The following is a 288,358-nucleotide window of genomic DNA, read 5'->3' on the forward strand; positions in this document are numbered from 1 at the left end:
ACTGAAAACTGCCTCTCTCTCGCCACCCGGGTGCCACTTCCTCGGACAGCAACACTTCTGTGTGTGAGTTCACTTCTGCGTGCTGCTGTTTACCACTGCTTTATTGCTTTACCTCGTATGGGCACCACTGTGGCTTTCGAATAGATTGTGCCAACTTCATTTCTCTTCAAAATGCTCTTCACGATGATTTCCTGACCCTTTCTATTTCCATATGAGCTTTAGAACCAGCTTGTTAACTTCCATACAATAACCTGTTCAGATTTTGATTGGCATTTCATTCAACCCCCTAAATTAATTTGGGGGGGGAGAATTACAACTTTACATTTTGCCTCTTTACAAATATTCTCTCTTCCAAATCCATGAATATGCTAAACCCTTCCTTTTATTGAGATCGTCTTTAAGTTCATCTAATAATACTGGTGTTTTTAAATACAATAATGCTTAAAAACTTCCAGTGGATTTGTTCCTGGTCTTTTGAGTTTCTATTGCAAATGGTATTACTTTGAGTTTCATTATGCCCCCAGCAGTGTTGAAGAGAAACAGAGAAGCCAGCATCAGACTCTCTTGTCTCGGTCCCTGTCCAAGGCAGGACGCCCAGAACGTTTCGCTGTTAAATATGGGCTCAGCTGTGGGTTGCTGGCACTAATTGTTTCCCTCTACTAATTTCCCTTCTTCTCCTTCATCTGTTCTCCACCTTCCATAAGGATTTCTTAACTTCTCTTGGGTATTTTCCTTATCTCTTGGATTCTCTTTGTCTTTGTGTGTTCATTCATGTTCAAAATTTCTTTAGCTGAGTTAGGCTGCAGAAAGGAACACAGATAAATAGGTGTTCGACCTGCCATGCCAAATGAGAAGTCCCCCAGGAGTGGACATGAAAAGATCCATTTTTAAATTATGGTGTACTTAATTGTATGAAAATCCTGCCGCTTCCTAAATGGGTAGATTTGTATGCGTTTGTTTTTTTAAAAAATCTTCATAGATTTGAAAAAGTGTGGGAAAGAGAACTATGTCATAAGTGTAGAATTGTAGCTTCCTTAAATGTTAAAATAATAAAGACATTTTATTTCATGATAATGGGAATTGCACCTTGAGGTGCCAGAAGCTGCCTTTATCTCAAATGCTTTTCTTTAAAGTTAATATCCTGCTTCTCTGCCGAATTCCACTCCCCATCTCCTGCAGGAATCCCTTTAGACGACCCTGAATAATGGCCATCCAACCTTTGCTTAATGAAATACCTCCCACGCTGGGGACTTTATCCCTTCTCCTGTGGGCAGAAGCCAATATTCCTCTCACTTCCACACTGAAAGTGGTATCATTTAGATTTGCATTGTATTGAAAATACCAGAAAGCCAACTGAACAGTGGCTTTAGTAAAGCGAGGGTTTTACTCTTTTTTTTCCCCGTACTCATCTGAAGACATGCTTACTGTTTTTAGAAAGAAGGGAAAGGAGGGAGAGAAACATTGATGTAAGAGAGAAACACCTATCTATTGCCTCTTGCACATGCCCCCACAGGAGACTGAACTCACAACCGAGGTACCCCGACTAGGAATCAAACCTGCAACCTTTCAGTTTACAGGATGATGCCCAGCCAACTGAGTGACACTGGCCAGAGTGACTCTTTTCATATAATAAAGTGTCCCAAGGGAGGCTGTCTGGGATGGGTTGGCAGCTCCAGGGTGCCGTCGGTGACCTGATGTCTGCCCCTTCATTCTTAGGCCGTATGTGCAATGCCTTCAACCCCATGATTGCACGAGGTCTCCTCATACACACTGTCAGGCAGCCCTCCTTCGAGTCAGCCCCACCAGCTGACTCTTTATAAAGGGCATGCCCCAAGGCCTCAGCAGACCACCGGCTCTTACATCTTCTTGGTCAGACTGTGTCACCTGGTCACACCGACCACAAAGTTTGAAGTCGACATTTTATCGGACCACCCTGAACAAAACTGAGATTCGGTTATTACAAAAAGACAAAGACGATGTTGGGTCAGTGACCAATAGCGTCTGCCACGAGAGTTTAGCATCTTTTCCTTATTCACTCCTTCCCACCTAGACAGACAAGCAGTCAGAGGCTTCGGCAATAGCTCAAAGCTCAAGAAGCTGACCCTGAACTATCAGCAATAATGGGCATGGGGGTAAAGTCAAGTACAGAGGAATCACTGAGAACATACAGAGGAAGCAGAGCTTCCCTGGAAAAGGAAGCTCAACGAAGGCCCCTCTGGGGCACCTGCAGCTGGCCCGGTGGAGCTGGGAGGCTGGGAACAGGGAGATCAAGTTGAAGACCAAACAGAAGCAGCTGTTGGCCATGTTAGCGGGCCCTGGGGGGCGGCTCGTGCACACTCAGGGGAACAATTCCATTCGATACACCTGCAGGTAAGAATCATGCTTCCTTCACTCCGTAAATGCTTGAAATTACGGTTTGCTTATTTAAGTTTTACACTCACTAGGGCTACCTACGGCCATCGGCCCGAACTTGTACGACCAGCAGCAGCACTACATGCAGGGACACAGTGTCACTGACCACCCATTACTCCAGGGATTTCTTTTTTTTTGTGTGTGGCCCACAAAGACTGGTACCCTGTGCCAGGCTCTGGGCTGGGCACATGGCTTGTTATATCATTTATCTTCATGATGACCTTCACATTGTTGCAGTTCTAAAGAGAAGAAACCTGGGGCTCCCGAGGGAGCAGTCCTTTCTCCAGGGCCTCACAGACCACCAGTGGCAGGGCCAAGGTTCAAGTCCATGCCTGCTGGCCTGATGCGGAAACCATGTGCTTGTAATAAAAGTCCCTACGTGTTGCCTTGGAGCCAGAAACACACACACACACACACACACACATACACACACACACACACACACACACGGCCCAGAGGTATCGGGGATCTGCCCCAGGTTGACAGTCACGAAAGGCACAGCGGAGCCCTGCACAGCCTCCAAGCCCTCCTCCCCGCTCCTTTGACACAAACGGCGTCTGCATGACTGATGTCTGGCGCTCTGCGGCAGATAAGCTCCCCTTGTTGTCACAGATGGGCACGGTTTTCTAATGCTGATGGGCAAGACGTGCCATCAACTGCATTAAGGTTTTTACTTTTAGATGAAAAAACGAACAGCTTTGTAAATACTCCCACCCCAAATGTGAGAAGCTGGGGGAACTCAGCAGGACCCGCCTCCAGACACGCTTCAGTGTTACGAGTTTGCTGAAAACCAAACACGAGGGAAAATGTCTTTAAATCTATCCTCATAGCCTTTCTCCTGCTTCTCAGAGGAACCAGTCAGGAGGCCATTGACCCGCTTGTCACCGCGGTTGTCATCTGTCCTGCAGGGAAGCCTTCTCTGACCTGCCTTTCGCAACGAGATGCCTGCCCCGGCACGTCTGGAGCTGGCCTTGGCATGGCGAGGCAACCGGGACAGGACCCGCCCTCCAGCAGCAAGCAGCTGGCACACTGGACAAAGTGCATGAAATTACCGTTCAGAAGTCAGGCAGAAGGCAGCATGAGACAGTGATGCCCAAGAGATGAGTCTCACAATGCGCTTTCTGGCCTCAGCTCTTTCCAGACTGCAGCTCGGGCGAAGGGAGGCAGAACAGAGAGTTCAGCGGTCAGTCCCGCTGAGCTGACGAGACAGAAGTGCAAAGTCTGGGCCCTGATTACTGTCCCACCAAGACCGACGTCAAACATTACGTCTGTGCAATGCCCCCAGTCCCTCCCCCTCGTCAGAGCCATCAGGTTCCCTCCCGAGCTGCTGCACACCGTGGGGCACAGGCATCAATCACCTGCACCATAACAGCCCAATGCTCTGCTTGTACATCTCCGTCATTCAGTGTGTGTGAGCGGCACACAATCAGAACACAGTCAACCTTTGGGAAAGGAACAAATGAAAGAATTACGCAGCCTCCTAGATAGTCAGGAAGAGTACTCAGGCTCCAGAAATGTGAATATTAAGATGTACATGACAGAATAAGATTAATGTTATTATAGCCTTTTTCAATAGATAATTTAAAAGTAGACAGAAAATTAAAACACGATAAAACAAAAGGTCTGAGCAGCCAATCTGAACAGACCCAGGAAGATTGATTCCAGAGAACGGCTCACTTGAAAGCAATGCCAGCCTTCCTCAAATTTCAGAAGCAGCTGGAAGTTCCACTGTGTCTCATTACTATAGGTGCTACGGCCCCAAGCACTAGCCAACCACTTTATATGGATCCTGGCACAAGAGCAAAGATGAAAACCAAACTTTTCCCATTGGAGAGGAATCTGCTTTTAAAAGGAATCTGCTTGGGTAACAGTTACATAAAGTTTATTACTTTAAATGCCCATTATTACTTCAAAACGTACGGAACATGCCTTGCTCACACAGCGACTCCCCACAGCCTCCGTAGCTCTGGGTCTGTCACTGCCTCTGTCAAAAGACCTTCTGGAATGTGTCTGCTACATCTGGGGACAGGACCGGCATGTCCGAAGTAAGAAGGAGGTGACCCCTTTGCCGTCACACCGCGCTGCGGGACCTTCACTGCTGTAAATGTGCCCATCATTGTGGCCCCAGGAGGACTTACCCACAAGGGACGAGCTTTTAAAAAGACAGTAAGATGATAAATGGTTGTTTCTATTTAAATGGACCTCCCCCCCACCCCCTAGCACAGGTCTCACTCCAGTGGCATCACTTGATCTGCCATCCAGGCTACGGCTCACATGGGACCCCACAACCCACAGAGGGACCCTGCCGGACGGCTGGGAGTCACTTCCAACTCCCGTCCCTTGCTCCTAGCCATGACCATGATGATGAGGACAACCATACCTGACGGGTTTCAGTGTTGCATGTCCCTGGTCCTCCTGGGGGGTCGGGGGGTCTCTCTTGGCCAGCTGTGATGGCAGAGATTCAAGGTAGTGTCAGGCTGACAGAGGCACGGCCCCGACTGGATCCTCCTTCCAAGGCATCCGCAGCTCTGCAAGAATAAGTCAAACCACCTTAGGGACAGGCTTAGACCAGCCAGACCTTCTGTTGTACAAAGAAAGGAAAGAATTTCAAGGACTTCACATTATTTTGGTGGTAGGTAGTAGCCAGCAAAACATAGCCTTGACAAAGCTTCAGGAATTTTATGCTTAAAATTTTTAGAAGTTTATCCTCCTTCTTGTCTGTATCATGACTATAACCATTCAAGCTGAAAAGGATTGTGCAGGAAAGGGCAACAATTCTGAACAGTGCGTCCTTTTGAAAATGAGCTACTTGAGAACTTATAAAGTCACTGGTATTGTCATTGTCCCTTTCATAGCAACTGCCTGATTCTGTTCTCTTAGCTCCTTAGAATATGGAGCAAGCAAGGCCAAGGTTTCAGGTTCGCTTCCCAAGTACAGCAGTGACCGACCATCAGAGGAAGGAGAAAAGTCTTCGCTGGCAGCAACACACCCCACTCCTGAAAAAGAAGCCCAGTGCTTGCCTCTGGGTCGGGGACGAGCTCCGTCATCTCTCTCCGGGTGACAACAGCACAAAAGTGACTGAGCTCTGGGTGGTCGCCAGAGGTGAGGACTGTGAAGAGCTCAGGCACCACAGGCAGGGACAAGCCACAGGTGGGGCCGGGAGGGGCTGCCGGTGGCCTGGCCAAGGTCACTTCCCTGGGCCACCTGTGTGTTTGTGTCGTCCCCTCGAGGTGTGCCCCCCTGCGGTCCCTCCGTGTTGACTGGACAGGAAGGGGCAGTAGGAAGGGCTGGAGGGCGGAGAGGAATGTTTTCTCTCCTGGTGGCTTGAGGCCATTTCCCTTTTTTTCGGGCCCTTTTGGGTAAACAGACCCAGAGAAGCATTCCGGCTCAAACGTGTTTTCCTTCTTTCTCCTCATACCCTCACTACCCTTCTGCCCACCTGCCAAGCCCGAGGAGGTGACTGTGAAGCCAGGGTAGGATCTCTAGCATTTCAGGCTCATTAAACCAGCCTCAGGGAGGACACCTAAGGGCTCAGTGAGGGGAGAAGGAGAGGAAAGGGGGATGGAAGGATGGGTGGTTGATAAATGCATGAAAGGAAGTGACTTTTCTAGAAGGAAAATGCATGTGTTCTGCTGACAGCCAGTTGAACTGGCTCCATCTGGAAAAGGTGAATGTGATGAGGTGGGAAATGGGGTGTTACCTTTGGAGACTGCTACACCCCTGGACATTATCAAGGAAGAGCAAGGCCAGAGCTTCCAGGTGCCATAAAAGCTGCAGGTTGAGGAGGGGGAGGGGCAGCCAGGAACGGGCAGGGCGCAGAGTCCTCTGCAGGAAATGTACTGACTGGCGTTTAATTAAACATCTAACACAATGACAGTGCAGTCCACTGCACTGGGCCAGACTCACGAAGCCAGATCCGAGCCTCAGCAGCTTGGGGTACAAGCCGGCAGCCCCCTGGATAAATTAAGGAGCGGGTCCACTAGATAAATTAAGGGGGCCTGTGAACCCCTCCAGTCACATAAGCTCTCAAATGCAGGGGACCCAGGGGATGGCTAAAGGCTCTCGCCTCATTATTCTTCTGCCTCTGACCCCAGGAAATGTGGTCGGCACTGAGGTCCCAGACGGCAGCTCTGCCATCAGACTGACTGGAAAGGCCTCGTAAAGCACAAGGCCAGTTAACACTATACAAGACTTGTGGCTTCACCAGGGAAGCCTTCACTCTGGGCTCCGGGCCTGTCCCTGGGACGGTGCCAGGCCGTGCCATGGCATGTGGTGGCAAGTCTCTTTTATGTCAAGTCTGGACCAAGACAAGCGTGGATGTGGGTGGGGGGCTCCTGTGGGGAATCCCGTCCCCCATTCAGCATCCGGCCACAGGCCCCTCGAGACAGACTTAACACAAGCTTTCGGCTTTCTCATTGCCACCCAGTCTCTTCACACAAATACCAAAAATGTTCAAGGGAAAAAGAAAGTCTGAGGATCTCTTTACTACTTCCAAAAAAAAACACCCCAAAACCAAACAAACAAAAAGCATGGCAGGAATGTCTCAGAAAGCCAAAGCATCAGCAATCTTAGCAATAGAGAGTAATGAACTCCACCTTCAGGGCCCATGCTGGTGTTTGTTCACATAGCAGGGCGCACCATGGGCCTCGGACTCGTGACCCAGTAAGTTACGGGTTAGCCACATTGACTGGACAGGAAGGGGCAATAGGAAGCGCTGATGATTCTGTAGAATTCCCCTCCCCAGATGGATGTCTCCGGGAAGTGTCATAACAAATGATCGCAAATGGGACATTTACAACGGAAATTTAGTCTCTCACGGTGATGGAGGACAGAAGTCCTGAGTCGAGGTGTTAGCAGAGCCGTGCTCCTGGGGGAGGACCCTTCTGGCCTCTTCCAGTTTTTGGAGGCTCCCAGTTCCTTGGCCTGTGGCTGCACCTCCGCCTGCGCCTTCACGTGGCCTCCTCCTCCTCCTGTCTCTTCTAAGGACACCTGCCTTAGGACACTGAACGTATGGCCCACCTGGACACTCCAGGACAGTCTCATGTCAAGACCTTTAACTTAATTATATCTGCAATGACCCTTTTTCCAAATAAGGGCATATCCTGTGGAAGCCACAATTCAACCCACTATACTAAGTATACTACAGACTTCCAGGTCTTTATGAAACTTCAAGGGCTTAAAAAACAGACAGCTAATACGCACTACCTTTCTTTGAGAAGGGAGGAAACTCTTTTTGCTTTATAGACCGTTCGGGAGAGAGCTGACACATGCTCCAAGTGAATGGTGCGGATCTGGTACCACCAGCGTGCCCCCCGACACTTGCACAGGCGCAGGCAACTAAAAAGCACGTTTTCCTAGTCGTATGATTTACACTGGTTATCCGCACACCAATGAAAAGTCTGGCGTTCACATCAGATGCTTAGGCATGGTGACTACACTTTCAAAAGCAAAAACCTACAAATGCTTTTATGTACATTTCCGGACAGAACAGAATGTTTAGGGGGAAAACTATCCATCTTTAAAAAGAAAAGTCTCATACTAGTGGTGGGATCTTGGGCAAGTTTTTTAAAATTCTTCTGTGATTCAGTCTTCCCACCTGCAAAATGGTATAACCTACCTCACAGGTTTGTTAAGAGAATTGAATAGGTTAGCCTGGCACATCACGAGGGCTTTATGTTTTATCACAAATGTTTAAAACCAGAATGAGAAATCGAAGTAAACATCGAAGTGATATGTTTACAGACACATTCAAAGTGTGCACATCAAGTAAAGGTCTTGGTGGCAACAGAGATACTGACAACATTTTTTAGGGAGTGAATGACTTGTGGAATAACTGGGGAGGGTTACAAATCAGTGGGAAGGAACCAAGGGAAAATGGGCAGCAGAGGTGGCCACGGAACCTGCAAGGAATGCCGCTGAGCCATTCTGTCCCGCTGATTCCAATTTAAAAAGCATAAGGTGAAAGGCATACACAACAGACACTTAAAATTAAGCTTTGGACTTGTCATTGTCCTTGTGTTCTCAGACACACCAATGAAGTGAACTCTCTTTTATTGGCTAAGTATGTGAATGAAGAGGACTGGGGTATCTCAGTTTAACTTAGCCATCAATGGCTCCTAAATCTGGGAAATTTTCTGTTCTAGCTTGAAAATCTTCCCAAGAACTCAGACTGGCCCAGCTTCGGACAGATGTGCACCCCTCAACTAGTCAGCAGGTGTGAGGGACCCAATGAAACACCAGTGGGCACCCGTCAGAGACACAGCATGGGCCCGCAGAACCCGGCACTGCACTTGAGAACTGATGGTGACTGCTTCGTGAAGATGAAGACACTCACATACAGGCCAGTTCTAACATGGCTAAGAGGGAGGAGGGCCGCAGGGAGAGGACATGGGGCCAGAGAGAAGTGCACAAAACAGGAAAACCAAGGGATGCACAGACACTCAACCAAGCATCAGCATCTATAGCAGTGAGTCACGAGAAAACAAGGCAATATTTGCTGTGAATTTATTTTTCTGGTAAAGGATGTAAAAGTATGAAGCTGGTCTCAGTTCTGATGGGGCTGCACCTGCTGTGCATTGACAGGGATGACCACCTGGTAGCCTAAGAGGTCCCCGCAGGAATGACCAAATGATGACAGGCGTCATTTATACGGGGGCAAGGAAAATCGCTGGTACATTTTCAAATTTTCCCACATTAAGGATGAAAATGGTTTTCCAGCTCTCGGGAAAACAAGATTCAATGACGCACGCAACACCCTCTTCCCGAGACAGGTTGAGGATTTACGTGCAAAAGTACATGGGGGCGTTTCAGAAGTAGGTTGACCTTTCAGAAGGCAGACGTTGAGGCGGGTTCTGCGGTCAGGCCCGTGGACATTTTGGGCACACTGCCACCTCCTTCCCTTCGCGATGCCTGTACCGAGCTAAATTCCTAAGAAGTGCCGTAAATAGACCTGTTTAACTTTGACAAGGTGCTGCTCAAATAGGTTTGACCAGGAAACCCATTATATTGGGACAACTATTTGGTAAATTGCAGGCAGGCTGCAGTCAGTTCCCTAAATCCTTAGGGTTTTGTCCAAGATTTATCCATGGCTCATGTGGCATGACAAGGATTTCTTGTTTTCTTAACCTGATATGCCAATGCCCACTTTAATTATTATGGCGATTCCTGTTTTAAACCATGGGATTCAGTGACTGTGCTGAGTCTTCACTTGGAAATGTGGAATTCATCATCAGGATGAAAAAGTAAACGCCTTTAACAGAAATGTTTGACTTAAATCTTCTTTATTTTTTTTCTGTTACTCAATATAAAAACAAGCATTTCCAAACGCTTTAGGACTTTCGACCAGCTGAGCAACAGGAAAGGCTCCCGAGCTGTCTCAGGTGACTCTAGGGGCCCAGACACAGCAGCAAGGCGAGCCCCCAGCTGCAGGCGCTGACCTGTTCTGTAAACTCACACGGACTCGAAACAGCGTCTGAAGAGCAAAATAAGGATAAAGCACGAGGCACCTTTTACGGTGTTGTAACAAAATATTCATCAATTCTTCTGGGTGAAAATTTGGGAAAGGATGAAAGGCAAAACTGATATAAAAGGAGTTTAAAAAGTATTCTCAAAGTCGTTGTCTCTGGCTTGTGGAAAAAACTGACCCAGAATCCTCTGAGGCAACGAGAAAGTTCACGGGCTCTCTGCCAACGTCCCCGCCTGCCGCAGCGGCCTCCCAGCGGTCCACCTGTCTGACGTCGAGGACTGCTGCATGAGGCCTTATCTGAGATGAATACGGCTTTGTTTTTTATACTGTAATGCTTTTGCTGGTATAGCACAAAGTACTATCAGAAGTGAATTATGATTCTATTTCATCATAAACAGAAGTGAAGAAAGTCCATACTGCCAAGTTGATTTTTGAATCTTCTAAATTGTATCTGTTGCAGGGTAAAAGGGGAGAACATGGGAGACATCTATAATAGTGTCAACAATAAATACATAAATAGATAAATAAAAAGAAAAGAAACTGCATTTGTTCACTACCTTGCCGATCTGAAAAATCTAGTCATTTGTAGAGGGCTTCCTCATCATTAATGTGAGTTAGAAATACTATAACTCACTTCAAAAGCAATTATTTTTTTAAAATGGGACTCCGACCAGTGAGGCTGAGTCTCAGTCACCATCCTCGGCATGTCCAGGGCACAACGCCAGTGCTACAGTGACAGTAAAGGTCACTTGATGAAGAAGCCACAGAAAAATTACTTTCAAAATATTTTGTCCGTAAGAATTAGTTTACAAATAGAAATTAAATTTAACGAGAGGACTTTAGGACTTTGGGCTAGAATCTCATAACCAGTAAGAGAAGCAATTTTAACACGGATCCTGACGGCACCGTCAGAGAGTCTAACTGTGACCTAAACTCGGTCATGGGGCGCTGTCCCCATCGGGAAGGCCGCACCTTGCCTGCCCCCCCCCCCCCCGGGGCCGGCTGCCTTTGCCCTTCTCCACACACCTCCCAAGGCCCCTCTTCTGTGACTTGTTCCCTGCGTCCACGCAGCCCAGCTGGCTCACTTCTACCATCTCTGTAACTTTCAAATAAACTTTGGTTTCAAAAAAAAAATAAAGAACTATGTAAAAACAATGCCTACTAAAAGCTATGGAGTTAACAGAAACTGAATGTACAATTTTAACAAATTTCCAGCTCTCGGGAAAACAAGCTTCAATGACGCACTCAGCACCCTCATCCCGCGACAGATTTACGTGCAAAAGCACGCGGAGACATTTCTGAAGTATGTTGACCTTTCAGAAGGCAGATGTTGAGGTAGGTTCTCAAAGTCCTTTTAAAACAAATCCTTTTTTTTTCGTTTTGCCTCTGGACAAGATACCAAGCCTTTTTTACTTTTGTATTCCCAGAAATTCCATGGGAATCAAGAAATAAAAAAAGTAAAGGTCAAGCCTGCATTTAGCTGGCTGGCTACGAAAACCCTAGAAACAGCACTAAGACACACGCTGCGTCCTGGAGAAAGACGGACAACTGTGAGCACTTCTGCTTCTCTCCAGAAGCCTCTACAAATGTGAGTCACACATCCTGAGGGTCTTTCGACCCAGAGTCAGTGTGTAGTGGTCCGAACCACCGGCAAAACCAGTTCTGAGACTTGGTAAGTGTTTTCGGTGCCACCTGGGGATTTCCTTCTCGTCCAGCTGTCCAGCTGACTTTGAACGTGATCAGAAATGTCCCCAGCAGCCTTGTCCTCTGCGCACGCAGGGGGCCTCGCAGTTGGGGACGATCATGGCAGGTGCTCAGAAACGTCAGGAAGAAGAGCCGCCAGCTCAGGGAAAAATGAAAACGGAGAGAGCTTCCCACAGACCTCATCACTACCCGACGCACGCAGAACCGAAAGAAAGGAAGCTCCTTTATTCCAGACAACCCGTAAGTCCCCGATTCCACATGAAATTTTCTTTACAGGAGCAGAACACACCGCACAGCAGTTCCCATCTTCCTGCTGTGTCCTCGCGAGCTTTCAGGGGAAAAGGACTCGGAGAAGCAGGATCCAGACGATGAAGGGCGGCTTCAGCGACATCAGATGAGATGGCTTTTGGGTTTGCCACACAGTCTGAGTTTCCTGGTCGTGAGCTGCTGGGCCAGGGCGTTGAGGAACACGAGGACAGTGGTCATGACCATGACAATCACGTAGTGGCTGATACTGTGAAGGAGAGACAAAGGTTATGGGCAGACAGAACACACCGGAGGGCAAGCCTGAGATCCCTCTAAACAACGTTTCTCCATGTGCATGCAAAGGCACAGAATTCCAAAGAACGCCAGTGACCTTGAAAGAGGTACCAAAATGTTAAAAACACATTTGTTAAAGAAATAGTGATGAATGTAAGTAAAACTGTAGTATGTTATGAAAATGTCTGACTGGTATTAGCAGTGACCGTGTCTTTGTTACCAATGGAACTGAACTTCAAAATCCAGCTTTTAGAAAAACAAAGAAAAGGTTCCCTAACTCCTGGGCCCTTGAGTCGTGTCCAGACTCAGCGTGCCCACAGCTGAAGCGCTCTGACATCTCAGACCCATCCCACACGCTGACGTCAGTGAGAAGAACTCTGACGGCACCGCTGGCATCGCCGAAGAAGAATGTTGCTCAAACTCAAATTCAGCAAAGTCACAAGTTTTAGGCACGGAATCTAAACTAAGGGGGGAAAAAAGAACCCACATCTCTTTATTAATCTCAGAGTCAGAGAGACTGTCCCCCTGACTTTTGGAAACAGACTGAATAATGAACACTCTTAAAATGACCCCGCCACGTTTCTTGTCTATCGGCGATAGTAAATGTTCAGACTGTCTTTTTACACGGAAATTGTACTGTCTACACACAACATGGTTTGATGATAAATGGAGAAGCATGGGAAGAAACTGAGGTATAGATCTGACACACATGTAATACAGCAGAGGCTTCCCACACCGATTCCGGTGCAGATTGGCATGTTATTTATTTACAGTGGCTACCACAGTTACGCTGAACTGTCTACCTCCGTGACAGATTCACCTGTTTCATAGCCTTCAATGAAGGAGGGAGAATGGCTCAGCAGGCCTGAAACCAGGCTGACTGGATGGAGGGAGGCCAATTTCCCCCCCTGTCCTGGCCTCCACCCACAGCAAACAGTCCTGGTGCCAGTGACAGAAGCCCCTCCCCAGGAGTGGCTCCCAGGATAAACCCCAGGGGACACATCTTCCCACAGCTGACAGGGAGATCGTTGGGTGCGAGTTAAACAGGCTAGTTACCTAGAGCCACTGGGATATTAGGGGAAAAGAAAGAGGAGGCTGTCAGGTCCCCCTCCCCCTTGTCAACAACTCCAATCCCAAGGTCGGTGGCTGGCCTAGGCCAGACCAAGCCCAGCTCTGCATGCAGTGGGGTGGTGCCCACAGGCACCTCCGCACCGTTCTGCATCCTGGGCCAGGAAAGGAGGGCTTCTTACTCTGAGCAGGTTTGATTTTTATTTTTGGTACTGTTACAGTCTTTAAGCCAGAGCATCCGACGGGAAAGTGCTAGTTTGGTAAGCTCGCCTTTGGGAAGGCGCCGGTTAGGATTTTCCTATCTGGGATGTTTCTCTAGGTTCATCTTATAAAATAAATCAAAGGAGAAAAGACAAGTTGGCTAATGAAAACCAGAAGCCACAACTAGTTATGTTACAAGTCGGGTCTGGTCTAGAACGGGCCTCCTGACCTAAGAACAAAACAATAAAATCTGATCCTTAATTGCTAAACAAGTATTAACATTAAGAAAGATTTCTGAAACTTTTGTTTTCGCTGTAAAAGTAACACAACAGGATCCTGGACTTGTGGCCTCTGCCCTGGCCTGCCAGGTCCAGGGACAGGGTGATGATCTGTCTTTCCCTCCCCGTGACGCTGCAAAGGGCCAATGCGAGGCCTGGCAGGCCTTCAATTAATATTTGTTAAACGAACTATTAAAGCCAGTGAAGTATAATGAAAGGGAATCAGAGAAACTTCTGTTTTCTGTTATCCTGGAAGATTAAGTCAGGACTAAAATCAGACTCCTCTAAAACAGAAATCATAAACATATAATCAAAATTAAATGCTTAAAAACATCCCAAAATGTTTAAAGAAACGAGGAGAGTCTCTACCAATGTGAAGTAAAACCAGCCTCCAAGACACTAAGGCATGAAGATGACTGTCGTGCGGGCATCCGAAGTGACGGTCAGAACCATGGAGGGAGCAGAAGGCCCTGGCCACAGGGACAGGGGGGGTCACCACAGAAAGCCCGCTGCTCAGGGGCTCACTTCACACTCGGGCACGGGTGTGACTTCTCGTCAACCCATCAGCCCTGTCCGCACACCTGTGAACTAGTGCGCTCGGTCTCCTGGTCAAAGCACTTACCGTCCTGTCTTCTCGAAGTTTTGTGGTCCTCCTCCTCTCCACGGAGGTGACCCCACTTCTCTCATTGAGCAAATGCTGAGAGCAGAGAGAGGACCTCTCACCCCACACCGACTGACGCACCCAGGTCCACGTCCAGACGTGCCCCGCACGGACCCTGCGTCCCACAAACGCCCCTCCTTTTCGGGTCCCGCTCCAACTTTCCCACTCGGGGCTTTCCCTCTGCAACTGCCCCTCCTCCTCTAGAGTTATGGGTGACTTGTTTTTCCCTACGCGCTTGATAATATTTTCTGTAATATGATTGTGGCACATTTCTCTGTATGTGCTGTTTACGAATTACGGTAGGCTGAGCCAGAGAACTCTTAGGCTGCGTTGATAAACATTCGACTCTGTTCCATTTCTGTTTTTCACAGGATATTTCAAAATCTACACCGGTTCCCGAGACCTAAATCCTTAACCAATAAGCGAAACTCATGGTCGCAACTTCATATTCTAGGAAGGGTTGCTCCCCATCCCAGCGGCTGACGCTCGGAGTCAGAGGTGTGATGAGTGAGGAAGTGCAAACGGCCCGATCCAGAGCCTTGAGGGTCAAGTCCAGGAAAGCTACCTGACCTGGGGGAAGACCAGGCCAGAGGGCTTGGTGAAGCAAAGCCATGAGCGCTGTACAAGACTACACTATAGAGAGTAAACTAAACGTGGCAGATCCACACCCCGGGGCGCTGTTCAGCAAGGAAAAGGAAGAAGGTACTGATAGATGCGGCATTAAAAACAAATGCCAACACTCATTTCGCTAAATGAAGAAGCAGCCAGACGCGGAAGATTACAGTGTAAAAGAACAGAAAAAAACTTACCGGGGAGAGGAGAGGGGGTGTATTAAAAGAACTAATTAATTTAAGATGCAGGCCAAAATATTAAATATCATGATCTCTTAACAAGTTAAGTTTTGTAGAACAGGGAAGAGACACGTTCTCAAACTCAGGGGAAGTCTGTTTATAAAAGACACAGCTCACTCGTCTCTGTACACTGGCCTGCAGTGATGGTTCTTGGCTCATTTACGCCAATGCCATTGGCAGGGACAGTCGTGAGGCTCATCATCTTCGCACAACTGAGCCATAAGGCATTCAGCTCGTCCCAATTTCCATCAGTCAAGTCTGGTGTCGTCTCAGCACAGCAGAGTTAAAGGAGCACCACATTTCAACTTGAAATGCGCTCAGCGGTTCCCACTCTCCCCCCGCGACTATTCCACATCCTTTAAAACAGCAGTTCTCGAGGTGCCCATGTATGGTGGCAGAGAGACAGGGTTGGGCTGTGGAGGGGCATACGGAGGGGCACCAGGCTGGCCTCTGCGACCTGCACAACGTGATAAAAGTCTGACTGTGTTGCCCCAGTCGGGGGACTGGGCAGGAGAAGCAGGTCGTACTTGTCAGATGTACTGGGGAAGAAAAGGTTGAGAAGCATTGATTTTAATAAAGCTTAGTATTCACTGTGAGAGTACAGATATTTTATGGTACTTAGTAATTACGTTTAGGAGGATATTAACATATTACTGGGCACAGTCATAAGTTTTCATCGTGTCTAAAGAGAAGAGATATTTCAGCTTTCATCTGCATTTTAATAAGGCGTAACAACAGTGCATGTGGAAGCCGGTAAAGTCCAAATCAGCACTGCTACCCATCAGACTGCAGTTCACCTCCTAACAGATACATTTAGAACATAAATTTAAATGTTTTTATAGTCAGGAAAATTACCTCAAAGGCTTTTTCCTCTAGCTTAAAAAATGCACTTCCCTCAGTATGCCATATAAACGGCAGTACTCCGTAAAGTTTATGACCTGCTATGGATGAAGACAGTACAAAGATCAAAAGAAAACACTCCCTGGAACTCCCTCAGCCCAAAGCAGCTTCGCGGCCATTACAAGAAGACCTGGGGCCACGGGCTTCTCCAGGGAGCACTGAACCTGCACCCCTATTTGGGCTGAGCACACTGCAGACGCCTCTTACGAGTCTCAAGTTCATTCTGGTCAAGTCTGCTCTGCAGATGCGTTTGAAGTCTATTGGACCACACCCATAAACAGATACGCGGCCTCCTGCCTGGCACTGCGGTCTTCATTCGTAAAGAAACTACTGTGTATTAACCCGAAACTAGCAGCTGGGGAGTCTCTCAGAACTACCTTGAGCACCCGCTGACCTCGACCACCACCATACTGACTCTGGATCTTCTTACTTTCTCACTCCACACGGTCTCCCTACATTTCGTGATCCACTTCCCTCTTCTGGACCCCCCAGACCTGCAGTGTTTAATCTGCCCCACCCCAGTCTTCCCTTACCCTGCAAGGCTTGTGTAGGGGCCTTGACTAATGTCCCCACGGCGAGAACTTGTCACACGGCCTGTCATGACTCTAGTTCCTCCTCCAGCCGAAGCCCCCTGAGAACTGCGAGCTGTGTTCTTCATTCCCAGCAACCCCCCCACATACAGCTGGTAATCGGTACATGTCTGCTGGATTGAATTTAGATCATGGATATTTAAAAATGGTTTGTGTTTTACACGTGTTGCTCCTGGTAATAACAGTAAAATGTGCAGTTTGAAGGAAAGAAACTGCCAGGTAAGGAGAAGCCTCAAGCTAATCAGAGAAAGTCCAATTCTCCATTTGTATAATAAAAAATAGTGATGCTGTACAGAAATTAGTGATGCCCACTTACATATGAAGATTATATCCTCTTTATTTCCTGGCACTTATTTTGAGCCAAGTCAACACAGAATTCTGCCATCAAAAGCCTCACATCCATGTCCCCAGAGCTTTAACATAATAGCCAAACTGGCAGAAGCAACCCAACGGTCCATCAGTGGGTACACACGGTGGCATATTTTTCAGCTTCTAAAAGGAAATTCTGGTACATGATATAACATGGATGAATCTCGAGGACATTTTCTTAAGGGAAAGAGTGCAGTCACAAAGGGTCAAATGCTGTATAATTTCATTTGTATAAGGCAACCTCAAGCGGTCCGATTCACAGACACGGAAAGAACAGTGGGAGGGGGAGCGGGTGCCGCCGTTCCAGGGGCCGAGGCGCAGGGGGCAGGGGAGGCAGCGATGGCTGCCGAGCAGCGTGAATGCTCTAAATGCCGCCGGGCTGTGCAGTTTAAAAAGGTTACGTTTTAAAGTTTATAGTACGCCTACTTTACCACAATTAAAAATAAAAATGCCTCACATGCAAAAATGCTGTATTTTACTAGGGCACTTTCCAAACAAAATTCTGACCTGTGTTTAAAGTGAATGTAAATTAAGCAAATTATGGAAAGAGTAAGGAGAGGTATGGCAAGTGCAAGAAACACTATGAAGAATAAAAATAGAACCACAGAATAATGCCAATAATAGCTTCCATTTATTGAAGCTTATTAAATGCCAAGCAGTGTGCTAAGTGCTTTACATGGATTAATTCATTCGAAGTGACTATGAGAAGCAGGGGAGAGATTAGGGAGACGAAATCACTGGCTGATGGCCTCGTAGCTCAAGAACAGAAATAGTTCGACCCCAGGTGCTGGGGTCTAAAGCCCACGCCCTGACCCACGATCTGCTCGGACAGAGGGACTGGAGGCCTGGCGAGGAGACGTCAAAACCTAGGAGTAATGGAACCAAAGTCCACGATCTACGGAGTACCTTTCAGGTGCCTCGCACGTATGGGATGGAAGAGATTCCAGTCAGAGGGGGAGGCAGACACGGACGTAAACGACAAGGCAGCAGCAGCTGAGAGCTTCCTACGAGGCAGGAAGAGACGACAGGGCATCTGACACCGAGTGTCTCACTCAGACCCACACATTCCTGGCAACACAAGCCCTGAACAAATATTGACTAAATGAAATGAAATGAGTCTACAAAAATATACTCTGTCTTCCAACGCATCTGAAAACAGCAGCAGAAGGATCGACTGAGTTTTATTCTTCTTACAGAGCAGAAATGTGCCAGACTACGGCAATCACTGACACTCAAACCACAGTGACGAGGGACCTGGCTTTGTGTTCAGACCACCCGTGTCCTGTGTCCACAGCCACGGCACAGGAGTCCACGTTAGAGGGCTCCCACGTCACAGGCTGGAGGCGGCGGGTCATTAGCACGTGCAATTTGGACTGCCACACAAAATTCCCACTGTAACCTGGGTGGTTTTGTTTCTCTAAAGCAAGATGGAGAGACAACAAGAACAAAGACTCTGGAGTCCTGTCCCCTGAGCACTTGGACTCCTGGATTCGGGCCACATCCCTTCCCGCTGTCCTGCAGGCCTCTCCATACTTAACATCCATGAACACATCACCCCAAGAAAACATTTGCTAACAGGTCAATGCCAAGAACTGGAGGGATGGGTCTCACTTCCAGAGCCTTAAAATAATTGCCACTTGCTATGCTTACCTCAAAAATCAAACTGGCGTCTTCTTTACTAAGATATTGTAATGGGGTGCAGCCAAGGGGGGGCCCAAAAGGGATTTGGAATGGGGTCCAGAACTCAAGTCCAGGAAATATTAGAAAAAAAAATATATATAGGATGTTCTCACCCCTTCCCCCTCAGGTGTGAGTTGGGGGAAGGAACAAGTGGAGCAGGGCCACTGAGAGCTGGTTTGTACAGCAAAGGCAGCTAACCTCTGGCGTGGTCATTTAACACATCTATAACCTTTAACTGGCTGCATAGATACGTTAAATAGCGGTGGCCATGCTCTGAGCCAGGAGGATGGAAGTGACTTCCATCCAAGATGTAACTGGGGGCAGGTCCCCAGGTGACAGCGCCTGTGTGAGGACTTGGAAATGATTGGCTCCTCGACATGAGGCCACACCTGCCCAGACCCATGATAGCAGCCCAGGAAAGCTGGAAGGATACCGGAGTGCTGACCAGTATAACTGATTGTAGGAGGAGTCGGAAATGGGGCTGCAGAGAAGGACTGGTGCGGGAATTTAAAACCCAGATGCGGCCGACATTGGGAGGGCCACATGCAGCTTTGCAGAGAGGACCACACGGCTTTGCCGGAGTGGAGACCCCCGCAGCCATGTAAGGGAGAGTACCACATGGATTCCGGGTGCTCCCTTTGGCCACGTGGCCTGGGAAGCAGGAGAGACTTTGCCTGGAAGATGGGTACAAAGAACTCTTGCCAGTAGGCCATGAAAAGGTACCACATGGCTTTGGATTAATTAGAGATCCTGCCTGGACAGTGACACAGCTGATGGTGCCAGCGGCCTGGATCCCAGACGTTGGCTTGTTTCCCTGAGTTACGGTACCCCAAATTAGGGCAGGGGGATAAGGAAGCACTTATCTGTGTGTCTGTGGGTATCCTAAAGGACTTTCATATTTTAAATGAAGACTTTAGGTCACTACTTTAAGTCTGTACAGCATTAAATAAACATTTTCTTTCCTTTTCACAAATCTCTGGCATTGAGAGATGTCTTTCTTATTGGCGACAGACATAACGAACCTGTGTGTGTGTTGTTCTGTAACAGTTTTTGCCGTCCCTGGGTAGGCCAAATAATTGCCCCCCTTGGCTTTGTTCTGTGACAGCACCTATTTACTTTTCCCCTGCATGCTTAAGAATTTCTGTATGAATATATACTGTACCTTGTTCCAATATCAAGCCAGCTGCCATAATCCTTGACCAAGAAGAAAAAATGCTGTGAAAAGAAAATAAATATGGTTCCATGAAAAACAAAGACTGTTTAGATTCAGTTGAAAAACAATGCTGTTTTAGGGTCATGTTTCAGATTTCTGACCCCTCAGAACCACTACAGTACTGGAATCACTAAGAATGTGTCTCTTAATGAAATTTTGCCTTGGGCTAAGGTGTGCAATAGTCTCGAAGCCAGAAACAGCATTACCATTCAGTCAAATCAACATAAAAGTGAAATTTGTGAATAACCAGAAATAAAGAGAACCAACTTTAAAACAAGGCATTATACGATACAAAGGCCTCAGTGAAAAGAAGCCAGAGCATCCATCCATCCATCAATGTCTACTGACCGCCTGCCACGTGCTGATCACTGTGGTAGGTCCTGGTTTGGGGACATTATAATGGAATGGGTGATCTGTCAAGGCACCAGGCACACACGCACATGTGTGCGATGAGTGTGCCCCCCAGAACACGCCGGCCATTGTGGGGGCCCAGAGGAAGGGGCACACACCCTGCCTGGATTGTAAGGGAAGGCTGCCCCAATAAAAAGTCCACAAATCCACATGAAAAGTGCGAGTCAGAGGAAAGAGGGAGCCGGGAGGAGTCTGTTTCTGACAGAGGGAGTGACCTTTACAGACATCGACGGCCCAGGGAGAGGTTGGCAGGCCCCAGGTGTGGCTGGGGTCGAGAAACAGGAGGGACGGGTGAGGGATGATGCCAGGCACAGATCACTTTCTAAGTTAGATGAAACCATCTGACTCTTTATACAAACTTTGAAATCAGAATTTAAATTCTCTTCTATTAACATCCTGCCTATTCGCCACTTTGGGACCGAAACTGAAAGCTGGTTTGTCCTAATGTTATGTGTGGTCAATTTCAGAAATATACAGGCATGCCTGTTTTATTACACTTTGCTTTATCTATTTCTTCACAGATACCATGGGTGCTCTTTTCTTATGTAAAATGAAGACAGGAGGGCCTCCACCGGCAAAAGGGTTATGACCCACTTTACCGTAACGCTCGCCTCACGGTGGTGGTCTGGAACTGAACAGACCTGCAGTTTCTCTGAGGTCTGCCTGCACTGAATGCCCAGCTCCATACAACACAAAAACGCTCTCATCTAAAACGACCAGGAGCCTGATGTGAGAAGTTGCCGTCATTGCTGTCTCTAATCAGTTCTCGCACAGGCTGCTGCACAGCGAAGAATTAACTGCACCCCAGGAGGGGTCTGTCTTTTGCCCTCATCTACTAGGAGGTGATTTCTGGCCATGCCTGATAAGAAATGTTTTGCCTAGGGGGCGCTGGTCACTGAACAGTCTAATGATGTGACTTTTGTGGGGGGTCTGGACCACATGATATCAGTTCTACATCTATAAGGACCGGAGATTAAAGGTCAGCCATGGGGACAATATGCTATTGGGCGCCAGTAACGTCTGGACCCCAAGGGCCTGGTGACTGGGCTGGCAGTACTGTCTTGTCACACGCAGACCCTAGAAGGGCGACGCTGCCCTGGCTCTCCAGGGAGAGGACGACCAGGGCTCCACCCTGGGGACCCTCCTGGACTCTGCCCTCTGCACCTCCTACTGTGGCAGATCTTACTTAGTCTGCTTCCCTTCCCTGGAAGACACCATACCTGTGAATGTCACAGGCTCCAGTGAGTTCTGTGAGTCTGTCTAGTGATTATCAAGCCCAAGGGTAGTTCTGGGAGGCCCCTGAACTTGCAGGTAGAAAGTTAACATCTTCCCATTTGAAAAGCTCTATTTCCTCTTTCCTTCTGCTCCTCCTTCCCTACCTTTTTTCCTTTCTTTTTCAATCCTAGAAAAGGGTTTTAAAAGAATTTCAAGTTGGAAAATAATGTATTGCCTAAATCTAAAGTTAGCTTTTCTGTTAACTTCCTATGGAAGTTCATTCCCGACCCATGCACCACAGAGGACTAGGTGTAAAATGACAGATTTGAATAAATCAAGGAAGAAGACTTTTGACACCTTAACAAGAGCACTCTTACTGCCTAAGTCATATAAAAAGAAACTCATTCATTATGTGTGTAAATGATTCCAGCGCGTAACTCAATACCTAAAGATTTCACATACAGAAATACCCTCTTATTTATCTTGATTGAATTAACTTAGCATCTAGCTTCTCAATCTTATTTACACTGAATATCTAAGAATGTCTTACCAAAGCCATAATGTCTGATATGACGAGAACCATGAGAAAAAGGCTGTAAAAAAAACAACAAAAATTACACATGTAATAGAACAGGCATATTTTTAAATCACATTAAAATCAAAATGAGCCCTGACCGGGTAGCTCAGTTGGTTAGAGCATCGTCCCAATACACCAAGGTTGTGGGTTCAATCCCCAGCCAGGGCACAGACAAGAAGCAACCAGTGAGTGCGTAAATAAGTGGGATAGCAAACTGATCTCTCGCTCTCTCTCTGTCTGTCTCTCTGTCTGTCTCTCTCTCCTAGAGGCTAAGTCTAAGATCAAGGCTTTGGCATGTACACACACAAACACACATGTGTACATGCACAGACACATTTTGACGAGCCTTCTACTTTTCATTTCATATGTCCCCAGCTCTTTTCGTTTAAACATTAATTAAAATCTCTTCTAAAAATGCATCCATTAATAAGTGCGCAAGTACCATTAGTTACCAGATTTTTATTGTATCTAGGTATCTTTTATGTGATACTGGTAACGTATAAATGCTTTCAATGTTAAATTTATGTAAATATTCTGAATACATAAAATTAAACTAAAAGCCAGATTTTTACTACTTTTAAACTGGGAAAAAATCTGTTCTTTATTACGGCACATGCATAATAACATGCTGAACCAAGTTCAAGACTAAACTCATCAAGAAGAACATGCAAATCTGTGATAATATTAGTTACTTTCAGCATCAAATATGCCAGTTTGATTAAATTATAACTGAACTTTTAAGAAATGTCCTATTTATCTCAAGTATCTTTCAGAGAGGCTGGTAAGTCCAGTGCTGATGAGGCAGTTTTTTCAGTAGAGGCAATTCTACCAAAAAAAATTGTGGAGTTGACAGCGTCTCTTCCAGAGGCCCCAGTGCTATAGACTGACTGCTCCAGAAACTTCCCCCAACTCAGAAACGCTTCCCATTCTGTTTGTCAAATGCGTAGAAATCACGACTGAATTTAGAATAGCTGATTTTAAAACATGCAAAACGAAATAGTCTTAACACGTTCATCTAACGCATGTTTAAGAAATAAGTCTCCCCCACCAGTGAGGACCAAAGCCCTCGTTTGCTGGGCGGACGCCGATGTGTCTGTACATACGAGCTGTTCATTGTGATGACCGAACACCTGCGTTTTACTGTCCTGTGAGGGGCTCTTCACTAGCTCGGATGGTCGTCCAATGACATGTCGGGGCCGGGAAAGCACATTTGCCCCTAGAGGCCCTGGTTTCCTGACTTCCTCTAGTGAAACAACTCCGATTAGAGGGCAAACTATTTTTTAAAATTTTTGTAACAATCTGTTACAGTGTCTCAATGACAATCACATGAAGTACCCTCACATGCTTACGCTCATTTCCAGAAAGTGGCAATCCCGATGGTTCTCACACACTCCTCGTACCTTTTCGATGATAACTGGGTGGTTAACTGAACGGCTTCCAATGCGCACATCACAAGAACAAAGGGGATTAAAATCTGTTCAAAGAACAACAAATGATGCCACACTGAAGCACTTGTGAAGCCTTTTAAAATGTCATTTCTGTTTATAAAAATGTGTCAAATGAATCTTCTCTCTGTCAGTGAAGAGTAAATGCTGAAACACAGCCATGACGCCAGTGACGTGCAGAACAGGCAGCTGCTTCTAGAACCCGCATCAGAGCGCAGGCAGCGTAAGCAATAACACGCATGAACACCCATTCCAAATAACACCTACTCCAAATTTCTGTTCCTCTAACTCACATTAATGGCCATGTTCAAATGACCCCGAGAGGGTGTGAGAGGCACAGACTGCCCAAGTCAAACAAATTATCGAGCCTTGTAATCCGACTCCCAGACCCCTGAGCCCATCTGGTTATTCGATACTGCAACTCCATAAACATGGTTTAGCTGCTTTACCATGGCTTTGGGTTGATTTACTTTAATACTAATTTACTTGTTTATAAAATTCATACTCATTGTAAAAATAATTTGTTTAAAAACCATGAAAAGTAAACTAAAATTTATAGTGGTTGAAAACCCATAATCCAGAGCTAACACTGAAAATATTTTACACTACTGCTTTCCAGTGACCAGTTAAAAGAATATGTATGTATATGCTTGAAATTTTTCAAAAGAGGAGAGAAGATATAGAAAAGAAATGTTCAAGACTGCATAAGGCGCTGGCCAGTGTGGCTCAGTGGGTTGGAGCATCATCGTGAAAACTGAAAGCGGCCAGTTCGGTTCCTGTTCAGGGCACGTGCCTGGGTTGTGGGCCAGGTCCCCAGTTTGAGTGTGTGAGAGGCAAAGGATCGATGTTTCTCTCCCTCTCCTTCTCCCTTCCTTCCCCTCACTCTAAAAATAACTAAGTAAGAATTTTTAAAAAGACTGCACAAGATTCATTTTCAAGTGAAGGATATACGACCAGAGTCAAGTTCAGGGGGACCTCCCTTCCAGCCACATCAGGCAAAAGAAGTCATCAAGTATATTGTCAGTAAAGCTCACTGAAGCAGGAGAGAGGTTAAAGATCAAGCATTCTAATCAAAACTCTTGTTTTTCTTCTTTTTCTTCTTGTTTTAATTAAAGACCCACAGTCTTTAACAGACTGAGAAAAAAACTACCACCACAAAAAATGTACATTGAGATTAAGGAAGCAATACCCATCCTAAAATGATCCATTAGCGAATGGAACATGAGATAATGAACATCTTTTTAACATGTCTTAAAATTACATTTGTGTTAGTGTAATAACAAAAAAAATGGTATTAACCCTATGAAGAAATACATACTTTTAACATTACTTCTGTGATCTGCATGAAATGCAACCAGCTTTTGGCAGATATTAGTTACTTTGTTCAGACAAATATATACCATTCGCCCTCTGTATCCATCATTTCAACCAACCATGGGTTGAAAATACTTTGGGGAAAAAAGTTCTGTTATTGCTGATGTGAGTTATGCAGTTAGGCCTACAATGGTTACATCTGTGCTGAAAATTTAGACTCTTTTCTTGTCATTATTGCCTAAATAAAACATTAGAACAACAAACTGCATAGCATTTCCATTGTATTAGGTATTATAAATAATCTAAAGATAATTAAATTAATCAAGAGGCTGTGTGTGGCTATACACAGATATCACACCATAGTCCACTTTCCATAAGAGCTGCGGATTTCTGTACCATCGGGAGGAGGTGGGGGTGCCCTGGAACCAATCCCCCTCAGATTCCAAGGGAGGACTGAACTGACTACATCAAATGTGCCAGGCACTATGGTGGAGGGACTAAGACAAGAGTAATGACCCCAGAGATGAAGGAAAAGCACATGAATTAAATTCCACAGGAGAGTATGAACCGCTGATATGCCGATCATTAGTCACTATATTGGTATCCTTAGCACCCAGCTGGTGCCTGGCATGTTACGGAATGTAAGCAGTTGACATATTTATTGAATGAATGAATCAATTCTAGGTACTTAGACTATGACAAAAGATGACAACATGTGGATAGTCTTGTGGCTGGGAACTCGGGTTGGGGGAACTTTCTGCAGTTTTATTGGCACTGCACTTCCCTGCAGGCTCGCATCCGACAGCACTTCCTAGGCTGACACAGAACCCCTGCTCCTCTGAAGCCAGTGAGCTTAAGAGCAAAGCAAAAAGATCAGTTTATATCGTAGAACAGAGGCCAGAGGGTCCCACCTCCCATCCCGCAGTGTCTGGGAAGCTGTCTTCTTTCCATGCCATGTGACTTTGTCACAAAGACTATATACAACCTCAATGTCACATAATGTTACAGAATCTTAATGTCACAGTGAGTTCATCACATTAACCAGTATCTTAGGAAAATAAGGAAACTGACCTTCCACAACATCAGAGCTCCCATAATAAAAGGATTGAACACGGTCAGAAAGCAGTAGACGGAGGCAAGATCAAAGCTAAGGAAGGAACATAAAGAAAATATTTTAGAATTCACACTGCAACGTTAAGACCATGTCTACTAAAAAGGATGTTTAAATGAATTTCCTGAAATCTATACTTACTAAAACACAAAGCACACACTGTATCAAGGAACATTATGAAGCAACTAGAACGAATGAGGTGAGCCCTGGCTGGTGTATGGCTGGAGTTGGCTGGAGCGTTGTCCCATAAACTAAAAGGTTGCAGGTTGGATTCCCAGTCAGGACACATGCCTGTGTTCTATATGGCCAGTATCAGAGGCAACTGACCGATGTTTCTCTTCCTCTTCCCCCATCCCCTATCCCTATCTAAGCATGCTCTTGGGTGAGAATAAAAAAATAATTTAAAAAACAAATAAAATAAATGAGGTAGGTGTGTATGTGCCAATACATATTAATCTCCAAAATATAGTCTTCAGAATAAAAAGCAAGTACAAAAATCCCAATTGTTTTACTTTTTGGAGAGATATATATACATACATACATACATACATACATACATACATACACTGTTTTTATTTAAAATTACCTGTTAATAGAAGCTATATTTCCAGTTCCAAAAAACGCTGTCACTAAGAAGAAAACCTAAAAAGAGTTAAGGAAATCCCAAAACAAGACAGAATTTAAATAAACTTATTTTTCACTTAGAAAAGACATGCCTATTCTACTACGAGGGTAATTTGCTTTCTAACTTGTACATTTGATCATAAATTGCTGTAAATCAATGCTCTAGTCATCTTCTCAGAAATGCATCTGGTGACGAGTCTGAGGAAGCAACGTACTAAGAACAACGAGGCCTGAGAGGTCGTCTGCACTTGTCACCAGTAACTTCGGGAAGACCACTGTTCCCCTCCTCTCTGACATAATTACGTATCTGGAGTTGGCCGCTAGTGATTTCTGCAAAAGGAGAAAGTGGACCCAGTGTGCGTGGTAGACACTCTCAGTTCACATGTTTGTTGTCTGCCCCCCACAGAAGTATGGTCTCCTGTTTCACAGTAATTCAACAGAGACTGGGACTTGGGAAAACGGTGACTATCTTTCTGATAGTTCCTCAATTGACATTTGTATTAGTACAGAAATAAAAAGTAGCTGTTAATCCTATTGGTGGCTAAGAACTCACTGCTGGTAAAGTACTTACATAGTGCCTGGACCATGAAAAGGCTTGATAGATGGTAACTATTTAATTGTTACAGGCACATACACAAAAGTGGTGTAAAACACTAAAGAGGAAGTATGAATCAAGACAACTTTCACTGAAGAAGTGGAATATGAGGTGGTGACTTGAGCCTTAAATGTATCCGTGGTTTCGTCCATTCAACCAGTCAATGATCCAACCAGCGTCCACTGTCTGGTGTTCATCAGAGGTGGAGCCTGGCACTCAGAGCATGCAGAGTCTCCAAGAGCTCAGATGGTGGCTAAGACCATGGTGATATATAGAGGTACATGCGAGGCACTGTCAGATACACAGTGGGGAAATACATGACATAGTCAGGAAAGTATAAATAGAACAGATGAGAGCTCAGGGTTTGCTGAAGAATATTCAGTGAGAGATGACGGAACAGGACGTACAGACCGGTGGCTCATCCATTAAAGACCTTGACCTTTACTGTGGAGACAAGAAGCGCTGGGAAACACTGTAGGTGAGTGCTATAGAAACAACACCAGTGACGGTGTTATTTGCATTGGAGAGACAGATAATTAAGAGGCAGGAAGTCCAGTTAGGAAGCCACTGCAGTAGTCCATGGCAGGGACAGTGGTAATGGAGAATGAGGAGAGCCAGTGGCACTTCCGAATTGGACAAGGAGCCATTAAAAATGACAATGAGTTGAATGGCTTGGGCGGTAGAGAGCATAGCAGTGCAGGTAGCAGTGAGGCCTGCCAGAGAGCAGCGCTGGAAAGGGGGCAGTTATTAGTCAGTTTGGGACGCTGATCTGGTGACGCCTAGCAGAATGTTGGAAGTATGGCTCTTGAGGTGAGGACGGGGTCAAGGCTGGGAAAGTAGCAGACCTCAGAGCTGTGTTCACAGGAGTGGCGGTCAAAGCCGTGGGAGAGGATGACATTATCCAGGCACAGCAGAAGGAGAAGGTTGATGATGGAGCTTGGGGAAAGACATCGTTCAAGATCAGACAAAGGAAGAGTAGTATAAGTGAAGAATAGAGATGATCTGAAAAGCTACAAAGAGAACCTGGATCACATCCTGGAAGCCAAGGGAAAGGAGACAGAAATCAATGGAGGACAGTGCTATGAGAGGTTAAGACTGAACGGCCTGGACCCTGTGCCCTCAGGGAGCCCCACCGCCCACCGAGAGGCCTGACAACTAGTCACTGTGCTGCTGTGTGCCACCCGCCATGTGCCCGGCACTGTGCGGGCCTGGGGACATAGTATGTGAACAGGGAGGAAACATTAGCAGCAATGACGGACTTTTCTTTCAAGGAGCTTGGAAAGAAGCAGAAAAGACAAGATGAAGTGACAATTGAGGGGGATGCAGGGTTCAAGGAAAGGAGTGCTTTATTCATACGAGCTGAGTGGGAGGAGCCCGCAAAAAAAGGGACAAGGTGAAACTGAGAGCGAAAGTCAGAGGCAGAGCAGAACACGAGCTCACTCTCTCCGGCCCTGGAAGGTCCGCTCCCACACCGGGCTAAGTCCAAAGGGGACACCTCCCTGTGAGTTCTTAAAGCGGGTCAGCCAGCCAGCCGTCCCAAAGTGAGACTTTACTCTGCCCTACGGTCTTTCAAACTGCTAATTCTCATAACTTTCACACAGAACCCCTCAGATGTGACTCACACCCTGAGCCACAGCTGCTGCGACAGGAGTGTAGTGTACGTTAACACACACAAAAGGATGCAAACCAAACCCACCGAGCGGTCTCTTTTGGGTGCTGGGAGTTGAGACTTTGACTTTAGCTGAAATGTTTTAATTTTTTAAAAAAAAGTATGACATGTGTGACGAAATATTAACTTAATATTCTGGATGGTAGATATGCACACACATATATATTTATGTCATTCTTTATGCTTTTCTGTAGTTTCAAAGTTTTTTAAAAGTGTGAACTATGAGAAAATTACGGTTGAGAGGGGGGTTCAATGTCCTCCAAGGAAATACCGCTATCAGGTGATGGGCAGAAACACCTTCCCTGTGTTCTTACTCCATTAAGTGGGCGGTCACAGCAACTTAAAAGCCCACACGAAGGATACGAGGAAAAAGGCCCTTCGGATGTCATCCAGACAGAGCTGTCGGCACTGGGTCAGGTCCGGGCTGCAGCAGAACTGGAGGCTGCTGACCTGCAGGCGACAGGAAGCATGAGGGGGCGTACAGGCAGCTCACGTCCGTCCGCCCCCAAAGGCAAACGCATGTCTATGCTACAACCAGAAAATCAGCAATGAGTCTTCCCCTGTAGCTTCATCACACCTTGATAAAGTCTGCCAAAAAAAATAAAGTATGTTGCTAATGAGATACTGAACAGAATTGCAGTACGGCTGTCAGTGCAGTAAGAGTGAGAATTGAGCTTTTTCTCAGCCTATGTGAACGCTTCCCTTTTAAATCCCTCCATAATTCTTCACTTTTCTATGGCCTAACAGCTCAGAGGGTCCCAATCTTCTCAAACCCAGGCATGGCACGATACTAAAAAGCATGATGAAATTGAATATTTATCTGTTTCTTTGTTCTTCTGTTAGTTCTATTTGTAGAGGAATCACTTCCTTTTTATAAAAAAGCAAAATATTTCTGTCTTTGGTAAAATAGAAAGTCACTCAATTCCAAGACAGGTACACTCTTGCTTTATGACCCCCAACCCCACAACCAATGTCAGGGGCAAGTTTAAAGGGAGACTGCCCTCAATGATATGGGAAACTTTGAAAAACCTCTGTTTAACCTTTATTTGCCCAGGCCCCAGGCGCCCTAGACAGAATGATGGGGCCGTCTGGGAGGGCGGGTGGCTGGATAGTCAGGACTGGAAATAGCACCCCTGCTGATAGAACAATTATCACATTCTGCTTCTGTATCCCACGTTTGTCACTAGACAGGAAGACCCCTAATCTATATATTCCCCAAGAATCCTTTGTTCGGGGCTCAGAATTTGGAGACTGACTCCTCTGGGCCCGTGCACATTAAACAATAAACCTCGTACTCCAGAATCCCTCGGGGTCTGGTCGCTTCATTTTCCTATAACACCCTCACCTCCACTCCCCCTGTAATTAAATTGTTCAGTAGTTTCTTAGGGCACTTTAATACTTTTTTCTAGAAAAAGAAAGACCTGTTTTCAGTTAAAATATAGAACTTAAAAAATGACCCGATGAACCTTACTTTTAAATTTAATATTAAGGTTTTTAATATTTATTTAATGTTAAAGTTTTTAATATTTAATATTGAGGATAGTCTGACCATTTACTTAAATCTGATCAAAATATATTGTTTTAATATTCCAGGACTAAACATTAAAAACCAATAATTATTCAATATATTTCAATAAAGTTTCTTTTTATTGAAATACATTAGTCTAAATATCAATTACTCTCTTTAAACTCAACTGGAACCAGTTAAGGGTAGATCAATTATAAAAGAGTTTTTCTGCAATATTCATTTTATCTGATCTCAATAAAACTGTAAACATTCTATCACCAATTTCTCATAATATCTCAGTACTAAAATAAAGGCAAGAGACATCCATTTAACTCTCAGGACAACAAAGGCGTCCTTCAACTCTGACTGGCTCTCAGTCGGTTCAAAGCACACTGTGGGGAGTGAGCAGGCTAGGACTTGCTCTGAGGCCGCAATCACTATGGTGACAGAATAAGCATCTTGGATTTGAATGACTAGAACGAGAAGAACAACACAGGAAACATGAATGTCACCTTATAATCAAATTCATTCACTGATTTGTGACAACATAAATATTCTCAGATGTAAAGATAGAGGAAAGTAAAATAAAGAACACTCCTTCTCCTCCATCCTTCATCTGTATTAACCTTTTTTGCAGCAGTGATTCTCAAATAATCTCTAAGAAAAGCCCATCCTCTATAATGCCTGTGAAACAATAAATTGTGCTTTTCTGTTAAAGTCAAAAAATGCCTAACAAGCTAACTATTTAGCTTAATTATTAACTTAATTACTAATGACTTAATAGCATAAAATTTTAAGTAGAAGTTTTGATGAAATAACAATGCAACTTCCTTATGGAATGGAGAATATTTTAATGCTCTCAAATAAATGCAACAGTGATTTTGACAAGCTACCTTCGGCTTACAGGCAACGCCAGATTGCTGTAGGCTTTCCTGTTCCATGTGTATCCAGACAAACATCAAACAGGACAGCACTAATGGGAAGAGGGCTTCATGCCTACGGGGGGGGGGGGGGTGAAAGCGGGAAGGCAGGAATGAAAGGGAAAAACGTATACAAATTAAAAGGCAAATTTATACCGAGAGGGCTTTTTCAAAATTCAAACAATCCTGATAATACTTCTAAGGCACAATATCACACAACTTAAATTTTCTGTTTTCCAGAAGAAGAAAGTAGGAAAGAAAAGTAACATTTAAACATCAACTCCAACACCATTTTTTTGAGATGTATAAAGTCTTGAGACCATGATGTGTTTAAGATAGTGGAGATACTTAAAAATAACTCATAAAGTAGATGACAGCACACAAAGAGAAAGAAGTACTGGGGCAAAGGTAAGAGGGCAGCTCCCGAGTTAAAATCATCGCTACAACACACACCAAAGGAGCAGGACAAGGGTCTCAAACTTCTTAAAGAATGGCTGCCATACAGGAACATAAAACTCTCAAAAACAACAGAAAAAGAGCCAACAGATACATAAAACTATGTTCAACCTTACTGATAACTGATACGGAAATTAAAACCACAGGGAGATACTATATTCACTTATCATACTTAGCCAAAATTTTGTAAAAATGTTGACAACAGTGTACTGAAAGAAGAAACCTCACCTTTTCTGTATAGGCAGAAAACACCTTCTGGAAGGCTATCAAACACTATGCATCAAGAATCTCAAAAACATTCACACACCACAACCCAACACTGTCACTTTAAGGACTCCCCGAGAACGTAATTAGACTTCACTGCAGTCCCCACATGAGTGCTGCGGTCCTGGTGACTGAAGGGAGAGACAGAAGCCACCTCCTCCCCACAGGTGGGTGTGGAGCACGCACCTCTGTCTAGGCTGGAGTGTGATGTGGGCAAAGGAGAGGGTGATAACTCGGTGACAGGGGCCTTTCTTGTCCTTTCAATCTCAGTCGGGACAAGGGTCCCACCACTGTAATTCCCCAAACACTCTGGATGGTGCACATCGCCTGTTCAATTCCGTGTCCTCGGGGGGGCACTCCCTGCTGCTGTGTCCGATCTCTGTGTCAGCCTGGCCAGCCTGCAGGCCCAGCTCACAAGCCTTTGGTGAGTGAGAGGGTTACGTACCCAGCTGGAAGTGACCAAACAGCTAAACAAACCAACTCTAACCTAAAAACCCCTATTGCTCTTTCACCTTTCTCAGCTGTTGAACTCTATTCCTTCCACATGGTACTGTTTTCCTAACTCGAGAAAGAAAAGAAACAAAATGCTTTCAACTCCACCGCAGGTCACAGAGCGAAGACCGGGTGGAAGGAAAGGTTCAAGGTTTGAGAAAGCAACACCATCACCTGCGTGCAAGATTCAGCATGCCCAGGGACGGAGAGACAACACACTCAGGAGAAAACACTCCTAGTGTGACCAGTGCAGAGTTACACAAAGCGACAGCACTTCTGACCTGTTTAAAACAGCACTTGATGTTCGCATTTTAAAGTGAGAACACCAAATACCGGGAAGACTATGGTGAAGCAGGGCCCTCACGGGCTCTCGGGGCTGGTGGAGACCGGCACTGCTCTTAAGACAAAAGTTAAAAACGAGCCAACAGCACGCGCTCTACGGCCTACCTGCACCACACCTGAGACGAGAACAAAGCAATCCAATGCACGGAAAAAGCTTATGCATGAAACATAATTCAAAACATCATTTATGATAATAAAAAGTGGAAATAACTAAAATGATCAAAAATAGAGGGATGGGTAAGTAAATCAAGGAGTAACCACATCACAGAATATTAAATATATATTAAAACAGGAAGCCTATGAGCCACAAAGGAAAATATTTCTAAAATCATGTTAAGAGGAAAAAAAGTTGCACAATTGCCTGTGAACTATGATCAGTACCATGTTCAAAAGACAAATACGGAGTGAGCCTGGAAGGACACATACCAGACCAACAGGAGGGGCAGGGGCAATAAATGCCTTCCCCCTTTCCCCTACCTCCGAAATGTAAGTATGCTATTTTCACAATGATTTTTAAAAAGTAATAGAATGACAAAGATTTAGAATACCTGTACCCTGGCCACTCCTTAAAACTGAGTTCAAGTCGCCTCTGAGTCCCTGAAGGCACCAGTCTCGCTCCCCTGCTGTGACCTTTTCCCTTGTCATTCTCTACATCACATGACCACAGCCGAACTCACAGCAACCTCACTGGTGCATTTGTAACCTCCTGACACTGTAAAATAAAGGGCTTGCTCTACAGCAGCTTAGGACCCTCTGAGCCACATGGGGGGCACACCTCGTTCTGCCTACATGCCTGCCTTCTGCTCAGGACCGGCCGTGCGAAAGAAAAAACAACAGATGTTGATGAGTTGAATCCAGAAGGCGGAGACTCTGAGTAAAAGAGGACTCTGCATTTTTAAACAGTGGCCGTTATATGTGTGTTTATTCTTCCCTAATATACAAAAACCTAAATTCCATAGTTCTAGAAATAGTGCTGTAGATTTCTTTCCTCTCTAAAACTATAAACTATGATTACTTCCTTTTGTAAAATGCAGATGAATAAATCTGATGAAGACAAACTTCCTACGGGGCTTTATTTCCTCAGACACTTAGTGTCCTGTATAAAGTCTGCATATCTGAATTAATAAACTGGAACACCAGTAAAATGGCATTGTGGTCTCATAGTGTACATAATAAAACAACGCTAAATCGGCATCTCCGAGCTTGGCCTCTGTGCAGACGGAACAGGGCTGAAAAGGCATTGAGTGTCGTATTATAGTGTGTGGAGAGATGATGTAAACAAAATCAGAGGGAAATCTGAACCAACTTGGAACTATTTTCAAGTCTTACAATAGCTTCTATTTGCATAAAAATAATGAAAAAATAAATCTTCTTTGTTCATACAATCAAGGATGCATTGTTAGTAAGAATTTAGGTCTACTTTACTGTATTGCTGCAAAGTAATAAATCTGCATTTCTTTTCAATATGCTGAGATTCTGACCACGCAGTAGTTTCCACAGAGAACCCGCCCGGCTGCCGGAGACAGTGCCGTGAAAGGAAAGAACTACGTCTGCAAAACTGATTTGACGACGTAAAAATGTATTAAGTGAAATTATTGGACTGTGCTGCTTTGGGCTACCTCTGTTGAATGTTTTTGCAAAAGTAAATATACTTTCTAACGTTGAAAATATATTTACTAATAATTCAGTAAGGTCACACCCAGTATTCCGATTTTAGGTGTGAATTTTCACTTTGTATATTTTCTTAAAATAAATCAAATGTACTTAGTATAATCTGCTTTGGTATCTGTGATGACAATTAAGTTGATGATTTAAAACATTATAATGCTTATCGCTCCTGTTAGTTACGTGACTAACTCACTCTACATTATGAAATACTTTTTCGATCAAAACTCAACTTTAACCACCCATTTTCCCCCTCCTCTCTTAACTTTTAATCCAGCAAACCAGACCTCTGTTTACACTTATCTGTATTGTTTGATCAACCACACATTCCTTCAAACCCATCTAGTGCTTTCAAACTTGAGCAGTGACCGTGTAGAACACGCGCAAATTTCTGAACCATCTCAAACACCAGCTTCCTAAGGCGACCTCTGGGTGTGGTCTCTAAGGAAACTCACGTGTCATCCCAAAACGCTGGGTTAGAAGAGAAACGGTTTTACATTCAAATTTCTCGTCTAGACTAAAAACTCTGCACGTTCTAATTCATATATACATTTATACACTGACAGATTCTGTCTATTTATTCTATAATTTCACCAGTAAGTGGACAATGGTAAAAAGTTTTAAGGTCTCGTTATCTTTGTCACTCTTGAGTAAGAAGAATAAGCGGACAGGTTTCACGTTTTACTCAGAAGTTCGAAATTCGAAGTCTGACAGCAAGCCTGCCTGAAGACCTTATTAGGTAACTGGTGAACTGGCCACGCGGCTCATACGACATCTTTACTGCTGGGTGCCCCGGAGCGGTGTACGCAAAGAGAGGTGAACAGACCAGAGGCGTGGGGTGCTATGGTCAGAAAAGGAGGCTCAGCACCCACTGCATCATCTCCTACCTGGGGAAGCCAGGAGCTTCTGGGACGTTAGGGTCGAAAATGCAGATTTTGAGAACATCTCTCTAACTCGGAAAGTGAACCCTAGTCTTGGACCCAAAATAGCTTTACAAAGTCATCTGATGTGGGAATGATCCGCTGGCAGCTCCATGGTCAACCGCTAGGTTCAGTCTAATTTAAACCAAATCCCACCTTTGGGCCGAACTAGGAGCAGTGGTTACTCAGGTTGTCTGCTCTATTTGGCGTTTGTCACAATGTGTGCATCTCTCCTCCTCATAAGGATTCAAGTAAGGATGAAACGAAACTCAAGAAGAGGGAAGAATTTTCTTCTTCTAAGTAGACAGGAGGACACATGCACTGTTTTCCCTGAGTTTGGAGAACGTTTTGGGGCCCGCCCCAAATCAGGCTGCTAGTTTTTGTTTTTCTTCTGTAAGAAACTTTCAATCTTAAAAATGCATCCTCTGACTTTTGGGAAAATAGTCTAAAAGTCTCCTGAATCAAAAGGAATATTTGGACTATGATATATGTAAGAGTGAAAATATTAAATTCAAAGAAGAATGAATAAATCAAAGCACATAAAAGAAATGCAACAAAACCTAAAATTCTTCTTGAAAGGGTCGGGTCAGTTCCCCAACCCGCCAGACTAAGACCCAGTCAGGCCAGTTTTCCACCCGCTGGACGGCCCATGACTCGGTTGTCCCGACTTGCTCTGCAGCCCCGGGCTCCATCGAAACTCTCTCCCACCTCCCACAACAGACACCTGGCGCCAGCCACCGTGGCCTCATGGTCAGACTGACTCTCCTGTACCTGGGAACAGCCCGGCCCTTTACCTAAGGCACTGTCCCAGGTCACATCCTGGAACCCTGAGGCACCCGCTTGGAAGTACAAGAGACTAACCCCTCCCCTTAACCCTCCTAAAGCCTGCACTTTTTCTTTTAAAAACCCCACTCTTGCCTCCCTTCATGGATCAAATAAAGGCACTTGGATCAGATCATTCAGTTCCTCCTGCCTCTATTTCTAGTGCATTTCTAACATTTCTAAGTCATTGTTTTAGACTTAGAATACCTCCATAATCAATCAGAATTTTCCAATACTGAAGTAAAATGACAATTTAGCAACTTCACAAAATAAACAGAAAGACAAAGACAATAGGTAATACTGAAAAAAGAACAAGAAAAAAACCTGAAGATTATGATTCAAGTCATACAGTTCTTATCGAACAGAAAATACGTGATTTAGTCCTCAAGATTTATACAACATTTTCATTTCCAGAGGTTAAATACTCATGGAGAAATGTCAATACATCACTTAAAACTTGCTACTGCAAACAAAATGTTAAAAAACAGTGTGTACCCTGTGCTTAGAAGCAGGTAGGTCGACATCCAGGAGACAAGTATGCTGAACAACCGCTCCAAGAGGCCCCTGGAGCTCAGCAGGGGCAGGACAAAGGAGGAGGCTGCGAGGGAAGAGACAGACAGACGGGGGAGGTCAGTCCCAGGCACCCGGCATTTGCGAGTTTAGAAGCCCTGAACTATCTACAATACCACATGCCCCTGACTGTTGAACAGAAGGCTATATTTGCCCTCATTATTTCTGTAAGAAACTTCCAACGTCCTATTTTTAATTAAAATTACATTTCATTGTTTTAACCAGATTTGGGCTCAGATTTGCTCAATTTATATTCAGCCTCACTCACTGTAATATTAACACCTAAATGAGCAACTTATGTTTTAATGTAAATAATAAAAAGTGTTATTCAAGTTTCAGCAAGTCTTCTCTTACTTAGATGTTTAGTTCAAAACCCACTCACTTCTCAGAAATTGATTTCTTCCCTAGCCCCTGCCTCCTCCAAGTTTTCCCACAGCAAAACCTCCGCTGAGAGCCACAGTGTGCTCCTTAGCACGTCAGGAGACTGAGGGCTGTGATAGGAAGAACCGTAGCAAATGAGGCAATCGTTCCCTGCAGGGTAAGAAAGCAGGCACTGGAGTGAGAGAAGAACAGGTGAGAGGAGAGGGGAATGGAAATGCACACGGCTGCTAATCCACTAGTTAGGATGGCCACGTGCCTCGTGTTCAGTTCTCCTGCAAAGGGAGACAGGTGACCGGGATGGAATCCTGCAGGGACCACTTATTAAATACTTAACTTTGGGGCAAGTTTATTAACAGGTGAGCAGTATTTCCATCTGTGGAATCGAGAGAACATAAAAAGGTGGAGAGGTTTGAATGCAACCTCACCTACGCAATGCTCTCTGAGCACAATGCCTCGGGCACAGCGGGTTAGCTGCTGTTACTGTTAGTAGTCAACATCTACTAAATTAAATGTGAAGACAATCTCATTCCAAGTCAAGTCACTGCAAAATTTAAGACCATAGCAAGTTATATGTATAATACCCTTGCACAAATAGCTTCTATTTTTTTCAGATATGTGGTTCTAATGATACATATTTTAACACAAAGAAATAACATAACAATTCTTACTTAAAAACCCAGTTCAAACGAGACCTCTCCTGTAAAGCTGTATGTTCTATCCTTATTTTATACTTTTATCTAAAGGACTGATGAGGCACTAGCAGAGAAATAAGAGTCTCCATTCTGAATGACGAAAGTCAGGACCAGCTTCATAGCACAGAACCGATTTGTGGGTCAGAGCATGTCGGTGAAAATGCTCATCGGAACTTGCTATGACAAAACAGTGCCTGCAGGAGACCTCCAGAAACACAGCTGGCCCACCTACGAGTCAACAATTTCAGGCCTTGTACCATGTGTTAGGCGGCCTCTTGCACTAGATCTCCTCATTCCGAGGAGGAGATACCGTGTTTAAAATACTGTATGTCCAGCCTATAGGAGGAGACTCACTTCAGATTTGAAGACATACATAGGCTCAAAGTAAAGGATGGAAAGAAATGGTCCTTGCGAATGAAAACCAAGGAAAGCAAAAGGCAGCAGGAGTTTTATCAGATAAAATGGATTCTAAGCCACGAACGGTAAAAAGGCACAAAAAAGGGCATTATACAATGATAAAGGGGTCAACCAGTAAGATACAACAATCATACATACACATGCACCAAAATATATTAAGTAAATGCTAACAGACCTGAAGGGAAAAACAAACAATACAAGAGTAGGAGGAGGAGACTTGAATACACCACTTTCAGCAACGGACAGATTATCCAGAGAGAAACCCCCCCAGGAAACATTCGACTTAACCACATGTCCATAGATCAAATGGCCCCGACAGCCATTGGAGAACCCTCCGCCTGACAGCCGCAGAACACACTCTGCTCAGATGTGCCTGGGGCAGTCTCCAGGACAGAGCGTACGACAGGCCACAAAACAAGTCCTAGCAAATTTAAGGCGACTGCTAAAACCGCACCAAGTGCCTTCACTGACGACAATGGTACAAACCGGAAATCACAACATGAGGAAAGAGGGAAAATCTACAAATATGTAGACATTAAATAACACACTCCAGAAGAGTCCCTGGGTCATTGAGAAAATCAGGAGAAATGTTTTAAATTCTCGAAATGAAAGTAGAAACCCAACATGCCCAAACCTACGGGACGCTGTGGAAGCAGCTCTGAACGGAAGTTCACCATGGTAAACGCATGCACTAAGATAACGGAAAGGTCTTAAACAAACAACCTGATTCTGTGTATGTCTCGTATTACAGCAATATGCAGGGTCCCTAGGAGACAACTGAACAATTACATGCCACCACACTGGATAACCTAGGATAAAAGGGTACACTCCTGGAAACACACAACCTACCAAGACTGAATCAGTAAGAAATTCAAAAATCTGAACACACTAATAACAGGGAGACTGAATCGGTAATCACAAACCTCCCAACACAGAACAGCCCAGGACCAGACGGCTCCATTGGTGAACTCTACCAAACATGTGAAAAATAATTAACGCCACCCTGGCTGGTATGGCGAAGTGGATTGAGCAACATCCTGCAAACCAAAAAGTCGCAGGCTCGATTTCTGGTCAGGGCACATGGCCTGGTTTGCAGGCCAGATCCCCAGCTGTGGGCGTGTGAGAGGCAACAGATCAATGTTTCTCTCCCACAATGATGTTTCCCTTCCTCTGTTTCTCCCTCCTTCCCCCTCTCTCTAAAAATTAAATAAAGAATCTTTAAAAGAAATAAAAAATAATTAATGTCAATCCTTTCAAACTCTTCCAAAAAAAAAACTGAATAGCAGAGAACAATTCCAAAATGATTCTCAGAGGCTTGCATCACCCTGACCCCAAAGCCAGAGGCCACTATGAGAAAGAAACTGTCGAACAACATCCCCTTCAACAAAACAATGAAGACAGATGCACTCTCTCCACAAAATAACAGCAGGCCAAATTTAACAGCACATGCAAAGACTCATACACCACAGTACGGTGGATATAAAGGCTTACAAGGTATACATCTTCTTAATGCCAGAAGATGAAAAAGAGCTTAAAAAATTGGGGGGCCTATTTACAAGCCAGCCTCAAGGGGCTTTCTTTGACCAAGTCTGGGACAATTAGAACACCAAAGTATCAACAGTGATGAACTATAAATCTTTGAAAAAATAGGAGCTCATGAGTCCACCATCATAAATAGATGAATGAGTGAATGAATGAATGAGTGAAGGACTCTTAAAGCAGAATGCCAGGTCTTTCCATAAACGCGGTGGGAATGTTACATCTAGAACATCATTTCATAGCCATCATGACAGAGATGGGATCAGGAAACCTTCACAAATGAATGCCAAGTCGAGGGAGACATTTTAATGAGAAAGGTATTTGATGGTCTTAAGAACGTCTCTGTAGAGATGGCTTAGTATTTGCATGGGAGGAGGGAAAACAAATGTAATTTTCTATTCTGGAAACACTTAGATTTTCATCAGATGTTAATAAATGTTCAGACTTATCAGGTCATTAATATTTTAACAAGTAATTCTTATAAATACATGAATATTCATAAAAGTTCTAATTTCCTTGGTCAAGTGCCAGGAAGACATAGAAATTATAGCTGGTTATTATTATTTTCCTGAAACAAAACTATGTCTTTCAATAATAATAATAATAGTAATAATAATAATAATAAAAGATGCAAATGGGTCACGTTACACCAGGACTTGACGTCCAGCTACCCCACTCGGTCTGACGGCCCGCTCACCTAGTATCACCCAGCTGGCGATCTGGTTGGCGAGAGGAAGTCCTTGCTTCTGCAGCAGACTGGTGTGGGTGCTGTATACAACGTACATGGCGAGCGCTGCGCCCAGCATCTGGAGACAAACGCAAACCACGCAAATAAGAGAGGAGGTGGCGAGAGACTGACCTACATAAGAACGCTTCACAAAGTGCTCGAACGGCTGCAATCTGGTAAATCTGCTACTAAAATGGGACCAGCTCACCTTCTTGTGGCCAAGGCTGGGAGTTAAGACTCTCACACTAGGCAAAAGTCATCCTTTACAAGTACAAAATGGGGCATTTTACACTTTCAAGGGTGTTTCCACATATGTTATCATATGGTTTCTACCTGGAAATATTCATCATTAACCTCAACATTTTCCTAAGTCACAGAAACGCAGGAGGTGGGGTGTACACCGTTCAGTGGATTGGTCTATGTCTTCCACCTCTGGCCCTCACCACCGTCATATCCATTTACTCATTCAACACAGACCTGCGGCCTGAGTGTTCACATGGTGCTGGGAACACGGGGAGGACAATATTCTTCAGGGACTGTATGCAAACTAGTTGGCAAACTACCGCTTAAGGGCCTGGGGCCTGTTTTTCGCAATACCATCTAATTGGATCATGGGCACTCCTGTTCATCTTCATGTTGTCTACAGCTCCCTCTGCATTGTAAGGGTAGAGATGCAAATTTACAACAGACTCTACATGGCCCTAAAGCCTAAAATATTCAGTCTGACTCTGGAGAGAAATGTTTGCTGACCCCTGGACTAGTGGACTAATTGCCATTTTAAGAAATGAGCTAAGTTATGGCTGTGGACAAAGTAAAGTTCTTAGAGATCACATTAGCAACCTCGCCACCAAATCCTGGAGCTATATTTAATTTACTCTCACATTTTTTGTGAATTCAGAAAGAAAAAATGCTATCAATAAAGCTACGACACAATCCTAAATGCTCTCGATTGTAAGACACATTTTTGTTTCAGATATGATAAAATGTACAAAGAGACGACCTTGGAATCGATGGAAAGTATAACACACGCCACAGAAAGGGGCAGAAGTTAAGGAAGTCGATGTAAAGGGAATGCCGCAGCAGACCCGCCTCACACCAAGGGCGTGTCTAACAACCCCCAGGAGCACGTTCACGTGACATTCCCGGCTGCCGCGGAGCGGGCTCCCGACGCGCTCACCGCCCCGTGCGTGGTCACAGACAGGCTCTGGCACAGCGGCCACGGGTCTCCCTGCGCAGCCTGCCACCTGCCCTCTCACATGAAAGACACAGTCCGATGGCTTCACAGGACGCTTGACAAAATATTTCTTCTCCTTTTTTTGTCCCAAGTGGTTTATTAAACTGAAAACTCTCTTCTTAGCTAGCGGGCACCGGGCAGCTTACCCACGACGGCATCTCAAGAACAGCGTAACCCAACACAACCACAACAGACGTTTGGGCGCGTCACCAGTGTAAGGCAGGGCTGACAACCTGCAACTCACCTGTGACAGATGTAACAACAGCTTTTCGTTTGCAAAGCCGTCTTTTCCTTTTACGAGAGATGTTCCAACAAACAGGGACAGCAGCAGCAGCAGCAGGCCGGCACCCATTCTGTTTGCAAACACAATTCACAATTTCAGATTTTCCTCCGAGGTTTACTCAACACACAGCAGATGAACACATTCTACTCTGATGGAGAAGCTCTCGGTCGCTTGGTTGGATCAACACGAGGGAGTAAAGTGGATACACAGGTTATCACAGGAATAAAAATCTTAGGATAAAGATACTGTGGGGATCGTGTTATTTGTAACTTCTTACACCTTTTAGATAGTTTTACTGTGTTTCTAGAATTTGACTTTTAAAACTTTTGTGCATACCAACTACCATAGTTGTTATCCTGAATTGGACAAATTTATAGAAAACAATGTAAAAGATAGCTAAACAGTATTTAAAACATACGTATTTTAACTATGAGCCCTTATACATAAAGGATCTGCATTTTTAATTCATGGTATTCCCAGCAGGACAGACTGCTGCTTTCTATCATTAACCCTGTCACTGTCCTCGGCTGTTCCCAGCTAAGGTCACGAAGGCAGTACGAAGGGGAGGCATTGGGACAGTAATAAAACGACAGATCATGCATTTTCAGGAACACCAGGTACAGCACGGTTCCCGAAGTTGAAGGAAATAAATATCCAGGAAATGGGGCACTTATGTTGAGCTCTTTTCTCACCTTCTAAAAACCTGAGTGACACAGGACAACCAAAATTATGTTGAGGACAGGAGCTGGAGCCTAGCAGTGTAGCATAACTGAGAGAAAATGAGCAAAAAGGCCATGCTCAGGAAAGTACGTCTTTGTTTGTGGTTCTGCTTTTATTTTCTAACACTCTCTTTGAGAATCATAAGGGGAAAAAAGGAGTAATTCAGTCAACATGAATTACATTAAAACTTGGGGGAAACAGCCATGTATAATAAAGATTATTTATTTGCTTTTGCTTTTCCTTTCCTTAAAAAAATAATTTGATACTTTAATGCATTGGCAAATATGTTTTTACTGTAGACAACTGGAGTAATAGGGATATTACAGCTATGTTGCATACATTTTTGCTTTTTCCTTTCATTTTAACCTATAATATTTGCATACCTATCCTAGCATCATACTTTTCTAAAGAAGTGAGTTGATGTGAGAAATCAGGTGGAGAGTAGAAATCTCTCCAGGAACCAGGAGTGGACACACAGAGGTTGCAAATACAGCTATGAGGAAACCAACACAACCTCAATCAGAGGAATGTAAATGCAAAAGGACAGAGGGAAACACCACGATCTTCAAAAATCCGAAGTCGGGTTCTCGTGCTTTCACTCCCTGGTCTCATCTGCGCTAGAATGTGCAGCTGGTAAATTTCAACAGAGACCATTTGCACAGTATCTTCTCCTTCTAGCACATGGTAAATTCTGCTCACCTCTGTCAGGATGTTTTGAGCAAGACAGGTAGGCGGAGGCTGGTGAGAGGAGGGAACGGGCTTCAGAGACAACAGAAGAGCTCCCAGAGCAACGGGAAGCAAGAAGTAAGTGAAAATATTTTAACTCATCTTCTCACTATGGTTTATGATGGCTGCAAAATATTTTTAGTTTGTAACACTAATAAGTCTTAGATGGTATGGTCTTAGAATGCAATACAATTATTTTGGACTTGGCTAATCAACTGACTTCCTAGAATAATTCCTGATCTATTCCATATTGGTATTCTCACAGAACTGAGATTACTGTGTTATTTCATACACACTTTAAAATGAACACGGTACTTAAAAATGTCATGTAATTAATCTTCCTTCAGTTAAAAAAAAGACATTACCTAATCTATTCAAGATTATGTTAAAATGCTAAAAACATTGCTTGCACAGAGTTCTAAAGAAAGTAACAAAGATGACTATATATTTAGAGAATGAGAGGAAATGTTACTTGTAATAATGATCTTTCAGCTTGCCAAAACACATGCACACACGCAGCCGGCAGCTTACTTGATAATAATTTAAAAAGGAAAATTTAAAGAAAAGGTAACCAATTACTTTACAGATTTTTTGGATCTGTTGAGAAGAAATAAATACAACGGCCTCCTGGGAGCACTCAGGGAAGGCGCACAGGGTCTGCTAACAGGTACGTGTTAGATGAGGGGCAGCTGTGAAGGAACCCGACCTTCCTCCCTTGGAGATCCTTACCCTCGGGTCTCTAGGACTTAAGGTGTGGGCCTGCCAAGGCAAAGACAGGGGCTGCACCTGAGGCTTTTCAACCTTTTTGTTATGGCAACACAACATCTTTCTACATGAAAGCTTTCCTGGATTCCCCAGTATACCAAGGATAGGGACGGTTCTGCACTTTGGGGGGTGAGCTGGGGTGAGGCTGGAGGTGGTAGTTTAAGTCATCACTGGAACAGTGTCCTTCCAGTGAAAGCCCAGAAGCAGCTCCAGAAACTTTAGTGCCTCTCAGAGCCTGGGGCAGAATTATGACTGATGGTTGGATATTAATTAATAGTTTAACTTCCAGTTTGTTCATGGTCCAGATTAGGTTCCTATTTCATAGTGTTGATTGAGAAGAACAATTGTATTGAGAAGAAGTTAAAATACTGTTCGTACACGAGAAAGACTTCCGGCTTCCACCCTACAACAGGCATCAGCGGGAACACTGCCAGGAGCAGACAGAAGAAAACCCAACTCAGCGAGATGCTCTGAAAATGAAAAAAAAGGTATCGTCAGACAAGTATGGTAGAGAAAACTGTCTTCAGTGTTTCACGGACTACGCGACTGTGAACCAAAAGGGAAAACGCAAAGGCTCGGATCGGCTTACTTTAAAAAGTAACAGAGTTACAATCTGTGAGGGATCAGTGAAGTCCCAGGGAGATTATTAGGTATGAGTATTATTTAACTCTCACACACCAGGGAGATGGGTTACATTATTCACAGTCTCGGATGAGGAAAGTGAGCTCAGAGATGTTCCCGTATAGGAAGTACCAGCCTCCGACCAGTAAACGAAACAGCCCGCATTCTAACCTGCGCCTGAGACTTCACAGCGCGTGCTTTTTTAATTCACGCTGTGCCGTATACTGATTATATCTATAAACAATTTGGCCTACAATCATAAACAAATGGCTGAGCTCAGGAGAAAAATTAGCAAAAATGCTTTTGCAATTAAACAAAAAATATCAATAGTCCCATTGAGGAATTTTACAAGTTTTCAGGGTGAAAGAAAATGTTTCTCTCTTCTTGCTACCTCCATCGAAAAGTATCAAAATGGAAATGCAAGTGTATTCCTTGTAAAAGCACAATGTAATTCACTATCTAGTTGAAAGAAAAAAATCAGGAGTAATTATATTTAAAATTTATCATGACTACACTCTTCTCCAGAAAAAACACAGGTGGCTCCGGACCAGGAGTGAGGTGGTGCGTCCGCTCAGAGCTCCGGGCGCAGCCCTTTGGCCACTGCGCTGCTCTGGGCCTTCCCCTGCCACTCCGGGCTCCACACTCCACACTCCACGCTCCACCACTCAGATACTCAAGGCCAAAGTGGTCTGGCAGGAGCTTCAGAGAGGACGCAGCAGCTCTGCTTCCTGAATGTTTCAGTCACCAAACGACAGGTTCATTCTGAGATGAAAGTCCACATGAACCACTGAAACCTCAGAGCGGCCTCAGCCCTCCTGTCCACGGGACCAGACATTCCACCCTTTTCCTTGAAAATGAGTACTTCCCTGATCTAAAGACAAACCAAAACAAAGTTGCAACTAAAGTGTCCAAGGCCAGAACGCGTACTCATACCTTTGCTCGAGTCCACAGCGGGGTGACAAACGGCCAGCCCGCAAATACAAGAAGTCCAACGGTCAGCATGTATCGGTAGAAGAAACTGAGGACCTAGCATCGAATTCCAAAGGAGAAATAAAAGGTGAGGTCATTTCGGAGGAGACACGCATCTGTGGAAGACGTACGAATACGCCGTGATGTGGGAAATTACTTACTAATACTTCGATTCCCAGGGTACAGGCTAACAGGTATCCAACGAAGTGACTTGGGGGCAAGGTCAACAGTGACGTGACAAAGTCTTGAATAACTTGGTATCTGTTTAGCAAGATTATTTATAAAAAGATTATTGATACTCTACATTGAATTTAAAAAGTAGGCCACGTACAGTAAAAAATAAAAACTTTGTGAGAAACTATAAAATCTCAAATTTTCAATCCATAGGTTATTTTAAAATGAAGGGACTCTCTAATAGATTTGGTTTAATGGCTTTACTGACTTAAATCTTTTTATGAAACATACAAGTATTTTAAGAAAAAATGTAATTTCTGATAATAATCACAAAAATTGTTTTATAAATTAATGACAATAAATGAGTCTTGTTTTAGCTTAGTTTAACTATACCTATGTTTATGTAATTACAGATAAAATATCAGAAATAAAATATAATGAGACAAAATGAATAAAAACAGAAACAATTTTTAGTTCACTGAGGTTAATCTTTTACTGAAATCTCAACTGTCTTAATGAAATAAAGGTAGGTTTTCCTTATCTGGGTAGACTAAATCCTCCCTCTTTTTTTGAAAAAGAGGAGAAACATCAATCAGTTGCCTCCTGCACACCCCCAACCAGGGACCCAGACGCAATCCAGGCATGTGCGGTGACCAGGAATCGAACCAGCAACCTTTTGGCTCACAGACCAGTGCTCAATCTACTGAACTACACCAGCCAAGGCTGGGGAATATAAATCTTAATTGCACTTTTTTACTGAGCTAAATAACCTTTTCCAAACCTAATTTAAGATGTCACTAATTATACAGTAATTATAATTAAATATAAATTCATAACAATTTAAAATGTATTACATACTTGAGTACATTTTATATTTCAGTACTGGAAAAAATTTTTAGCATTTGTAGTGCATTATTAAGTAGGTAATTATAAAATGTCAGTATCACTGGATTTATGACCTTTTTCCTGTTTTGAAACAATGGCTATATAATATCAAAACTGTTAACGTGCCAAGTAGGAGACAAAGCTAACACCAGGCAAAAGAAGAACGTTTCTTTTGTTCACAGTAGTGAACAAGCACTGGGAACCAAGAGATGATTTTGTAAAATCAGCTAGAAGATTGTTTTTAGTATCATTTACTCCATTTAAAAGTTTTTAGAATAAAAGGTTTTATTCTTGCAAGAACCACTCAGGGTTCTGAAGTAGAACAGAATTTCCTGAGGATAAAACCTTTCATTCTGACAATTTTAAAACACAGTAAATGATACTAAAAAAAAAAAAAATGATTTAAATATGTATGTCCAGCAGCCCCATTCTGTTCAGGTGGAGAACGGCATGTTCTTTTGCCAGGGCCACCTTGCCTTATCTTGTAAAATGTTGATACTTTGAATTCCTTAACTTTTGTTTTGGGTATTTCTGGTATTTTAATATGTTGAACACTAACTCTCTGTGAAGGATGGAGCTAACAGAAGTGAGAGCGAGAACACACACTGCCTGTGTCAGGACACACGTGCAGACCACCCCGAAACACCCTTGGCTCTGGGCTCTCATGCCCGGTCGGTGTGCGGGGCTGGCTCGCTCCCAGGATGGCCAGGTGCCCAAGACCAAGTGTAAATCCCAGATTACTGTGCAAATGCAGAAATCAGCAAGAAATCAGCAAGATCTACAGCTGGACTCTGGCTGCTGGCAAAAGTGAACCAGCTGACTGCAGGGGTATGAACCCCCTGAAGCACAGCCCGTGAGGAGGCACTTACAGGTGGGGACCACGGCACATGTGAATAACATGCACTGATCATGTGTGCACACATAGATCTGATTTAATACAAACTTTCCTTTATCTAGGTTTACATGATAGCTAGGAAAGGAGGGGTAAAACACATGGGGAAAAGAGCAAATTTCTTTGTGAAACAGGAACGGACACTAGAAACTGACATAAGTTCAAAATTTGAGATACTCCTGGCACAAAACAACGGACGTTAATTAATTTATTTTTACTCCAGATTTTTCTGGTGAAAGAGACAGAGAGAAGGAAACAAGGTAAGTGCTTCCTTAAGGAAATAAAGACGAAGTCGAAAAAGAAAGGTAAAATAAAAAGGATACTTATACGCAATGTTTATGCTGCTACAAATGAAGTGAAAGGGTTTGGAAGTTTGAGGGTGTTATAAGTATTACTGATGGCTCAGCTGCAGAAAGCTAGCGCATTTTAAACACAGATTTACCTGACAGTAAAGTGAAAAACAAGACAGCAAGACGTGCTACTCACTCTCTCACAACCGCATACCATATCGGCACCGGCAGCAGGCAATACACATAGTAAGTCCACGGGCAGGCTTGAACCAGCAGGAAAAACACCATTAAAATGCCAACAGCCGCAAAACCACATGGCAGGAGACAGCCTGGTTTCTGGAAATCAAACAAAACATTGAAACACTTCCAAACTCATGCTAATTGATAGGTTTTTAAGAGATTTTATAAAGCGAAGAAAATGTATTTCTTTCAATGGTTCTACAACTAGAGGATTAATCTAACAAATGCATTAAAAAAAAATCTGCCACTGGAGAAGCACAGCACAGAAGAGGAAGCTGGAGCGCATGGGTTTGCTGTAAGGCAAGTCTCGATCTGAAAGCAACTGTGTTCCTAATGTTTGTTTGCAAGTAAGTTGCTCAGAACTCAGAACACATTTCTCCTGAGCAATAACTTAGTAAATGTTGGCTGAGTTCCGTGACTAACTCACAAAAGCCCATTTAACCCACGATAAGCTGTGGAAACTAATCATTTGCAACGATGCTCCTGTGTATTCAAACCCCAACCTGACATGCTGCCCACACTTCTCTCCCCTGGCCCATCCAGAGTGGTTCATTCGGTCACTTCTCTCTCCTCAACACCTGCCGGACCAGGGGTTCCTCAGTGTAGGTCACCAGTGATGGCCCATGGGTGCTACCAGCGGCTCACTGTGTAACTGTGAGTGTGAGCAAAGTACAAAAGTCTTCTGAGAATTCATTTCACCCCACCTATAAAATGGGAACTACTCCACATGTATTTGTCAAGGCAGGTAGAGCTTAAATAAGATTATGTAAAGCGCTTAACCAAATACCTGGAATATTACTACTGCTTACTAAATAATGGGTGCTATTGTTCCCTTACTTTTCATTCTTTCCTCCTCTATTTCTTCAAGGCCGTGCCCACTGTCATTAGAGAAACCTATCGGTAAATAGCAGCAGAAGTGGAGATGGGGGAGATGGCACTGGGGGTCCCACAGCAAAGGGGGTGGGAAAAGAAGGGGCAACTCGCAGACAGGGTTGCAAAGCTGGCGCTGGCTGAGGTAGGTGCTCCTTAAGAAAGAGCCAGGACCTGGTTCACACCATTTCGAAACAGTGAAATAACGAGAGAAGTTTAAAGGAGTACCTAAAAAACCACTTACGGGACTTTTCCAGAATCAGTACAATGTGATATAATTATCTTAGCCTTTGCTACATAATATATAATAACAGACATTACAAACGACAGCCTCATCTAGGAAACTAGATCACCGGAAATTGGTTCAGCTGGAGGAAAAAGTGAAAGGATTTTAAATAACAAGAGTAGGGACGTTTTCCACCTCGTCATGAACTGACAAAGTGTGCTGTGTACATTGTGGTTACTCCTTCAACCAACAAACACTCCTTCAGTCCCACACTGTCAGCCTTCACGGGGTTAAACCCCACAGGCAGGGCCTGAATCGTGGGACTTGGCATAAAATCCTTAATATTTTAGGATTTTACTTGGTGATAAGAAAACAAGGGAAAGGCATGTAGCAAATAAGGATGGTTGGTTCTAAAGCGAAAGACACTGGAAACGGCAAAGACAAAGGACAGAGTACATAGCAATTAAGCGCAGAGTTCAGTCAAGGGGAGCGGTGGCAACTTCTGTTCAAAGAGAAAAGAATATTCATGGCAGACCTGCCTGTAATAGTGACAAATGTGGAACCACCTGCGTAACCCGGGGGACACTGTCATGCAGAAGTGACACACACTTTGGAGTCAGACCTACACTTAATTCCACTCTACTTGCCATTCTATTTGCTGGGCAACGTGACTAAACCATTTAGCTCATCTGAAGCCGGTTCACCAGCTGGCCCTGGAGGGTTCTCTCCGTGGCAAAGCTCCCCTCCACTCCCTGGCAGCCCGCTCAACTGCAGCCAGAGCAGAGCTCCTGCAGGAAGCCAGGCTACCCCACTCCCCACGGCCCGTGCTGCCCTCTCTGCACATCCTCTTCCTTTTCTCCACCAGGCTGTCCTGCTTGCCCACCCTCGGACAGAGATCTCTGCAAAGCCTCCAGACACCCGCCCGCAAGCATCCCTCTAGCGTGCATGGCTGCCACTGCCGTGGCCCCTAACTGCGCTCTCTGCGGCCCTCAGAAATTCGGCAGCCTGTGGCACTGCAGTCTTCCCTCGGGACTGCCCAGGGGCTGTCCCGGCTCTAGATCAAGTTGCTGAAGAGGAGCCAGGGAGTTTTTTGTAAATAGAAGCACGGGGTTCAAAGTACTTTAATGACCTCAACTGTCACAGTCAGTGCTATGCGCCCACTTGGTAGACCACGGTCTCCAGTTACTCAGTCCAGTCCAGGTGTTGCTGTGAAAGAATCTTGTAGACGTGATTAAAGTCTACAGTCGGCTGACTTTAAGCAGGGGAGATTATCCTAGACAATCCGGGGGAGCCTGACGGGGATCTGGGGAAGCCCCGTTGCAGGGGTTAAGAGCAGCAATGGAGGCTTCGCTGAAGAAGACACTGCACCTGTCCAGGCAGCTCTGGCCTCCAAGTGCCAGTCTGCCCTTTCCCGTGGACGGCCTTCTGGGCTCCTGCGTGCCCAGCTGGCCCTGCCGCCCACAGCCACCCAAGCCCCTTTCTCACCCTGCATCTATCTCTTCTGTACGGGCCCGCTGGCTGCTTCTCTGGTTCAAACTCAGCTGACGCACCAACTCTTCACTAAATAAAGTTCCATAGTCCAGCATTTGAAGCCTTTGGTGACTTCAGCCTCATCTGCATTGTCAGTATTAGCCCTTGAACAAAGTGAACTATTCTACCCAAAATGAACTATTTATTTTAAAGGCAGCATGGGATGGGAAGAGCATAGATGTAAAAAACATTAGCTCTGCCGTGAAACACTGGTGTGTATCCCTGAAGAAAACACATGTCCCTCTGAACCTGAACTCCCCCACAGTAATAAAATCCACATGTTGAGAACAGTGACCACTGAATTTCGGGCAGTGTTAAGCTCACCACGTGTCAAGCACCCAGGACAGCCCTGGAACAATGGGTCTCCATAAGTATTACTGATGTCCAGCTTAGCTTCTGTGTGTACCTTTAATTTACTCTTAAAAAAAAAATCCTCACCTGAGGACATGCTTATTGATTTGGTCTGGGGGGGCTGTTGTAAGGGAGAGAAATATTGATGAGAGAAATATCAATCAGTTGCCTCCCGCACGCTCCCTGACCAGGACCAAACCTGCAACCTAGGCATGTGCCCTGACTGGGAACTGCACCTGCCGGGGCCCCTTAATTTGCTTTAATTCTCATCCTTTCCCCACGGTCTGACTGTTAAATCCCACCTGGGACTTACACTCTCCTGTTACACTGGCTACAGTGAGCTCTCCCTGTTTAAACTATGACAGTGTTTGTGTCTCAAACACTGAACATGTACTATAGCTGTTAAAGGTTACAGTTGCCTTTCGTGATGCAGGGTAGCCACCTGCACCCGACAGGGTGGTTATGTGTGTGCACAGATCACCTGCTCTATCTAATGCTGAGCTCGTGAGGGCAGAGCTGAACTGTATGCTTCTTTGCACGGCCTGTGCAGCGTATCTGGCATTGCTCTGTACACGCAGTGAAACACTCGCTGCATCGTCAGATGAATGAACTATCAGCCGTGAACCCTGCTGACACGCCAGTCTAAGGACGTGTCGTCTCTCGGACCTGAACATCAAGGTTAACACGAAAAGAAAGTGCGTGCACGAGAGCGCTCCAGATCCAGACCTCGATTCCCCCCACCCAGCTGGGTGTCCTCTGGGAAGTCACTCACACAGCTGCAGTCTCCTCTTCTGTAAAGAGGAGTTATGATGCCGACTCCTAGCACCACGACAACTTTAAAGCGGCAAAACAAACTTCGCGGACCCAGCAGAACGCCTAGACATATTCATTACTAAAACCTGGCTGTTTCTGTACCCTTTCCTACCATATAAGAATTGATTCCTGCTCTAGCCAATGCCATATACATTCAGATACTAGATGCACCGAGGAAGTTATTTAAGGTGCACTGAAGCACGGTAAGAAACTGATGAACACTACTGCTCTTCCGTCCATCACAGAAGAACGTAATATAAAGTTGGGAAAAGTTACCACTGGAAACCCTGTAGCATTATTATTACTAATGCTCCATCTGGATATGTTACTTTGTAGAAGAGACACGGTAACAATCACCAGAGAATGAAAAGGAGAAGGAAGCAGCATATTCTTCCTGGTAAACAACTATTAGCAATACAGTTTAAAAAAGTAAAGTGTTTTCATGCAGTAAAATCATATACGCAGTGTTATATTTTCTCAGTTAATAGGAGGTATTATTAAAGAGGCCTTTTTGGTATTGAAATTATAGTGAACTGGAGATTAATTCTTAAAATGAAGATAAATAGAAAGTTCTAGCTGAAAATTCAAAAAGCTGAAAGGGAGGTAAAAATAGTTCCAGGAAAACATATAATTAAGAAGGGGGCTTTTTGAATAAGTGATTTCACTGCTTTCCAGTTCCTAAACTTTTAATATAACATCAAGTTAAATATATTGCTTTGAAGTAGCTTGCTGACCACCAGTATTAGAAAGATGGAATAATTATGACATACTAAGTAATTATAAAGGAGAAAATGAACAGTTAATGCCATAGGAGAATTTAAACAGCTATCTTTATAGCTGTGTTAAGTTAGAGAGCCCTTATTATCAATACACCCCTTTCCCAACTAAAGAAATAGACAACCGAGGGAAAAAAGCCGCAGTACGACAAAAGCAAACAACAGGTAAGAGTTAGCCGAGTACAACTTGCCCACTGTGCGAACTCATTACAGCCGAGCTGATCCGATTTCTGCCCTCAGCCCTGGTGATTTCACACCACCACCTGCATCGTCAGGTGCAGGTACTTTCCACACGTACCTTGACGGGTTTACACATGACACCTCTGGTGAGGCCGGAATGAGACTTGACGGTCAGCAGAGAAGCGTACGATGCCCATCCCACAAAACCAAGCAGCACGTTGATGCCCAAAAATAATCTGTCGTAAGTGTGATAATAAGACAATCCTTTCAATGCGAGATCAATCAGCTCCTTGCAAAGCAAGACCTAAGGAGAAAGAAAAATATAACTTGCCACGTGGAATGAATAAGAAACCTAAGAGTCAAAGGAAGAAAAGTTATTAAACTTGAGTAACTGTAAAGAATGGGTCAAAAATAGATTTTAATTGTTTGAGGATCTTTCTGCAAAGTATAAGAAAAATTTCTGGATAAAATGAATTTTTAAATCATGCTAAGAAATGGCATCTTGAATACAAACTATGAGATGCGTAGTGATTCAAAATGATTCTTTTTGTGGAAATTATCTTCAGACCATGTTAAAAAAAGAATAACGGCTCTCTAATATACGTCCCAAATAATGGAGATGCCCACGTGTATATAATTTTTGACTTTCTCATATTAGATTACCTGAATCAGTTATAAAACATCATTAAAATAGCTTAATATTTCAGAGGAGAAAAGCTGACCATTTTAAAACCATGACAAAAATAAGTATTAGACGTGTCTGGTATTACTTAGGCAATTTTAGAAACTGAAAATAGAATTCTTTCCTACTTTAAAATTATATGACCTCTTAACAAAGAGAAAGTAAATGAAAAGCACAGTGGGGTAGGAGGTGGGTAAAGGTGGAGCTTCTTCGAGAGTCAGCAGACTTCAGATGGTGTGCTGGTAATTCCAAACGCACAGACAGATCCCATTCTAAGAGACCGGGCATAAGCAGGGGAACAGAAACTTGGATTACACCTTTCATGGCAGAAAATAGCAACTGTTCATTTCCGATGCTAACCCCCAAAAAGGTCTACCCACAACACCGTCTGAAGTAAGACAAGCTTGCCCGTGGCCAAGGCAGCTACTTCGGGAAGTCGCCTGTTCCTTGAGGGTTGAGGAAACCTCTCTGGCTCTCCCCACACCCAAACGGTGATCAGCTATTTGTATACACAAGGCCTGTGTACTTACGGCTTCATCAAACTTTCTCTGTTTTATGTAAGATCTTGCTTTTCTTAAAATGTCAAACTGTTTAGAATCAGAAAGCAACCTACAAAAAAAATAATAAAGGTTAGGTTTGAAGTGTTTCCTTCATTTTAATTATATATTTTTCTTAACTGAAAGTTAAAGGATGGTGAAAATTGAGAAAATAAAAAACAAAGCAAAAAAAGAGAGTAATTAACCTGGAGCTACACTGTATTTATATGGCTGGTTATCTGAACTCTTCCACGAAACAGCTTCGAGTACAATGTGGTTTTCCTGACTCCAAGGTGGGACGGGCACACTGCACTCAGGACAGCGGGTCATATGTCACTGTGGAGAAGGGCAGTGCTCTGGCGGACAGAGGGCGTCCGACTAACCGAATAATCGCCGGCACAGCAAACAGTGATGGAGCCCCACCACGCAGCCCTCCGGGGCTCACAACAGAGGGACCACCGGGGCAGAGCCACGCCAGCACCCGGGACCTGAGCCAGACGGGCGCTGCCAGTGGAGTGATCAGGAGCCCCAGGCAGAGCTTAACAGGCGGAGCCTGGCCAACAAGCGCAGTCAGCGAATGGCGCGAACCCACTGGCCGTTCTTCCCCCAGGCTTACAGCTCTCTGGGTTCCCCCACCTTTCATTTCTCTTCCCCTCATTTCCCTGCCCTGGTTTTACCACAAGATAAATACTCCTACTACTGCATAAACTCAAAGAATCTATCGCTGAAGACGTTAAGTTTATGGAATGTAGAGACTAAGAAAATATCACTAGAACTCAGTTACCTGACTGAAATAAACAAATTTCAACACAAAATCCAACACATTTTTCTTAATTAAAACCTATTCTCCTAAACTGAATACCTTTACATTTAAAAAGTGCAAAAAAGTTATTTAAGGATATAGCAGGGTAGATCATGTAAAATTGGTATTTTTCTATGTCAAAAGCTAGCAAACTAAACCTTGGCGATTTCATATGGTGCAATATAACGGTAACACGCATCTTTCCACCTGGCCTGCGCAGTCTCTGAAGAGGTAAGATCGAGACTTGCACAAAGTCAACCTGCTGAGCAATACTATTAATTTGGGTGGGGTCACAGACTTCTTCCAGAAACTGAAGCTGTCCAGAAAACGCTCATAACCTGAAACCTTACGTAAAATTTCGGAAAATTCATGAACCCCAGAAGCTCACCCACAAACCCTCCTGAGGTCTCTAGCAGGCCCCGGTGACTGACGGCCGTGCCCACAGCTGGGCCCCCAGAGCCCTCAGCCTGGGTGCACACTACCCAGTTCTCCGTCAAGACACCATTCGTTGGGGAGTATTGTTCTCTAAGTCTTAGAAGTGGGATGACTAGGCCAGAGGGTACAGGCTTTCAGTGCTATATTGAAGTTAAACTTTCCAAATTCCGATAAAACCCTGCTAGTTTAATCTCCTTCCCCGTGTTCTGACCCACTCGGCCTCCTAACACGCCGACCACATCTTCTAACTCACATGAAATTGATACGGGCACCCAACCATCTGTCTCACCAGTCCTAAACTTCCTGGACTCTTGGTGACCACCCCCCTCTATTCCACTTAATTGCCCCTACCCCAAATGTATGCCCCCAGCTGTATAACTGTTAAACTCCTCCTCCGTCACCAATCTTATGGTGAATTCACACCTGAGTTCTCATTCGTAAAGATGCTCCCCTCGCTGCTTTCCAAAATCCAATCCTCATCACCCTTTAGAGTCCACTCCAAAACCCACCGCACTCCATCAGCACTTTGGTGTGGTCTAACAAGCGATTTATTGATCTTCCCTTGAATTTTAACCTCCTCACGGGCCATTGATTATTTCCATTAATATCCACAATAATACTTAGCAAAGTGCTAAGCACATAAAATGAACCAATGAATCTTAATTGATTAAAATGCTATCAAAATATTGTAGGCCTAAAAAAGGAAAAACAGAATAATTTACAGTGATGTTTCTCAAAGCACCTAATGATTTGCTAAATTAAATAAGAACATGAAAAGAAACCTGGTCCAGAACTAAAGTCCTTTTTAGGACTTAGAGGTTCTAAAAAGAATGAGGGAAAAATATTCTAAAAGAGAAATACTTGTTACATTAATTAATTATATGACAGTATATTATATATAGAATGTATTCTATGTGGAGTACTTAAGTAAGGACACCAGAGTCAGGCTAACGTATTTTTCCTAAATGGACTATTTATAAACTTCGGGACATACCAAAGGTTCAGAACATGTCTAGAATTCAGCACAAGGTTCTGTATAATCTGAACAAAGTTGACGAGAGATCTGGTGAATTAGAGGGGGACCCAGGTCAGTAAAAAATACCTCGTGTGAACATGAAGAGCATAAAGAACGGAAAATATGGAAAAGACCATTACAAACACAAGTCGTTGTGTGAACAGGATATATTCCAATACGCATTCTCCCAGGAGAGGAAATCCAGCAGTGCTATTTTATGATAATGGCAACACATTATTTGTAGAGCATTTCTACATAGTAACCTGACAGGGAAAAATTCCTTTATTGACTAAATCTTTTATATTGAAAACAGCAAATGTTAAAGGAACCTATTAGTAACACGCTACAGTCAGGCAAAAAGGAAATAAGAGAAACGAGCATGGATTGTACACACTTCTCTGCTGTGATTGCTATTAGTCCACCCATTTCCCAGCATTATTCGAACTTGGCAGAAAAGTAAGCTGTTTCTTAAGATTATCAAAAATTTCATCAATTATTTAGGGTGACAAAATCTCCTTAAAAATGCTGTCATTTAAAGTATCATATCTTCTTACTCAGATTATTATTACAAAAATAGTTTGCTTGCATTTATACATATTATTTTAGAGATACTTAGTGATATCTAGTCCATTTCTTGTTAGAGTATCTTACATTAAGAAAGTATTTCAAGAAGATAAGGACAGAGAAAGCAGGATAAAGAAATTACTCTAGAATAATCTGCATTCTTTAGACTGGCCAATAATGTACAATCATGTCAGAATTGAGTACATAAGTGATTTTCCATGTATGCATGTATGTGATGTGTGAAGTTAACCTGTTTAAGTTTCAAGGCAATTTTAGGTCAGAAAACTACACTTCCAGCAAATAACCAGTAAACCAGATAAGTGAAGTGGTGGGAAGACTGACATTAAAACCAGTACTTAAATGTGGTCTGAAGGAGGAACTTTTAATCATGATGGCCTACAAGAAGCAAATATATTAAAAGAAAACAAAGTATTTTTTGCCATTTTAGTAGCAAACAGATTTATATATTTTGTTAAAATTTAAATTCTCTGAATTACATAGTGAGTTTTAAATAAAAACATGTTTTAAATAAAAATATGTTTTTGTTTCTATTGGCAAGGTACAATAATCTCCTTCCTATTTTCTTTTCTCCTAAAACCTTAAGAGAACTTTCTTGTTCCTTTCCCATCTCATGAATTTTTTTTTCTTTTAAAGTTTTTCTTGTCTTCCTCTGACCTCTTTAGCACACACTTCAAAGTGTTTCTCCTCCTTTTTAAGATTCTTTCACATAGTAAACCTTTCATGCTTCTCCTAGTCATGTAGCTCCACCTGCCGGTCATTCCTTGATATTGCACCAGTGTCTAACAGGACCCAATTGTAGCTTTGAGTTTCTTTTTTTCTTCAATTCTACTTGTGAGAATAGCTACTTCATGACTTTTATTCTTTTTCACGGGTCTTTAAAATATCAAAAATAAAGTGTATTTACTTTTTAAAGACTAGGGTAAAATGGCGTAATATTACCATATGCATCCACTGGACCCTTTTATGAGTAAGAGACTTTAGCAATCTTATTTCCCCTTTTTCATGAAACATTTAACATTTTATCACCCTAGAAATTATTACATTATTCATCAATTATTAATTCTGGAAAATACTAAGACAATGGAGGAATGGTGGAGAGATGCCATTAAACAGATCTAGTAATGCCGGTGAAATTGACTGTGTAGGTAAAATCTCAAGATTATGAATTTCGAGGTGTCAATATCCTAGGTAAATTTTCTCAGACTTAAGAACTGGTGACTGAATAACGTATTTCTAAGAAGAAAAAGAAAATGTGGTGCTTATTCGAAAGGGAAGGGGGTCCTTGCACTGTTGTTTTTAACAAGAGCCTGATACACTGGAGTAGCAGACAAAAGGAAACAGCCCATCGTACTCAGAGGGTGAATGGTGAGAGCTGTGTCTTTCTGGCACACAGAGCACATGTAACAGGAAAAAGGATACCACACAAGAACAGAAATAATATCCAGGAATAAAACAATGAGAAATGGATATTGTGGGGAAAACTAAAATCTTATATAAGGAGGTAACAGAAGATACAAATAAATACATGTTGGATGGTAATGTTAACTATTGTGACAATGTCAATTCTCTCCAAATTACTTCCTAAATAGTGTACAATAATGAAAGAATCCTTCATATAACTCAAGATGATGATGATTCTAAAATTTACATAAAAAATAAATTTTTATTCATGTCCACGATTTCTTATGATTTTTGACTCATGCCAATGATGCAAATACTTACTTTTTGTTTCTTGTAAAATGTTTTTATCAAAGCAATATATACATATAATTTTTAAAAATCAAAAGTAATTCAGGAGGGCATAGTGACAACCAACAAATCCCTGGCCCACTCTTCTCATTTCTTAAGTCCCCGAGCCAGGCACAAATACTTTTCAAGGGTCTGTTCTTACTTATTCTGGTAGTTAGCTCCACGTGTCTTAATAACATGCTTCCATCACTATTGCTTGACTTGATGGCCCGAGGTGCCGTCTGCTGTCTCTTTCCCCTTCGATATGGTGATATCATTCTTTCCACCTCCCCTGTTGGCTACGCTGGTCACGAACCATCTGTCCTCCCCTCTCGGCCATCACCAGACTCTGCACATTCTATCTCGTGAGGACGGCCGCTTCTCTACCATTCCACGAGTGGTCCTTTCCCCTCTGCCTTCCAATCTGTAATCCTGAATATGTTGTCAAGGTTGGTCACATTTGTATTCTAGTCTGTAATTTTAAGGCATCCTTACTTTGTCTACGGTTTCACTGTAAAAACTGAAAACCAGTATTTACATTATTATTTAAATTCTGTTCACTGAGTAGCAAAGTTCTATGCTATAATTAAATTTCCTTGATCCGTGTGTCAATGTTCAAATGAATTCCCTTTCTCTCTCTCTTTTTAAAGATTTTATTTATTTTTAGAGAGAGGGGAAGGGAGGGAAAGAAACATCGATATACTAGAGTAACATGGATCAGTTGCCTGTCACATGCCCCTAACTGGGCCCAGCCTCAACCTAGGCAAGTGCCCTGACCCCTGACTGGGGGTCAAACCAGCGACCTTTCAGTTTGTGGGATGATGCCCAACCCACTGGACCACACCAGCCAGGGCAGAATTGCCTTTCTCATACTCAAAGCAACCATTCAAAATCATGTCACTTCTTTGGGGGCATCACCATTAAAGCCTGCCTGCGTGTATACTTTGAAAGGTTTCCATTTCCCTGAATTTCCCCATCATCCTTGTTTGGGAGGATGCAGAAAGGTGTGCCTTCTATGTGGTCACTGTGCGTCTCCCAGCTCCTTTCTCAATCCATGTACGTCGTGAGATTCACTTCATTTCACTCCAGGTCTCCTCACTGCCTTCTCTGTGGGACTTGCCTCCCATTTGGACCATTTGCACTATTCTTGTGTGGCTGAGCCTTCCCTAAGTTTCTGGTTGTGTTACTCTTTTTTAAAAGAATGCATCCTGTACTCTTTCTCATTTTGTGAAGTTTACATTGCTTTTTATTTTATGAATACAATAGTGTCTGAGATATTTCTGATGAGTTTGATATTTTAAGTTTATTTCTATTCCCTAAATTATCTATTTCCTCAGGAGTCAATTCTTTCCATGACCTTATCTTTTGTGGTTATGTTGCAGGCTTTCAATGGTGATTTTCAAGTGCAGACAGAGCTAGCAGCTTTGCCCCAGGGTGGGTGAGCCAGTGGGTGGGAGTCAACTATCCTGCTGAGCCCCAAGGTGACACAAAGCTTACAGTGGCTCTGCAGGGAGAGGCTGAGTGTCAAAGCAGAGCAAGCTCATGGTGCGTCAGGAGGTAAAAGAAGGTGGGCAGTGTGCCCTTGAACCCCTTACAGAGAGTGCTTCCCTGACCAGTCAGTCTTTCTATTGGGTTGGTCAAAAAGTTCATTTAGTTTTTTCTGTACAATTGCTCTAGTAATGCTTAGTTGTCTTTAATTGCATTCAAAACAATTTTGTTAGGTTGTATTGTCAGCTGTCATATCAGTGTGTGTTTATCAAAATTGGTGAATTTTTGTGCAGCCATTTTAATATTGGAGATGGAAGAAAATATGCAACATTTTCAGCATATTACACTTTATTGTTTCAAGAAAAGTAAAAACATAACTGAAACACAAAAAAAGATTTGTGTTTGAAGATTGTGTATGGAGATTGAACATGTTGAAAGTGGTTTGCAAAGTTTCTTGATACTATTGACATTTTGGCCAAATAATTCTTTGCTGTGGGCTGTCTTATGCATCGGTAATTAACTGCATATGATCATTACTTGCAAAATCTCCCTTTTGCTTTGACTCTGCTCCCCTGCACACACAGGTGTGCAGTCACAGTGTTCACAGGGAAATAAAAGCCTTTCTAGTTCATGAACACCACACTCATGTTACATAAGTTGTCAAATGTAATGCCAAGAATACATTCAATCGTGTCCCTAACATCTGGATTTCAAACAATTTCTATTTGTTTTGGTAAAGAGCACAATTCTTCCGAATTAAATGTGAATCCTTGCTAGCTGAAGATGCATTTCAAGGAGGCTGAATAAACCCACCCACATCAGTACTGCAGAGCCAGGGTTTCAATGCAAATCTCCCCATTCCAGAGCCAGAAATGCATCTTTCTGGGATGCAAGACAGCAAAGTCAGCTGCCCACCGAAGTCTGCTCCCCTCTCGCCAGAGTTGCAGAGTAGGTGTCGGAGTTTCCCAGAAATGTATCACTGGCCTTTTCTGGTCAATTCCTACCTTCTGCCTACCTAGAGCCTCCAATATGTGTGTATTCGTCTTCACCACCATCTTTATGCCGATGGCTCCAAAACCTTCATGATCAACTCTCATCTCTATCTTGAGATCCCTATTTCTAACCAACTCATTGATGTCTTCAGTTGTAAGTTAAAATTCATCCTCACCTCTCAAACCAACTCTTCTTTCTTTCTATAACCCATATGGTACCAGTACCTTCCCTGTCGGCCAAGCCAAGAGTCCTCACGCCTTCCCAGTTGAGCCCTGTTGAATTTATCTCCTTAAAGCTTCCCGTTATCTCTCTGCACCCTACACTTCCCCTACCAGTCACTCAAAGACAACTAGCTCACAACTGGCTCATTACTTAGGAAAAAAAGAGACGAGACTTTCATTTTGAAGTTTGCACTAATGCACATAGAAAACACAAAATTTCTAACAGCATTCAAACTAATTTGAATGAAAAATCATTTCCTGTAATCTAATAAATAAAAATCATTTCCTATAAGCGAATAAATAAAAAATACTTACTTAAATGGTGTAAACAAAAATGGTAAAGTAACTTCTTTTTTCTGAGACATTTTCACCTGGGAATCAAGTAGGAAAATATTTAATTGTATTAGAAATGAGAAAAAAATCAACCAATCTCATTTTGAAATACAAACACGCATTAAAATGGGTCTTCAGGGATGGTTAACTACTTGGAAAATATATGGAATTTTGTGTTACTACATTATTTCATAAATATTTAAAGGAAAATTTAACACGATCATTCTATTGCAATAAACTGAGAATTAAGGATATCAAATCTGCAAAAGAACATTCTGTAATGTAATTAAACTTTAACTCTTAGAAAACAAAAGCAGCCGAGCTGCATTAACCGCATTAAGAATAACAGAGTTTCAGTTCAGCGGTCACCTTTGTAACTCCCTCATGCGCACGCCAGCGTGCGTGCGTGCATGGGACAAGAGATGCCGCATCGCCCATGCGGTTGCTACAGGGGCAAAGGCCACTTGAGAAAGACGCGGTGTGTGGTCTGGAAGCACCCGTGAGAGACCGCTCTTGAAGCAGGGAGACCCCTCAAAGGTAGTGCTGCACCCTCACACTGACTCACGGGACTTCAGAAATGTGAGAAACTAGGATGCACGTCAAATACGCAAGCTTTAAAGACACGGATTTATAGAAAATAACTTCTCATAACAAAGCCCAGTGGCTTCACTGAGCATACTCGGGTTTAGAACTGTGTGTCTCGTACCTTGAACTGCTCCAGAATCTGCACTGCGTTTGTGAACATGCTCTCTGCTCTGAAGGCGCCGGTGCCGTTGAGATAACCCACAGGGAGGACGCCCTGTGCGTGGTAAATGCTGGTTAACGTTCGTACTAACAAAGCTCGGGCCAGTCTTACAGAACAAACCAGAATGACCAGGGAAGCAATGAAGGGAAGACACAGGGACAAATACATTACTGGAATAGTAAAACAAAAGAGTCTTTCTTTAAAGCGTAACTGAAAAATGTTCCCTTATTTTTCTCACAAATAAATAGAAATAAAGCAAAAGAAATGAATTAAGTTCGATACAACCCAACACTTATTGCAAATTACTGTGCTGGGCAGTGAACTAAGTGCTTTGCACACGTGACATCCCTATGATGGGCCGCAACCAACACGCCTGACAGAAAAAAACAGGACGGTAAGAAATGTGAGAGTGTACTGTGCATTTAAGAGCGAGGGTTGCTGTGTGGGACTTTTGTATCGGTGACACAGACACACACCCCCTTGACTACAGGCTCACAGCATTCAGCGTTAATGTCTTCATTTGTTGGATTTGAAGAACTGATAAAAATAGCTGGCTGGAATGATTTTTTATGTGCGTGTTTTTTGGCTTTTCTGGATCCATTTCCATTCTTCGCGGCACTGCCATTCCATGTGGAGAACTCTCCCCCGTGGAAAGAGGTGTTGGGTCTCTAAGGGGGCCCTGCCTTCCCTACTGAAGGGCAGTCAGGTGACCCGGGCTGGACCACTGAAACGGTCAGCACTGGAATCTGACCGCCAAGTACCAGGGGGCGAAACGCAGGACAGGGGCAGTGCTACCCCCCCGCAGCGCAGACCACGCTTTGGGCCTTCCTCTGGGTCTGCAGAGCTCTCCCGGTTCCTGCTGCCGGGCCAGGTTTTGAACACGCCGTTCAATCAACAACCACCAATATCTCTGAAATAAATTTCCTTTAAATGGATTCAGTTTCAACTGCTTGTAAACAAAAATTATGCTTTTTTCCTCGATTGTAACTAAGATACAAATATAAATCTGTACACATTTTAGAAAATAAAAAACTTACAGAAAAGCTACTAGGCCTGTTCTCCGTGTTATAGGTAACACTACATGTGCAGTTATAAGGGATTATAGATTTAGGGAAAATACAGTTTCAAATCTAACCAAAGATTACTCAGAAACATAAAAAGTAGACTTTACTGAACAACATACTATTTCATTCTGAGAGTTGGTGAGAGAATTCTGCTGCTTACCACTGAGTTCAGGGGGTAGGGGACCCCGATGAGAGAGGCCATCAGCGGTGCTATGTCAGCCTGCAAGCAGAACAAGTCTGGCTTTACAAAGTCTACCAACATCAGCAAAATTCACTCAGTGCAACTATATTTTGTAATCCAAGCAGCATGTTTGTTATAATCCACTATCTCCAAACATTTATTTAATACACGTTAGATACCAATCTCAAAAAATGTCATTTTCTCGAGGTACACACAACCTTATGAAAAAAATTTGAAAACAAACCATTAAGAGCTCCAAATATAAAACATATTAGAGCAAAATGTTACCTATCCTAGTAGCTAAAAACTTGACCACTTCATATAACAGATTTTCAGTATTAAGGATGCCTTAATCAGACAAAAAAAACACATGGCAATAGTAGACTTTACCTGGGGAAATGTGTATGTTAACTGAAGAAAGAATGTATCAGGCGGAGGTGTGGCCAGGCAGTGAAGTCCAGAAAAGATGCACCAGGTAGGAGGCCCTTTCTCGAGAAGGCCCCAGATACCCTTTTTGGGTAGCTCCTCCCCAAGTCCAGTCTCCCAGACCACTCTCCCTAAGAGAACCAGTAACTTTCATTTTCCTAAATATTACTGCCTATTTTTATATTAAGCCTTATCATTTTTTAGGTAGTAAAGGGCTTGGATGTCAGAACGCCCAGTTTCAAATCCTTGCTTGTACCCTCTGAGACCTTGGGTAGGTTAGTTAACCTCTCCAATGCCTGAGTTTTCTTACCAGTTAAAAAATAAATACAAGTCTCTCCCTTGCAGAGTTACGGCAAGAGTGAATGAGATCAAATGGATAGAGAACCCGGCACCCAATAACCTGTGATACCTGGTGGCTACAAATGCTGCTGTGACTACTAGTTACTGGACCTCTTGGGGGCGCTGTGTGGACACTCCGCCCGGGGCCCCATGACACCAATGCCGCTGAGGGTCTTCAGTCTCACTGTGGGTCCTTTCCAGACCGTTTCTCTGCTCCCCCTTTGAGGCTGGCGTTTGGTCCCAGGATCTCCATCCTTCTCACCTTTTACTATCTGGACTCTCTCTACCAAGTGCCACCCATAGGAAACCGGAAAACTTCAGTGGCCTCCTAATGGCCTTCCCCTGGAAGCCAGGACACGCCTCCTCTAATCCGCCCTCCCCGCTGCAGCCCCAGGAGTCCCACACAAACAAGGGGGTCATGCCCCTCTGGGGTTCAAACACTCGTGGGCTTTCCCAAGCTTTAGGGTTAAGTCCACTGGACCCAAAGGCCCTGCGTGGTCTAGTGCTGCCTCACACCACACCAGGCTCTGCTGCCCTGCACGCCGGCTTTCTGCAAGATCCTCCAACATGCCATGTGCCCTCTGAGCAGAGTTCTGTGCGTGTGTTGCTCCCTCTGCAAGAAAAGCCCCTTGGACTAGTAACTCCTATTTATTTTTCAATCTCAGCTCAACCCTCAATTTCTCAGGAAGCCGTTGCTGGCTACACAGGCTACCAGATACGGAAGTGCCCCCTTTCCAACAGGAGATACGTTCCAAGACACCCCTGAGGATGCCTGAAATTGCAGAGTAGCAAACCTACATATGCAATGCTTTTCCCTACACATACATACACACTTTCACTTGAAGGAAGAAGCACTCGAAGGCTTCTCGTTGGCATGTGTGAATTGCCAGCATCCCTACTCTCACACCCAGGGACCCCGACTAGGGGAAATAGGGTGACATGAACGGAGCTGTGATGCTGCCACAGTGGATCTGATGACTGAGACAGTGACGGATGGACAGAGGGTGTGGAGCGGCTGGACAAAGGATGATTCACGTCCTGGGGAGGACAGAGTGGGATAGAAGGGGATTTCATCACACCACTCAGAATGACATGCAATTTACAACTTATCAATTACTTCTGGAGTTTTCCGTTTAGCATTTTCTGACTGTGGTTGGACGTGGGCAGCTGACCACAGGAAGAGAACCCGTGGCTGAGGGGGGACTACCGTGCATCTGCTCGGGCCTCCAGGGGCCGCCTCTGCAGTCCTCACCACAGCTCCGATTTGACGTCTGTTTGTGCAATTATTTGATCAGCACCTGCTCTCACCCCGAAAGAATAAGCTCCCCTGGGCAGGGATTGCGTCTGCTTTCACTCATCATTACAGCCCCGACACAATGTTGAATGGTAATGTCTGTACAATGCTCAAACCATACTGCAGACACATAATAAAGCTGATGGAAGAAACAAGTAAAGAAATTCGCATCTAACATAGATCTGAAGTAGGATTGCTGAGAGCAATAGCCAAACCTATATTCAGGTTTTTATTATAACCCAGTCTGTCTATAAACAAAACATGTTTTTGTTTTATGGTTTTCAAGTTATTCCTATTCCACTGACAGTCATTTTTACTGCAAATGAATATGTTGCTATTCTGATTTTATACACTAGCACTTATTTGGTGATGCACATCCATCCTGAGAGAGCATTCTCAGTGAACCGAGAAAGAACAGGCTCCCACAACTGCTGGCCTGCAGAAGACCCAGACCTGGGTTCGCCCACCACAGTGAGGGATGTCAGCTGGGGAGTGGGCCAGAGAAGGTAAGACACGCCTGCCACTTTGGGGACGTATGTCCGTGATGCCCCACATTCTATAAACAGTGAAGGTGGCTCCTTACACAGCACACACTCAGTAATGAGCATTTACAGATGACGCCACCAGCCTCAAGTGCTGTGGTTGGCCATGCATTTCCCTGTAATATTTCCCAGCTTCCTAGCTGGGAAATTCATACTCTTGTCACTGTTTCCCCACTGAGTTTATGAGGATCCTGGACAGGATTAAAGATAGGATATGTGTTAATAAAGAGATGGTAACTGACACACTACAGGAAAGAAACGTATAATGAGACTTTAATAGAGCTGCGCTTAAAGCATGCAGTAGGGCAACCATGACGAGGAAGCACAGACATTTAACAGGCAGGCAAATTGCAATTTACATAGAATTATTTAATTAGCCATTGTTATTTGGAGGGAGTCTTTTCCTTTGAGTTTTACTTGAGGCTTTTTATATTTTGTCAAAAGAAAGATTAGTTGGGTTAAAATATTTGCAAGGACAGGACCTCCCTTGGGAAACAAAACGTTCTGAAAGATCATTTATCATCATTATTATTAATGTGTGTTTTTTGTCAGGGTTTTTTTTTGGGGGGTCTAAATGTGTCACAGGAGATACAAGCAAATTCGAACATGATTAAATTGAGATGAATACCTGATTGATATCTTGCCTCTTGTAGTGCTCCAACTTCCAGTCTGAAAGACGCAATGGGACACAAGAGCCGATGTTAAGACTAGAAAAGAATGGGTCACTTCATTGTTATGAGTGCTCGATGCTTAGTGGAACACGGAAGTATTGGAAAAGTCTGTTTTAAGTCAGTACGAACTAACTCAAAGGCAGAGCTGTATGTTTTTAAAATGAGAATTTTAAAAAGAATGACTGAAAAGTATTTGGTGTTTTCTGCGATAATTTATTAAATTTTCAAAATGCTCACTTGGAGATAACTGTTTCTAAACCCTGAAAAGCTAGTGAACGAGCAGTGGAACCAAAAGGCACAATGATAGCGACTGTCGGCAGGACTCCGGCTCGTCCCAACCCCGCTCCAGGGGGCTGTCCGGGCACTTTTCTGCAATGGCAGCTGCTTGCAAAACACTTAAAACTGCAGCTGTGACTGCACCTGCCTTCAATAATCCCCAAAGTTCAAAGAGTACAAGTTAATATTAAAACTGCCCTCAAAGATAACCTCATTCCTCTCTACCTTTCTTTAAATTCAGAAATTTCAATAAACAGTAATCAAAATAATTGAGAACATGTCTTTTTTTTAAAAGATTTTATTTATTTACTTTTAGAGAGAGAGGAAGGGAAAGAGAGAGAGAGGGAGAGAAACATCAATGTGTGTTTGCCTCTCACACACCCCCTACTGGGGGGGTTCCTGGCTCACAACCCAGGGACGTGCCCTGACTGGGAATTGAACCTGTGACCTTTTGGTCCACAGGCAGGCAGTCAGTCCACTAAGCCGTATCAGCCAGGGCCCATGTCTCAATTAAATGACTTTAACATATATTATTGAAAGGCTTCTAAGATATTTTATGATGAAATTTCCTTTAATAAACTAATAAAGTTTAAAATATGTTCCTGCTTCTATTAGTTAGCTATTATAAAATTCACGCTAATCACCTGTTGAGGAAAAGAATATTTTCTTTCTCTGTAACTTATAATACTTAATAGTCATGTAAGAAAAACTACATTCTTTCTGTCATGGTTCTTGAAGGCATGTGATTCTAAAACATTAATTCACTGAAAAAATTAAAGCCAAAATCCAGTCCTATCCCCTAAGTACAAACATACTATTCAACCTAGCTTCTACTTAAATGGAATCTAATCCATTCACCACAGGGCACAGGAATATAAAATGATGCAACCGCATCAGAAAACAGTTTGGAATTCTGCAAAAATTAAACAGTTTCATATAACCCATTTATCCCATTCCTATGAATCCAGACAAGGGAAATTGAAACATATGCCCACACAGGAACTTTCACACAGATCTTCACGCCAATATTATCATAACAGTCACAAGTGTGAAAACAACCCTAATGTCCGTAAGATGACTGTATAAAAAATATGGCATATACAGCAACGAAACATTACTTGGCTATAAGAAATAAACTGTTAATACATGCTACCACCTAGATGAACCGTGAAAACATTATGCCACATGGGAGCAGCCAGATGTGGCATACAGTGAATCATCCCATCTATACGGATCGTCCAGAACAGGCAAATCCACACGGACACAAAGTAGATTAATGGTGACGGGAGGGGGGGAGACACAGGAGTAAGTGCTGATAGGTTTTCTGCAGGGAGGGGGGCTGTGAAATACTTTATAGTTAAATAGTAGAGGTGATGACACAGTCTTGTGAATGTACTCAAAAGAATAAATTATACAATTTTAAAACGTGAATTTTATTGGTATGAGAATTATATCTCCACTAAAAAAATCCATAAAAAGAAAGAAAGCATCTACAGAAATTTAACATATAAACCAAAGAGTCTTCACTGGTAAAAAAAGTAAATAAATAAATAACCGAATACAATTTGAGTCTGAATACCTGGAATAGGTTTTTAAAAAAATTCTAGGCCTTACCCAGACGCATGGAATCTAGTCACAAGATTTGGAAATCTATATTCTTAAAATATCTTTATTTTTAGAAAATAAAGCTTTGGATGAGTCTGATGAAACTAATCCAGAGTATGGTGTTTGAAAGGAGTTTGTTTTGTCCAATCGAAAAGGGTGGAGGGGAATAAAGGGGGAATAGAACAACTGTAACAGCATAATCAATAAAAAAAATTAAAAAAAAAAAAAAAGAAAGAAAAACTTCGCTGGAGCTCTGAAGAAGAACCTCCCTTTAATCCCTTTTCCCCAGGGGCTGAGAGGCAGGGAAGGCTTGGGCAACAGAGAGCCTTCAAAAGTACTAGTCAGGGCACAGTCTGTCCGGTTGTGAAATAGCGGTTGCTGCGTGTTTATCTGATAATCTGTGCAGATAGGATTTGACTCAGGGTTTAATCTACAGCCCCGTAAAAATATGGAGTGTGAAGGAAAAAAACCAACAATACAATTCCTACTTGAACTTTCATAAGGCAAATGATTGAGACTATATATGCTGAATATTATAAATCAAGTCATAGGAACTATATAAAGTACATAGAAATAGTAATGGCACAATATCAAAAGGAAAACTATTGAAGAAATTATTGAAGAGATTATTTATTTATTTATTTTTAGAGAGAGGGGAGGGAGGGAAGGAAGGAAGAAAAAGAGGAAGAGAAAGATCCATCAGTTGCCTCTTGCACACCCCCAGCTGGGGACCTGGCCCACAGCCCTGGCCCTGTGCCCTGACTGGGAATCGAACTGGCAACATTTCAGTTTGTGGGATGATGCCCAACCCACCGAGCCACACCAATCAGGGCTTGGAAAGAATCTTTTAAAATTTAACTTAGGGTATTTTTTAAGATGAGACATTTGTGAAGACAATGAGGATAAGAGTCTGTACCTTTCAGAAGTGTGTCATTAAACCGCTGAGCCGGCACTCTTTGGGGAGACTTAATTCCAGCCCCCCACGTGACGAAAGGAGTCAAGGTCTCTGAAGGGTGACCAGCCCCGTGGGAACCTACAAACAGGACACCAAGAGGAATAAGGCAAGTCCACATGAGCTAACTTACACCTAAATGTTTAGTTTTTAAAGACTTAAAGTGACTCCATCTACAGTTAATTCTAGCCACCACACTCCCAAATGCTTGCGACTCCATATAACCTTTAGTTTCAGAATATTCCGGAAGCCAGTCGGAGCAGCAACGATAAACAGGCACAAACAAACGAACAAACAGAAAAGGCAGAATGTCTGTTGAGTAACTCTAGTTGAAAGAGGCATGAGCAAGAAGGGGCTGGAAAGAGGTATTCCAAGTCATGAAATCTAAAGACCTACAACCAAGATTGCTGTATCCAGCAAAACTTTCATTTAGAATGGAAGGGCAGATAAAGTGTTTCTCAAATAAGATCAAGTTCAAGGAGCTCATCATCACCAAGCCCTTATTATATGAAATGTTAAAGGGACTTACCTAAGAAAAAGAAGTTAAAAAAACATGAACAGTGAAAGGATAGCAAACTCACAGTTATGAACAAATCACACCTAAAATGAAAGCAAACTAAAAGGACAGCTAGATCAGGAGTGGAAACATAGAAATGAAGATCTCAAGGAAGGTTAGCAACAGGGGAGTAGGAGGAGGAGAAGGGGGGAGAAGGTACAGAAAATAAGTAGCATAGACAGTAGGTAGAAAATAGATGGGGGGGCAAGAATAGTAGGGGAAATATAGAATCTAAAGAACTTGAGACACATGGTCATAAACTAAAGGGGGGGTATTGGTGGGGACAGGGGGTGCAGGGTGGAGGGGAATGAAGGGGGGGAATAGAACAACTGTAATGGCATAATCAATAAAAAATAAATTAAAAAATAAAAAAAGAAAGAGGCATGAGAACACGATCAACGAGGGTGAAGAAGATGCCCCGGGGGCACCTCCAAAGGCAGAAGGAACAGGGCAGGGGCTGCTGGGGCGGCGCCAGGCACGCTCGGGCGGACGCTGAGACCAGGTCTGCTCCGGGGAGGACGGCAAAGTCTCCAGACCTTTATCTTCCAGGGCCGTCTGGCTGGTGCGGCCAAAGGCCTCCACAAAGTGGGACTGGCTCACTAGGATTCTAGAGGCCAACCCCATCTTTGCCTCACTGTGTTCTCCAGGCACACACTGTGTTTTCCTGGGGACACCCACGGGGGGGATAGAACTGTCGAGGGTCGGACTTCAGTAGTAACGCCCTTTGCCCTCAAAGGAAACCCTAGGTAGACAGGTATTGATAGTTTTTGTTTTCTTCTCCCTACTTTTCCCCAAGTTACATTTTGAGAATATAGTCCTTCTATAGTTAGAAGACTCTGTATACAAGATCAGAACTTTTACACTAACATCTTAAGCATACGATGATGTGCTGGACACTTCGCAGGCACTAAGACACGGACCCCCCTCCGCAGGGCATCTACGGGCCTCGTTTCCCACGTTCATTGTGAAGTGCATGCTGCTGAAGACCAACTCACCCCAGTCTGTCATTCCATGGTCAGAGGTAAAGATAAATGCTGTTTTCTCATCATTTCCATAAAACTCCTTAAACAGGGACACAACGCCTTTAACTCCTTCATCGACTATTTTAATATTGTCCTTATATTCCCTGTTTAAAAAGAAACAGAAGAACTCGTTAAATACGTTAATTTGGAAAAATCAAATTTATTCAACATGAACATGCAACATTCAAAGTCAGTAACTCCTGAAATACTTTCAGATTTCAACTTTAATATTTCAAAAGCAGAGCTCTTTAGATTGTTAAAAATAATGTTTCCTCTGTTTAAAGAAGCAACAGAATATGAAACAGTTTTCCAAAGTGATTTAAGAGGAGGGTACTGATTAGCAAACACATGTTAATGAACGCCTTTCAGGGTCAAGTGCAACAGCGACGCCTTTCAGTTCACATCTCTCGTAATGCAGACTACATTGTCTTTGTCGCTTTGAAGGGCAAGTGTGACCATTTTAAGTACAGGATATTTTCATCCCTTAGACTGCCTGTGATATACAATATTATAATGTAGTATCATATTAGGCATGTTCTGGACAAATTACACTTAAGCTTTCTATACGTGTGCACTTAAAAACTGCAGGGACAGCCAGGCTGGGTGAAGAAGGCCGGCTTGGCAGGAACTCTACCCGTTAAATCAGTGTGTCACGTGGACAGAGAGGAGCAGGAGGTGCCCGTGACTGGCAGCCAACCAGCAGGCTTTGCAGCTAGACCAGTCTACACTAAATCTGAAGTAAGTGCAAAACTACGACATAGATTCTTCCTCTTTCTTATGGTCTACAAAAGTGAGAAAAATATTTGCTATCTGTATAAGGAATACGACTGAAGTATAGAATACAAAACTTTATACAGTGATTTGTTAGATATATTACTGAATAAATGGAACACATAAGGAATTATATAGTTTGTGATATAACACCATAAAAATACTTTTTATCTCAAGATGAACTGAATTTCGAAAATATGTAAGTTTCTTCTCTTCCTTGACAAATGAGGAATACAGAATGTGTGTTACTTACATTAATTTACAGTCTGGCCACAGCACATGTAATTTTAGCTTCTATATCAATCTACAGTTCATATAATTGAGAGCTTACTGTACTTTACAGTTATTTAAAACATAAATATAAATATAACACTACTTTAGAGTTATTTAAAATATTGTTGTGATAATCACAAAAAACCCTATTATAATATTTCAAAAGTTCAAACAGAATGGTTGTTTCCCACAAATATAAGAAATTAAACACAGCATTAAAATTACCTTGATGTTGGTCGGTGAGCATGTCCATTTGTATCTATTCCTAGTAAGTGTAAGAAAAAAACGATTCTCTCTTCATTTAGTTTAGAATACAAAGACTGGTTGTTTCTGGCAGCATGAAAGAATTCCTGTATGTAACAAGCCGGTTAAAAAATTTAGTGCGTTTCTTTTATTTAGAAAATAACTGACGAACACATTTAATTAAATTTATACATAATCATGACATTATCTTATTTTTTAAAAATTTATCCTTGGGCCTCCCAACACAAGGTCCTTGTTATCACCTGAGACCTGTGTTCAACAGGGAGGGAGCTATTTTTTGTGCAAAAAAAGGTTATAGGAAGGAGGTCTGATTTCATGAAGATCTCATAGTATTGAATAAAAATAGGAGATTGAGGAACTATTTTGACGAGAGCCAAAAATAAAGCAGCACTAGTGGCCTTCAGGGCACACAGAAGAGGGTTAGCACCTGAGTCGGGTGGGGAGTGGGGAGAAGCAAGGGGTAACCAGAGATGCCCTCATGGAGAAGACGATACATAAGCTGAGTTTTAGAAAGAGACTCAACATGGGTGAACTTTATAAGGGTATTATGTGCACTGAGAGGCACCGGGCAGAAAGGGACAAACAGTATAAATTCATTTCTAAGAGGTAACGAGTGATCAACGCACAGAAACAGAAAGTGGAATGGTGGCTGCCAGGGGCTGGGGAGCAGGCTGGGGGCGGGGGAACGAGTAGTTGTTGTTTGACGGGTGTGGAGTTTGTTTGGCAAGATGAAGACGATGCCCAGGAGACCGGCTGCACAAGTGTGAATGTACTCAACCCTGCTGAACCTGTACACTTAAAAATGGAGAGGACGGCACCTTTTATGTTATGTGTATTCTACCCCAATTTTTAAAAAAGTGAGTAGAACTTTACGTGGATCTGTAAACTATTTGGCTCGAGTTCAGCACGAGTCTCGGGCAGGGTGCAGGGTCCAGGGTCCGGGTGAGACCCTTGACTCCCTCTCCGGCCTTATCTCAAACCCGGCTCCCAGCTGGCCCTGCTGCCATTCTAACCTCCCCGTCCTCAGACTTCCTCAGGTCCAGGCCGGCTCCTCCTGCAGGGCCCAAGAGGTGCAGAAGGCCACGGGCAAACCAGACCCATACTCTCATCTCCCATATTTCTTCAGAGACCACCCCAAGATTCTCAGGAAGGCCTCCCCTAACCGTTCAGTCTAGATCAGAGTTTTCTAAAGACACATTCTCGGTCCCTGTATTTTTCTTTCACACTGTTCACCACTGTTGATGAGCTCACATTTTTGTTGCTATGTATGTATTTTATGAAGTCAAGGGCAAATTTTTTTTTTCTGTTTGCCAACACTAGCAACGTTGAAATAACGGAGGGGAAAAAGGCATAAAATCAGGTCAGCCACCAGCTATATATGCCCATCCACAAGAAACCAAATTCAAGCATTTTCAGCTGTGTAAGCCAAGGGCCTTTAAGAAGTGGCTAATGTAAGTAAGTTGATTATATTAAAACATGATCATTAGCAAAGAAATTCACTATTTTCTTAAAGAAGTTTAATTTAACTTGAAAGGTTTCCCCGTTTACAAAAGTCTATGTTACTTGAAAAAAGAAAATTTCAAGGAGAAAGATCCTGGCGAAAGAGTGTTTATCAAAGAAGGCAGAGCCTTGAGTTCCTGCTGAGTAAACACAGAGAGAACGCAAACATGCCAAGGAGCCTGCTGCAAACCCGTGGATGAAAAAGGCTACATTACGGAGAAGTGCACAGTGTCAGTTCCGAAGATGTAACTGGTAAAAAGAAGAACCACTACGGCTCACTCAATGGAAGCCTCTTTCAACATATAAGTTATCATTTGAACATGAGAAACAAGGGACTGATAGAGAGGAGAGAGCCAGGAGCCACAGCTGAGATTTTCCCACAATTTCTGATGAATTTTAACTGGATTCCTGGTGAAACTGTGATAATTGTTACTATCAAACAGCGAAACAACTCTTAAATGCATAAATATTTTATTGATTAATTTGCTAAGTTGTTTTTACTTAACCTAATTTTTACTTAAAGTACAATTTAAAAAAAAAATCTACTTTCTGTATTACAATGCATTCCCTTTAAACAGTGTTTTCAAAAGGCCCTCACCCATCTCCTGTGGGCTGCTGGGGCGAGACACCTCGGGTGACACAGCAGATGAGGAATGAGACAAAGGTGACCCCAAGTCCAGCCTGGGGCTCATTCACTCTCCGAGACATGTATCATGAAAAGGTTACCTTTTTAAAATTAACATTTAAACTTCTCTGTAATTGGTTATTGTACAATGTACAATTCTTAGTAGCCGGTCTTTTAAAAACTGTGCTACGACATAGAAGTTTCACGTTCACACACGTGGAAAGCAACTAAGACGCATTTACTAGCAAATCAGTTTCTAGCACTCGAGGTAGAAATGCGTGTGCTGTGCCTTAACCACTCAATAGCACGCACCTTCACACGATCAAAAACCCATGTGTCCAGTTCTGATACATCCTGGGCACCAAAATCCTCACTGTCAGCGTCATAACTGTATGTAAAAACATGGTTTCCTGTAGCGCCTGCAAGGGAAATTTGGGGGAAAAATTTTTTACCATCTTTTAAACTGTTATAATTATGAAGTAGTCATTAAAGATTTCTGTGAGTACCCAGAATTTTTCACAAAGCATTTTGTATTATGATGGGGAAAATAAAGAGGGGAAGAATAATTAACACTTATTTTACGTACCATGGACCATGCTTTGCACACTTGCTGTTGTGTTTTGCTCTCACAATAACATATTCCAATTTTAGAGAGACACTACATGTAAGTTAATTACCTTGCCAAAGTGACAATACTGATGTACAAAAATAAACACTGAAGTCTGTCTCCTTACAAGGATTAAAGTACTCAAAAAAATCTTTTTGTGTATCTGTTAGATGTTACAATCTAAAACAGATGAAGTCGTTTCATTTACAAAACTTCCTAAAACAAGAAAAAAATTCAAATATTCACTTCTCTTACTCACAGTACATGTGTAAAAGGGGGGAGGAGGCCCAAAACCCAGAATTTGTTTATTGGAAATTGTGTATTCATCCTTACATGTTTAAACTTCAGTCACCTTCAAAGAACTCTCCATTTGATGCAATACACCTATTGAGATGTTCTTCCCAAGCTCAAAACAGTTTTTGAACTTGTTGACTTTCATGCCTTTTAGTGCTTCTGCCATTTACTGTTTCACCTCCCACAGAGGTAAAATATTTCCCTTTGAGGACTTTTTTCAGCCGGGGAAGTAAGAAACAGTTTCTAGGGGAAAGACTGGGTGAATAGGAAGGGTGGGGCACAGGGTCCTGACATTTCTTGTTAAAAACCACTGAACACTCAGCGCAGGGCGGTACGCTCATAAATCGCCCACCATGAAATGGGCACATTAAGAGTCTTCAAACAAATTCCCTGAAGCTGAACACAGCCTCTCACAACAACGCCAGCTGGTGCACTGATACAGATGGGGTCCTAGAACACTGACCTAGCAGGGGAAGCCTGTATTACAAGGGGCCTGCCCTCTAGAAGATAATTCCATTTGGGGGCAGAGGGTCCCCCCTCATATATTTCTCAATATTAAGGGAATAAATATTGCTTATTGTCAAACAGTTTGACAGAGCAAACAAATATATTAATCTTATGCATTTGCAATATTTTACCAAGAATCCAATCAACTTAGTAAAGTTCTGAGTTAGACTCATAGAGATCACAGGGAAGACATCAAATAATGATAATCTCTCATGACATCAGTTTAGCTCTACAAACGTTAGCTGTTCCACTGCTCAGCCGCTCTACTTCCCAGTCCCGAGGACAGATCAGACCGGTCCTATCAGCCTCAGCCAGAAGCTGGACGCTGGAAGCCACAGCAACTTAATCCACCCTCACCACCACCGGTCCCCCAAAACCAAACTGCTGTCCAAAGAAGGAAGTGTGTATAAACGGCAAGCGGTTTGCAGGCTTGTCTTTTTTTTTTTTTTTTTGGGGGGGGGCATGCCCTACATAATGATGTTCTCTGAATAACATATGTAAAATCCTGATTATGTATTTGCTTTGAGGACATATTAATCTTCAATAATTAAAGATTATAATTTGAATTATAATCTTAAATCAATTATAATTACACCTGTGGCTAAGTATGTTACAAAACCTTTTTGTTAACTGAAATGACCAATCATTCTGCCCCCATAAAAGGCATTTAATAACATAATATTGAAATAAAATCCAAGTGATTTGAGGAAGTAATATTAATTTTGCAATCAAAAGATGTTCTAATAATTGCAGATTCATACAAAGAAACCAACACAACAAATCCAAATGACAGGATCTTGAATATATAAAAGTAGGAATCATAAACATAAATTTTAGTGTTTAAATCTTTATGTGACTATCTACTAACCTCTATTTAAAATTTTTTACCAACTTCTTAATTTATCAACAAAAAATAAACCAGATATCAACACCTTCATCACAAGGAGTTATATAAGCACTTGGCTAAATGTTTCAAAAGAATCATCTAATTTTACCCTAAAAACCAACCTATGAGATAAAAACTGTCATATTTATAAAAAGGCAAACTTAAGATCAGAGAAGTTCTTTAACTTGTCCAAGATTATAAAGCTGTTGAATGTTAGTGCCATGTATCATTTCATTGAGTCCAAAACACTACCAACCATGCGATGTGCCAATATTTCAACTCAGAAGGAAAAACCAAGTTGACATGTCTATTCACTGCAACATACACCCCTATTTCAGAAATGCTAACTATGTTAAAACGTGTCTCAAAATCAATAAATCTAGTGTATAGGAAATTAGCCATGGCTCATTAACCTATTTATTGTCTGAGAAAGCAGCACCGGTGACCCTCACCTTTGGCAAACATAGACACGATGTCCGGGCTCCCCCAGCTCCACGTGTACCTGCTTTCGTTGAAGAGGGAGTCGAATTCTACAGGGTTTTCTTTCCATCCTTCAGAGAGATGAGGAAAAGAGCAAATAATAACATTAGTAACACAGACATGGGGAGATATTACTATGGCCCCTGAAGAAGTATTTTTCAAATAGTAATAGTGAGGATTAATCGCACAACAGATGCAAAAGTAAAAACAGATTTTGTTACATATACCATGCTATGATTTTCTTAAAGCTTACAACAGATAATTTACTTGTTACTAAAACACACAACTATTGTGAACTTTTGAGAGTTAACATCTAGGAAAACCACAGATCCAGCCATTCACATTCTTTTATCAGTACAGGGTGATACAAGACTAAAAGCTGAATTCTTGAATTAATACCCGTGTGTGTCTATGTAAGGCCTGATAAAATATTTATGAAAAGTATCCCCAAACGTGCTTCACTTGTGTTGTGACTCAGGGTGAATGAGCACTGCCGACACAGTAGTTTTCCCGAGACACAACTGTCTGAACAGGCAATACCTTTGGCAACCGCACTGACATCCTCATAAAAGCCAGCGATCACGGCCACGTGGCCTGGCCGAGACTCAGTTGGCACCCGCGTATGAGAGACGCCCCAGCTGCCTTCCTGCATCACGATATTCCTGAAAGACATCAGCGATGAGCAGTGAACAGACTGCAAGGAACTGCTCCAGGAAGGTTTGGGGAGAATAAGATGATTATAGGAGTCAAAACCAAAGAAGGCAGTCAAAACTTAGGGATGAAAGGAATCCTTTTAAGCCCAGCTGAGCCCGGTCCTCGCCCTTGTACCAGTGGGTGGACAGAGAACCACCCAACCTCTGCATGGAATCGAGACAAAAGACACCACTGTCGTTTGAAGCCACAATGTACTGAGATGGTTTGTTACATAATAAATAACTGACACACATGATAAAATCCTATCCTGTTAAATTTTTATTAGGTATGATGATGGTATGTATTATGGTCACGCAGGAGAAAGTCCTTGTTCTTAACAGAAACTCACTAAAGTGTTTAGAGATGGTGTTATACTACCTTTTTTACAAATTTTTCAATTACGGTTGACATTTGGTATTATTTTACATGAGTTTTAGGTGTATAGCACCGTGATTAGACATTCATATGGTTTGCAAAGGGATCCTCCCCCGGGTAAGTCTAGTGCGCACCTGGCAACAGCCCCACTGACCGTATTGCCCCCGCTGTACTTTACGGCCCTGTGACTACGTTGTAACCACCAATTGGTGCTTCTTGGTCCCTTCAGTTTTTCCACCCAGTCCCCTGCCCTCACTGCATCTGACAACCATCAGTTTGTTCTCTGTATTTATGAAAACCTAATATCTTGCTTTCCAATTATCCAGGAAAAAAATTAAGCCTCTGTGTGTGTGTATACTGAAAGGATGCAAATATGAAAAAAGTTACAAGTTGTTAAATCTAGGTTATAGGTATACAAATGTTCATTATACAACCTTTTCAAATTTCCCAGTACTTGAAAAAGTCTCAAAAAATTAAGGAAAGGGGAAAAGGCTACACTCCTACAGTACATCCCTACAGTACATTAAAACAGGCAAAAAGTTTCCTTCACTAAAATGTATCAATATTTCTTAAATTGTATCATAGTGATTTGCAAAATTTTGGACAGCGAGACCACCAGCAATGCCTTTGCAGGGGAAAGGTCGGCAGAGCAACTAGTTACAAAGCACTGCGTTGTAACATGTTTCAAGAGAAGCACTTGGCTCTCCAAAAGGTCTGTGTAAAAGTATCTGTAAGACAATGGTGGGGTGACAGCCAGAGGGAAAGGGGACGTGGAAGCAGCCAGTGGAGGTGGGCCAAAGGGGTGAAAATGGGACAGAAAGAGATTTTTCTTGGAGTGGTGGGTGTACGATGCGGTGTGCCCATGACGTTCTTTTGAGTTGTACACTTGAAATCTGTACTGGTTTGCGAACCAACATCACCCCAATTGATTCCATTAAAAAAAAGTTTAAGTACCGGTTTAGACACTTTTAGTATTGACTTACCTCATAATAAAACAAATTTCAGTAAAATACACACATACTAAGTAAAAGGCTTGAAAACCATTGAACCACATATTAAGAAAGAAAGATTTTTTAAAATTCTTTAGTTATAGAATGAAAACTGAACTTAGAAAGATAAAGGCATGAAGAAATTTGGACACCTCTGCTTAAAAAGTTTGATCAGTTCAGATCATACTTTTCCCAAAGATGTCTGTCTCAGCCGACACGCTCACCTAATAAACGGTGCTCTAGGATTTCCGTTTTCATCGAATTCATGGAGTGCGTCAGCCCGCAGCCCATCGGCGATGATGAGCACCAGCCTCCGTGCCGGAGGAGGCAGTGGCGTAAACTGGGGGGTCATCCCATGAACCAGGGGGGAGGTAAAGTAGATGTCAAAGATGGAGGCGAAGAACACAATGTGGACAAACAACCCCACAATGAAGAACAGCAGCATGTCCAGGGCACCTAATAACCTTCAAGAAAAGCTGAAAGAGGGAACGAAATGAAATTTGGGTGAACCTCGCTGCAGTTCTATACTTTCACAAAGCCTGATGACTTCATGCAGTTGTGATACATAGTTTACAATTCTGCATATCTCACAGCTTCATTTGTGGTGGTAACAATGAGCACTTTTCAATAATGAGGTGATACTGAAATAATGCATGATAATGTACGCTCAAGAAAAAATAAAACGTTCAATAAGCAATCAGCTCCAGTGAACTATAATAAAATTAAATGTATATTAAGCTCCTAATAACTAGTATACAGTAGGATCAAAAAACAAAGAAAGAACTAAATGAGCCCTAAAATGAGTTGGGGTGCAGTCAAATCAAATCCTATATAAAATAGAATATATAACTCCTGGTGCTCTTGGCTGCCCATATGACAACCACTGATACTCCCAGAATTTTCATATCATCTACATGTGTGAGGATTTTTTTCAATGTTTGCTTATCGGCTCAGGAGACTTCTAACTTTTCTCCACTATCACCAACTTGAATACACAACATGTGTCTTTGTCTAGTTAGCTAAATTACAGGAAGGAAAAAGTAGTTAAATCTCATCTTTGCTTCGGGAAATTTGTACTCATTCAGGGAACACAGTTTTTTAGTTCCCTGAACAGCAAAGAAGAAAGCAGAAGGTTACATTTATTCAATCAATAAAAGTGTTCTGCACACATATGATGCGAATAATTGTGTGCAGAGACCGGAAGAGGGCACAGTCACAGACCTGGTGACCTGATGGGCTTACAAATACTTAGCAAGGGAAAGCTAGGCAATGGGAAATGAAACATGTAAATAATCCTGTAAGACAGCGTGCAGTTAACTGCCAAGATCAACCTGTCCATGAAGTGTGTTTCAAGTCGGTCTAAACTTGCTTTTGTGGCTGAACCTCTGGAGGTTGAGATCAACCAAGGACTCTAACGTGTCTGTCTTGTAATGCAACTGCATTAGTTATATACGATGACTCCTGGGTGAAAACCACCAGAGATGAAATAACTTTGACTAGAGACACATACTATTCACCCCGGCCTGAAAAATTACATCGTGGAAAGAAAGGCTGACACAATACCCTGCAAAGAGCTTAAACGTCGGGGTATAAACCTTATCGAAGCCAAGCACGTAACAAAAAATGGAAATAGAGCAAAGGGCCAAATTATGGGCCACTTTTTTTTTCTGAAAAAATCAAGAGTAGCTAAATGTCAAAGATTTTTCATAAAGTATGAAAATGCCTTAGTTAGTAGATGCTGTTCTGCAGTCTAAACATAAGACTATCAGAATAAATATTCTGCTTTTTCTAGTCTACATGAGTTTCAACTAAACAACAAGCACCATCTTAATAATGGCATTCTGAATATAAAAGTAAGACAATCATTCTGATAAGTTTAGAAAATATAGAAAAGTCACCCATAATTTGACAACCTAGACAAAAATCTATTAAGTTTCTTATTTTATCCTATCTTCATTTTTAGAGGCTCATAATTTTACACACTGATTTTTTCCTTTATTGTACATGAGCACTTCTGTTATTAAAAAAAAACAAAACGCCTTCCTATGCATCGCACCCTCATGTATCTAGTCTGCAGGGCGCATCTTAATTCTCTTGATTACCCCCACATTGTGCAGCATTAAGGCCTCTTCCAATTTTCACTCTTAACAGTCAGTGTGACAAATCTGAAGCAAGCCCTGTCCATCATTTCTGTGTGTCTAGGTGAGCACCTCTGAAATGCCTCTTTTCAGACACCTCCTTCTAAATCACGTCCACCTGCAACAGCAGTCGTAATCTTGTGGACTATTCTGTAATCTGACCCCCACCTTGCTCTTTCCCACCTTCATGCAATCTTCCTTCCTTAATTCCAAATTCGTAAAAGAAACTGCAAACTGTCCTTCAGAGAAGCATTTTGCCTGGTCCGTTGAAATCTTGCTTCTAGTCATATCGTCTGTTTCGCTCAAATGAATTTTTATTAAAATTCTCTACAGGTTTGTATGTTCTTCTATCAACAATTCATAATGAAATGCTATGTAGCTTTGAAAACGAGTTAAACCACATCTATGACAAGGATGCATCTCACAAATATAAGACTTAATTAAAAAAAAATCTTTTAGCAGCATTGACTGCTCTTTTGTCCCACCACCGCCAGACTTCCTGAAAATACTGAATGCAGTCTCTTTTTACCTGGCCACCTAAGTTCAGACAACTTACAATGAGCCCTTGTTTTCGTTACATTCGAGGGAAAGCTTTTACTAATGCAGCAAAACCCAATGGCTTTTTCCCACTCATCTCCATGGCTTATCCAGTGCACTTGTCTTTCTTAACCACGCCGTCTTTGGAAAACAGCTCTCATTTCTTGGCTTCCTTGAACATTACTTCTTTGGTTTTTTTCCTAAGCCTATGACCAGTGTAAAATGGGCGCTACTGGTCAGTGACTTTTGGAGCTACTCAAAACTTGGTTGTAGGCCCTCTTCTCTCCTCACTCAATACCTTCTATTTAAACATTTTAAGTCATATTCTTGGCTTTAGTTACCACATACATGCAAAAGCCTCAACAAATCAGAGCTCCAAACCCATGTATGTAACTCTAACCTTGACGCATCCACTTGCATATTTCAAAGAAATGCAACTGAGTATGTTTTTAACCAAACTCATGGCATCACCCCCACCACCCCGCCCCCTGGCCCAGGCCATGAGCCCTGTCCTGTTTAGGGAGGAGCCCCCCAGCACCTAGGGCCCCCAGTCTCAGGCAAAGGCGCCACCTTCCATCCTAATACGCAAACCAGAGAACTAGGAGTCATTCTTTATACCCCATTCTTCTGCTGTGTGGCAATGAATTATTTTTTTTGTTTTGCTTATTTCAACATGTAAATCTGAACAACTCATCCCTTATTAAAACCCTTTAGTGCCTCTCCCCCATCCTAATCAAGACCGAAATCCTTAGGGGGACTAACAAGGTCTTACATGGGCTGGCCTCTGCCTCTTTTTCCAGCCTTGTCCCATAGCTCCCTCTGCCCCCTTTGCTTTATGGCATCTCCCCACACGGGCCTTTTTTTCTTTATATTTCTTTACATGTGCCACGCTCCCTATTGCTGCAAGGCCTTCATGGGTACAATTCCTCCACAGAACGCACCTCCAACCTTCCCTCCATTCTCTCACCCCGTCTCATAACATCTCCTCAAGCTTTCAAGCACCATCTCCGCTGGGACTCTGCAGTCTGAATCAGAAACCGAACCTTTTACTTTGGTTCATAATGACACAGCTATGTATTTCACCATTACTATCTGTCTGAAATTAACCATAATTTCATCACAGCAAGAGAGGGCTTCTCCAGCACTCATCACAGTCCTCGGCACTTAGCAAATGGTTACCGAATTACTTAAGATGATCATTTCAATGGTACATGTAATATGCAGTATTGCCACTAGAGGCCGCTTTGCTTCTCTTTTTATTGCTCCAGAACACAGAGAAAAACTGTAAAGATTCAGGATACAGAATCCCATTTTATTAGATTTACTGAAAAAGAAAACTTTGTCATAATTCAATTATTTAGAAACCTCTCAAAATAACTGAATAACTACTAATAATTTTAAGACACATATCCATGTACCAATAAAAGCTTTTGCCTGAGAAATGTTTGCTATACGTTAAAAAAACAATAAAACATTAGATATTTCTAAAACTTTAAGTCAACCACGACTTGCATTTAAAATTTTCCTTGTAGTTATTTTAAAACTTTTAAAGCCAAAAATAATTTTTAGACACAAAAATGATTGAAGGACATGGGAAAAAAACAATCTGGTACATTTCATCACTATGATACAAACTGCAATCATTCTCATTATTCAATGAAACATTAGGCGTAAAGACCCACAGTAATGCAAATCTTGATAAGCAGAAAAATATTCCCAACATATTAACAATAAACTATTGTTAAGCAGAGATCAGCAATTATTAATATTCTAATGTGTACTACTTCCTAAAATTTTAAATTGACAAACTGTATAGCAGAAAAGCAAAGTACTTACGGAGAAGATTAGCCAGTTGGTTTGTTATGGACATGGAAGGTCACATCAACAAATCCATGAATCTAGGATATAAAGTAGAATCAGGAAACTAGACTTGTACAGGAAGCCAATCATGAAGGACTTCTATAGCCAACTGCTTACAACTAACTCTCTGAGGAAACATGTTAACTCTATGTTCAACTTATATTGTAGAAGTCAGACCCTAAGTTAAAGCTATGTTTTTTTGGCCGTGCAGACTTAATTGCTTTTTCCAGTTGATATTTATTTTATTTTTAAAAACCTGCCAAATATTTTTAATTTATGCTAATATTGCACTAAATGATGACTGGCTATAATAACATTTATGATACACTAAGTACCAGGCTCTGCGACCAGCTCATTCCTAATTCTGAGTACTTTCATTATCTCTTTGACAGACAGATGAATGTGAGGTTAAAGAAGTCCCTAACTTTGTAAATGTCTCACAGCAAATAATTGGTACAACTGGGATACAAACCTTTATCAGGTGGGATCTCTTCCACCTGATAAGAACAATCCTCTCCAGGGACCCTAAGTGAAGGCAATTTCTAAAATTCCTCATTACAGAGACGGAAAGATTGTATATAAACTGCCCATTTCTAATCCTGCCCTTCCCAAGCCATCCCTAATCCCTTTCATTCCTCCATTCCACAGCTTGGTTCCACTTGCATTCTCTCTGGCAAACTCACTCAGAATAAGCATCAGCAATTCTTTCTGCCAAGAAATATGTAACCGGCTACAGCATTAGTTATTTTTAACACTATTTTTCTAACATGGGATTTTTTCATGTTTTTCTTCAATATATGTCACTGAAAAATATTGAGAATTCATACATCAAACGCTTACATTGTATTAAAAAATATTTCACATTCTTAGTACTAACAATGTGCCAAAAAGTTCTGGCAAAAACAAAACAAACAAACCCAAAGCTTCATTCAAATGAAAATTTGAGTTTACTGAGCCTGGGTAAACTGAAACGAAAGCCTACACTTACCTGTTGGCATACCTTTGCGTGTAAACCAATAACCTGCCCGGAGGTTATGTAAGAATGCTCTATTTTAATTTTTCCACAGAGCTAGAGGAGATACTTTACTTCTGGGATGTAATAATGTACCTTACCTGATAACATAATGACTGCTCACCTATTTACTTGGGTGCTTAAAGGAAGCTATACAGAAAGAAAGGGAATCTTAAACCCGTGAAAGTAGCAATTTATGTGTGAAGAAAAGAGAAACTCTCAGGAATAGCGCTCTAATACCGTTGGCTAGAAACGAATATCCCCATTACCACCTTGGAGTGTAACCAAGGAATGACATAGAAGATAAACATCGAACTTCCAAATTTAGTATACTTACTTTATGTGCTAGTATTTCATAAAGAAAGTCAAAACTATCCAAAAGCATCTAAGTTTTAAAATAATTAAGTTTCACTGTCAATGCCTGCATTCCAGCCTAAACGGACAAGTTGCAAGGCATAGTGGGAGAAGAATGGCTTTTCGGACGTTAATAGAACTGGTTTTAGTTCCTTTGAATATTTATGAGTGGAGTTGACTTGAACAGGTCAATGAACATTCCTAGGCTTAAATTCACTGATCTCTCTACTGGATGGCACTGTATATGGACTGGATAGACCGAAGGGTCCTATCAGTCACTGATCTCTCTACTGGATAGGATTGAAGGGTCCCTTGTGGTGCAAATTAAGTATTAAATCCTAAATGTTGTACCCCTAAGTTTGTTACCCAAGTCGAAGCTATCAGGGTATTCACAGACCCAAGCAAATCCTTTTTCCATTTACTTTGCACCTCCCACGCCCCACCTCACCCCACCTGTCGTTTCGTAGCACTAATTCGAAGGCGAGAAGGTACTCCCCAGAAGTGCAAGCAGTCGGTGCTATTGCCAGGCCTCCAGGGCAACCAGGCACGTGGCTGGGAAGGGAAGGAAGATTTTTAAAAAGCCAAATTCTAACTCCTGCCTGCGCACCCGCTACACATGCAGGAAAAATGTCACCAATTGGCAGCAAAAAGAAAGAAAAAGTAAAGCGTGCTGGAGAAGCAGCGCGTCTGCGGGAGTGGGGCCAGTTTCGGTGCCTCCATACCTCTGTGCACTGGTCCCGGATTTCACCTGGGACTTATCCTGATCAGGCCTGACCCGGGAATGAGGCCTCCTCAGATCGAAGGCAGGACACAACTCTGTGGCAGAGTTCTCCTCTGCCCCTTGAAAGCAGACCCCGAAGAACGTTCCTAACTCACGATCATAACCGTATCTCCAGCACAGAACGCCCAGCGACACTTACCTGGCCAGCGACTGCTATCGCGATAACTCTAGGACCAGTCCTATGTAACCTCTCCTCCACTGACCAATGAGACAGGAGCAGAGGCGGGGTTTTGCCTTGGAACCCAGAGCAGCTTTGCTCGCGGGTGAGTGAAACGACCGGGTTGGGGCGGGGCGGGCGCAGGACGAGGCGGAGCGAGCGGGGGCAGAACGCGCCCCATTTCTCGCGAGACTGGAGACCAGGAAGACGCCTGCAGAGCCCAGCTGCTGGTGCAGCAGGGGCTGAAACAACCAGTGCAGCTGCGTCCCGACCCGCTCCCTCTGAGCCTACGCCTCCTCTCCAGAAGGGGAGGCGGGACGTGGCCGGTCTCGGGCTGTGAAGGTGGGCAGTGCCCTCTGAGGTTTAGGGGGAATTCAGACTGCGGCCTGTCAGAGGCAGTCAGGGAGGTACCCACACGCCTGACAGAATAAGATGGCGGCGATGGTGCCTGGAGGTAGTGGCAGTGGTGGCGGTGGCGTGAATCCATTCCTCAGTGATTCGGACGAAGACGACGAAGAGGTAGCGACGACCGAAGAGCGGCGGGCAGGACTTCGGCTGGGTTCTGGGGGCGACCTAGATCCTGGCTCTGCAGACTCGCTATCGCCCCAGGATCCCGTGCCCTTAGGGAGCAGTGCACGGCCAGGGCTCCCTGGGGAGGCGGCGGCGACGGCTGCGGTGGCTTTGGGGGGCACTGGGGAGACCCCGGCCCGCTTGTCAATTGATGCAATCGCGGCTCAGCTGTTGCGTGATCAATACTTGCTCACCGCCCTGGAGCTGCACACCGAACTGTTAGAGAGCGGCCGTGAGCTGCCCCGGCTGCGCGACTACTTCTCCAATCCCGGCAACTTCGAGAGGCAGAGTGGGACCCCGCCGGGGATGGGGGCGCCGGGGATCCCCGGAGCCGTCGGCGTTGGAGGTGCAGGAGGTCGGGAGCCGAGCATGACGTCGGGCGGGGGACAGCTCAGTAAGTGAACGTGGCTTGCCTCTCCTGCAGGGTTGTGATTGTTGTGGGGGAGGGTTTTTCTGGGCGGCTGCTGAGTATTAGGAACGTTTTAGAAAGACAGTTGCAGGGGGCGGTGGCCCTTGGCGGTGCAAGCCGAAGAATCCGGCAGTGACTGCTCTCTCCGCCTGCCTCCATCCCTTGGCTGAACTTGCACTGGCTCCCGGCTCCCGTGTTGGAGTCAGTATCAATAAACAATATCCAGCGTTTCTAGTTCACCGGCCTCCAGACGGCTCCCTCGCAGACTGGCTTATCGCTTTAATCATTTTTCCTTTTTCTCCAATGTCCTGAATCGCCACTACCAGGAAAGTGTGTTTCTTAAATTATTCGCAGTAATTCAGTCAAAGAATAGGAAATGTTGTTTGGTCCTCAAAGTCAGATTCACTAAAAACCCTTTGTCTTTGGGAGGGGTTTCTCACTCAAAAAAAAAAAAAAAAAGGTGGGGAGGGTGGTGGGAGGGCCAACTGCATAAAATGTGTTCTGTTGAAATATAATCAATTTAATTCAATTTCAATGCCTTCATTTCAGTAGTTTCCAAAATCACAGGAAATCTAAGGAGCGGAGTAGGCAAGTTCTGCCTGCCATCTATCTGGTGGTCCCACCACACTGCCTCCTTTTCATTCTGCATGAGTGAGGAATTTAGTTTCTGACCTTGTTAAAATTATTTTAGCAGCACAGAGCAATCGTTTACCACATTTTTCATATACTGTTTATAAGCACTTCTTACGGCTTCAAAAGTACTCTCAAGGGAATGTATATATTGGATTCCCAGCATCTCCTTTGGGGAGGCATCTTAGATTTTCCCCTACGAATGGTAAGAGATAGTTCAGTGTTTACATGAGAACAACTAGAATTTGCTAACAAATGTTAAACATGCAGTTTTAAAACTGTAGCCTCACTGATTACTTTTTGTCTCCATACTTTGGGGCGGTGCCAGAGACTTACATGGCCAAACTTAGGTGAAGTAGAAAGGGCACAGGGTGCATTTTCTGTCAAGGTAAATCCTAAGCTGCTGCCCCGTCTTGGTTGTGGAATGTTCTCGGTTGGTATAACTTCCTTACTCAACATGTAGAATAACCTTCCCCTCCAGAGATTTCTCATGGCTGGCCTTTAAGACTATAAAATGTAACAGGGCAGCATAACAAAATTGTTCTGTAGTTGGGGATTTTTGTCTGTTTGAGTTTTTACGTTAGCTAATAATGATTTTCACCTGACAAGCCTCTACCGTGTCCTCCAGACCCAGCTCCGAGGACGTCTTTGTGAATACTGAGTTCTCACACTCCCCACCCGCACCTAGTTGCCGCCTTCCCTCAAACCTCAGCCACAGCTGTTTTGTATCTGATTTGTCAGCCATAGCATTTTCTTATTAGATAGTCACTTCTTCACGGACACTTTTATATCCTTACGTTTCGTGCAGCCCCTGCGACTATTGGACGTAACTGAATTATAGCAGCTGTGTTTTCTATTGTGTTAATATACTGAAATGCCTTATTCTTACTTTATAACTTTATCCTATTTCATTTAAAAGAATTTCTCAATCTTTCCGGCCTACCTTGGTATGGCTTGATATCAGTGTTTATGGTGAAAATACCTCTTAGAAACTTTTTGTATAGAAATAGTTGTTCATAATTTAGAGTAAACATTTTAGCAATGTTTTAGGGTACAACTTTCTTCTAATTGCCTTTGCATTATACATTTTTATAGTTTTTGAAATAAGTCCTGTGATTTAGAAAAAAATCACAGTTTAAGTACAATCCGATATTTATGTGCACTTCTCCTTTTCTGCTATCCTCATTTATCTGCACCTGTGTTAGATACTGACACACGAATTATATGTATACACCTACACACACACACACACACACGCACACACACTCAAGAATGTATAACACCATCCCTGGCTTCTCTATCCACTAGATAAATGCCAGTAGCAACCACCACCAACCTCTGCCCCCCAAGCTGTAACAACCAAATGTGTCTCTAACCTTGTCCAGGGAAGGGAAGGCAGAATTTCCTGACTGAGAACCATTTCTATACATAAGTTTTGCCTGTTCTAAAATTGCATATAAATGGAATCGTGGAGTAGATATTCTTTTCTGTCTGGCCTTTTTCGCTCAATGTGTTTTTCAAATGTATCCATTTTTTAAAATGTGAATTAGTAGTTCTTTCCTTTTGTGGTTTATCCATTCCTGTTAGACATTTGTGTATGTGTGTGTGTGTGTTTTAAGTTTGGGGCTGTATGAATAAAGCTGTTGTGAAAGTGCTTGTACAGATTTTGCATGGACATATGTTTTTTTTGGGGGGGTTGTGATACCAAGGAATAGATTTGCTGGGTTATATAGTTGGCATGTAATTAAGTTTATAAGAAACTGTCAAACTGTTTTCCAAAGTGGTTGTAGCATTGAAGATTCCTATCACCGATGTATGAAAGTTCAATTTATATACTACATCCCCAAACACTTGGTATTTTCAGGCTTTTAATTGTACTTATTTTAGTGGGAGTGTTGTGGTGTCTCATTGTGCCTTTAATTTTTATTTCTCTGAGAACTAGAGATACTGAGCTCCTCTGAGCTTTTTGCTATTAGTGCTTCTGCTTTTGTGAAATGTCTGCTTATGTAATTTCCCTGACTTTTTAAAGTATGGTATTTTTGTTGTTTTTTTGGTCTCACTATTGAGTTGTAGTTATTTATATATTCTGGACTGACGTCCTTTATCAATATGTGTTTTAAAAATATTTTTCCCAGTATGGTTTGCATTTTCAGTTTTTAAAAGTGTGTCTTAAGAACAAAGGTTTTTAATTTCACCACATTGAATTAATCAGTTTTTTCTTTAATGATTCATGCTCTTTGTGTCCTAGTGTGGTAATTTTATTTGTGAACCCACAGTCTCGTTGAGTAACCTTCCTCTTTCACATTTTCTGTTTCGTGATCATACCTACTTTTTCTCAGAGCACGCATCTCATTGAACTCAGTGTTCCCTTTTTATTACTGTCAGCACTAAAAATGCCATAATTACAGTCTTCCAAAGTGCCCATCTCTTCTGCTTTACAAAGTAGTTCCTACCTGTTAGATTGGAGTTGGGTGTAGTGCTTCCTCTGGTTTCTGAGAGAGAAAACATCAACAATATTTCTAAAAGTTCCCAAATTCATTGCTCTTAGCTGAATGAGACTTGCCACTATTGTCTGGACTATATACTCATACATCCTTAAATATATCTGTTATATACCTGTCATTTTTCTTGCCTGTGCCTTTCCAGTACTTTCAAAATTATTATTAATTGTTGCAGAAATTTATTCATATATTTTCATTGCTTAACAGTGATAAATATAGGTAGTGTTCAGTATTTTATATTGGTCAATATATTTCTCAAATTTTGTGATCAATTAAGGATTGATTGTAGGGATCCAAAAGATTTTTTTAATTGATTTTAGAGAGAAGGAGGAAGATGGAGAGAGAGAAAAACGTCATTTGTTGTTCCACTTATTTATGCATTGGTTGGTTGATTCTCATATGTGCCCTGCACAGAGATGGATCCTGCAGCCTTGGTGTGTGAGGATGATGCGCTAACTAACTGAGCATCCTGGCCAGGACCAGGATCCAGAAGATGTTTAATGCATGTTCTTGATGGAGAAGCAAGACTAACACGTGAAAGAACTATAGAATAGTCTTCCGTAACAGGGACAATAGCATAAACATTCAGATACAGAAAAATCACTATCTGTTATGCTAATAAAATAGCCCTTGTGGAGAAAGTAAGGCTTAAATTCGACCATCAAGAATGACTGAAATTTTGACTAAATAGTAACTTTATTATTTGGCCAAATTTAGACTCTTTATCTGGAGCGAGGAAAGGAAAAGGAAGTGAGGTTAAAGAAGATATAATATTTATTTTATATTCTGCCTCATTTAAAACATCTTCTGGAAACATGCTTACCATTATCTGGCTCCCCATTTACTGTAGTGTTTCCATCTGGGTGGCTGTAAAAACACACAGCGATGTTTTAAGCCCTTGTGGGTACTGTGGCTAAATGGAAGCAAGACGGAGGTATTAACCAGGGAAAACAGATCTTACTTCTGTCAGAAATTAAAATTGCATGGTATGATTTTCGAAGAAGAAAGTGAGAAGTGATCTCCAGAATGTATGCTTGTTTGTTTTTTAAAAACCTTGGTTGGAATAAAAACTTCCAGAAATTGGTACATTTTCATTTTGTTTATTAGTATTTTTAGATCCCAAACTAAATTTGGTTAATTTGGGTTTTTTATGGTTTTTAACAGTGACCCTTCCCATGGCTGTATAATGGTCAACTGGAAAACAACACTTGCTGTGGTCTAAAAATACACTGTTAATATAAACTACAAATATCACTTGAGAAAGGGCTTATCCAAGGTGGGGCAAAAGTGGGTTTACAGTTGCTTATGTGGAACCTAATACAATAATTAATAAAAAATAATACTAGGATAAACTGTTTTGCATACTCAAATCATAAACCTACTTTTGCCCCACCCTTCTATTAACAGCCTATTTTTTTCCTTATAGGTAGTTGTTTTTTACTGGCTTCTACCAATAAGTAGAGAATTGATGATGAATAATGGTTTCTAAATAACTTTTTAGAAAGATTTTATTTATTTTTAGTGAGAGGGGAAGGGAGGGAGAAAGAGAGGGAGGGGAACCTCAGTTGATTGCCTCTCATATGGGTCGCCTCTCCACAAGCCCCAACCAGGACCGAACCTGCAGCCCACGCAGGTGCCCTGACTGGGAATCAACCTGTGACCTTTCACTTTGCAGGATGATGTGTGGCCAACCAAGTGAGCCACACCAGTTAGGACTGTGGTGTCTAAATTATTGATACCAAAAGCATACTTGTTGATTTTAGATACTGTTCTGCTATGTGGCCATATGTCGGGTGCAATTTTTTGAAATACAGCTGACATATAACATTGTATTGGTTTTAGGTCTACAACAGAATGATTGACAAATGTATATATTACAAAATGATTACTACAAGTTAACATCCATCACCACACATTGCTGTATTAAATTATATTGGGTATTGTGATTGTCTTCGAGAAGAGAAATATTAGGGACATGAATGTGTTATTTCTTTTTAAATTTTGGAATTCATAAAGCAATTAAAATGGTACTTACTGTGCTTTGTCAATATTTGCAAGGAAATTTTGTAATGGGAATTGACCCTACTGTTCCACCATTATTGGTACCTAATCCTATAAGCCACAGGTGGCAAACATGAGGCCCTCGGGCCAAATCCGGCCTCCACCGTGTCTTATCCAGCCTAGCACCTTGTTTCTACCCGGCATCGGTCCTGTTTTGGAAGGAAATCCTGAGAATGAGCTAATAATGCTTAATATAATGTTAACAAAGATCTCTTTTAGGATATATTTAGCATGTTTCAGGTGGACAAAACTATTTTAGACCAGTAGTTTTTTATTGCATTGTATGGGTATACGTAAATACATATTCTGTGTGTGCGTGTGTGTGGAAGTAGAATTACCATTAGAAAAGCACCTGGCAACAGTCTTAATGTTTCTGATTTTTCTAGTCATGAGTAGAGCTCCTTCTTGTAAGCCTCCTTTTATAGTCACAGTAAGGACGGAAGGTTTTTTATTTATCACCTTCAGGGGTAGATGTGTAAGGACAGTTGACCAAAGAATGTAAGGTGGAATGATGAGAGTTGCGAATGTACCACCAAAATCTCTAGTCATGTTTTATCATTGCTCTTAAAGGTGGATATTTGCATTTTGTACCCTTTAACAAGTCACAATAGTAAGGATACGTATTATTGTCTCCTAAACCCTTAAATAAGATGACTATATCAGAAAGGTAGCCTGTACCGATAGGTGTTTTATGAATTTATGTTCTCAATGGACTCTTCAATCTCCAATTTTATTTCTATAACTTATTATAGACATGCTTGTTTACATTGAGACAGTTGGGCCAAGATTTATTAAAATGTCATTTTGAAGTAAAGGCATTAACGACTGAAAACAACCCCATGTCCAACAGTAAAGGGTTGATTAGTTTAAATAGATAATCTGTGTGCTGATATGGAATGATCACTGAGTTACATTATAAATCGAATAATTGAGGGTGCAGCCATTATGCATATGTTTCCATTTATGTACAAAGACAATAATTTGCATTTGGGTTGCTGGTTGGGAGAAGGGCCCTTTCATATCGTAGCACATATCATGTCTTGACTGGCAGGACTGGGATTCCCAGCCAGGTCACCGACTTCAAAGTCCGCTCTGTTTCCACCCCACCACAACTGCCGTTTTAGGTCAACTTGGAGACACAGCTCAGCGAGAGTTCTCAGATCGGGTAAAGTACTTTCGTAACTCACTCAGAGTGCATATGTCTTATTAACTCAGACTAGCCAATCTTAATGTAGAAGGCAAATGCAGATAGTACAACATTGATTAAAGAAACAAAGTGACAGACTGAACCACCACACTAAGGCAGCTGTGAATAATCTGCCTAACAGGCGATTTAATTTCATCAAGGTGTTCATACTGTGCAGTACTCAACTCATCCAAGTCCGGACATGCACATGCTGCCTGATTGCAGGGTGAACCGAGCCTCGGATTAGAGCTACGTATTTCACCATGTATAGTGCTCTCCTGTGGACAAGGTACACCCATGTTTTTGGCCCACACTTCCAGGAAAAACATTTTTTGTTTTAATTCAATTTTTTTACCTATGTGTAAAACAACTTATTATATTCCAGGATATTATTTTGCATACAGATATGGTTATTGCTTCCTAGCATTATACTTTTAATGTATAAGCATAAATAAAAGAATTAAAAGCACTTATATGGTACAGAATTAGTACTTACCCATGTATAATGTGCATCCTTATTTTTCCCTCAAAAATTTGAGCAAAAAAGTGCTCATTAAGCATGGCAAAATTCGGTAAATATAGTTAGCAATTGTAAGGCAGAATTAGTTTGCCCTCTCCTCCTGCCCCGCCCCCCCCCCCCATCTGTGCTCCCAGGCAACCTGCAAAGTAGGTTGGTCATCTCAGAGGCAACCTCTTCCAGCTCTGAAATCTGTCCCACATCAGCAGTGAAAATTTGGTGTCAACCTGGATCGCTGTTTTCCTTACTCAGCAGTCTAAGACATTGCCCTCCCTTTTTCAGTCCTGAAGCTTTGCTGCAGGTTGCTAGCCTAGTTTCTAGCCTAGGGGTGGAGCGTGACTGAGGCTCATGGTGGAGAAGACCACAAAGTGCAATCATGGGTGTAACCTTCTTCCAGAGTTTATTACCCATTATCTCAGAAATCCCCAGCAGTCAGGAAGGACACTCAGTTGTCTTTGAAACCAGCCGGTCCTGTTGTAGGCAGATGAGATCACTCAGAGTAGTGTCATCGTAGTTTTTATGTTATTTCTAACCATCTGTCAAGTTCTGCACGTGCCTGCTGCCGTAGTTCAGGCCTTCAGCTCTCATCTGCACCGTCAGTTTTGGTCTTATATATATATATAAATGGTGTGTTTAAGCTCTCCCTCCTTATTCTTACTTGATTTTAAAAGCTATCTGCTCCTGTCACTCTAACTTTTAAAACCTTTTAAAATTGCTTCCTCCAGTGAGAAGCAACTTACCTTCCAGCCCTTTTTTTTGTTAGTAAAATTATGTTACAGAAAATAAGGATGTATACACCTGTTGAGGAGTTTTAACTTTTAATGTTTCCCCATTTTTGTGGAATATATGAAAAAGTGCTTTAAAATATTTTATTACAAATATAATAAAGTTCCCCCAATAATTTTGCATCTTCATGCCTTTCACACTGTGTTGTCTGTATACAAAACCTTGTGCTCAGTTTACTAAATGCCCCTTCAGCATGTTTTATACTTTACACGGTCCCTTCATCCATATTACTTTTTTCCTCTAAATGCTTATTCTGTCTTCCTTTTCTTTTTTCTAGATCCTGTGTATTCCTAAAGGGAGGTTTTTTCCTCTCCCTGAAGCTTTTCTGGCCATAGTAATCTCTGAGTCCTTTAAACTTTTATACATGTGTACTTTTTGTCTCTAACACGTACGGAAGTTCATTGCATGGAGACTTGTGAATAAATTAGTGTTAGTGAATACTTTTTGTGTTGATGTATTAGCTGCCTAGGTTTTATAAAAAAGACACTAGTTGGAGTTCATGTCTCATATATCTTTGCTTTTTATCACACATGGTACACGTGCCTAAAGTAGATCATTTATAAATGCTTTTATTTAGCATGAATGTGGAAAAGACTGAGCATATTTAGTTATCCCTGTATCACCAATGCCTAATATTGCGCCTGGCAAACAAGCTTTCAATAAATGTTGAAATTATGTCAAAGAAATTATCTTTAGGTAGTAGATCCTAGAAATATGTAAGCTTGAAATGTTCCTTGTGAAAATTACCTTTTTCTGCATACAGCCTGTTTTCTTAGCTCTGTCTGAGCAAAGTTGAGTCAAAGCTGGTCTTTCTGGGATCATTATTAGTATCAAGCCCAATTTACGTGTAGGCGGTCTGAACTTGCATACTGTTGCATATCGTTCAAGGGAACTAGTGGTTTAAAGCTCAGGCTTTGGCATCAGAGAGCTCGAGTTCATGTTTCTACTCGAACGCTTCCTAGTTGTTGTACAACTGTGGATAGTCTGTTTGCTTTACCGTGAAATGCAGGTGGTAGCAACTCCTCACAGTGGATTGTTACAAAGGTTAAATGAGGTTATCTGAAAAGCTTCTGGTGCAGAAAAAGTGGTCAAAAATGTTAACTATCAAAATAACTACTGTTATTAATAATAATTTTCCTCTTTACCCAACAGCTGTTTACATGGTAAAATCATCCAGCATTAAAGAAATTTAACTGAATAGTTCGTCAATAAAATGTGTGTTAAAGTCTCTTCCTAAGTTTAAATCTTTTGGCTTTGAAGTTTAGCTCATTGTGGAATCTTGTCACAAAGAAGAGATAGGTCTCGTACTGGGAGACTTGAATTCTATTCCTTACTTGCTCACTAATGAATTTAACCTTTAACATGAAGGCTCTGATTGAAGCATTGTTATGTTGTGTGCATGGCTTAATTCCAGCGGTTTGTACGAGTTTACTTAAGGCAAGGACTTCTATCTTTCTGATTCTCACTATGGGCTTGTAAATATTCATTGAATGAACACATAGCCCAGTTTTGCTCATCTGTAGAAATGAGAAGGTTGGTCTATCTCTAAGGTTACCTCTTTCAAATATTTTGAATTTAGAGGTCAGTATAATGACCCCCAGCATTAGAGAAGAATTGATAATCAGAAGATATAAATGGGAGTTTTGCCATTGACAGATCTCTTAAGACTTATTTTTAATTTAAGTGGATAATATAATAAAATGTTTATGTATAACCTCAGGTTTTAAGGTAAGGTAGATTTCTTATCTTTTTATTCATTAAATTTATATACTATGTATTTCTTTATTTTTTACCATGACACAGTTTTTTAGGCATGGTTCAATAAATGACTTTTACCGAAAGAATTAGAACTTAATTAGTTCTTATTAATTAGTAATTAATTGCTTGATATTATTTTTCTCCCTGTATTTTAATTGTGAATTGGGTACTTTCAAGATATTTTCAATATAAAGTATCGCCATTATGAAAATTATTAAATGTCTTTGGAGGAAATATATCAAAATACATACAAAAATTCAAACAATACAGAATATGTAGTGAAAAACTTTAATTCATCTGAGTCCATTACTATTAGTAACTTACTGTGTATATTTAGAAAACAGTGCATATATAAGCATATACAACATACCTATGTGGATTTTTACATCCATATGCTTTAAAAATGAATCTTTAATATTTCACTGCACCTTTCTGTCAGTGACCTGCTACACAGTGGTCGTTTGGCGAATGTTTCATTGAGTTCACTGACACTCCGTACCTGCCTGCCAGCAGCTGGTTGGTTTTTCTGATATATTAACTTTTAAAGTGCTATGTAATTTCAATAAAATACTACCTTTTCAAGGGCCTGAGACTAATTTTTTAAACTATTGTAAAAGTTCATTCTGTCATCGGTACTAAGGTATTAGGAGTAAATATAAATAAGACGACTTAAGTATTGATTTATAAAATCGGACCAGTTAGCATCCTGTGATGAAAGTCCCTGATCATTCAGTTTCTGAGTTATGAAATGAATTACTATTGAGAAGTTACACAATCCTGTGATTTGAAGAAATGCTGGTGTATTCACATTAGCATGTGGTAGCTTCTTTCTTAATAAAAGAAGTTAGTTTTTTCCAAACTCTTCATTTATATTCGAGTATTTGGCAAGGCATTTGTTTGCTCTGGAAAAAAATTATGGCTGCATCTAAAGAAGCATATTTAGCTTGGAGCTATAATGTTGCCTTGTATTAGTTTTAAAATCCAAAGTACATTTTATTTACAAAATCTCTTATAGGTTAGTCCAGTAAGTTTAAATTACTTTCTTCCGTAAACAGTGTTTTCTTCTGACATGGTGGAATACGTTTTAATGAATTAGGGCATTAATTTTATTACATCATAGTTACTGTTATTTAAAAAGTATCAGAACTCTTTTTCTTAGGGAATATAAAGTCATTGGCTTGGAACTAAAAAAAGTTAGAGTATAGTTTTCAATATATTGAACTGTGTTTAATAAAATTAAATTGTTTTCTTTCCCCAAAGACTTTCCCTACTTCATAGATGATTTCTTTCAGAGTATAATGGAGTCATAATGTGTAGTGATCAAATAGGCTGTAACCTGTGCCTTTGTGTGGGATTACAAATATTACAAGGAACAAGAGAAAGAAATATTAGAAAACTAACAGATGGATCCTTAACATAATAAAAAATACTTATCTGAAATCAAACAACAACATCGATACTTAACATTCTGTGAAAATCAGGACTAAAACAGTGAGGTGTATAGTATTACAATACCAGAATTTTGGCTGATGCAAGTTCACCCTGTTTGGTGCACATGTTCTAATACACAGGTTAGAGACTTCAGAATAGCTAATGAGTAGCTCAGGCATGTGACTAAGCACAGAGAGTACGGTACTTAAGTGGAGTTTCTGGTTCTGGCAGTAATCGCCAGATAAACTAATATATCAGGAAAGTCAAGATGTTGATACACGGTCGAAGAATGTGCATAGAAAATTCACACACACGTCCAACAGGTAGACGGCCAATGTACTTTTCAAACAATCAAAGAGATGCCTAGTTAAGATAGGAGTGTATATAGTATGTTAGATGGGTGAGACTAAAAATAATAACTGGCCACTGCTATTATGTGCCGCCGACGGAACTCAGATTGCTGTGTGTACTAATGAAGAAGTATGTATCAGTAGCCTTAATGATGTGGCAGATTTTCACTGTATGTGCTTTATTTTTAAAAAACTTCATATGAATGATATGTATTCATTCTGTTTTTATAAGAATATCTATACAGGCCCTGGCTGGTATAGCTCAGTGGATTGAGCGCGGGCCTGCGAACCACACGATCGCGGTTTGATACCCAGTCAGGGCACATGCCTGGGTTGCAGGCTGGTTCCCTACAGGCCAGTTCCCAGCAGGGGACACACGGGAGGCAACCATACACTGATGTTTCTCTCCCTCTGTCCTTCCCCCCTTCCCCTCTAAAGATAAATAAATAAAATCTTTAAAAAATTAGGAAAATTAAAAAATAATTTCTATACATACTTAGACATGGCAAAAAGAGTTCATAAAAAGAATATCTAAAAATGAACATTTAAATGATATCTGATCATATCCCCAGTTTTAGTGGGATTGGGGTAGTTTAGTTTTCTATGCACCTTTGTTTTTTATAATTACTTACAATATGTATATTATATTAGAGGGGAAACCTCTCATTTATGGTGTGCTATAAAACTTTGGAGAAAAGTGGTTAGGTTAACATTTTCGAAGAATGAACATTTTTAGGTACTATGTAGTAATCTAGGAACTCCATTTTATAGTGGATCATATTAGTTATTTACTAGATAGGTATATTTGTAGGCCGGCGGTTTATTTCGGTCTGCCATTTTACATTTTCACCTATTCAAACGATGTATAAATAAAAAGCCTCATCCATCTTGTGTTTACTATGTCTTTTGATCCTTTTTTCTTACACCTGATTGTGGACAGTAACCTGCTGTGCGGATTTGCAGTCTGGCAGCAGTTACCATCTAGGTTTGCATATATGTCTCCATGCTGCTCACACAAGGATGAAATTGCCTAATGACACATTTTTCAGTTCTAGAATTTCCACTGGTATTTTTTTATAGTCTCTATTTTTCTGCTAAGATTTCATCTCCTTTCGTTCATTGTGTTCACGTATTCCTTTACTTCGTCAGCATAATTATAGTTATTTTTAAATGTCAGTCTACTCATTCGAACATCTGGATTATTTTGTGATTGGTCCCTGTTGACTATTTTCTCTTGAAACTGGCTCACATTTTACTAGTCGTATGTCAAATAGTTTTATACTGTATGGTGGGCAGTACGAGTATTACTGTTGTGGAGACAGGATTCTGTTCTGTGTTTTCAAACTTTATTATTATTTTTTTGGTAAGAAATTATCTTGTTGGACTTAATCTGCAAACCTTTGGACAGCAGCTCAAAATTTTAATTTTTTCCTCCCTCCTTCCCTCCCTCCCTTCCTTCCTTCGAGTTTAGATGGGCTGGTTGCAGTATGTACTGTGTATGCACTCACTGTTCAGAAGTTACCCAGAAATTTGGGCAGGGAAACATGAGGTTTTTTGTAGTAGTTTAATTGGCATGAGTATTTTTACCTTAGTTTATTGCTCTAATAGAATTCCTATATCTTAGAATCATAGTTTTATTAACTGGAAATAATTGTAGGAAATTGATTTCCACTACAGTTTGATAAATCTGTTCACTGTTTACTTTCCTCTTTATTACAGACAGAGCTGGGAGCATCAGTACTCTCGATTCTTTAGACTTTGCAAGATACTCAGATGACGGTAACAGGGAAACAGATGAGAGAGTGGCAGGTGAGTAAGATCATAAAGACAGATTCGGATTCTTTGACGTTGCAGAAATTATGAACTGACTTGAGGAATTCTTTTTCTTCTACAATTTGGTATGTTAATATAATTATATAATTATATAATTGTACAAAATTACTTTACTAATTTATTGGCTGCAGGGAACATCTCAGCCCCTAACATTCTCTTCCAGTGGTGCTATGTCTGATTATGCACTCCTGCAATTTCCTGAGTTCTCACAGCCAACAGTGTACGACCATGTAGTTCTAAACCTGGTGTAAAACAGCTTTAAGTTAGCCAGATTGTAGTACTAAGTTAGTTGGGCCTCAGCTTTCACATGCCTTTGATTCTCCAAACCAGGGCTGATATTCAGATATTGTAGACCAGTGCAGCTCTATTAAAATTGATTCAAATAGTTTAATACTGATTGTTGAGTAAAACTTTGTCTTGAGTTCCCCGGGTATTCCCTGTTACAGCATCTCTCCAGAAACTTCTGGCTTTCCTGTGATCCAGAAAAGAAAGGGTTAATGCTTGGTACAGCAGGGACCTCCAATAAGAAGACCAACAAGTTCTTTCTGGTTGCTTGGTTACTCATTCTAGTCTCCGCCCCCTGCCCACCCTCCCTCTAGTTCTGCCTTCTAAGCATCACCATTGGATCTGGAGAGGCCTCAGAAGACCAATTTGTATCTGTTCTGCCAGTTGTATTCGCCTGGGGTTCCCCCTGGAACTGCCAGTATGGCAGTGCTGGTGGCTCTCTAAGTGTCAGCTGTCTGGTAGCTTTCTGCTGCCTCAAAACTGTCACTGTCATTGAAGTCATTCGTGAGCGCCTTGGAGGAATTGTAGGTTTCACAGGACATCATTTAGGTATTTTAGTATGTCTAATTAGGCTGGGACAGAGGGGGGATAGCAGATAGATACCAGTTAAGTATTTTGATCTCCGCTACAATGGTGGGCTCTCCTGGAACAAGAGAGATGCCTGTGGAGTCAGGGAACACCCACCATACGGATTCTTCTCTTGACCAACGCTGTTGGATTTTTCTTCCATTTACTGGGACAAGTTTGTTAAAACCTACTTGTCATGGTCATTTTGAATAAAACCAAGTGCTGATTAGGACTTGTTGCATTTCCGTCCTCTCCCGGAAACTGAGGCACGTAGAGGGACCCTTTAGGACTTCGGTGGCAGAAGTCCTAGGACTGACATGCTGATGGCCCGGCAGCAGAGCCCACTGTTCGCTGTGCCGCGTGCTGTCTCTTAGGAAGGAGGAGGTTTGACCTGAGGAAAAACGGTGTTGCATTGTATGGTTTTTAGTCTTTGCTCGAGAATGAAGATACTGAATATTAAAAACCTCCAAGAGTATTATATGAGTTCAGAATGACATAATTGGTTTTAGTTCAACAGAAGCTGAGGGAAGATTCAGCAGTATAAGCAATAGCAGCACCATTTGCATGGTGAGGCGAGTGGAAGGGCTTACTGTGGTTCTGCATATCAGATCACGATTCGTCATAAGCATTATTAACTGACAAGTGTTTTAAAACAGCAAATCACATCAGTAATATCTAAAAATTCACAAATCAAATGGAAATTATTTGAATGACTTTAGGACTGATTTATCCTACTAAGTATTTTAAGTAGCATGTTATATATAATTATATAGTGAATATTATATATTATATATTATATATTATATTAAATATTCACTATTTTATATTTTATATAAAATAGTAAATATTTTATGCTTTATATTTTATATTACATTTAATATATTATATATTAAATATTCAACACATGGCATTTTAGTTTATCAAGAGTAACCAGATGCATCTAGTTTTACATATTGTATTATTGTTCAAATGGTCCCATATTAGAAAATAACTTCTACCCAGACATTGGCCATCTAAATAATTTTCTTTTTTGCATTTGAAAATCTAAATTTTAGATTTAGTCAAATTTAAGAGACTCATCATTCTCATTATTTAGGTATTTTAGTATTTCTAATTAGGGGAAGCATTATTGATTTAGAAGAAAATGTCATGATCAAAAAACTAAGAATGAAATGTTTTAAGTACATTATAGTTTTCACCACTTTATTTATTTATTTATTTATTTATTTATTTATTTATTTGGTAGTTAGTTATATTTTTTTCAAGCAGTTTGTTGAAAAGAGCTTGTGCACAAGGGAGCTGACCAGAAAAGAGGAGTCTCGCTCCCCAAGGGGTTCTTGTGGATGGTGGCCTCAGGGGCCTTGGGGTGGCGTGGCGCTCAGGCACGAGGATGAAGTCTGGTGTTTCATGGTTGTCATCTGCCGGTGGTCAACCCAGGAGTTTGCCATGGTCAGCGGGCTGTGAAGTAAGGAACCACCAGATCTCAGCAGGAGGTCAGGGATAATATCGGCTTTCTGGTGTGCTGCAGCGGGAAGCTTACCTTTTATTTTAAATCTAGGGGTTCTCCTCGGTCTCTAATGTTGGGGACATAAAGTAATGCATGGTTACTCTGTGATGCCCGTATAGAGATCCATGCTGTCTTTCATCTTCATTGGAAGAAGGAAGAAAAACACGTTGTTCTCAGTGAACAGCTTTCAGACTTCTAGTGCTTTTGTACTGTTGCTTTTTATTGAATCAGATGTGTGATATGTGGGTGAAACTTTACAAAACAGTTTTAATTAATCACAGTTTCCATTTCCATAAAGTGACTCTTCGCTAACCATTGGAAGTAACTTAAAAGCTTACATCAAAAGACCAGTAACCCCAAAGGGTAATTAATTATCCTGCCTTCTGTCATTGGATCACATATACATCTAAGAGAAAGAAAGTACAAAAGTCTCTGCATTATTTTTCTATACCGGTCTTGGGCAGAAGGAGGTTACAGGTAACACAAGTCTTGTTCACTGGCCCACCATGCAAACGTAGGGCATGCTCCAACCTTTAATCTTCTGTTACTGTTTATCAAATGGTAGGTACACTTGCTTTCAGCATCATTCTTACCATCTTTTTCCTAAATTTAAAAATCTGATGTTTTTCAAGTCCCTATAGTGTTCTTTTAAAAAGGAAGAGATCTGTAAATGAACAACTGTTTATTGAGCGCCTGCTCTGTGCACCTCTTAACTTTTGAAGTTTTCTTCATATTATGATGGCCATTCTTTCGTTTAGGCACTTTGAGCATCTACAGTGTGTTAGGACTATGTTATGCGCTGGATATAAAAATATACAATAGGTAGTTTTTACCCTCAGGTTATGTCTACTAAAACATGTCTATATCTCTAATGCAAACAAATATTCAGTACTTTGGAAAATTCAGTTATAAGGATCTGTCTGAGGTTCACATGATCCATCTTTTAGCATCAGAGTCTCCGGCTTTATTTCTTCTCATATCTCTACCTATTATTGTATTCTCTAGTTCACGCCTTAACTTTTATGTTGGGATCTAGGGAACTACCAAAACTACTATCTGATTTGTGGGAAAGACACTCAATGCTGGTAAGATCAGTAATGTTTCAGATTTATTATACATGGCATCAAGTATTATGCTCAGTCATTCAACAAATATTTGAGTGCTTACTCTGTATTCAAGGTATTATGCTGTTCCGGGGACAGCAGTCAACAAAATAGACCAATGGAGGCTTTCTGAAGCTTAAACAGACTGTTAGACATCCTCAAATAGCATTCGGACTCTGGCCTGTGGGGATAACCTGCCCTCTGTCCTGGGTAAGAAGCAGCATCAGTAGCCCTCTCATTGGTTAGCTATTGGCCCACAGCCTACCCATCCAGCTTGACCAGGTTTAAATAAGCCTACTTGTCTTTCTATTATATATTTCTCCCCTGGTATGGTACTTTTGTTCTTCTTATATTGAACCTTAATTAAATCTTACTTACGATTTTTCTCTGATTTAAAATAAAAGAAATAACATCTTACTTTAAAGGCAACAAGCCTTTACTAGGGTTTTAGGTTGTTGTCATTTATCTGATAAGTCATAAAGATCTGAACTAGGATAGAATGCGGACAACTGAGATGAATGGTTATGTAAAGGGTCCCTCAGGGTTGGAATCATTATGGCTTGGACTTTTAACTAATGTGGAAGGAAGCACAAGGGGTAAGTGATGGGTACACTCCAGGTTTCCTGTTGGGTCAGCTGGGTGGGTAGTGGTACCGTTAATGAGAGAGATTGAAGGGGTGGAGGGAGAGCAGATTTGTCAGGAAGAGGGTGAAATTCATTTAGATGGGATTGAGTTCAGAATTTAGGAGGCATTCAAGTGGGTGTGTGCAGGTGGTGATTAGGTAGGTCTTTATCTTGGGGAAATGGTTTAAAGATTTCTGAGTCCTCAGAGATGGTGATAGAGAAGACCATAAGCATGGATATCATCCCAGTGGAGCTGCAGGGTAGGAAAGGGCCGAGGATATCACGCTGAGAACCAGCAACTTTGAGATGAGTGATGGAGGGATCTGTGTGAGAGAGCCCGGGAAGGGGGAACTGTAATGGAAAGAATTTTTTTTCTTTTGAGTTTTTGCGATGATTATTTTCCCCGTTATGAAGACTGTAGAAAACTAAGTATCTCCAAACTGTGGAGATTGCATCTTGCTTGTACTTACTTATTTCTCACTATCTACCAAGTCATGCCTGTCTCAATTCTCTAAACCCAGGAGGGGTGCTGATGGTACTGTTTGGGGGTTTTCGTATTATTTTAGGAATAGATTTTTATCCTAACTCGTAGTCTTAAAAATTTTTTTTCTTTTCCTGGAAATATTTGTGGGATAATAAAATAAGTATTAAAGCTGGGGAAGTGGTATTTTATTACGAAGTTAAATTACTCGATATTCAGAAGAAAAACAAAATCCAGTGCTTGAAAGAAGACAATCTTATGTCTGCCATGAGATGGTAGGGTTTGTGACTCCACCCTGTTGGTTCGAACTCTTCCAAACTGAACAGGGACAGGAATGAAAAATGCGCGACTCATCAGTGTTACAAGAAAGGTCTTCCAAAATAATCTTTTGAGTTTTGTGCCAAAAGGAGCTAAGACTAGCAGATATCTCAAGGTACTATTAGTGGTATATTAAATTAGGGCATTAAGCAATTGATACTCTTTTTTGCTTCGCAATGTAACATTTCACCTTTGGTGTTTCCATGGTCAGTGGTACATCTCCCAGGTCGGGAGAGCATGATCTGTTAGCCCTCAGGTGCCCTTGATATTACACGAGCACTGTCCAGCCCTGGTTGGGAAATAACTGTTCAACTAGTATGGAGTTGCTTATACTGACTTGCTCATTAATATTTTGGTAAGATTGTTATATGCACTATTAGAATATACCTACGTCTTTGCAGTTATTACTTTAGTTCCAGTGAAATTGCATCCAGTGGTGCTGGGCTTCCAGAGGGTTGTTATGGTGGAGTGAGCAGATGGCTCATTGGTTCCTACAGTGCTCTTTAAAAACACCCTCAGACATCTTAATAGAGAACTACAATATTTTAAACATTCTTGAAAGTTGTTTGGTACAGTGTATCTTTTTACATGATGGTTAATTTTGAGCTGTAAGCCAATACTTTTTAATAAAGAAGAGACTAATTCATACATATGTAAATACAGCTGTTCAGACCTCTCTTGTGAAACTTGCTCATGTAAATGCAGTTGACTGATCGTACTGTGCCTTTATGGAGATAATACTATAGCTTCAAAGATATGCCACTGTCTTTTAAAGTGTATATTGTATATTAAGAAACATGCAGCAGAGTGAATTCATTTTGATAAGCATGACCTGTTTCAAAGCATTGGTAACTTCTACTGACATTTGGCAGTGTATATGTAGATGTGCATAAAAATGGAAATTCTTGCCGTCTGACATGGGTTTTTCTGGCTTTCTGTGCCTTAATCATTCATTGTTTTGCTCTTGGTCACCTAAACTTGCACCAGTTGAATTTCAGTTTTTTCATAGTTTGTGTTTGAACCATGTTTTGCCTTTTTTTTTCCCTTCATATTTCTGTCTCTGGTGCAGGGCATTTCTGATCTGCAATTGTTCTATAATATGTATTAGTAAATTGTGATACTAAAAGCATAATATGTACACTCATTTTACTTAAGGTATAGTTAAGTATTTTTAAATCAAAATCAGTTACCTTGTGTTTGAAAATTTAAATAAATAAATAAATCAACCTATTCGGTACTTACCTTCCATTCTAAATGTGTGCAGTTTAACTTTTAACACGAACTCTTAAGAGTTTCCAGAAGTGTACGTTTTAGGGAAAATATTTTAACTTCGTTGCACAGAAATGCTTGCAGATCAGCATTGCTGACGACCAAAAAAGAAACAGTACCTCCATGCCGTCCGGTTTTAGTTGTGCCTCCGTGTGGTTGCTGTGAGATTCTGTGCATCAGAACAATTGGCCTTCACGTACTACATGCCATTTGGCCACAGCTTACGTTTCAGTGAAAATACGCAAACTGAGTGAATCCTGATTTTTCCACATATTTTTATAGCTTTGTTGTCTCTGATAGCATCTCATTTGCCATTCTTTTTCTGTTTATTAGTCAATCAGGGAAAAAGTGCAATTTAAATTTTTAAATTTGCTAGTTTTTATTCGGAACTGTTTAAATACTATAATTTAAAAAAATATTTAGTTGTGACAAAGACCATTTAATTTTCCTAGAGGCTTACGTCACTGCAATGGCTTTGTTTGTTTCTTAGAACAGTGTTCATATATTTAAAATAGAGTTCCCGGTTACGATACATACAGTTAAGTCTTGCTCAGGGTGGAACACTGTTAGAACCAAATTTAAATGTTTCTTCAGTATCGGTGTTTATCTTACAATCAGACTGTACCAAAAGGAGAACTTTTTGCATTTCATTAGTACCTCTTAACATAAAAAAAACACCTGTTTGAAGAGTTATCAGAAATGTTGAAATTCTGAGTAATTTTAGTTAGTATCTGTAGATAACTACACTTTTAGAATTGTACTCAATCTTTTGCTTTAGAATTATCTTAATTAGAAATTAAAAGACAAAGTATTTCTCCCCTTTGGTTTAACATGAAATCTAAAATACACCCTTAGAAACTTTTAAAAAAAGATACATAGTTAACATATCTCTACTTGTTTATAAACATCATACGCTTTTGTGTGGAAAAATGTATAGGCTTCCCAACATTTGTTGAATATTTAAACTACGTTCCTTCAACAATTTGATGAAGGCATATATTCACTAATATTTTTATATATTGATTTATAATACTATTTAAATAATGGTTTTAAAAATACATTTTACTTTTTAACCCTAAGATTTTCTCTATTTGCTTGGACTTCATCTAATTTTTATCTTTTCCCCTAATATTATATTACCTGAGAACACTTCATTGCATTTCCTTTCCTAGAGTGTAACAGAAGCACCCAGATTACTAATGTGTTCATTTACCTAGATGAGAGTATGCCATAGATTTTATTTTTAAATAGATCTCTTCCTTGTCAGACAGCTAGAACATTTTATCAGTAATCCCCTGGATTCTAAAACTATGGAGAGCATTCACCAGTTTGCTTGCAAATCAACTCTGCTGCATGCGTTCACGAGTTTCATAAAGATTGCATGCTTTCTGTTTTCAATACAAATTGTATTTTTTTTTCATACCCATCCTTGCTTTTTATTTTTTTATTTTTGTTTCCCTTTTCTTGGTTGGATGCCTGTGTGTGTTTATTCCAAATCCCTGTCCAGTCCTGGAGTTTGAACTACGGAAAGCCAAGGAGACCATTCAGGCCCTCCGAGCCAACCTGACAAAGGCTGCAGGTGGTAATACGTAAAATTTTTTTGAGACTTTTCCTTCTTTGACAATGTAGAAGTAGCTGAGATATTTTCAAATGTAAAGTAGTAAAATATTATTTATATTTCCTTCCACCAGAACATGAAGTTCCTTTACAGGAACGAAAAAATTACAAATCAAGTCCTGAAATTCAGGTAGGTGACTAACAGACCCAAAAGTATCTTCCACGTAAAACGGTAGCATGTTTATTGAAGGAGGAAAGCTTAACGGCATTTTATCTTATCTTGCTTCCAGGAGCCAATCAAACCTCTGGAAAAGAGAGCTCTAAACTTCTTAGTCAACGAGTTTTTATTGAAGAATAACTACAAGCTTACATCAATAACCTTTTCAGATGAAAATGATGATCAGGTACAGTTAACATTTTTAACTGATTTATTTCCTTCTTAACTTAAAATGTACTTAATTTCTCTTTTATCTTGTTTCTTTAATTTTTTAAAGTTGTACTGAACTTCTGTAAGGCTAGTACCACACAGTATTTCCATGCCTACCCAGTTTAATTCTATCGACTTACAGGCTTCTTTTTCCATAAAGACTTCTCGTTTTTTCTAGGTAGCGTTTTATAACTACCTAGTAACTATATAATCTGCTCAAGTTTTTATGTATTTATAGGATGTGCTGGGATTTTTCCATTTAACTATACTCATATTTATAAAAACTTCTTTAAAAGCGCTGTAATAGTTAAGACGATAAATAGATAATAGCAAGTGCAAGGATATTTTGAATAAGTGTGAATACATAAGTAGTATCTGTTTTAATATGAGCCACCTTTAGAATGTCATTATTTTTCTGATGACAATTTTTTGTTATTCTATTACCATTATCCCAGTTTTTCCCCCTTTGCCCTCCTCCGCCCAGCTCACCACCCTGCCCACCCTGCTCTCACAGTCCATCCCCACACTGTTGTCCTTGTGCACAGGTCACTCATACGTGTTCTTTGACTACTCTCTTCCCCTTCTTTCCACGAGTATCTCCTTCCCGCCTCCCCTCTGCTCACTGTCAGTCTGTTCCATGTTCCGTGTCTCTGGTTCTGTTTTGCTGGTTTATTTTGTTCAGTAGATTCCAGTTATAAGTGAGGTCATATGGTATTTGTTTTTCACCAACTGGCTTAGTTCACTTAGCATAATGCTCCCCAGCTCCACATGTGCTGTTGCAAAAGGTAGGAATTCCTTCTTTCTGTTGCATAGCATTCCACTGTGTAAACGTCCCGAAGTTTTTTCTGATAAGCTCTCACAAGCAAAGAAATGATGGCTTGTTTTCGTGTTATCTCTCAACCCCGTAATATTTTGACTTCTCAGTGCTAATGGATTAGTTTGAATCTTGCACGTTAGGAAAGTAAATACCAGAGAGTTTGTTATTTAGAAATCAGGAGGCCATCATTTTAAATCAGGTGTATTCCATTAGTATGAAATACCCCGTGGTAGTTGAACAAAAGTAGACATGCTCAAAGGGAAATAGCAGTTCAGTTACTTCCTCAGTTATTCTGCGTAACATCTCTACATAACATTTTACAATAGTTCTACATAAGATTTTACCATATCAAATCCACAACATGGATTTGGTCAGGTAAAGTACTGAAGATTTACATGACTTCAAGATATTGTAGTCAAAACAGTCTTATTGGCATAAAGGTAGACAAATGGATCAATGGACCATAACAGAGAGTGAAGAGATTGACTTACATTAGGTGATCTTTTGATTTCTGACAAAATGCAAAGTAAATTCAATGCAGAAAGCGTAATCTTTTCTAACAATTGATGCTGAAACACTTTGATATTGATATGCCCACCAAAAATGAACTTCAAATCATACCTCACACCATACACAAAAATTAATTCAAATGAATCATATATTTAAATGTAAATTCTAAAGCTGTAAGACTTCTAGAAGAAAACAGGAAAGATTTATTGCAACATTGGAAGGTAGACCTTTCCTCTCTGATGAAACACCAAAACCGTGGTGTTTTTCAACAAATTTGCTCTCATCAAAATTAACTTCTGCTTTTTGAAAGCCACTCTGAAACAAATGAAAAGATAAGCCATAGATTGAGTGAAATATTTGTAAGTAACTTATATTTGTGAATATAAGTAACATATCTAGAATGTATAAGGAACTCTATAAACTCAGTAAAAAAAACAACCGAATTTTCAAAAGAATGGACAAAAGATTTAAACAAATGCTCCCACAAAGAACATATATGGATGGCAAATACAACCTTTAATCATTAGGGAAATGTAAATTACATCACTGTGAGATACCATAGCACACTAATTAGCATGCCTAACTAAGACTGTATTAAGCCTTGGCAAGGATGTTAAGCAACTGGAAATCTCATGGTTAGTGGGAATACAAAAGGGTACAGTCACTTTGGAACACACTGGCAGTTTCTTTCAAAAGTTAAAACATCTACCACCTGTATGAACTGGTCGTTCCTAGATACTATGATCCAAGAGAAATGAAAGCATGTGTTCATACAAAGACTATACAGTATTAATAATAGCTTTATTTATAATTGCATGAATCTGGGAAACAACCCAAATATCCAAGAGCACATGATTGGATAAAGAAATTCTCATATCCTTACAGTGTAATACTACTCAGAAATAAAAAGGAGATTTTTTTTTTATTTGATGAAACAACATGCATCAACCGGAAAATCATTAATCTGAATGAAAGAAAACGATAGTGTGCTTACTGTATGATACCATTCATAGGAAATTCTAAGAACTGTAAAGAAAAGAACAGTAGTTCTTTGCCTAGGAACAAGGCAAGTGTGAGGAATAAGAGGGAAGGATCGCAAAGGGGTCTGGGAAAACTTTGGGAGTGGACAAGTTCATTTTCTTGATTGTGGTGATCTATTCAGGGGTGCATACATATCACAATTTAGCACACTATATTTTAAATTAGCTTGTAGATTTATTTAACTTGTGCAGTTTATATATGTTAATCATGACTCAGTAATGCTGTTTTATAAGAAAGGCAGTGGATGTGTTTATCAGTGACCTGTTCGTTAACCATTAAGCAACATTTAGTGCTAATCTGAACTGGCCTGAAGCCGAGCTCCACAGCCCTCACTGCTGTCAGGTTCAGACCCTGGCCAGATTCTGAGACTCTTCACCCTGTCTCTTTTCCTATCACATTCCCCCATTTTATCCTCTTAGTGCCACTTACTGTTACCCGGAATTATCTCGCGTTTCTCTGTCTGGGCCATAAGCTCCTTGAGGCTAAAATAATCTTTTTTTTAATTTGTATTTATTGATTTGAGAGAGAGAGAAACATCAATTTGTTGTTCCAGTCATCAGTGCACTCATTGGTCGATCCTCGTGTGTGCCCTGCTAGGATCAAACCCACAACGTGGAGTGTCGGGATAATGATCTAGCCAACTGAGCAGCCCAGCCAGGGCCAAAATAATCTATTCATCTTGGCATCTGCATGTACAACACACTCACTACATATTCGTTGGTGTTTTTTTCATACTTGTGTCTGTGTACAATCATTGTCATACTGCTCTCATACTGTCCTGCCAGTTCTTTCTTTCATGACTGATTTACCTCCCATCCTGTCTTTCTCTTGCGCTATTCGAAACTTTTATTCGATCATAAGTAAAGTCAGTATATTTTCAGCTTCTCTTCAGTATGTCCTTGTGGCCCCAAATCAAACTTGCCTATTCACTGAGGACCCTGTTTCCTGTTTCCCCAGTAGATGATGGCACATTTCCCCATATTAATTCCAGACGCCCCCCAGCTCCTAACAGCGCTGCTCTGTCCCCCACTGCGGGGAATGGCCTCTCCAGTGCCACCTCTGCACTTTGCCTCTTGCTCCTGCTGCATCTGTGTTTACACCTCCTTATCCACCTTCCTGATCTCTCCCTGTTTCTCACACCAGTCACTGCTCCTGCCTTCTGCTTTTTCTTCCTTACCGATTCTAAGATTGTAATTACCCTGAGCTTTCTTACGAGCTTTTCTTCCTTCCTCCTCACATTCCCTTTGCCTATTCATTATAGTCATATATAAACAAATGGGCTTGCGCCGCCCTGAACGTTTTTGGTTCCTTCAGAGCTTTGTGTTTCTGCTCATCCCTCCCCTTCCTCCTGCAGTAATTAGTTCCCCGGTGCTTTTGCGGCCATCTGCCTCGGAAGTGCCTCCGCCTTTCCCCAGAGAGTGCCGGGTCACCAGGTCCAGAAGCCTTTCCTCACCCTCGCCTCCAGACAGAACGGACTCCTCTCTCTGAATTCCAGATGGTCCTTCACTCGCACTGTGTGTGGTTCTTAGACTCTACTCTGTGTCCCTACACTTCACTGTCAAATTCCCTGAGTGGTGACAATATTTTTTCCCTGGGTCCCAGGGAAGGGTGGATATCTAATAAATAATGAGTATAGGTGGATAAAGGGTCATTTGAATAATAGTGTGATATTCATTTCATAATTTTTTAAAAGATTAAATTTGTTTAGCAGTTGGTGTAAGCCAAGGTTTGTGTTACAGACTTAGATAAGCATTATACCCATCTTACAGATAACTTGCTTAAGTTTTGAATTAATTTATAACAACAATAATAAGGGAGACAGATAGGAATTTTACACTTGGGTCTGATTTTCTGCCATATTTAATACCTATCTTATATCTGTCTTACATTTAATCCTCAGTAATAGCTATTCCCACTAGTCATAAACCCGCAAGGGATCGAGAGTATCACATGTATCACTTTCAAATGAATGTGCATTATAACTAAGTTATAAGATATCAAGTTAATACTAAATCCTACTGTATTAATGGACAAGAGAATGACAGGACATTCTTTGCATGTGGTTGATTACTTTGGAACTTTATAAAGCTCTTTGTAACATATAACAAAATTATGATTATGTTCAGCTTTTAAGACATTAGCAATGAAGAGTAAAATAAACCTCAAAATTGCATGATAAAATTGCCTCAGAGCTCAAAATTACTATTATTATTATTATTATTTAGGATTTTGAATTATGGGATGATGTAGGATTAAACATTCCAAAACCTCCAGATTTATTGCAACTCTACCGAGATTTTGGGAACCACCAAGTGACTGGAAAAGACCTTGTGGATGCGGCCAGTGGAGTAGAAGAGGAGGAACTAGAGGCCCTCACACCAGTTACAGGCGACCTTCCTTTGACCCCTGAGACTCCGCATACTGTAGAGGTGAGCAATGTTAACTAGCTAGTCAAGTCCACAGAAAGTATCTAAAATCCATAAAAGCATACTGTGAGATCTTGAGTTTCTTTTTTTCCTCTCGTTTTTATTTTAGAACTCTTTGCTTGTACAGAAATTAGAGGATAAAATTAGTTTATTAAGTAGTGAGAAATGGTCTTTGATGGAACAAATCAGAAGACTTGAAAGGTTAGTACTTCATTATCATTTCTAAAAAACTTCATTTTATCATATGAGATTATAAATGTAAATAACATTTCAGTTATCAGACGTAACTTTTAACATTATAATACTTCTGAATGAAAGTTTTATAGTTGCTTTGCATATTAATATGTCCTGACACCCCCCAAAAATGTTATTAAACCAATGTGGTGACCTAATAATCAATTATGTCTTAGAACCAAGGAATAAGGTATTTTCTGCTTCTCCTGAGTTCTGTCAATATCAGTAAAATAATTCCCTCACACTAGTGTTACACACATTTCTCATTTATTATTTCATTTCTTGTGACAATCCTGCAGGTTAGATGGAATTATCCATATTTTGCAACTGAAGAATCAAAGTCAAGTGTTAATCCAAAGCAGTTTCTAAGGTTGTTTTTATGCTTCTTTGGTAAACAGTTATAGCTTTTAGGTACATAAAGCATCAGAATATATACTATGGAAAAGGTTGATCAGTGCCAAACCATTTCTATTCTGTTACATTTTTAAGGAATTAAACCCATTATGAGGTTTATGCTATTGTCTAAGTGTTTAAAAGTATAGTTGTCTGATCATTTTTCTTTCTTTCTACAGCGAAATGGACTTTCTCAAAAATGAACACTTTGCTATTCCAGTAATTTCTGACTCTGTTCAACCTTCTTTGGATCAGCCTCTTCACAAAGACTCTGAGGACAGTGGACAGAAACCAGTTATAAATAGTTCAGATGAGGGAGAGAACAAGGATATCCATCTTTCAAAACCCGACGAAGTTGGTTCCACTGTTCCTAAAGAGAGTTTCCCAAACTCTTTACCCAGGAGAGAAAGAGAAGGAATACCATCCTCTCCAGCAAGTAACAGCACAGTCCATTTTGATAAACCCAACAGGTGAGTGTGCACCCTATGGTCTGAAATGTACCTTCCAGCTGCTTTGTACATTATCGGAGTGGAAGAGCTTCAGTTCTTTGAACTGCTTCTTCAGATCAGAGGCATCAGTTTTTACATCAGTATTAACACCTAGCAACTACATGTCACAAAAAGGGATATCACAATCTAATTGCTGAGTTAAATTACATTAAGGAGGCATAAACTGTAAATGAGGTAGGTCCTGTCTTAGCTAAGTGCTTACACCTGTAAATAATGCGTATGTTGCTGTGTACCACAGACAGCCTTCCCCCGTGCTTTTTACCCTTCCTCTGTGCCTCAGTTGTCCTCAGACTCAGAAGAGGCTGCAGTAGTATGTGGTTGCCTGTAATAAAGAGGGAGCAGTTTTTCCTCCTCGTCCTTTTTCCTATGTCTTCTTCCATTACTAATAATGTATCATCAATAGTCTTTTACCTCATTTACTTAATTTTTAATAGCTCTCAGTGATTGAACTCAGATGGCAAAAGCCTGGTCCCAACCCTTCATGACCATGTTTTCTAGTGAAGGAGACAAAACATAATTTTAAAAATGTTTAGATTATAATATGAAAAATAATTTTAAGAAAGGACTAGTTCATGAACCTTTTAATCTGTCAGGCACAGTTCTAAGTGTTTTACGTGTACTAACTTAGTAAAGATTTTATTTATTTATTTTTAGACAGAGGAGAGGGGAGGGAGAAAGAGAGGGAAAGAAACATCAATGTGTGGTTGCGTCTCATGTGTCCCCTTCTGGGGACCTGGCCTGCAACCCAGGCATGTGCCCCAACTGGGAATCGGCCCTTTGGTTCATGGGCCAGTGCTCAATCAACTGAGCCACACCAGCTGGGGCTTTATACTAATTTATTTAATCCTCACAAATATCTTATGCTGCCTTGTGAGCCTCAAAGCCATGCTTCCTTCAGTTAAACAGAGGGATATTATACCCAGTGTTGGGATATAATAGGTAAGCACAGTTCGTAGGTACTCATTGTTAGTGATAAGTATTTGGTTGGTTGGTTTTTAAGCAAAGCTCTCCATCCATGAACCGCAACTTTTTGTATACCTCGAAAGTATATTTTTTCTTTAGGTGTTACAGTGCTTACATAGTTGAAATGGAGCATTTACTTTAATATGGGTAAGATACAGTGATAAAAAAATTGTGTTCTGATAACAATAATGGCATTTGTAGAACAGTAGTTCTTTAGTCATAGGAGTACTTTCATATATATATATATATATATATATATATATATATATATATATCCTTTGGTATTCAAAAGCCACTCTCTAGAGAAAGATGATTGTTAAATTTGTTCAACTAATTGTTTTAGTTCTTAACTATGTGCCAGACAGTGGTAACAAGGAATAGAATGGTAAGCAGAGTGTATAGAAACCTGTCAGACATAAACCTCGCAGTATGAAAGAGACCAATAATCAGGCAATTATACTGAAGTGTGAAAAGTGGTAATATAAGAAAAGTTCAGCTTCTTTGGGAGCACACAGTCAGTGCACCCAAACTAGTCATCAGCAGGAAAGGTTTCAGGGAAGCACTGCTACCCATCCTGAGACCTGATGAGTAGTACAAGTTGACCGAGCAAAGAGGTAAGAGGAAGAATATTCCCATCAGGGGAGAACAGCATATGCAAGAAGATGGTGCATACGGGGAACTAAGAAGAATTTAGGAAGGGTTAAGAGAGAATGCAAGTGAGAAGATGGCAGGAGATGAAGCTGGAGAATTAAGCAAAGGCTAAGTCATAGAAGACGTGCTAACTCATCTCGGAGAGCTAGGACATCACGGTGTCTCAGTTTTAGAAAGAGCCCTCCCGGGGAGAGGCAGCTAGAGGGAAGCCCAGCAGGAAAGGAGACTGAGAGAGCATCTGTTGGAAGAATGCAAGTGAAAAACAATCGAGGCCTGTACTCTGCTGGTAGGAAGCGGATGGATCTGCAAAGTAGTTACATGGTAAAGATTGATTTAATTTGAGGTTAAGGAAAGTATAAAGGCTGGTTTGAATTTTCTGGCTTGGGCAATTGTGTGAATTATGGTGGTCCTCTTTGCTGCAAAAATCCGAGAGCGAATGTAAATGAGCAAATAAGCTCAAGCTTGGGCACGCTGCTCTAACTCTGTCATCATAGAAATACTGAGTGCCACTTTGTGTAATTTTTGGTGAGCGTGTAAAATCATAGTTATAATTCCACAAATACTACTACACAGAGAGACCGGTGTTGTTTTAGAAACATAATTAGATTAATATTTTTAATTACAAAAAATACATTAAAATAGACCATGAATGTTGAATGAGCTTCTCCTTCACTTACTTTAAACATTACTTCTTTTGTGTGGATCTTGAACATTAAGTTTTATTGTTACCACTATACAGATATGCAGAACTTTAATTCTCTCAGCCACTTACCAGCTCAGCCTTTGTACCCATTGTTTACCTTTCTGGGACCATAAAGAACTGGAGAGAAAAAGGTTCTCATTTCAGGTTTTGCAGGTACTTCATGTTTGACCCATGAGCATTTACTGACTGTGCATTCACATACCATCAAGCTGTTTTAAGAGCAGCGATTATTGCTGATTATTCCCCGCCTCCCAGATAATTCTGTAGTAAGGTGTCCTTCAAGTCATCGGCGCCTGAGAAATCCAGTTAACATTTGTGGGGTAGTATCAACACAGGAATGGGAATTACAACACATAACTTACTTCTCCTTAAATACCAGTGGTAACTGTTTGGTGCTGTCATTTTCTTCTAGGAAATTATCTCCTGCTTTCCATCAAGCACTACTCTCTTTTTGTCGAATGTCAGCAGACAGTCGTTTAGGATCAGAGGTAAATAATACCAGATATTCTTACAACTCTCTTAAAACATTCGGGTATTTTTTTTTTTAGTGCATCATCCAAAAACAGCTGTGATAACACTTTTAAATCCAAGACTGTTATTTAAAATAATGTTCTAAGAAATAGTTCCTAAAATACTTAACTTTTAAGGAAGGTAGTTGATTATTTCTGTTCTTTGGATTAAAGCTTTGTTTAGCTAATGCTAAGTGACTTTTTACCATCTTTTCAGTTCTTTTTAGATTACTCCACTATTTTTACTTTATTAGGAATGTTTGTCTTCACTCAGTTTGTTAGCTCTCAGATGAACTTTCCTCAGGTGCTTGGTAATTCATTGTTCTTGCACTCATCGTGACAGGGTATTTTACATTATTTTCTTCTCCTGCCTTTATACGTACCCCTCCCTTTCTAGCTGTTTTCTGGTTGGTTCCACTTGCTGGGCTGCTGTCCCACAGAACCACTGAGAATATATATGAAAGAGCTAGAGGGTCGTGTGGGTGCAGTCCAGCCAATCCTCAGTGTAAGGCTCGGTCAGCCTCCTTGGGCCTCCCCTTGCATGCAGCTCCCTTATACACACTCTCCTTAGGCAAAGATTGTGGCTTTTGGACATCTTCTCAAGAGCAAAAGAAAAAGTACTGAAGCTGCCCAAGTCCTGGATTATCCTTACTTGTTCCTAGAGCTGAAGCATAGTGGGCCTCCCTGTCTAACTCCTCCCTTCTTACTGGTTTTTAATCCACTTTTGGCCTAGAGAAATGTTTGGTAACACTGTTGTTGTTGTTGTTGTTACCATCGTCCTCATCCTAAGTTGTGGTTGTGGGTGCGGGTGTGGTGCAGAGGTTTAAAGTGTGCACTTTTAGTGCCACTGTGCACAGGGGTTCTCCACTGTCCCCATTTCTGCCTTGGTTTTCCAGGTGTCGCGGATTGCAGACAGCGAGAAAAGTGTCATGCTGATGCTGGGACGCTGCCTGCCACACATCGTTCCTAACGTGCTGTTGGCGAAGAGAGAGGTGAGACACACAGAGAGTTTTGTCACAGTGATCTCATCATGTGGTCCATTCTTTGTCATTTTAAAGTTTAGTGTTATGTTTTTATTTTGTTACAGTCTATTACTTGCAATCATATTCTTACTTTTGTGCATGCATCTCTGCTCCTAGAGAATGGTTTTACACCTCTGTCAGGTGAGTTCAGTAAAACTGCATGGTATTCATGTTGTTTCAGTTTTGCTTAAAGCATCATTAGCTTCTGCAACACTAACTAGTACTGTAGGTCCATTTACGTGCCATGAACACTGTCTGTTTTTACATTACTAGTTAACTAATTTATTTTATCTCTGCTCTTGGTAAGATATGCTTGTAATGTCTACAGAAATAGACACTCTGTTGAAAATTAACAGGGACTAAAAATGTAACTCTTAAGTGTACTTTTATAGTAACTATTATAAATGCTAGTTTTATTATATATTTGTTTGGCAATAACCACACTTGTTTTATGATGATAGAATAGTTATAATATTTACAATAACTTTTGAAAGTACCTGCTTTGTTTTTGTTATAGCTAGCCTGTTACTGACAGATGCTTTAAATATCCAAAATACAGGAGCAAATATACTTTAGTATCTATAGCCTATGTTATGAGCCTAACTACTGTAGAATATTATCTTTACAGTTATATTTAGCTAATAAAAGATTAATGAAAAGTTAGTTGTAACCTCACTTACATGACAGTGGATGATTTATTTGCAAACAAATTTAATCATTATTTGAATTATGAAGTTTATAAAATCTATTTCCAGTTTACAAAATTTTTTATGTAAAATGGGTTAGGAATATTTTAGAATGTACCATGTAAGTTTCTTCTGTTATATTCTTAATGTAAATAATAGTATCATAATTCATGGGACCTACAGTATGATAGGTACACAATGCATTGGCAAATCCAATACAAAGCTTATCCTTATCTGTTTAGCATAAGAAATTTGTACTGATCCTCAAGAAGAGTTATTTGTAGAGCTTCAAACATTTTTATTCCTATAAATATTTTTCATTAAAAAAGATAAAAATGGCCTTTCTTATTGATGGTTATATTTTGCCTATTATTTAAACATAGTTGTGAGATATTAATAAGTATGGAACATTTTCTGTCTCTTGAAGGATCAGTGTCGAATTTCAGTTGTTTTGCGGTTCTGCCTGGCAGAATGGTGTTTGAGCTTCTTTTCCTTTTTCAGCTTGTAACATAATCCATGCAATGCATTAATGTTTGCGTTCCTTTTACTATGTTTCCTTAATTAGTCTTTAAAATATGACAGAAACCTAATTATTATGAGATGTAATATAAGCTTTTTTATATTTTAATTTTTCCATTTTTTATCATAAAAACCCTACCACTAAAACCTGATTGTACTGCATGAAGTATTTATAAACATGCATCATCAGTAATTAGATACATTATATATATAAATACATATAAAACATGTACACAATACATATACATATACAAACATACATTTTTTATTTGTGGTATGATGTTTACTTTTCTGGCTGATTTTAAATTTTTTATATTTAAAAATATATACTTATAATTTCATGAAGAATTGATTATTTTTGTTTATTGAATTATTTGTACCTTATTCTATTTTATTAGAAAATTTGCCATTTATAGGACATCAAAGTTGTATTCCCTCAGAATTAAATTGGGAAATGACAAAGTATAACTTGGTTTGCTTTGAAACAAATGCCAGGACATAAAAGTACAAAACTTTTATTTTACTTCATCCTTTGATGTTAGATTACTTTTATTTAATTAGCTTAGTTCTTTAAATGTATATTTTTTAAAAAGGTCTTGTGGTTGAAGGATTAATATTTTGGTTTTTAAAAACATTTCTCTAGTTTCATGTATTCTGTTATCAGTATAAGCCTTTGTTGGTATGTAAATACAACTAAAATATCCTTCTGTAAACTGGTCATGGTAATATCCTAGCTAAATAAATACATAGAACATTGGAAACAGGTTTTAAGTTTTGATTAAGGAATATGTTCACAAGGTTTAACGTTTTTTTTAAATATAAAAAGATACACAACAAAACGCCGTTCTTCTGTCTCTGCGGCACCGTCTCACATGCATTCACTCTTGGTAGCTTCCAGAGCAGTCTTATCAGTCCTTTGCCCCCTTTTTAATTGGATTGTGTTTGGTTTTGAGTCGTAAGAACTCTCACAATTCCAGATGTGAAACCTGTCACACACAGGATTTGCAGAGAGTTTGTGCCATCCTCCGGGTTGTCTTTTCATATTTTTTTGTTGCCGTTGCTTGTGTTCTTTGATGTCACATCTAAAATTTATTGCCAAATCTGAGGTCAGAAATATTTACCTTATTTTATCTTTTCTTCTAATAGTTTTATAGTGTTAGCTCTCATATTTAGGTCATTGATCCATTTTGAGTTTTGTTGTTGTTTTTTTTGTATGTGGAGTAAGGCAGGAGTCCACCTTTATTCTTTTTATGTGGTTATCCAGTCGTCCCAACATCAATAAAGAGAGACTTGTTTTTCAATTTGATGGTCTTGGCACCATTGTCAAAAATCAATTGTTTCAGTCCTGGCTGGGTAGCTCAAGCTGGTTAGAGTGACTTGCTGATATGCCAAGGTTGCAGGCTCAATCCCATCAGGGCACATACAAGAATCCACCAGTGGCCACATAAATAAGTTAAACGACAAAGCGATGTCTCTCGCTGTCTCTTGCCCCTCCCCCTTCCTCTCTCCCAAAAATCAGTGAACACAGATTTGTAAGAAATCATTTGGCTGGCCCTGGCTGACGTGGCCCATTTGGGTGTCATCCCACACGCTGAAAGATCGCTGGTTCACTTCCCGGTCAGAGCATATGCCTAGGTTTTGGGCTCCATGTTCTGTGCCCAGTTGGGGCGCCTGCAGGAGGCAGCCAGTTCATGTTTTTCTCTCTCATAGATGTTTCTCTCCCTCTTTTTCTCCCTCCCTTCCTCTCTCTGTAAAATAAAGACAAAAAAGTCAGTTGTCTGTACATGTTTGGATTTATTTCTGATTGTCAGTTCTGTTCCGTTGGTCTCGATGGTTATCCTTATGCCTGTAGCACACTTGCGTTGTAAGCACACTTACTGTTGCTTTGTGGTAAGTTTTGAAATTGGGAACTGTGAGTCCTTCAACTTTGTTTTCTTCTTCAGTATTGTTTAGCTATTCTGGGCCGCTTGCAATTCCATATAAATTTGATACTCAGCTTTCATTTACCCAGTAAAGGTCATTGGAATTTTGATAACAGATTTTGTACCAAATCTGTAGATCACTTTGGAGAGTATTGCCATTCTAACATTAAGCGAACATGGGGTTTTTGTCATTTATTAATGTCATTAACTTTTTCTGGCCATGTTCAATGTACAAGTTTTTCACTTTCTTAATTTATTCCTAGGTATGTTATTCTTTTGGGTGCTATTATAAATGAAATTACTTTTTTAACTTCCTTTTCAGGTTGTTCATTGCTAGTATATAGAAACAAAATTGATAATTGTGTGTTAATCTTGTACCTTGCAACTTTGTTGAATTTGTTTATGAATTCTACTTGTTTATTTTGTGGATCCTATGAGATTTTCTATATGTATACAATCATGTTATCTGCAAATAGAGATAGCTTTGCTTCTTCCTTTCCAATTGGGAACATTTTTTTCCTTTCTCTTGCGTAACTGTGTGGATAGGACTTCCAGCTCAGTGTTGAGTAGCAGTGTTTTGAGAAAGCAGATATCCTTATCCTGTTCTGATCTTAGGAGGAAAGCTTTTGGTCTCTCACCACTGCCTTTGATGCAGTAGTTGTGGGTTTTTCATAAATACCCTCTACTATATTAAGGAAGTTTCTTTTATTCTTCGTTGGCTGAGTGTTTTTATTATGAAAGATGTTGAATTTTATGGAATGTTTTTTCTGTATTGATTGATATGATGATTTTTTTCCTTTCATTCCTGTTGATGTAGTATTGATTGATTGGTTTTTCATATGTTGAACCACCCATGCATTTGTGGGGTAAATCCCACTTGGTCACGGTGTATAATTCGTTTAATGTGTTGTTGGATTTGGCAATATTTTGTTGCAAATTTTATATCTAAATTCATAAGGGATATTGGTCTGTCGTTTTCTTTTCTTGTGCTATCTTTGCTGGTCTCGATAACGGTTAAAGACAGCTTCTTAGATTATGTTTGGAACTGTTCATCCTCTTCTGTTTTCTCGGAAGAGTTAAAGTAGGACCAGTATTTCCTCTTTAAGTGTGTTTAGAGTGTACCAGTGAAGCTGTCTGATCCTGGAAGTTCTCTTTGTTGGGAAGACTTCCATTGATGATTCCCTCTCTTTGATCATTATGGGTCTGTTGGTACTCTGCTGCTTCTTGATGGTTCTGGTAATTTATGTGATTCTAGGAATTAGTTCATTTCATCTTGATTATGTTTATTGGTGAACTATTATTTGTGGTGCTCACTTAGAATCTTTTTTATTTTTATATGGTTGGTACTAATGTTTCCTCCTTCATTTCTGATTATAATTATTTATATCTTCTCCCTTTTTTTAGCTAAAAGTTTGTTCATTTTGTTGATCTTTTTAAAGACTTTTGATTTTATTGATTTTCTCTATTTTTTTATTTATCTTTACTCTGACCTTTATATTTTATTTCCTTCTTTCTGCTGGCCTTGGGTTATTATGCTCCTTATCTAGTTCTTTAATTTTAAAAAGCAAGGTTGTTGAATTAGAATCTTGCTTCTTTTTAATGTAGGCATTTGTAGCTATAAATTTCCCTCAGAGTACTGCTTTTGCTGCATCTTATAAATTCTGGTATGTTGTGTTTTTCATTTTCATCATCTTGAAATATTTTCTAATTTCCTTACTGATTTCTTTTTTGGCTCATTGGTTGTTTAAGTGTGTTGTTTAATATCCACATATTTGTGAATTTTCAAGTTTCCCTTTTGTTATTGATTTTTAACTTAATTTCATTGTGGTTGGAAAATATACTTTGTATGATTTCAAACTTTTAAAAACATCATGAGAACTGCCTGTGGCTTGACATATAGGTTGTCCTTGAATGTCCTAAGTGCACTTGAGCAGAATATATATATTTTGCTATTGTCCGGTGGAGTGTTCCATATATACATGTCTACTAATTCCAGTTGTTCTATAGTATTCGATTCCCTGCTTCCTTACTGATCTTCTGTCTGCATGTTCTATGCATTACTAAAAACGGGTGTTGAAGTCTGCAAGTGTTACGGTAGGACTACACTATATTTGCAGAGCCCCGTTGTGCAGATGTGAACAGACTCAAATACCTGATCTTGTTTCCGTGGCTTTGCACACATGCTACCACCCTGTGTGCATGGTTCTCCATTTTGCATTTTTCCATGTAGCACTATGCTTTGTGTCCTGTATCAGTATATAAAGACTGTTCTCATTCTTAAGGGTGCATAACAGCTGGGCTTTTAATAGTCTTTTAGCATGTTTTAAATTAGTGTTCTTCAAACTTTATTGACCACATATACTCTTATTACAAAAGACATTTTGCTTCATGTGATAGCATATAATTACATATACATAATTAATATAAAAGTTTTACAAATCGTTTGCACTAATTACAAAAAGTTAAAAGATAATATCAGAGTTTATAAATATTTTAAAACAATAAAGAATATACCTAAATAAACAATAAAAATGTTTTTCATGAACTATTCAATTGAATTTGTGACCTACTGTTTTAAAGGGAATGATGTTAAAGTTAATTAAAACTGCCTAATAAGTTAAATGTTTTATTTTTTTATAGAAGTGAGAAAAAGCACAGTGAATATATAGATATTAATGTTACTGGTTTTTGTTGTTTTAAAGAAAAGTAACAACCTCACTTAATTATTAGGTCACAATTATAGCACTTTCTAAATTTAGCATACCATATTACAAATCTAAGATGCCATTGATTGTAACATTGATGTACCTTTAAAAAAGAATTTCAAATAAATCAGGACATATTCTCCATTTTTAAGGTACCAACTTCAGAGATGATAAATAGTGAAAAAAATTATTTTATGTTTGAAGTAATTATAGTCATTTTTACCAGCTTGTATTTAAAAAGACTTCCTTTCCTATTCATTTTGGAAGAAAAAAATAATAGGATGAACTAGTTTTCTATATGTAGCTTATATAGTAGTTCATTTTCCTGGGGTGGATGAGGAACTTGAATCTTTCAAACCAAATTACAGAATAAATATATTTGTCATTTGATCTATGTACATAGTAAATAGGCCATTTAAGTTGATTTTTTTAGTCTGCTGTAAATGTGTTTGAAGGGGAAATCCTGTAATTTAAATGAAAGATACCATAAAGGATTACTTCTAAAGCATTTTATAGTGATATATCTAAATTTCACTCATTTTCATTCTGTGCCAGGAAAATATATGCCATCAGCTGGCTAAGGTGGGAAGATAATGAAGGAAGCCTGTGCCTTGAATGGGGGTGGGGCCACAGGAAGCAGTGAATGAGTCCAGGCTTTCCTTTCGGAATGCTCAAAGTGCTTCAGAGTTAGACTGGTGATGGTTGTCCAACTCTGAGTGTACTAAAAAGTACTGGATGTAGGCTTGCAATGGATGAATTTTATGATATATAAAATATATATACCTCAGTCATTAAAGCGGTAAAAGAAGAAGGAAGGAAAGAAGAGAGCTAGTTCTGTAAAGGTTTTCAAAGTAGTACCTCTGAAGACCTGCTTGTCTTCTGGGAAACCAGACTTTGTTCCTTTACATTGTCATTCATGTTTGCCCTGTGATAAACATGTAACTTAGAAGTAATAATGGCCCCAGATAGTTATAAAGTAGATAAACCTGGTCCATCTTCTTACCTGTTTAGTGTGTGTGTGTGTGTGTGTGTGTGTGTGTGTGTGTGTGTGTGTGCGTGTGAGAGAGAGAGAGAGAATTTGGGGTGTAAGTCACATGCTCTTCAGCAGTGTCAGCTTTTAAGTCATCTAAGTATTTTAGTTAGGCCTTTTAGAGGTTGAGGCTCAGGAACTATAGATATTAATTCTAAGAATAGATGTTTTAACAGCCCTTGAAGTGTAGAACTTTTCCAGAGGTGAGTAATCTTGTTTTTTCTTATGTGAGTCTTTTCAATGTTCTGTTATTTTGTTTATGCGTTACCATCAACATCCTGACAAATTTCAACGGAAAATCTAAATCAGAGGGTATCAGTACTGGATTTTACATTATAATTAATTATTGCTTAATTCCTAGGCAGAAGACTAGATGAAAAAATTTTCAATGACAACTATCTAACATTTTTTACCAAAGCTTGAATTAGAGGAAATAATTTTAGTGGGACAGCGAGGGCAAGCAATGAACCATAATTTATTAGATTAATGTGTTGCCTTTGCAGAACTGTAGGATTTCGCCTCTTGACCTGAAATTCTCAAAACATTTCCTCTTGGCATTTGAGCTAAATGTAATGTTTTCTGTTTTAGATTCCTTTCAGATCTTGGAGCCATTATCTTATCAACATTTCCTTGCCTTTTTTTTTAATGTTAAAATTTGCTTGATCTCATTTCCTACTTTATTTCTCCCACCTTAACATCTAACTGCATTGTTTTAGATCCTTTAGGATACTTTTCTCCTTCTGTTTTTGGACTCTGAACACACACTAATCTTGCTAAGACTAAGAAAGTTGATTAAAAATATTCATTAAATCAAATCTAATGACATTTACTATCTCTAAAATGATTTATTATTTGTTTTTAAATATTTTGTTCATTTTTAGAGAGAGGGGAAGGGAGGGAGAGAGGGAAAGAAACATCAGTGTGTGGTTGCCTCCTGTGTGCCCCAGTTCCCCACACTGGGGGGAACCTAGCTTGCAGCCCAGGCGTGTGCCCTGACTGGGAACAAACCAGTGACCCTTTGGTTTGCGGGCCAGTGCTCAATCCACTGAGCTACACCAGCCAGGGATGATTTCTTCATTATCATTAGAAGTTATTTTGGTTTTTTTTCTTGTGAAACTGAAAAGAGAATTAACATGCATATCTGTAGCCATATTTCAGTTATAAGATTCTCTGTATTCATGTATGGTATAAATTTGTTCTTTGATTAAGGATCACAAAGCCTGCTGATTAAACAAAAAGAAAATGTAAGTCACAAAGAATAAACAGCAACACAGTTATTTTGATATGCTTTTTTTAAAAAAAAAGATTTATTAGTTTTTAGACAGAGGGGAAGGGAGGGAGAAAGAGATAGAGAAACATCAGTGGGTGGTTGCCTCTCATGAGCCCCCTACTGGGGGCTTGGCCCACAACCCTGGCATGTGCCCTGACTGGGAATGGAACCAGTGACCTTTGGGTTTGCAAACCAGCACTCAATCCACTGAGCCACACCAGCCAGGGTTGATATGCTTGTTTTTGAGTAGAAGAAGCTAAGTATTATACTATGTATTTTAAACTGTGTGTATGTGTATATTTGTAATTATTTTAAATATCTTACCTACATTTCATAACTTTATTTTTAAAGTGGAATACAACTGGAAGAAAATGGAGTACAATAATGTAAGAGTATATACAAAGTGGGGAAAAGGTAGGTTTATAGTTTGTATGGAAAATAATAATAACAAATAATAAACAAGAATAAACTGTGTTTCACATTGTCACAACTATAAACCTACTTTTGCCCCACCCTGTATGTTGAGATAATAGGAAAGGAAGAAAAAGAGTTAAAAAGAAGCAAGAAATTTTCAGGAGAGGAAGATCTGATGTGAGGGGAAAGTATAGATATAATTACTTAGGACCTCACTTGATATTTAGTCATTAAAATATTTCATGCCCCTGTGAGTGCCTTCTAGAATCACTACATTTTCATTGTCAAGATTCTCCTCTCAGTGGGATGCTCTGACAGTGGATGCAATGCCTTAGTCTTCTCAGTAATGTCATGGACTCTGAGCAGCTTGACCAGGGTCCCTAGGATTAGGGTACTTCTTAGAATGCAGTCTGCTACCCCAGTATTCTATCAAATGTTGTTTATTTTCTCCTACAAAGTCCAGGCTCATCCTTCAAGAGTCAGTCATACTAATCCTCTGGTTGAAGACATTACCTAACCGTATAAGATGTATACTCTTCCGTTTCCAGTGCGAAATTATTTTTCCTAATTATTTATTTTGCTTTTCATTACTCACTAATCTGAAACGTGGAAGTGCCTAAATAAATTTACTCTTAGCTATGTTTGTAGTAGTCTACATCTTTGTATCTTCAATTTAAGCTTTATACCAGGTCATTATAATGTCAAAGTAACATGTAGAAAGAATTTAGAAATAATGGAAAGGCTCTGTTAGTCGTGACTTAAAGCTTCAGCCTAAACTCAAAAAATCATATTATCTGTTTCTAAAGGAATATCTCCAAAATAGGAAGACACTTCTCCCAAAGTCTAGACTTTTCTTCAGGGTATCAAGCATTTTTATATAGTGGTCAATTCCTGTTTTAGCTCTGCTGACATTCTTTGGTGGTAGGGAGGTAGGTGGGAAAAAGAATGGACCAGTAATCATTGTGCTTTTCTTACCACATCATAGTGATTTGTTTTTAAGTCTGCAAAATACTGTTTTTATACTGTAGAGGGTGTCTCTCCAAAAATACTTTATCACTTTTGGGCTTTTATTCTAATTAGATTTGAAAATTCATTCCAAAATGAGAAACATTAATATCTACTTTAGAATTTAGTCTTATTTTAATTAAAATATGAAGTAACTTTAATTTTGAAATATTTCTTTGAAAGCGAACAATAAATTTTTGTGTACTACTTTCTAGAAAATAATGGAATTTACCTCTGCATGTTGAATGTGCCAAAAACAAAATAGTGTTTAAAGTTTTGATTTCAACACAAAACATTTCTCCTGACAATCTGTAGTACTACTGGGAGCCCTCAACAGCTCGGGAGATGCTCTTCTGTTTTTTTTCCAATTAGCTACCAGTTAGGTGCTAAGGATATAAAATTCGGAATTGATGTGGACACTGGCCCCCAGTGTCTGAGGCATTATGGATGAGATAAGATAAATTCACACGGACTACTGAGTCCTGTGGAGGAAAAGGGACGGCACAGCTACTCTCTCAAGGGGAGAACACCTTGACCCTTGTCTTGACAGGCTGTTATTGGCTTTCTAATAGCATACATCAAAGAAGGTTCTCATTCATTATACTTAGGTTTGCTTTAGGTAATTACTTTTTACAGATTGCAATGGGAGGGATGTTACTGATTACTTCTTACAGATTAACAAGGAAAAAAATGTTGCAAATGCAAGAGAATGATAAGAGTAACAGGTCTGGTTACACTTCAGTCCTTGGGAGAATTAGCACAGACCTCAGGAAGTTACTTTAAAGATATGCAGTAAGCATTTGCTGCCTGAACTCAGGGTGAGGGAGTTTCAGCAACAGCAAGTCACAAAGCAGCCTAGGTATAATGTAGGCCTGATTTCCCACAGGAGAACAACTTCGTGGGCGTGGTCCTGCATGCCAACTGGCTCCCCACTGGTTTTCCAAGTGGGTGCTGAGCTACATTTCCACGTCTCGCAAAGTGGTTCCCTACAAGGAATTTTATATAATTTTAATAAAGAGATTAGATTACACTCATGAAATGGGAATAGTTGTCTTTATCTTCCATTATATTTTAAAATTATTTTAGAATATAGTCAACTTTTGCGAGTTTTGTTTAAACATACTTTGAAATTTAAAATTACCTTATCAGATTGCACAGTAGTAGGATGGAGGGTTATCTGGTGTAGAAAGTAGTTGACCCTTGGAAAATGTACTGGCTCAGAAAACAAGGTTAGTCGCCTCCTAAGGAGCTTTATCACACTGTGATTTGCACCTTTTGCACAACCCACCCATAAATACATGAGTGATTGTTTCATTGTTTTTTGTTGAATATCCACCTTACAAAACTAAAATTTGCTCTTGTAGACTGAGGTTTATTTTACTTTAAGTGTCCATTTAAGAATAGCCTGGGGACAGGAACGCGAGCTTGGCAATGCGTTTTTACTTTGACCTTCTCCGCCCTCGCCTTTCTTTAGGAGTTGATCCCCCTCATCCTGTGTACAGCGTGCCTGCACCCTGAGCCTAAAGAGAGAGATCAGCTTCTCCACATACTTTTCAATTTGATCAAGAGGCCAGATGATGAGCAAAGGTCGGTATGTCTACTTCTTTGGGAAACACAAAATTAATTCTACTCCTTTGGCATCAGAAGTCGCCCTTTAATCCAAAGGCCTTCCCCGTGCCTGTCGTAATGCACAGGGAACACTGGCCCTGTTCACAGTGCCCTGCAGTTTGTCATTCTTGTTAGCCCAGTTACTTGTGCTGAAGTGTACATTTCTGTGTCAGCTACCTTAGGACTTCTAATTCAGATATTTCTTTGCCTTTATCTTCATGTGTGATTTCTAAGAAGGCCTAAATATCTACCCAGTGGCCTCTTAAAAGAGTTATACTTTACAAGAAATAAAATATGTACTATATGAATTTTCGCATCACTGGGTCTCTTTAAACCAGTTACTGTGTGGCGAAGGGGATACAGTGCCTTTTTTGTTTGTTTGTTTGCTTGTTTTGTTCTGAGACAAGTGCCCACAACCAGGGATGCCTGAGTGGAGGAGTAAGCAGTACCCGAGTGCGGTGAGGGGAAGACGCACACGCATCAAGGCCACTCTCCTAAAGCCTGGGGGAGGGGACTTGATCAAGTGTCAGTCGGAGAGTGACCCTGTAGGGAGGAGGTGGCGCTGTCCCAGCGTCAATGTGGCAGAACACCCTGCAGGCTGGCAGGTGGGCTCTGCACCAGTGGACAAATTTCAGCCAAAGGATGTTTGCTTATACTTTTCCAAAACAATGGAATTATATTTTCTGATTAGATAAGTTTATGTAATTTCAGTACCTGTTTATACGTCTTCTGAGAATGCTGGAAAATTATAAGTATGAACTATATATAAAACAAATCAAGCTTAAAATTTAAAATACAAGGAATCTCTCAGTGAAAGTTGAAATGAAATAGTTATATAGACTTAAAAACTCTGTAAGTATACATCTCTTTCCTGCTCTTTCCAAAATATATCTGAGCAAGTAGAGAAACATCTCCTTTGCAGGATCCAGTCAGGATGCTGGTCAAATAGAAATAAGGAAAATTAAACCACTGTATTAGGATCATTCACTGCAAACTGAAAATGTTCTAAGGACAATTTGATGGTGCTGTACAGGAGAATTAATATTATATTTTTCTCCTTGAAAAATATTATTCTCTATCTTGGTAACAAAGGGCCAGGCTTCCAGGTCTGAAGCCCATTTTCATGCTCTACATTTGCAGCTGAGCGCTGCCACCTGCTGGCCGAAAGTAGCTTGGCAGAAACGCGGCAGGAATGAATTCAGCGCTTGTGTCCACACTTAAATCTGTAGCTTACAGAAACATAATTATTCATTAAAATAGTCTCATTAACTGACCAATTATGTCTAATGTGAGTAAGAAATTTAAAAAGCAAAAGTTTTAAGTTGGCATAATACGTTTGACATATAATCAGTTGTCCCTTTTTATTGCTTTATGAATCTCAGGCATCTTTGATCAGATCCTAAGAAAAACTTAATTTTATGCTCAGTAATGGTGCTTTTGGCCCGTTCTTTGCTAACAGCTGTAACTGACACCACATTTTTAGCTTTGTCAAATACTAGGCAGACAGTCCCCTGTGATTTTCTACGAGTAGGAGCATCTGTTTCTAATGCTGTTAATAATCTGTAAGCCATCTGACTTTCTATTTTCAGCTGTATTTCAAAGCTGTCATATTTTTAGAATTTTTAATCTGAACTGTGCTAAGAAGTTTGTTTTGAGGGGCCTTACGTTATTTCAACAGTTTGTATATCTCTAGTATAATGATGGTAACTCGTGACTTAAAGTCATTGCATGTGAAGGTTTTATACAGTGTGTACTTCTTATAAATGTTTGACATGCTTAAACTTCACCAAGGTTCATTTATTATAATTACCAAACATTTATGGAACCTCTCCATTACTCCTCATTATTTTAAGACACTAGAGGTATTAGGAAATTTTCCTTGGGGAGCAAGCAGCTAAAGTAATGTATGTAAAGCTTGGGAATTTCTTTTTACACCTTCCTTTTATTTACTTTATTTGCCTTCTAAAATAAAAGGAAATTAAAAAGCAAGGGAAAGTTGAGAAATAGGCATAGAAGAGAATGATACAAATGTAAGGGAAATCGGGTCATTGTGAGGTTGTGGGGGGAGGAAGCTGCAGCACAGTGGAGACACGCTGGCCCCGCCCTCCTCTGGGTGCCGCCCACACGCCCCGCCCCACTCCCACTCTCCTCCTCTGAGAGTCGTAGCGTAGTCATTCCACAGTGCGAGTTAAATTGACATGGTCTGAGAAACGGCAGTGAGCACTGTGTGGGCTTAATGTGCTGATTTCATCGTTAACATGAATTAAACATTTTATTTTGGTTTGCCTCGAAGTTGGATACTTAAACTATCTGTTGAAAACATACTTCCCCACCCCCCAATCAGGTTATACTGTTTTGAAATCTTAGACAAAGTGAAAAAACTCACAATTTTTCATTTCTAGTCATTTTAAGTGGAACTTAATTCTGAAGAGAAAAATCTTATTTAAAGTTTTAATACTTTAATACTTTAAATAACTTATTTAAGTTCAAGTGAAGTTATTGTATTAGTTATTTATATATTGCTCTGTAAAAAATTACTCCAAAAGAAAGAGTTTATAACAAATTCATTTTTATGATATGACTTATGCGGGTCAGTGAATTTGGATCCCCTGCCCCAGGGTCTCTCACGAGGCTGTGACCGAGGTTGTGTTAGCTGGAGCCATCGTCATCCCCAGTGTCACCTGGGCAACGGCTTGCATCTCAGCTCGCAGCCTTGACTGGCCGGGGCAGGCCAGTCTGTCATAGGTCTTGGGACAGAGGGCCTCAGTTCCTCGGGCCTTTCGGTCGGAGGCTGCCTTCAATTCCTTGCCACACAGGCCCCCAGAGAGCATGGTCCTGCATCAAAGCATGTGAGCTAAGAAGGCGTTAGAGAGTCCCGCAGGCCGGACATCACAGACTCTGTGGCTTCTAACCCAGAAGTGATGCCCATCACCTTGGCTGTCGTCGTGTCCATTAAAAGCAGATCCCTAGGCACCGTCTGCACCAAGGATGTGGACATTAGGAGACGGACGTCGTTGGGAGCCACATCGAAGCTGCCTAGTGCCATTTTACTAATTTGACACCACAGTTTGTAATTAGAGAAGTGCTGGGGTAGCAGTCACTGATAGTTTTAGTGGCTGCAAACAGAAGTTCGGTAGGAGCTGAAGCACTGGACATACGCACGCCCTCAGAATGCATATGTGGGAAGTTAAAGTAGCAGGTTATGAGTTTCAGCTTCACACCAGCAGAGATGCCCTTCGTACCATGTGTCGCAAACAGAGCTGCCACTGGAGGAACTCGTCATGAGGGGTTCGCTCTCTCGGTGGAGCCTAGTCCATCATTGGAAGTGTGTCTTGCTTGTACGAAAATATTGTACTTCGTGTGAATTGCATAGCTGACTCTTGAACCCTTAGTCCCAGCTGTGCTTCCTAAAGTGAGGGCAAGTCCTCACGCGTTTGTGTCACTTTCAGGCAGATGATACTGACGGGCTGTGTGGCGTTTGCACGTCATGTCGGACCAACGCGTGTAGAAGCGGAGCTTTTGCCGCAGTGCTGGGAACAGGTGAGTTACTGTCAGGGTTTCCTTGGTGGTTCTGTTCTACGTTATCATAAACGTTCATGTCTTTTTCAAACGCCACTAGGAAATACACGGGGTCTGAATTATGCTGCTGTTTGTATAGCCCAGTGCTGTGAGTTCATAGTGCCAAGAATGCTCAGGGATGCTTTACACTATTCATTCTTCCAACAAAAACTTCAGAAACATTAGTTCCAGTGCTAGGGGTACAGTGGGGAATAAAACACAGTGACATCCCAGTGGGAAGATAAGAGAAAAACAAATCAGTGTTTTCTTGGCATTTTGTAGTGTTACAAGCCAGAAAGAAAATAAAGCGGGGAAGGGGAAGGGAGTGATGGGGGGAATGCTGTTTGGAAAGGGTGGTCAGAGAAGGAATCTCTGAGGAAGGGATGTTTAGGCAAGGATGCGAATGAAGTGAGATCCTGCAGATATAAAAATACAAAATGAGATGGGAGAGCACCTGATGAGTTCAAGGGAGAGCAAGGAGGTGTGTGTGTGTGGGGGCGGGTAGGTAGGTAATAGAAATAATATCTTATATATATTATATACTTCTATATATTAAGATACAGAGAGAAGGTAAAGTGTAAACCCTTGATTTAGGAGGCTCTGGTATTTAATTCAACTCATCATTTATGAATAATACTTTGGTTTTATATTGAATGTTAATATTCCAGTTCACTCTGGAACTGAGAATCTTGACTTTCTAGACTTGATGTTTAGGTCATTGAGGAGCTTATTTTTTCATCTTATAAAGATGGATTTCTTATTTATGAAGGTAAATTTCATGACCTTATTTATAATAGTATGGTCACTTACTCTTAAAAAATATATTGGTGTCTGGAATATCACTGAAATATATGGTCCTTTAGAACTCTGTTACAATTTTCTCGAGTATTTTTTTAAAATTTTCTGGAGTCATCTGGATTAAGTATGTAAAGTAAACATTATATATATAGTCATACTTATCTCTGATAGTTTAATGTTATCTATAGATTATGGTACTCGCTAACTTAAGGCGAGATTTTAATCACTGAAAGTCAAATTAACTTGAAAACAACACATACAATTCTATACAGTTATTCATATGTACACTTAATTTTTTAATAATTATTTTACATTTTTAAGCTTTATTAAGGTACAAATCATATATATAATTTACCCATTTGAAGTATACAATTCAGCGTTTTTTAGAATATTCACAGAGTTTCACAACTGTCACCACAATCAATCTTAGAACAGTTTATCACCCCAGCTACAAACCCCAAGCCCTCGAGCTTGGTGTTCTCATAGTTCTCATTGTTTTGCCTATTCTGGGTCCCTTTAATTTTTATATGAATTTTAGGATCATCTTCTCAGTTTCTGCAAAGAAGCCAGCTGGAATTTTCATGAGGGTTGCATTCAGTCTGTAGGTCATTTTGGAGAGTGTTGCCATCCTAATCGTAGAGAGGTGTCCAGTCCATGATTCGGGATGTCTTTCCATTTATTTAGGTCTTAAATATTTTTGACAATGTTTTTGTAGTTTTCAGAATATACTTTATGTATGTTTTTGTTTAATTTATTCCTAAGTATTGTCTGTTTGTTGCTAATATATAGGAATACATTTGTTTTTTGTGGGTACATTTAATTTGAAGACTCACTGAGCTAGACTGGAGAAAAGTAAAATGGAAGTTATGTAGGGCATACTGTAGCATTCACACCTTTCTACTTTGCAGTTACTACTTCTGAATTGAATTCAGAGATGTCCGTTCTAAACATCCCTGCCACCACCTCTTCTGTAACATGACTGGACATGGATATCGGGGGTCTGTCTAGCTGCCTACCTCCAGGTTGTTGCCCAGTAGATTGCTATATAATTTCTTTTCTTAATTTCAGGCATCCAATACTTTAATGAATTATGTCACCTTTTCATATGGGAGTATGAGAACAGATAAACTTCTTTTGCAGTCACAGAAAGATTTATATTCTATGAAGAAGACACATAGGAACAAAACCCAGTATGTGTCGTTTTGTTTTGTTATATTTTCGTTGTGGGTCAGTGTCGTCATCACAGCAGCAGAGCCCCCTCGTCATGCACATGCAAACACAGACGGACTGGGGACAGCTTACTGTAAAAACGAAATCTCACCCCTGCTCAGGGGCTCTGCTCAAATCATTGATGAACTCACTTCCTAATCCCTTGGGTAAAAGTGAGTGCCAGTGAGTCATTCCTGCCATGTGTTACAAACCACATCTGTAATATTCAGAACCTGGGTTTTCTAAGTGTAAAAACATACCAGTGTTTCTGCGGAAGGAGAGCCTTGTCCCCAACAGTCAGGAAAGCCTGGTCTTAGGCAAGCGCACCATGGACACCTTGCCGAATTTTCATCCTGCTTCATCCTTTTTGCTTCAACAGGTAACCCCTGTGAGCACGTGTTTCGGGGTTTCCCTGGTCTCCTTATTCCTGATCCAGGTGTACACAGGGATTTCCAGAAGTGGAAAAGGAAGGAGCTTGATTGCATTCTTAAGTGGCTTTGTGGTGAAAAAGAATGATCTTTCAGAGGAAGAGAGACTATATTGTTGACGCTTGGTTTCCTTTTTACTCTAGATTAATCACAAATACCCAGAGAGACGGCTGCTCGTGGCAGAGTCCTGTGGAGCCTTGGCACCGTACCTTCCTGTAAGAGTTGTCCTTTTTTTCTTAAAACCTTTTTTCTTTTTAATAGTAGAGAAACCTTTTTTCAAGTGTCTTACACATTTTAACCCAAATTTTCCCATGGCCTGCTGTCCCAATGAAAGAAAAGTCCAAAGAAAATGGTCGCATTGGTACAATATGGCATTGCAGACACTAACCACTGATTCTGCATGAGTGTCAATACATAAATCAACTTGTTTCAGCGGTTCTCAAAGTGTGGTCTGAGCACCTTGAGAGGTCTCTTGGCACTCTTTAAAAGAGGTCTGTCAAGTGGCAGTGATCTTCATAACAGCATTAAAACAGTTTTGTCTATTTCTCTGCTGACATGTACAGTGTCGGTGCAAAAGCTGTAATGGGAGCCAGTGCCGGTGCACAGACACCAGTCAGGGCAGGGACTTCCGCGAGTGCCCCCTGGCCCCTGGCCGTCTCCTCCAGAGATGCCCGCCTCGTGGCAGTAGTGCTTAATGCGTACAGGAAGGAAGCATCTGTGCTCTTACCAGTTCGCATTGTCATGTATGTTCTTTAAAATTTCCTCGCCCAACATTAATTCTATGATACATTGTGTTGTGTATCTCCAACAGTAAACCCTAGTTACAGGTTCTCGTTTGGGTGTCTGTGTATTTTAAAAATGTCTCATACTGTTAATACCTCTACAGCTTGCTGCTGTCAGCACTTGCGTTTTCGATTTTGATAGTGTTAAACTTCCCCTACCAGGGTAGCATGGACTTCAACTTTCATCAGCAGTACCTTGGCGTTCTTATTTTCCTACCTTTCACCAGAAACTGGGCATGAAGAAAATTTTTTAATGTTTTTCTATCTTATAGGGAAAAGTTGGTATATTATTGTTATATAAAGCCTGTATGTAAGGTATACATGAGTGAGTCTGAGCATCCTGTAATTCATTGTTCCACGATGGAGGTAAACACACACGCTGACAAAGGACAAGGAAACTGCCCCACACTGCTCCTAATCCTGGGATGCTAAGCAGGGTTAATGACAGACAGTGTCTCCTCCATGGGTCTCCGGTTGCCCTGTACCCACTGTAACTGGTAATAGTAAAGTCTCAGTGTGGTCATGGCTTTAAATGAAGTAATACCTCCTGAGTTGTCCTGTGGGTTCCTTGTGGCATACTGAAACTAACTGCCACCGTCGACCTCAGCCCAGGTCAAAGTGAAGGACAACCTAGCCGAAATGTGTGTACCTCAGTCGTAAGGCCCATGCTGATACCACGTAAGAAACTAATTTTTAAATCAGTCTTTGAGTTAAGATATTTTAAAGTATTTGAGGGGAGGGGGCAATTTTTAGCCTAAACGATAAATAAACAAAGCTGTACCTAAAAGTATATTCACCAACCTAAATGTGACTAAACTTTGCCAAAGTTACATATATTTTTGTTTCTAAAAAGTCAAAACAAAAACTAGGGGACTTAACAAAAACTAGGTAACCTCTGCATACCAAATCACACTGTACATTTATGAAAATGATCACATCTTTTTATTTCTATTTTATTCTAACCATCATATGTAAAAAGGACCTAAACAAGTTTTGGTTTAAAGAATTGTTATAAATTAATCAAGTTACAATAATAGTACAAAGAAGGAAAAGAAGAGCAAGACTTTGTAAAATGATGGCTTAGCCATCACTCGCAGTAAGCCATTAACATTCTTTACTGTAGAAAAAAATGTGTGAAATTAAGACACAGCAGTGGGTGACATCATATTAAATAGTAGCATTTGAACATGCCAGTGCAATTCTTGTTAAAGCACTTTTCAGGTTTACTCTCATATTTTATTATCCTTATTGAATTTTTTTCAGTTCTTCAAAAAATAGAAACTGTATGATTTTGTAATGTTTCCACAGTCTTACTTCAGGCAAATGCTTTGATCTCCAGAGTGCCTTTTGTAACCCCCCTATTGTTACACCTCTGAGCACCTTGCTCTGAGCAAACAGGCGGCTTGACAGAAGTCATTGTCCAGTGATAGCAGCAGAGGGTTGACTCTGGTGACTTGCCAGAAGCGCCTGCCCCTGCACCGCCTGTAAGGGTTTGCACACACTCGGCAAAGATATAAAACACGCCTGGAGGTGATTATCACAGATGCATCGCAGAGGTGTTACCTTCAGAGAGGTAGGGAGAGAGCGGTGTGGTGCTTGAGTGTACTTGTAACGTCCTGTCTTTGAAAAATGAGGACTTGAGGCAACTCCAGTGAATATGTGGATGTCTGTCACCTTTTCTGTATTTTTCTGCTGGGGGTGTAAATAAACAGCAAAAAACTTTTGTGCTTATTTTCAGAAAGAAATCCGTAGCTCCTTGGTTCTTTCAATGTTGCAACAGATGTTAATGGAAGATAAGGCAGATTTGGTACGAGAAGCTGTGATCAGAAGCCTCGGTATCATTATGGGGTACATTGATGACCCAGACAAATACCAACAGGTGTGTTTTTCAGCAGGAGCCCCATTCACTTCGTGTTAAAAATCCCAGGTGATGTTCCAAGTCTGATTCAGATGGCCTGCACCCTCCAGCAGGGATGGCAGTTGGGTCAGCCTTGACCAGTCGGAGCTGGCTGCCTGGTTTCAGTTCTGCAATTCAGAAGAAAGGATGCTGTGACTCATTTGCACAGGAAACTGGCAGCAGGCCTGCAGTTCCCCCCCTTGCTCCTTTGTTTCCTTGCCAATTTATACATGAGCTTTTCTTCAAAGAAAACAGGAAGTATAGGATTATAGATGGCTTTCTTTCTTAAATTGTTTTCTGAAGGTGCTGCAGTTGTGTATTTATTGTTTTTCATTGCCTTTTTAAAGTTTATTCTCTGAAAAAATTACATTTTGCCTGTTTTGGGTTGGTTTTTTTTTTGTCATTGTTGCTATTTTGGCAGGGTTTTGAATTGCTGCTGTCAGCTTTGGGGGATCCCTCGGAAAGAGTAGTCAGTGCAACACATCAAGTATTTTTACCGGCTTATGCTGCCTGGACCACAGAACTTGGGAATTTACAGTCTCATCTGATACCCACGTTGCTGAACAAGATTGAAAAACTTCTCAGGGTAAACACTTCCTTTGTTTATATAGTTGATAGAAAATTAAAATGTGTGTTCCAGGGCATCTTAACAGAATATTGGGGAGCAAGACAGAAAGTACCACTTAGCTGAGCGTCCTAATAAACTGCCAAAAAAGATTCTGTTGGGCTGCAGCCAGGAGAGGTTTGAGGAAGCTCCGCCTTGTGGCAGCTGCAGGAGAAAGGTCGCGGGTCTGAGTGCCAGGCGGAAAGGCGCCTCCATGGGGCTGCTCCTTGGGCGCCAGGGCACTATTGGCAAAGCTAGCACTTCCTAGCCTTCTCTGAAGACTTAAGTATTTTAGCTAAAGTATCAACTGCAAACCCAAAATGCAGAGGTAATCACAGGAGGAGTCTCACAAGCGTTCTTATTTACATTTCCTCACTGTTTAAAATGAACTCTTCATTCTTTCCAAGTAAAAAAAATGGGAAAGTTAAAGAAACAATTGAAACCTCTTGACGTAATTTTTGTACTAAAAGTTTGAGTCTAGAAAAAAACCTAACATTCCACTAATGCCTTTTATATGCTACTGAGGTAGTACTTTATATATGCAATATATTATTTCATGTGGAAACCAGTGTTTCAGCATCTTGGGGTTCCGTAGCTGTCAAATGACGGAACCAAGATCTGATATCTGTCTCTGACTTCAAACTCTTGTTCTTTCTACACCCAAATTTGAAAGGCTGTGTAAGGCTCTTAAATAAAGCATTGTAAGAGCTCTGCCAGTGGATATATACATATATTAAGATTCAACTTTTTTCTATAGATTTCTGAGTATTAAAGCAAAACTCTAAGTAGACAACTAGAGTAAACTATTCCTCTTTATGAAACCTAGGGAATTTTTTGAAGTACTTTTTAAGAAAATGTTTGCATTCCTTTTTAGAGTTATCCATACCTGGCTTTTCTTGTTCCATTTTGTAACACGGCTAATTTCACATCGCTACGTGTCTGCAGTTTTCATCATAGACAGTAGCTCTTCAGTGAAGAAATTAACTTGGAACTTGGTGGTGAATGACTCATCTGTCTGACAGAGTTATTTTAAAATGTAGTAATGACATCTCAGTGGGTTTGAATAGCAGTAAATGCTGTCATCTCTGTCAATTCTAATTTTACTTAAACATTTGGTTGAATGTTAATACTGAACCTCCTCATTTTTTTTCTTTCTCTTACCTTTCTTTTCTTTGCCTTTGCAATGTCTTCTCCATGTTCTCTCTGCGTTCAGTTGTCTTCACCTGTTTCCATGCCCTCAGCTGGAGGTGTGGCCAACTCTGTAGGCGCAGGGGAGGGGAAGGTGTGAGCACTGCTGCTGGTGTAGCCGGCGAGCGAGCGTTTGAAACACTTCCTGTGGCTCCCTTCAGTCTTTGTCCTGACTCAAGAGAAGTTCCAAACATCTCAGTGGGAATGATCGGTGGTCACCCCAAGGCTCTCCGTGTAAAGATTCTAGCACCTTCAACACATCTTCACGTGCTTAGAGAAATCGCGATTCGCAGACATCCCCATTTAGGTGTTATGCTATGAGCCTAATATATAGATCCTCAAATGTTTTATTCTTTGCCACAGAAAGGAAGAGCATTATAAATACATCATTTCAAAAGACTAAAATGAGCTTCCACCTCCTTGTGTTTCAGGAAGGAGAACACGGGCTGGACGAGCACAAGCTGCACATGTATCTTTCTGCCTTGCAGTCCCTGACCCCGTCTCTCTTTGCGCTGGTGCTGCAGAACGCACCTTTCTCCAGCAAGGCCAAGCTGCAGGGCGAAGTGCCGCAGATAGAAGGTACTGAACCGAAATCGGAGAGGGGGATGTGGAGCATCAGAGCTTAGCTTCCCAAAGAACTGCTTTTGATTAAAATTTTTAAAATCACTCTACGTGACAGCGTAATTACTAAACGTATACACATACACGTATGTGGAACTTTGTGGTCGTGGACCTGACATAAATTATATGCCTTCATCTTTTTATCCATTCTTATCATGGTATTGTTTTATAATTTTATACCTTCCATTCTCAACCTGTAATTTTTTTTGCAACCTTGTTTTCAGTGGCAGAAGTGTTTTCTTTCATTAATAGAGCTGAATCAATTAAAAAAATCTGGTGCCAGTTTATGAAGCTTTTCATTTCCACTTTTTTAATCTTTTTCCTTCCCCAGCTGTTCCATCTGCTTTGGGGGAAGATGCATGTATTACTATGTCCTTGAAAAGAATATAAGCATATGTGGCAGAATTTTCTTTTTTTCTCTCCAAAGAAAGAATATGACTTATTTTTAGAAATATGTGAAATTGACCGCAAAAGCCACTATTTTCCAATGTCAGTGTCCAGCTAATCAGTAAGTGACCTTCGACCCACGGCACTTGGTGACCCATGGACCCTCTCCCCAGGGTAAAGGGTCACAACAAGCTGCCACTGTGTATGAGGCTCCTGTGCAGCTTTTTCAGATTCGTGAAGTTGTCTGTGCCTCTTACTGCCTTCTGAGTCACAAAAGGATTATAACATTGAGAACATCAGCAGACACTTAATTTTTTAGAACTGCAGCTTTCATATGAAAAAAAAAAAAACTGCGGGATACCTGTACTGTTGGGAATAGGAAGCACTGTGTCCAGCAACACACAGAACACAGCTAAAAATGGTGTGTGCGTGTGAATGTCAGTTTTACACAGAAAACTGAATATGGGTGGGGCAGACTTAAGTATTTTAAAAGGATACCGGTGAGGAGAATGAACACTCATACCTCACGGTAAGCCTGCACTGAGCACACACAGTGGGTCCCTTCAGGTTCTGCCCCTTCTTCACGCACGAAGCCACTTCATCTGCTTCGGGACTTTCCTGTCTTCTCATTTCCTCTTTTTCTTTCTTCCTGCAGTAAGTGTTGACATACCTATTTTACTTTTAACCATTCCATTATTTTTCAATAATTTGCCACTATTTTTGAAGAGACAGTATTATTTTTACCATAGTATAGCAGATTGTAGCCAGTAGTTTGAAAGTATGTCAGACCTGCTGTGATGTGGTGGTATATAAATATGAAGTACAGATACTCAACACACCCAAATCTGATTGATTCCTGGGTCAAGGTAGTGAGAATTAAAGCAGAAGCCTCAGATCCTGAGGAATACCGTGCTACTCAAATTAGTTTCTTTGTTTATGTCTTACGATAGCAGATGGGTGAGTTCAGCCAGCAAGGGATGACCTTTGTCTGTTCTCAATGTGTTGTATAGACCCTTGCACAGTATAGGCAAAAAGCATGACATTTTAATACCGTCTTTGAGCATTTAAAAAATTTGTGTATTTCATGTTTTCTTAATTTTTAATTATCATTAACTATTAATATGTTTTGAGAAAATGCAGTCCCTGGCTTGTATGGCTTAGTGGATTGAGTGCCAGCCTGTGAACCAGAGGGTCTCCAGTTCGATTCCCAGTCAGAGCACATACCTGGGTTGCGGGCCAGGTCCCCAGTAGGGGGCACGTAAGAGGCAACCACACATTGATGTTCTTCTCCCTCTCTTTCTCCTTCCCTTCCCCCATCTCTAAAAATAAATAAATAAATAAAATCTTTTTAAAAGAGAGGGAGAAAGTGCTGCATCTTTATTTGTGTCTTTATAGGGTGTTAGTCTCTGTGCAGGAATAGTTGGGCCATTGGGAGTTTCAGACCAGCAGGTAATGAGCTGTTGGCGTGCACCGCTCACTACAGAGCCTTCCAAGAAGCGTTTCCTTAGTCACCTGGGACCCAACAGTGATGTGTAGGATCATAAGTCCAAACTTTAAATATAGTGATGTACATTGATGTTTTATTTACATAATTTAAGAAATAATCTTAAAAGTATATACATGAGACTCTAGTTAATAATATTTCTTAAAATATTGATTTTAGCCCTGGCTGGTGTAGCTCAGTGGATTGAGCGCAGGCTGTGAACCAAAGGGTTGCAGTTTGATTCCCAGTCAGGGCACACGCCTGGGTTGAGGACCAGGTACCCAGTAGGGGGCATGCAAGAGGCAACCACGCACTGATGTTTCTCTCCCTCTCTTTCTCCCTCACTTCCCCTCTCTCTAAAAATAAAAAGAAAAAATACTTTAAAAATAAATATTGATTTTAGAGAGAGGGGAGAGGGAGAGAGAAAGAGAGAGAACCATCAATTTGTTGTTCCATTTATTTATGCATTTGTTGGTTGGTTCTTAGATGCGCCCTGACCAAGGATCGAACCTGCAAGCTTGGCATATTAGGATGATGGTCTCACCAACTGAGCTACCTGGTCAGGGACTTAGTTAATAACATTCATAGTAATTATGTCTTATCTTACTGCTTACTGGTTTTAGTACTTTATATTAACTTAATGTTTATCAAGTGTGAAAATTTTTTAAATAAAGCATTTAGTATTAGAGACTAAATACTTAGATCTGTTCAGCTCAAGCTTTATTGTATTTTATATCATTATTTTTTGGTATTAAATAATCTTTTCCCTGCTCTTAGCCTATTAATTTATTATTCCCCAGAAGAAACATTTTAATGTATTTATTCTTTCATTGACATAAATAGTGTGGTGGAATTAAAGGTGTATCTGCTTTTTTATACCAGATTTAAATCCATATTTAGCTAAGATCTTATCTCTGGGCCAATTTTCATCTAAGCTAAATAAAATTTTACTGTTCATTGGCAAACTAATTCATTATAGCATTCATTTATAACTATTTAGTTTCATAAATCTTAATTTTTGAGATTTTTTTTTCATTTGTTTAAAATTTGTGATTTTTTTTTAAAAGACTTTGTTTTTAGAGCAAGGGGAAGGGGGAGAGAGAGGGAGGAAACATCAATGTGTGGTTGCCTCCTGCGTGTCCTACCAGGAACCTGGCCTGCAACCAGGCCTGTGCCCTGACTGGGAATGGAACTGGCAACCCTTTGATTCACAGGCTGGTGGTACTCAACCACTGAGCCACACCAGGCAGGGCAATTTTTGAGATTTTTAAATGGGACAAAAAATTACTTCTTTTTTTTCTTTTTTTCTTTTTTTTTTTTTTCAGAAAATGATTTTGTTAATTTATCTCAGTGTCATATTTAAAGTTTATAAGCTAAATTAGCATTAGGAGACAGGACTTTATTTTCCAACTTTCGAAAGTGCCATTTTCTGCATGACATATTTTGTTTTTATCATTTACAGTGACGAGGTTCCCCCGGCCTATGTCGCCCCTTCAAGATGTGTCTACTATTATTGGAAGCCGTGAGCAGTTGGCAGTGCTACTCCAACTTTATGACTACCAGCTGGAACACGAGGGCACAACCGGCTGGGAGAGTTTACTGTGGGTTGTCAATCAATTGTAAGTTCCCGCCTCCCTAATCGTTTGGTTCAGTTGAGTGGGAGATAGCTCACTATATTTAGCCCGGCCTTGAGGGAGAAAATATACCACAATATAAAAAAATAGAATCAGACGTAACTTGGCACCTCTCTGGTCAACTTGTTTGGGAGAGGAGATTCACACCACTGGGTGTGTATTGGTTTGTGTGCAGAGACGGCCCTGCTGTGCCCTGTGAGGAGGGTCTGTCCTCGGCCTTGTTGGTTCACGGTGGTGATGGACTTGAATCCTCACCCTGACTTCTCATTCTGAGGCCTTAATGGAGGCTGGAGGCTGGATTAGCTCAGCTCTTGTGCCAAGCATAAAAATTCATCATTTTCAGTCTCATGAACTCCATACTCAGAATCAGAATCCTACCATTAAAGTTCCATATATTTTATGGCAAGCAGTTAAAATTTATATTAAGAAGTTTAGAGAGTAAAGTGTAAACTTACGATCTTTTCATAGGGGCTCAGACAACTCCTTTGCTTTATAATTTTATTGTCTATGAGAAGCAGAACAGTAGTTATGGGTAGATTTGCATTGTTTCAGCAATTGGCAAGGAAGCAGTGACTTGTATGTGCCCCCGCCTCTTTTCTCTTCGTTCCTGCTCAGGCTGCCACAACTTATAGAAGTAGTCGGCAAAATTAATGTTACTTCAACTGCCTGTGTCCATGAATTCTCCAGATTTTTCTGGCGCCTTTGCAGAACGTTTGGCAAAATTTTCACGAACACTAAGGCAAGTATTTGTATTCCATGTTTTCTAGTATGCAAGCTCCATAAAAATGTAATGTGTTAGTCAGTGCTGTGACTGTAACTGCATGAGCCTTTCCTCTACTCTCTTTATCTTCTAGTATCTTAGAAAATGGGCGTAGTAAATGAAAATCTGGTCGGTAATATTTTTATCTTTATATCTGACCTTCAGAGGATGATTTAGGTTCAGTTTCCTTTGTATTCAGATTTGGACGTGAGACCCACTCACTGTTTCAGCGTAGAAAGTGTCAGCTCGGGAAATCAAGTGCACCCTTTCAATGTGCTTCTGGTACTAAAACCCTTGACTGTCCACACAAATTGGGGAGCAGTTATTTGCTCGGTACACGGCAGTCAAGACCACAGGTGACGTTGGAACCAAAGTGGCTTGTATAGACGAGCTCTTAGCCTAGCATGAACACTTGAGACGATTGCTGCATATTTCAGTCACTACTAAAAGTATTGTTTGTCACATGTGGCTACCCAGGTTATTATGTAGTTTTGGGTATTAAGACTTCAATGTCCTTAGATCTCAATTTCTTATTTTAATCCTGTTACTTCATTTGTCTCCATGGCATATTGTTAAGCCAGTTCTTTAGAGACCTTATAAAAGCATAAAAATGTGTAGTGGCTATAATTAAATGTTAATCAAGACATTTATTTTTATTTATTTAAATTAATTAATTAATTTATTTATTTATTTATCTATCTTTAGAGGGGAAGGAGAGAGGGAGAGAAACATCAATGTATGGTTGCCTCTAGTGCATCCCCTGCTGGGAACTGGCCTGCAGGGAACCAGCCTGCAACCCAGGCATGTGCCCTGACTGGGAATTGAACTGCGATCCTCTGGTTCGCAGGCCTGTGCTCAATCCACTGAGCTACACCAGGGCATAATCAAGACATTTAAAAATTAAGAATTTTGTACAGCTCCTTACTGTTAAATCTGGAATTTCTGAAACACTTAGAGCAAAACAGTTCCATATAGTGGACTAGACAAATTCAGAAAATGGGTTGTAGCTCTGTTTTTTTTGTGACTACATAGTATCATTTATCTGGGCTTAGTCTTTCCATGTGTGAAATGAAGAAACTGCTTGTCTTACCGTTCTTTAAGTATGATTCTGCGGATTCATCTTTAAACACTGATCTTCACCTCAGTTTAACTTCAGTATATAAGTTAATATGCATGACCTGCCAAAAGCAGGGGACAGCCAGACCTTGATATTACTGTAGAAGAAACAAGAATATTTTACCTGTTTTACTAACATCTAATTGTTAAACAAATATAATTTGGTTTTACTATTATCAGTAGTGGCAAAAATTGTTTGGCATCTCCAAAGTAGCTACTTTTTTTTTTTTTAACAACTGTAAGTAAGTGTTCACTTTAGCACTTACCAATAAGTGGTTGACTTCAGTGACCCAAAAATTGTACTCTGTGATGACATTCATAATAAAATATTGAAACCAGCATTAGCTCTAACTTCAGATATTTAAGTGAAATTCAGTATTTGACATTTACATTTAAATTTTAAGGAATTTAAAATAAAAAACTAATCTGAACAACTGGATATCACATAATGAATATGTTACTTATTACATACTTTGAATGAATGCCATTTCCATTTCTTTTAAATACAGCAAATGTTTTTTTCAATAATTTTGATCATATAATATCTACCTAAATAACCTTTTCTGTCATTAGGCTTGGTTTTAGGAGGTAATGATTTTTAAGCCTTTAAAATCATCTTGGAAATTACTTTAGTGAAGGAAACCAAAGGCTTTTCAGAAAATACTTGGTGACCTTAACTGATTTTTAAAATATTTTATCTCTTAAAAGTATTATTTTTAGTAACTTGAATCCACATTTATCGTAAGCCACTTAAGAACTATTACATTTCTAAAAACTTCAATGGTCTAAAGTAAAATAAGTAAATAAATATAGACTAGCAGTAAACATTTTATTTATTTACTCATCAGTTGGTCCATGAACCTGAGACTTTTTGGATCTTTCTTTGGGTTGCTTAGGTAAAACCTCAGTTCCAAGAGATTTTAAGATTATCTGAAGAGAACATTGGTAAGTTTATTACTTTTAAAAGCAATTGAATCTCTATTCATGAAAAGTACTGTTTTCATTATATGCAAACTGTATAAGTTAACGAGCAAGTAGAGTTGGAAAGGAAACCTACACTGCAGAGCGCTTGCTTGTACAACTGTGTCACATCCGGTGGCCATCTCGCCAGGTGGCAGTGAGACGCACCTGCGGTTTTTAGAGAAACTGTGGGCCTGACCGGGCAGCTCAGCTCTTCACTCCCTTGTTTCAGGGAGTCTGGTTGTGGCCCCACTGGCCCAAGAGCTGGTTCATTTGTGCATCTAGTGTCCCTGTGGATTTTTCTCATTTTTAGGGATAAACTGTGGGATCTGTTAGGGGAAAAGTGTATGGCATCCCCCCCCCTTTTTGGGTGTTTTTTTTTAAGGTACAGATCAATAATTTTCAACCTTTTTAATCTCATGGCACACATAAACTAATTACTAAACTTCTGTGCTACACTAAAAACATATTTTGCTGATCTGACAAAAAAATTAGGTACCATGTTTTACCATGTATAAGGCATACTCACATTTTTGGCCCAAACTTTCAGGAAAAAAATTTTTTTGTTTTAATTTTTAAATCAATTATTTGTTTATATTTAGAAACAATATCGATTATTATATTCCAATTTGCATATTTGATATCATTATTACTTTCTAGAATTACACTTTCAGTGCTTGAGCATAAATAAAAGAGTGGAAAACATACACAGAGATACAGAATCAGTACTACCCATGTATAATGCGCATCCTTATTTTTCCCTCAAAAATTTGGGCAAACATGTATGCATTGTATACAGGAAAATACGGTATAATTTCACTTCATTCATACCAGACTTGTTGTTTTGGCTGTTGTCATTTTTTTATATGACAATGTAAAGAAAAAGAGGTCAGTGCCTCTGATTAAATTGTCGAGTATTGCACGTTTTAAAAATTCTTGTGGCATACCAATTGAAAATCCCTGGTACAGATAATTCTTATCTCAGTCCTACAGTAGTGATTTCATATGAGTGCTTTAGAAAACTCTTTCTCTCTCAGATGGAGTTACAAAATGAATAAGTCCTTTTACATTTGAAAACATTGATGAGGTTTTCTTTTTGACAAACACTTCCCCAAGTTTATATTTAATAGTTTCATAAAGAATTAACTTGGAATGCCTAATAGTTGGTGTTATCTTTTAGCTAATTATTAATTTTGATAAGTTAAGAATATTTACATATTTTAGAAACTCACAAGTTTTATAATTATTAGCTATGAATGTTTAGCTATTCCGATAGGAAATGATTACTAATCCCTGTATACACAGGTCATAACTGTGAATTCAACTCAAGCTTATGTTCCTAGCCTCAGATTTACCCCGTAACTATACCATATTCACACTCAAGTAACACCAGTAGCCCCTCAAAGGGAAAAATCACTCTTACCAAGAGCGTAAACAGATCTTGAATACTAATCGATAAGAAATTGGAACTTTCTTTTTTGCTAAAATTCCTTCAGGACAGTTAGGTAATACACCTTTTCCAACTCTGTTTCTTTATGAAGAGAATTTAAAATCATATGAAGATAGGAAATAGACTAATAAAAATACTTTTAGCGCATGAAAGAAAATATAAAGCATTTGAAACAGTGCTTGACAGTCAGTAAGCCAGGGTTGTTGGTGCTGCACAAATAGGAATGTCATATCACCTCTGGAACCTTTCTTTTGAAATCATCTGCAGATGATGCACTAAAACATCTGACTTTCCAGGAGTCACGGGGCACTCGTCTGTGGTTGGATGCTTTCCCCTCCCCCTGCTGTACTCGGCCTGGCTGAAAATCTCTGTAGAGGATGCAGGAGGGGCCTCTGGGTAATAATTTATGCCTAGGCACCTCCTGTACGTTTTATGGAGTACTACAGATTGAAAGCATAAACATTTAGGAAGACCTGCTTATACTTGGGGCTCTCATAAAGGAAGCTCTGATTTCTGATTATGGGAACAGGAGTATAGGATCTCAGTTTGGTTTTTAAAGTTTTTTCCCATCTATGAAAAATTCTTATGCGAACAGCTTTTTAAAAAGTATTGTTACAATTTTATGACTAGTAGACATGTGTTTTAATCAGTTATTTTTCAAAGTAATGCTTATATTTATTTATAATCCTTGTCACCATTATAATTTTAAATATAATTTGCATTGTGAATTTTTGCTTTGCATTTAAATTATACTTGAACTTAAAAATTATTTTAATAATTTTAGATTCCTCAGCAGGAAATGGGGTCCTCACTAAAGCCACCGTCCCCATTTATGCAACGGGAGTTCTTACGTGTTATATTCAGGTAAGGGCAAAAATCCTTTGACTAGAAAATGTAAAGGTACTTTCTTTTTAGAATGATACCTGATAATATGTCTTTTTATCATGTGTGTAAGTGAAAATGTTACCCATCAAGGAAAACAAAGTTTATTTATTCTCTTTTGTATCTTTCTTTTTTAAAAATTTCATTTATTCATTTTTAGAGAGAGAGGAAGGGAGGGAGAAAGAGAGGAAGAAAAACATCAGTGTGTGGTTACCTCTGGCGGTCCCCCTTTGGGGGACCTAGCCTGCAACCCAGGCATGTGCCCTGACTGGGAATCAAACCAGCGACCCTTTGGTTCATAGGCCAGCACTAATCCACTGAGCCACATCAGTCAGGTCATATTTAGTCATTTTATTCAATCAGTTATTTACAGTGGAGAGCATCTTTGAATAATAACTTTCTGAGTAAAATCTTCATTGAACAAATAAATTTAGAGATGATGTACTTCTTGATACTTTGTTAGAAGTGGTAGATTGCACTTATTTAGCAGTTTCCTTGTGTTTCATGATGAAATTTTTGTTTTGAACAACAAAGAAAGCACATGTATTAGGTGAGGCAAACACAAAATGCTGTAGTATACTTCCATCATTTTTAGCAAAGTACTTTTTAATCATACTTTATTTTTATTAATTGTTAGTGCATGATAAATTATCCCAAAACAATAATAGCTTGTTATAACCCATTTATTTGTTCATGGGCTTTGCTCAGCTACGTGTCTCTTCTGGTGGTATTCCTGGTGGTCGCTCATGTTGCACTCGGCTGGTGGCTGGCAGGATGGCTGATCAGTCTCCATGTAGTCTTAGGTCTCTCTGTCTTCACTGAGCTCCTGGAACAGCAGGGCTAGACACGACATGATGGCTCGCAACGCCCAAGAGTGCAAAAGCAGAGTTTGTTCAGCTAAGGCTTAGGCCTAGAATTAGCACATCACCTCTACTGCATTATATCAGTTGAAGCAAGTCATAGGCCTGGCCAGGATTTAACCAGGAGAGAGCTAAACAAGGACGTGGATGAGGAGGCGTGATTCACTGGGGGGTCCCCAAGACAGACCTAAGTCATAACAGACTACCACTGTCTATGTAACAGTAGGTGAATAATGAATGAAAAAAATTAAGGCATATTAGTCATTTTCATTGTGAGGCAAGTCCCACCAGTAAGGTGGAAATACTGACTCACGATAAAAGCTGTTTTGGAAATTAGAATGTGACCATCAAAAAGGAAGACCTTTTTTCCTGAATTTTCCCCAATTTTTTAATAACATTTCTTTTACCCTTTGAATTCAAAGTGCAGCAGTTTGTATTTATTGTACTCTTTTTCCAAATCAGATTCGAACCATCATATAATATTAAAATATAGTTCTGAAATGTCACACAATACCTTGAAATGTCACACAATACCTTGCAATAGAAGCTCCAACTCTGTTAAAGTAGCACAATATTCTTGTAAACTTCTCTCTGTTAGTTTATATGATGACCTTACAGTGTGGTCTCGATTGCTGAGTTTGTGGAGGTTCAGTGGTAGTACTTGCCAGGCACAGTGGTATGCATACCATTTTCCTTTCCCTTTAACTGTGGCAACCGTTCCAGTGTGTAACAACAACACGTGTGATCTCAATATTCTCTCTTGCTTATTAACCCCTGCAAGTTTGTTCATTTGAACCACATGTAGTGTTTTAAAGCATAATGAAGTGCCAAGTACAAGGTTTGCTTCATAGTAGGCCCTCAGTATAGATTTGTCAAATAAATGAATAAGGATTTGTCTTTTGAGTCACTGTATGAAGTCCAGCTATCTAAAGATAAGTTTTTAGTTTTTTGAAAAAGGCGAATTGAGGTAGCTCTCATAGATTGCCCGTGTTACTTACTTGTTTTAGGAAACACATTCCAGCAACAGTTAATATGTTTCTTACTAAACAACATTTTCTGTTAGGATAAGTCACTGCCCTATTTTCTTTGGTAAACAATAACTACTTTTGAATCAAATACATAAGTAATATTTCTTATCTTGAGACTTCAAAAATTATAAAAAGGATTGTAGTAAATTTCAAGCTTAAAAAACATCCATGCTCATTTAGAAGTGTATTTTATAGCTCTTATTTCACAGTTAAGTGTTTTCATATTTTTTAAAGTATATTTTATTAATTATGCCATTACAGTTGTTCTATTCCCCCTTCATTCCCCTCCACCCTGCACACCCCCTCCCCCACCATTCCCCCCTTTAGTTTATGACCACGTGTCTCAAGTTCTTTAGATTCTATATTTTCCATACTATTCTTGCCCTCCCCCTTGTCTATTTTGCTACTTATTTTCTGTACCTTCTCCCCCCTTCTTCTCCCACTCCCCTGTTGCTAACCCTCCATGTGATCTTCATTTCTGTGGTTCTGCTCCTGATCTAGCTGTCCTCTTAGTTTGCTTTTGTTTTAGGTGTGGTTCTTAATAACTGTGAGTTTGCTGTCCTTTTACTGTTCATCTTTTTTATCTTCTTTTTCTTAGGTAAGTCCCTTTAACATTTCATATAATAGTGGCTTGGTGATGATGAACTCCTTGAATTTGACCTTATCTAAGAAGCACTTCATCTGCCCTTCCATTCTAAATGAAAGCTTTGCTGGATAATTAATCTTGGATGTAGGTCTTTGGATTTCATGACACTTCTTTCCAGCCCCTTCTTGCCTGTAAGGTGTCTTTTGAGAAATCTGCTGATAGTCTGATGGGAACTCCTTTGTAGGTGACTGTCCCCTTATCTCTTGCTGCTTCTAGGATTCTCTCCTTTATTTTAATCTTGGCTAATATAATGATGATGTGCCTTGGTGTGTTCCTTCTTGGGTCCAACTTCTTTGGGACTCTCTGAGCTTCCTGGATTTCCTGGAAGTCTATTTCCTTTGCCAGATTGGGGAAGTTCTCCTTTATTATTTGTTCAAATAAGTTTTCCACTCATGGCTGTTCTTCTTCACCTTCTGGTACCCCTATAATTCGGATGTTGGAGTGTTTAAAGATGTCCTGAAGGTTCCTAAGCATCTCCTCATTTTTTGAATTCTTCTTTCTTCATCCTTTTCTGTTTGGTCATTTTTTCCTTCCTTCTGGTCCACTCCTTTGATTTGAGTCCAGTTTCCTTTCCATTACTATTGGTTTCCTGTGTATTTCCATTCATTTCAATTAGTTTAGCCTTCATATGTTCCTCTAATTTGTGACTAAAATCAACCAGTTTTGTGAGCATCCTGATCACCAGTGTTTTGAACTGTGCATCTGAAAGTTTGGCATTTCTTCATCGCTTAGATTTATCGGCTCTGGGGCTCTGAGTTGTTCTTGAGCCATGTTTTGATCTGTTCGTGCCTGTTAGGTATGAGGAGCGGAGCCTTAGTTGTTCACCAGGGCGGGGCCACCCAGGTCACTGGTTTGTGATGCTGTATGTGGGAGCTGGGTCAGAGAGGGACAATGGCAGTTCCCTCTGCCGCTTCCTGCTGCTGGGGCTTGCAAGGTGCATCTCACCACTCCCTCCTTCACCGGTTTATCTGTGTGCAGATGTGTGACCGCGATCAGCCCTCAGTGGGTCCGCCCACTTCTCCACACCTGGGATCCACCCACGGCTGCTGGCGCACCTGGGTCGCGCGCCCAGGTCAATCCGGTGGATCTTTCCTGCCCAACCCCACTCTGCCCCTCTTACCGGTTTGGCTGAAGGGTTCATTGTTGTTAGACTTCTGTGTAGTTCAACTTTCTGTGGTTTGGCTGCATTTTTGTTGCTAAAACTTTGTTGTTTTTAAACTTAGTTGTGCAAGAAGGTGCAGTGCTTCCACCTACGCCTCCATCTTGGCAGAAGTCTCTTTTTAGATTTTTAATTTACTTAAAACATTTATATACACTCTGCCTGACCTAGTAAGCAACTGAAATGGGCGGGGTCACTATTTCATTTTAGCTCTGATGTTGATTGGTCAGTGTGTAAACTTTTCACTAGGAGGAGACTGTCAGGATCTGAACCACAGGCAGCAAACACAGGCCCGAGGACCGAGTCCGGTCTTCCACCTGGTTTCTACCCAGCAGCAGCGCCAAACTCCTTGTCCCCAGTTAAGGAGTGGTTTCATTTACACACTCCAGAAATGACTTTTGGCCCTTTAAAGGCAAACTGTGAGGCTGATGTGGTCCCCAGTGAAAATGAGTTTGACACCCCTCTGATCTAAAACCGCTATGGCCATCTTTATTCATGCTGATCTGTCCTCTTGTCAGTTCCTTATCACGAACTCATTCTCAGTTTGTGCAGAAAAAAACAGTAGGTGGTCACCTACTCTTACTCATGGAGGCTATTTATTGTTGACCTAATATATTCCTAATGACAAAAACCTTGACTCTGATTTCTTCTGTATTTTCTGATAGAATGTCAGAGCCTTTCCTTTTAGATACAGGTTCATTTAACACACAAGGTTACTTTTGCTTTTACAAAGTTATTTAACTTTACTAGTTTAGCAGGCTTGCTTTTTAAAAGCATATTTCTTAATAGCATGTAAAAACAGCTATGTAAAAAAAGGACAATTTTCTCATTATGAAAATAATGGTTCATTAAAGAAAGTCCGAAAAATATAGATTTTTCAATCAAAAGAAATCAGCTGTTTCTTTTAAGAACATAATTGTCTGTATCTCAGCAAGCATGCAGTTTCTCACCACTAACGTGTTGCAAGTATCATTTCTTACACGTTGATATTCCACTCTTAGGGGGATAACTGTTTTAGTAGCTTGTATTTAAGTATTTAGAGCTAAAATGAATGAGAAGTAAAATTGGTAAAATAAACCTTAATTAGAAACTGTACCTTTTAATGTTTTGAACCCGGACTTTCTAATAAAGCCTTCTGCAGTGATGGAAATCGTCTGAATGCGGGCTGTCCAGGAAGGGAGCTGCCAGCCACATCAGGCTGTTAAGCACTTGAATGAGTAGTAGCTAGTGCAACCAAAGAACTGAATCTTATATTCTAGTTAACTTTGGATTTAAATTTAAATATCAATAATCACATGTGGTGTAGGCTACCATATTGGACAGTACAGGTCTAAAGCTATGAATTAAGATAGTCTCTGTCTCCATACCATTGTGCTTATAAATATCTTTAATTAAAGTGCCTCCAAATTAAGGTATTTTCTTTTTATCTGGTAGAATTTTCTAATGATAGATAAGAAATTATGATTTTAGTTCTGCCTGATTGCTTGGAAATTCACTACCAGTCTTTTTCCTCTGTAGGAAGAAGACCGAAAACTGTTAGTCGGATTCTTAGAGGACGTGATGACCCTGCTCTCCTTGTCGCACGCTCCTCTGGACAGCCTGAAGGCTTCCTTTGTGGAACTGGGGTAAAAAGTTACACGAGGTTTCTGTATTGGGTCCATAGCGCACCTGCTTTGCAGTCTAAAAAGACTGGCACATGTGCCAGCTCTCTCGGTTTTGAGAGTTGAGATTTGCTTTTGTTTATCTATATATTGTTAACATTTTGTAAACAATACGTTATAATAAGAGAGTGGGGAAAGGGCATAGACTTACGTTTTATTTAAAGCATTTGAAGAGATAAGATCAAATGCAGATTTGAAGAGAATTTAGTTTCCCCCAAGAGGAAAAAGGAGCCCAAGTGAAAGCCAGGTCGTGAGGCTCCTGTTTCTATCCCATGTGATTTGCCTAGTCCCACTCAGAATCCCGTCATCTGTTTCTGAAGTAGTGTTAATCCAGGCTTCACTGAAAACTGACCTCGAACTTACTGACACTGCCTTGCACTGTGATGGGTTTCACAGCCAGCTTTCCCTCCATGGGGATGATTGGAATTGATGTCACTTGATCCTACAGCCACCATGTGACATAGATGGGACATGCGTTGCTTCTCCGCTTTGACAGATACAGAAATTTAGATCCACAGAGACTGTAAATGACCTGTCTGGCTCTTACTTCAACATTCTTTTTTTTTTTTCTCATAGGTATATTTTCTTTTTGTTTTATTTAAATAGTTTTAACTTTTATGCTACTAAAGATTAGGATTTTTATCATCATTTTAGCTTAGAGAAGCTAAAAGTATAGTTTTTGAGTATGCTAAAAGTTTGTAGGGTGACTTGTTTAAAGAATCTTAGACATAACCCATTAAACTCTACAAAGTAATTCCATGTTTTACAAATACTCTTATCACTAGTACCCCTTATAAATGTAGTATTTCTCAGTGCACCCAGAAGGCCTGTGGCTGTCCCTCTTAAACCCGACTTTCTCCCTTGCAGTGCAAACCCAGCCTACCACGAGCTACTGTTAACGGTTCTATGGTACGGCGTTGTCCATACCTCCGCGCTTGTGCGGTGCACCGCTGCCAGGATGTTCGAGGTATGCACGCGAAGGCCTCTGCTGGTCCAGGTTGTGGTGGTTTTCTCTGGGAGCGGGAGAAGGGGAAGTTTAAACAGCAAAGGCTTTGCATGCTATGTTGCGTTGATGTGTATTTTACGGTATTGAATAGTGTCTAGTTGTGTACTGTGTGATGGAGCAGAAATTGAGCTTTAACATAGTTAAGAAAGTTTCCTAGTCTTAATGGTTCCTCAGATGCTATTCTGTTATCACTTTCATTTCTCAAATTTTCTTTAAATCTTATTTTAATTTTCATCCTCTGTACATCTTTCTGACTATACCTTTCTATTTACTAAGGCACATGGCTACTAAAATAAACTAAAGCAATATAGGATATTTTCAAAGTCATAAAATAATAGTTATAGTCGTGAGTAGCATTAAAAATTAATTGTCACAGTTATGGAAATACTTAATTTGATTACTCCTATTTTGCTACTCCCTCACATGTCATATCCAGAATAACCTCCCTGTAGATTCCCAGCCCATATGTTTATGAGAGAACAGACTGTTCATATAGTTTAACAGATAGCCTTACATCGCCACCTACCTAAGTTAACTGTGACGATTGAGGTACCTGTCCTTTGTACCTATCATAGAAGAAATTATCTTATCACCTAGAAATATATATATGTGGTCTGGCACAAATAAAGCTGCTTTTTTATTACAGAACCTTTTATTACAAAATCATAAGCGTGGAATTCTATAACATAACAGTATCACACTCACAGTACAGCATGTGACATTTTAGGTGAAGCGTTCAGGTTAAAACTGTGAATGTTTACACCCGTATTATTACCCTGCCAGCCCCACTCAAGCAGCCGTTCCTTCCGCCGGAACACAGAGTTCGAACACTAAAACTGGTTTAGAGTGTTTCGTATTGCTGTCGAGTCCTGGCACAGAGCCAGCCCACCTGGGTTCAGCGTCTGTCTCTGCCACTTGGTGGCGAGTTCAAACGACTCCGCCTCAGTTTCCTCATCTACAAAATGAAGATGATAATCAGTATCCATCCCAAAGGGTTTCTGTTAATATTAAGAATCAAAACTTGTAAAGGCTTTAAAACAGTGTCTGGCACATAATAAAAGCTCAATAAATGTTAACTATCAGTATCTTTTTTTTTTTTTTAAGTTTATGCTCTTATTTCACAAAACAATGTAATAGTTTAGGAAACCTATTTATCTGAACTAAAATCCCAAATATGCGTATTATTCTGAAAATATCTTAAACCATTTATTTCTGTAAGAAAAGGTGGATAATTCAGTTTTTCCCAAATTTCAGAATTTTTCCACAATTTAAGATAAATTGCAATTGAAGAATAGAGCTCTGATATATTAAAAATATATACCTTCTGAAACTTTTAAATATATAAAATATATTCGTGCAATTTAAAGAAAATTTTATTGTTATAAGGAGGTTGAAAATTCTCTGTCCATATTATTTCCTCAGTCATTATACGTGTTTGATCAAGAAAACTATAATCAGGTGTTCTTTGTCAAGGTGAATGCCAAATTAAAAATTCAGTTTGATGTCCTTCTGGGCGTAAATAATTGTTGATCATTCAGTATGCTGAAAAAGAATAATTACCATAAAAGAATCAGAGTCTTTCTTCAACCCCTTCCTTCCCCTAAAGAAGAAAACATCCTTTTAAATGAAGAGCTGTTTCTTTAGCAGTTTATTCTAAGAGTCTAAAAACTATTGCTTTTAAACCATTCGTTTCTAAAATGTATGTCTGCACCAGCAAAGCAAATTATGTAGGTGGGAATAATTTAAATAAATAACATGAAGCCTCCCCACTTTTTCTTCGTTTTGGAATTTTCTCCTGCCTCGTTTCTTACATGTGGCTTTGCCAGGGTTGGTTTCCATGTCTGCGTCAGCGCTGGTCTGGAACCTGTGTTTGTGTGGAAGCAGTTTGCGCTGCTCGCTCCGGCTGCTCGTGAGCTTCATCAGGTTCATCTGTGATCAGAAGCGGTCACTGAGCATGCTAGCAGGAAATCAGTAGGAAAAACTGTTTGGTCGATGACCCTTATTTTGAACAAAAGTATATTAAAGTAAGAAGTATATTTACAAGGTTTCTCCTGATACTAATAGTTTATGATTTACAACTAAGCCTCCTTCCCCTCCAGAATAAGTTTATTTAAATTAAAACATAAAAACAGGACACTCTAAATGTTTAAAAATACTTCAGTGTAAGACTAGAAATTGTTGAGAAGAATGTAAGAAATGATATGCCAGGAACATAATATGAGAGACTTGAGTGAAATCGAACACTAAATTTAGCTCTTGAGTTTGCAGACAGCTGTACAAAAAGAGGAAACCCAATCTGTCATGTTATTCTCACTGTTAAACAAAAGACAGTGCATTAGTCCTAGAAGCAGCAAATTATTACTGACATTGATTGATAAGGTGACTTGATCATGTGACTCCCAGTGTGACATAACGGATTTCCCACAAGATGCAGGAAGGAACTTCACTTAATGGTATCGCGTATCAGTCATAAAGGAATGAAGCATGTAACTAACATTGGGCCACAGCTCACAGAAGGCAGGGGCTTTAGCATAGATGTGATTGAGTCATTTTTTAGCCTCCTTCTCAAGCCATGGACAAGTTATTCAACTTCTTGAAGGCTCATTTCCTCATCTGTTAAAACATCCATAATACTTGTACTTACCTCATCAGGCTTAAAGATCAAACGAGATACTGTATGTAGTGTAATAATTGATAGCTCTTAAATTTTGCTTTCTGAGATTGCAGCTCAATAAAGAAATTAGACTTTCAAACCCCAGATCCATGAAAAATTAACTAGATTATCCTTCTTCCGTAATGCTTTTTGGCTGGCACAAGATAGCAGACATTTCAAGATACACTTAAGTGATTCAAATCTAAGCTACCTTATTTATAAAATGGCACAGAGATAGGAGTTTTATTTAACAATATTCGAACTTTTTTTCCTGTCTCTTTGTATTGATACCTGATATTATTAATGTTTAAGGTAGCAACAGAAGTTCTCACATCATTTTATTCCCGCATAATTATCCATGTTTTTTTGTAAAACTTTTGAGGTAGATGCTGATGTGAATCCATTGTTAAAAGGCAACCACTTATTGTGAAATGAAGACTCTTCCCGTAAAGGGACTCTGCCCCTCTGGGGCACGGTGTCACCGGACCATGTTGACATGTGCCCGGGTTGGGTCTTCATTACTGAAAAGTCCACGGCATCTTTTGTCTTGGCAGGAGGACTCGTTCCTTTAACAAAAGAACAAATTGGTCAGCATTTAGGATTAGTTTGTGTTTACATTCTGACATCGAGAATTTAGGATCCAGAAACTGCCCTTCTCTGCTGAACTCATAAAATTCAGTAATTTTTATAAAAACAAGATGCATGTTTTATAATATCGTCCTCTTGTTCTATGATATAGGGTTGGCTGCTAAATGTATCATTTTATGATTAGATCACAGAGATGGGTGTAAAAGTGCTCATCTTACATACTTTTTGGGGGGAGTTATGTTTGGTTTTATTTTTCATTCATCATTTATTTGTTCCTTTTGAATTTTCCAAGTGCAATATCATGTTTATGTTTGCTACTGATAAAATAAACAAAATTACATTACAACAACTAACAGCACAACCATTCACTTCCCATTTCGGATTCGGTCAAGAGACTGAAGTGAGTACCTGTCAGTGACCAGTGGAATGCTACCGAGAGGCCCTTCCTTAAAAAAAATGGAACTATTCTTTATTTGTAAAAACATCACAAGAAGTGACAGGCTCTTTTAAATCTCCACACATGTTCCTTTGGCATTTGGCAGCCATGCTGTTTATACGCTTGAGAGAAATATAAAACAAAGAACTCTTTGTAAATGTTAACTACTTGAACCAATCAAAAAATCTTTTTATTTTTTAAATGTGTCTTTTATTGCGGTAACGCTGGTTTATAACATTGTATAAACTTGAGGTACGCAGCATTGTACAGTGACATCTTAGGCACCACACCCTGCTCACCACCAACAGTCTAGTCTCCATCTGCCACCATGCAATAAAAAAAGTTTAAGTTTTTTCTAATATATCACAAGTCTGAAATCCTTGGCATACTCGTTATATTGATAATTACACTCATGTTTCTTGAGTGCTTAGTCTTGGCCAGGCACAGTATTTAGGCGTATCATGTGTAATCAGTTGCACAAGTGTCCTTTAAGGTAGATGACAGCAGCATCACCATTTTCAGATGAGAAAACCGAGATTCGGGCGATTATATAATAATATGTGTAAGGCCACAGGGCTGGCAAGTGGAGAGCTAGCGTCTGAACCCAGCTCCTGTCCCCGTGTTCTGTCCTTTCCACCAGGCTGTCTCTATCTCTCTACTTCAAAAAAGAAAGCTGTGTGATATGAAAGGGTGGGAATTTTACTGTGCGGTTTTTAAATTAACTGGCTATAGCACAATCAGAAGCAATTTAGTGGTGGCTGCTAGCCGATGAGTTTTGTTTAAAAACAGTCCAGTTTGTAACTTGTTGGTCATAATAAGATCACCAAATTTACTTAAAGGATTTTAACCATAGAACCCAGTATATGTCTCCTAGGTAGCTTATTTTTTTTTTTTACTAAAGCTTTCTTTTAAATTGCATTTTAATTGAAAATGAAAATTGCATAGACTATTTGACCAGAAGTACAAACTGCCATTGAATTAGTGACAAACTCTTTTTGTGGACTGCCAGGCTATGTAAGCTTTATTTTCTGCCTAAGCATTCTCTGCCTTTATAATGCACTCTAGTAGCAGTATTTGCTTAGCTTCTAATTTTGTTTTTGCTTTTGTGTTTTCTCTCTTTCTCTTGGTTATTCCTTTCTTCCTCCGTGGCATTGTGTTTGCTCTTAACATGCATCACCTGTGAATCCCCCCTGCGCCGACCAATCAGCTGTTGGTGAAGGGGGTGAATGAGACTCTGGTAGCTCAGAGGGTGGTTCCTGCTCTCATTACTCTCTCCAGTGACCCTGAAATGTAAGTGTGGTCCCTGCCTTCTACATTCAGCATCCCTTCCAAAATGCGCCTGTCAAGAAGTGACCATCGGCTTTCAAATTCATTGACAGCTGTGTTTATCTCTTTCAAGTAATACCATTGGAGTACGCTTATTAGCTTTAAACTTTATCATACTTAAGATATTTATGTATCCTTAAGTCAGCCTTCATGGTAAGCTTAATTTGGAGGCCATGTATTTAAAAATCTATATTAGTAGTTTTCTCAAAACATTTCTAAAACTTACAACATGCTGATGGACTATTTCTTCCAAGCCAAGAAGGGATGCTCTGCTAATCTCACTAACATTTCGTTACCAGTAAGTATAGTGGCATGAACCAAAGGCTTAACATTTTAATGTCTCGAGTGGGTGACTAAACCAGGAAAGGCCAATCAGTCTGCCTGCCCATCCTCAGTCACAGCTAACCCAGTTCTCATTCCAGTTTACCAAACCATTTTTTATTGCATGTTGACTGGTTTACAGCTGACTCTTCGAGGCATGAGTGAAGCGTTAGTTGACAAGCGGGTTGCTCCGGCCCTTGTTACCTTGTCCAGTGATCCTGAATTGTGAGTTTCACAGACTGCGACCTTAAGTTATCCTGTCCTGCCTTTTTGAGCATTCTTCTTGGTCTGCTTTTTTAAATTTTAATTTGTCATTGCTAGAGACTGATACAGTTTATTTACATTGTACTTTGATGTAAGTTAGAATAATAGTGTTTCATCTCAAAGAAAGCTTCAGTTTATTTCTCTTTCAATTCTAACAGATCTGTCAGGATTGCCACAATTCCAGCCTTTGGTACTATTATGGAAACAGTTATTCAAAGAGAGGTAGGAGGTGATTGCAGTTTACTTCTGCGTGTCGTTGAGGTGATGATAATGCATTACCACACCTGCACCCGGTGACGGTGGGGGGCAGGGCATCATGCCTTTCATTTCATTTCGTAGTGTGGCCAGAGGAGGATCTGAGTATTTGAAAACATGCTACTCTGCTCAAAGTATATTTTCCCAAGGAAATCTCCAGTCTCTCTTCTCAGGTAGAAAAATGACTGTAGGCCAGTTCTCAGATGTTCTATTTTAAGCTTGGCTAGGTATTGCAGTTTTGGATAACCCTTCAAACCAGACCTAGTTCCAAAGCCTTCGACTGTCCCCTGGATTTCTGGACAGTCTGCATTGGTTCCTGACTGCCAGCTGGAACACCTTGGAGACTGTTTGTCAGATAACATTAGGAACACAAACCTATGTTGGTTTCTCAGACAGAGGCTGGGGGCACCTCTGTTCCCCTCAGGGTGTCATTGACACCAAGCTGCAAGGCCTGGTCCGGCACCACATTGCAGCACACAGCGTTGTGACAGTCCCCTGCTGTGCCTGCTGCAGATGACCAAAGTCTTCCTGCCTAGAATTTTATTTTGACTTAATTTCAAGTTTATTGGTTTCTATTTGCAACATTAACTGTAAGACACTTCTCAAAGCTGGTGTCAGAACTTCATTTTTGTTATCAAATTGGACATGTCCTTATCCAAACCAGTGTTATCTGAAATGTTAAAGGGTCTTCTTTAAGAAGATCAAAAATATGAACAATACAATGGCAATAAATACATAGCTATCAACAATTGAGTCTAAAAAACAAAATAAATAAGCAGAACAGAAACAGGATCATACATATAGAGAATGTTTTGATGGTTGCCAGATGGGAGGGGATTTGGGGGCACAGACAAAAACAGTGAAGGGATTAAGAAGTACAAATTGGTTATTACAGAATAGTCATGGGGATATAACATACAGCATAGGGAATATAGTAGCCAAAGAGCATAAAATATATGCATGACCCATGGGTGTGGCCACAGTGTGGGGATTGCCTGAGGTAGTGCAGGTCGGGGCTGGGTGGAGGGGGGCAAAGGAGGGAAAATCGGGACAATTGTGATAGCATAATCAATAAAATATAATTTTTAAAAAACCCTGTAGATTAGAACATAAATTATTTGTGAGCATACTACTTAGCCATTGAAATGTAAAACAAGATTTTATCTAATAGACATTTATCAAAAAAGAAAAACTATCTTGTAAAATTCCTTTGTCATGTAGATTTTTCATGACAAAAATTAAATAACCTTGTTACTTATGGAAAAAATTGTCCTGTTCTTCACTTATCATTCTGCCAAGCTTGCAGTTTTGGCAGAATTTCAACATATTCTTAAATCTTAAAATAAAAACGTCTTTTAGGGAAATGTGAGTAAGATATAAGTCATTAGTGACTCACTGCTTTCGGAAGGTGAATAATTGGGTAACTTACACTGTGATTTGTCTTAAGAATTCTAATTTAGATACAAAATATCATTTATCTCTTTTTTCCTAAATATTGCGGGGTCTTTTCATTTGTTTTCATGGTTTTCCAATAGATTTTTATTTTCTAAAACAAAAAAAAATGAGAAATTAACAAGCATAAAAATGTAAAACACCTTCTGAACGAAAAGAGTAAATAAGTACTTACTTCCGAGTTTTACTGCCACCTGGATGTAGAGCGCTTGAGTCCAATGCTGCCAGCCTGTGTGATGTGTGCCTCTCTCTTTAACAACTCTGCAATGTTTGATGTTCCATAAAATGACTGTCCGATGTCCGATTTTAAGTTGCTGGAGAGAGTGAAAATGCAGTTGGCTTCTTTCCTGGAAGATCCTCAGTATCAAGACCAATATTCTTTGCATACAGAGATCATAAAAACGTTTGGGAGAGTTGGGCCTAACGCAGAACCAAGGTTCCGAGATGAATGTAAGTTGCATTTTTCTACCTATTTTCCTGAACTGTAATGTCAGATCACAGCCAGGCGCGTCTTTTAGCATTTGTCACGTGTTAAAGCCTTTCTCCACTTCATCTTCCACAACCCGAAAGCTGAAAGCGAAACAAGTTGGTAATTGGGAACTGATCGGGAGTGCTTTACTGGCTGGTGTCTTATACTCTATACTGATTGCTAGAACACAGGTGACAGGTAGCTCAGGCAGCTGCAAGTTATTTTAAAAACATTTCTTAATAACTTAGTTTTATAATACTGTGCTGCCTTATATTTAGAGCTTATTAATTCTTATTTTTAAAGAAATGTTTGTGTTTCTAGATATATTATTATGAAAAATATACATTTCTTCCACCTAGCGTGTTACTCAGCTGTGATATATTACTTTAATTCGTGGCTTGTTAAATGATCTCCAGGGTAATCTGCTAAAACAGTTTCTCACGTTGCTATAATGTCTCCTGACTGAGGGCCTCAGCCTTCAGGCATCACAATTTATGGCGTCAAAGCTTCCAGTCATTGTCATTGCAAACACACGGCAGTTATCACTGCTGTATGTCAGTCCCGTTATTCAAGATAAGAGTCATCAACAGAAAGTATTGTCATGATTTGGACTGCAGTGTGCAAAGGGTCTGTCAAGGTCATGAACACGTACTGAGCTACAGAAACACAATCATGAGATGATTTTCCAAGGGGCAACACGAAGAGAAAATAACAGTATTTCATAATTAGTTAACAGGAAAAAGGGTTGGCATTTTAATTAGCAATAGAAATAGTTCCACAGGACGTAACAGATTTACAGGTGACCTTAGTGAAAACTCGGAAGGTGCTTTGACAGCTTGGTAGAGGCCATAACTCCTCTGAATCTGGGAGAATAAGCCTCAGCTCCTGGATCCAGGGGTGAGCCAGGCTCAACAAGCAGTCAGTCTTCAGGTTGCAACATGTTGAGTTGATAAGTCTCTGAACACGATCTGACCTTGGAGTATATGTGTCACAGAGAAGAAAGACATTTTCTTTTCACAAACAGATTGAGGGTAAAAGTCCCTACTGCTTGGATAGGTAGACTAAACCTTTACCCTTGAAGCCTTCTACAACTTACTGTATACCCAACAAGTATATCTTACCGCCTTTTTTCACATTCTGGCACAACCAGATTTTTTTTTTTTTTGAGACACAATTATTTTTTCTTTTGTACTTACTGTCTGGTCAAATGGCTTCCCTTTTACTTTAAAACTTTGCCTGGAGAAATTTAGTGCCTGTGTCAACATGGTTAGTGGTAGGTGGAGAGAAAGGCAGATATTGACAAGGTGCTGTGTCGTTCTCCACCTGCGTTTGTACGGGATTCCTTTGGGAAGCTCAGAGGGGGGGGGGGCCTTGAGTTGCTGAGTGGTGATGTCTTCCTGGGAGTGGCTTTCTGGACATTTGCTTCTCTCTTTCTTGGGGGACATTGGTTCTTCCAGGGGCCCTTTTCCTTTCCCACCTCTTAGTTATCCCAGGACCTGTTGGTCTTCGTTTTATTCCAGGAGCCATCTGTTTTATCTGGAACTCGGTACAGTTGTTCGTTCATTTACTTTACTTTAGAAAGCTCTGAAAACCCTGTTGTACGTAGGGGGCTTTATAACCTGGCAGTTGTACGTTTCAGCTTAGTTTTTTTCGAGGTTTTTTATTTCAGATCTGAGCCCGTTTACAAAAAGAGAGGACAAGATTACCTTAACTTTGGCTGTTGGATCTCTCCTGGAATATTTTTTGAAAATTTACTTCTATTTTTATGAAATCTCCTATTGATTTATCTTTATTTTATAATTTGCGGTTTTGAATTTTTGTCCAAGTCTGCCCTTAAAAGAAAGGCTTCTGCAATAGCCTTATGTCGAGTCTTTCCTGTTGCCCAGTGAGCGTCAGTTGTAGGATTATGCGTATCTAGGCTATCAACTTTTAACCATGTATCTCTATCCGAGGGGTTAAAAAGTGAAGTAACTGGTACAGATGTGGTAGCCCAGGACCACACGTATATAACAAAATGTTGAATTCTAGAGTAAGGTTCTGCCTCTCTTCTGAGATATGGGAAGATTCTTTTTTTTTTTAACATCCCCACCCAAGGATATGCTTATCAATTTTAGACAGAGAGGAACAGGGGGAGAGAGAGAGACATCAGTGTGAGAGAGAAACATTGACTGGTTGCCTCCCGTCCACACTCTGACCATGGATTGAAACTGCAGCTTAGACATGTGCCCTGACTGGGATCAAACCCACAACATTTTCCTGTGTGGGAGGATGCTCCAGCCGAGCCACTCAACCAGGACTTGAGGAGGACTCTTAATCACAGCTTTTACCTGGCTCTAGACCGGAGTTTAAAGTAACTTCTGTACATGTGATTTCAAGTTGAGAGTTTTAAGAGGACATTGCGTAGTGCGTGTGCTGAGTTCCTAGGCAGAACGTTTAGGGAAGGATCACTGGGTAGTTGGTCAGAGAAGGGGCGGAAGGAATGACGCGGCCGTGTGTCAGTAGATGAAGAAGTGCAAGGTAAGCTCTGAAAGGTCTGGGCAGAAGCGAAGTAGACAGTGCTGAGAGAGAAACTGTTGTAGAGCCGCCGTTTGGTGGCTGCTCTGTTCATGAAATGGCCTGGGCTTGCCAGTGAATGACCAGAGTTTAAAGAACTTCACTGAGAAATCATGACTGATTGGAGTTTTTGTCTCCTACGCTTTTTTAGAGCTCCTCTTAAGTACATTGTCACTAATTTTCACAAGTCAGAAGGTCCCCTAGGCCCTGGCTGGGTTGCTCAGTGGGTTAGAGTGCCGCCCAGATGCACCAAGGTTTCAGGTCCGATCCCCTGTCAGGGCACACACAGGAAACAGCTAATGCATGCATGGACCAAGAAACTGATATTTCTGTCTCTCTTTCTCTCTCCCTCCCTCCTTCCTCCCTCTCTCTGAAGCCCATTTTTTTTAAAGTCCCCTAAAAACGGCCATTGTTGTCCTAAGTTTTGGTGTGGTTTATTTTGTCATGTACCGAGGTAAGCATGGAAGTTGTGTTTATAGTGCCTGGTTATCGAGGAAGCAGGAAGCTTTTTTCTAGGAGGAGATGGTGGCTTTAATGTGTACAAACTCGGTGCAAACATTGGAGAAGTCACACAGTTGGTCAGAAGTGTGTGCTTATGAACGGTGTTTCGGGTTCCCCAGCCAAGCCGGGAGTAGAAAGGGGCCATATGAGCAACCATCTGATGCCTGAAGACCCTGGAGCCACTTCTCCAAGGAGCCCTGGTCCCAGTGGGAGGCGGCATGTATTTAGAAGACACGATCTTAGGCAGTGGGGGACTCACTGCTCCCGAACTGGTTACTGTCTCTTGGGCCATCACTTTTATTTTAGCAGCAGGTTGCCTGCACTTTTGAAATTTTACGTTATTCATTGAGATATAAGATATTGTGCCCATTGAGTGACTTAAAAACTCAGCTTCCTGTGCTAATTGGCATTGGCCTTTGCTAAGAATTTGAAAAACTAGAATAATAGTTTTATGAAGGTCTGAAATAATTTGATGTTGAAAAACAACACATATACTGTATCATTTGTTTAACAGCACTGGTAATGCCTGATTCTCACAAAGAAACTTATACGTAAAGACAGTAACACAAAACGGAGAGTGCTCACGTAGGTCTACTGCGTTCTCCCTTCTCACACTGGGCAGCTGGGCCGCAGTGGGGCCGAGCAGTGCGTGTGCAGCCGAGCAGTCGGGTCGGAGTGCGGGCTGCCCTCTGTTCCCCCAGACCCAGGGCACGCACATTCTGAGAAGCACGCGCTCTTCTCTAGGAAAAGGAAGCAGGCCCAGGGTGGGGCTAATCTTTTGAAAATCATCTAGAATGCAAATGAAATTTTACAAATTAAAATGAAAAAATATTTTTTAAGATGTACTAGTGTTGTGTGTCTTGGATAAAAATGTAACGATTTCCAGGCCCTGGCTGGTGTAGCTCAGTGGATTGAGCACAGGCCTGTGAACCAAAAGATCATAGTTCGGTTCCCTGTCAGGGCACATGCCTGGGTTGCAGGCCATTTCCCAACAGGGGACGCACCAGAAGCAACCATACCTTGATATTTCTCTCCTTCCCTTCCCTTCTAAAGATAAATAAAGAAAAATGTAAAGAAATGTAACGATTTCCATTTCTTTTTCTTTTCCAGTTGTTATACCCCACTTGCATAAGCTAGCCTTGGTGAACAACTTACAAATCGTGGATTCTAAAAGACTGGATATTGCTACCCATCTTTTCGAAGCCTACAGTGCACTTTCCTGCTGCTGTATCCTTGACGAATGCGGTCGTTATTTACATAGCCAACCTTACAGTGAGCCAACTCAGGTTTTAAAGGTTAAGGTGTCGAATTTTGTCCTCCAACTTACATACGTGAGGATTGCAGAAAATTAAAAACATGATCCGACTCGCCTCACTCCTTGATCTAGCTGTCTCATAATTTCACAAGATACTTGTAAGTCCTCTGGGCTTACCTGTTAAAAGTAGTGACTAAAGTTTTATTTATGTTGATCAACTGTATAACTGAGCTAGAAATGGATTATAGCTGAGGGTTCTGTTAATCAAAAGAAAACCCTGTCTGTGTCCTGGCGTCGGGTTCTTCAGTGAACGTGCCCCCGTCTGCGCCCAGCGGAGTACAGGTAACACCCTCTCGAGAGAGGCCACGCGTTGAGGGAGTGCAGTGCCAGTGTGGCCGGCGCCTCCGGAGCAGGTGGGCGCGGCAGCAGACTCAGGGATGGTCTGACGCTGCCAGACACTGCATGTTATAAGTGATTGAAGTAAACCTTACGTTCGCGACTTCTGTTTTTCATCATTAGAAAAGCAAAACTGTGACTGCAACAAAGAACTTCAGCCACCCTCCTAAATGTTCTCTTTACTTTTGTAAGCCTAGTAAAATAAAACAAAGAAGGAAGTAAAGATAAAAATGACCCAGGTGAACTCCAGCTCTTAGGCCCTGCCACTGAAAGGCGGGTGAGTTCACAAAAGGGGAAATAAGCAAGAGATCGAAAAAGGGCTGCAAGGCCGGCTGCTCGAACAGAACTGTAAAAGTACGTGCTGGACGCCATAACCAGAGCATTGGATCATGACAAAATGACGGTAGGGATTCGTGGGAGGAAGCAGAGGACAAAGGAAGAGTTTCAGGATTGGAAGTTATTATTTCATATTGTTATGTAGCAGTTTGAAGTAACAAAGTGCACAGATCATTGTAAATATGACAGAAAGGTTCCAGTGGGAGGTTAGTTTTGTTCAGAATCAATCAAATGGATAAAGTAGAAACTTAGAGCTATTTGCTAAGGAGCTGTGTTGTAACTTGAAGTTGGATGTGTGATTGAGAGCATTTTACTTTAGGAATCTACTACAAATTATTCATCTGCATGGTGTAAGCCGTGTTTTTTGTTATATAGACTATAAAGTGGGCAGAGATACCATATTTTGATGATTTTGTGCCTCAACTATCCATGAGTCCATCTTCTAAGTTTAATTCCACTAAAAAAGAGAACTTACTATCATTTTTTATTTATCTTGTTGGCATTTTCAACGTATGAAAGATAGAGGAAGCCAAAAGAGGAAGAGACGTCCTGAATTAGCAAGGAAGACTCGTCAGTAATGGAAGAGTGGCAGGACCCTTATGAGAAAGGAATGATGGCATGTCAGTTTGCATCTCAAAGAAAGAGAACACTGGTTGTACCTGCTCCCTGGGCTCTGTATGAGTAGAGGTTCAAAAACTGAAGCGATGCCACTTACATTCTTTAATAACAGAGAGTGTCTAAAGGAATATGCCTCAAGGGAAATGGAAAAGTCAAAAGTGAAACATTTAAGCTCCATACAGCTAAATTTTCCAAGGGGGCAAGGCAGTGGCTCCTCAAGAGCACGGACGCCCGCAGGGAAGGAACAGCAGTGTGGGTCGACGTGTGCACGCGTGTCACTAGAGTACGCACAGTAAGAAGCCTTCACACCAGTGTGGTGAGGGGAAGGGCCGTCCTCACCGCACCCTGTTCAGGGACGAAGGGTGAGTTCTGCGGGAGTCAGAGCTCGCGCCTGTGTCGGCAGGTCGGCGTGGCCGCCAGCAAAAGCACACTGTCCACGTCGGTTCTGCTGTCCCGCAGCGTTCTGAGCTGAGAGAAGACAGAGTATTCCTTTCAGCGCTGACATATCGTAATAAGGACATAGAAAAACTGTAGAGTGTAACATCCAGCACAGTAATAGGTCAAGACATCATATTTTTTAAAACTGTGAAGAAATTTAAAAACATTTAACTTGGTGAAGAGATGGCTTGGAGATGAAAAGACCATTTAAAAATTATTCTAAAGGTTGCTATTACAGAAGAAAGGTTAGGTATGCTGTAACTAAGGCGCAGAACTACCACTACCAAGCAGAGGCCACAGAGAAGCCGATCTCGTGGATCAGGAAAACTTCCTGATGGAGCTCCCTAAAAACGCAGCCATCTGTCCCACGAAACTCCTAATGTTCTGTCACTGTCAGCACTCGGAGGCTCCATGGCCATCGTTCGTGGGTGAGGCAGACACGACTCCTGATAGGAGACAGGACTAACTGACCTCTATAAGTCTTCGCCCCTTAACAAAGATTGTTTGATTCTTTGGTGAAAAGGGAGAACCACACTGTGCGTAGAAAAGAGGAAGAGGGTGAATGCCCTCTTACCTCCAAATAGGGCCGTCTGCAGCTTCTCAATCCATGACCATGTTTCTGGGTCAGAGACTCCACTGCTAGTGCAAAGGCCACTTACCGTCCCCACCCACACCCAGGAAACAGGACTGCGTGGCCAGCAGGCTGCAGGCCTCTCTGCATTTGTAGGGCTTTGGTGTTTAAGCCCTTCCTTGTCTATAGGAAACCTGTATAAGAACAATTTTTATTTATAACTATTTTAAGGCCATAATTATATATTATGTATATAAAACACTGGTTTTTCTCAACTTGATAAAATTATAGTTTTTTTCAAAAAGACTGATGTACTCATCTTCATAAGGGGACTCATTTATTGGCATTTTTCACTTTTAATATTGGTATAATATTAAAAGGGACTATTTTAAATTTTTTTAAAGGCTTTATTTATTTTAGAGAAAGGGGAAGGGAGAACGAGAGGGACAGAAACATATGTGGGAGAGAAACACTGATCACTTGCCTCTCCCATGTCTCCAACTGAGGGCCTGGCCTGCAACCCAGGCACGTACCCAGACCAGGAATCGAACTGGCCGCTTTTCAGTTTGTGGTATGATGCCCAGTCCACTGAGCCACACCAGTCAGGGCTAAGAAGAACTATTTTTAAAATAGATAATAATTGCAGTTTGGTGCAAATATGTCAGAATTGATGTAAATAAGCAAGATGAAGCGTTTTCTCAAAAAAATGCATCTGCCCACCTGATTCCTTTTAATGTCAATCAAAAGTAAATCTCAAAAATGACCAGGAAATATACTAATAATAATGTTACAATAAAAGCTCTCTTACCCAATTCAATAGGATCAATAGTAGATCAATTTAATAGGGTTGTTAAAAAAAAGAAATCAGAAAATTTTATATACCAAACATAACTTACTTTAACTTGAAATAAGTGAATATATTTTCTTTTTACCAATCCTTTGATGTAGGACTGAGGAATTTCTTCTGTGAGGATTGGTTAGAGCTAAACATCATCTTTCTTAGACCACATCCATGATGTAATTGTCTATGATTTTCAGCTTTTTAAAAAAGATCAGGAAACATTTCTGATACTGGACATAGCATTTTTTCTAGGGTGATGTATTTTTACTAATCTTTTGCAGTTCTTGTACATACATAATTAAACAGCAATGTCTAAAGCAATGGCCTTCAGCGATTTTTTCTAAAGCTTTCAACTTAATTGTCATGGAAACATCAGTTCTCTTTTTATATTCCCTTTACTCATTTAAACATCAATTAAAATACATGATTTAATTTTCACATTCATTATCTCCTATGTTTATAAATCATGCAATTACATAATGTCACAATATTGAACACCACTGACAAAGAGATTGGAGGGAATAAGATGCATTGACTCCTGGTAAATAGCAACTAACCAGACAAACGAGACTCGTGCTTGAGGAAGCCTGTTCACTCTCGGCCATCTGCGTGCTATAGGCTCTGTTTAAAGAGCTGCTTTTATGTTATCCTACTGTTCTGTTGGACATAGTAGCTTTTCTAAATTATTTTTTAATTCCCTTAACTATGTTGTCCGAAGTCATTTCGGAGGATTTGATGGTTAACCATTTCCTGCCCGGCCTCAGATGTTTGCGGACTGACATGGAGCACCTCTCCCCAGAGCATGAGGTAAAAGCTGCTGCAGTGGTTAAGCCATTGCGATTCCCAGTGGCTTGTTCACACGTTTTAGTGTCTCCTCTGCAGGGTATTTCTCCACGTGAGGCACGATGTTCCCACACTGCACCTAATTTCTTAAATCCAGGTCAGCGTCCCGCTCTGGGTTTATTTACCACTTAGGATGTCTTGGGCAACTCCTTTAACGTCTTTGAGCCCGTTTCACCCTCTAAAGCAGGGATAACTTACTCTCCTTCCCCGAATGTAATTAGAATGTAATAAGATAATGTGCATGAAATACTTTTAATTAATAAAGTGCAATACAGTGTTGTGTCATCAAATTTCTTAGAAGATAGATTTCTACTTTGTCTCCTTTTCTCATAACTCTTTCATTCTATTTGTCTTCCTGCTTCCCCCAAAACTCCGTCTTATTTCTTATTCTGCATCTTCAACATACCTTTCTGCAGCTTTTCTTTAATCTGTTATCATAATCGACTCTCCTCTTAACAGAAGCAAAACAAGACAAAAACAAATGCATTCCTTCATTCCTACCTGTATTGCTGTGCCTTTTTCACTTCTGTATTGTTCACTGGTTTCTTGCACTCTTTTTAAAATAGTTTTGATAGGGATTTATTGATTTCATTACTCTCTTCTAATATTGACCTTTTGGATGTGTGGATTTTTTTACTCATTTCCTGTTTCATCGATTTCTGTCGTCATCTTTATTTCTTTTTGCTTTCTTTAGGGTTTTTTTTTTTTACATTTTTCAAATTTCTTGAGAAGGTTAGATTTACTTTTGACTTTGATTATTTATTTAACTTGCTTTTTAACTTTATTTCTAACACATGTTACAGCCTTTTATTAAAGGCTGTTCAGAAAATCTTCATGTGAACTGTAGCCCACTTCACCTTGCCCACTAGTACTCCTTACCTAACTCAGTGTTCTTTCCAAAGCCCTTATCACCTTCTAACATGCAATCAAATCTATCTGTTCGTTTGTGTTCATTGTCATAGGAACATGTGTGCACCAGGAGGGAATGTTGTTTGTTTTATTTGCTGCATTCTCTATGTTTAAAAAAGTGCCTGGCACATAGTAGGTGACATATTTGTTGTGTAGGGACCTCCATGCCCAGACATAGGCCAGAATGTTCAGGAATGCCATTTGTTCCTGGTCTGGCTGCGGGTCACAGAACAGCAGCTTCGCAGCCCCCTCTGCCCTTTCCATCACCCAGTCGCCCTGCAGAAATGGGGTTAACCCTTAGATGCCCAAGATGCAGTATGTCAGACTAGCCCCGGGCTCTGCTGTGAACACTGAAATAGCACACCTTGCTGTCTGCGCCCTGGAGGAAGCGAGAGTATATGGGACAGAACAGCTATTACTGAGAAAATATCTGTGGCCGTGGTGTGCATATGTGTTACATGTACGGGTGTGTATAAGTTGAACCTTTAACACTAGATGGTGGGGAACACTAAGGGAGAATGGGAATCGGGTTCAAAGGGGAGGTCCGTGAAAATCCAGATTCTATTTCTGCACCTGAGGTGCCGATCTAATGCAGATTCCTTTAACAGAGTAAGTTGCAAAACTTTAAAATGTTAATTAACATACTAGCTATGGGAATATTAAAAATTAAATTAAAAACTTTAATCATAGCATTTCACCATGTCAGCTGTATTTCACTGTTTTTTGTTGTCGTTGTTTTAATCAGGTTATTTTAAGTTCCATGATAAAAGAATGTGAACAAAAAGTAGAGAATAAGACCGTCCAAGAGCCTCAGGGGTAAGACATTCATTCTTTGTTTAAAACTTCAGGTTAACCTTAGTTTCTCTAAATTTTCTGTACACGGTAATGGTATTTTATTTTGTGTTATTTTGTAGTCATTTATCTGGTAGACAAGAAAATTCCTTAAATCAGCTGTCTCCAAGTGCTAGTGCATAAACCACCTGCATCAGAATTATCTGGGGAAATGAAAATTCAGGACGGGGTAGGGGCCCCATTCTCTGACCCTGCCGCCCACGTTCTGATTCGGCCTGAAGAGCTGTGTGTCTAAAAGCCTCCAGAGAGATTACAACATGAGCAGGATTTGGGAATCAAATTAGTTTCTTGGCAAACTAGTTTCTTGTGACAAGAGTTTGTAAGCTGTAAGTCGACTCACTGCATAAAGGACTGTAAATTTGTGGGGCTGTTCTCACATGCTTCTAACCAAACCAATTAGAACTTAGAGATCCAATAAAATTAAAACACAGACGTAGGTGTAAAAGAGTGAAGTTGGGCGTGGAGGGGAGGAAGTAATTACAAATAGACTGTACTCTTAGCTCTTGCTGAGATAACCTTGAACAGTTCATCTTAAATGGAGTCGGTTACATAATAAGCTCAAAGGTGTTTTCTTTCTCAAGCTGACTGCCAGGAATAAGTGCTCCATCCTATCAGGCTAGGTACACATACACACACACACACACACACACACACACTCCTCCACAACCCCATCACACACATACACTCCTCCCACCCCCCAGCACACACGTACACTCACTCCCCCCACCCCCAGCGCGACCTGTACACATGCCCCCAGGCCCAGAACACACACAAGTAACCCAATGAGTTAGGTAACACTTATTTTCATTTTACAGATGAGGATTATATCACCGATGAGGTTAAATAACTTACCGAGGGTCACACAGCTGGTAAATGACAGCCAGGATTTAGTCTCATTCCCAGCTTGCTCCTAGCCACAACCTGACACCGCTTCCTTTACTATGGAGTTCGGCCATGAAAGCTCACCACCCAGTGTGGTACATAAGTCCCCCCCACAAGTGCGAGCTTCCCTTTTGGGTCAGCAGGTCAGAATGCATTTACTGAAGACCTGAAAACATGGGTATTTTCGGTTTTTTTTGATCGCTTTACTTGAGTTTTAAATTTTTGTCTCTAGCTCCATGTCAATTGCTGCAAGCTTAGTGAGCGAAGACACAAAGACCAAGTTTTTGAACAAGATGGGCCAGTTGACCACATCGGGCGCCATGCTGGCCAACGTGTTTCAGAGAAAGAAGTGAACACGGAAGGACGCCCTGGGAGACACTACGATGGACCTCAAGCAGACTGGTTCCTTGTACTTGAAGTACTTGCCTTTTTTATTTCTTTGTTTTGTGTCCTCGAATTATAATTTTATCCTAACCTCCAAAGATATTTGCACTGCATTCGATTATTGCTGTATATCTGTTAATTTTGGAGTTACAACTGTGGTGATAGGAGGTTGAGTCTGTTCCAAGTAAGTCCCTCTTCTGTGTTCTCGTCTTTCAGAATATTTTTTATACATATATAGCGAAGACGTTTTTTTTGATGGGATGATAGCAAATATCTGTATTATACACTAAGCTATTACAATGGTACTTAAATAATGTAAATTTGAAGTCATTGTTATAAAGTAATTAAAGTGGAGATTACTTAAGTATTTAAATTATGAAAGAATAATGCAGACTTTTTATTGTTTCTTAACTGACTAGAAAGAGCCACCAGCATTACTCTGTGCCTTTTGGACTTCGGTTTGCGTCTGTGGGAACCGTGCGCATTCCATTCACGCAGCACCCGTGGTGCCGCGGTGAATCTGAACTGCAGGTCCTGCAGAAAATGGGTAGTAATGACACTGTCACCATTTCAGAGCTCTCACCAATATCCTCTAAGTGCTATTTAAACCTCCCCAGCACTCACACGCACCCAGTGGACTCACCTGAGGGAAGACAGCACGTACACGCGCGGAGCGGTACCCACGGGGAGTTTTCGCACTGCTGTGTATTCAACCCAGGTAGTCAGCAGTGAATGTAAGTGGGAAGAGCAAGTAGTTGTGGGCATCTTTTCCAAATTGAAATGCAAAGGGAAAAATGGTTCGAATCTGAAAGTTAACATTGGTGTAAAACATTTATTCGAGATGTTTTCTAATGCTTTCAGTTTTAGAGATTATCCTTTCATTCTGCATGTTACAGAGAAGTACCTGTAAGTTATGGACATTTGGGGGCTGCTCTCTTGCCTCTAAACTAGAAATGACATTGGCTGTGTTATCCCTGGTTAGTCAACACCCGGCCCGTAAAGTCAGCGGCTGTTCTTGTGTTGGATGCACATTCCATAGAGTTAGGTCACCCGCGGGTCCACCAGGCCGGACCGCTGCCTGTGAGGCACCGCGGTGAGGCGGCAGAGCCATGATGGACGTGGGGGTGGGGGCGTTGAGGATTTACTGTGCGGCCTTTTTGGAAAATGGATATTTTAATAAAGAGAACTCTCCTGTGAGCACAGTCAGTGCACGCGGCGATTCTTCTGTGTGCTGTGTGCACTGGTTTCCTTCGCTTGGGACAGAGCTGGATCATGTTTGCTTCCTGAGACAGCTACCTGATCTCCTTTTCAAGCTTATGAAATAAGTTGCCACAGGCAAAGCCATTTTAAAAAGTTCATTCTGAATTGCTAACAAACTAGTCCCTGAAAACTGTTGGATTCTAGGCATTCCCGAGGAATTGAAAGTGGCTACCTTTCATGTCAAAAATGTGGATCTACTACAAATAAAATGTTTTTGCATACGTGTTGTGGTTTTGTTTTTGTCTCTGTATTCACTTTCACTTTGAAATGCTTTATCCGTATCCAAGCAAAAGGAAATGAGAAAGCATACAGTCATTAAAGTGTACTAATACATTAATTTAGGGATATAATCCATACAAATTACTTATTTTAACTTTTACTGTAAAAATGTTGCTATAAAATTAATACAGTTTCAGCCCTGGCTGGTGTAGCCCAGTGAATTGAGCACAGGCTACAAACCAAAGGGTCGCCAGTTCGATTCCCAGTCAGGGCACATGCCTGGGTTGCGGGCAAGGTCCCCACCAGTATGGGGTGCATGAGAGGCAGCCACATATTGAAGTTTCTCTCCTCTTTCCCTCTCTCTAAAAATGAGTACATAAAAATCTTTATAAAAAAGAATGTAAATTATTTGGTTTTTTCCTGAAGAGTCTTCAGTAATATCTGGAAAATTCCAAATCATATCTGTATAGAAGACTATATTAAACTATTTTATTAGTTCCTTTTATTTCATCAAACACTAAGCCATTATATTTATTTCATTTACATCATCGTATAGATTTCCTGATGTATATAAACTGGCATTTCAAGTTATGTGTTTTAGATATTAAATTTCTTGTCAGTGATTTTTTTATGGTTATTTATTGATAGCAGTCAAAATTTTTAACTACTTATGGAAAGGTAACCATTTCTTGAACTGTTAGCATTTAAAACTTTAGATATTTTAAGGTATGCATTTTCAGGGAAGCTGAAAATATTACATATTTCTCTATATAAAATATGCATGCTAAGTAGCATAAATCTAATTGACTCTCATTTCATAGATGCTTAATCTTTATTTCTGATAATTCCTTGACACTTTTTTAATATTTGCCTTTCTCTGTTCATAAGCCTTCCTGTCACATATTAAATATTGAACCTTAGGGGATACCTCTCATGATGTAAGTCATTTTCTAATTTATTTTGATATGGATTTCACAAACATAATCACCTTTCCAACATGATTTCTGTCAACATCAGAGAGCATGGAAAAAACAACATGCTCGCTATTCCTCATAGGACTTTAGAAAAATTACATAGTAGTAAACCTGAAAGTGTTGTAGCATCTAGAAAGCATTATGAAAGTACAGAGTGGAATTAAAATTTTTAAATCATTGAACAGCTAAAGTGTGGGTAGCTGGATAACCCTGCACCGTATTTTTGTTCTCTAGTAAGTGAGTTGTTAAGCACGCCAGGCACGAGCTACCCAAAATTAGAAAGCAGGGAAGTGGGGGTGAGCGGTGATGCAGCAGCCATTCCAGGTGGTAACTGGGAGGAAAAAGGGAGGAAGTGGACTCCCTTGTCATAGGGGAGAAAGCAGAGAATAGATACGTTTGGGGGTAAGTTGGTCGATTTAGTGGTGGGAAGGTTAGGGGGTTTCCATTTAATTCCTCGTATGTTTTCTCAGTGAAATGTGAAGCAAAGACATTAACTTGATTGGCATCTAGAGAGTATTGCAGGTTGGAGGAGAAAGAAGGTAGATAACGTTCCCTTCAAGAATGGCAGAGGGGATTACTGAGTGACTTGTAAGGATGCCCAGCAATTTTGACAACCCAGCTGGGAACCGTAATTATGAATGGAGAGAGAACCAGTTCACGTGATTTTCCCCCCTCCAGCTATGATCAGCTCTTACGAGCTTAGCAGGGAAAGGCTTGTGTTGGAGTTGCTGGGACCCAATTAGCGTGAGCTGAAGAACAGGTGGAGAGGCTGTGATCCGGGCGAGGCACCTGAAGACAGATGGCGCGTTTCCATGGGCCAGCGGGTGGTGAGGAAGGGTTCGGGGTTCAGTTCTTTAGGGGGGGTGTTCAGAGGCACTGGAGGGTAAGAGCTCGGGTGAGAAAAGCCTGGGTTCCTGCTGCGTGAGGTGAAGGGCTGCAGTCATGGCTTAGCCTGGCCCTCTGGACAAGCGGGTGGTGCTCTGAACTTGAGGTATGGGGGCTGGGGGGCATCTGTTCTCTGCAAGTCACAATCTTTCTGGTCCTAGCGGGAAAGGGTCGAGTTTCTCAGAAGGATGATTTTAGCTGAGGTGTTTGTTAGGTCCTCCCTACCGAGTGGGGGCTGTTCTCTATTCCTAGTTAACCGAGATTTTTTATCATGAATGGCGTTGGCTTTTGTTAAATGCTGTTTCCGTATCTATTGATATGGCCATGATTTGTCTTCTTCAGCCTGCTGGTGTATTGCATTAACCAAGTTTTGGATGCTGAACCAGCCCCACACCAAGGATGAATCCCACCTGGTCATGTATAGGATTCTTTTTATACACTGTTGGAGTCCATTTGCCATTATTTTGTTGAGGATTTTTGCATCTATGTTCATAAAAAATACTGATCTTCAGTTTTCTTCTAATCGCTTTGTACTGGCTCTGATGTTTAGGGTAATGAAATCCCATAGAATACATTCTCTGACCACAGTGAAATGACAAAAAAAAAAGTGTAACTAGAAAATAAAATATGTTGGAAATGAAGCAGTGTGCTTCTATGAGAAACCACAGGTTATGGAAGAAGTGGCAACAAAAATCAAAAAAACATTTTTATCAAATAAAAATTCAAAAAGTTCAACACTTGTCCGATGACTCTAAAGCCATACTTAGCGGGAGCTGCACATACAGGTTCACGTGCATAGATCGGAAAGGCTTCAGGTCAGCTGTCTGATGGCCATGTCAGGAAGTCTGGGAAGAAGTGCAAAGTAAGAAGCAGCAGTAACATCAGAAATTAATACAACAGCCTACAGTGGAGAAGATTAAGAAAGCTGGAAACTTCATTCTAATCAATTGAACGGACAAACTTGATTAAATCCCAATAAGACTCAATCAAGCAAAAGAGAAGGCATAAATTACCAATGTTAGAAACAAATAAATCTCTACAAACCTTATGGTATTAAAAATATAGGAGATGGTGAATAACTAACTATACTGATAGAGTAGAAGTTTAGATCGGGGTGTCAAACTCATTTTCCCCAGGGGCCACATCAGCCTCGTGGTTACCTTCAAAGGGCTGAACGTAATTTAATGACTGTGTGCATGTACCTGCTCCTTAACTAGGGGCAAGGAGCTCGGTGCTGCCACCAGGTAGAAACAAGGTGCCGGGCCGAATAAAACCAGGTGGAGGGCCGGATTCGGTCCTCAGGCCTTGTGTTTGCTACCTGTGGTTTAGATAGATAGAATGGACATATTCGTATTTTTTAAAAAAATAACTACAAAAACAAGCTACCAAAACCAACATGAGAAAAACCAAAATCCCCGTAGTTCCGTATTGGACAAGTTGACCTTGTCGTTTAAAACCAGGCCACAAAGAAACCCCAGCACCCAGACAGCTGCATCTCTGAATTCCACCAAGTACAAGTCCTCACCGTGTGTCCCAGTCTCGCCCAACAAAACTCTAACGCCGAAACCTGACAACTCCCAGTTCAGAGAAGTGAACGAACACAGACGTGGAAACTCAAACTGAGTGGTAGCAACCTTAATCCACGAACATAACCCTCATACCCTTCCAGTGAAGGGGAAGGTGTTGCATAAACTGTGATATATTATTACTGAAATGCAGCACTGTTCAGTGATGACAGGGATGACTCATCAACGTAATACTGAAAAAAAACATACACAAAGCAATACACACTCCATGTTGACTGTTCACATGAAGTCCAGGAACCAAACTGATCAGCGGTGTTACCATTAAATCTACCAGGGAGGAAGAGAGCAGTGACCAGGAGAGAGCACTGGGGGGCTTTGTGGTGCAGGTGGTGCTCCACTTCATGGTCTGGGGGCTGCCTGCATGTGCATTTTCACTTGATGACCACCGAGCCATACACTTTATGTAAGTTATACTTCCATCAACGTATTTTTAAAAAGAAACTGCCCGGTCTGGGCTGCGGTCTGCTGAGGCCAGTTTGAACTTGGCTGTTCGGGAGGAAATGCTTTCCATCAGCGTGGGACAATGCTTGTTCTGCAGTTCAGAGATTGATCTGCTTTGAACACTGAACCTGTAGGACTCAAAGTCTTGTCTTGGAAAGCAAGTGAGATGGGTTTCCTGCATGTTCCATAAATATTTCATGTTGTTTTTGGACGTCATTAGGAAATAGTACTGAAATCTTAATTTATCTCCGGATGAACACTGCTTTAGCAATGCCTCACTTTGGTTTCAAAAGCGGTTTATAGGCAAGATGAGAGAAAGAGCTAAACACGAAAGGATAGATAATAAAAACATTGTACGTTTTCACTGAACAATTTGTAAAGTCTTATGTTCAATTAAAAGTTGACATTTTTAGGTATTCCCTTTCGCGCTGTGCCCAGTGACAGTAACTATTTTTATATCACCATGTGAAAAAAATTACATAAATTGATGGATTGTCATGCTTACTGGCATGTCATTAATGAGGTCCTGCCTCTGTTTGGGGTGCTTAAATGAAGACTGTTAAAATGCAATATAATACCAGCTGTTCCCTAGAACCAAAAACGATTGCCACACTTTTATGTTACCTTTTTAATTCTGAAAACTCGAGTTCATGCAGAAGAGGGGAGCGGTGGGGATTTCCAAGGTGAGGTGCACACTAATCATGAAAAAGGGATTTTAAAATAAACCTGTAATTCCTGTGTTTGTGCATACTTTGTTTTAGCCCAGTACAAATAATTCATTATCAGTGGAGTGCTTTTTATGAAATTGAAGACTTTTAACTTCAAACAATAAATACTATTGTTTGAAATGCATTTTACTGTTATTACATATAACCAAATTTAATTATACATGTGCTTATACATGTGGCTGGATTTTTCATCATAAGTAACATTTAAACTAGTTTCCCTAAATGACAGGTTTAGATACTGTGTGTTCATCCTTCACTTCACAGAGAAAAATATGTAATTTTTTAAAGTTAAACTGCTTTTTTTAGAAAGTGGATTTAATATGTTGACACGGGCATTCCGTTTGTCAAAGTGCTTCTAAAACCAGCACACTCACCTCCGGGGCTTTCCAAGCAGAAGTTTTAAATCCCCTGATCTTTTTTTAACAAAGGAGAGGGTGATGTTGGAAGTGTGCCAGGAGCAGGCCGTGGCATTTTCACGAGGGGCCACGGCGAACGTCCAGTTCCTGTTAGCGAAGGCACGATCCCGTCCACCTTCTGCACCGCCGCTCCTCCACACGCAAGGGGACGACAGACAGGCCGGGTCACTGCGCGTTCCTCCGCCTGCGCACAGAACCGTCCCTTTCCTTCCTTAGTTTACTGAGTTTTCCCCTCTGGACCATTCACGCGGCTGCCTGTTAAAATGCAAAAGTACTTTTTTTTCCATGCAGATGAAATTTAGAAACACCAAGAGTAAAAATTAGTAGTTTCTCCTTTCCCTTTCTGCATTGCATCTGATACTGAAATATTTGGTGTTTAGTGAGGTGAGACGCACAGCGTGAGCCAGACGGCCAGGCCCCGCCTCCCGGCCCTGCCGCCGACTGCCAGGCGCGCCGGGCAAGCCACCGACCTCTGTGCTTCAGTTTGCTCCTCTGTAAAATGGGACTCAAACAGGATACCTTGCAAGCCCATTGTAAGGCTTAAATGAACTTGTAAGTACGCTAGTAGAGTTTACTATTATCATTGTCTTTCCAGAAATTTCTATTCATGACTACTGTTTACAAACATGGGGCAACATTTTTCTGTGACTTGCTTCTTTTACTCAATATGCAGGGTTGGGCAAAAGTAGGTTTACAGTTGTATGTGAACAGTTTATTGCTATTACATATATTATTTGTGTTATTTCATATCCTTGTGATTTATCTTTTAGGTAATGATGGCTTATAATTTAACCTACTTTTGCCCACTACATCTTTCCCAAACTACTTAACCTTCTTTAATAGCTGCACCGTAGTCTATATTGTGAGGGACCACACTTTTTCTGCCATTTCGATATTAATAAACACATTTTTCCTTGTGTGGTTTTGCAGAAATGCTAAGGTAAAGGGCCCTTATACTGTTCTCTGCACATATCGATATATTGGATTCCAAGGTATGGAATTGCTTTGTCCAAGGAGATGGGCACTTTGAAGTTTTTTCGTCAGCACCACCAGACTGCTTTCCAAAATGCTCCAAAGCGAGTGGGCAGTGCAGGCACCAGGCTGCACAGCACGGAGTTACTACCCAAAGAGCAGCAGGCAGTGTGCATGGCACCAAGGTGGGGGGTGGGGGTGTCCAAGGTTCTCACAAGCCCCGTGAAGTGGTAGAATTTTATCTGAAGGTAGGCTGTGATAAATTTATAAGTGCAGACTCGTATGACAATCCCAGTGCTGAAAAAATAAAACAAGGAGGTATATAAGGTAACAGCAAAGAGAAAATGGGATCCTAAAAATTCTTAATTGAAAAGATGAAAAAAGGAACAAAGATGGACCAGAAACAAGTAGCAAGATAAACTGAAACTCCACCACATCCACAGTCAGTCACATGGAATGCGAATGGTCTACACACTCCAAAGGTAGAGGCGGTCGTGCTGAATAAAATGAAAAAACGAGGCCAGTGAGTGCTGCCACTGGAAAGCAGGCATAGGTAACAAAGTGAGAAGAATGAGAAGTACTGGGCGGAGCTGGTGAGAACAGAGCAGTGGCTATGTCACAGATCAAAGCGGACTTCAGAGCCCGTTTTACTATTCATCAGGGACATGCAGTGATAATCACGAAAGCATCAGTGGGTCAAGAAGACATATTCCTAGATATTTATGCCTCTAATCTGGGCTTCAAAAACAGTTGGGGTGGGGGGCAAGTGGAGGAAAACACTACAAAGAAAACTGGACCAATCCACGATTATTGTTGGAAACTTCCAATTTTCTCAGAAGACAGAAAATCAGTGTGGGTATTTCAACCAGTTTAACCTAAATGACATTTATAAACCACGTCACCCTTCGACAGGGAGGGCAGAGTTTTCCCAGGCGCTCAGGGACTGTTCATTCACTAAGATACGCTGTGTGCTGGGCCAGAAAGGTAAGGCGGGTAGGTAGGTAGGTAGGTCGGTCGGTCTGTCACTCCGAGAATTCATTGCATTCTGAGACAAGCATTTTCACTCCAAAAGTTAACTGCAGAAATGAGTGGGTATGCGCGCCCGTCCAGCATCGACCTGGACCGTGAGGGAGGACACACAACTGAGAAAGGAATTACACGCGCCCCACACAGCTGGCTGGTTCTTGGCCAGGAAAGAGACCCAGCCAAGACGAGCGCCTTCTCCGGGCGAGGGACGGAGGCAGGCAGGCAGGGCGCCTGGAGGAGAGAACCTGGCCAGAGGACTTGGAAGGAAGATTTCAGGAAGCGTGCTGCAGGGATGCCGTGGTGATCTTTTCACTCAGTCCACGAAGATCCTCTTCTCGTTAATTCCCGCTGCAGGGAGGCCCCGCCTGGAAGGGCTGAGCGCACCGGCTCCGGGAGGGCGGGGTGCGGGGGCTAGGCTGCCGCTGTCTCCCCGACCCCGGAAGCCTGGGGTGCAGCAGGCTGGCCCGTGGCTATGAACTTAAGAGACATGCAGGTCGAGTTGCAGCAAACCACGTGCAACGGCTCTTCAGCCGAGGGGAGGGTCGTCCGGGGCTAAGCCCCCCCGCCCCCTGCGGCTGCGGACGCAGATCGTCCCGCTGCCCTCACCCCCAGAGGCCGGGGGTCCCTCCACACCCCCGGGCCCAGACGCTGAGCGGACCGCCCCTCCACGCGGCGCGCCCGTGCACCACCTGGCGGGCGCAGCTCGGCCCGGCCGGAAGGGGGCGCCACGAGGGAAGGAGGGGACAGGTGCCCGGGCGGGGCGGGGCGGGGCTCGGCGCCGGGCGGGGCGGGCGGATCCCAGGCCCCAAGCTGCTGCCGCGCGGTCTGGGCCGCAGAGGCCGCAGAGCGCGGCGCCCAGCCCGCCTCTCCGCGCCATGGCCCCGCGCGCCCGGCGGCGCGGCCCGCTGCCCTCGCTGCTCGCGCTCTTCGCGCTCCTCGGGCCGCTGCAGGTAAGGAGGCCGCCCGCGCCCCGCGCCTTCTCGGGAGCTGGGGAGGCGAGGGGGCGCAGAGGCTGCCAGACGGCTTGACAACTGGACGGAGAAGCGAGAGCTGAGGATTTGGAGACAGAAACGGCGGAAACCTGGGGAGGAGGTTACGCGGGTCGGACAGTGCGAGAGGGAAAGGGCGAGTGAATAGGCTATTGGGGGCCTGCTGGACCCCAGCACTGGACACGGCGCTTGCTTGGAAAAGCCCACTTAATGTCAGGCTTTCTTGTCATTCATTTCCCCCGACGTTCCTGGAGCCCCGAAGGTCCCACGCACAGTCGCTGTGCGAAGACACAGCCCCTCCCCGCGCGAGCAGAATACGCGAGGGAGAAGCCCGAGGCGCAAACAACACCCACGTTAGGGAACCACTGCTAAGTCCGGCTCTCCGGCCCTTCGGGGCCCCCCGGGAGCGCCGGGTCGGTCCCTCCACCTGGGCGTCGCACCACCCTCCGTTTTCCTGCTCGTCTGCAGGCTAGAGCCACGCTCCGCGCGTGCCGCGAAACCGAATTGGGCGGTTTCTGCAGAACAGCCGACCCTCTCTCCCCTGTTTTTCCTGGTCCCCTTGCCCTCTCCGACTTCCCCCGCACGCAGGTCAAGGTCCACCTTTTCAGGTTCTGGCCCCGAGTAACCTTAGAATCACTTGTCTTCAGAACCCCTCGGTGATGTTAGGACAAAATACTGTTTGCAGTGGGAGAAACCAAGGTGCACGCGGGGCTTCAAGCCCGTGGGGGAGCCAGAAACGGCTCTGCGGTCCTGGAGCTCAGTCGGGTGGGGCCGGGACCCGCGGGGCCGTCGTTGGTGCCACTGGTGCCGGGCCTGCTCCCGCCCCAGTGCCCCGTGGCTGGTGGAGGGTTCAGAGTGCTGGGGGTGCCCCCGCACAAGCGCCTTCTCAGTTTGTCGCGGCCCTCTGGGAGGGATGGCCTCTACCGGACCACTCAGCTGCAAGTAAATAAAGTGAGTTACTGGTTTTCTGCCCTCGTGGAGGGGCGCTCTCGGGCGGCGAGCCCCGCACCAGGAGCGCTACGAAAACCGTGTCCGCTTGGACGTCCCTCGGAAGGGAGGGTGAGAGGGGGCGCTTTCTTTGGTCCGGCAGTTTCGGATTTCCATTGTCTGGAATCGGCCGAGGCTCTGTGACCCCCCCCCCCCGAAACTCCCCCGTGCAGACTCAGAGAGGCGTTTGCAGAACCAACTGGGTTTGGGTGAGGACAGGGGAAAAGCCAGCCTGGGCCTCACACCGTGACAGAAATAGCTCGGATGTGCTGGAGGCTGGAGCAGAAAATGCTCGCGGAGATCCCGTCTGGGATCTCGCTCCTAGCAGGGGTCACTCAACGGCTGAGGGAAAAGAAAGCCGGCTTAATTAAGAGTTCAGCAGGTTGGGCAGGGCGCTACCTTATTTGAATTAAAAACTCAGGGATCCCGTGAACAGCTAGCTACCTGCTGGCGGAAAACCTGCCCAGCTACCCAGATTTTAAAAGCATCTCACATTTTATTACAAAACTACCCACATATGCGTTAAAATGCAACACGTTGTAATAGTAACAGCAAATCCTGTCAAAACAAGGTTGTTTTTCAGAGAGATCTTTCAACAAGGGCTGTTTCCCCTCCCTTTTCCTTTTGGCCACTTGAGTTACATGCATTTTAAAATCATACCTCAACAGAAAACAGCCAAATGATACCGGCTTCTAGTTGAATGCTATTGTTTATCCCCAGTGTCCCCACTGGAAATCCACTAACCGTGACAATGGAAACGCAGTATCAACCCCCAAAGTCACTGTGGTCACAAGCGCCCCACGGGTTCAACTACTGCTTCTTTGGCCAACCTGTTATTGAAAAAAAGGGGAAAAAGGAACTGCGTTGGCTGGCCATAGGTAGTGGTCATCACTCATGGGCAAGGCTGGGCACAGCACTTTGCATTGTTGGGGGTGGGGCGTGGGTTTTGTAAAATAGTTGGCAAACACATCTTCTAGAAAGTGCTTTATCTGCAAGTATTGGTTGCACTTGGTTTCATTCACATTAAGTGAACAGGTTTAAACCTACCTGGAAGTCTGGAAGCCTAGCCTTTGAAAACATTTCTGTGGTTCTCCCTTTGCCTGCCTGTCTTTGGGAGGGAATTTGTTTCCAGACATAAGAAGAGTGTTTGCGTACAGATAAAAAAAAAATAATGAGTTTTTATGTTGATACTTCCGCTGTTTATTCCAAGTAAGAACATACAGAAGCACACTGTTTTCGATAAGGTAACTGGTTAGACATGACTGTGCTTATTGCCAGTGACCCCAGACCTAAGCGTACATTCATTCACACCCAGGCCGAATGTGCGGGATGTCACACACTGGGTTGGTGAGAAGCAAGAGATGTGGCCGCGTCCTCACAGGCCACACCGTCCAGGGGAGAGGACAAGATGGGGGAGGCCATAACCATAAAAGAGCAGCTCTGACAAGAGACTCTGGGAGAGTGGTGGAGAGCTCGTGGGAGTGAGTGTAGCCGGAGGAATCAGGGAGGGCTTCAGGAGGGAGGTGTTTCTGAAGTGGGCTTTGGAGGATGGGCAGAAAATCAGGAGATGATGTGATTCCAAGAGGCAGCTGAGGAAGAAAGCTTCCTAGTCTAGAGGGTGGCAGGAATGGTTTGGGCATAAAGGACACTTGCAAAAAAAAAAAAAAAACCTCACATATTTTTATGACTTTACAGATAGCACAAAGCACTTGATTCAGGAACCCTCACCAACAGACAGGGCGTGAAACGTTTATAGTTCTTGAGATAACTCTTGTATGGCCCTTATTGAAGAGGTAAGGACACTAATCAGACACAGATAAGCTACAAGGGCCCTGGAAAGCCTGTGGGGAGACCCTGTAGAGGAAATTCCCTAAGGGTGGTGCCCTGTCTGGGCTACAGGATCGGTGGGTGCCCAGCACCCCCACGGCCTGTCCCCCTTCCCACCCCAGAGAGGAAGCTGGGGGCATGTTAACTCTTTGTTTGGGGAACCACACACACGTAGATCATGGCATTTTGTCAATAACAAATATTTCAAATGCCTCCCCCATTATTTCCTTCCCACCAGCCCTCTCCCCACCCCCGAAAACGGCTGGTGTGCAACCTGAATGCCTTCCCTGCGTTGATAAGGAAACATGCGCCTACTTTTTTCAGTTATCTACCAGAAATTGTTGCACCAGGAAAACTGAAACAATAAAGGTGAATCTTGGAAGGTCAGTAAATCGATATTTTATGCAGCCACAGAAAGGGGAGTTCCAAGCCAGGGCCTGTGTGGTGAGTGTTGTTTTAAGAAGGTGCTGTGGGAACTCTATCTGCCAGGTCAGTGTTAAAATCCCCGCCCCCCCCCCCCCGTATTTTCCTATTTTTGAAGTTCATGGGGGAAAAAAATCAGTGTTTTTTTCACACGGTGTGTCCTGTGCACTGGGAGTGCTGGCTGAGCCGTTCTGGTGGCCGCAGTGGGTCTGCATCCGGCCAATGTCATCAGCTCCACAGGTGATCCACTTCCTAGGGCGTCCACCCTCTGGCCACGCAGAGGATCCTGCGGGTCTGTCTCCCTGCAGCGTCCTGCCCCCGCCCCCCCTGGAGCACACAGCGCCCCCACCCACCTCCACCCACCCAGAGCTGGCCCAGGTGGGGTTCTGCCTGCGGTGACTTTCTCTCCGGGCACCTTAAGGTTCCCCACCTGGTGCGCAGGAAACCCTTCGCCTCGGCTGCATTCCCTGGGCGGCCGTGCATGGGCTTCCTACAGGGCCCACTGCTAGGAAGACAGTTTGAGGTCAGCTCATCCTTTCTGCCCCAAATCACCGGGTCTGAAGAAACCGAGCTTGAGACAGTGAAGCAGGAGGCTCCGCCCGTCTGAAGTTCTGAGTGAGCCTTTGAGGTTGAGTGCGAGTGGTGGCGAGCCAGATGACACTGCGTCCCATATCTCTGTCCCCATTCTGAAAGCGGCTGTCAGTCTGCTTCCTGCCAGCACCCCCACCCCGCGGGCCTCCCCTCTGTCTAGGCCGTTCGTCCAGGGCCTGGCTGGCACTGCAGCTGTCACGGCAGGATCCGTCGCGGAGGGAAGCACTTTCTTTCTGAACGTGTGCTGGTAACTTCACATCCGTGTTTGCTTTGTGGGCCACGCTGACTTCCAGCTGTGGTTGATGTCTGTGGCCTGCCCCATTCAGGGCATGGCGCCCACTAGAGAGAAATAACATGGAATTTGTTTATTTCAACAAAGTGAGCGCCTACCCCACGTGGGACAGTCTGTGCCAGGCTGGGGAGCACGCAGTGCAGACATGTACGGACAGTAGGATCGCAGGACCGGGCCTGTGTGACCGGGGGCGTTTGCAGAGTAGAGTGCCTGCCCAGGACAAGGGGTGCTGTAACCGGCACCGAAGTGTCCAGAAAAATACCCCATTCTTCCCGACCAGGCAGCCTCGTGTGTCTGAAGCACATAAAGACACAAGAAAGCAGCGCTGGAGGCAGGAGTTCGAGGCAGCTAGTGCCCTGTCGGGTGGGGATACTGGCAGGGGCGGGGGAGGGGTGCCTGGCGGTGTGTTCAGGGATCTCTGACAAGCATGGCACCCTGGACTTTGTGGGCCTATGTGCCCGCAGGAAAGTGGAGGTTTTATCTGGGTACGTTGTGGGCTGTCGAGGGGTGGGTGGGGTGGGGATGTGATTAGATTGTGCATCATGGGAAAGTGGCTGGGGGGGGGTCCTCGATGGGGGGGGCGGTAAGGAGACCACTGCCCTGGTTCTGGAAGAGCTTAGTAAAGGCTTGAATCAGGTCAGCGCGGTGGCGAGAGGCCAAGCTGAGTGCAGGAGCCGCTCACAGCCGGAGGGGCTGTGCTAGGGCCCACGGTGCAGGGCCAAAGGATGTGGGCTGGTTGGACCTACTGTTAAAAAAAGAAAAAAGAAGAAAAGATGTGGTTGATGTCAGACCAAATAGCTGGCGATTTGGATTGTTTCTTTTCACAGTTTATTGAGGAGATTTCTGTCTTAGTCCCAATCAAAGTGTTGTTCAGGTTCAAGTAAAGAGGGATTTTTTTTTCCTAAACAATTATTATAATCATGGAAGATGAAGTTTAGGCTATTGAACCCCAGCTGCTTTGGATTATTTTATTGGGGGGCAGACAAAGTTTCTTAAACTCTACAGAGGTAAACAAGCTAACCGCTTGGGATCTGCAGGAAATTGGAGCACATTGGAATGCGGAGCCATTTCCTGACCAAGCGTGTCTTGACTGAAGAGGTCAGCATGCGGGCAGTGCTGTACAACGCAGGACAGGAGAGAGATAAGCAGCCAGGGATCCCAGAGGGTCCAGCATCAGCACAGGTGCAACCTGACCCTCGGTCCTCCCACACTGGCCTCAGACAGGTCCCCTGCCCCCAGCAGGAGCGGTGTTCACCTTGGACCTATAACTTGACAAAAAGCTTCGCTTGTGTAAAATACAGTTTTCCTGGTCGAGTGCATTTCCCCTTCTCTCGGCCCAGCTCCCTAATGCCTCCCCCACCCAGAGGAGCCGGAGCCTAAGCAGGAGATGCAGAGGCCCAGCAGGCACCTCGACTCAGCTGCCAGGCTTCCAGCGGGCAGGAAGAACTGGCGGCAAAAGCCACCCTTTCAGTTCATCAGCATAATAATAACTTATTACATTTCCTGTACAGTGTTGGCAGGACAAGAGCCACTTCCTCCGGCTACCAGAAATCTGAAGACTTTCCATTAAAAATGAGGAAGAAACACTTTTCGCAAGTGTGATAGTTAAACCTGGCAAATGGGAAGAGAGGATGTGTGGTGTTGCACAGATTCTATTTGGAGCCTCAGAGTTGGCTGCTTTGGGTTCTCATTGCATCCGCTAAATTAGAAAGGAACCAGTTCCCTAAGGTACTGATTTTAAACAAGTCTTTACCCAAGGGTACGTTTATTGATTTTAGAGAGAGAGGAAGGGAGAGGGGAAGGGGGATGGAGAGAGACAGACAGACATCAACGTGAGAGACATTAATCGGTTGCCTCCCATGTGTGAACCTGCAACCTTTTGGTGTATAGGATGGCGCTCCGACCAACCGAGTCACCCGGCCAGGGCTGGTATCAGCTGAAAGAAAACAACATTTGTTATTCTATGTAATATTGTTAGCAACTAACTTAAAACTGTATCCTTAAGTGGCACAAACTGCCAAACTCATATTCAGTTAAAAAAACCGTCAAAAGGCCCTTCCCTCCTCTCGACTTTGTACCCAGGGTATAAAAGCAGGGTATAAAAAAGAGCAAGGTGTAAGGCCTGTGAAACTTTCATGGCAGTTGAGGTTATCAGTTTCATTAGGAATGTTTAGCCAAGGGTTTTCTCATCTGCCCTTGCTAACCCCGGTTGCTCTTCATAATTCTCAATATTAGGAACTTGCCCAGAGCAGACTTTAACCTACCATGTTGCAATTTGACCCCATTTCCTCAAATTTGTTCTTTCATAGGGGTAAAGATCAGTTTGTCAGTGTCATCTTTATTTTAATGGTTCTATTGTTGAAGATTGCTTGCCCACAACTTCCCTTTGCCTGGGGTTATTCATTCTAGTTCCCTAACCTCTCTGTCAGCTTTTGTTTCCCTCAATTCACTGGATACTCACTGCAATTACTAGTAAAAGCCCATAAGACACAGCAGAAAGCCCGGACATTTGCCCAGACCCAGAAAGCTCCCCATTCCGGCAGGGAAGATCAGACCCCACAGTCTTCCTTGCCTGCGGTTCAGGGGGCCTAAGCTGCTGCAAACCAGGAACAAGCGAGATGCCTGGGAGCCAACACCAGGTGGAGCCAGACGGAGGCGGAGAGCTGGGCAGGCAGTACTTGCTCTGCCAGTGCACGGAGAGGGAAGGGGCCAAGGTGGGACCTGCAGAGCAGACAGGACAAGACTGTGTCCCGTCCGGAGGGCTAGAATCCAGACCTGTGAGGGACCCGGGAAGGACTCGGCCAGCTTGGGCGGTGCTGAGTCTGAGTCACGAGGGGCTGAGCAAACGAGCCGCAGGAGCCAGGACCCTGCCCTGTGCAGAGTGCAGTCCCTGGACCCGGCATCTGAAGCACCTGGGGACTTGTTAGAGATGCGCATTTTCAGTTTCCCCCTAATTCCGCACCCCCTGAATTAGAATCTCTAGGGAGAGTCCCAGAAGTCAGGTTCAACAGCCAGAGTAATTCGGACACACATTCAAGTTTGAGAACCGCTGCTGGCAACCACGGGATTCCACGGGATGGAAGGATCCTCCTGATTGAATCCTAGGATCCTAGGAAGTGGATCACCTGTGGAGCTGGTGATTCCATCAGATTCTGAGCTCTGCTCTAAGTTCCTAATAGGTGATGAACATGTATTCAAAGTGCCTGCCATTTGTTAAATCCCTCCTGTAGATGATCTCTAATCCTCACCCCTCCTAGACAGGAAGATACAAAAACTGAGGCACAGAGAGGCTAAGTAACTTGCCCATATTTGCACAGCTCATAAGTAGCAGAGCCGTCATTTCTCCACGGTGTCTGCTCCAAGTACATGGTCTTAACCCGTCACAGAATCTTCTTTGATGGTAAACTGCATGGCAGCATGGGGAGCAGAGAGGCCTCCAGGAATGGTGGTGCAGAAGCAAACCACTGCGCCTCTGGGGAAATTACGTTACCGGTGTGCACGGGTGGAGGTCTGCGCAAGGATGCCCGCTCACTGAGGGCTTTCTGTTCCCCCCTCGTGTTAAGCAGAAAGAAAAAGGCTGTGACTTTAAGGCTAGTCGACTTTGAAGTGGCTCCCCGAGTGCTGGCCGTACAAGGTCCTTGTGCCAGTTAGTTGATCCCTGAGTCAGGAGGAAGAGGAGTGTGACGGGTTGAATCATCTCTGCCACTTCCTGAAGCGAAGGCCTCTCGGGGCCCGCTCCGCACCCCCCACTCACCGCTCTGCGCCACAGACGGGCCTGTGTCTGTCCCAGATCTGTCCCCTGCTAGGCTCTGTGCTGCATGGGGTTGTGGGGGCAGGGGGGGCGACAGGCCCATGAGCCCCAGGGCCACATCCAGTGAGCCAGTGACTGTGGTTCTGTTATATTTGTTCTTAAGGTTCCTTCTGTCTTAGTATGACTGTAATTCCAGAGAATTGGGGGACTCCTGCCTTGGCCCAATGACTTGGGATTCTACTCTGTTGTGTCACAAATCTAAATCATTTCTATTACTGATGCTTTTTTTCCCCTCCAATATTTGCAAACACACTCCCCTAAGGAGTAGGAGGAAAGTTGGGATAAGACAGAGGGGCCGTGGCCAGTGTGGCTCCTGTCGTTGGAGCATCTTCCATAGACCAAAAAGTCACAGGTTCAATTTCCGGTCAGGGCGCCTACCCAGGTTGCAGGTTCAGTCCCAGCTGGGGACTGCACAAGAAGGCAGCCGGTTAATGTCTCTGTCTCTCTCTCTCTCCTTCCTGTTTCTCTAAAAGCAATAAAAAAAAAAATGCCCCAGGTAGGAATAAGAAAGAAAGATAGAGGGTCAGAACTTACAGAGCCTCTGGCTCACTGCCGGGTCTTGAGCTTTTCCTCGGAGTAGGACAGGCAGGTGCCAGGGCGTTGGAGTGGAAGACAGTAACCGTGTTGCTAGTGCACAGCAGCCAGAAGTCCTAGAAACAGATGCCCACCCCTGACAGTGGGGGCAGCACAGCCAGAGTCTTGGTCCTACACTTTAACCCATTAATATCTGATGGTCTCAAGGTTTCATAATTTAACAATGCGACCATTAAAAAGTCTCTTTCTGATGGGCTTGGGTTTTCCCTGCCCCAGCTGGGGCCCCTGTAGCCAGGCCGTGGAGGTCCTATTGATATATAAAATGACAAATGATCAGAGCACCTCATGCATAACCAGCAGGTTGTCACCGACTGTGAGGGGCGCAGAAGTGGTGGGCCCCAGTCCAGAGCATCCTCACTCATACCGGATGAAGTGGCCCTCGTCCCGTATGACAGGTGCCCCATTCCCAGGTGTGAGGGACAGGCCTCCGAGGCCAGAGCAATTGTGTTGTGTGTTACTTAGGCAGACCTGTGCTCCGTCCCGATTAGAAACAGAATTTGAGCCTGGAAAGAGGTTTCTCACCCCCCTCCCCGCTGGGAATCTCTAAGTTTGCACATAGCTGGTAGAGTCTCGCCATGTCCAAGTCTGTGCTTCAGAACTAGTAGGAAACTATTATACTCTTCTGTGAAGGGAAGTTATAAGGTCAAAATCGTCCTTCTGGAAGGATTATTCATTGATTGAACAAGAGTTTGAGCATCTGCTACATACCCAGCTTCGTCCAGTCAACTCATCACTAACGATTTGAGCATTTGTGAGGGTGCGGGAGGTAAGGAAAGTCAAGTCTCAGCCCAGCGCCTGGCAGGCATGCAGTAGATGTTTCCCAGGGGCCAGTTCCTTCTTCATGCCCACTCAAGATAAACAGCGGCTAGACCCAGAGGTGGGAGAGGCGATTCCCTCTGTGCAGCGTTTGCGCGTGTGAGGAAGTTCCGACTCGTGGTCCGTCATGTAACCTCACAGACCATCAGCATCACCTGGCAGCTTGTTAAAAATGCAGCATCTTGGACCTCACCCCAGACCTACTGAATCGGGTCTGCCTTTTAGCAAGATTTCCAGGTGGTGCTTGTGCATGGTATCGATTGAGTAGCACTGGTCTGTGAACCTGGGAGAGGAGAAGCCTCCGACTCCCGCACCTGGCCCAGTGCATTGCTCACAGGTACTGACTAAACTTGGGTGGATTGAGTTTACTTTTAAAGAATGTTTAGGCCAGTCATGGCTAAGACAAGAGGAGGTCAAGATCAACTGTGTTAAAGAAAAAAAGCAAGATGAGAGGCAAGTTCAAAGGCATCTAAGGGTAGCACTGGCTGTGGTATGTTACAGTCTTAAAAAGCAAAATAGATGGAGCATGCCTACCATGGTCACGGTCACAGTCACAGTGGAGGCAGGGGCCATGGTGTATTGTCTCCCCACCCCAGCCACCATCCATCAGTGCGGGGGTGCTCCCAGTCCTCTGCGTAGGTCCTGTGTCTGTGTTCACCGACTCAGTCCTTCAGGGAACCTGGACACAGACGTCATTCCCTTCCAGGAACTCCTAATCTGATTGGAGTCCCTGGCTGGGGCCACGTGAGGACCCAGGAAGATGTAAAGCTATGGAATAGTGCCATGCAAAAGAGGAAGTCAGGGACAGTAGAGGGTTTTGTGGGCCAGAGTCCCCAGCAAAGCTACTTGGGACGGGCTAGACATGGGTCCTGCCAGGAGGGAGGGCTGGCCTTTGGACTGGCAATGCAGATGAGGCAAGGGGGGCATGAACAGAGCCCAGGGTCAGTACACCAGTGAGTGTATGAGCAGTGGGTGGTTAGCAGGCGTGGGTAAGGCAAAAACCAGCCTCTGGGGACGGGGTGCTGGTGAGCAGAGCTGACTGGGATAAAAGCAGGGCACGATCCAGAGAACAGTATAGGGACAGCTAAGGACAAGCATGGAGGACAGGTTACAGGTGAGTTCGGGAACATGGGCAGTGTGCTGAAGTCCTCGTTGCAAGCCAGCAGTCTAGCAGAAAGAGCAAATCAACAAAACGTAACCAGAGAGCATCGACGGGACAGGGGAGGAGGAAGTCCAGGTGGCCTGAGACTGCAAGGGTCTGTCCAGTCTCCATATGAGAGAGAGAGATGAGGGGAAGCCCTCATGGCCAATGTCACTGACTTTGCATGGCAGCCTATGACTTACACAGCCTCAGGGTTCAGCGGGACCACAAGAGGTGGCTGGAGGAAACGGGGGTCAGGAGCTGCTCAGTGGAGAGCAGGAGGCGTGGATGGAGGTCAGACTGGGCAGGCAGGCAGCCTGGGGGGCCTCACTGAGGGGCTGGACATCACCTGTGTCCTTGCTGCTCCGAGACCAGCAGTGTGACATCCACGGGGAGCTTGTTAGAAATGCAGGACCTCAGGCCCCACCCCAGACCTGAATCAGAATACGAGTTTGAATAAGATTTCTAGGTGATTCCACGCACGTTGAGGAGTGTTCCTGTGAGGGCCAGGAGTGGTCTAGCCCCTTCCCTGGCCACTCTGGGGGCTCATGGCCTCATTGGCTTGGTGCACCCCCAGAATGGAGACAAAGCCTGGCGGGTGCTGGGCCTCCAGCAGACCAGGGTGCTCTCGTGAGTTCAGGGTTCATTGACATCTTGCTACAGGAAAGAAAAGAAAGCAACTCTCATTTTGAGTGAATGAAAGTTAAAAAAAATAAAAATCTAAGAATGGTGGGGAGAAAAGCCTTCGACCCCGGGAGAATAAAGGGACCCTCACTGGCGCTTTGGGAAATTGAGTTGAATCACAAAGCGGGGACAAGTCACAGCCGCCCTCCTTGCCCTGCGTAGGAAATGAGGCTGCCTCGCACTTTCACTTCAGGGCGGGCGGGGGGGGGGGGGGCACAGGTGCAAGCCTTGTAAACTCTTCATCTCTGCGAAAGACAAACGTGCAGAGTTTTGACATGCAAGGTTTCACCACCTTCCCTTGGGCCACACGTTTTCTCTCTGGGGATCAGGGAGAATAAACGCACTGTGGGCAGAGATCAAGGGACCTCTGAGGTGCCCCGCCCCAGCGGGGCCATGTGCTTCGTTCCTTTGAGGACACTCAGGGGATCCAGGCGGACAGGGAAAAACTGCTTCACGTTCAGTAAAACCAGCACAGCGGCTACGTCCGGATGTCTAACAGGCCACCGTTACTCCATCTTGTTAAGGTTTGTTGTGTTTTTTTTTTTAAATCAGCCCTGGCCTAAGTCGGAATCTTTTTTTCTGTGTATAATATCTATTCCAAAAATATCTGTGGCAAAATGGCTAAGACAATTTTATAGGATGTGTATTTTATCACAATGAAAAATCAAATTAAAAAATAGTCTATGGCCAATGTAATTCCTGCCTGGTAATGAAAATTGCATGCAGAGCTGATTATTTCAACCTTTATGGCAGGGGTGTCAAACTCATGTTCACCGGGGGCACATCAGCCTCGTGGTTGCTGTCAAAGGGCCAAATGATACTTCAACTCCTTGACTGTTAAGGAATAATTACATTTGTACAGTCCTAAAATTATGTCGGCCCTTTGAAGGCAACCGGGAGGCTGATGTGGCCCCCGGTGAACATGAGTTTGACAGCCCTGCTTTATGGAGTAACCACAATGTCCGTGTGAACCCGAAGTGGACGTCACACGGCCCCTGGGGGAGGGAGCATGACCTCATGGTGCGGATCAATCGCGTGGTCAGTGGTGTGACCCGATCTCGCCCGCCCCTCACCGCCCCAGTCACAGGGGCCTTCTTGCTGTCCCTGACCATGTCGCACAAGTGCCCTGTAGGCCTTTCACCAGCACTTTTTACGCACCCACCTGGAGCCTCCACCCCTCCCTCTGCCCTCTGCCCTCCGGCACGCAGGTCCCCACTGCGTGTCATCTTCCCGAGAGGCCCCCAGCACAGTCCCAGCACACAGTCCCATCATTTTACCATCCAGAGTGTCATCATTTTCACAGTCATTGGCCCCAGATTTCAGTGTGTTTCTTTACTGTCACTCTTCTCTGGGCGCCTAGGCAAGGACGCTGTCTGCCCGCGTCCACCCTCTGTGTCCACAGCCCCGAGCTCGTCTCTGGCACGTGGTATGTGTGCAGTTCATGTTTGAGATGAGAACAACTAGGTGTAACCGGTCGGCTTTTCGGCAGCAGCATCTTACCTAAATGTTGAACCTCCGCGGTTGCTTTCTAGAGAGCCGTGCAGTGACACCGTGTAGAGGGAGAGCGTTTTCTTACACAGGGAAGTCGAGGGTGGCTTTCACAAGGGTGAAAATGAACCTGGGAGTCCCCCAGCCCCCTGTCTGACAGCATTCCTGTCCCATGGAATCGGCGCCGTTAGGAGCTAAACCCAGTCGTGGGGACAGACCCAGGCAACATTGACTCACCCCCAAAAAAAATCACAAAGGGCTTGAGTGGTGAACCTTTCTCCGAAGAAGATACATACAAGTGGCCAGTGGGCACAGGAAAACACATTTACCATCATTAGTCATTAGAGAAATGCAGTCAAACCCACAATGATTTATACCCATTAGGATGGCTATTACTAAAAACCCCAAAATCCCAAGTGTTGGCAAGATGTAGAGAAACTGAAACTTGCACTGGGGGTGGGATCGTGTTACACAGGTGTAGCTACTACTGAAAACAGTGTGGTGGTTCCTCAAAGAGCCAAACACAGAATTACTACATGACTCAGCTATAGACTCCAAAGAATTGAAAACAGGGATGTAAACAGATACTTGTGTGTCGGTGTTTACTGCAGCACCATCCACAATACCCAAATGGTGGAAACAACCCAGGTGTCCAGGAACAGCTGAATGGCTAGACAGAATGGGGTGAATTCATGTGCTGGAATATTACTCTGCCAGAAACAAGGAATGGAGTTCTGACACGGGCCACAACAGGGACAAACCTTGGAGACATTGTCCCAAGGGAAGTAAGCCCAACACGAAAAGAGGAACACTGCATGATTCCACGTATAAGGGTTACCTAGAGTCGTCAAAGTCATAGACTCAAAGTGGAATAGGGTTACCAGGGGCCAGACGGAGGGGGTAATGGGGGGTTATTGTTTACTGGGAAGAAGTTTCTGTTCGAGGTGACAAAAACGTTCATGGTTACGCAGCATCGTGAATGTAATTAATGCCATTGAATTGTGTGCTAAAATATGGTTAAAATGGTAAATTTTGATATGCATATTTTATCACAATAAAAAAGTGTTTAAAAGTGCCCCCCCCCCAATTGTTTTAAAATGGCATTTGAAGGACAGACCTGGAAAGAACCAAATCTGATTTTTCATGTGAAGAGACAGCAGGTTCTCACATCCTGGACATGAGCTTTCTTTCCCTCCTACAACAATCCAGAATCGCTACTTTGTTGTAATAACGTATTATTATCTACCCTTCCTCTCTCTCAGTGCAAAGACCCAGAGTCACTACTTTGTTATAATAATCTGTTACTATCTGAGCCTTTCCTCTCTGGCTCTGTGCCCAACCTCCAATGCTAAGTGCTTTGAGAAGGCTGGGCCTGGCTCATTTCTTTAGTCCTGGGCTAAGGCAGTCCCTTGCATGATTATATGTGAGATGTCAGCAAAGATGTGAAGATAGCAAAGCTTTGAAGAGATTGATGCTTCCTATTGTTAAAACCTAGACTAGACAAATATCTATCTTCTGTTCATAATTACGTGAAAAATCCTTTTACAAGGTAAAGGCGGATGACTCAGACAAAGGAATGGCTGGCCTTCCTGCATCCTTTTAGCAACTCACAAGGGAGTTGGTTCATACTTGTGAGTTTCAGCCAGACCAGGAGCACCGACCAGCTGTGATGAATACCTTTGAGGTGGAGTTTCGAATGCGATTTTTCAGTGGAAACATTCATAAAATGCACGGCGGAGTGCCCCAAATCCTTCAGTAGCAGGTCGATTGTAATAGTGTTTGCGAGAGTCATCATTTTCTTCACCATCTCCTCAAACTAGCCACATTTTTTCATATTCTACCAGTCAGAGAGTACTTGAATCTCACTTTTGGCAGCAGGATTCTTTTTTCAAGAGCTGTGAGTGAAATGCATTTCTGTGAAATGAATTCTATTTTAAACACTCAGAGTTTTCTTTTTAAACCCCACCCTGATGCTCTGTGTCCATTTCCATTGACTTAAGCTAAGGTCTTGGCTGGTATCACTTGGGCTCTCCTGGTTTTTAATGTGTTTCATTGTTCAGTGCATTCCCAGGTGGGGTGAACACACCCTAGGGTGTACCAGGTGGTCCACTGGGGTGCCTGGGAGATCCCCAAAGTTACCCCTGAGTCTCTCTATCTCTTCCGTTTATAAGATACTATCTTTATAAATGCCCGTGTAATATCCAGAAGCATGCAATGTGAAGTTTTGGTTTGTATAAAAGAAAATTGAGTCTGATATTTTCTCTGTAAATCTGTAAGCTCAAAACTCTACTACGTTTATCGAAAGTGCAAATATCTAGAAGGGCATTCAGTCATAACTTGATTATGTCCTAGTTAACAGCGTCCCTGACAGATAGGATCTCACAGCGCTTTGTCTGCAGACACCCCGAGTAAGCTGTCCCTGCCCCACCCCCCACGCCAGGGGGGCTCATGGCACTGACGGAAGCCCCAGACACAAGGCCTTCTTCAGGTGAAGTCCAATGTGCCTTTCCCAAAGTAAGTCTCTTTGATTCAAAGCCTGCTCTTCCAGTCACCCAGCTGACAGCTCTCAGTTGTCCTGGCCACACAGCCAGGGGACAACTCAGCGAGGTGAGGTGTCAGGAACCTTGTCTGGCCTTCAGAATTTTTCTGCAGGGGCCTCCCCTTTCTTGTCCACCCTCTTTCTCCTTTCAGGTATCACTCGTTCTCCTTCACCCCCTCAGAAAATTATCCAAGTAACTGAGGCTTCCCTCCTCTGCTCCGGTGCGCACATTCCCATCCCCCGCCGCTGGCTGCAGGCCAGGCTTGCGCCTCTGCACTGAGTGATTGACGCGACCACTTCATGCCCCCAGCAGCCTCCTAGAAAGGTCCTGAGCGTCAAAGGGAGGAAGCAAGCCTAAGTTTTACTGATCATTGCTGCTTGCCAACACTACACTGTTCACATGAATGACCATATCTGATCCTCAGTGGGGTAAGGTGAGCACAAGTATTGGGCCCGTTTTACAGGAGAGCAGACTAAGCTTAGAATTGGCTTTCCCTGACTTGCCCTCCAATTGTAAAAATGTAGACGGTTTTATTAAGAAATGTTGGGCACTCTTCTCTCCAGGCCAGACTGGAAGCTCGCTGCTAAGAGATGCCTTGAGTAGAAAAATCATCCTGCGCTGGAGCCCACCTGCCAGAACTGGGGGTGCCACTGGCCAGGCTCCTCCCTCCCACATCACCCACACTCAGGGTACCGCACCCCCCTCCTCAACCCCGGTAGCCCCAGCCCCTACCTCTGCTCCACAAAATTCCCACACTTCCGGCATGTCAGACTCGATTTGCGCGTTAGTCTTTCGTTTTTCTTTTCTCTGTAGAAAACTGCCTTATCTGATTTCCTAGCAACCAACAACTCCGAGTTGGTTTCCAGGTCCAGTTACGAACTTAGAACCGAGCTGCGTGACAGTGGGTTGCTTGTTTCCACCAACAGACGCGTGACTGGGCCGTGATGGAAAAGAGAAAGCTAGATAAAATAGAGAAGGCCATCTGGAAGTTTCTGGAGAAGAGGCACTAGGAAAGGGGCAAAACCAAAAAGGGTCCCCCAGAACAGGTCCGTGTAGAGGGTCTGCACTTTGACTCGGAACTGAAACGTATGAGAGGGGAGAATCTCAGAGTCTCTCGGGCCAGTTTGCTCAGCCAACGGAGAAGTGACAATGATGGACAAGAAGTGACAGCACTTCTTTGTAGGGTACGCTGCTTATTTCAGTTTTCTTTGTTGGCTTCTAAAAACAAAAGCCTTCAGAGAGAAACAATTTTCTGGTGTGAGACCATCCAAGACAGTCAAGTCGCTGTCTTGGTGTTCCTGGGACTCAGGCACTAGGAATTTATCTGTATTTCCTTCTGTGGGAACAGTTTTGATCATGACATTCATTAAGGATTTTCTTTCAAGAGCAGCAGGACTATTAAACAAGGTGTTATGTTCACATTTAATAGTTTCTGTCTTAACAAAACTACATCTTTCAGTTCTGTAATATTCAGAAATTTGATATCCTCTTTACTTAAATTACAACCAAACTCTCAAATGTAGTCACGGATGATATCTTACAAAGTGAAATCTATGGAAAATCCCTCATGCGTTCTCCTGGGTTGGGCTCAGTTCTCCTTGACTCGGCAGAAGGGGGCCATGCTTTTCTGCTTTGTTATATTCAGCGTGGATTTTCAGTTGAGCAAGAAAGTCATTTTAGTATCTGTAATAACTTTCACTGCACTTGGGTTGATGAACAGCATAAAAAGGAAATATTTCAGCCCTGGCTGGTGTGGCTTAGTGGATTCAGAGCTGGCCTGTGAGACGAAAGATCGCTGGTTCGATTCCCAGTCAGGGCACATGCCTGGGTCATGGGCCAGGTCCCCAACGGGGGACGTGTGAGAGGCAACCAATAGATGTATCTCTTGCACATCAATGTTTCTCTCCTTCTCTTTGTCCCTCACTCCCCCTTCTCTCTCCGAAATATAAATAAGTAAAATTAAAACAAAACAAGAAATATTTCAGTTCACCTTTCCTACAGGGTCCTAAATACAAACCCACGGGTCTCCATAGCTCCGCCAGCAGAAATGCTAGGTCTCTTCAGCTTCGGGCTTTTCAAAATTAGACACATCTTGGCAATTTATCAGGAAATACATCCACAGAGCTTTATAAGGACAGCTTTGATTTACAATATATTAGCTTCCTCCTGCTTCCCAAAACCTTGCACACCCTGCGGACGTACGTACCCCCAAAGAGTTTGTCAGCGTTTAAAGTAAACTCCAGGCTGTGGGCCCCAAGACAAACCCACACACAAAACAAAACCCACCGGGAGGTGAGGCCACAGGAGACCCATGAAGTAAATGCATCACCGTGCCACCTTAACTCCTGTAAAAGAACAAGGACTTTTTGGGGAATTCACCTGGAAAGGGGGCACAGAGGGTATTGGTTATAAACAGATTCTACGTTCCTTGTTAATTCAGGGCCAATTTATTAGAACACAAGCGTCACTTGATGGAAACTCTGTGGCTGAACGTCTCTGTAGATGGCGAAGTAAGAACTCTAGCAGGGCCCTGGTGGTCATGGCTGTGATGGACACGATTTCCGAGTACCACACACCAAGCCGTACTCCCCAGCACACAGGCTCCGCAAACAGACGCGATCCCAGCAGCCATCAAGGCAGCTGCGATACGCAGTAGTCCCCCAGATGGGTGGCAGGTCACTCCTTTTTACCTACAAAAAGGTGCCCTGGAGATGGTGGCGCTGGTTACCTGTGGCGCAGGCTGCCCGGGAGGGAGACTTTCCAATAGCCTGTGGTGCCTGTTACATTTTGTTTCATGTGACTATGTTCTTCAATAAATACAAAATTTTAGCCCTGGCCAGTGTGGCTCAGCTGGTTGGAGCGTGATCCTGAGCACTGAAAGGTTTGGGGTTCGTTTCCTGGTCAGGGCACATACCTGGGCTGCAGGCGTGGTCCCTGATCGGGGGCATGTAGGAGAGGGAACTGTTTGCTGTTTCTCTCCTCAGGCGAGGATTGAAAGCAGTTTTTAAAAGTGATTCTGTGTTATTTGCTTAATGAAAACAACTGTGGCTCAAAAGGTCTGTTGTTTCAGAAGGAGCAATAAAGGCAAAGGAGGAAGAAATCTGGATAACTAAAACTTGGACATCGCAGCTCAGTCACCAAGGCCTTCCGTTGTGGCACACCAGGCAAAGAGAAGGGAGGTCGCTGACAAAATCACCCCATTTGACAGAAAGCCTGCAGACTTAGGCTGAATCGCCTGTTCCCCAGAGCACACTTTCTCTCAAATCTACCAGGATTGCTCTCAATAGCAAGAACCACCACCTTGCAACTACTGGGAGCTTGGTCTCGGAGGCTGGAGCCAGGGAAGGGCCAGAGGACCGGGAGGGGTTTGGGCAGCCTTGGACTCTTCCCCAGCTGCTGCTGAGATTGTAGACATTGAACTAGAACTCCTTAGGGAAAACAAGAGGCCAGCCTGGGAGAGGCTGAAGACCATTCTTTATTCACCCAAGAAAGTGCCTTTCAGAGGATATATGTGGCAAGCCAGCCTCGGAGACTGGCACAGACGAGATCTAGCACCAGCTACCTTGAAGCCGAGCCCAAGCAGGTGTGATTCAGGGACTGGAATCTGGGAGTCAGGCAGCAGGGCCAGTCCAGGCGTCGGTGTCAAGGGACAAGTCCCCAGGGGGTCAGCAAATGCAAGACAGGCCAGGAAGTCAGATCTGGATTTCCAAGCACAAGGACTGGCGTGTAGATGGTGAGCGGGAAGGCTGTTTCAGGGGTGGGTACAGGATCGGGGTGAGAGCAGGGGCCCGGGCAGCCACGCAGTCCTCTAACAGCTGCTTCCTCCTCCAGCCCAGCTCTGCCCTCAGAGGGAGAGAAAGCTGGGAGCAGACAGCCAGGACCGGACAGGAGAGGTCCTGCCAAGTCACATCCTCCTGAATTCCAGCCTCTCTTCATTTACCCCTAAACCATACTTCCTTCAATATAGCTCTGCATGCAGGTTGCCTTTTAAGTTGTATATTTATTGCCATTTTTGAAGGTTGAAGGTGGACCGCAAAGTGTGAAAGGTAACCAGAGAACAAAGTTGGGTTCTGTTTGAGCTGTACCTTAACTTAGATTAATGCCGCAAAATTGCTGTAATCCCGCAGATCTGTGAAGTCCATGTGCCAGTTTGCGGGTTTTGAGAACGCTCTGGAATTAGATAGAGTGGTCTTTGCCCTACGGCCACCAAATAGGTTTAAAAAACAAACAACGAAACAACGCCAGGTTGTGCCCTGTTAAGGAGTGACCTTTATGTGCATTGTATCTCAGATGAACAAAAAGAAGAGGCATCCGCTGTGAAGCCACAGTGAGCTGAGGAGACAGACATGAATTCCGAGAATAACCTGTGAAAATGTGGTTCAGAGCTGGGACCTCTGGTCGCCATGGAATCAGTGACTTCCCCATTTTTCCCAGGAGGGGGCCAGCGGGTTGAATGAACCCCAGCCGCACTCCTGGGCATGAAAGCAAACTGTCTGCGTGCTGAACAGCAACCGCGATCTGGAGCCCAGGGCCCGGCCAGGAGCACCTGACCGCGCTCCTCAGCAGCTGCTTCAGGGGGAGCCCTGTGCCAAATTCCCCTAAAAAGAACCTTCCCGTGTATGTAACACAAAGTGTGCACTTATCTGACAGAGACCGTGGCAGCCCTCTGATGGGTCAGAGGCATCGCTAACCTTTCTCCTCTGACATGCGCCGATCGCATAGTTATCTCCTTTAACTCCGCCATCAGTGCTGCAGCGGCATTGGCAGCTCATGGTGCTTCGATGAATCCCATTCGGCTTTACCACGGTGCCTCCGCTCGTCTGCCTTTCACGTGCACATGAGACTGTGCCAGACACAGAGGGGGCGCAGCAGCCTGCAGAGAAACGATTCCTAAGAGAACGAAGAGAAAGACCAGAGAGGAACTGTGGGGCGCTTGGTGTTTCATCCTCCTCCCCAGGTCCCCGCGGACGCACGGTGCTCCCCATGAGCCGCTGTCGTGTGGTGGGTGACTGGGTAGAGAGCATCCGATTCATATTATCCCTCTCCCGTTATCCGGTGCCATGGGGCGTGTCAGCCGGGTCGAGGAAGCAAGTCCAGGTACGACCTTCCTGGCACACCTGCCTCCAGGAACACATTGGGCTTTCTCACCAACCGCAAAGTAACCGTCCCAGACCGCCTCCCTCCTGTGAGCCCTTTGCCTGGGCAGGGTGAGGTCAGAGAGGTCCTCCCAGGCTGCATCCCACCCCTTCTCCTCCCATCCCCTCCCCTCGCCCACTCAGCCAGCCTGGGGTTTTCTGGGAATGTGCTCTCTCTCCGAAGCTCCTTTCCACCACTGAGGTGTATTCCGAGGGCCCATGGCCGTGTTATTTCTGCACCTTCCATCCCCACACAGAGGGAGCCCCCTGTATCACTGTGCTCATCACCCTTCACTCTGCTCCTGGTCTCCATGGCCACCCTGCCCCCCTCCACACCTGTCGTCTTTACCTCTGTCCTTACTGCCACCTACCAGTTCCCTTTTCCTTATCTGGCCAGTTACTGTTTACCCTGCAAGATGGAGCTCACGCGAAGGCAGCCCTGGACGTCTCCAGTGAGGCAGGGCTCCTCGGCCTCCCCCAGGGCCCCCTCTCCCTGGTGTATAAGCCCCCAGAGGGCTAGGTGTGTAACTCTGGGTCCCAGGACGCTGCAGGGAACTCGACCCCCGTCTGCTGGGCCAAACCGGCTCTCCCAGTGCACTGTTCCATCTCCACGTGACTGCCTGTCCCCAGGGCTGTTTTTTCTTACACTGAGGAGGCTGTGAGGAAAAGAGCTTTTCCACAGCGCACCGATAAGAATCTCTAAGTGAATGTAAGAAGCTTGGTTTTTTGCTTTGTTTTACCTAGATGGGCAGATTCGGAAATTCACGTTTGTGTTAGAGTCATGCAGAGAGGGGACAGGGACTCAGAAAGCTTAAGCAGCTTGTCCATCCTCTGCCGGCAGGGGGTCGGGACTCCCGGGTCCCAGCCCCAGTGCTTCCTTTCGCCTTGCTACCCCACTTGTGAAGTTCCCTGCACATTTAAAACTTTACAAACTAAGCAGTGTTAAAGAGAAGTCAGATGCGGCTCTGAAGACCAAATTCCACATCCCCTGGTAAGCTATACAGGAGTGAGCAAAAGCAGATGTAAATCGTGAGCCCGGGAAGCCAAGTTCCTTCTTGTATTATTACGTACTCGTGCTTGCGTTATTTCCCACACAAACTTTTGCCCACCCGTGCATGGGAAGGGGCTCCTTGGATCCTGCAGTTTATGACCACAGGGGACAGCACAGTGACCCACAGAAGTGGGACCAGTTGTGTGTGTTGCTTGTGCCGCGCAGTGTTCAAACTCCTGCGCCCCGTTTGTGAACTTTCCTTTCATTCATCATGTTGCCGTGAGCATAACCAAAACACGAGTGGATGGCGAAGCGGCGTCTCCAGCAGGATCAGCGGGGTGCGCCCGTTCTCAGGGGGGATGGGCCAGAACGGGGAAGCGAGATTTCCGGGGAGGATAACATTACGCAGCAGAGTTTCAGGACTGTGCGTTTCCGAAACGTAATTTGACGACTCGTGCTTTTTGTTTTGTTCAAAAGGAGAACTTGTGTGTGATCTCTGCCTGTGCCAACTTTCTTTCAGGTGACTTTTCAGGTCGCCCCTCCGTGCGCCAGCGAGAGGCATTATGAGCACTCCGGCCGGTGCTGCCGCAAATGTGAGCCAGGTGTGTACGAGCGGGCCGCCCGTCACCGTCCCTCCAAGGGCTGGGACTCTAGTTCTCTATTCCTTTAATCTAAGGGACAATTTCTATCTGCCAGATGAAAAACAAGATTGGATGGGCTTTTTATGGTAGTGGCAGGTGGTCACGTCTGTCACTCTGAAGACAAAAAACCTTTGTCGCAGGAGATAAAATCCCTTACCCATCAAAACCCATTTCAGAAACCGGCGCTGACTCCGGGCCAGAATGCTGTTTTCCAAAACACTGTTTCTTGAGAGGGCAAGAAGGCTTTTAAACGCATGCGTTAGCACTTTGTGATTCAGACTCTCAAGACAGGAAATCCGACTCTTATTGAGCAGTATTATGACAGAAGAACGGGTGGGGAGGATTTACCCAGACTGAAACTGCCGCAGCTGAAATTGCCTAGACGCTGTCGTCAGAGTGTCTCCCCACGTGCTCACCTGCTGAGGGGCAGGAGGGAGGTGGGCTGGGGACCATGTCCCCGCCACCGTTCCGACGGAACGTGGCCTCATTCCTACAGGCCCAGGGAACTCCCGAGTCCACAGGGTCCCCATTCACTCGTTGCCTGGGGGAGCGGAGCATATCTGTAAGGAAAAGGTGGTCACCTTAGAACAAGACCCTCGAGATTCTTCCGATACAAATGTTTCTTGAATGTGCCGAACCAAGATCCATTGTATGTGTGCGTGTGGTCAGACTAAGTTAGCCATGAGCTCACAGAACGTGCAGGGCAGAAGAAGGGACTTGTCCAGATTAACGGTAGGGGGATTTTGAAGGTGGGGCGGGAGGGGTGAAATGTAACCCCCAGGGAGCCCCTCAAGTCCTACAGGCACGAGTTTGGAGACCACTGTTCTTCCCCTTGGTCAGCGGAGTCGGGTGGGCAGGGGCCTTCCCACATGGAAGGACCGGGAGGCTGTTGGGACACAGGGCAGCAGGCGCAAGAGGCCACCTTAGCAGCTGGGGTCATGTGGGTCACTGTCTTTGGGGACTTCCTGGGATCGTGGGGGTCATGTTCCAGGAGACCGGTGCTGTTCTGTTGCTTTGGCACCCAGGTGTTTTTGATCAGGGCACTCGTCCCCTGTCATTTCAGGAACGTACATGTCATCCAAGTGCACTGCCACCTCTGACAGCGTGTGTCTGCCCTGCGGCCAGGATGAGTACCTGGACACCTGGAATGAAGAAGAGAAGTGCTTGCTGCACAAAGTGTGCGACACAGGTGAGCCGGTCGCGGCGGTGCGAGGCGTGGCTCAGTGGTCTTTTCAGATGCGGCAGTGCCGAGTCTCGGGGGGCAGAGGAGGGCGTTCTGACCACCGACCACAGAACGCTGCACTTCTGACCCTGGAAGCACCATGTGACAATCCTTCCGGCGAACTTGTGGTTCTGGAATGCTCGTGTTGCAGCTTAATCGTGGGACACACCTTAGAGCCCGACCAGACATTCCCACAGCGCTTCTCTGCGTGCTGTGTTATTTAATCCTCCCATTTTAGAGATGAGGAAAACTGAGACTGAGAGCAGCTGAATGAGTTCTTCAGGGTTAGCCAGTGAGGAACAGGACTCCAGCTCAGATCTTCTGACTCTCAGGCCTTTTCCCTAAATGATAAATGTTTTATTAACTCTGCAGTTAATAAAACCGCTGTATTTTTTTGCCTCAGATTTTTTCTTCTCTGAAAATTTTTTTATCCTCACCTGAGAACACTTTCCCATTGCCTTTAAAGAGAGAGGAAGGGGAGAGGGAGAAAGGGAAATGTTGATGCAAGAGAGAAGCACCAACTGGTTGCCTTCGGTATGTGCCGGACTGGGGATCGAACCCACAACCTAGGTATGTGCCCTGACTGGGGGTCATGCCTGGAGCCTTTTGGTTATGGGACAGCACTCCAACCAACTGAGCCATGCTGGCCAGGGCATCCATTTTTTTAAATTGTAGTTTATTTGCAGGAATCAGGATCAAAATACATCTGTTGTCTCAACTTAGAGGTTCCTTTCCTCCCCCTGCCCCTTTCCATTCGGTTTATCTGGGGAGAGCCCTCGCTGCTGGTCCCGTGGAGTTTCCAGGGTCTGATTTTTGTTGGTTGCATTCCTTGGTGTCATTTAACGGATTCTTCCATCGCCTACCTTTCTTTCTCTTTTTTCATCTCCTACCTTTCTTGTAAAGTCGTTGTTAGATCCAGAAGGCTGCTCAGATTCTGGTTTGTTCTTTCATTTTGTTTTTTGGCAAAACTCCCTGGTTGCTGATACAATGCAGTTACTCCGGGGACCCCGACATAGCTGCATTTCTAGCGTTCTGGGACACTAGCAGCTGTTGACAGTCAAGGCCCAGCTTCATTTCCATCAGGTGGCGGTCCAGTTCTGCCATTCCTTCTTCATTCTCTGCGGGGAATGCCTTATAAAGAGACACTTCCCTCATCAACTCTGTTACCCCCAAGTACACCACACACAGGAGAGGCAGAGTGCATGCCTGTAACTTTGTTACCACTTTTTAAAATAACTACTTGATCACCAAGCTTTCTCCAAAGGATTCGTATAAATATTGTGGGCTCCTGGATATAGACATATTGGAGGGTTGCAACCTATTTCAGGGACTAGTTTTACTGATGCTTAGCTCCGCCCCCCTCCTCCAGGTGGCCCCCAGCCCACACAACTCCCCGTGTCTCTGAGAGCTCCCTCGCTTCCCGGCTCCTCTTGGACATTGCCTGCCCTGCACCCAGAACCAGCCATTTCTCCAAGGATTCCTGACCACTTTCAGCAAAACATCTTATTTAGCAACCTCACTCTGAGTGCTAGGGAGGCCCATTGCTTCTGGATTGATTTTTACTTATAGGTCCCTTCCCCTGCCACCCCCGTGTGGGGAAAACTAGGAAGTAAGTTTTTTTTTTAACCATCATTTTCTAACATGTTAGAGACAGCTGGCAGATTTTGGTTGGAGACAATAACACGGAAACTCCACTGAGCAGAGGCATCTGATCAAGTCTTCTTTCCCACTGCTTAGTAATGACCTTGACTCACTGCTGTCTCTCGGAAATGAAGACTCACTCTGTCTGCTGCCACTGCCACCGCTGACTGAAGCACAAAGCCTGGCTCCCTCAGATACTTAAGAGATGTCAGGCTTACCTTCACCGGCCTTTATGTGGGATGCTGGAGTCAGACTCTTTCAAGGAAGCGACAGTGACCCAGGGCTGCCTGGCTGACCTTGGCCTCAGAGAGTGGACACAGAAGAAAACAGAGGTTTCCCCAGGTTCACCATGCTTGGGCTTCAAAGGAATGAGGATAAGGAATGCTGAAACTTGGGCTGAAACCTGACACAGGGAAGGAGGGAACAGGGTTCCGGTTTGTTGGTTTTTCCCTTGGAACGGCGTTCTAGTCGGTTCAGGCTGCTATAGCAGAAACAGACTGAGGGCCTTGAACAACAAGAATGTACGTCTCACGGGTCTGGAGGCTGGACGTCTGAGACCAGGTGCCGGCACCGCCCGGTACTCAGTGGGGGCCTCTCCCGGGCTTCAAGACGGCTGCTTTCTTGATGTGTCTTCCCATGGCAGGAGCAGAGAGAGGAAGCAAGCTTTCTGTTGTTTTTCTCCATGTGTTTTTACTCTTTAATTTATTGTTTAGAGAGAGGGAAAGAAAGGGAGAGAAACATGGATTGATTCCCTCTTGCACATGCCTTGACCCAGGCAGGTGCCCTGCTCTGCGACCTTTTGCTTAGCAGGACAATGCCCAACCAACTGAGCCACCTGGTCAGAGTTCTCTGATGTCTTTCTCACAAGCACATTCACGCCATTCCTGAGGGCTCCACCCTCATGACCTAATCACCTCCCACAGGCCCCACCTCCTAACACCTCCACATGCAGGGTGAGGAGCCCAGTGTAGAATTTTGAGGGACACCAGCGTCAGCCCATAATGAACTCCATCATGTATTCAGGAACATAAAGTCCAGGGCCGTTTGGACAGCCCAGGTGAGGCGGGTCTCACAGGGGAAGAAGATCTGTTTCAATAATGTTGCTGCGCTGTATCGTGTGTGTGCGGTTGACTCTCGTTATTCCACGTGGTGATGCACCATCGCCACCAACACTGAACTAGCAAACACTGAGGCAGCGAACCGCTGCGTCCGGGGGGAGAGGCAGGTCCCTGTGGGCCTCGGGCCCCAGTCCTTTTGTCAGCCTGTCAGCACAGAACCCTGTGTTGTGCGTGTTCCTTATTTAGTACATATTTTTTATTCGTTAACATGCGATTCGTGCACAACCATCAGCGCTGTGATTCATGACCAAACCAGGTTTATCTAGCACACACATTCTCTCCCTGGGACACACTGCAGCCGCCTGGGGCTTAGGGAGTGATGGACAGACAGCACCTCAGCGTTGCGTGTGGAGGCCGTTTTCAGCAGTGATATCACCAAATGCCAAGAGCAGGGCTGTAACGCGGACCACAGAAAAGACGCCTGTTTCCAGTATGAGAGCTGCCGCAATAAGGCAGAACGCGTCGCCTTGTTCACCCTCACCTGGCAACACGCATGTCCGTGGAGTGGCTGAGAATTTTCCTGATTCCACCACAGGGCCAGCAGTGTTGATTTGGGGGCAACGAGGACATTTCTGTGGGCGGGTGAAACTGCAAATAGGAATCAGTGGATAACAGCATCACCTGCGTGGGGCATTCACCTCTCCTCCACAAGACTCGGGCGGTTTGCTGTGCCCTATGAGAAAAGACAAACTTGTTATTATCCTGCGTGGGGAGAGACGAATTTCTGAGTATGCCTTCAGGCCCGTGCTCAGACTGGGCCACTTCCTAGTTACACGGGGACCCCAGTTTTCTGACCCTGAATAGTAATGGCCCTGCAGTCTGTCCGGAGGAATCCCCAGCCCCCGGAAACTCCATTCTCTTAGGTCCTGTCTAGCTTTCGTGTTAAGACTGTTTTATCACTTTTGCATTTACTAGAAATCAGGAAACGGTGAAGTCTATTTTGCATTAGCTAGAGTAATCAGTACTCATCAGCACCCTAGTCCTTAATCTCCCTGCTAACACGAAAACTGGCTTTTTAAAAAGCCACATGCCTCTTCATTATTGAGAGAGAAAACCCCTACTGGGATGTTTTAGAGCCAGCACAGGAAGCCCACAGGGGACTCAGTGTCCTGAATGAGTCAGTGTCCGGGAGGCGGCGGGCGCTGTGTGGGGGCGGGGGGCGGGGGGCCGGCCTCGGGAAGCTGCGCTAGGTGGACGGTGTGCGCCCCGCCGTGCCCTGCGTCCTCGCTGCCTCTCCGCCCTGTCCCTGTCGCCCGCAGGCAAGGCCCTGGTGGCGCTGGTGCCCGGCAACCGGACGGCCCCGCGGCGCTGTGCCTGCACAGCCGGCTACCACTGGAGCGAGGACTGCGACTGCTGCCGCCGCAACGCCGAGTGCGCGCCTGGCTTTGGCGCCCGGCACCCGGGTACGGGGCTGCTTCCCGCGTCGTCTGCTCGCACCAAGGCCGGCAGCCCATCCCACCGAGGCCAAAGCCGGCTCTGCAACGCCTTCCCTGTGTCGGGCAGCTCCCCGGGCCGGGAGGCGCTGGAGAAGCTTGAGGGCCCCCTGGGAACGGAGCCCAGGTTCGGTTCCAAGGGGGCATGTGAGCGCTTGGCCCACGTGTTGTCTCTGGGCTCCTCAGTCTGTGAAGCCTTAGGCTTCCCCCTTAGGAGGGAACCCCACGGTGCAGGGTCGACCAATTTAAAAAACAAACAAACAAACAAACAAACTTGTGAAACCCCCTTAGCAGAATTTTGAAAAATATCGTGCACCCCCCCAGCATAGTTTTAAGTTGACAGCTCATTTTTTCTATTACGATCTAAAGAGTTGCTGAGGACTTCATTTCCAAGAAAGACAGCAACAGTAACCCTTTCTAGGATATGCAATGGATGCTACACCACGGCAGTTGGCCAGCGCGTCTACTTAAAAAGGCGCTCCTCGCCCAGACGGTGGGACATGTTTCATAGTTCTTTTCCCTCCTTTGGTTTGTACTCATTTCACCTTCACAACAGAATTTTATCCTAATGTATTTTTGTGCTTGGAGGGTTTTGACTAATGACCTGTCATGCTCTTTCGTATTTAAAAATAGGTACCTGTTTGAAATCTTACTTTAAAAAAATTTCCTGTGACTCAAGTTTCTAAGGGTTAAAAACACTCCTTCTAGGCTAAGTTCTTACTACAGTTATTACACAATGGGTCAAAAATGAATCTATTTTGCTTTATGAACTTCTTACCAAATGGAGTTTTTTTTTTCAATTAGCTCATGTCTTCATGGTTAAGTACAACTTATTGCAAAAATGCAACAGAATTCCACATTAATTCTGTCTCCACCAAGTGCTGAGAAACCTGTTCATACAAATAGCTAAATAGCTAAGGACGGAATTCTGTGACTGGAGTGTCACTCAGTTCTGCCAGCCCCTCCTGAGTTTCACGTTTAGGGTCACACAGTAGTATGACATCAAAGTGGTGTCTAATGATTGCTCACTTCAGAGCGTGTCCTTCAACTCTCTCGAAAGTTAAGAAAAGGAAATGTTTTTGACTCGGGAAAGTATTCACTTACTTCCTGACTTCTAGGAAATATAGCAAAGCAGTGTCTTCAAGACTCGACAAATTATTTATAACTGTGAGTCTTTCCCTTTTAGAGGCCCGTTGTTTTAACCCAGAACACTTGGACAAGGGTTAGCAGAATTAAAATATTATTGCTTCCAGTTCATATGGAGGAAAATGTCCATCACAGAATCTAACTTGGACAGTTGATCTTGGTTATCAAATGTTTCAACTAAACCAGACAAGCTTCCTCTGTGAAAAAGCCTGACTTGACTTTTTAAAAATAATTTTTTCAAGTTTTTAGTTACAGTTGACATATAGTATTACAGTCATTTCAGGCGTACCACTGGTTCGACCTTTATGTAACTTAGAGAGTGGTTGTCGAGATATTGACTCGATTTTTCCCTTTTAAAATAAATCTCCTGGTGACAGCCAGTTCCCTTCTGAAATCTGATTCTCAAACAAGGCCCAGGACCCTTTCCCAAGTTCATCACCTGCGTGAAAAAAGGTGCTGTCTCCTTTCTTTTCTGCATTTTTCTAATCGATGTTCTCTCTGCCTTGCTCCTTGGGGGATGGTTTGTTTTTCTGGCAACAGGTGGAGGATAGAGGGGTGACACAGGGGGATGAAAATGTTACTCCTGCCCTACCTTGCACTACACCGTTGACCTTGACCAACATGGTTTTGAACTGCGCAGGTCCACTTACATGCAGATGTTTTAAAACTTGCTGTATTGATAAATATCATACAGTATTTTCTTTTATTTTCTTCGGAGCACTTTATTCTCTCTAGCTTTATTGTAAGAATACAGCGTGGAACCCAGGAAAGAAATGTGTTCACTGTTTGGTATCAGTAAGGCTTCCGGTCCACAGGCTGTTGGTAGCTCAGTTTTGGGTGAGTCAAAAGTTCTATGTGGGTATTTGACCGCATGCAGTAGGGGGCAGTCAAAACCCCTCAACTCCCCTTCGTTCAGGTGGTAACTGTATTTGAACCAGAACAACGTAGCCTGGTCCCAGTTCCCTTGCTTCTGTTGTCACAGTTCTGCTACGGAGGGACAGACACTGTGCCCAGGTGCTCTGAACACAGGAGCTTGGGCGTCACCAGCATTTTGATGTGTGGCTTTGTTTGGCCCCTCAGAGGTCTGGCACCGTAGCAGGGTTTGCAGTGGGTCAGAAGCATGCCTTCTTCTGTGAAGAGGGAGGGAGCAGTGTGACTACGAAAGGGAACAGGGACAGGCCACCTGCAGCAGGGCACGCCTGGGAAGTCAGTTACAGAGAGTGGCCGTGGAAGCCCAGTGCGGGGAGACCAGTGCGCTTTAAGCCCCGCTGCCTTGCCTGCCTTGTGGCTTTTTAAGAAGTCTCTTTGTCGTTAAGGGTTACTCTCCTAGAGTGTGTTTATCTTTTTAAAAGCTGCCCAAATTTATGTGAGTGACTAAATGTTTACTGGGCTTTTGTTAATATCATTTCTAAGGCTAACCAAATAGATTAGAGGGGCAGGCACCCTACCTACTGAGGCCATTGCAGAAATCAAGAATATACGTACTTTGACTCTGGACAAAGAGCGTGCAATTCCTTATTTTAGTGTTTTATTCACAGCAATAAATCAAAGAAGTGCTACTCATTTCAAGAGTGATTTGTGGTTTTGGTGTCAGTAGCAGTAAAGGTAATAGACATAGAAAATCTGAGACATTTCCTATTTCAATAACACAGATTGCGAGGAATATGAGCGAGTCGAAGAAAGCTTGCTAAGCAGGATCGATTCCTGCTTTCAGGGCTGTGGCTCCCGGCAGGGGTCCAGAAGCTCTCCCGCCACTTGTGTTTGTGTCAATAGTTTTATTGGAACATGGCCACATCCATTTTTTAAAAAACATATTGTCTATGGCTGCTTTTACGCCACAAGTGTCTGTGGCAGAGGCCAGAAGTCCTGCGAAGGATCCTTACTATGTGGTCCTTTATAGAAAAAGTTTGCTACCAACCCTTGGTTACAGAGAAAGAAAGAGACCTGTAGGAGTTTGTTTGTTTGTTTGTTTGTTTGTTTGTTTAGAAAGCCATTGTCATTCCCATACTTGGACTGGAGAGATTAAGCTGGTCAGCAGAGGGCAGGTAAAGAAGTTGTCCTCACAAGCAATAAAGGACTGTCCCTCTCTGCAGAGGGAGGTTGATGAAAGCCCAAAAGCCCAAGAGGGGAGGTCTCACAGCAGGGGAGCTGTCCCGGTGGCCAGGACAGTGCCTCCGAACAGCAGAGGGTCGGGACCTAACCGGGACACTGGCACTAGTGTGACAGTCAGGGGAAGGCCATTCGAAGGCATTTTTACCAGGCCTGACACTGAGCCAGTTACCCACCGGAGCTTAATGACTGTACCTCCTGCTGGATGGGGGTGGACGCCTGTGGAGGTGGAAGCAATGAACCCCAGCTGCTGGCGAGGGCAGGGACGGATGGGAGAGGCAGGGGGCAAGCTCCCGAGAGCTGTCCTCTGGACCACGGTCCTGGCTGATCTCTAAGTGTCCTTGTTTGGTTTCTCTTTGTTTTGTCCATTTGGTTTTTTTGACAGTGCGGCTCAACAGAGACACGGTGTGTGAGCCCTGCCTCATGGGCTATTTCTCCGACACCCTTTCTTCCACAGAAAAATGCAAACCCTGGACCAAGTAAGTGACAGCGAAGGGGCCCAGAGAGTTTGTCGGTGTCAAAAAACTCAGCCTGTGCAGCCTCATCTGTGGGACACTCACGGATTGAGTTTGATGAGGCTTCCTCTCGACGCTGTCTTCAAAACGGAAAAAGCCTGTCAATTCAATGTCGGCAAAATAACACCCGTCCAACCAGCTCTTCAGTCTGACGTGACAGGCACTGCGTGCAACTTTTTAAAGTCATTTTCGATCAGTCTTTGGCCTAGACTTGCAGCTTCTTGTTTTTTGTTTCTAACCTTATTTAGTTGAAAATAATCGATGATGCTTATTAGCATTTACTCATTGTCCCCACTTCTCCCAGAGATTTGTGTATGTGAATAAGAAGCCTCGTGTTTACATAAGTGGGTTTTTTTTAATGTTTTTCCCTTTATCCTCACCTGAGGACATCGTTTCATTGCTTTTAGAGAGGGAGGAAGGGAGAGAAAGAGAAACACTCACTCGAGAGAGAAGCATCGATTGCTTGCATCTCGTATACATCCAGACCTGCGCTGTACCCGCAGCCGAGGCCTGTGCCCTGGCTGGGAATCCAACCACAGCCTTTGGGTTACAGAACGATGTTCCAACCAACAGAGTCACACCAGCTACACAAATGTTTGCATACTCTAAACACTGTGGGTTTTTTCACATAATGTATCTTGAAGGAAGCTCATTCCATATTAGTTCCTTAGAGCTCCGTGGTGTTTTATAGGTATGTAATATTTCATTGTAGAGTTGTGCCGTAATTGAGTTAGTAAGTTTCCCATTGAGAGTCATGGAGGTTGTTTCCAGTCTTGTGCAATAAATAATCGTTTCGAATGAATCATCCCATGCATATACCATTTCACATTTACGTCAGTGGCTCTGTAGTGGAGCCTGGATCCTTTTATTGTTTGCTCGTTGAAGATTAATAATCAGTATAATGATTCTTTCAGTTCCCAATATATTAATTTCCATTAAATGTTTATTTTCTGATCCACTTATTCAAATATTATGTTGAAAAGATTTTCTGCATTTTCAACTTCAAAAGAGCATTCACCAAAAGTTTATCACTTAGCAACTGAAGCATTTGGCATCTTCTTTGCAGAAGACACCAATCTAATGCTGTCTCAGAGTTGCTCTTGGAAAACAGGGGCAGCATTCACTGCTGTTCATTCATTTGTCCCGCGTGATGTGTTGATAGGCACTGAGGGTCCTGGCGTCCAGGAAGACCTGGGCTCCTCTCCTGAAGGAGCTAGCAGTCTAGCGGAGAAGAGCTTTTTGTAGCTGTTCTTAAAAAGCAAGAATATAAAACCAAAGCACTTAACTCCCTTTCCCCCCACAGCTGTACCAGTCTCGGAGCGACAGAAGCTCGTCATGGAACCAATAAATCGGATGTGGTTTGTAGTTCTTCTCTGCAGTCTCCGAAACTTTCAGACGGTATGTCTCCGGAGAGCAGATGGGTTGGTGATGTGCCCAGAGTAGTCAGCCCCTCTAGGTCCCGTCCCCAAATTACATGCCCTGGCTGGAGGGTCATCTCTCCCCTCATTTTAGTGACTTGCTCTTGTCAGTATTTTTAATACCAGATACAGTATTTACTCCTTGATTATTTTCTACTCTGGAATGGATAACTAACACTGTGTGTGTATATGGATTGATGGGCAGCATATGTTGCTTTTCAGCTTAGAGAATAAAACAAAATCGACACTGTTTTCTCGCCTGCCTCCACCACAGAGTCCCAGGTTTTCCTGCCCAGTTTGGTCATCCTGCTTCTCTTCATTTCCGTGGTGCTAGTTGCTGCTGTCATCTCTGGCGTTTACTACAGGAAAAAGGGGAAAGCGCTAACAGGTATCGTGGGACTGGGAAGTGAATCTTAAAGAAAGAAATAGACACCTTTCTAGGTCTGTGCTTCGGAAGATGCATATGGCACCCACTGACCGCCTGTGGCAACCCACTTAGAATAAGTGCCTCGCGGTGGCTGTGTTTAAACTAAGGCGAAATGCCCTCTGTTCCTAATTGGTCGTTCTCTGGCAGAACAAACAAAGTCTGCTGTGCCCATTTATGTAGCAAACAAAGGAGATCGCAGGGTCAGGACACCGCTGTCTCCTAAACCATTTGTTTCGTTGTGCAGGTGATGTGGTGTCGGGTAGGTGGGGTTTGTTGCATGTATCCTAAAATGCAGCATTTTTAATGTACCCAGTTAAAACAGAGACAAAATGTTCAGGTCAGTGGGGGGAGGGAAGGTTTTGGTTGGGTTGTTACCTGGAAATATGAATCTAAAATTATGAAAACAAGTTCTCTTACGTTCAGTAAAATGTAAGTGCTTGTTTTGAGAATGAATAACCAAGTGTCATCTTGTTTATTGAGAGTAACTTTTGTACCAAAGAATTATTTAATAGTGTCTTTTTGTATCACATCACATTTGCCCTTTATACACTAAAGCTAAACAGTGTAATTTTTAAAAAAGACTTTATTTATAGACATTTTTAGAGACTGGTAGGGAGGGAGAAAGAGAGGGAGCAAAAGGTCAATGTGTGCTTGCCTCTCAAGCTCCCCCTACTGGGGACCTGGCCTGCAACCCAGGCATGTGCCCTGACTGGGAATTGAACCAGACACCCTTTGGTTCACAGGCCAGTGCTGAATCCACTGAGCCACACCAGCCATGGCAAAAAAAAAAAAAGTGTAATTTTTAAGGCTTCAAAGCTTCAGTAAGTCACTTTCATAGTCACTTATGCTTTGATAAGTCACTTCATTCTCCTTTGAAGCTCTGCTGTCTCACCATCCTTTTCCATTTTCAGCTGCTCACTTGCTTACCTTGCCCGCCTCTGCTTTGCTGCAATTTGCTCAGTTCTCTCCCATTACATCCACGCACTGCACGAAACTCTGCTTATCTTGCTATTCCCATTAACATTACATTACCTACTCGCACACTGGGGCAATCCAAAGATTAATTAAAGAGGGAAGATGATGATTGAAGATACCAGTGTTAAGCAGAGAGCAATGTTAATCCAATTTTTAAAAGCCTGATTATTAATGAATATTTTTTATTGATTGATTTGAGAAAGAGACAGGGAGGGCACAGGTGAGGAGAGAGAGACAGACAGACAGACGGACGGACATCAATTTGTTGTTCCACTTATTTATACATTCATTGGTTGATTCTCGTATGTGCCCTGCTCGGGCTCTAACCCGCATCCTCAGCATCGCCAGGTGATGCTCTCACCCAGAGCTACCGGCCAGGGCCTTGAGTATTTATTTAATGAAGCTTCACTTCCCTCACAGCCTCGTAACTAGGGACTTGAATACTGCATTGCTGTGTGCATTTTAACATACTAACTAAATCTCTACAACAGCACCAGGAGGTAGGCACTGTTATTGATGGGAGAACTGAGGTTCAGAGAATTTAAATAAACTGGACCAGATCACATAATAGGTGTATTAGCAGCTATTATTATGACATGGTTATCTTCCCATGGATTGACAACCATGAATTCAACAGTAAAATTCACTGGTGGTGGGATAAAATTTTATCTTTGTATGATATAATTTTATAGATTTTTTAAAAATTCAGATTCAGTTTTTTAAGTTTTACCACTTTCCTTTTAAAAAGATATAACATGTATATGCCACAGAATAGTCTTCTTTTTTCTGAGCAGCAACAGGGGATAGCTGAAAAGGATTTGGGGCCTCTGGGAACTCATCAAGGTCTGCCGCAGCCTTCCGGTATGCCCTTGACCTTTCTTGTACATATATTTGAGCTTGTTCACTGGAGAGCCAGTCTCCTAGACCCATGCTGTTTCCATTTGCCTACGATGCCCAGCCTAGTCCCTTGTAGTCAAGGGAAAATTGCTAAGGAACTGAGAACAGCAGCTGGGACACCCTCAGATGTTGCCTGTATTCAGTGGGACACTAGTGGATCATGATTTGTATCACATGGGTCGGGAAGTTCTGTTTTTGCTGGGAGGAGCAGGAGTGAGACGTCTTTATAGCCTTTAGATTGGCTGATTTTCTTTTGAATGTGTTTACTCTTAGGAACGTTTTCTGAAAGACATGCAGAAGGTTATGTTTAATGATAATGATGAACTGACGTAGTGGTCAGTGACTTAGAAACAGGAAATAATAATGCAAAGACCTGACCTTGCTTTGTTTTTCTAGCTAATTTGTGGCGCTGGGTCAATGAGGCATGCCACCGCGTAAGTGGAAATAAGGTAAATTTAAAGTCCTTTTCACAATTGGGCTGGGTGGGGTTGGACTAACGAGTCAAATGCTGAGTCCCTTGTGTAAGTGGTATTTCCTTGAAGGGATGAGACCCCAGGTCCCAGAGCTGACCCCCTCAGAATGACCCAAAGCCCTGACCGGTGTCCATCCTTCTTGTACTGCATTTCATTTCTGATTCCTGACACCTCTCTGCACAAATATTATAGAATTTTTTAGTGCCAGTCTTGATCTCTGAGTACAGATTTCTAGAAGGAAAGAGCTTCCACTGTCCTTGTTTCGGTAACTACTAATTTTGATACCTGCTTTGATCATCATTTTGGTGGCCACTAATTTCAAGATGCTGTCACACTACAGAAGAGCAGTGAGGATGGCCCAGGGAACTCCCACAAGCCCTGTTCTCAGGGCTGCCCACTGCTCGCCCTTCCTCATGTTGCATTACTATTTGCTCTCTCTCTCTCTCTCTCTCTCTCTCTCTGTATGGTTGTGGATGTACGTATTTTTCTTCTCGAACCATTTCAGGGTGAAGGGCAGACATTGTGCTTCACTACCCTTACATACGTTGTTGCGAATTTCTTAAGAGCCAGGACATTCACTTTTCTAACCGCAGTTCATTTATCAAAATCAAGAAGTTTCGTAGTGGCGTCCTACCATTATCCAATCCACATTTGATACGAAAATTTCCCTAGTTATCCCATGGTGCCCTTTAGACCAGTTTTCTCAGGGGTAAGAATATGTACATTTTAAGCCACGCGGTTGCACTGATGTCTCCGGTTCCCACCCCAGCAGCCCATTCTAATCTCCCCTGGTTCCCTGTGGGAATCGTCTCCTCTCCCGCAGTAGGAATCTGCTCCCTATTGTACTCACCGTCTTTACTGATTGGCTCAATTCCCAAGTACATAGAAAGTGGTTTTAGAATTACTAGGCCCTACCACAGCAAAAAAACAAAGCTGCTAACTACAGTTCAGTATCTGTTTAGAGTTTGTTGGGTTTTGTTTTGTTTTTTTAAACTTAGATTGAGAGTTCGTAGTCAAAATTCTGGGTGGTGAAGTTATTTGGGTAGACTCTTGCCCTTGCGTCCATGTGAACGGGCTATTCATGTGAACTGCAGTTAGATGCCTTCGTTCCTGGTTGTAGTCCGTCTTAGGGGGCCTCCCCACTCTGTCATTTAAAAATAACACCACGTGCTATGCAGCGAGTGAACCAGCTGGTCTTCTTATGGTTGGAAGTCCGCGCCATGCACACGGTTTTCCGGTGTGTGGCCCGCAGAGCCAGGTTCTGGTAGCCGGGAACTGACGCCGCTGCCCCCCGAATTTCCACCAGCAGGCGTCCTCCGGCAGCAGCTTGGCCAGCCCTCCCGTGGAGGCCTGTAGTCGGCGCGATCGCTGCGAGGGCGTCCTCCTGCTGACGCTGGAGGAGAAGATGTGCCCCGAAGACCTGTGCTGTCCCGACAGGGAAGCGTGTGTGGGCGGAGGCCCCTGTGCCAGCGCGGAAGACGCCACGCTGCTCACCTTGGTGAGCGAGACGGAGGGGGACCTCGTCAAGCAGGTTCCCACGGAAGACGAGTACGTGGACAGGCCCTCCCAGACCCCGGACTCTTCGCTGTCCCTCGCTCAGCCTGGGAGCAGACGCGCACCCCCTTTCTCAGAGCCGCTGGAGGTCGGGGAGAACGACAGCCTGAGCCAGTGCCTCACCGGGGCAGAGAGCCTGGCGGACTCTGAAACCTGCCGCTTGGCCGAGGCCCCGGGCAGGACCGACTGGATGCCCTTGTCCTGCGAAAAGTACTTGCAGAAAGAAGTGGAGGGCGCCAACTGTCCCCACTGGGCGGCCTCCAGCTCGGCCGATGGCTGCCCGGGCTGCGGGAACCCCCCTGGAGAGGACCCAGAGCCCCTTCTGGGGTCCCCTCAAACTGGACCCTTGCCCCAGTGCGCCTATGGCGTGGGCCTGCCGCCCGAAGAAGCCGCGGACGAGGAAGAGGCCACAGGCCAGCCTGGCGATGGGCCTGACCTCAGGCCTCCCAGCTCCAGCAGGGGCAGCCCTGGCCCCTCCAGTGACCAGCCACCTGCATCTGGTAAGTGACTCTCTTGGTCTCTCCCTTCCTGTTCGTGGTGCAGTTTGGGGGGAGGTGGCCACAGGCTATTTAGGGAAAGTGCAGCTAATGTGGGAAATACTCAGCTTGGGCGTTTTCTCCAGCCAAGCCTCTTTATAGGATGCATTACCATTCAGTCAAAAGGTTGGGTTTATGGGTTGTACCCACTGCCCTGTGACTTTTTCCTCTACCCCTGGGGCTGTCCCTTTTGTGCTTCCGGCCTCTTGTGATGGAATTAGACCTCAAAGGTCTGACCCCTGAAGACAAAAGTCGACAGTGACCTCAGGACCGGCTGACATCTACACATGCCCTCAGATTTCCTCAGGTTTCTAGGAGTGATTTCTAGGCGTTTTTAATTTTTTTTGGTGTGTGTGTGTGTGTGTGTGTTTAATTTATTTAGCTTCAGAAGGGAAGGGAAGGAGAGAAAGAGAGAAATATCAATATATGGTTACTTCTGGTGCATCCTCTGCTGGGAACTGGCCTGCAACCCAGGCATGTGCCCTGATGTGGAATTGAACCGCGATCTTTTGGTTCGCAGGCCCGTGCTCAATCTACTGAGCTACATCAGCCAGGGCTGTTGTGTGTTTTTTAAAAGCAACCTAGGCCTCCAACTACCCTCCCCCACACCCCTCCCCAGGAAAGCTCTTACACATTTCAGGAGAACAAACAAAAGGGTTTCATTAATCTTTCATTAGTATCTGTCAAGAGTGGCTTGCTGGTCCGACACCAAGTCAATGATGTGGACAAGTGTCCTTTAACACTCTCCGAGAGCAGGTCCTTCCATGACCACTGCGAGTGATGTACTTACAGCCGCTGGAGGCTGAGATTACAGTCACAAATTGTCATGGCGTTTTACTGCTACACCACCTTTTGAGCACAAACAGCCCAGCAATTATTATATTACAACTTTTGGGGGGCAGGGTACACCACCCTGTCTTTTCACGTAGTTACAAGGAACTGGGCAGCTGGTGATGAGGGCTTCCCCTGGCCCACCGTGGGTGTGTGGGGGGCGTGGTATGGAGGGTCAAGAGACCCCTGAGAATTTTCTGGAAGCTATAGACTCTCCAGAAAAATGAATATATGGATCTACCCCATAGAAGGGGCTTCCCAGAACTCTCCGACTCTCTCCCCACCCAGCCTAAAAATCTCATCCATGGCCCAGCTTTACTCTGGGATGTGTTTCTTTTTCTTTCCTGCCCTTTATTTACTACAAGCGGTACTGACGACTGGTCTGTGAATTATCTCATCACCCTGGGAGGCGGAGCCCTGCCCTGGATACAGAGGCGCCTGCCTTTTGCTGACAAGGGCTCCAGGCTGATTTGGTAGAACCGTGTACTTGAATGTGTTTCCTAAGCTTTGTGGTTTTGCTACGACTACACACACTCACAGATGTGTGAATTCTGTAATAGCGATTCTTAGTCAGACCCGGCAGAGGAGGTATTTCTGTCTGGGGCTATTTTTCAAAGAACTGATGTGTCATTTTTCCTTCAGAACACCTCAGCATTATTTTAAAGAGTGGAAGGAATTTCCTTGAGTAAAAGTTTAGCTCTGTTGTTCTGTTTCTTTTGAGCATTGACTTTTCTTCCCATCGGTTGTAGAGACACGCAGAACACTATTTTAGGGGGCCAAGGGGTGTGGGGAGGCAGCAGCTCCATGTGGCAGAGGCCACATCTCAGTGACACTGCCAGGGTCGGACCGGTTCATCAACTGGTGACACCAGGAAGCTGACGTTGGCCACTGTGGGAAAATCACTGGCCATTCCTAAGAGTGTTAGCCATGTTCAAGGAGATTTTTTTATTTCTTGGGGTCACGAAACCAGAAGCCAGATCTGCGCTGTCCCTTGATGTGAAGCGTTAAAACAGTGCCCACGTCCAGTCTCCCTGGTCTTTCGCTTCTCCAGCTCCAAACACCCAGGCACGGAGTGAAGGGAAACAAGACGTGTGCCAGCAGCTCAGTGGTGTTAATTTGCAAAGAGTTTACCTTGCTTTTTCTGTCCCATCTGGCTCTTAGCCATGCAAAAACGTCCACCGAGATCCTGCCTGCGGAGGCCAGCAAGCGGGCCAAGTTCATCTTTGCCTGAGAAGCAGCAGCAGCCAGGCCGATTTGGGGAGCTGTCCCCACCATGCGTCACTTCGATGCGTGAACGGGCCTCTGCTTTCTGGTCGGAGTGGCGCGTTCTCATTATTGCTTTTCTTTTTTTAAGATGGTCATAATTTATGTTCTATAAAATGTGTGAAAGAGGATGAACTTGGGGGCCTAATCCTATGTGACCTTCTAAAAGCCACTGTGCTTTCAGGACTTGAAGTGGCTTTTTTTATGGGCGTTGGGTTTTTCTGTGTGGGTATTTTAAAAACTTACAACCAAGTGAAGTGGTTTCTAGAGAAATGACAGTGACTTGTCACTTACTCAGTTAGGGAAGAGCACCTTCTTTGCACCCAGCATGCTTTTGAGGATCGTGGTTCTTCCTTCCATGGGCTCTATAAGGCTGTCCTTTAAAAATAATGCCCAAGGTCAAGGTTATGTTAGCACTGCTGTAACTCTTATTAAAGGCCAGTGAGAATTATTAGCAAAGGCCGATGGAAGGGGAAAACATACTTTTGTTTAGGTCACACATGTTTAGGTTAGCATGTCTTACAGTTACGTGCTACATTATTAGCCTTTTGCCGTGGTGATGGTTACCTTGGTGATGGTTACCTTGGTGACAAGCCCTTTTGCCTGGAATTCAGAGAATTGTCACTATATCTAGAAAATTATTTCCTGTCAAAGAAAAAGCAACTTAAAATTAATGTGTCTAGTGTTGGCCTGTGGCTTGCTTTTGGCTCCTGAAACCGGTAGTTGGTTCAGCCACTCCTAGGCTGGAGAGAATTGTTTATCTACAGGGCCCTCCAACGATTCTTAAGGAACACCAGCTACGTACTTGTTTTGCTACCAAATCTGTATTGAGGGTCCAATGAGCCACGGAGACTTGGAAAAGCTTGAGGAACAAGTAGGGTTGAGGTCAGGGGAGGGACAACACAGACAGAATTAATAATTTGAGGAGACGAAGCCTTCCGCTGCCCGCCTCTCCCTAGCCCCTGGTTTGTTCACCAGCTCACCCACCCACGTCTCAGCCAGTGCCCGCCCCTTTTGGCAGGAGCAGCTCTCACTGTCCCCACATTGTCCCCCTTTCCAGAGCATGCACTTCTCCCTGTCCGTCAAGTCCCAGCTCAAATGCTACTTCCGACACCGGGGATGGCAGGCATGCTGCCGTGTGGCCCCGTCCCCTTCAGCTCCGGGCAGCCCTTCACAATTGGTCCTGGAGCCTTTCTCCCCAAGCCTGGCACCCTCGCACCTTTATCAATAACCCTCCTCCCAGTAGCCACAAGCAATCAAAGGAATTGCCACGACCATCGCCACTCCTGGTCTTTCTCGTCTCCCCCAAGGTGGCTTGGTCACCGTCTGTTGAGAGTAAGTGTCCCTAAGTGCACTCATCCATTTCACGCAGTCAGCCAGTCACGAAAAACTGGAGAAACACAACCAGGGCTCCCAGCTTGTTCCCTAACTCCCCCTCCGCTTCCCACTTCCTCAGTCCGTTCTGTGGAGCGAGGGACCCCCTATAGGGGATGGAAGGGCTGGTGCTGGCTGTCCTGGGCATAGAGGACACAGAGACCCAAGTGGCACAGGTTCAAGGCCGATGCCAGGCAGCCAAGGACACTGGGGATGGCGGGCACATGCCCGGCCTCCACACGTCCCCCACCTGAAGTCTCCCATCCCAAGGTCCCACCCTCTCTTGAAGCGACTATTTTTGACCATCCATTTCCATCCTCAAAGGGCAGATAAAGATTTTCCTACCTCCGTTTTCTTCCCTTTTCTCCCCCCCACCCCACAAGTGCCGGACGGTCCTCTCTTTCGTCTCTCTCCTGTTGGAGTGCTGCCAACTAACTTGTGTTTCACTTGTAGCTCAGTATTATAAGGGCTCGCTGATTCCACACATTCAACATATTTTATAATTTGGCCATTTGGTAATAATGTTGAGCATTTGTTGATGCTAAAAGTCAATGCACTGTTTCAAAATATGTGAAAACTCGGTCCACTGCATGCTCTGGTTGATTCAGTCCTGCTTGCCTCCTCCCTGTTCTAATGGGTCTCATCTTGGAAGGGTGTCAGGCATGTGCTACTGTAAGTCCGTTTTTAGCATGATCCTGAATGCAACTATTAAATCCTGCTGCTCTTCCCTTACCATCCTACACCCCGCTGCTCCCAGGCACCTAAAACAGAGCTTGCATTTCCGCTGAAAGGAAAATCACATGACAAGCATATGGATTAAGTACAAAAGTGGTTTCTAAGAAATTCCGGGAGCTCCCAGCATAGCCCAGGCGGTTGGAGCGGATCCATGTATATTTTTAGTTCTCTTCATTGGGAGAATGTCTGAATGACGGTTGGGTGGGTTTACGTGCTCTAGTTCTTGTGATTTAATATTCATGCACCGTGCATTTTCAACCACATGATCAGCTTTGGAGGAGTGTGCATTCCCTGGCTGAGAAATGAAACTTCTGTCGGGGATGGGGTTCTTAAAAATGAAGCTGCTTCTTTCTGCCAGAGAGAGAGGCTCCTTGGAGCCCCTGTGAAGCCGGGGCCCACCTTCTGCTCGCACAGGGCCACTTTCTTCAGCCCTTGTTTCTGGGGAATTTAATGCTGGTTTTCGCTTTCCCCAGTTACCTTAAAAGCCGCCCTAGTTTTCACTTTCAGTACCCGAAAATTCTTCTCGTTAAGTCACATTAATATTCAAGTGAAGCCAATGAACCCATTTTGAGGGTTACAAACTGTTCAGAATTTCTAATTGAGGAAAGATCCTCAGGCCCTGCTGGCTCCCAAATCACTCTTTAGGTCGTCTTCAGGCAGGGTTCGATCTGTTGCCTGGTGACCATTGTGATGTGCTGCTTATCTGCCCTGGGGCCCAAAACCATGGCCCCCTCCCCTTCAACCACCTCCAGCGATCCTGGTGCCGTGGGATCCCTGTGCGGTGTGGACTCTTCCGTGTGCCACGGAGTCGGTAAGGGCTAACACAGGTCTGCGAGAGCTGGCCAGTCTGCTGAGCGAGGGGCGGTGCCCAGGCCAGGCCCAGAAGGTTCCATGGGAGAGGCCACCAGGGTCTGAGCAGTTGGTGACCCCTCCCTTGGCCTCGGAGTCCCCCCTCCTCCACAGTTGTCTCAGAAAGTTACTGTTTTGCTCCCATTGATTCTTCTCTGTGGAAAGCTCTTTCACACGGCTCCAACCTTATGTTTTTTGCAAGTGAACTGAAGTTAAAGTAAGTGCCTTGCAGGGGAAGTAAGGGAGGAGCAGGGAGGGGCCCTTGCTGGGCTTGTATTCCTAGAGGCCCGTGGACTAACCACCTCAGGCCTTGGTGAGGGATCTTGAATAAGCCTCATCCACACCATCTGTCCCTTTTACATTCCCCCCTTACCAGCTACCAGCAAGGGAGGAGTCCCCCCTAACAGGACATTCTGGGGTTCCCTTGGGGCCCTGTGTAAACTGCAGAAACCCCAGGCCCTGCAGCACCCACCTGTCTACCTGGTCACACAGCTTGCTGGCATGGTGACTAAATGACGGGCCACCCAGGGTATTGCCTTCTGGGGGCAGCTTGCATAACCCTGTAAAATCCTTCTTTTCTGAAAGGTGGGTGGCACATTTTAAGACATTATTTCTTGTAAGCAAGGACAACTCAGGACCGGGTTATCACAGGATCAGGGTGTGACCACTCATTCTAAACCGACCTACCCCCGAGCCACATTCAACTCACAGCAGATTGGCCGACAAGACACGAGATCGTGGGCTTTGGTGCAGAATTATATAGACGAGTGTTCAAACCAGAGACAGAAGGATGAATTGTTCCTGCCAAGAAAGTAAAGGTTGGTTAGATTTCTAGAGGAAAGTGCCCTTTCGGCCTTCAACACGTATCCAGAGCCCCAAACAAGGCGGGATGGAAAGAGAATGTTACGGCTCAGTCCCTCTCCCACACCTCGGCCTCCTCGGGAGTGCAAGGGCACCAATGCTGTCTGGGGGCAGCAATTAGTGCCGTCACACCTGGGACTAGTTCTTTGCTGTTTCCCAAGTACTTTAAAAATCCATCATCTCATTTGACCCTCAAGCTGTCCTGCCAGGTGTCCACACGGCCATTTATTTCTCCATTTAACCTTCATCGGATTCCTTCTCGTGGGCCCGCGCCCTGCCGGGCTAGCAGGGCTCCAAGATTGACACTCATTTCCGAGAGGAGCAGACGGAGGCCCAGAGAGTGGGGAGGTGGTTTGTCCCACATTCCACGGCCAGTGGGGACCGAGTAGGGACGAGACCGAAGTGCTTTGGGACTGCTGCGCCTCCTCGGTCCCCTGCCCCACCTCACCACCCTGTACTCAGCCAACCACCAAATCTTCCAGCCCTTTGATCACCAGGCCTGCACCTTCTGCTCTCCGGGGACCCCAGCACCGGGGCGACACTGATGTCATTAGGTTCCTTGCACACGAATCAGCCAGCCCGGCCTGAAGGAGGTGCTCGGTGAGTCCTGGGTCGCAGTGGTGTTTCTGCCACTGTTATTACTAGTTCAGAAGAACGTGGGTGGGTCCACACTCTCCTTGCCCTCTGTAAGCAAGCTGACCAAAGCCCACGGCAGGCACCCTGGGTACTCACACTGAAGGGGTCACCCAGGAATGCCCAGACCCTTCTGCTCCCGCCTGGTGAGCGGCCATGCTTACTAAACCCCAGTCCTGAGCGTGTGAGCTGAGCCTGTGCTAACACAAAGCCTTCCCCGTCACACCCACTGGTAAAAAGTGAGGGGGGCAGGCATGCAAATTGGTTCCCTGAAAATTGTTAAATACTTCAGGACAATTCAAAAAGGAGTCTCTAACCATCTCTGCTACTGGGGTTGAAGAGCATGAGACGACATGAAGGTTTGAGGGAATGAAACTCTTGGAGGACCCTGTATTTACACTGCTTGGCCGCAGCTTAGTTCTCATTCCACTTGAAAAAAAAACCCAAAAGTAGACATCGTAGGCAAAGAATTAAAAGTGTAATCGGTACACTCAGTAGACCTTTTTTCAGGCCTTAGTTCTCCATCAGAAACTTGGTGTTGACAGTTTTACGGCAAATGACAGGTGGCTCGAACATCAGGGACACATGTCATAGGATCTGTGTTTTAAGGACACGGGTGGATAGCCCCTGCAGCTCGGCGTTCTTCTGAATGGCTCTTTATCAGAGGAGAACATCAGGTTGGCTGGCACTTCTGCAATGTTGAAACCTGTCCGCATTAGAAGACGTTCCCCCCGAAAGGACTGACGCTAACCCAGAGCTTCAGCAGGGGGAAGCCCAGAGCGATACTCCTAAGAGCTGCCTGCCGTCAGGCCAGGCCACCTACTTCCCAGAGCCCGGTGAAAACTGAAAACAGCAGGCCCCTCGTGCGGAGTTAGTAAGAATTTCCAGATGAACACAGCATATTAGAGCAAGTGCGGGGCCCTTCTGGTGCAAGGCCCTGTGTGCCTACACAGCTCGCTCGCCCACGGGGGTGACTCTGCTGCCACTTAGGGTTACTAGCAAATCGGAGCGTTTAAAAGAAGTCCGGTCTGTACCGGTTTACTACTCTCATAAAAAGTCAGCTGGATGGAATGGCCTTGGACTTGATGAGATTATTTGAGAAGCTCATACTCTTTCTAGGTAAATTTTCTTTACATCCTAATCATCAGGAATGTTGGAGGCCTTGTTTTTATCCTTTTCCCCCCCATGCCCCACCCAAGGATAATATTCTTGATCCAATCTGTGGATCAAAGGATTCTGAAATGTTCAAATACATCCCTAAGGCAAAGGGTTGAGTTCCATTGGGGGTGGGGGGAAGAAAACAAGAGCATAGAGCCAGCCTGTAGGATGTACCAAAGATACTGTTTGCCAGGAGGCAGTGGCCTGGCATGACATTCTTATGGTGAAAAATGTAACACAGAATCTCAATATGCAAGACGATAAAAACGTGGTAAAAACAGGAGTTTTTACCTGAGTCCAGACACACTGAAGATGCCGACCAGGAAGGTCAACAACAGTGGATTTGCGGTGGTGACCTGTTGGAAAGTAAAGTTACGAATGATGGCGAACTCACAGGCAGCGAGACATCAACGGATAAATCTCAGTGGGAAGAGGACGAAGAAGAGATGAGATTAACGAAGGTCAACCACACAGTGGCTAAGGCTGGAGAACAGCAGAGCCAGCGGTCAAGGGCATCTTCATAATGAAAAACTAGAGGAGCCGAACTGTGAAATACGTATGTCTAAGCAACTGAAAATTACTGGTCTCGTTACACAAACCTGGTAGATTTTCACTGAGACTAGAATGTCTATGGCACATGCATGTTTTTGGTTTCTCATTTTGTGTCCTCTGTTAACTCACTAGTGATCCCTGAACCAGGGGGTCTTCAGTGTTACCCACTCAGTCTGCCTCTGCTCCAGAAGCCCCTGTCACAGGCCTGGGCAGGAGTTTCTGGGTTACTTGAAAAGTCATTTATAAGTTCCTGTCTTAACCATCTTTTTAAATTAGGAACTTAGAACGTACTAGTATAGGGCCATATGTATTGGGTGATTATAGCTTCTGGAGCCTTTATCCCCATAACCATGCCTCCTTAACTCCCAGTTTCTGCTTCTTATTGTGGAAAGAGAAGTTACAGGCATTTACAGAACAAACTGGCCTGCAAAGTTCTGGGATTTTAATGTTTCTTGTTGTGTTTTCTTTTTTCAGCGCTTGCCTTGCCCACACCCCCACACCAGTTCAGCAGTTTGTGGATGTATTCTTTTGTTTTGTGTTGAGTGATTCACATTTCATTGGACTGTCTCATGAGTTCAACTGGTGAAAACATACTTGAGAACTAACGTGGTAACTTGTGGGAGCAGAAAGGCATAGACATGCTAGAGAGCATACCCCAGCTTAGAGTTCACCGTATGTCATGAGCCCGGTCGGTCTGTTGTAGAGGGAATGGAAAGCGTGGTTCCATCTGGCTGGTTGGTGAAAGGAAATACTCACTGGCCTCCCCCCGTGTGGCTTGGGGGGTTATTAGGCAAATAAGTCCCCCCACTACCCATCTTGGAATATACCCCATACAACTACCTCAGGAAGCAATAGGTGAGTCACACATCTTCCCGGGTGACTTTCAATGTGTTGCCCACCTTTGGAATCCCTGCGTTTTCCTGGGCGACTCTGCGTCAGCCCCGACTTCTCCGCAGGTAATCCTCCGGGTGAAGCGAAGGCTTCCCAAAGGAATATTCTGTATGCCGTCTGTGTTTTAGACCATCCAAGACATGTCTTCCAAGTCTGGAGAGGAGCTCTTCATGCGGAGTGGTGACAGGGACAGTTTTATTCGTGTAAATTATTAGTAAGCTTTGTCACAAGAGAGCAGACCAAGGATGAGGACGTTTGTGGCCGGGAGCCACACTGATGTCCGCCCCCTGGCCAGACAAAGGTTCTGTTCGTGATCCTGAGTGTTGGGGGTACTTCTGCATCTGCTTGGTCTGTGGCCTTTATTTCCAGTTTCCCTGTGGGACAGTTGTCCAGCACCAGTCTATAAAATAGAAGAATAATTAGAGGTAGCAGGTTTCCTAGCATTTGCTGAACTTCCTATTTGTTTTCCAACTAATTGAATACTGGTTAAGTCCAGTCACCCACGGAGAAGCGATGATAGAAAACCCCTGGGGACAGAACACTCCTTGGGGTTCAGAAGGAAAGAGTGATTTATAGGATTGATTTTTTTTTTCCATTTTAGTCTTCTGAATCTCTCCCTCCTCCCTCCCTCTCTCTCTCCTTTCAGAGTTGAAACAAGTAATGTTAAGGAAGGAAATTGGTTAACCTTTGCTAAACACCGAGCCCAGGTGTGCCCCCTCGAGGCAGGGCTGAGCTTTTAGGGACCTCCTGGGAAGGTGGGAGTCCTAAAGGCACCCAGGGTGACAGAGGCCTCAGGTGTGAGATTGGTCCGAGAGGAGGCTGGGCGGAGGGGGGCCACAGGGTCCTGACAGGCCACACCCTTCCTTCCAGCCTCTACCCCCCGTCCTGATACGTAGGACCACAGCTGGGCCATTGGCTGTCCTGCCCATGGGTCACACGTGGGCATACGCTCAGAGCATCTTCTCTGTGACTCTACAGTCCTGGGTGCTCCTAGAGTCTCATGTGGCCAATGACAAAATCTGAGCAGGGCCCATCACCTGGCTGGTCTCCTCTTGTCTTCTCCCCTCTCTTCTCTCTTGATCTCTTGTCTTCTCTCTCCCACCCTTCTTTTCTGGCCGAGCCCCAGCCAGGCCTGGGAAGAGGACCGAGGGAAGAGCCCCTGGGTGTGCCGGACCCCTCGCGCCTCCAGTCCATGGGAAACTTCCATCTCACAAGACCCAGTTCTCACCAGGAGTGGATGACTCACCTTCTGTGTGTTCTCTCTTCCTCTCCCCCCATAGGGAATGTGACTGGAAACAGTAACTCCACGTTTATTTCCAGTGGGCAGGTGATGAATTTCAAGGGCGACATCATCGTGGTCTACGTCAGTCAGAACTCCCAGGAGGGCCCAACAGGGTCCGGCGGCCCAGGGGAGCCAGTGGGCCACCCGGTGCAAGAGGAGAGCTCACCCTGCTGTGACTCCTTCGCGGGGCTCGGGCCCCGCTTCCCAGACACCTGCGGCATTCCGGAGCCGGACAAGGCCTCGCGGCCGGTGCAGGAGCAGGGCAAGGCCGAGGCCTGTGTGCCCGGGGCACAGTGCTGAGCGCCCAGGACCCCGCCCCCCCCATGGCTCTCTGTGGCCCTCGGATCCAGGATGCTACCGGACCAGCCTTGACTTCCTGGCCATCAGCCCACGGTCCACGCCCATGCACCGGGGGCCACGTACCCACCTGGCAGTGAGGCCACGTGGGCCGTGAGCACCTGCACCTGGACGGGGCCCAGATCGGCGCCCTCACGCTGCTCCATTCGGTACATCTGCCTCTACTGGCGGGCAGTCTCCACCTACCGAGCTCTGTAGAACTGTGGGCTTTTTAAAAGCGTAAATGTCAGCGCCACTCTGACATCCAGTCTCATATCGGCTAATGCCTCAGGTCCACGCTACTCCACTGGGTTGCTCCAGTCTTGGCCCCTTGTTCGGTTTTTCTCCCTCCCACCTCCCACGACCGGTTCCCCAGTGGTGGTCTACCTCCCGACACCTGGCTGTGGGGTGGTCCTGTTCTCTCGGGGGCCGTGGGGGGCTGTGTTCCCTCCTGCGTGTGCCCATTTCACTTCCCCACCTAACATTTTCCGTGCTCTACACACACACACACACACACTTTTTTTTTTTTTTTTTTTTTTACCATTTAAGGGTTTTTCGTGAATTATCCCAAGGGTGATGGTTTTTACATATCATCTGTTGCAGCCCCTTCTCACGAGCAGATAGGTAATGGCTGAAGGGGTGGAGGAGGTCGGTGTGTAAGCACTTCGGGGAAAAGGCTAGAAATGTGAAGCCCGCAGGGAGGCTCGGGGACAAGTGGAGAGACTTTCTGTGTCCCCATTTTTCTAAAAGAAGGAAAGAGGAAAACCCCGTTTCCCCCTCTGAATGTTTTTATGCTGCTGTGCGTCCTTGGGCGGAGCTGAGTGGTGGCGTGTGTCCCCCTCCCCTGCACTGCCCCCTAATGGTCATCCCCGGGGCGGGCGGATTTGCCAGCCAGCAGAGACAGCCGGGCCCTTCAGTAAAGGAAAAGCTCATGGCTGCCATGTGTCGTTCGAACTCCTGATGTCCCTGGGGGAGGTGTGGGAAATGAACAGGGCTTGTGGACGGCCTGCACGCAGAGGGAAAAGAAGGAGTTCAAGTCAAAAAAAAAGGGAAGTTCAAGAGAGAAAGAACAAAGCTGAAACGTTAATATGCATTTTCTTTCTCCGCATGAGAGCAGCCTACATGAGTTTAGGCCGCAGGCCCCGTCTTCCTCCTAAATAATCATGCTCCTGCCATTTAGCCTCGTAGAAGTAGAAAACATTCCACTCTCTTCAATGCATTTAACTTAAAGACCAAATCCTCCTGTTGTGGACTGAAGAAAATTTGTCACGTGAGTGCTTTTCTCTGAGCGCCAGGCCTCTCGTGAGGGGACACACAGTGAGTCTCCCAGGCAGAGAGAAGTTACCTGGGTCGTTCCCTCTGTTGTGGTTGGTGAGCCTTTGTTCTCCTCAAATACTAGAGAAAAGTTACAGGTCCTAAAATTAATTTTGCAGGCCTGGTAGGTTTTCAGGGTGCTAACGGTGCTCACTGTCCCCCCGCCCCCGCCACTGGCCAAAAATGCCCAGCCGAGGGGAGTGGCCATCGATCCCCAGTTTGTCCCGACGGGTTGCATTCTCCTGGACACGCTGCAGTAGTAGCCATCAGTCACCGTGTTTTAACGGGGACTCGGAGGGTGGCTTCATAATTTATGGGGGTCCTTAGCTGACATTAAAAAAATGGCCAGAAATAACAGCATTGCCAGGGTGATCAGTCAGTGAGAATTTACTGTCTGCCCTGCCCTTTTGGTTCACATTTATTATGCAAAGAGATGTTATAAGAATGGAAGAAGCCATCATACCTTTTGAGGTGGGACGTCTGAAACAGAGTCGGGTGCACGCAGCAGAATGCTGAGCTGAAACCCCGAGTTTGCACGGAGGCTGTCGTCACCTCGCTGATCCGGCTTTACGTGTGTGTCTGTGCTTTCAGTCTCCTTCCTGTAAACGGCACTCGTGGTCATTTTTGGCACGCTCCCTGCCCGGAGATAACCAAAGATGAGCTCCTTACAAAGAGGGTGCCCGGCACATCATCTGCTTCCAGAAAAGGCAGTAGTTGTCTTCTTCCCACACCGGCCCTACTCATTCCGTACTGACCCAGAGACTCTGAGTGACAGGACACAGACAGCAGTCACAGGTCTGGATGTGTGTGCCACAGAGGAGCGTGTGGCCAATGGAAACAGAATGACACGAAGACAACGATGGAGCTTTTTTGGGGGGATGCGATCAAGAAGGTTTGATGGTGAAAGACTGTGTTTCGTGGGTTGCTTAGATAGGGCCCTTTGGAAAACCGCGAGCCGTCTCGTGTCTGTGATGCACTGTGGTGTCAATTGTCAGTTGTATCCGGTCTCACTGGTGGAGCCCTGGACACCAGAGTTGGGACGGAACGTGGCTTGCTTGTGTTGGTGACATATCTGCTGTTGATCTCATAAGAAATTTTTTTTAAAACATAGAGTTGAAAGGGAAATGGAATCCTACCCAATAGTTCCTACCCATGTTTAACTCAACCACCAGAAGAAGGAAATGTCCATTTGTTTCTTGACCTGTAAGTGCAAAGAGCAATTTGAATGTCCTGTACTAGACCCTTCTGATGCGGTGCAGGAGAAAGGGCTCTTGCTGTGAAATAAACCATTGGAAACGTGATGGCTTAAAATGTTGCTGTTTATTCACTTCACAGGTCTGGATTGGCTCGGCTTGGTTGCTTCCTCAGGCCTGGGTCAGCCCAGTGGGCTTGCTCTCCTGTGCAGACTGCAGGCTGGCTGGGGGCTGGCCGGGCCGGACTGAGTCCTCTCCACGTGGACCTTTGTCCTCCCAGCAGACTAGCCTGTTCTTGCACAGACCATGGTGGCAGGGCGCCAAGAGAGCAAGCAAAACGTGCTAGGGTTTTGAGGCCTAGGCTCATCGTCCTAGCGATGAGCTAGGACTGACACCTCGTCCCTCTGCCACATTCTCTGGGCCAAAGTAAGATTGGGCAGCCCAAGGGCAGCCTGGATTCAAGGGGTGGGGACTCAGAGCCCCACCTCTTTAGAGAGAGGGGAAGGGAGGGAGGAAGAGAGGCAGAGAAACATTGATGTGAAAGAGAAACATCGATCAGCTGCCTCAGCCGAACCCACAAGCTAGGCATCTGCCCCAGCTAGGAATTGACCTAATGACCTTTCACTTTGCAAGATGACAACCACCCGCTGAGCCACACTGGTCAGAGCCAGAGCCCCACCTCTTGATGGGAAAAGTTGCACAGTGACATTGGGACAGGGGGTGGGCACAGGAGGGAAAGGGTGGGGCCCTTTTTGCCACCTGTCTAGCACAGGTGCAGTTCAGAAGAAAATGGTGCAGGGAAGAGGTGCCCAGGAGCAGTGGAGGGGCCTCTGCTAAGTGCCCCCTTCCCTGGCAATGCAGAGCACGGTGGGTTCCAGCAACCGAGAGGCACCACGCTCATGTCTAAGCATTGAAATTTCTCCCAAAACCAAGGACACATGGTTGGGGAACCGGTGGCACAGCACTGCGGCGCCCCCCCCCCCCCTGGCAATCACTGAAAATTGACTGTATTTGTAGAATCGAGGAGACTGATGAGATAGATACTTTGGGTAGAGGAACCTGTCTCATAAATGAAGGATGTTGTTTGCTGTTCATGTTGATTCAATGGGCAAACTCCATGTGGTCAGGTGCTGGGCAAAAGGGTGCACTTGGGCAGAGGCTCTGTCTCTGGTGGGAGAGGTGGACTTCTGCAGTGTCTCTGGTGGCACCTGTCTCCCCTTGGCTGTCCGCTCTGCGGGACTGTGGGAAACGCGTCACACAAACCACGGCTGGAGCCGGGACAAAGCCTTCAAAGCCCTAACGTTCGGTTGGTGAGTTGCTGTTTTTTATTGATTGTGCTTTTGATGCCTGGACCCTGAGCATCCCTGAGAAAGGAGACAAAGATGGCTGAGGGTCCTGGGGGGTCTAGAGATGTCCTGGAGAACTGAGAAGGGCTGTGGGCATTGCTCTGCTTCAGGGCACCAGGCGAGACGGCTTCCAAGGGTTTATCTGTGGAATTCCTGACCCCGCAAGGCTGTGCTTTGAGCAGACTACCTTGAAACTACTGAAGCCTCGCCAAAAAGAGGTAGGTGCCTGCAGTGGGGCTCTGGCGGGGCCAGCAGCGGGCACAGATGTGTCAGGTGGTGTCCCTGAAGCCAGGCCCATGGGTGCCAAAGGCTACAGATGCAGGAAACCCTGGACCGACACTCCCACATCACCGGATGTCTCTCTCCATTTGGGAAGGAGAATATATTAGTCACCAGCTCAAAAAAGCGGCATGAGTGGCCCAAGCCCTTTTTGGTGGGGCCTGGGGCCCAGCGAAAGCCTTCTCTGTGATGCGGGCTCTTGATTTCTCACGGGCAGAAACAAGGCTACGTGGCCAATAAAGTCACGAGGAAAACCACATGCTTATAGTGAGACTCTCATGCTGCCTTAATTTAGGCAGAGGCAGTAAAACATCTTACCCTAAAATGGAAAAGAAAAGTTATATTTACTGGCTTCTATGGCCCTTTTATTTCAATGGCACAGTAACAATGAAAGGAAAACACATAATTAAAGCTCTTGGAAGAGCTTTTTCTAAATACTTTATCAGTGGGAGAGTACACATAATTTCCTTCATATCTAGTAAGAGCCTTTTTGGGTGTGCAGTTTTACTGTGCGTTTTAACGCAGATATGTCTGTTGTTGTGTGACCACCACCACCACTAAGATCAGACTATTTTCAGCACCCCAGATTTCCCATTTTTGTTTTGTAGTCATTCCCCTCCCTGCTCTGCCCAGCCGCTGGCAACAGCTATCTATTCCCCGTCCTCACTATAGTTTTGCCTTTTCCAAAACGTTGTGTGAATGGAATCGTTCAGCTGATGGCCATTTGAGATTGGCTTCTTCCAGCGTAATGCCCTGGAGATCCATGCAAGTTTTTGGGAAGTGAGGAGTTAGCTCATTTTTACTGCTGCATAGTATTCCATCGTGAGCCTGTTTATCAGCTCACTGACATTGAATGCTTTCCAGCTTGGGTGATTACAAATAAAACTGCTCTAAACACTTGTGTGGATGTGTGTTTTCATTCCTCTTAAGAGGGAGATTGTGGGGACATATGCAAAATATGTAACTCCAAGAGAAACCGCAAAGTTGTTTTCCAAAGTGACTGTACCATTTTGCATTCCCATCTGCAATGAATAAGAACTCCAGTCATTCCATATCCTTGCTAGCATTTGGTATTGTCAACTGTTTCATTTTAGCCATTCTAACAGATGTATAGTATCTCATTTTAATATGCAGTGCATTACTGAGCATCTTTTTGTATGATTATTTGGCCATCTGTATCTCTTACTTGGTGAACTGTGTGTTCAAATCTTTTGCCCATTTTTTAATTGGTGTTTTTTTTTCTTACTACATTTTGAAAGTTCTTTATATATTCTGCATATAAAAATGTATAGGTGTTTAGAGTCTTGCTATTTCAGTGATAAAGAAGCCATGAGGAAATACATATTTAAAGCTTCTGGAGCATTCTGTAAGTATTTACTACTATCACTGAAAAATTAAGATATAAATTTTCATTTCTTAAAAATTAAGTCTCAGGAGTTCTATACCAGTAACAGACCACTGTTCGTAGGTTGCATGGGTCAGTCCCATCATTGACCGAGGGAGGCCACTGATGTAAAACAAGGCTGTTGAGGACAGTCAGGCCTGCGGGCAGCGATGTGTCCATGGGGACCCCCAGACTGCTGGTGTCTGCCGACGAGTGCAAACTCAGTGAGGATGATGACATCATCAGAGGACATTTTTTTCTCTTCCGGTTTAGGCCGTTTTGGTCGCGACTCAAGAAAAGATACATTTTTTCTAGTTGGAAGCCATGATATGAAGCACCCACCACTTAATGTTCTGCTCTAAAGAAAGTTCGGGCGGGGAGTGGACTATTTAAATAAGCATCCTTTGTGTGCCCTCCTTCCTGTTGAAAATACAGTTTTCATGAAGCAGAGCTGGCTATGGCTCAGAAGGTACAGGAGAAACAGAGCGGTAATTTCCGATGATGTAGCATTTAGCCATAAAAAAAAGGAAATCCTGCCGTCTGTAAAACACGGATGGACCTTGAGGGCGTTGTCTGAAGCGATGAGTGGAAACCTACTTGTGTGAAATCAGACAGAGGATGACAAACACTGTATGATCTCACTTATATGTAGAATCTAAAAAAGCCAAACTCGTAGAAACAGTAGCTTGGTGGTTGCCGGGCTGGGGAAAAGCTGGCCACCGGGGGCACACTCCTAGTTACGAGAGGAGCATGTTCCGGAGACCGGGTGTGTGGCATGGCGTCTGCGGTTCACAACGCTGTGTGATACACTTGAAAGTTCTAAGGTCGTACCTGTTAAACGTTCTCACCACACACAAAAGTAATCATGTCACATAATGCAGCTGTTAGCTAACCTGACTGTGGTGATCATTTTGTAATACCTTATGTGTATCAACTCATCACGCTGTGCACCCTAAACGTATAGAATATGTCAATTGTATCTCAGTGAATCTGGGGGTAAATAGTTCCCAAGGATACAAAGAAAGAAACCTTGGGCCTTGCAAGAGTCCAGATGTCAGAACTGGGGTGAGCTGTGACGGCAGAGCCAGCGACCCTGACCTCTGACCAGGACCTGGCCTGATGCTGAGCTGTCATTTGTCACTGAGCTTGGGCCTCTCACAATGCCAGCAGCCTCTGCCCTTGGCCTTCAATTCCTGTTGTAAATAAACCCACTGTGGCTGCCTGCAGGGAAGGAGCAATCACAGCCATCAGTGACAATTCTATCACAGGAAGAAGCCAAGAATGGGAGTTTCACTCCAGCTAAAGAAAGAGCCTCAGTTCCTACCAGCTAGTTAACACGCTGGCAAGCAGCTACCATTTTTTGACGCAGCCTGCAAAGGGATTTACACATATGTTATCCCAGGTAATCATCACAGCAAACCCATTGGGTGGCTGTTGTTATCTTTACAGAAGAGGAAATTGGGGCGGAGAGATTAATGAGCAAAACTAGCGTGTAGGGTTCGCACCCGAGCTCCAAAGTTTGCGGTCCTGCCCCGTCACAGTGCCTTCCTGGAGGACCGGTCACGTCTGGGTGCCTGCTTCCTCTTCCCTTCTGTTTTCAGCTATAGCAATGTGATGCTGAACCCAAGTTCAGCTGATGTGGGTGGAGGAAGTCAGTGATGGGAATATTTTTTAAATTACTCCAAGCCTTTTTTATTATGATCAGACTTAGTGTCCCAAATTCAATAGTGAACCCCAAAACTTTGCATTAGACTCTTTCCGTCCTAAGCACACAGTCTGTTGGTCCTATGCCCCCAAAGAGCTTCTGTTCTATGAATAAGATGGTTCTGGTTATCCTTTGCAGCACCTGGGCCAAGTGCAGGTTCAGGTGCAATGGCAGAAGGAGCAGCAGCCCCCCTCAGGGGAGCTGACGGGAGTCTGTCCAGTGTTGCAGCCGCTGGCTGTGTTCCTCTGGACCTGTGTCGGTGGCTGTACATTCATTACAGGACTCATTATAAATAACGAAGCAGCCATCGTGACATGAATGAGAGCTCTTTCAAGTCAAGCAACCAGGCACAAAGCCAGCAGTTTCTGGACATGTCATGTCCAGGCATTCAGGGATGGCAGGGGCGATGAACAGTGGGCATGGGATGGAGGACATTTTCCAGGAGGGACGGTGGTGGCCACTGTTCTTCAAGACCCTCCACTCAGTCACAGGCCCTGTCAACTGAGCACATCTGTCTCTTGCCCAGACAGGCACCTAAAACACAGCCTCTGGGCTAGTTATGCAAAGAACGAAGAACCAGCTCACCTTCCTGCACTTGTGTGCACCAACCATGTTCATGAAAGCGCACTCAGCATCAGCATGATCATTAGGGAGTCAGAAAATGATGGGGTTTTTTTTATCAGTCTCACTGCATCAGTATCATTCACAGGCACCTTTCCTTGGCCTGCGGTTCTGTGGATTCTCACGCACGTAGTCAGGTAGCCACCTTGACACTTGGCACCTGCACCGTTCCCATCGGTGCAGGAGTTTCCTCCTGTTCCTTCCCACCTCCTCCCCTGAGTCCCAGCCCCCAGCGACCGCTGACCCTGTTCTCCATCCCTCCAGCTTTGCCTCTTCCACAGTCCAGGGGTTCCCCTGCTGTGCAGCCTTGAGGGTCTGGGCTCTTTCACTTAGCGCAGTGTTTGTTGTTGGGTGAATCAGCGTCTGTTCCTTTATATGCTGCATAGCAGCCTTTTGCCTGCCTATACTGTCATTTGTTTATCACCACGTGAGCAGCCTTTGGGACATTTCCAGTTTGGGAAGTTGCAAAGTGATTATACATAGAACCGCTATAACCCTTCTCCTACAGGTTTTTGGGTGGACGTGGCTTTATGCTGGATGGTATGGTCAGTGTGTGTTTACACAATGACAGTGTGTGAGAGAGCCCCCTACCCCTTCCTCACCAGCAGTTGGTATTGTCCACAAACTGACTCTAAAAACACTTGAAAATAGTTGCTAAGGTCGCACAGAGTTTGTTTCATTTTCTAAAAGCAAGGCTTCCATAAGCTTTAGCTCTATCCAGAGAGGTTCCTAATGAGACACAGGACTCTTCTGGGTAATTGCACTCTTAAATTACAGCTTCTGCCTTCTTATTATTTAATTAAAACTTTTATAACCAACAACCTTGGAACCTGAGCTGTAAGTAAGATAGCAATTGGTCCTGTGTTCAGGGGGTATTTTTAAACACTGAAATGAGGTTATATTTTCTTTAAAAGGAAGCTTTCAACTTCCTTCTTGCTGTTTTGAAAAGAATGTGAAGATTCCCGCATTCTGGGGAAAACCGAAACTGTAATTAGAACAATGGCAACCTTGGAGTGTTCTCATTTCTCTTGCAGGAAATGGCGCTTTTTTTTTTTTTTTTAAACTAGCCATCTGTAGATACACAGATTATCTACTTCCAGAATTATGCACGACCAGTTTAGAATACTGAGTTGCTCCAATTTGCCTCTGATTCCCTTCGCTGCTTAGGTCAACTGATTTTTCTCCCCGCCGTCAGTCCAGGCCTGCTACAAACTAATGTGAACCGATAAGCATTAGTCCAAACGGAACATAAATAGAGAATTCTGTCATTGAAATAATTGTATGAACCGGTATTAAGATAAATACAGCTTTAAGTAGTCACCGTCTTTGGAGAATGGAACTGGTGGGTCTCCCTCATTACCCTAGGAAACCATAAATAAAGTGCGTGTGTGTGGGCCCCAAGGTGATTGGCAAGAGGCGGCTGAGAGGCACCTGGGTGGGAATCTCCCTCCCTCCCTCCCTGGCCCATTTTTCCGCAGCCCTTCACAAGCCAAAGGAACATTATTTGTAAACTCAGCCCTTCACAGATAGAACATCAGGGTTCCTGTGGGGATTCGAGCTGATGGTTCCTGAAAGAATCACTGAATGTCTGCATTACCAGGTAGACGAGGGTCCTGGTTCACTTTCACTAGAATGGCTTCTAGAAGCGTCTCTTGCGGTCTTTGGGCCAATGGTCAGTCCGGTCCTGATGCTGAACTGCAAACAACAAATACGTCTGTAGTATTTGTGTGACCCAAATGGGGCATGGGACACACAGGTACTAAAAAGTGTTCCTTGTTGATCTGCCGTGCAAATCTAACTGGACACCCTGTATTTGTATCTGCTGAACCTAGCAGCGCAGGCCCACGTGCGTACTTCCTGGTCACGCGATGGAGTGGACAGCATCTTGCCGGTTATTCCTCCTCATTAGATCACTGCGGAAGGATTTCTCCTCGTTGAGTTTTGGGTGGTGCAGGGAGGAGGAAGGACTCCAGGGAAGGTTCTGTGTGTGAGTCCAATTTGTGCGGGAAGACCGCGGGCATTTCCTTCCAGGGTCTCTGGACAGTGAGCGGGGCTGGAAAATGCCAGACCGGCCGGGTCGGTGTCCACAAGGCCCATGTGTCTCATTTCAAACTTTCCAAAGCCTGTTATTACGGAGCCCTTGCCCCTGCGCTGCTCAGAGGACAGGTGACTAGGAAATGCTGCAGACAGCACATCAGGTCACAGAAACTCTTGGGGAAGCCCAGGAAGGACTGCTGTTGACTTTCTGGACAAAGACATGGTCCATCTCTCTGAAGACATGATTTGGAGCCCCTGCCTGCGGAATGAATGGAAGCCCAGTCCTTTCTCAGGTTCCCTTCTGAGACGCCTTCTAGAACCCTCCATTCCCGGTTTACATATTCGTCTTCATTTTGGGGACCCCAGCATGGAGTTGAAACAACAGTGCTCAGGTGCGAGCCCCGAGTTTACAGGGTCTATAAATTCTTCGAGAAGCTGGCTCCCTGGGCTAGACTTGCTCCATTTACATGTCCCCTCTTGCCACTTCGTCACCTGCCTGCCCAGGGTGCCAGGCTCTCTCGTATTGACTTGCCATGCATAGGCACTCGCCTGAGGCTCCAGTCCCCTCTTCCAGGAGAGAAGAGACAGCGTCCTCTCTCCTGGCCCCGTTAGTGGTGTGCTGGCAGACATCTCACACTGGCTGGTGGGAGCCGAGTCTGTGTGTTGGCACCTCCCGTGTGTGAATGCTCCCACCGTGGCCGACTTCAGTCCGCCGGCCGTGGTGTCATTAAATGGGAGTTGGACACGAAGGGGCAGGAGCAGGCCCTCTACAAAATTCCCACCCACCAGCACGCAGGTTTCAAGGACACAGATAACAAAGCAGCAATATAATTATGAAGTGATGAGCTCTAGTATTTATTAACTTTGTGTTTAATATAATGTGTTTAATTGTAAGTCTACAGAACTTAATTTTTAATGATGGCCCTGTTTGTCAGCCAGCTTGCAAAATTGCTGAGAATGTTTACAACCATCGATGGCAAGTCCCTCCAGCCAGCTCCAGCTTCGGGTACCATCCCCTCCAACTTCAGCCTGGATCCAGAGAGTACCACTTATAACTCCCAATCCCCACCCAAGAAAAGGAATGCGCTTGAGACCATTTGGTCCTACCCAGAATCCAGGGCCAACAGCTTCCCCCAGAAACACTCTGCAGATTAGTAGAGACAAAACTTCGTGTTACTAGAGAAGCCCCTTTACCTTGAGCTGCCTTGTTTTGGAACAAGATATTTGCTTTACTTCCAGTATACATAAGGACAATCAGTGTATTTCCCCCAAAGCAAAAGAAGCGTCTGCTCCCAACAAGAATGTGTACCCTCCAGCTGGAAGCCAGCACAGCGGAGAACCGCTGAAGCTTTGGAATTTGGGGAGTCATTTCTCCCCCAAGATTTCAAGGACTTCAGGACCAAACCTTAGCTGCGTCTCCAAGTCTCTCACTCAAGCACTCCTTTCCTCAGTGAGACCTCTGGCAGGTGTTGTGGGTGGAATTGTTCCCCCACCCCCCAAATATGCTGAATTCCTAACCCCTGGTACCTATACATGGCTCCTTATTTTAAGGTCTTATCTTCCTATTGGGGACTGTCCTGCTTGGAAGAACCTAGAAGCCTGCCCAGGAACAAACAGTCCCCTCTACCGAATGACCCTCCCATTTGCTCCGTCCTGACTCTAATTGATCCTGGTTGTGACCCAATCAAACATGAACTCACCTCTACTCCAAAGGTTGGTCAGTAACCACGGCAGCCCTCCTTCCCAGCTAAATCACCGCCCTGATGGGGCCTGAGTGTTCCAGAAGTCTCAGGCATGGAAGTGGTTTATACCTTGGCAACTCTTAACTCAGTTGATTTTTCCCTCCTAGCAGGTGTTATATAAGTACTTGATCATTGACAATATTCTCAGTCTGCTCAAATGTTTATACCACATTAAAGGAGGTGGGTAGAGAAGTGATATCATTACTGCCAGCTGATTTTACTAATTGCTCAAGCCTGACATGGTCGGCGAAAGGAGGGGCGAGGTCCATTCCGTGCACGTGGGGTGCTGCTTTGGCTGGTGCCTGGACAGAGCTCCCCCTTCATACTCCCAGGCTGCAAGCAGAGGACATTCACAGGTAAGCATTCCCCTTAGTTGGGAGAAGTTTACATCCTACATCTATGCAAATCGGGCTTTGTTTTGTCTTCCAAGAGTGACATTTTATATTTCTAAGGGATAGGAAAAATACCCTCTACTTTTCTCATAAAGACTCCCAGCAGTCATGTGGTAAAGGCAAGCGTATCAGTTCCCGTTGCTGATGTAACAAATGAGCACAAACGTAGCCTCTTACAGAACAAATGGGTTCTCTTACAGTTCAGCGGGAGAGGTCAGTCTCCCTGGGCTAGAACCTAGGTGTCGGCAGCTCCTCCCGAGGCTCCCAGAGGACGTCTGTGGCCTTCTCAGTTTCCAGACGCCGACACGTTCCTTGGCTCTGGGCCTTCCGTCGCCCAAAGCCAGCAACCTCGCTGTTCCCACCTCTGCTGCTGCCGCGTGTCCTCCTCTGACTGTCCCTCTTCCCTCTGTTACTTCTGAGGACCTTTGTGGCTGCCCTGAGCCCACTGGGTAGTCCAGGGTGCTCTCCCCACTTTAGATCCTTAATCACCACTGCACAGTCCTCGTGCCGGGTGAGGTAATATGTTTACATGTTCCAGGGATTAGCACGGGGAAACTCTGGCCCAGCGTTTGCCGTTACGGCAGAGGTCAGCCAGCTCCTGTACACCTGCTTGCCTCTCGTGCCTGCGTTTGGCACGCACGCCTTTGTGCCCTGACTCAGGCCTCTCAATGCACAGAGAACACACATGGCAACGAGAGCCATCTGTCTTCCCTTTGGGAATGCTGGAAAATGTGAAATTCCCCAAATGGCAAGTTGGAAGGTTATTTCACAATGGATGGGCCGACCCTCTCGGTGTATTTTCTCAACTGTGGTCCTCCACCGCCGCCTCTGCCCAAATCTCCTCATCACCACCCTGACCCTATTTCCGACTGTTAATTTAAGTTTGTAAAGCACACTGGCAGCTTCCTGCACGAGATGATGGGGAGTCACTCAGGTCTGGCTGGCACGTGCTGTCCTGTCAGTCCCGTGCTGGGAATATCCAGCTGTCATCTTTCGGGAAATTCTAGGTGTCTGAGCAACATGTTCGAAGAGTTCCATCTTCAAGGGAAAAGAGGCCCAGAAACAGCTGCCCTGAGGCCCCTCCAGGAGCTGCCTGGGCAGGAACAATGTCTCTGGTTCACTAACCAAAATGCATTTCACGAAGGAACCAATCGAATAGTCCACAGTTGTGTCTTAGGAGAGGAGGGTGTGTCCCCTGCTCCGGAGATCACCTGGGGAAGGCAACTTCTGTATCCCGGGGACTTTAGTAGGGGTCCTTGACATAGGCAGACACAGGAAAAAAGGCCTTGCTGTGAGGACCTTCCATCTGGACCACACATTTTCCCGTCTGGACTGAGAACTTACACAGGGGCATGACTTCATCAGCTACCTGTTTATTTGAACATCAAGCTATGAAGGCATTGAAATCTGTTATGTTGGTTGTAGTGATTGGTGTGTATCAAGTCAATGCTGGCATATCGTGGCTGCTTGTAACCCTGGCTGCTACCATCTCTGGGTCATGGATGGGACCCTCATTAATGACCCCACTCGTCCCCAAATCTACCTGACTGCCCATCAGCAGGAGTCGGCCCGCCAGCACCCACACCTCCAGCTAGTTCCTCTCCCTCATGGTTCCCATGTTTTTCTCCAAACTCGGACAAGTTTTCATTCACTACCATGACCGAGAAAAGGAACTATGATGCATAAAATGTAAAGCTGGCAAAATTGGAAAAAAAATTCACCACTTACAAAAATGAAGCTTGCCCTGGCTGGGCGGCCCAGTTGGTTGGAGCATTGTCCACACCCTGAAAGGTTGTGGGTTTGAGTCCCTGTCAGGGCATGTATGGAGGTTGTGGGTTTAAACCCTGGTCAGGGCCTACTTGGGAGGCCACCAGTTGATGTTTCTCTCCCTCTCTCATCAGTAAACATATATCTAGTGTTGGCAGTGTTAAAACAGGTTCAACCTCTGACAAGACCAGCTACAGAGATGGTTTGTGTGGCATCGACAGGGTTTCAATTCTAAAGGCCGAAGAAGGAGGTCGCCTCCCTGGGGCACCTTTGAAAAACCAGCAAGGCTCTTAAAGCTGGAAGTGCAACCTGCGAAACTGCAGCTGTCCTGCAGAACTTTCCGAGACGGTAGAAGTGTACACGCCAGTTTTTTTGTACTTTCAAAGAGTTGTGCAACCAACACCACAATTTTAAAAACACACTCATCCCCTCCAAAAAGAAACCCAACACCTGTTACCAATCACGCCTCATTTTCCCGCTACCCAGCCCCCAGTCCTAAGCAACCACGAATCTTTCCGCGTCTGAGGATTTGCCTGTTCTGGGCACTTCAGACGAGGAAATAAAGACGTGACAGGGCGTGCGGTCTCCCGTGCCTGTCCCCCATGCCTGTCCCCCTCCACTTAGCATGGTGTCTGTAGGGTTCGCTAAAGTTGCCAAATGTGTCAGGGCCTCACTCTCATTCATTTTCTGGCAAATACCATTCCGTTGTGGACATACATGTTTTTACCATGTTTTTACCATGTTTTTGTGTTGGTGGTGTTCCCTGTCCTTTTATTTAGATGATATTTGTGTATCATGAAATGTGCAAATCTTAAGCTATACAGCACTTTGTTATCCATTTACCAGTTGATGGATAACATTGGGTTTTTTTCCCACACTGGCGCGAAGTAGAATGTTACTTTGAATGTTCACACGCGGGTGTTTGCAGGGCACCGACTGGAGTTGCTGCAGTTAAGGAAGAACTGCATCTTTGCATTCTCAGTGCCAAGTTCAATCAATAGTAGGAATGAACTGAGTTATCAGCTTCCTCCTCAGAATTGGCACCCTGTCCCTTGTGCTGTGTTTGGAATTGGGAGGGGCCTGTGCCATCAGCTGGCTGCGCTCTCGGCCAGGTGGTTGTCCATCCCACTCTGGGCAATGGGATGGGATCCAATTCCCCTTTCTCCGCCGTGTTTACGTGGTGCCTTTGCCAAAGTCCGCCCCCGTGAGTTCTCGGGACTTCCCCTGATTTGCTTATATAATAGCGATCCTATACAACAGGAAAATGTGGTTAGTTTGGCACCACACTTGTTCTCAGTGCTCAGGCCTAGGGCTGAAAAGTGACTGCTTAATGATAGATTCTAATCTTCGGCCAGGAATTAACACTTACCCGTCCATCCAGCCCAGATCCCACCTCTCCCCTTCTCCTTAAAGACACCAGGTTAGTCCTGGGATTCCTCATGTCCTCTCCTCGCTCTGGTCCCTCAGCCCCCAGCACTGACTCAGCTCTCCCATCTCCTGCCCTGGGCCATGTGGCTCCTCCCACCCTGGGTTTCACATCTCTAAGCTTATTTTCATTTTACACTTCCGAGTAGAAAGAGAGTAGAAAGATCATTTTCCGCGATAGAGAAACAAAAGCATTATTGAGTTGTTCTGAGCCGTTCTGGAGTCCTTCCGGCCAGTACTGACGCTCCGCTCTCTTCTGGGCCTGCGGGCCTGCGGGCCTGCGGGGTGTCTTCCTTGTTCCTTGGCTGAGTCAGATCAACAAAGCTGTCTGGGCTGGGCAGAGCCTCTTTCCCAAACCCCAATGGCTGTAGCCTTCAACGCTTCCTGACACTGTCCTTAGAGGTCCAGGCCACTCTGGGGTGGTTGGCCATAGAGAAGTCACTCAGGAGCCTGCCCCTGTGGGCACTGTGTGAGGGAGACCGGTGCGTGCTGGGGATGCCCCGGTTTCCTTCCCAGCGGTCCCGGGGGTTGGCTGGCTGCCACCGCCTGCTTCTCCCCAGGCTTCTCTCTCCACGTGGGCTCTGCAAGAAGGAACACAGCTGCACATCCTCCTTGCTCCCCCACAACTCCAAGCCAGGTTAGAAATTCCTTTGAAGTCATCCAAGGCAATTTAATGCTGCGAAGGGCAGGAACACAGAGGGGAGGATTAAAAGTAACAGAAAAGCTGTAAGGAAACTTTTCACACCTGTCACGGTCGTCCCTGGAGCCTGTCATTGCGGGACTGAACCCTGATCTGCTCTGTCGAGAACCTCACGGGGTGGGCAAGTCAGCTCTCCCAGCCCCACTAGCCCCTTGCCAATTGCAGGCACAGGCACATTTTCCCCGGCTGCCCTCCCCTCCCCCTCCCCCTCCCCCTTCCCCCTCCTCCTCCCCCTCCCCTCCCCCTCCCCCTCCCCCTCCCCCTTCCCCTCCTCCTCCTCCCCCTCTCCCTCTCCCTCCCCCTCCTCCACGCCTTCCCACTTTAAACGAAAGATGCGAGATCAGGCAACTTGGTCCATGATGAGCCGTCCCCTGGAAAGCCCACAACTTCGTTTTCACCTGTCACCGTAGTCTGTGCAATCCTCCTCCCGGCGTGCACTCCACTCAGCTGAGAGCCCGCCGAGCAGCCACACTGGTCTTGCAGACGCCAGTCCTCATCGGGATCGAGTGGGATCCTATGAACATTCCACCTGTGTGTGTGTGTGTGTGCACATGCGTGTGTGTGGTCACTTCTGGTTCTTCCCAGCAGGTAAGGTCTCTGCCGTCACCATGAGCCCTGGATCCGTGAGCCCTGAAACACTGCTTCCGGGGAGAATGCAGGGTTACGGCCTTCACGCTTTTGCTCACATTTTCTTTCCTCGCCTGGTGGAGACACATCCTTGCTCTGTGTGTGTCCCTGTTTAAAGACCCCATGTTTCATATCTGTCCTCAGCCACATTGAACTTGCGGCGGCCGCACGGTAACTCCTGTCGGAGGGAGGTGACCAATGCCATGTTCTCAGGAGGCACGTCCAGGCTTCCTGAGCTTAGGGACTCCAGGGGGTGCCTCAGCACTGCGCTTCGGGGCCGTTTCAAACCGTGATGCCAACACAAAGCATGACCAGGAGACAAATGTGGCACCAGGTCACTTGCTTACTGTAGGACAGCTGAAGGGAGAAGGCAGAGTGCCACCTTGTCCACCCTCAGCCAGGAAGGTGTCACATCGAGGGAGGCAACAGTTTTGCCTACTCTGCACACCTCAGCCAGTGACCACGAAAGCACTACAGGTATTGATCATGGGGTTACAAATACATTTTAGTGAGTCAGCGAATTCGCAACTACAAAATCCGTGAATAGTGAGGATCAGCTCAGCTCTGTACATATACATGTGCGCACACACCTGTGCACACTCACACACACATGCAGCTCCCGGGGCGGCTCTCATCTGTCTGTGAGGCTCTGACCAGTGTATTCACCGTGCCTTGCGTAGGACCTGGTACACTGCCCAGGAAGGCCAACCACAGAGAGACTGAACTTCAGTTATCTGCTACTCCAGGTGCGCAGCGCATACACGTCAGATGTAATTTTATAAAAGCTCCAAGGCCATTTTAAAGTTGCTCATCACGTCTTTGCCTTCATTAGATACATACATCTTATTTTTAGGATTATAACACTGGTGTAGTTCTTTATGGATCAGAAATACACTCATGTACTTTCTACGCCTGCAGTGTCTACAGCGTGCATATAAGTGGATTGGTGATTCAACCATCATCAGGAATCACCGTGGATTTCTCCCCCCACTTTTCATAAAGCCTAGAGAAACTCTGCAATGAGAGGGTAGCCCACAGGTGCAGTTTTGTGTATTTACTCATTAGTAATCTGGCTCTCTTTCTATAGCATTTGGATTCTGGGGGCCTAGAGTGGAGACCTGCGTACTATGCATGTGGTTAGGAGTTTAAGGTCGAGTACTTGGCCATTGTAAATTGTGCTGCTATGGACATTGGGGTGCGTAGGTTCTTTTGAACTGGTGTTTCAGGGTTCTTAGTGCATAATCCCAGCACTGGAATTGCTGGGTCAAAAGGCAGTTCTAATTTTAGTTTTTCTGAGGAGATTCTGTACTGTTTTCCACCGTGGCTGCACCAGTCTGCATTCCCACCAACGGTGTACCAGGGTTCCTTTTTCTCCACAACCTTACCAACATTTGTTGTTTGTTAATTTGTTTATGATGGCGATTCTGACTGGTGTGAAGTGGTATCTCATTGTGGTTTTAATCTCTATGCTGGAAATAGCCTAAATGCTCATCAGTAAATGGGTGGGTTAAAAAAAAACTGTGGTACATTTACACAATGGAATTCTATGCAGCAGAAAGAAAGAAGAAACTATTACCCTTCATGACAACATGGGTGGATCTGGAGAGCATTATGCTGAGTGAAATAAGCCAGGTGGTGAAAGACGAATACCGTATGATCTCACCTATAAGTGGAACCTAATCAACAAAACAAGTGAGCAAAATAGAACCACAGACATAGAAATAAAGAACAAACGGAGAGTAACCAAAGGAGAGGGGAGAGGGAGAAAGGGGGGGAAAGAAGGGGAAGGGCCATCGAGGAACATGTATAAAGGACCCATGGACAAAGACAATGTGGGCAGGACTGAATGTGGGAGGTGGGGGTGGATAGGGCAGGGGACAGTAAAGGGGGGAAATGGGGACAACTGCAATTGAACAACAGTACAAAAAAAAAGTTCAAGATCTTTAGGAGGAGAGAAAATAGGCATGTCTCCACCTAGTGGTCAAAGGCAAAATGTGGGAACGTTGAGATGGGTTTGGACCTTTAGGTACTGGTCTATGCACTTAAATCAGGTGCCCTTCTTGTGAGTCAAAGGTTGGGGAGACAAAAAAAAAAAAAGAAAAGAAAAGAAAGAGCTAAACTGGTCAAGAAAAATCCACCAAGATTACTGTGGGAAGTTTGTAAAGCTACTCCAGTATGAGCTTTGGAATCATAAACGTGAATCTAAATTCCAGCCCCACCAATCAAGCGCTGTGTGACTTTGGACAAGATAGTTATCCACATCTCAGCTTCATCACCTGTACAATGGGAATAATAGTACTTACAGCACGTGCGTTTAGTAATTCAGAAAATGATGCCTATGAGCCCATTAGCACCGTGTCTGGCACATAGAAAGCAGTCCATGACAGGTACCACTGTTACGTTTATTTGAAAGGAGAAGCAGAGTATTTTCTATAAGGACAGCACTCAAGAGTGATAGAAATAGAAAAAGTAAGTGGAATTCCATTTATTTTTATCACTCTGGTGACCAAAATAAAAAAGCAAATGGAATTCCAGCTATGAGGCTTAGAGATAGCCTCCCTCAATTAACATCGGCCCTGTTTAAATCCATGACAGGGTCACTTGGCTTATTTGGATTTAGGAAGTGCCCGATCACCCTGTTGACGCACTGCCTAAAATAAGAAGCAAATGCCAGTCCCCTTACACAGAGGGACAGCCTTGGCAGCATAATGCTTGCACTTGAAGACAATTCCGCTAGGGGGAGCCCCTCTGAAGGTTGGCCCAGGGTCTTTCCACCTCCCTCTGAGCTCTGCAGTTCAGGGAAGCAATCCCAGAGGAAGGAGGGGCTCAAGGAGGCAGACCCAGATTGCTCTGGCAGCACTTACTTGGACTTAATCTTCTGATTAGACAGAATCTCTGCTTCCCTCCTTAACAGCCTCACCCAGGATCAAGTTCCTCCTCCCTCCCTCCCTGGAGGGGCTGAGGATCAATGCACACCAAGACCGTAGGGTCAGCTGGAGACAAGCAAAGGCAGCTCTCAGGTCTGTGGGGCTTCACCCAGGAGGCACCCGTGTGAAGGTAGCTGGCGCCCAGTGTGGAGGTGGTCGGGGTGGGCAGAGGAGACAACGTCAGCATCTCTTCGGTGGATGCCATCTGGTGCTGGCCAGACTGAGTAAATGACCACAAAAAGTGACCACTTGGTGCCCATTAACAGCTTCTGGAAGGATGAGGGGGTCAGACATGACAGGATTAAGTGCCTCTCCAGGTGGATAGAAGAAAGGACCTGAGTCAACTTCTCCCATCAGGATCGCTGCCCGTATTTGAACTTGGGGGTACAGACAGACATCAGGCTGCAAACAAAAGGGATTGAAGAGTAATGAAGAGCAATGAATGAAGGCCATCATGCTTGTGTACCTTGAAAAAGGGTTCCCCTTTGCATTGGTTAGAGAAGAGTTTGCTTTTACTTTTTAAAAAATTTCTTTCATTGATTGATTTTTAGAGAGAGAGAAACATTGATTTGTTTTTACCCTTACTTATACTTTCATTGGTTGCTTCTTGTATTTGCCCTGACCAGGAATTGAACCCACAACCTTGGCATATCAGGACAATACTCTAACCAGCTGAGTACGAGGGCAAAGAGCTTGTTTTTCTCTAACTGACAAAGGTCCTATTCAGCACCAGCTTCATGACATTTCCCAATCCTCAATTTCCTCAACTGAGATTTGGGAAAAATAGTTCTTTGTTTTTTAAATTTTTATTTATTTATTTTTAGAGAGAGGGGGAGGGAAGAGAAAGAGAGAGAGAGAGAGAAACATCAATGTGTGGTTGCCTCTCTCACACCTCCCACTGGGGACCTGACCCACAACCCAGGCATGTGCCCTGACTGGGAATCCAACCCGTGACCCTTCGGTTCTCAGGCCGGCACTCAATCCACTGAGCCACACCAGTCAGACCAGAAGGAATAGTTCTTTCTTTGTTATGCTGTGATGAGGCTTTGAAAGAAAGCATGCAACTTCCTAGCAAAGGACTTGATACAGAGCAGGTCCTCAATATGCAGCTTCTTCTCTTCCTGCTGCTCTTCTGAGAACTTTGGAGGAAGGGGGCTTATAAACCCAAGGGACTGGCATAATCATTACACAGGAATCAGCAAAGCAAAGCTGCTAAATACCTTGGTGCAGATTTTTGCCATCTCCACCTTTTCCAGTTGCAATATTGGTTATTGGTTTATGGATGGTGGGGAGGGGAGCCCTTGGCTTCCTGCTGCCGTCCCATGTACCAGTTCAGTGGCTGTGAGGAAGGACCCAAAATGACAAAGCCAAGTGCGCTGACTCCCCCCAGGTAACCTCGGCACTGGAGGCTCGGTGGCAGGCTGCACATTCTGAACTATCTCATGGGCTTCGGGAGACGGACGGATCTGAGGTTGGGTGCCTGCAGTTTCTCCTTTTCTATACCTTTCTCTCCTCTCCCATCAAAGATGCAGGCTCCCGACTGCTTCCCCTTTCTCTAACAAAACTTGATCTCAGAAAAAAAAAAAAAAAGATTCTCAGTAACTAAGTTCCAGACATTTGTGCACTGCACTAACTCTAGACAGGATTCTCCCTCGTTTTTTCACCACTAAGAAGGTGGCCAGAGTATTTTGGACAGTAGGGGTCTTCTGGTATCGCTGAGATCACCCCAAAGAACCCTCTGCTCTTCACTCCATCTAAGCTGTTGGGGGCAGGAGTGCATTTCAGAAGCCCCTTCCCAGTCACAGGTGGAGGTTTGGAATAGTTGGGTACTTGCTATTCGGATTCCTGAGAAATGTCCATGAATAAATGTTAGGAACGAAATACAGACTGCTTGGCATTTAATGTATCTTAGAAACATTGCCCATTTCTTTCCTCTTCGCCAGCCGTCAGGGTGGCCAAGCAGCTCGTTAAGGTTAAGGTTTGGCCGGGCCCCGCCCCTTGATGTACGGCCCTGTCTCCAGGAAACCACGGTCTGCACTCCAACCAGCCAAGCGAGCATCCGCACTGGGGTCACCAATCGGTATGTCCTCCTTGGAGAAGTGTCTGTTCAAGTCCTGTGCCCATTTTCTAACTGGGCTGCTTGTCTTACTGACTGTTAAGTTCTTTAAAACAGTACAGAGTAGGTCTTCGCCAAGAAACAACTGCTGATCACCCCTAAAACCCTTCCCCGCTTGTGGGTTCGGTCCCCAGTGGGGGCGTGCGAGAGGCAACAGATGGATGTTTCTCCCTTGTCTTTCTTCTCCCTAAATATAAATAATTTTTTTAGAAATCTAAGAAAGAAAATACAACAAAACTCCTCCCAGCTCCACTCTTGCCTAATAATGCCTAAAATCCTGTCATTTGAACACCCGTCCCTGGAGCCCAGAGCCCTGTTGCCTGCCGGCAGACCCAGTGCTAAGTCCCCGACACATGTTTACTCATTGAATTTTCATGACCTGCTAGTATCCCCATTTACAGATAGCAAAATCGAGGCTCAGAGAATGACTTGCCCAAGGTCATACATCCCGTAGGCGGCAGAGCCCGGATTATCAAAGCCAGGTCAGCTTTTCCCCGAGACTCTTGTGTTGCACAGACTCCCGTGGATGAGGATTTAGGGAGGAGCCAGGGGAGAGAAAGTGGGGGGGGGGCAATGGAATTAAATTGCTGAAGAAGAAAGAAGGCTGCAGAAATAAGAACACCTGAGAGTGGAGGCTGACATTCGCCCAGGACCAAGGTGCATTCCACAGGACTCAGCAAACTCTCCCTTTTCTCAGCTGAAAAGAGAAGCAGAGAGCAGTGCCTGGCGCACAATAAAGGCAGCCGTGGAGATGTAAGTCCCAGCCTCAGTGCTGTAGCAGAAATCACAGCAGGGCAAGAAGTGCAAACCACAAAAATGTTTCTGTTATTAAACCTCAACTATATACTCACGGCAGTTAAGTAAACGACTAAATAAGTAAATAAAAAGGTCATTACCAAAAAAGGGAAAAGTAAATACTTTTAAGTTAGTCTTTTCTTTTTTTTTTTTTTAAGAAAACAGGAAACCCTTTTGCCTACATGTTGGTAACAAATAGAACATGATGGTTTTGCTCTTGAGATTTCTGCAACTGTGTTGATTTCATCAGCATTGATGTTGCTGGAATATTCCCACGCAGTACGCACGCAGCACAGCCAGGTTTGTCTGTCTGTCTCATCGCTGACTGAGGAATACTTTTCATCCACTTTAATTTCTGAATTTTCTTTCACCTGCAACAAGAAATACGTAAGTGGTTAAGGAGAACTGTAAGCATCAAGCCAAGTTTGGCAGCAGCTCATACCAATCCACGCAGCAAACTGCTGAAACAGCGATACCGTCCATGTCTTTGTTCTTCAGGATCAATCCTAGCAGCTTTCAAGTGTCCCCACAGTTGAAATGTCTGTCTGTCTCTCTCTCTCTTTCTCACTCACACACACACACACACACCCCACCCCCCATCATTAGGAAACATCACAAATTTCTATTGTGTTTGGGTTCCCTGCAAAAATCAGAGAACATGGCTGTGTGACAGCAAACACAGTGCCATGTGCCATGTGGCTTCTTCGAGCCAGTGCGTCCTTGTCCAGCTCCTGCTTGCAAGTGACTCAGCCTTCAACCACAGCCCCTTTCCGGTCACCCGGCCCCCTGGGACCAGCACCGCTGGACCACACTTCTTCCCTGAATTTGATTCTCTTTCCCATGCAGCTGTCCATTTCCTCACTTTTTTCCCCCAGAAGTAACAGCCCTCTCCACAATTCCTTCGCACCAGTCTCCAGGAAAAAGACCAGCACCCTGTCCAAGGTGGGTGCTGACCGTTTGCGAATACTTTCGTCCACCTACATACAACAACGGACTTGAAGTCACTCAAGTCTCTCTCTGCTCGCTCCCACTGCTTACCTCTCACGCACTGCTTGGAAACAAAAGCATGTAGCTGAGCCTGGCAAGCCGGCAGCCAAACTAACTTCCACGTTAAACACAATATTCATTAAAGGATAAGCAATAAGAATGTGCTAGTTCAGGCTGCAGTAGACAGGATTAAACTCAACAGTAACCACAGTTGGCTCAAACTTAGGCCGACAAGATTGTTCAGCGAGGAACGCTGTATCAACAACTTACTTCGAGTTGCCTGTGCGAGGTAAAAGCTCCTAGTTTTTTAAGTTCTCCACAGACCAAGTCCCCTCCCCTCATTCCTGCTCCAGTCACATTGCCACCGCCACTCTAACCCACAACCCTCCACTAGAACATTCCCTGGCCTCAGCGCTGGGGGCTAGATCTCAGGAAGGCCCCCTTCTGCCCCCATGACCCCCACCGCGTCTTACTCTCCAGCGGGCTTCATTATACAGGATTTAAACACTTAAAACCTGAAACCCCACCGGTGATTTTCTCCCACTCAAGCTGCAACCCCCTTTCCCCGGGAAGGGGCCCACCGATGTCAGAGTCCATCTCTGACCTTCTAGTCTCGAGGCCCAGGTCCAAGGGCAGTCAGGCACAAGGACCACAGGCTTCTATCCGGCTTTCCCCTCCTGTGCACTCTCTTCTCCCTGCCCCTGAAAGTGGGGCTTGTCCCTTTTAAGCCACTGATTAGCTCTGGGATCCTGGGGAAAATGACTTTCCCTCCTACTTCCTGAGTAATTCCCAAGAACCCTTCTAACATCCTCAGGGGCTGGCGATGAGGTCCAGTGACCTTGGCCGCCAGCCTGGGCTCCCGCAATGGCACCCGTGCTGTGGAAGCTCAGCTCCTGGCGCGGCATCTCTCAACCTCTTCCTGGTACTCGGTCCAGGGGCCACTGCTGACTTTCCAGACGCTCGTGTTTCCTTGTTTGGCATCTCCAGGATGGTCAGGCCCTGGGGACTTCCAGATGCCTCCTTTTAGTGAGATCCGGATTTCCCGGACAGCGCCTTCCTCATGCAAATGTCCTTATTTGTCAAGGCATTGCCCTCAGAACCTGCAGGAATGGTTTCCAAAGACAGACCCGCTCTGTCTGGGCCCACCCTGCTGCTCCAGGCCTGCCTCCCCCAGGCCTGTGATGAAAGATCAGGGTGGGACCCTGTCCATTTGAGAGACAGGAAAACTGAGAAACTGAGGGTGGAAATCCACCACCCAAGGTGGTGCCCGCAGCTGCCCCGAGGGGCAGAACTGGGGCCCAAGCCCTCCCACCCCCAATTTCTCGTTCACGTGCCCACTCCTACTTGCCTCTAGGAATGTATGGCCCAAGAATCACCAGATTTGTGCATCGAGTATCCAGATGTCTTCAGAATATGAAAAAGTAATCAGGGCACAGAGGTTGCTTGTCTCTACACTTCTGTATGTTTTCACATCAGGACATAAAATCTGTCACCCAGGTCTGGTAACCACATGGTTAGGAAATAGTCCCCAGAAGCTATGTACCAGGGATGACAGATTGTCAGCACACGTCCTGATGGTCCCCAGGGATGTCCGTGGCAGATGGGGACTACATCGTCGTTCTCTTCCCACTCAGTACAGGTGCACCTCGGAGACCGTCCTAGCACCGTGTGGTGTCCAGCCAGAGCTGCCACAAGACTCCCCACTGGGGGGCCAGACTGGATCGGCCGTCCCTGCTGCCAATTTCCAGTCCCGTAATTCCAGGAAATGTGACAGCAGTGATATTTGGGTGTTTGCTGCTCCCCGGCGTATTTTCTCCCTTCTTACCCCAGACCCCAAACAGGGGCTCATTGCCAGGAAGTGGGTATCATGGTCTGACCCAGAAGTGGTACACCTGAGAGGGATGAAACATTTGCAGGTACTAGAGCAGTTCGCCATCGCCACGGTTCCTTCTCGAGGCAGGCGTTCTCCGTAAAAGCCCCGTCACTGAGGTGGTTCTCAGTGCCCTACCCCCTTGAGAATCACAAAGGAAGAAAGATCTCTCAGAGATACTCGCCTTTTCTCACAGGACCGAGCCATAGCATAGAGACTGAATCAAATTGCTGGGACATGGTCCCTGGGGAAATTTCAGCCGTAGGAGCAAGGCCGAAGGAGGTCCTTGAGCCCCAGCTCTGGTCTCTGTCAGCCATCATGACATCCATCCAGTCTCCCTGTCCTTTCAGGTCAGTCCCACTGCCAACATTAGGTAGCTCCGGAATTAAATACATGAAAGGAGCCTCGAGCCCTGAGCTGGGAATATTCCCCCCAAATTCCAAGCCTCAAAACAGATTGAGCTAAGGATCGAGATGAGATTCAGCCGGGCCCTAAATCCAACGAGAGTGTCCTTAGAAGAGACAGACGAGGACCTGGCCAGGTGGTTCAGTTAGTCGGGGCATCATCCTGTGCACCAGAGTTTGTGGGTTCGACCCCCCTAGTTGGGGCATATGCGAGAAGCAATCAACTGATGGTTCTCCCTCTCTCCCTTCCTCTCACTCTAAAATCAACAAACATCCTCGGGTGAGGATTAAAGAAAACCCGAGACTGTAGAGCACAGGCGGCAAATACGAGGCTCACGGGCCGAATCCGGCCCTCCACCTTGTTTTATCCTGCCCGGCACCTTGTTTCTACCCTGCAGCAGCACCGAGCTCTCGTTTAACTGTTAAGGAGCAGTTACATGTATACAGTCCTAACGTTACACTTGGCCCTTTGAAGACAACCTCGAGGCTGATGTGGCCCCCGGTGAACAGGAGTTTGACACCCACGCACAGAAGAAGGCACATGATGTGGAAGCAGAAATCCGAGTGATGCAATAAACCAGGACAACTGCCGGGAGCCAGGAAGGATCTCCCCCTCCAAACTTGACTTTGGACTTCGGGCCTCTTGCTTGTGTTCGAGTCACCCTGCTTTACTAAACAATGGCCCCAAAGTCCGGGAGTCGTGAAGCCAGTAGTTTGGATCCTCCACAGGGAAGCCATCAAGTGCTTTCTTTATGTGGAAAGGTGAGTGGAAGTTCTCAACTTAATAAGGAAACAAAAAAAATTGTAGGCTGAGGTTGCTAAGATCTACAGTAAGAACGAATCTTCTCTCCGTGAATTTGTGAAGAAGGAAAAAGAAATTCCTGCTATTTTGCTACCACGCCTCAAACTGCAGGAATTGTGGCCACAGTGCATGATAAGGGCGTGGTTAAGATGGAAAAGGCATTATTTCTTTTGCAGGTAGAAGAGGGAACAAAAACACGTGTGCCAACTGATGGACATGGTTGTGCCAGAATGCTAAGCCTTCAGCAAAGGGTCCCCGGAAACAAGTGCCACCAAACCATTTACTGCAAGTGAGGCATGGCTACACAGACGCAGGACCAGGTTTGTCATTTTGTCATCTCACATTGTCACAGTGAGGGTGAGTACAGAACAACAGGGAAATTAGCGAGAGCGACCATATTCACATAACTTGATATTATATGTTGTTTTCATTGTTCTGTTTTATTATTGGCTACTGTTGTTAATCTCTCACTGTGACCAATTTATGACTTACGCTTTATCATAGGTGTGTATATATAATATCTACAGACCTGGTTCAGTAGTATTTGAGGTTTTGGGGCATCCCCAGGGTGGGCGGGGTCGGGAGGTATCCCTGTAGACCAGGGAGGACTACTCTATTCTTAAGATGTGCACCAAACATGTGCCTTATTTGCATCACTCCTGGACCATATTTTGATAGACTAGAGTGATTTACAGGATTTATTTCACATGGAAGTCAAGTCTCCACTGTCCAGGGCATCACATGTCTCGGGATGCTGTGTAGAAATTCAGTCACTGCAGAAAAGTGACACCTTCCAAAAGCCAGAAGAGACCCATGGAGCTGCCTGGGAAACTGCCATAATGTGGGGTGGGGACAGGGCTCAGGAGCCCCATGGGACAGTGACCATGACCTGGTCTGGATCTAGATACAGCTCTTCCACGAACCAGCTTTAACTATGAACTGGCCCCCACCTGTGGAAATGTCCTTCTCTTGGTCTCTGGTTAGCTCACCTGCAGGATGGGCACATTGTCCTCTGTGACTCCCCTGGTCCCATCTATTCCCAGTATTTCCTGATCGTGAAATCTGCTGAGCATCCAGGCTATGCTTGGAGCATGGGACAGATACCCACCGGTTCTCCTGGATGGTTTGAAATCTTTCCCCAGCGCTGAAAAGCTCATTCCTGAAAAGGAAAAGGACTTGAAGCTGGCTGGTCTCCCCTTCCCAGATAGTAAATTAGGAAACAGCCCCCCTTCCCAAGAGGTGGAGAAAATGCAACTGTGAGAAATAAGGGGGTGACGGATGGGGCCAGGAGAGAATGCACAAGGAGCACCCCCAGGAGGGCTGTTCAAGGAGAAGAGACCTGGGTTCGCTTCTCCATAAACGTCACAAAACTGGGGAAGCTACAGGGCCGTGCCAACCACAGCTGCGGAGCGGCGAGGAGCGAAAAATGCTACGCTCAGCCTCCAATTATGCCTTATTCACTGTTTAAATTTTATTGAATAAATAATTACCTCTGTGGGTTTAACACAAGAAACAAAAGACAGCATAACACCCATTAGTCATCTGTCTGGGGGAAGGCTTAAATACTTATTTAACACACGTACGTGTTTTTGGATTCAACGCCCTGATTCAGAGCCAGGCCTGTGCTATTCATACCTCCAGGGGGTAAATGACTAGGTCTTTTGGTAAATTAGGTTTTGTTTTTCGTCTGTTATTAGAATCTTTGTTTTCGGCTTTTAATTTACCTGGAACCCATGGTGAGAGCGGAGTGGATGGTGCAGGTTTCTCCTCGTGAGCTTTGTGAGGATTGGGTGTAATAGGAGGGTGTGAGGCCGGGGGGCGGAGGCTGCTGGCCCGGTTCGGGAGGAGCCAGGAGGTCCGTGAATATCGTTCAGAACAAGAAGGGAGGCTGACAGCAGAGCTTTGGACACGCTGATTGGTCTTTAAAAGAGTGGCCAGTGAGCCCTCTTTTCCACGGTCTGTGCTGGACCGAAAATGGAGGACAACGACAGCAGAGGCAGCACTGAAATGAAACGGAGAGGCGACGGTATTCGCCCTTCTGATGGGAAGTCAAATCAGCTGACAGTCCTCTGTCATCAAACAATGAAGAAGTGGCCCTGGCCAGGCGGCTTAGTGGGTTGGAGTGTCGCCCCATCCATATACCAAAAGGCTGTGGGTTCGATTCCCAGTCAGGACACACACCTAGGTCGTGGGTTCGATCCCTGGTCAGGGCACATACCAGAGGCCACAGATCGATGTTTCTCTCTTTCTTTTGCTCTCTCCCCTTCCTCTTTCCCTAATATATGTGTATGTACGTGTGTGTATGTATATACACATGTATAAAATATATTCTCATGTGAGGGTTTAAAACAAATGAAGAAATGAGTCATCATCTGGGATTCTTGGCCTCTGAGGTCAAGTTTCCTCCCCTGAAGTCTCTCTTCATTCCTACATGTGGTCACGGTTGCATCTAGATTTTCTTGTTCACTGCGTACAGGTTTAGAGAGTTGAAATTGCCAGGGACGGAGCCCTGGCTGGTGTGGCTCAGTGGACTGAGTGCCAGCCTGTGGAACAAGGGGTTGCTGGTTTGATTCCCAGTCAGGGCACATGCCTGGGTTGCCGGCCCGGTCCCTAGTAGGGGGTGCACAAGAGGCAGCCACACACTGATGTTTCTCTCCCTCTTTCTCCTTCCTCCCCCCTCTCCAAAATAAATAAAATCTTTAAAAAAAGAGAGAGAAGAAATTGCCATGGGCGGAAATGGGGGTGACGATGGGGACTGAATAGTGGAGCTCTGTCTGACACGGTGGGAGGCTGTGGAGACTGGCGAAGGGATGCCAGAGAACTCAGCGTGGGATCCCTTGGTGAATATGGAAAATATATGCATTGCCATGCTTTGAACAAGTTTGGCTAAGGTTGAGCCATTTGGTAGAACTTTAATGAAAAGTTTGGGCTACATGTGGGTTTTCTCACCCCCAGGCACCCCTTCCTGAAGAACCCTTTTGTCTTGGATTGGTACTAGTTCCTAGTGGGAAAAGAAGAAAAAAATAGAGAGTTTGTGTTTGCCTCATCTTTGTTGGCTAAGCCATCTTGTTCTAGCTTGAATCTCCTGGAAGCATTGATTGGTTGCTGTGGGAGCCCGCTGGGGTGCCTTTACCTGGCCAGCACACCTGTTCCTAGTTGCTCAGAGCTGATTACCTGGAGGACTGGACTGGCCCATGGGAGCTGCCTTGCCTGACCTCTGATTGGCTGGCCACAAGGGTACAATAACAGGGGCACAAAACACGGGTTCCCCTCCCATCAAGGTGGGTCACCTCTGCCATGCAGTTAGCATTCCAGAGCTTTCTTCAAGTTGAGTGACCTGAGGTCCAGGTGATTCCTCCAAGAATCTTGTGGAAGAGGCCTGGTGGCCTAGGGAACACACCGCAGCCTTCTGGCTGGAATCAGGCACTTAGGCGTGGAGGCCTGACTCTCCCGTTGGTGAGAGAGGTGCTGGAGATTCACCCAAGCCGAGGGTGGTGTCTGCCATTCTTACCAGCTCACCCCACTGTGCAGGTTTGTAGGAGAAGGGTGCTGGGCATCAGCCGGTGCCGCCGACACCAGGGAAACAGCACAGCCTCTGAGAAAGGACACGCTGCCAAAGCTTAAGGCCGTGATAACAACCTTGATTTATACCGAGAACTATTTGTACGTAATTACTAAAATATTGATTGTACGTTCAGCAGTGTGCTTAAATTAAAGACAAACGAAATCTGGTCACAGTGCCAGCAGAATCTTATTGCAGGCAGTCACCATTTAGCTTATTCCTGCGCTGATCTGGTAGGGTTTAGAGAGCTCAGTCCAATTGATTGAGCCCTGGGTTTGGAGACGGTGGCTTATCGCTGTCCCTACAGAGCTCCTGGGTGAAGATATAGAACAGAAACCACGAGGCAACGTCAGTTCCATATGTACAGAGTGAGACAGAAACCGGAGTCGGGATGCAAATCAGTCCAACAGACAGGGTGGGAAAAACAGCAAAGATGAAGGCCCGGGGAGGAGAGGACTCTGTGTACAGGAGAAGGAGGCCAGGTCAGCCAGGATGGAAGGAGCTGTACAGATCTCCGCGAAGGTCCAGTTTATAACACCTTCTAATTTAAATGCATAACCACTAACTTCAGATGGGCCTTTAAAAGGGGACCGTGGCCTGGTATCATCCCTTATCATCCTGCAAGACCCCCAGGACCTGCCCCCTATGACCTTTTAGGCCCTCACCTTTCCACCCTCGTAGCTCTTTGCCAGGAGCTCAAATTTATCAAGCATGTCCCCTTCTCTGGGCCACTGGATTTGCTGTTCCCTTTGCCCAAAATGCTTTTCCCCGAGTACTTTCATGGAGTGCCTTTTCATCTCCTTCACATCTTCACCCAATGTCAACGTCTCAGCAAGGCCTTTTCTGTTCTTCCGTCTCAACATGTAGCTCTGCTCACACCCCTTTCCTGATGTATGGTTTTCAGAACCTTATGCCATGTATTTCATGACTTGCTATAATCTATTTTGGAACGTATGTGCCAGCTGGAGTTTTTGTCTGTGTTGTTCGCTGCTATATTCCACGGGCCTGGAACAGTAGTTGACTTGTGGTAAATATTCTGTAAATATTTGTTCAAGGAATAAATGAAGTGACCTTATCAACTGCATCTACTTTGCTGTTTTCCCCACTCATGCAGGTGTATTTTTTCTAGCTTTTACAATCCTATTTTTCATTTTTCAAGTTTACTTCTTTTCTTTTTTCCAAAATCTCCCTGATCATTTTTATCATCTCTTATTGCCTGCTTATTTTTGTGATTCCAGTTGTTAGTCTTTAAGCATTTGACACATTATTATTTTATATATTTTTGAGTCATGTCATTCCATTACCTGGAGGATGAGGGTGAACTCTGTGGCTCCTAGTTGCTGCTGATTCTCACTCATGGTGGCCTCTTTGCTTGTGTTTTTATGTCCTGACCCTGAGCTCATCAGTCGATCTCGATTTCTGGGAATTGGAGGGCCTAAGACAGGGAAGACGTTCCCCAGAGATGACTTTGGCTTTTACTGAGGACTGGGGCCCTAATCCAAAAGTCTTCATTTCTGGTCCCCACCTACTGGGTTGCGGCTGGTGGCTTAGACAAACCATTCCAATGCTGGCCCCAGCGGCCAAACACAGGGCAACTCTCCTTCCGTATTTGCTTGTTCCCCAGTCTTCCCACTCTGAGTTCATCTCACTTGTTTTTCTCTCTATTTCACATGAGTCCAGCAATGCAGTAAAAAAGTCTGTTTTATACAGGGTTAGTTGAGGGACCCTATACAATACTGCTAGAATAAACCCAGGTTTTCCTTTGGGTTCTATGCATGTTCCTGTAGCTGTAAGCTCAGGAGTGGGGCAGGGGGTGCTGAAAGGCTCTCGTGACTCTTGGTTATCCCACAAGCATAGTGCTTCATAAGTAGGAAGTGTCCAGTGTAGAACTCCTGACTGGTTGCTTAATGTCTAAACATCAAATCAGGCAAGTTCACAGGCTTCCTAGTTGCACCCCTTTGCGTCGGCCCTCTAGCTGCTGGTGGTATGGCCCCACCTAATTACTGGAGTGTGCATTATTCTCCAGAGCTTCCTCCTGTCGCTCACAGGGATTAACGCCATGTGGTTGGTACGGTTGCCTACCACCGCCTCCCAGCCCGCGGCCAGCTGTGGCTTGGCAGAGTCAGGCCGGCCTTCCGGAGGGCCGCTTGTTTGTCCCAGCGTTCCTTCCTTCCTGGCTGCTCTCCCGCCTGCCGCCAGTGCGGAGTTATTTAAAGCCAATCCCGGCAGCCTGGGGGAGCTTTGCTGGGATTCCTCACACCCTCAGAATGTCTTGCCTCCCCAGACACTTCACACTGTGGTGTCCTCGCAGGAAACGAAACCCCCACTTCCTGGGGCAGGGGCAGCTGCTCCGTCCACCTGCTTGGCCGATAAGGCGTTTGCATTTGGGTTGGGAGCCCGGCCCACAAAACACACGGCAGGGGCTGGAACATGCCCAGAGAGGTGGCGACAGCTGAGTCACAGAGAACCACACTGAAACCACAGTCCCGGGGGCAGGAGACTGCCTATCGGCCCAGCATTACTTGCTGGGTGTTATCAGCAGGCTGCGCGCCTTAAACATACACAGTGTTATGTGCCAGTGACATCTCAGTTGAAAAAATAAATTTAGTCCTGGCCGGGTTGCTCAGGTGGTTGGAGCATCATCCTGTACACAAAATGGTCACAGGTTCATTCGATCCCCCTCAGGGAGCGTACGGGAGGCAACTGGTCAAATTTGCCTCTCTCAGATCAATGTTTCCCTCCCCCCCCTTCTCATTCTCTCTCTGACTCTCCCTTCCTCTTGCTCTAAAATCAATAAACATATCCTGGGGTGAGAATTAAAGATAATATTAATAAAAAATCAATTAATTCATTTTTTAAAATTTAAGAAACTTCCAGAAGCAGCAGCCACTGTCAGGGAGTCACCCACCTTCCCACTCCCAGGCCTGCTTAGCCGAGGTCCTCTGCAGTGCCATGCGACCCTCCTCGGATGACTGACGTCACCCATGCCACTCTCTGGCTGTAATTCATCAGCTCTCATTTTTTCACCCCATGTCATGTCATTACAGCCGCACTTCACTGAGAGACACAGGTTAGAGGCAAACGGAGCCCTCCTGATGTTCTGACAGCGCTCTGACTCAACTAACAAATTAACCTGCGTCTGTGGGCGCAGGTCTCTGAAGGGATCAGATCACCTGGACTGGGGTGGGGGTGGGGAGGGGAGGTACGCGTGTTTAATGAAACGGAACCGGGCGTTGGTAGGCAACGCCACACTCTCGCTGGTGCTGGCAGAAAGCACCTTCCGAGAGACACGATGCTGGGGAGGGGGCCAAAGAGAAAATCTACGGCCTGGCGACGTTTTGCACTGAAAAGAAATATTCAAATCAAATTAATTTATTTAGCAGTCGCACCCTCTCAAATCATTTGTGCAGGGAAGACGCTCCCAGGAAGCCCGGCCTGTGCCCCGGCCCCTGGGAAGGGGCGGCTGCCAGGGGAATATGAACATTGCACCACTAGACCGGTGTTGCAATTCAGCGGGTGCAGGGAGGTGGCAAGTGTGGGCGGCAAGTTTCAAAACATTCGTTTTGAAACACCCACTGTGCTTGGCATCGTCACAGGCTCTGCACTCACCCACGGGAGGTTATTCTGATCCTCGTGGTACAGGCAGACCGTTCGTTTCCAGTTCTGAAGCAGCGAAGCCGGCTGCCGCTGGGTTTGTCTCTTTTTCTCCTACACACAACACTTACCACCGGCTAAAAGGTTCCCTTCGCTCCGAAAGGTCCCTTTCTCTCCCTCGGAAGGTTCGTCAGAAGAAATATGACAATTTGGACTTCAAGCTTAGGACAAGCTGTAATTCATCGGCTCTCATTTTTGCCTTCTCTGTCACTTTCATTTCTGGAGAAAGGTCAATCGATTGTGGTTTCCAGAACTGGACGGTGTTCTCTGATACAGAGAACGTTCTTGTAGACCAGCTGGTCCCCCCAGAGATAAACTGACGTACAATAAACACTCCCACTGTTGTTCATTCGTGGACCTTCTAGAGATGTTTTTCCATAGGATACCCAAAAACCAGGAATACTGAAAACAAACTTTGAATTTTGATGTAGGTTATAGCTATTTCTCTGCTGTTCTCATGCCTTCATCCTGTCCCCCCTTTCGATTATTGGCAATTGACCTCATTCCACCCAGAAATTGGAAGGAATCGAAGAAGAGCTCTTGTGTCCCACCTGCCCAATCCACCAGGCTCCCTGCGGCCACTCCCCTGGGTTGCCCTCCATTACTCCAGGGACCTGCCCCCCCTTCCTGACCCACCTACTCAAAAACTGCCCCTGTGACTAGCCGTTCTCGTTCTGGCCCTGGGCCCCTCCCAGGAGGATAAAACATGCGTCATGTTTCCCATTCTGAGAAACCCTCCCGACCCCACATTCCATTTACCGCCCCTGCCCCTCCTCTAGCCACAGCCTCATTTCTCTGCTTCCCCCTACAGGGACTTCTATAGTCAGGGCTGCTTCCGCCTCATTTTCTCCCTTTCTCTCCCGAACTCACTCGGACCAGCCTTTGGTTCCCACTGTGGCAGTGAAACTACTCTTCTCAAAGTCCCCCCTGTGGTTCCCAGTGCTGCCAGGTCAATGGCGGTGTCCAGGGTCTCTGTTGACAATGGCACCTCTGCCAGACCAGTTCTGTGAACTGCTCTGGGGACACCCCTCCTGTTTCAGAAGCCCTTGTCCGAATCTGGTTCTTCAACCCGCTCAATATTGTTGGCGCCCTTTCCATAAGCTCCGTTTCAGCTTAAATTGGCTAGAGCTGGTTTCTGATGCTTTTAGTAAAAGCCCTGAGCTGATTCATGGGGGAGCTAGACTGGCAGGGTTCTGAAAAGTCATTCCTGAAATACAACAATTTGGGAGATTTCTCCAAGTCCTGAACACCGGGGGTGGGAGGGGGGAGCACTCTGGTTCCATCTGCTGGTGTTTGAACAATGACCAGTTACCACCATCTGGACAAACCGCCTTCCCTCCCAATGCTCCCCTCGGGGATGACTCTCCCCCTTTGGCGGTTGACCAGGATGCTCAATCTGTCCAGATTTGTTTGTTCAAAAATGAGGCAAACCATATGAACAAGAAGGGGTTCACAGACGCAGCAAAGATAGCCAATAACTGCTAGAACTCTCTAGTAACTAGGGACATGCAAACTAAAACGCATTAGGTGCACAAGACTCGAAGTCTGGAGCTATTGGGATATGAGGCCGTGGGGCAATAGGAGCTTGAAGACACTGTGCTCTCTTGCAGAGCAGTGGGCAACACCTAGAGAATTCGTGCTGTGTGGGCCTTTTGACCACCATGTATAGAAACCCAAAGGGATTTGCACAAGATTATGTACAAGAATCTATGTGGCATCACTTTTTCAATAATGAAAAAACAGAAGCCGCCTAGATACTTATTATTGCAAATTTGGATAAATAAATGGTGTATACACACAACCAAGTACTAAACAGCAGCAACAGTGATTGAACTTGTACTACCTGTTAAGCATGAATATAATGTTTTAATTAATAAGCTGGGTTGTAGGTACACCTTTTCCCAACTCTAACATACAGTAAAATATTGTAGTAGAAACTTAATGAAACAAGAGGATTAGGACAAAGTGGTCAACCAGAGAGGTTTTTCCTGGGTGGCTCCTTGGCATTTTTGAGTACCGCGAATACTGATTTTTCCAACAGTGGCCTCAGGAATCAACCTTGGCACTTCCCGGCCAACATTTCCACCAATATCGTCCAAGGTCCTGGTTCATGAAATAATGATTCCATTGATTTTCAATATCTGCCTCCAATGGCTTCTATTACATGGTTTGTTAGGAGGAAACGTGAGCAGCTAACAATTCGTCTGGTTTGTCCCATCTCCTCCTTTCCCATTTTCTTCCTGTTGTGGATTGGGTTTATTTGGGGAAAAAATCAGGCAACTGATTTCTGGCAATGCTTTCTTCTCTCTGAGATCTGTTTGGTCCTGGGATCACTAGCCTTCTACCCAACAGAGGGAAAAATTATCAAAGCCTTTGCCTTGAAGGGGGAGGGTCCTGTTATTGTGGGCTTAGCAACACCACTGTATCACAATGAAAATGATGAGAAGGTTAGTTCCATATCTCAGGTACACGGGGGCATGGACTGTGGTCTCTGACTCCACAAAGAATTGTCTACCCATATGCCAGGCAGCTGCGGTACACAGGTAAGTCAGTGTGCAGATGCGGAAGGAGCACAGGCAGGGACTTTTGGGGAATAAATCAGTAGTATTCACCCAGATCTTTTCAAATGCCCATGACCTTTAGCCAAGCAACTCCACTGTTAGGACACCGACCAGAGGAAACAATCTACTGTTATCACACATTTCTGCCCCCAAATTACAAAACAATCCTCAAGGTCCCAAACAAGGGAACAATTCATAAAGTTATAGAAATCCAAACAATGCATGATAATGCTGCAGCTGAGTGTGATGGGTATAAGCCTTTTAAGTGGCACGAAGAAATATTCATAATAGCACTTTAACTGGAACGAGCAGGGCAGGGTATGAAACGGGAACCTCTGACATTAGCTCTGTCCTCTACATTTTTTTTACCATGTACCTATCTATCTCCTCAGACACAAAGGAGATAATCCCAGACAAAGTATACAGGAACATTAGCAGGAGTGAAATCTGGGTTAAAAAGAAGGATTACATAATTTTTATTTACATTATTTTTAAATTGTATTTTCTGATTTTCTAAAGTCGTATATGGTTCTATATCACTTTTAAAGAGTAGGGTAAAAGTCACAAAAAGAAAAGCACGTTTGGGTTGAGAAGCAGGTGTGCCAAGTGGGGTACAGAGCGCTCTCCCACAACCCTCCCCTGGGTCTCCTTGGCCCCGGCTGCACACAGAGATGGCGTCTCTCCCCTGCGCAGGAACTGACCAATTGCTGGTGGCTCAGTGTGCACAAGTCTGAGAGGTGAACACTGCAGAGGGACCCTGGGACATTTGCTCCAGAAGCTTGCCTCAGTAAATACTGGGGTTGGGGGTGTCCCCTCTGCTTCTGGCAGGGGAAGGGGAACAGAAACCATTCTGGAACAAGCCAGAGCCCTGTTCTGTTTGACAAGGCCTGTTCTCAGAGGACCGCACTGCTCAGAGCCCAACCTCACTAACCTGGGGGTAGGTAAGTACCCAACTCGGCCTCCTCCAGCCATCCCGCCCCTCCTCCCTAAGGAGGGGGACAAAAATGGAGGAACCCTTGGGAGGTTCACCGTCCAGAGACGCAGACTCGCTGAAAGACCAAGACCGATTGCAGGATTAGAGTGTGCCTCCCTCCCCCCACTACAGCCATGCACTGAATAGCAGCCAGTCAGCCACAGCCACCTTGTGTACAGTGGTGGCCCCATATAAGGTTGTAATGGAGTTGAAGAATTCCTACAGCCTGGTGATGTCATAGACAAGAGCAATGCATCACACAGACATTCACCGTTGTGTCACGACCGTCTGTGGTGTTCAGTACAGTAGCACGCTGCCCAGGCCTGTGTCCTGGGAGCTGCAGGAGAACACCTTGCGTCACACCGAAACAGGTCTCCTGGGCATGAGGATTATTTTAGGCTGGTTAGTTTTAAGAAACGGCAGACATTGGAGCTGCTCTGAATAGCAACAGAAGTCACCCTTTGTCAGAGACGTTTGTATTTGTAAGGGCGTCTGCCTCCCTGTACGAGGAGGGAGGGGTGACCTTATCTCTAGAAATTCCCACTGATGCAGAAGGCAGAAACCTAAATCTGCACGACCACCTTACCCTTGCTTACCATGCTTTTCCTGGTCCCCTCCCGTGGCCGACTCCCCTATCCTCAGCATTGTCATTTGTCTTTACCTAGACATGGTATTTAAGGCGGCGACTTCGGCCAATTGGTGAGTTACTCAATTTTGCCGGGTGTCTCCGTGTGCCCCAGAGCTGCACATGGTGTTCAACTTTCGTTCGTGATGTTCCTGCAGTGTCAACACTGCCTAGGATGCACTTCCCAGCGCATATGCCTGGTGTTCAGTGGCACTCGAGTCTTTTAAAGGCCTGTTTACATCAGTGACTTCAACACTGTACATCACGTCTGGCTATCAAGAAAAAATGTACAAGGCATACCAAGAGGCACATAACACCCTTTGAAGAGACAGAACAAGTTCACAACCAGACATGGCAGAGATATCAGGCTAGGAATTTTAAACGACTGTGATGAATAAACTAAGGGCTCTGGTGGTTAAAGGAGAGAGTACGAAAGAACAGGTAGGCAATGTAAACAGAGCAAGGAAATCCTAAGATGCAAAACCAAAGGAAGTGCTAGAGATCAAAAACCCTGTAACAGACACAAATAATACCTTTGGTGGTATTACTAGCCGACTGGACATGGCCGAGGAAAAAGATCTCTGAGCTACAGGATATATCAGTAGACTCTCCTGAAACTTAAAACAAAGACTGAAAAAAAAAGTCCAGAACAGAACCCTGAAGGACTATGGGACAGCTACAGAAGGTGTGGCTCGTGAATATTGGGACTCTTGGGAGAGGAGAAAGCCAGGAAGGAATAGAAAACATATTTGAAAAAGTAAAAATGGAGAATTGCCCCCCAATTAATGTCAGACACCAAACCACAGATCCAGGAAGCTAAGAGAACACCAAGCAGGATAAAAGAAGAAAAACAAAACACCTATGCCTAGGCATATCATTTCAAATTATTGATAATCAAAAATTAAGAAAAAAATTCCAACAGAAAGCAAAGGAAAGAAACACCTTATTTATAGAGGAACAAAAATAAAAATTTTGTCTGACTTCTCAGAAATCATGTAAGCAAGCAGTTAGTGAGCTGAAATATTTTAAGTGGTGAGAGAACAACAACCAACACAATTCTGTAAAAATTATCCTTCAAAAGAGAATGAGAAATAGACTTTCTCAGACAAACAAAAATTGAGGAACTTTGTTCTTAGGGAATCTGCCAGAAATTTGGATCTACATACACAAAGGAAGAACAATGAAGAAAAAATAAGTGAAGAAAAAAATACTTTTTAATTTTCCATGATCTAACATGTTCAAAATAGTAATAGTAACAATGTATTCAATTATGTCTGCTTATGGATATATCTTCTGTGTATATTTACATGCATAAGAGAATGACGGCAATGATTCAATGATGGAAGGAAGAGATTAGGATTGTTATAAAGCACTCACACTACCTGTGAAATGCCACGGTGTTATGTGGAAGTGAACATCAATCAGTTGTAAATTATATTGCAAATTCTAGGGCAACCATGAAAAAATTTAAAAAGTATTCTTTAAGTACTAAGAAAGGAGAGAAAAGGGAATGATAGAAAATGTGATTAATGTAATGTGATAAAATGTAATTAAAACCACAAAAGGAAGAAAAAGAGTGGAAGACAAAAATAAGAACAAAGCTCCAGGGCAGCGAATAGAAAATAGTAACAAATATGGTGACTATTAATCCAATGATGTCAACAATCACCTTCAACATCCCTTCCTGATGCAGGTGGAGGAGGAGCTAAATGGACCAAGTACCACGAGCTCCCCTCCAACAGGCGGGAGGGCTCAGGCCCTCGCCTCCCGGGTCCCGAATACCAGGATGGGTGCATGTGGTGGTGACTGGTGGTGGAGACGGGGGTTACCGCGTCAGCTTCCAGGTGATTCTGACATTCTCATCCACTTGAGGTGGGGGCCCCTTTTCAGAAGGGAGGCCTACCCCCAATGGTCAGGAAGGGTTAACAGAAGCCCCCATCACATGGGGACCTTCCACAGGGACATCATTTATTGCACTGTCTTATCCATCGTTATTACTGATGACACACCATCATACGAGTGACTCACGACACTGGATATAAAAGGAGGGCAGTATCGTTTTTAATCCCTTTAATGCAATGCACTAGGAAAATTAATCAGTTATTACAGTGCATGATTGAAAGCCACTCAAAGAGTGTTCTTGAAACTTGGCAATGGAAGGTTCACTTCCCATGGTTTTCTGAAGTCTTTGCACCTATTGTTTTTTTAAAGCTTCTTCCTTAAAAAAGGCCTTAAGAAGCAAACTGAAAACCAGGAAGGCAGGTGAGGTGGTCTTTCTCAGATGCAGCACTCTGGGACGTCATCGCCGTGTGAAAAAAGGAATGACCAGCAAGCCACCCAGAAGAGAAGACTGGGGTCTCCTTCATTACTCACCCTTAACAATCACTCTCTCATCTCTACTGAGAACCATGAAATGTTTGCAGAGGGAATTGAAACTTCACAGTGCCCCACGGGATAGACATATTCCAGCTAAATTTGCAACAAAGTAGGGTAAAAGAACTTCCATATGGAGACCATGCTGGTGGAGCCAGCTGGGCCACCCAGATTGGCCGGGCTCCCAATCCAGTGCCACCCACACCAGCTCGGCCCCAGCAACACACATCCGGTGCTCAGGGCGAGTGCAGCAGAGATCCCTGCCCTGGGAGCACCCGATCATCTCTTTAGGGTTCACCCCTGGCCCTGACACCGGCACCGGCCCCCTTGCTGCTCTGGCTCAGCTCAGAGAGACAGCCAAGCAGAAGCTGACGTCGACAGCTGCCACACGGTCTGCAGGAATACAGCCAACGTGACCCTGTGGCATGTAGCCACAGGCTGCCCAGATTGATGCCACCGGTGTTACTTAGAAGGCCCCTGCTGCTATGAAGTGCAAATCGCCAGGCTCGCCGCGTGAGGAAGTTGGTTCTGTTTCAGGCAAACCCCAAACACCAAAAACTAACAAACTACCACCACCAAGAGCAGTTGTTAAAGCAACTGGAAAAAAAAAAAGGTCTCTGGCCTTGTTATTGTATTATGGATTCAAACAGCAAAGCACAGGAGTGTTTCCAAAGAATTTCTGATGCAAGGATAGATAGCGGTTCCAAGAATCAGGCCCCTCAGCATCTCCACGGAGGGCGCTTCCCATAAGGAATGTCGGTGACAGACGTGGTTACGCAAAACTGGAGGCTCATTGGTAGTTTTCATCAGCCGCGTCCTGCCACCTTCCGCTGACCAGGCTGTGAAAATTGGGGGGAGGCCCCAGAGCAGTGTACTCTGCCTCCATCAATTCTGGGGCCACTCACAACTCGGTGGAGAGGGCCCTGAAGACTGTGCCCTCCAGGCCCCTGGTCCTCAGCTCATTGTCCTTCCCACCTCCTGCTTTGGGGTGCCTGCGGCTCTGGGGGGCACGGTCTGTCCTGTCCATGGGCGTCACCTGTGTGGTACAATTCAGTTCCTTCTCTGCTCCCAGTCAGCATCTTCCTGGGTGTCTGCCATGTGCTCCGTCCCAAACACTTTGAAAGACTTGTGTATGGTCAGTTCTGAAGAGTGTCTGTCCTTGGTGACACTGTAACTAGACCCACAGATTTCATAGAGAAGCAGCCTCAGGCTACTTCAGATCTCATCAGTCTTGCAAAGTGATAGCAAGAGGGACAGCAATGGGTGTTCTCGTTGAAAGAGCTCTCTGTCAAGATTTTAAGCTAAATGCTTCAGTTCCTGAGTCGTGAGGAGGGGTACATCAGGCAAAGAAACAATTGGTAAGATGCTCCCAGAAGAGCTAATAAACTGACATCCCAACACCATGTTTATTTCCAGCTTTTAAAAATCCTAATTTGATACAGAGTTCCTCCCAGGAATATACTTTATTAAATGTTTTTAAAAAATGTTTTATTGCCTAAAATATTACAACAAAAATACTAAATCTTTGAAAGGAATGCAACATTTTCATGCCCTAACAAATCGACCATGTCATTTGCCATATTTGTTACCAGTCTTTTTTAATATATTCATATTTTATACATAATTGCACAACATAGATGGAAATGTCCTATTTCCTCCATTTTTACTTTAAATCATAAACAAGTTCCCCATTTTCATCTTGAATCATAAGCATCTATAAAATTTCCATACTGACTGATGTTTGCTGGTTCAAGATAGTCGCCAGCACCATGAACTTTAAAGAAGTCCAAGTAAATGTGCCAGAGTCGACCTGCCGTGATTCGCCGCTGTAGACAGCTGCCGCAAAGGCTTTCACATGCTCATTGTTTTATTCCTCTGGAGGAATATTTCCTTAGGAAAATTCCCAGGATTAGGGTGGTTTGTCTGAAGGGCACTTTAATTTTATTTCCTTGTTTTTGGTAAATTAAAATGTGTTGCTTGGTTTGGAAAATTTCACAACAGCTTCTGAGGTCACAGGAGCAGGGACTTGTTACAAAACCAGAGCCGGCGATCCCTGGGTCTGGCACTGCATCTGCTCAAACTGTGTCACTGGCATGGGGACACGCCAGGGACACGCCAGGCTCACAGCCTTCACAAGGAGAGATTGTCAGAAGCCGATAGTAAAGGTGACTTCACGACTTGAGCAATACAGATACAGCACACAAATGATCAGACTGGGAAAACGATCTTTTTTTTTTTTTTTGCCTTCATTGACTTTTTTTTCTCTTGTTGCATAGCATGTTATGAAAATGTAGTTCCTAGCTTTCACTTATCTGTGATTCATCAGAAAATCTTTTCAATGACATCCTGGGCCAGCTGTGGGCCTTGTAGTAACACGCACTCAACAGATATTTGTGGAATTCAGTGGACGGGCACCAACGTTTTTTCAGACTTCTTTCCATTTTGGCGGGGGCACATGGCACAGGCTAAACAGAGCCCACTGTTGTTGGCACGGAGCTTGGGGCTCGTTCGTTACCACAGCACAACCTGCCCTCTCCAGGCTGCAGGACCACCGGCCCTATGAGCAACAGCTAAACGCACTAAGGCATTTACTGCAGCATTATTTATCACTGTGAAAGGAAAGAAACTGGGCATTATTAAGTCAGTGCAATTCTGCTCAATTTACTTTACAGTCATTAAAATGAATGTTTACAAAGATCTTGAAATTATGTGGAAAATTCTGATACTATATGGTTAATTTTAACAGGAAGACAATTGCATATATAGGTGATGTATATTACATAAAAATTATGCATATGAAAAATGCAACAAAATAATGAGAGCTTTAAATTTGAGAGAACAAAGTTGATTTTTGCTTCTTTCTATTTTTTTTTTTGGTTTTCTAGGTGTTTTTAAGAGTGTATGCATCATTCTTATAATGAACAAAAATGTTTTACAAAAGACAACTGTCCCTATGGGCCAGTTTTTTCCTATCTAGTTCTCTTATTCATTCAACAAATATTTATTATTGAGCACCTACTATGTGCTTCTTACGGTTCTCCATGCCAGGGCCCAATTGTCAGCAATACAGACAATGATTTTCACCTTCTCACAGAGCTTACATTCTAATGGAAATTTATAAGGAGAAAAGTTTCCATGATAATCGGTTATTTAAATTATTTTGAGACTTTTTAGAAGAGAATAGTATTTCACTGGGAAATGTGATCTTGTTCTTTTAACCAAATATTTAAAAATCAAGGTGATTTATTTTGTTTTAATTAATTTGGTAACACTTTAAAATTCTGTAATCAGCCCTAGCTGGTGTGGCTCAGTGGATTGAGTACCAGCCTGTGAACCTAAGGGTCCCTGGTTCAATTCCCAGTCAGGGCACATGCCTGGGTTGTGGGCCAGGTCCCCAGTAGAGGGTACATGAGAGGCAACCACACATTAATTTTTCTCTCCCTCTCTTTCTCCCTCCCTTCCTCTCTCTCTAAAAATAAATAAATAAATTCTTCTAAAAAATCTGCAATCAGTGTTACAGTTGTGTCTGTGTTTTGCAGTTTTAGTTAATAATAATTGTTATTAAAATATAGGAAAAAAGTCTCAGTAGAATATGACTGGGTATCAACCAGTATTCTCCTAAAGATGGTGATTGTGCCCCTGACCAAGGTGGCTCAGTTGGCAGAGCATCTTTCCACAAACTGAAAGGTCACAGGTTCAATTCCGGGTCAGGAAACATGCCTGGGTTGCAGGTTTGGTCCTCGGTCAGGGGCACGTATGAGAAATAACTGACCGATGTTCCCCTCCCTATCTTTCTCCCTTCTTTCCCCATCGCTAAAAAAGTAAAATCTTGTTTTAAAAAAGATGGTGATTGTACGCATCTACAGTATGCGGCAGGTACGCATTTTCTCAAATGTTCAGCTTGACTCTTTGAGCTCAGGATTAAAAGCCTGACTCATAAAAAAGCAGAAAAGCACAGTCCCTCTGGTGCCGGAGACGGGGGAACAGACATTTGCTCTGTAGCGCCGATTGATTTGACTGTGTTCTCCAAGGCAGCAAAGAAAACTGCTTCGATTAACAAGCTCTTTTTCTGAAAAGGGTATAAAACACTTAGAAATTAAAAACGAAAAAGAATTAGTGCCACACTCCACCGGGTTTTTAATAATGTTTGTTGTTTTACTGATTATGAAAATGTTCTTTGTTGAGAACATGAATAATGCAGAAAATTAAGAAGAGTATACAGCTCATCTGTCATCCTGCCCCACAAAGGTAACCCCAGTTATTATCATGGCGAACCTCAGTGCAGTCTTCCAGAGGGAGGCTTGGCAAACCTCCTGGGCACGGGGCCAGACAGTAAATATTTCAGCCTCTGCAGGCTTTGCCCGTCGCAGCTCCCTGCCCCTGGCACCGGGAGAGAGCAGCCATGCGCCGCACCTCAATGAAAGAGCTTGGCTTCCTTCCTGCAAAACTGCATTTACTGAGACAGGCAGCAAGCCCGACTCGGTCCCATCCACAGCTGGCTGCCCTCCTCGTCTCGAGCCTTCAGTGTGGAGGGGGGGAGCATAGGCTTCTGCACTGGTATTTCCCCTCCCCTCCTAGTTGTTCTCAGTGGCGTCATTCCACTGGAAGGGCGTCATCGTGGTTCGCCACGTTCATCGGCCAACAAGTATTTACGGAAAGCCTGCTGCTATGCATTTGAACCTGGGGAGTGGTAGGTGAGCCCACCACATCCCTGCCCTCTCTGGGTTACTGGCAGTAAGAAAATCATTGCAAATATGAGCATCATGGCAAGTGTGCCCTGGGGAACTGTAGGCTGCTCTGGGAGTGTGTAACTGGAGGGCCTAATCTAACTGGAGGTTCAAGGGCAGCTTCTGTGATGGGGTGGGGTGGGGTTGATGAAGCTGCAATCTGGATGATGAGCCGGGATTACCTGTGCACTGGGGGGAGGGTGTCAGGGAGGGAGAGAGCAGGCAGGAAGTCTGCAAGGTGGCGGGGGTGAGGGGTGGGGAGGACAGTCCAATAGCTGAGGAGCTGAAGGGAGGCCCATGTGGTCAGAGCAGAGGCACGGCCAGGGAGAGGAGTACGCAGGGCTTTCACACCATCGAGAGCATTTTGGACTTGATCCTGTGGGCAGCCAGAAGCCACTTGAAGAGTTTTAAGCAGAGAACTCATGAGATCAGCATTATTTCATGACCTCAGTGCCCGTAGCACCCGGTCACTGGGAGATCTTTCTGTCAATCCTTTCTGTGCACGGCTGCAGAATGAGCTTTTGGGTGTCCATGGCTGTGCTGACAGCCCCTGACTGAGCACCCCGGAGGACGTGAATGAAAGCCGGGACCCCTAGGACTGGGTGTACAGCCGCAGGGGGTCCCAGCACTCCCTTTAGTTTCCTTCTCTTCAAATTACTAACATTTTAATGAAAACAGTATTTACAAAGAATGTTGAAACTTTTAAAACGCCTAAAATCTTGCCATCCAGAGGGGATCATTGTTAATATACAGGCCTTTTACAATTTGTGTTTCAGCAACATTCAACTTGGAAAGTCAAAATGGAACAACCCAAGAGCAACGATGCTTCTTAGGGGGAAACGAGTGGTGTTTTCCTCTCCATCCCTACCCTGCTTACCAGGAAAAGGGCAGAAACCACAAATGCACATTGATGGGTTTTGAGAAAGGCAACGGGCTCGTGGACCACCACCCGGAAGAGGAAATGGGATATTCTTAGCACCCCCACATTCTCCTGGTCGCGACCCCCCTGAAGGTAGCCTCTGTCCTGACTTCTGTGTAATGGATTAGTTTTGCCCGTGTGTGTGCAGACCTTGTGTGTGCGTTATGTACGCATTAGACGAGATGATACCGTGTGTGCTCTGGGATGTGCTGCTTTCACTCAGGGGTATGCCCAGAGATACAGCAGTGTTGCTGTGAGTGGCGATATGCCATTTGCATTGTTATCACACTTTTTCTTTGCAATAAGTATTCAACATCCCTCTGATGTGAATAGACATTTCTCCAAAGAAGATACACAAATGGCTAAAAGGCACATGAAAAGAAGCTCGATATCATTAGTCAATACAGAAATGTAAATCAAAGCCACAAGGAGATACCACTTCACACCAACCAGGATGGCCATTACTTAGAAATCAACACAGAACAAAACAAAAAAAACCTACAAAACCAGAAAATAACAAGTGTTGGCATGCACGCAGGGGAGTCAACACCCCCTCCATCACTGAAGTGTAACAGCGCAGCCTCTGGAAACCTGTGTGGCAGCTCCTCAGACAGGCAAACGCAGAATGGCCGTGCAATCCAGAAATGCTGCTCCTCGGTCCATACTCAGAAGAATTGAAAAAATGTATTCAAAAGAGCCCTGGCGGGTGTGGCTCAGTGGATTGAGTGCCAGCCTGCAAACTGAAAGGTTGCCGGTTCGATTCCTGGTCAGGGCACATGCCTGGGTTGCGAGCCAGGTCCCCAGCAGGGGACATGAAAGAGGCAACCACACATGGATGTTTCTCTCCCTCTCTTTCTCCCTCCCTTCCCTTCTCTCTAAAAATATATAAAGTATTCAAATGAATATTTGTACGTTTATGTTCATAGCAGTATTCACAATAGGCAGAAACAATTCAAACGGATAAACAGAATGTGGCCTGAATGTGGCCTACATATACACGGGAATATATTCAGCTATAAAGAATTGTGGCTGCACAGGCCTGTGAATGTGCTAAAAACTGACTGAAGTGTACAAGTCAGTGCTAAACGCTGACTTGTACACTTCGGAAGCTCACACTGAGGACCAACACTGAAGCCCATTCGCTAACCTCCGGGTGATCAGTCTACAGCTCGTGTTATACTGTTGTGTCTGGGAGAGAGTGAATGAAACAGCACTGGAGAGAGAGTGCACATTTAAAAGGAAACAGAGCCTGAAACTGCGGTCCCGAAGCTCTGGGTGCATTTCCGGCACCAACCCTGAGCCCGAAGTGAGGGTTGGGGTCTTCTAAAATACCATCCGGCCGTCCCAGAAGGGGACGCTCATCGGCTTTGCTTAACACCATCCTAATTTGCTGTCAAACCTACTCGACTTCGGTTAGGGAAGTCTTGCAGTAAACAAGCCTGACTGTGAAATATTTATAAGCCGAATATAGTGTTTGCACTTCTGCAAAGATATGTGGATAATGTGGAGACTAGCTCAGGGCAACACTGCGTCACCAGGGCCGTGACAGATTTCATACATATAAGGTTTTTCTCCTCTCCCTCCTTAGTGCCCCTTCTGCCTTTTAAAGTAAGCATGGCCCCGAGGCATTCTTTCGTACTTTCCCCTTGTCTCCTCGTCACAGACACAGCGTCTATACTGAACTCTGGGCCATTCCAGGGTGTGTTAGGAGACCTCCGACATTTCGAAAGGCGATTCCCGGAATGCCGTCTGGAGAGCCGTGGGATGTGTCCAGGCAGACAGTCGTGGGTTATCTCCAGGGAGGGAGAAAGACAGGAGAGCCTCTGAGAACTATTTACACGAACTACGCTGCAGGCTTGGGCCTGGGAGATAAGAAGGAGGGCTTCAGGGGATTGGGTTGTGTTGCTTCTTTCCCATGTTTCACGTAACCACTGTGTTTAAATTATAACCATCTGCTTCAGAAGATATAAAAATCCCGATCTCCATCTTCTTCCACATTAACAGACTAACCCTTTGGAGAATCGTGTATTAACAGAGGTGCTTGGTAATGACTTTGCTGAAAGCGCAGTGTAAAAGCAGAAGCAGGCGACATCCAGTTACCCAGCTGCCCTGTTCGCCTCTTGGATCTCGTGAGGAAAGGGGCGTCTTTCTCCGAAATGCATCTTCTACTGTGGGAGTCTGCCCGTGGACCGACACTCGCGTCCCCTTTTCTGCTTGTTTAACGGTGGAGCCGAGGAAGACGGTGATAGTGACCCGAAGCTCTCTGTCCTCTTGTTCTTATTAGAGACGATGAAATGCCCTTGGGCTGCTTCTTTTGTTTATCATGAGTTCTCAAAATATCCCCTGACCATTCCTAGCAGACTCAAAGATATTTCTCACTTGGTGATTAGTTTAACTTGCTTTTATTGTTAGAGCCTATGAGATGTCGTGGGTGTGAGAATCACTCTGAAATTCACTATCTCAGTGAGTCTTGTCCCACTGTCCCCATGGTCACTGCCACCCCCCTTTCCGCCCCCAACTCGGAAGGTAACCCTCGGCACCCTTCCAATACGCTGGGGGCCAACGTGCCACCGTGGCCACCTAAGAAGTCTTTTCTGTGGCGCAGAGGGTCACCGAGTCCCTTCCAGTCCGTGCACTAGACCCCCAGTGTTCTCTGTCAGTGGGCTTTGGCCACTTTTCTCTCAGAAGCCCTTTCTTGTCCTCCTCCTACGCATAAACCTTCATGGCGCATCCACTGTTTTCTAAGCCCTGGTACTGCAGATACTGAGATACACAAAACCTGGAATTTATCCCCAAGTAACGGAAATCTACTGTAGAACGAGCCGTGTGAATAAATACCTACCCCACAATGAGAGCTTTACGGAGTGGTGTGGAGGAGGGATGATTCATAAACTGCAAAATCTTATTTTTTTCCTTCTACCATGCACAATTTTCTAGTATTTGATGGTGAATTTATTTTTGTTTTAGTATTTCATATGTCTCTGAAATCTCTGTGTTCTCAAGACTTATGTTTTTCATCTTCTTTTATTAAAACTCTCTACCTTTTGTGGGTCTCCCAGATAAGCATCGCCTTTTATGGCATCTTGTGGATTTTATTTGGATCTAGAAAGTCACCGACAGAGAAGGACGTAGGGGGTGTGGCAATGCGCACCTTTGGGCAGAAAGGCTTGCGGGCGTCCTGAGAGCTGAGGCCCGGGGTGCAGTTTTTGGCCCATTACCTTGTTCTATGTGCCTCTCTCTCTGGGGGAGGGGACCGCGAAACGAACCAGAAGGCGCAAGGACCGGAAATCTCCTGCGTAGCCTCAGGGAAGAGAAAGAGAAAGCTCGGAAGGCTGGAAGGTGAACCTCCTGCGTCTTTCAGGACAGCGACTAACTGTTAACCGACTGCCTCACTGTCCAAGTGAAGCCTTTTTAAGAACTAAAACTGAAAGTAGGTGAGATCTAGTCAGTACACTATTCCTTCCTGCCGGGACCCTAAACCCATCATGAGTGGGCTAAAACCAGCTTCTTAGAACTCAGTGTAAACAAAACAAAAAAAAAATGTTAAGTGGTTTTCTGGGAGCTGAGAAAATAGAGAAGTATATTACCTGAGAAAAATCCGAGAACATAAAAGCTCCTTGTACCTGGAAAAGGTAATCATGTACTCGCTTAAGAGGAGTAGTTAACAGCTTCCTATGAGGGAAACAGAATGAAAGGAATATTAGAAAGAATTTTCTGGAAGGCTTTTAAGGCCTCACATGAACTAACAAGGTGATTCACCCCCAGGGTGAAAGACAGAGTTCTGGTTGCCCAACGGTACCCGAGGGGGCTCTGGCTTGAGAAGGATTCTGTGCACCGACTGGCGAGTCTGAGTACAGGAAGCCACCTGCCCCTCGGGGGTGACCAGCGGCCAGAGTGCTACTGGCAGTACCCAGAGTGTGTCCCCACGACCGGGGCCACCACAGTTGGTTGGGGACGCTCTCTAGGGACTGGAAAGGACAGAAGTCATTGCCTGTGTCACTGGGGGCTCTCGGGCCTCAGCGGTGTGCCCAGACCGGCCTGGGGCCCCTGCAGTCTCCCCCGCCCACCGCCAGGGGCACCAGCAGGGCAAGGCCCTGTGGGACAGCGGGACACGAGATCCAGTGGACTTCGAGAAGTCTTCGTCCTGTGACTAAAGATGGCAGACCCTGGGAAAGGATGCCACTGTGTCGGCCCCCATGCCGTGGGGCTGCTGTTGGAAATGCGGGAGGGCAGAGAGCACCAGGAGTTTCCAAGCAGTAGAAACAGTGGGGCAGGTACATCCCCACAAGCCAGTGACTTCGAGCAAAGCATCGGGCAGCACGTTAAGGGGACGGGGCCACGTGACATGACAGCAGAGGACGGGTCGGCAGGTGGTCTGCTGCTAGCGTCCTGCACGCCCGGGAATGTATCTGGCCTGTGTCGTCCATTGTGCTGAGTCTTGACCTTGGAAACCGTCTGCGTGATGAAACAGAAGGCGCACGTCACACACTCCGGCCGCCACCGGCGCCGTCCCAAGACAAGCACTCGTGTGGTTGTTGACACTGTGACCTGAACTAGCTGCTTTCCATGCAGAACTCCTTTTACCTGGAAGAACAGGTGGCAGCGACGGGTGGTTCAGACTTGACAGCTTGGCAGCGTTTTCTCAAGAAGGAATCAGAGGAGCTTGTCGCACCGAGGAGAAGCAATCGGGAGCATTTCTTTCTTTTGAGCTTTTAAGCAAAAATTAGATTTTCAAAAATCTTGTACAAGGGCTTCATCAGCTTGGCAGCTTCCCAAGACATTAAGGCTTTTTGGATGAGACTGCTGCTGATACGAATGAATGTGTGGTTTTTTTTTCATACTGTGTAGTGAAATGTGTCAACGTTTGGAAGATCTCCATTACTCAGTTAACATTTTCCAAATAGTCAGTGTGTGATGTTATAAGGTTACGCATGGGCACGGATGAAAAGTTCCACTCAAAGGGCAAGAGAGAGCAATAGATTAATGTGAACGAGTGGGCAGATTTCGCAGATACAGTTTCCAATTCCACACCGCACTAAACTTAAAGGACCGCTACTTGTCTGCCTGTGGTGAGGTTTCAAAGATGCACAATTTTATGAAAAGGCTATGAAAAATGTTCTCTTTCCCAAGCACATATCTATCTGTAGGAGGCCAGACTTTTTTTCTCATGTACTTGAACCAAAACAACATATTACAACAGAGAAGTGGGCGGGGGCATCCAGCTGTTTAATATTAAAGAGATAGTCAGGCCTATACTAAAGAGATTTGCAAAAATGCAAAAGAAAAGTGAAGAGAGGCCCCAGACCTCCATACGGAGAAGCAGAAGGTACTTTCGATTAAAGGGAGTAGGATGGAACTGTGAAAGACCTTCAAAATTAAGTGACTAAACAAACAATATTGTTTTAAAACTTGAGCTGGAAGACAACTTCATGCACTCCAGTCTCATGTAGAAACTCGTGGCATGTAGAGATAAGGAAGCTCAGACCCAGCGGTCAGACGACTTGCTCAAGGCCAGAGTTAATTCCCAGTACACAGGACTTGATTCCCAGGAAGGTACCTTTCATACGTTCGTACATCGTGCTGCTGAGATCAAATGAGACCCGTTGCGATGAGGACCAGCAGCCGTGACAGTCCCTGGGTCGGAAGAGGGACATTCATTCCACATCCATTCATGGATGGGGGAATGGTAAAAGCATTGTTTTGGGGACATTTTCTTGGAATAGGAGTGCAGAAAGACCTTGGAGCCAGGTGTCCCGGTCCGTCTGCAGTGCTATAACCGAGCACCGTACACCGGGTGATTTAGAAACAATAGAAACTTACTTTTCACAGTTCTGGAGGCTGGAAGTCCCAGATCAAGGTGCCAGCAGAGTCAGTGTCTGGTGACCACCTGGTTCACACAGGGAGGTCACCTCACTGTGTCCTCAGGTGGTGGCAGGTGAGTGAGGGAGCTCTGCGAGGTCTCTATTATAAAGGCACTAATCCCGAAGGAGGGCTCCCCCACCCATGGCCGACTCACCTCCCAAAGGCCCCGCCTTCAGGCACCAGCACATTGGGGTTAGGACTTCAACATAGGAATCTGGGGGGCAGAAACTTTCAGTCTGAGGCACTGGGGTTAGACAGACAGACTCTCTGTCACCCGATGTTGAGGTCCTCTGCTCCAGTGGTGGCAGGGGGATTGGAGAGGAAGAATCCAGTCTGGAACACAGGAATAGTGACACCTTGGGAACTGAGAGAGAGAGCACCTGGAACACACAAAGATGACCTCCGAAGCTTCCGGCCCCCGGGAAGGGACACGGGACAAGACACATGTGTGAAGGTGGTGATGGGAAAGCAGCGAACCTGCTTCTGATCCCCCCCATTTAATAATGGGTTCTTGTTATTTATTATTCTGTATACATGTAATTTTGGGGTTTAATTTCACAAAAAATATATATACAGGGTCCAGCAGAAATAAGGCCTGCCTGAGTGTGGTTAGTAGGGTAATATGGGTGGAATAATCTATAGTTTTAACTTGAACCTTTCACCTAAAATGTCAGATGGTGTGCTTGAGTGTGATATTGTTCTGTTACAGAATTACATGCTTATGATTTTGTAATAAAAGGGGCAGGGGCGTTATTTGTGCCGGACCCTGCATTTTTTTTTTGTGTGTGTGTGTGTGTGTTCTCCCTTTATTTGTGCTTTTCTCCTCAATTGCTTCCTGTTCTTTGACCTACAGTCATATCTCTGTTGGGAGGAATGGCCACAGGACAGTGACACATCAGTACGATGAAGAATTGCAGTCAGTACGTGGTTGACTTAGAGGCGAGTGGCCCTCCCGAGTGGGTGGTCCCGCTTCTGCACTCAGCTGAGTCCTCAGTGCTGTTCTCTGCTTTCTAGGCAACATGGCGAGATCATTAAGCCAAAACAAACAAACAATAACCCTTTCTTTATAACTCATGTCACCAAAGCAGGGCCAGGGGTCATGCGACTTGCCCAAGTATTGTACAATAATCAACTAATACAAAGGGCACTCAAGAATAAAAATAATACCTTTCATGCAAATTGCTCTTTTTATTCCATCGGTGGTGGCATACATGGCACAGATCACTGCTTTGGATTTTGCAACTTCTGTAACCCTTATTTTGCATACAAATAAACTTGTGGAATGTCCAGAGTGTAGCAGAGCGACTAAAGATTAGCAAGGCTGTGTGGTGAGGAAATTTTTTAATCTGTGAAACCTCGACTGTCATGCTGACTAGTTTCCTGGGTGTATTTCCACCTCCTCCTCTCAGTACGAAATTCAGTCTAGAGTGTGGGAATGGTTTCACGCTAATGGACGTACCAGGATCTTTGTAAATACACGCTATCTACCTTGTCACATACACTAAGAAGTTTGACCTTGAACTGCACTATCCAAGACAGTAGCCACTGACCACAGGTGGCAATTTCAGTTTAAATTAATTAGAATTAAACAAAATTTAAAATTCAGCTCCTGGTTCTCAACCAGCCCCATTTCAAGGGCTCCAGTGCTCAGAAACTCAGGTGGCTAGTAGCTACCGTACTGGAGAATGCAGCTGGAGACTGTTTCTCTGGTGACAAACAGTACTACTGAACAGTGGTTATGTGCAATATGATCCGTTTTCTTTTTACTTTTAATCTTTACTCAGGAACATGCTTATTGATTTTAGAGGGAGGGGAAGGGAGGGAGAGAGAGAGGGAGAGGAACATCAATGTGAGAGATTAGCATCCGTCAGTTGCCTCTTACACATGCCCCAGTTGGGGACCAAACCCGAAATCTAGGCATGTGCCCTCCCTGAAGTGGGGGGGGGGCAGGTGGCAGGGACGGGGAGGGGTCCAACCTGTGACCTTTCAGTTCACGGGATGATGCTTTAACCAACTGAGCCACATCAGCCAGGGCAATGGTTTTCATTTTTTAGCATATGGCTATATGAAGGTCATGCCCGATTCCTAAAGAATGTTAGTCATTTGAAAATTTTTAAAAGACTGAGTTTCTGTTTGGGGATTCTGGTTACAAACCCATGTTTTTAAACTAGTTAAAATGAATACAGCAAAAGCATGTATTTGCAAAACAGCTTTCTTCCAAGTTGCATATTTTACTCTGCCAACATTCATTTTTTATTCAAAAAATATTTACTGGGTGACGGCTGTGTGCCAGGAACTCTTTTGGGCCCTGGAACCAAACAAATAAAAACCCTGGCCTCATGAAGCTTACGCTGTAAACAGTGGGTCGCAGAGCAAATATTTCTATTTTCACGGCCAGATACAAAGCTATTCAGTGCCAAAACAGAGAACAAAATGAGAATATTCCAACTTTTATGTTGTTGCTCATTAACAAGTTATAGAAAGAGGCAAATACTAAGACTATAACTTCTGGTTTTAAGAGACATTCTCATCACCAGAAACAAAACAGCCTTGCAAAGAATTTCAAAATATCACTTTTAAAAAATGGTATTTGCCTGACAAAGGGTGCCGATAACTCAGGCACAGTTTCCAACGCCACCATCTTCCTTTACGGGATCGGAGTCTCTCCAGTTGGAAGTGGCTCCAGCACCTTCTGCTCCTCCCGCGGCAGCCAGCCCGGGTAACCGCTGCAGCCGGAGCTGAGCACTCGGGCAGGAGAGAGCTGGCCAAGTTAATAAATAGCAGGAGCCCGTCTCCATCAGTCCTGATTGTCATTATTACTATTCTGTCATCATTACTGTTATCATTATTACTGCACTATAGTATTACAAATCCATAGTTAAGAGTGTAGATATAACAGATAAAAATAAAAATAGTAAATTAGTCATGTTCTTGCTGAGCAGAGAGATAACCAGCATCAGCATTTTAATGTTTATACCTGAAGAATTTCTCTCTGTCTCTATCTCACTGTGTTTCTCTCCATAAATTGGAGACAATTTATATCCTGCTTTTTCTACTTCACCGTGTTGAACAAACATAGTTTCGTTCAAATAAGTATAACTCTACATCACCATTTTCATGGCTGTATAATATTGCCATTAACAAACATACCATGGTTTCTTTAAGCCCTTCTTGTCAAAAGTTTATGTTACTCTAAATATTTCATTGTTACAGCCAAGACCGTGTTGAACAGCTTCATACCTGTAGCTCTGTGATTCAATTTCAGTGACCAAAATCTAGGAATGAAATTCCAGATCAAAGACTTTTCATATATATATATATATATATATATATATATATATATATATATATATATACCAAATGTGTCCCAGAAAAAAATGTACCTTACCCTTATTCCAACAGTAATGAGAATGCCCTTTTCCCTGCCCTTACCCATGATACTCTTTTGGGGAGAACTTGACCTTTTCTCTGTTTTTCTCTCATTATTAGTTCCCAGCCTGGCCCTGGGACAACCTTTTGAGTGAACAAAATCGTCACGTCCCCACCAAGTCTCCTCCTTTTTAGATGGAACATCCCCCCGGGATGAATTAATAAATTATTGTCAGCCTGGCACCTGGAGGATCGATAGTTCTGTCCTTGATCTTTCAGGGCTCAACATTCTCATAGATGACTTGGAGGAAGCTGTCAAAGGCAGGCTTGCAGAATTGGCCCACCACGGTAGTGCCTACCAGGTGCCCTGCCTTGTTCTCAGGTCACGAATATAAACGAGCCCCCTTCTGTGCCCTGGAGGTGTTCATGGCACTCCCCAAAGCTAGAAGGGTGAGACAGGGCTGGATCTGGTGGCTTCTGACACCATGGCTGATGTAGGAAA

The 288,358-nt window shown here is 43.8% G+C and overlaps 3 protein-coding genes and 1 long non-coding RNA gene across 24 annotated transcripts; 2 read left to right on the forward strand and 2 right to left on the reverse strand.

Moving 5' to 3' along the window:
• Positions 1 to 4,792: 4,792 nt before the first annotated feature.
• On the reverse strand, positions 4,793 to 86,765 carry PIGN (phosphatidylinositol glycan anchor biosynthesis class N). 11 transcript variants are annotated; one of them, XM_053664263.1, is made up of 31 exons: positions 86,531 to 86,722; positions 86,262 to 86,360; positions 84,419 to 84,480; positions 80,132 to 80,383; positions 78,391 to 78,512; positions 77,823 to 77,921; positions 75,389 to 75,495; positions 72,913 to 73,037; positions 71,617 to 71,747; positions 70,030 to 70,146; positions 67,190 to 67,230; positions 63,940 to 63,999; positions 62,677 to 62,769; positions 61,953 to 62,008; positions 54,365 to 54,443; positions 53,271 to 53,456; positions 48,363 to 48,502; positions 46,087 to 46,186; positions 45,890 to 45,982; positions 44,714 to 44,805; positions 42,086 to 42,194; positions 40,578 to 40,686; positions 36,777 to 36,879; positions 31,294 to 31,396; positions 29,257 to 29,343; positions 26,592 to 26,647; positions 25,966 to 26,041; positions 23,536 to 23,609; positions 22,109 to 22,151; positions 19,882 to 19,934; positions 11,787 to 12,095 (listed from the first exon to the last, which is right to left on the reverse strand). In XM_053664263.1, exons 4-31 carry the CDS (start codon positions 80,350 to 80,352, stop codon positions 11,972 to 11,974), a joined length of 2,799 nt encoding a protein of 932 aa, XP_053520238.1. In that variant the 5' UTR covers positions 80,353 to 80,383; positions 84,419 to 84,480; positions 86,262 to 86,360; positions 86,531 to 86,722; the 3' UTR covers positions 11,787 to 11,971. The 11 variants fall into 11 exon arrangements, with proteins under 11 accessions (XP_053520243.1, XP_053520247.1, XP_053520238.1 ...); XM_053664268.1 differs by lacking the exons at positions 11,787 to 12,095; positions 86,262 to 86,360 and adding an exon at positions 4,793 to 4,940; XM_053664264.1 differs by lacking the exons at positions 86,262 to 86,360; positions 86,531 to 86,722 and adding an exon at positions 86,729 to 86,765.
• Positions 86,766 to 86,949: 184 nt separating this feature from the next.
• Positions 86,950 to 176,593, forward strand: RELCH (RAB11 binding and LisH domain, coiled-coil and HEAT repeat containing). 9 transcript variants are annotated; one of them, XM_037156395.2, is made up of 29 exons: positions 86,950 to 87,710; positions 100,665 to 100,754; positions 108,439 to 108,513; positions 108,623 to 108,678; positions 108,779 to 108,892; positions 113,509 to 113,712; positions 113,819 to 113,910; positions 114,516 to 114,806; positions 117,575 to 117,650; positions 118,568 to 118,663; positions 129,719 to 129,831; positions 133,302 to 133,392; positions 135,989 to 136,060; positions 138,366 to 138,506; positions 138,946 to 139,110; positions 140,748 to 140,895; positions 144,270 to 144,426; positions 145,057 to 145,180; positions 147,214 to 147,262; positions 149,512 to 149,591; positions 154,821 to 154,927; positions 155,831 to 155,930; positions 160,854 to 160,936; positions 161,716 to 161,779; positions 163,576 to 163,714; positions 167,898 to 168,014; positions 171,961 to 172,049; positions 173,740 to 173,810; positions 174,961 to 176,593. In XM_037156395.2, exons 1-29 carry the CDS (start codon positions 87,179 to 87,181, stop codon positions 175,079 to 175,081), a joined length of 3,657 nt encoding a protein of 1,218 aa, XP_037012290.1. In that variant the 5' UTR covers positions 86,950 to 87,178; the 3' UTR covers positions 175,082 to 176,593. The 9 variants fall into 9 exon arrangements, with proteins under 9 accessions (XP_037012290.1, XP_037012291.1, XP_037012292.1 ...); XM_037156396.2 differs by lacking the exon at positions 160,854 to 160,936 and adding an exon at positions 161,436 to 161,518; XM_037156397.2 differs by having other exon boundaries at positions 108,439 to 108,510.
• A 7,831-nt stretch (positions 176,594 to 184,424) lies between these two features.
• Positions 184,425 to 233,325, forward strand: TNFRSF11A (TNF receptor superfamily member 11a). Of its 3 annotated transcripts, none has more exons than XM_037156422.2 (10): positions 184,425 to 184,569; positions 206,449 to 206,530; positions 207,633 to 207,758; positions 211,810 to 211,953; positions 215,624 to 215,717; positions 217,057 to 217,151; positions 217,446 to 217,559; positions 219,867 to 219,919; positions 221,250 to 221,997; positions 232,461 to 233,325. In XM_037156422.2, exons 1-10 carry the CDS (start codon positions 184,495 to 184,497, stop codon positions 232,760 to 232,762), a joined length of 1,833 nt encoding a protein of 610 aa, XP_037012317.2. In that variant the 5' UTR covers positions 184,425 to 184,494; the 3' UTR covers positions 232,763 to 233,325. The 3 variants fall into 3 exon arrangements, with proteins under 3 accessions (XP_037012317.2, XP_037012318.2, XP_037012319.2); XM_037156423.2 differs by having other exon boundaries at positions 221,253 to 221,997; XM_037156424.2 differs by lacking the exon at positions 184,425 to 184,569 and adding an exon at positions 205,628 to 205,646.
• A 22,038-nt stretch (positions 233,326 to 255,363) lies between these two features.
• Positions 255,364 to 266,685, reverse strand: LOC119057587 (uncharacterized). Its single transcript, XR_005084117.2, has 3 exons — positions 266,403 to 266,685; positions 260,221 to 260,390; positions 255,364 to 255,539 (listed from the first exon to the last, which is right to left on the reverse strand). It is a non-coding gene; the product is annotated as an uncharacterized LOC119057587 (long non-coding RNA).
• Positions 266,686 to 288,358: the final 21,673 nt, after the last annotated feature.

Source organism: Artibeus jamaicensis, unplaced genomic scaffold, assembly GCF_021234435.1.
Source record: "Artibeus jamaicensis isolate MK-2021 breed Jamaican fruit bat unplaced genomic scaffold, CSHL_Jam_final contig_354, whole genome shotgun sequence".
NCBI lineage: Eukaryota > Metazoa > Chordata > Mammalia > Chiroptera > Phyllostomidae > Artibeus > Artibeus jamaicensis.

Bases quoted from the DNA above. Each gene is read 5' to 3' on its own strand.
- PIGN (XM_053664264.1), bottom strand. From the start codon at position 80,352: ATGCTGCTGTTCTTCATTGTGGGGTTGTTTGTCCACATTGTGTTCTTC. The intron at 70,147-71,616 runs GTGAGTTGGTCT...TCCTGTTTGTAG, and splicing joins CCATGGAATGACAGACTGGG to GTTCCCACGGGGCTGGTCAC. The intron at 36,880-40,577 runs GTGAGCGGGCCG...CTTCCCTCGCAG, and splicing joins CGCCAGCTGGGTGATACTAG to CCTCCTCCTTTGTCCTGCCC.
- TNFRSF11A (XM_037156422.2), top strand. From the start codon at position 184,495: ATGGCCCCGCGCGCCCGGCGGCGCGGCCCGCTGCCCTCGCTGCTCGCG. The intron at 207,759-211,809 runs GTGAGCCGGTCG...TGTCGCCCGCAG, and splicing joins GCACAAAGTGTGCGACACAG to GCAAGGCCCTGGTGGCGCTG. The intron at 211,954-215,623 runs GTACGGGGCTGC...TTTTTTTGACAG, and splicing joins CTTTGGCGCCCGGCACCCGG to TGCGGCTCAACAGAGACACG.
- RELCH (XM_037156395.2), top strand. From the start codon at position 87,179: ATGGCGGCGATGGTGCCTGGAGGTAGTGGCAGTGGTGGCGGTGGCGTG. The intron at 100,755-108,438 runs GTGAGTAAGATC...ATCCCTGTCCAG, and splicing joins AACAGATGAGAGAGTGGCAG to TCCTGGAGTTTGAACTACGG. The intron at 147,263-149,511 runs GTAAGTTTATTA...TAATAATTTTAG, and splicing joins ATTATCTGAAGAGAACATTG to ATTCCTCAGCAGGAAATGGG.